Source organism: Phyllobates terribilis, unplaced genomic scaffold (genome assembly GCF_046119375.1).
Source record: "Phyllobates terribilis strain yellow unplaced genomic scaffold, ASM4611937v1 Scaffold_4__5_contigs__length_816908805, whole genome shotgun sequence".
Classification (NCBI taxonomy): domain Eukaryota; kingdom Metazoa; phylum Chordata; class Amphibia; order Anura; family Dendrobatidae; genus Phyllobates; species Phyllobates terribilis.
The window spans coordinates 646,828,221-647,116,578 of record NW_027362764.1 but is presented as its reverse complement, the minus strand read 5'-3'; positions in this window follow the sequence as shown (position 1 = coordinate 647,116,578).

The following is a 288,358-nucleotide window of genomic DNA, read 5'->3' as shown; positions in this document are numbered from 1 at the left end:
ACAAGTCCCACACACAGCTAGAAGCCCAAATATTTTTTCAGAGGTAGATGCAGAAAAAAAAATATTCAGTTTGCAACCTGATGGAGGTCAGTATAGATGGACTAATAGAGAAAGTCCCACACACTGCTAGAAGGCCAAATATTTTTTCAGAGCTAGATGCAGACAAAAAATTATTTTGAATTTGCAACCTGATGGAGGTCAGTATAGGTGGACTAATAGAACAAGTCCCACACACTGCTAGAAGGCCAAATATTTTTTCAGAGCTAGATGCAGAAAAAAATTATATTCAGTTTGCAACCTGATGGAGGTTTGTATAGATGGATTAATAGAACAAGTCCCACACACAGCTAGAAGCCCAATATTTTTTCAGAGGTAGATGCAGAAAAAAATATATTCAGTTTGCAACCTGATGGAGGTCAGTATAGATGGACTAATACAACAAGTCCCACACACAGCTAGAAGCCCAATATTTTTTCAGAGCTAGATGCAGAAAAAAATTATATTCAATTTGCAACCTGATGGAGGTCAGTATAGATGGAGTAATAGAACAAGTCCCACACACAGCTAGAAGCCCAAATATTTTTTCAGAGGTAGATGCAGATAAAAATTATTTTTAATTTGCAACCTGATGGAGGTCAGTATAGATGGACTAATAGAGAAAGTCCCACACACTGCTAGAAGGCCAAATATTTTTTCAGAGCTAGATGCAGAAAAAAATTATATTCAGTTTGCAACATGATGGAGGTCTGTATAGATGGATTAATAGAACAAGTCCCACACACAGCTAGAAGCCCAATATTTTTTCAGAGGTAGATGCAGAAAAAAATATATTCAGTTTGCAACCTGATGGAGGTCAGTATAGTCGGACTAATACAACAAGTCCCACACACAGCTAGAAGCCCAATATTTTTTCAGAGCTAGATGCAGAAAAAAATTATATTCAATTTGCAACCTGATGGAGGTCAGTATAGATGGAGTAATAGAACAAGTCCCACACACAGCTAGAAGCCCAAATATTTTTTCAGAGCTAGATGCAGATAAAAATTATTTTTAATTTGCAACCTGATGGAGGTCAGTATAGATGGACTAATAGAGAAAGTCCCACACACTGCTAGAAGGCCAAATATTTTTTCAGAGCTAGATGCAGAAAAAAATTATATTCAGTTTGCAACCTGATGGAGGTCAGTATAGATGGACTAATAGAGAAAGTCCCACACACTGCTAGAAGGCCAAATATTTTTTCAGAGCTAGATGCAGAAAAAAAATATATTCAGTTTGCAACCTGATGGAGGTCTGTATAGATGGATTAATAGAACAAGTCCCACACACAGCTAGAAGCCCAATATTTTTTCAGAGGTAGAGGCAGAAAAAAATATATTCAGTTTGCAACCTGATGGAGGTCAGTATAGATGGACTAATACAACAAGTCCCACACACAGCTAGAAGCCCAATATTTTTTCAGAGCTAGATGCAGAAAAAAATTATATTCAATTTGCAACCTGATGGAGGTCAGTATAGATGGAGTAATAGAACAAGTCCCACACACAGCTAGAAGCCCAAATATTTTTTCAGAGCTAGATGCAGATAAAAAAAATTTTTTAATTTGCAACCTGATGGAGGTCAGTATAGATGGACTAATAGAGAAAGTCCCACACACTGCTAGAAGGCCAAATATTTTTTTCAGAGCTAGATGGAGAAAAAAATTATATTCAGTTTGCAACCTGATGGAGGTCAGTATAGATGGACTAATAGAGAAAGTCCCACACACTGCTAGAAGGCCAAATATTTTTTCAGAGCTAGATGCATAAAAAAATTATATTCAGTTTGCAACTTGATGGAGGTCTGTATAGATGGATTAATAGAACAAGTCCCACACACAGCTAGAAGCCCAATATTTTTTCAGAGGTAGATGCAGAAAAAAATATATTCAGTTTGCAACCTGATGGAGGTCAGTATAGATGGACTAATACAACAAGTCCCACACACAGCTAGAAGCCCAATATTTTTTCAGAGCTAGATGCAGAAAAAAATTATATTCAATTTGCAACCTGATGGAGGTCAGTATAGATGGAGTAATAGAACAAGTCTCACACACAGCTAGAAGCCCAAATATTTTTTCAGAGGTAGATGCAGAAAAAAATTATATTCAGTTTGCAACCTGATGGAGGTCTGTATAGATGGATTAATAGAACAAGTCCCACACACAGCTACAAGCCCAATATTTTTTCAGAGGTAGATGCAGAAAAAAAATATATTCAGTTTGCAACCTGACGGAGGTCAGTATAGATGGACTAATAGAGAAAGTCCCACACACTGCTAGAAGGCCAAATATTTTTTCAGAGCTAGATGCAGAAAAAAATTATATTCAATTTGCAACCTGATGGAGGTCAGTATAGATGGACTAATAGAATGATGCTATGCCCAAAAGATTTTACTTCACTAGGTGCAGTAAAAAAATTGGTATTCTATACACAGGTGGTATATCTTGCAACACAGATAGGCTACTCCACTGACTAACACACTCTGCAATAGGCCAAAAAGGATTAGCTTTGCTAGATTCAGCCAAATGCTGTGAAAAAACTTGCACAGCACTGGCACAGACCTGCCTGGCAAAAACTGATAGGAACTGATGTAACCTAGTCCTGAAAAGTACTCCAATTACAATTAGTCTTTACTCCCACAACCTATCTATTTAAGAGCACAGACCTGCCTGATAAAAGTCGTAGGAAATGCTGTAACCTAGTCCTTAAAAGGACTGCAATCACAACTATTCCCTACTCCCAAGCTATCTGTAGATTTGTGCGAAAATTGGCTTGAAATTAACAAGGTATAGCGCACACAGCAACAGCGGTGCCGTCTAACACGCAGCTGCAGCAGTGAGAAAATGGTGGCGACGGGGAAAATGGCTTGGTCTTATAGGGCAAGGACATGTGACATACACTGCCAATGACACATGCCCTTGCTTGTGTGAAAAAAAGCACTTCGCTCCGTGTGTGCGCTGCTGATAGGCTGACAGATTGCACCTCCCCACTGTAAATGCGGGAAAGAGAAAAAAAAATGGAGATCTTCATTATTCCTGCAGAGATCCATCCTCTGCCCCTCCCCCCACCCCGCTGTACACTCAAACTGCGTATTAACATTAATTTTCATCATTACTGAGAAAAAATCCAGTTATGATTTTGGTGCACGAACAGTTATCGAACATAACCTCGAACAGCCGAATTTTTCTCAAATCGTTCGTGTTCGCCGAACGGCTCGAACACCGCCCAAAACAGCTCGAATTTGAGATTGGCGAACAGTTCGAGTAGAACAACGCTCATCTCTAGTCGTGATTATCACTTGGTGCGACCCCCTGCTAAACCTTGCTAGGAAGGCACCATATAGGATAGCGGGAAACAGGGCCCAGGTTTACCCGCATAGATCCGCGGCAGCTGGACAAAAGCTTGGTCACTGGTGGGGCACGAGCCAGAGGAAGGATAGAAGAGAGTCCTGTGCCATACTCCTGAATGGCCTGGGGGTTGATCGAGCCCCTCACCTGGGGGACGCAGCACGGCTCGGGCAGTCATTACCGGCGGAAGTGACTTGGAGTATACGAACTATGAGTAAAAGACCCTGGACTGCAACACGTTGTCTTTGTGCTTCTTACTTCGCCAGCACTAACGGTACTGGGACACCCTGCACCATCACTCCCACCATCTACACCTCGCTGCCCTGAGGCTACACTCTTCCCGTGGGGAGTCATATGATCTCAGCTGCACACACCATCAGCCTCAGGGGACTGCCTTGCAGCGGCGGTTCATAATAGCCGCAATCCACGGGTGGCGTAGTCGGACATTACCTAAAAACATATAAAAGACTGCCACTGGTCTGACCACCCTGAGCCACGGGATCGGGTTGCCACTACTACTCCCAGCATTGCCCTGAAGCCTGGTTCCGAGTGCCCCACGGCTCAGGGGGCGAGTCACATCATCAGACACATCCTGCTTCATTTATGATGGAGGGAGTCTGAAAGTCACAAAGCCTACTTTTATAGGGCCATCAGGCGGCCCTTACTATTCTTAAAAGGCCAGCAGTCGGCCCTCGCTATTGTTAGAGAGCCATCAGCCGGCTATGCTTTGTTGTTCCCATTATTAACGAGTGGGTCTCCTATACTGTTATTGTGTATGCAGTGACTGAAAGGGCTTCCAAAAATTTGGAGGCACTCCTAATTAGTGTTGAGCCACCCCCGTAGTGTTCGGGTTCGGTTAGGTTCGTCGAACACCGGGATGTTCGAGGAACTGTTCGTCGAACTGTTCGTCGAACACCTTAGAACACCGTCGAACACCGTTAAAACCAATGGCAGGCAAACAAAAACACATAGAAACACATAGAAAACACCTGCAAAGGTGTCCAAAAGCTGACAAACTGCTCAGAAGACACTCTCTTTAAAAAAGCCGGCCGGCAAATTCAGCAGCGGCATACACCGGTACCCGACAATTTAGACAAAAAGGAATAGAGCATCACACATAGATTAGATAGATAGAAACATGTCAGTCATACATATAAGAAGCACAGTGACAGTGTTGGTTACTGCACTTGTCATTTAGTGTAAAGGATTTATTAAAAAAAATATTAGTGTTTTCATGCACTGTCTCTTTAAAAAAGCCGGCCGGCAATTCAGCATCTGTACCCGACAATTTAGAACAGAAAGAATAGAGCTTCACACATAGATTAGATAGATAGAAACATGTCAGTCACATATATAATAAGTACAGTGATAGTGTTGCTTACTGTACTTGTCATTTAGTGTAAAGGATTTATTTAAAAAAATAATAGTGTTTTCATGCACTGTCTCTTTAAAAAAGCCGGCCGGCAATTCAGCAGCGGTACCCGACAATTTATAACAGACAGAATAGAGCATCATACATAGATTAGATAGATAGAAACATGTCAGTCACATATATATGAAGTACAGTGATAGTGTTGGTTACTGTACTTGTCATTTAGTATTAAAATAAAGGATTTATTATTAAAAAAATTGGCGTGGGGTTCCCCTTAATTTTAGGCTCTAGCGGAGGTTAAGCAGACGGCTGGGGCAGATGTTTGAAGCCTGGGAAGGGGGTAATACCCACGGAGCTTCCCAGGCTACTAATATCAGCCCCCAGCTGAATACATAGCCTTTACTAGCTATTAAAATGGGGGACCCCCCAAAAAAAATGACGTGGGGTCCCCCCTAATTTAATAGCTAGCAAAGGCTAGGCAGACAGCTGGGTGCTGATATTAATAGCCCAGGAAGGGAGCCATGAATATTGGCCCCCTCCCAGGCTAGAAACACCAGCCGTCAGCCGCCCCAGAAATGGCGCATTCATAGGATGCGCCAATTCTGGCACTTAGCCTCGCTCTTCCACGCTGCCCTGGTGCGGTGGCAGGGGGTAATAGGGTTGGGGTTGATGTCAGCTTATAATGCCAGCTGACATCAAGCCCAGGTTAGTAATGGAGAGGCGTCTATAAGACACCCCCATTACTAACCCCATAGTCAAAGTTAAAAAAAACACAAACACCCAGAATAAAGTCCTTTAATTGAAATAAAGACACAATCCTTTATTGTTCTAAATTAAACCATACTTACCATCACGCCCATTCCAGCTGAAGCCAACGATCTCCTGCAATAAAAGAAAAATAATAAAGCAACCTCATCCTTACCTTTCCATGGTTCCCACGACAGCTTCAGCTCTGCTACATCGAGATGACAGGCTGGACCGCAGCAGAACGCTGCCATCCAGCCTGTCATCCCGCAGACACTGAGAAGCGCAGGCTTGCTTGCGCTGCTCAGCGTCTCTCTGTGACGACATCCAGATGAGCCGAGTTCATGTCCAATGAACTCGGCTCACCTCATGCACGTCACTGACAGCGTGGGAAAATTCTCACGCTGAAGCGCTGATTGCAGGAGAATTTTCCCACGCTGTCAGTGACGTGCAGGAGGTGAGCTGAGTTCATTGGACATGAGCTCACCTCATGCACATCACTGACAGCGTGGGAGAATTCTCCTGCACTCAGCACTTCAGCGTGAGAATTTTCCCACGCTGTCAGTGACGTGCATGAGGTGAGCCGAGTTCATTGGACATGACCTCGGCTCATCTGGATGCCGTCACAGCGAGACAGTGAGGAGCGCAAGCATGCCTGCGCTTCTCAGTGTCTGCGGGATGACAGACTGGATGGCAGCGTTCTGCTGCGGTCCAGCCAGTCATCTCGATGTAGCAGAGCTGAAGCTGTCGTGGGAACCATGGAAAGGTAAGGATGAGGTTGGTTTATTATTTTTCTTTTATTGCAGGAGATCGTTGGCTTCAGCTGGAATGGGCGTGATGGTAAGTATGGTTTAATTTAGAACAATAAAGAATTGTGTCTTTATTTCAATTAAAGGACTTTATTCTGGGTGTTGTGTTTTTTTTAAATACTTTACTAGAAATTCATGGCGGTCATGTCTAATACTGGCGTGACCCCATGAATTTTGGGCTTGGGGCCAGCTGATAATACCAAGCTGGCCCTAACCCCTTTATTACCCAGTGAGCCACCGCACCAGGGCCCTGGATGAGTTGGGTACAGCGCCAGAAGATGGCGCTTCTATGAACGCGCCATTTTCCGGGGTGGCTGCGGACTGCAATTTGTAGCGGGGGGGGGCCCAGAAAGCTTGGGCCTCCCTGCGCTGCAGATTCCAGCCCCCAGCTGCCTAGTTGTACCTGGCTGGACACAAAAATAGGGCGAAGCCCCACGTACTAATTTTTTAATTATTTCATGAAATTCATGAAATAATTAAGAAAAAAAGGCCTTCCCTATATTGTTGTGTCCGGCCAGGTACAAATAGGCAGCTGGTGGTTGGGGGCAGCGCGTTCCTGCCTACTGTACCTGGCTGGACACAAATATAGTGCGAAGCCCCACTTCAATTTTTTTTAATTATTTCTTGAAATTCATGAAATAATTAAGAAAAAAAGGGCTTCCCTATATTGTTGTGTCCGGCCAGGTACAAATAGGCAGCTGGTGGATGGGGGCAGCCCATTCCTGCCTGCTGTACCTGGCTGGACACAAATATAGTGCGAAGCCCCACTTCAATTTTTTTAAATTATTTCAGGAAATTCATGAAATAATTTTAAAAAAATTGACGTGGGGCTTCGCACTATATTTGTGTCCAGCCAGGTACAGCAGGCAGGAACGGGCTGCCCCCAACCACCAGCTGCCTAATTGTACCTGGCCGGACACAACAATATAGGGAAGCCCTTTTTTTCTTAATTATTTCATGAAATAATTTAAAGAAAATTGACGTGGGGCTTCGCCCTGTTTTTGTGTCCAGCCAGGTACAACTAGGCAGCTGGGGGCTGGAATCCGCAGCGCAGGGAGGCCCAAGCTTTCTGGGCCACCCCCGCTGCAAATTGCAGTCCGCAGCCACCCCGGAAAATGGCGCATTCATAGAAGCGCCATCTTCTGGCGCTGTACCCAACTCATCCAGGGCCCTGATGCGGTGGCTCACTGGGTAATAAAGGGGTTAGGGCCAGCTTGGCATTATCAGCTGGCCCTAAGCCCGAAATTCATGGGGTCACGCCAATATTAGACATGACCACCATGAATTTCTAGTAAAGTATTTAAAAAAAACACAACACCCAGAAAAAAGTCCTTTAATTGAAATAAACACACAATTCTTTATTGTTCTAAATTAAACCATACTTACCATCACGCCCATTCCAGCTGAAGCCAGCGATCTCCTGAAATAAAAGAAAAATAATAAAGCAACATCATCCTTACCTTTCCATGGTTCCCATGACAGCTTCAGCTCTGCTACATCGAGATGACAGGCTGGACCGCAGCAGAATGCTGCCATCCAGCCTCTCATCCCGCAGACACTGAGAAGCGCAGGCTTGCTTGCGCTCCACAGTGTCTCTCTGTGAGGGCATCCAGATGAGCCGAGTTAATGTCCAATGAACTCGGCTCACCTCATGCACGTCACTGACAGCGTGGGAAAATTCTCCTGCACTCAGCGCTTCAGCGTGGGAGAATTCTCACACTGAAGCGCTGAGTGCAGGAGAATTCTCCCACGCTGTCAGTGACGTGCAGGAGGTGAGCTGAGTTCATTGGACATGAGCTCACCTTATGCACGTCACTGACAGCGTGGGAAAATTCTCCTGCACTCAGCGCTTCAGCGTGGGAGAATTCTCACGCTGAAGCGCTGAGTGCAGGAGAATTCTCCCACGCTGTCAGTGACGTGCAGGAGGTGAGCTGAGTTCATTGGACATGAGCTCACCTTATGCACGTCACTGACAGCGTGGGAGAATTCTCCCGCACTCACCGCTTCAGCGTGAGAATTTTCCCACGCTGTCAGTGACGTGCATGAGGTGAGCCGAGTTCATTGGACATGAACTCGGCTCATCTGGATGTCGTCACAGAGAGACGCTGAGCAGCGCAAGCAAGCCTGCGCTTCTCAGTGTCTGCGGGATGAGAGGCTGGATGGCAGCGTTCTGCTGCGGTCCAGCCTGTCATCTCGATGTAGCAGAGCTGAAGCTGTCGTGGGAACCATGGAAAGGTAAGGATGAGGTTGCTTTATTATTTTTCTTTTATTGCAGGAGATCGTTGGCTTCAGCTGGAATGGGCGTGACGGTAAGTATGGTTTAATTTAGAACAATAAAGGATTGTGTCTTTATTTCAATTAAAGGACTTTATTCTGGGTGTTTGTGTTTTTTTTAACTTTGACTATGGGGTTAGTAATGGGGGTGTCTTATAGACGCCTCTCCATTACTAACCTGGGCTTGATGTCAGCTGGCATTATAAGCTGACATCAACCCCAACCCTATTACCCCTGCCACCGCACCAGGGCAGCGTGGAAGAGCGAGGCTAAGTGCCAGAATTGGCGCATCCTATGAATGCGCCATTTCTGGGGCGGCTGACGGCTGGTGTTTCTAGCCTGGGAGGGGGCCAATATTCATGGCTCCCTTCCTGGGCTATTAATATCAGCCCCCAGCTGTCTGCCTAGCCTTTGCTAGCTATTAAATTAGGGGGGACCCCACGTCATTTTTTTGGGGGTGTCCCCCATTTTAATAGCTAGTAAAGGCTATGTATTCAGCTGGGGGCTGATATTAGTAGCCTGGGAAGCTCCGTGGGTATTACCCCCTTCCCAGGCTTCAAACATCTGCCCCAGCCGTCTGCTTAACCTCCGCTAGAGCCTAAAATTAAGGGGAACCCCACGCCAATTTTTTTAATAATAAATCCTTTATTTTAATACTAAATGACAAGTACAGTAACCAACACTATCACTGCACTTCATATATATGTGACTGACATGTTTCTATCATCTAATCTATGTGTGAAGCTCTATTCTGTCTGTTATAAATTGTCGGGTACTGCTGCTGAATTGCCGGCCGGCTTTTTTAAAGAGACGGTGCATGAAAACACTATTATTTTTTTTGATAAATCCTTTACGCTAAATGACAAGTACAGTAAGCAGCACTTTCACTGTACTTCGTATATATGTGGCTGACATGTTTATATCTATCTAATCTATGTGTGAAGCTCTATTCTTTCGGTTCTAAATTGTCGGGTACAGGTGTATGCCGCTGCTGAATTGCCGGCTTTTCATGTTTCACTGTTGGCACTGTTCCCATCGATTTGGGCAATCACTGTAATGCCACAACCACCATGGCTGTGGCATTACAGTGAGTGGCAGACAATCCCTGCATGATTGGTGCTCTAAATAGCGCCAGACATGCAGGACACGCTTTTGGTGCACGAACAGTTATCGAACATAACCTCGAACAGCCGAATTTTTTGCAAATCGTTCGGGTTCGTCGAACAACTCGAACACCGCCCAAAACAGCTCGAATTTGAGATTGGCGAACAGTTCTAGTCGAACAACGCTCATCTCTACTCCTAATAACAAAGTTCCCATTATTAGGAAATGGGTCTCCCATAGTGTTTGCCTAAGCAGTGAATGCAAAAGTTGCCAAAAATTTAGAGGCACTCCAATGCCTCGGGTAAGAGACGTAGAGGTCGGAGAGACTCCTAAAAACAATGTTCCCATCATTAGGAAGTGGGTCTCCCATTGTTTTTTCCTATGCAGTGATTGCAAAAGCTGCCAAAAATTTGGAGGGACTCCAATGCCGTTTGCAAGACACGTAGAGGAGGTGATATGGTAGATAAGGTGGTGATGGAGGATGAGGAGAAGGAGGAGGACAAGGGCAAATAGACAAAATCAGGAAGTGTATACCTATGTCTGGGTGTGAAGACAGAGGTGCATGGGAATAGAATTAGACCTCCCAAAAAAAGACACTGTTTTTGAGTTTAGGTTACGCTGCTATCATTCGGTGGTGTTGAGAAGTCTGCCCCAATCCAGCTCTTGTTCATTTTTATAAGAGTCAGCCTTTCAGCATTTTCAGTTGACAGGCAGATGCGCCTATCGGCTATAATTCCACCGGCAGCACTAAAAACCCGCTCTGAGAAAACGCTAGCGGCAGGGCAGGCCAGGACCTCCAAAGCGTAGAGAGCTAGTTCAGTCCACGTGTCCAGCTTGGATACCCAGTAATTATAAGGCACAGAGGAATCACAGAGGACATTGGTACGGTCGGCAAGGTACTCCCTCACCATCTTCCAAAACTTTGCACTCCTTGTGAGCGTTTCAGAAGACAGAGAAGCATAACGGTGATGCTAATTATGGCATCATCGCTGCTCGACATCTTGGTGGAGTCCTCAAAGTTTTGGCGGATGGTACAGATGTCTGACATTCATGTCCACTCCTTAGGCCTTATGTATGGAGTCTGAACTGAATACCAATGGCCTTGTTGATGCTGGTAGTCAACAACTGCCCTATTCTGCTTACAAATCCTTCCCAACATCTGCAATGTAGAGTTCCAATGCGTGGGGTCATCACACCAGTCGGTGAGCCGGAAGCTGCAAACGCTGCTGGAACACAACATTGTCACACACGACCATGCCTGGCTGTAGGTTTAGCGGTGTCAGCCACAGATCTGCCTGCTCTTTCAGAGCTGTCCACAACTCTTCAGTGTTGTGTGGTTTGTCACCTAAGCATATTAACTTCAGCAAAGTCTGTTGCCGCTTGGCCGAGGCAGTGCTGCAGTGCTTCCAGCTTGCGACTGATGTGGTCATTTCAGAGATGGAGGCTGAAGAGGAGGAAAAGGAGTTGCAGGAGCTGTAGAATGTGGGGGCAACCCTGATTGACCCAGGGCCCGCAATTCTCGGCATCGGGAGGACGTGTTCCGTCCCAAGGTCCGACTGGGTCCCCGCTTCCACTAAGTTAACCCAGTGTGCCATCAGCGAGATGTACCGTCCCTGCCCACAAGCAGGTGGTTAGATGGACTTTCCCAGTAACTGCATTGTTGAGGGCACGGCTAATGTTGTGGAGCACGAGCTCCTGTAATGCGGGGTCGGCACACCTTGAAAAATAGTGGCAGCTGGGGGCCGAGTACCGAGGGACTGCCGCCGCCATCAGGTTTCAAAAAGCTTCCATCTGCACAAGCCTAAAAGGCAACATTTCGAGCGCAAGCAGTCGCGAAATGTGTGAATTTAGTAGTGTGGCCTGTGGGGCATTGGCTGCATATTTGCGCTTGCGCTCCAAGGACTCGGCAGGGACAAGGACATGGACATGCTTGCTGGTGGAGCTAGTTGAGAGTGTGTAACGACAGGTGCAGGACAGGAGGCATCTTCTCATGGAGAGACAGGGGATTGGCTTGCATGCACAACAGCGGAAGAAGCAGTGGTGCCCCTGCAGACACTGTTTTTGGACCCTGTGGTTCAGCCCACTTAGTCTGGCGCTTTGCTGCCATGTGTCTGATTATGCTGGTGGTAGTCAGGCTGCTAGTTTTGCTACCCCTGATGATGTTGGCCTGGCAGGTGGTGCAAATGGCCTTTTTGGGGTTATCAGCAGAATCTTTAATAAACAACCAGACTCGGGAAGACCTAACAGTTGTACTGGCAACTTCCATCATGTTAATGTTACGGGGAATGGTTGCCCACCTCCTGTCTGCGGCCACCACACTGCTTCTTCCTGCCTGTTGTGGTGCTACGCCTCTCTCCTCCTGTGTGCTGCTGTCCTCGCTCTGTATGTCCCCCTGTCAGGTAGGGTCAGTTACTGTATCATCCACCACCTCGTCTTCCAGTTCTGCACCCTCGTCCTCCTCCTGACTTTCTGTTAATTGTTTCTCATCATCGTCCACCTCTTGTGACGGTTTCCCACCGTCGCCTTCATGTGACCGTGGCTGCTCAAATATTTGGGCATCACTACAAGCGATCTCCTCTTACCCCGCTTCAAGTGGACCGGGCGAGAGGCCTGAATCTATAAATGGAAAAGTGAATTCTGTTCTCTGGGCACTCGGCATGGTGAGAGAAAGGAGGATCAGGGTGAAGAATATGCGGTCCAGACTCACGCTACTGAGACTTGACCATGTGGAAGACAGGGTGGTGGTTGTAGTGGCTAAGTGACTGGAAGCATTATCTGCTATCCAATCAATAACCTTTTTACACTGCTCTGTGTTCAATAGTGGTGTTCTGCGGTCCCCTATTAATAAATGGCCATAAAGTTGCCATTTGAAATGACTTTAGTTTTGTGCCATGTCTGTGATCTGCTTTTTTTCAACAACATTAAACAACTAAATGAACATCCTCCGAGCCCTGTGATTCCATAATTTTTGCCAGGGGTTGTAGTCTCCTATGGAAACTAAAGAAGCAAGCAAAAAGTGTAAAAAAAAGTTTTTAAAAATATAAAAAAAATTAAAAGAATATAAAAGTTTAAATCACCCCCCTTTCGCCCCATTCAAAATAAAATAATAATAAAAAAAAACACATACACATATTTGGTATCTCCGCTTTAAGAATCGCCCGATCTATCAATATAAAAAAAAAATTATCCGATCGGTAAATGGCGTAATGAGAAAAAAATTCTAAACTACAAAATTACGTTTTTTTTCGTCGCTGCAACATTGCAATAAAATGCAATAACGGGCGATCAAAACATCGGATCTACCCCAAAATGGTATCAATAAAAACGTCAGCCCAGCGCAAAAAAATAAGCCCTCATTCAGCCCCAGATCCCGAAAAATGGAGACGCTACTGGTCTCGGAAAATGGCGCCATTTTTTTTTTTTTTTTAGCAAACTTTGGATTTTTTTTCACTGCTTAAATAAAAAAGAACCTATACATGTTTGGTGTCTATGAACTCGTAATTACCTGGAGAATAAGAATCGGCAGTCAGTTTTAGCATTCAGTGAACGTGGTAAAAAAAAAAACATCTGTGGTATTGCACTTTTTTTGCAATTTCACCACACTTGCAATTTTTTCCCCGTTTTCCTTTACACGATATGGTATAACCAGTACTGTTGTTCAAAAGTACAACTCGTCCCGCAAAAAATAAGTCCTCATACGGCCATGTTGGCCAAAAAAAAGCTATGGCTCTGGGAACAAGGGGAGCAAAAAATGAAAATGCAAAAACGGAAAATCCCAAGGTCCTTAAGGGGTTAAAGTCGTGGTTCTTTGTCAGACATATCACCGAAAAAACTTAAAAAATCATACATTTCTTCCATTTTCATTCTGTTGCAGTCTGTCGGTGAAACTATTCACACTAGGTCTCCGTGTAGAATAATATTAGTAAATTAAAGGCCTACAACTTAAAGCAGTGGTTCTCTGTCAGACATATCACCTAAAAGACTGTTAAAAAAATCATACATTTATTCCATTTTCATTCCGTTGCAGTGTGTCGGTGAAGCTATTCACACTACTTCTCCATGTAGAATAATATTAGTAAATTACAGGCCTACAATTTAAAGCCGTAGTTCTCTGTCAGACATATCACCTAAAAGACTGTTCAAAAATTATACATTTGTTCCATTTTCATTCCGTTGCAGCGTGTCGGTGAAGCTATTCATACTAGGTCTCCGTGTAGAATAATATTAGTAAGTTACAGGCCTACAATTTAAAGGAGTGGCTCTCTGTCAGACATATCACCGAAAGACTTCAAAAATCATACATTTGTTCCATTTTCATTCCGTTGAAGTGTGTCGGTGAAGTTATTCACACTACTTCTCCATGTAGAATAATATTACTAAATTACAGGCCTGCTATTTAAAATCGTGGTTCTCTGTCAGACGTATCACGTATAACTGTGTACAAAAATCAGCCATTTCTCGTGAACGTGAAAAATATTGTCCTCCATTTAAAATGGGCAAGGTGCGTGGCAAGGGACGAGGAAGTGGATGTGATGGTGATGGTGCATGCAGAGGCCAAGGACGTGGCCGTGAGTAAGGTGAAATTGTGCTACAACAAACACCCACATCTTGTCGCTCGACCTTCTTGTTCCAATTACTAGGGGAAAGCAGAGCATCACTATTGAACACAGAGCAGTGTGAAAAGTTTATTGGTTGGATAGTATATTCCTCACCCTGATTCTCCTTCCTCCCACCATGCTGAGTGCCCGGAGACAACTGATCCCACACTTGGACACTCAGAAGAGCTGTTCACTTTTCCATTTGTAGATTCGGGCCTCTTGCCCAACCAGCTTCAAGCGAGTCAAGAGGAGAACGCGTGTAGAGATGCCCAAATATTGAAGCAGCCACGGTCACATGAAGGCAATGGTGGGAAAGTGCAATTACTGTCGCTAGAGGTGGATGATGATGATGAGACACAATTGCCAGTAAGTCAGGAGGAGGACCAGGGTGCAGAAGTGGAAGACGAGGTGGTGGATGATAAAGTAACTGATCGAACCTGGCAGGGGGACACACAGAGAAAGGACAGGAGGACACAGGGGAAGGGAGGCATAGAATCACAAAAGGCAGGCAGAAGCAGAGTGCTGGCCACAGACACAAGGCGGGAAAGCATTGCTCGTAAAGCCAACACGACAGAAGTTGCCAGTACAACTGTTAGGTCTTCCCGAGTCTGGTTATTTTTTAAAGACTGCAGATAACCCCAAAAAGGCCATTTGCACCACCTGCCAGGCCAGCATCAGCAGGGCTAGCAAAACTAGCAGCCTGACCACCACCAGCATAATCTGGCACATGGCAGCAAAGCACCCGACTAAGTGGGCTGAACCCCAGGGTTCAGTAAGTGTCTGCAAATGACACCGCTGCTGCGGGTGACATCTCGCTGATGGCACACTGGGTTAATATGGTGGAGGCTGGGACCCAGTCGGACCTTGGGACGGAATACATCCTCCCAATGCCAAGAATTGCGGGCCCTGGGTCAATCAGGGTTGTCCCCACATTCTACAGCTCCTGCACCTCCTCCTCCTCTTCAGCGTTCATCTCCGAAGTGACCACATCAGTCGCAAGCTGGAAGCACTGCAGCACTGCCTCGGCCAAGCGGCAACAGGCTGTGCCGAAGGTAATATGCTTAGGTGACAAACCACACAAAGCTGAAGAGTTGTAGACATGTCTGAAAGGGCAGGTAGATCTGTGGCTGACACCACTGACCCTACAGTCACTCATGGTCATGTGTGACAATGGCCGGAATCTTGTGCCGGCTCTGAGGTGATGCGAGCTCACACACGTACCATGCCTGGCCCAATGTGCTTAACCTCGTGGTTCAGCAATTTCTCAAAACCTACCTGGATCTGTCGGATCTGCTTGTCAATGTATGACACCTGTGTGCCCATTTTAGAAAGTCAGCTACAGCTTCTGCCGCCCTTGCCGTGCTTTAGCAGTGTTTGCAGCTTCCTGCTTACCGACTAATCTGCGATGTCTCCATGCATTGGAACTCTACATTGCAGATGTTGGGAAGCATTTGTGAGCAGAAGAGCGCAGTTGTTGACTACCAGCATCAACAAGGCCGTCGGTATTCAGGTCAGACTCCACACATAAGACCTCAGGAGTGGACATGGATGTCAGACATCTGTATCATCCTCCAAAACTTTGAGGACTCCAGCAAGATGGCGAGCGGCGATGACACCATAATTAGCATCATCATCCCAGTTCTCTGTCTTCTTAAATGCTCTCTGCTCACATTTAAAGAGGATGCACGATGAGATGGAGCAAGGAACCATACAGGGGGATTACACACAGCCCAGCCTCATCTCATCCCAACGTGGATTGGGTGACAATGAGGAAGAGGAGGAAGAACAGGAGCTAGTTTGCTGCGCTATAGACGGTACTACCTGCACAACTGTCATACCTTCTGTTCAGCGTGGATGGTCTGAGGACAGGGAGGAGAAGGATGAGGAGGAGAGCATAGTCAGTCGTCCTTTTGGTGAGGACATGAAGTCTTGCCTCTTTGCAGTCTGGCACACAAGGCTGAGTTTATGTTACGCTTTCTTTCCCTTGACCCTCACGTTGCCCAAATTTTGGGTGACAGTCATTACTGGTTGTTGATGCTTGTAGACCCACGCTACAGGGAGAATTTTCTACCTCTTATTCCCTTGCAGGATTGGCCTAATAAAATGGTGCAGTACGAGAAGGCCCTTGTTGCGGAATTATTAAAAAAATTCCCATCTGAAAACGCTGGCGGCAGAGGTCACAGTTCATTCACAACCAAGGAGTACAGGCGAGAGAGACACAAATGCAATCCAGCAGAGGCAGGGGAACACTGTCAAAATTCTGGGACAGTTTTCTCAGACCTTCTCATCGCACAGGCCCTGAGGCGCGGGGTACTTTCCCAAGGAGTGCAAAGTTTTGAAAGATGGTGAGGGAGTACCTTGCCGACTAAACCAACATCCTCTGTGATTCCTCTGTGCCTTATAATTATTGGGTAACCAAGCTGGACACGTGGCATGAACTGGCTCTCTATGCCTTGGAGGTTCTGGCCTGCCCTGCCGCTAGCGTTTTGTCAGAGCGGGTTGTTAGTGCCGCCGGTGGAATTATAATCGATAGGCGCATTCACCTGTCAACTGAAAATGCTGACAGGCTGACTCTTATAAAAATGAACAAGGGCTGGATTGGTCCAGACTTCTCAATACCACCGAATGATAACAGCGTAACATAAACTCAAATACAGTGTTTTGTTTGGGAGGTCTAACTCTATTCCCATGCACCTCTGTCTTCACACCCAGACATGGGTATACGCTTCCTGATTTTGTCAATTTGCTCTTGTCCTCCTCCTTCTCCGCATCCTCATCCTCCACCACCATATCACCACCACATGTACTATATCAACATATCTACGTCTCGTGTAAGGGACAAATTTTTGGCAGCCGTAGCTTCACTGCATAGGCAAACAGCATGGGAGACACACTTCCTAATAATGGGAATATTGTTTTAAGTAGGCCCTCCGATCTCTACGTCTCTTGCAAGGGGCATTGGAGTTCCTCCAAATTTTTAGCAGCCCTTGCTTCACTGCATAGGCAAACAGCATGGGAGACACACTTCCTACTAATGGGAACATTGTTTTCAGGAGGCCCTCTGACCTCTATGTCTCTTGCAAGGGGCATTGGAGTTTCTCAAAATTTTTGGCAGCCGTTGCTTCAATGCATACACAAACAGCAAGGGAGACACACTTCCTAATAATGGCAACATAGTTTTCAGGAGGCCCTCCAACCTCTATGTCTCTTGCAAGGGGCATTGGAGTTCCTCCAAATTTTTGGCAGCTGTTGCTTCACTGCATAGACAAACAGCATGGGAGACACACTTCCTAATAATGGGAACATTGTTTTCAGGAGGCCCTCTGACCTCTATGTCTCTTGCAAGGGGTATTGGAGGGTCTCCCAATTTTTGGCAGCCCTTGCAGTCATTGCATACGCAATAACAGTATAAGATACCCACTCATTAATACAGGGAACAAAAAAGCATAGATGGCTGATGGCTCGCTAACAATAGTGAGGGCCGACTGCTGGCCCTTTAAGAATAGTAAGGGCCGCCTTATGACCCTATAAAAATAGGCTTTGTGACTTTCAGAGTCCCTCCATCATAAATGAAACAGGATGTGTCTGATGATGTGCCACACATCACATGGCCAGATAAAGTTGTAAAATGTTAAAATGACATTTCCCAGGGAATGCATTTGTCTTAAAAAATAATGTAAAAAAAAATAAATAAAACAAAAATAAAAACACAGTCGGATCTTTCTTTAATATAAAAACCAGACTCGCCAATGTAACCTCAATGTAATCACATTGTTTAGCTCCTGCACCTCCTCCTCCAGTTTGGCCTCCATCTCCAAAATGACCACATCAGTCACAAGCTGAAAGCACTGCAGCACTGCCTTGGCCAAGTGGCAACAGGCGGTGATGCTTAATGCTTAGGTGACAAACCGCCCACCGCTGCAGAATTGTTGAAAGCTGTAACACAGCAGCCTGATCTGTAGCTCTCACCGCTGAACATACAGCCAGGCATGGTCATGTGTGAAAATGGGTGGCACCTGATGATGATGGAGAAATCACAGCCAGAGTAGATACGGTTTCCCTCTATGCCAGTCCTTTCACCGAGGTAAAGAATATGGCTGTGGTGAAATACAACTCCCACTAAGAAGTAGTTTCAAACTGAAAAATATTGGGCCCACCAGAGGATTTGATTCTGAGGGCTTACCTTTCTCCCCCGCTCAAGAGCTCCATAGCAGCTGAAAAGGTCATTTCCCAACACTGTAGTCATGAAATTAAAGGCGCAAAGAAAGATGTTTGTGTGTCGAAGCTCCACCGACAAGTGCGAGCTGATGTTGGATGGGCTGCCATTGCTTATGCAACAAGCTGCATTAGAAGACCTCCTGGGAGAAATGACACCCAGAGTAGATATAGTTTTCCTCTATGCCAGTCCTTTCACCGAGCTAAAGAATATGGCTGTGGTGAAGTACAACTGTCACTGAGAAGCAGTGTCAGACTGAAAAACATTGGGCCCACCAGAGGATATGATTCTGAGGGCCCACCTTTCTCCCCCGCTCAAGAGCTCCATAGCAGCTGAAAAGTTTGCGCCTATCATGAACTCTCCTGATGGAGAAGCCAGGGCCCACCCGAGGATTCTCGGGTGGGCCCGTCCGTCCCTGCCGAGAAGCAGCCCAGGCTAAGAAATGTGTTTGGGAAGGTTCCCGGACACTCTATGCTGCATTTTTAATGTGGACTGGCTCCGTACTGTCCCTGGCCACATTCACCTGTCCACGTGTTTGTGGTTAGGCGGTACTTCCCACGTAAATGCACTGGGAAGGGCATGGGTAATGTTGTCGGATCCATGCTTGTGGAAGGCAGAGACGACACCGGGAGAAATAGTGGCGGCTGAGAACCAAGTATGGACACCCGGCTACCGCTGCCATGAGGTGGTGGACAGCTTCCGCCTCCATGAGCCTAAAAGGCCAAATTTCAAGTGCAAGTAGCTGTCAAAAATTTGGCAGTATAGTATTGCAGCCTTTGGGTGGGTGGGTGGCTGGCTGCATACTTGCGCTTGCATTCCACGGAATGGGGTAGGGACAACTGAACGCTGCGCTGGGACAAGGATGAGGATGGTGATTGTTGTAAGTCTGCAACAACAGGTGCATGGCGGGAGGCATCTTCGCATACGCCAAGGATCGCTTATGATGGGCACACTTTTAGGCAGTGACCTGGGAGTCAGAGATGCTTCCAGGAGTCTTCCCCATGCTGTTCCCATGTCTTTTCAGCACTGTATGCATGTGTCTGATGATATGTCACACACCACATGGCCAGATAAGGTTGTAAAATGTTAAAATGACATTTCCCAGTGAATGCATTTGTCTTGGTTGAAAGCAATGCAAAAGTGAAAAAAAAATCAAAAATGCTACGTGTGAACATAGCCCAAGGTGTGGAGGAGCATTTTTGTTTTTGGTTATTTATTTTGACTTATATACAAGTTATTACCCTGGAAAGGAGAATGTTCTTTAACATATTTCCCAGAAAACTCCATTTTGGTTTCGTTTTTTTATGTTTTATTGTGAGTCCCTAAAAGTGGTGTAATACCTCTGACAACATTGTTGACAGTTGTGACCTGGGAGTCAGAAATGCTTCCAGGGGTCTTCCCCATGCTGTTCCCATGTCATTTGAGCACTGTTCCCATCGATTTGGGCAATTTTTAGGCCCTCTGCAGACCGCAGGGGGGGGAGCCGCTTGAAAAATGCTCGAGTTTCCCATAGACTTACGTTGGGCTCGTTACTCGGACTGAGCACTCGAGCATTCCAATTTGCTTGACTCGAACGAGTACCCGAACATTTTAGTGCTCACTAGAAATTACCAGTGTGAGACATGTAGATCAGGAGAGCAGACAGTTATTACATGTCTCACACTGGTAACGCCTTCTTTTATTTAAAATAAACTCTGGAGGCAGATTTGCATGCAGATCTGTGTCAGGCCCATAGATTTTAACAGCTCTTTTACATATAAAAATAAATGTGCATTTCTCTGTAAAAATACACTGGATCACAGATGTCAAGATATAATTTTCTTCAACTTTCTATGACCTACAGACCCATATAGATGACTTAATAAAATTAATCCTACTGACAGATTCCCTTTAAACATACTTGGGTGAATTTTTATGCTAGTTGCCTGACTGAGGGAAACAAGTTTCTGTTCTAAGAATCTGTGTCTTATTGGTATCTCAAGTGTCCCAGGGTGTTTCTTTACTGTACAGTGCCCTGGACTCTCTTCGCAACCCAACTAAGAGTCACCTACTTGGATGCTAGAGTCATTACTCAAAAGCAGAGTCGTGAGGTTTGCGAGAGCTACCAGGAGACTGTACAGATAATGAACAACACAAGACATTTGAGATATCATCATGAGATTAATTAAAATTGATTTTCCTCAATAATGCATCTAGTATGATCAATTTCCTATATAGTAGCCTTGAGGGGATTTTCAGGCTTCATCTAAGGGTTTGTTCACTTGAGAGTATAACACTGCTATCTGATGTTTTATTGGATAGCACTTGATCCAATGTTAAACTATGGGGCAGTGTAGATCTGAAATTTCTTTTCTCATGCCGATTTGTCATGAGAAAACAATTGCAGCATGCTGCGGGTGTATCCGATGAACTGATCACGCACACCCATGCAAGTCTATGGGTGCATGTGAAACATTGGACTGCACTCAGATGTCATTAAAAGTGCACTCCAATTACCTCGTACACAGAGAATGGAGAAGATGGAGAAATTAAGTTTTCCATCTTCTTCTCACCTGTGCTGTGATTCTCTCATGTGAAAGAATCGGATCACACTCAGATGACATTAGCATAATCGGACGGATTCTCTTACATGAGAGAATCGAGGGCCGTGTGACGCCAGCCAAAGTGTGCAACATTTTGTTGGGAAAAACAAAGATACATACAAGGACTTTTTTTGGCAAATAAGATGGAATCTGTGCCAGAGACTTGGAATAGAATCTTTGCTGGCTTTTACCTTTGTCATTGGGTTATCCAGCCTACAATAGACTGAGTGGCTTAATATTTATTGGGTGTAGTAAAAGAAGATTTGAAATGTGTAATGAATTAAACTATGCTTATGTAGCGCCCCGAGGGTTCGGCCGCTACAGGGGTATTGCACCTCTGCCAGAGGTGTGATATTCCACTCCTGGGTAAGGATGGTGTGTGGACCAGGGCTCAGTAGGCTGCATGCATCACACACACCCCATTTCCGGGGGACAGCTCAACGGTGCTCCCATTAGACAGTAATGCAGGCACGACAGAATCTGTCTCTGGCTGGAGTGGGAGGGGGGAGGAAAGCCCAGTGATGTAGGAGCAGGAGGGGACGGTCTCTGGGCCCATTGGTTGCAAGTCACCTGGGCTCATGCACAGAGAGGGAGGCATATAAGGTGGGCACCATCTTAAGAGTTCAGTTCAGACAGTCAGAGGAGTGAGGAGAAGAGGAGTTCAGCCAGAAAGGGCTGACAGGGAGCTGTGGCTCAGTCTGGGCCCAGCTCCACGAGGCAGGCCTGGAGTGAAGGCCAGAACCAGCAGAGAGGACAGAAACTGAAAGGAAAAGAAAGGAAAGGAAGAAAGGAACAGAACACCCAGAGAGGCCCAGAGACACGAGGGCAGAAGGAACCCCAAAGGCCCAGGAGATTGCGGGTGGCGGGTTGGCAGAACAGGGTACCGGATCCCAAGTTGGTGGAGGCGCCTAATCCTCAGCCAAGGACCGGTGGTCGTGATCACATCTTGGTGCGACCCCTCGCTACACCTACTAGAAAGGCACACCACATAGGGTCAGGGAGGTGAGCACGAAGCCCTCCCAAGAGAAGGCCCACGGGAGCTGGACAGACGTAGTGTCACTGGTGGGGCACGGCCAGAGAAAGGAATAGAAGGGAGTCCTGTGCCACACTCCGGAATTACCTGGGGGTTGACCGAGCCCCCCTGCCTGGTGGACGCAGCACGGCTTGGGCAGTCATTGCCGGCGGAATGACTAAGAATATAAAGAACTGTGAGTAAAGAATTTGAACTGCAACCCCACATCTATGTTCTTCATCGTCAATCCAGCACTACTAGTGCTGGGACGCTCGCACCATCACTCGCACCATCAACTACACTGCCCTGGGGCTGCACTCTTCCCGTGGGGAGTCACACTACCTTAGCTGCATATCCCATCAGCCCCAGCGGTCTGCCCTTGCAGCGGCGGTTCGCACTGACCGCAATCCACGGGTGGCGTAGTCGGACAATTAACTTAAAACCAATAAAAGACTGCCACTGGTTTGACCACCCTGAGCCACGGGACCGGGTCACCGCCACGGATACTACAACCCCCAGAAGCCCGGTTCTGGGTGCCCCTCGGCCCAGGGGGCGAGTCAGCTTTGGCGTAGTCGGCAGGATCGTTACCAACCCGCCGCAAACGGGTATTGCGTGCTGAAAAGAGACTGTTTCACTGTACTAAAGAAGGCGCCCGCCCCAGAAGAACGAGCGCCATAATGTGCGTGCCAAAAGACCACAGGAAGCCACCTCCCATCGTGGGCCAGGTCCCAGAATGGCGCCAAAGGAGGAGCCCACCCCCAACAGCCATGAGCACGGCTGTGGAGATGTCCATCAAAGTTGGGAGGCTGCCCCTGAAAGTGATTGTCACCAAGTTGCCCCAGGACCACCCCCAATGGGAGTGGGAAGAGAAGAAAACTGTGGGGCAGGGAGCGGTCTGGATCAGTCTGGACGGACCACACCCGGGAATGGACGAAAGATTCAACCGCACCCATACCTTGGCCCAGAGCCTGCTGCAGGCTGAACCACCATGCAGCCTAGCGGAGATCCTGGCGCAGCTCCCTAGAGATCCGGAGCGTGCGCAAGCTGCGCTGGAGGACCTGGATCGGAGGATGGTCCGGGCGCAGCGGGATGCGCTTGCCGGGTGGAGAGAAGAACTGGCCCGGCAGGCTGGAACCCGCCAGCGGCAGGCATCACCCGCACCCTGGAGTACGCCTGCCTCTGAGGACGATGAAGGAGGAGTGAGGGCCGGAGACGGCGTCGCGGAGGGAGCCACGAGGACCGAGGCAAGTACAGGGGATGTTACCACCCCAGGCCCAGCAGCTGCAAACCTGCCCCAGCCTCCTGTCGCAGAACCTGAAGCCCCACTCACCGCACCTGTTGCCGCGCCGCCACTGCTCCCAGCTAGGCCTCAAGCGGCGAGTACAGCGGCCACGCCCCGCCCGGCGCCACGCCCCTTGACCCCGGGCGCCATAAAGAAGGAAGCGTCATCGGCCTGGTCGCAAGGCCTAGTTAACCCGGGCACCGTTACCCAACCAGCGCCCCCTTCCCGGACTGGGCTGCTACTGGATCCAACCAATAGACCCCCGGCCTGGTCGCAGGGCCGAGTGCCCCCGGGCGCTGCTCCCAAACCGGGTCCCTCCACTATACCACCGCTGGGCACGGACCTGTTAGCCCATCATACTGGTCCGGATGGACAGCCGCTGGAATGGCCGGCTGAACTGATTAGCGGTCAGCCCTGGAAAACCCAGCCCCCGCGCGAGCCTCTGATACCGGCTCCGGAGCACGTAGAGGTCACCCCGCTCCCACTAGAATATGCCCAATTTGAGTGGGACCCCGCTGGTGAGAACTTAATGGGGTTCACTCAGGAGACCCGGGCGGACGCGGTCCTTCGTCTAGAGGCCTGCCAGCAGCAGCTGGTGACCTTCGAGCGGGAACGGTGAGAGAGGCGCGTCAGAGAGGAGCGGCTCCAGGCCCGAAGCGCTGAGCAAAAGTGCAAAGCCCGTCAAGACCCCCGGGCCGCCCGCGGTCCCCAAATCATCGGGACCGTAATCAAGCTTCACATGGAGAACGGTTGGGGCTTCATCAGGGGTCCGGAAACGGCAGGCGACGTCTTGGTGACCCGCAGAGACGTTGAAAGTCATCTACCCGAGGGACACCGTGGACATGACCTTTACCCAGGTGATGTGGTCACCTTTACCCGACACGAGGGCGGGAAAGGACCGTACGCCCTCCATGTCCATCGGCTTACAGAGGAGGAGCAGCAGCGCTATGGCTATGAGGAAAGCCAGGAGGACCCGGACGGGTCTGAAGAACAGTATGAGGAGGAGGAAGGAGCATCTGGAGGACATCGCTACTAGTGAGTAGCAAAGTACATGTGTAAATAGTTACCCGTCAGGGTACAAGAACTGTTGTGAAACTGTTGACTGTGTGAATGTTACCTCCCCTACATCCCCTACCTGGCTGAGGACTGAGAGCAGCCACTCCCCCTTTCTAACCGGCCGAGGACTGGGAACGTCCAATCCCCTGTAAATAGTTGCGCTTCCTAAAGCGCCCCCTACTGGTTTTATAAAAAGACTGCAGAGTCTACCTCAGGACGAATTTACTGGACTGTTGCACCTTTAAGAAGAAAGAACACCTGGTCGCAAGTTGCACCGCGGCCAGTACCCAAGAATATGTTTACTTAAAAATGTTTTATATGAAAAGGTTTTATAAGCTGCTAAAGTAACAATGCAAATGTTTGGTAAGGTGTTTTATAGGACAAAAGAATTCCGGTAGTAATGACCATATCTAGTGAAAGAAAAATGTTGAAAAAGAGGAAAGTGTTTCCCATAAAGGGAATTAAATAATGTCGTCCGTTTTCTATGTGAAAAGTTTTGAAAAAAAAAAGTATTGCATGTTTTTGAATTGTCTTTGCTCTTTTCCAGCCCGAGGACGTCCTGTGGTTTACCAGGGGGGAATGTAGCGCCCCGAGGGTTCGGCCGCTACAGGGGTATTGCACCTCTGCCAGAGGTGTGATATTCCACTCCCGGGTAAGGATGGTGTGTGGACCAGGGCTCGGTAGGCTGCATGCATCACACACACCCCATTTCCGGGGGACAGCTCAACGGTGCTCCCATTAGACAGTAATGCAGGCACGACAGAATCTGTCCCTGGCTGGAGTGGGGAGGGGGGAGGAAAACCCAGTGATGTAGGAGCAGGAGGGGACGGTCTCTGGGCATAGGTAGGAGCCCATTGGTTGCAAGTCACCTGGGCTCATGCACAGAGAGGGAAGCATATAAGGTGGGCACCATCTTAGGAGTTCAGATCAGACAGTCAGAGGAGTGAGGAGAAGAGGAGTTCAGCCAGAGAGGGATGACAGGGAGCTGTGGCTCAGTCTGGGCCCAGCTCCACGAGGCAGGCCTGGAGTGAAGGCCAGAACCAGCAGAGAGGACAGAAACTGAAAGGAAAAGAAAGGAAAGGAAGAAAGGAACAGAACACCCAGAGAGGCCCAGAGACACGAGGGCAGAAGGAACCCCAAAGGCCCAGGAGATTGCGGGTGACGGGTTGGCAGAAGAGAGTACCGGATCCCAAGTTGGTGGAGGCGACTAATCCTCAGCCAAGGACCGGCGGTCGTGATCACATCTTGGTGCGACCCCTCGCTACACCTACTAGAAAGGCACACCACATAGGGTCAGGGAGGTGAGCACGAAGCCCTCCCAAGAGAAGGCCCACGGGAGCTGGACAGACGTAGTGTCACTGGTGGGGCACGGCCAGAGAAAGGAATAGAAGGGAGTCCTGTGCCACACTCCGGAATTACCTGGGGGTTGACCGAGCCCCGCTGCCTAGTGGACGCAGCACGGCTTGGGCAGTCATTGGCGGCGGAATGACTAAGAATATAAAGAACTGTGAGTGAAGAATTTGAACTGCAACCCCATGTCTCTGTGCTTCATCGTCGCGCCAGCACTACTAGTGCTGGGACGCTCGCACCATCACTCCCACCATCAACTACACTGCCCTGGGGCTGCACTCTTCCCGTGGGGAGTCACACTACCTTAGCTGCATACCCCATCAGCCCCAGCGGTCTGCCCTTGCAGCGGCGGTTCGCACTGACCGCAATCCACTGGTGGCGTAGTCGGACAAATAACCTAAACCCCCCCACACAAAATACCGCCATTGGCCTGACCACCCTGAGCCACGGGACCGGGTCACCGCCACGGATACTGCAACCCCCAGAAGCCTGGTTCCGGGTGCCCCTCGGCCCAGGGGGCGAGTCACTTACAGCTCATGTTCCCTTAAATACAGATTATACACTGGGAACACTTTGCTGTGCCAGAGGGTGCCATCAAGCTACTCTCCCTTGCCCAGGCTATTTACATACATGATTAGAGGAGGGAACTGACGGAAACTGATTATTTTTCCCTGTGAAAGTCTAATTATACAAGTGTAATTACTTATATTCCCCACCATTGTTACTGGTGAAGTCTAGATGTTGCTGTAGAACTGTATTCCATTTTGCCTTAGTGCCCATTTGAAGCTTTTCTTGTTTGACACCTTGAGAGTAAACTGACAGGATGATGACATGTCAGAAATGAGATAATGTTAGTGATATCATCAGGCCCCTTAATGAATATGAGCTGCCAATCTAGTTATTAGCTCCTAACGGGCCATCAATTAAACCTTTTTAGCTGTCATGATGTCTTCTTCTATTGGAGGAGGAATACATTATCTTGACGTTTGTCGATACAGGAACTGATTACTCAAACATATCCACTATTCATCTGACATATTTGTAGATATGTAGTATTGCTGTAGAAGGAACAATACCCTGCATTGTGTGCAGGTTACTTCATCTAAGATGAACAAAGAAAAGCATAGATGTGACAGGTCACCATAGTTTAGCATCGCTGAGATCTTCATTTTTGTTAACACAGATGTTTAATTCCTTCATATCCAGAGGTGGTTTCCGCAAGCATTGTCACATTTTAGAGAAGAATTAAATAACTCCTAAATTATTTTTTTCATTTTTCCCTGGTGCAACATCAAAAAATTATTTCCAACAACTATGTGGTATATATGTATCCATATCTGTGTATATAAAAGCTTTATGAGAATGAAAAGGATATAGAAAAAGTGTTTGCCCCTTCCTTATTTCTTACTCTTTTGCATGTTTGTCACGCTTAAATGTTTCAGATCATAAAACGAATATAAATATTAGACAAAGATAACACAAGTAAACACAAGATGCAGTTTTTAAATGAAGGTCTTTATTATTAATGGAAAAAAAATCCATACCTACAGGGCCCTGTGTGAAAAAGTGATTGCCTCCTAAACCTAATTACTGGTTGGACCACCCTTACAAGCAATAACTGCAATCAAGCATTTGCCATAACTGGCAATGAGTCATTTACAACACTCTGGAGGAATTTTGGCCCATTAAACTTTGCAAAATTGTCGTAATTCAGCCCCATTGGATGGTTTCCGAGCATGAACTGCCTTTTTAAGGTTATGCCAAAGCATCTCAATCGGATAAAGGTCAGGACTTTGACTAGCCCACTCCAAAGTCTTAATTTTGTTTTTCTTAAGCCATTCAGAGGTGGACTTGCTGGTGTGTTTTGGATCATTGTCCTGCTACATAACCCCAGTGCGCTTCAGCTTGAGGTCACGAACAGATGGCCGGACATTCTCCTTCAGGATATTTTTGGTAGTCAGCAGAAATCATGGTTCCATTTACCACAGCAAGATTCTCCAGTTCCTGAAGTAGCAAAACAGCCCCAGACCATCACACTACACCACCATATTTTACTGTTAGTATGATGTTCCTTTTCTGAAATGCTGTGTTACTTCTACACCAGATGTAATGGGACATACTCCTTACAAAAAGTTCAGCTTTTGTCTTGTTAGCCCACAGAGTATTCTCCCAAAAGTCTTACCGATCCTCAAGTTGTTTTCTGGTAAAACTGAGACGAGCCTTTATGTTCTTTTTGTTCAGCAGTTGTTTTCGTCTTGGAACTGTGCCGTGCGTGCCACTTTTGCGCAGTCTCTTTCTTATGGTGGAGTCAAGAACACTGACCTTAACTGAGGCAAGTGAGGCCTGCAGTTATTTGGATGTTGTTTGGAGTCTTTTGTGACCTCTAAGATGAGTCGTCACTGTACTCTTGGGGTCATTTTGGTCAGCCGGTCATTCATGGGAAGGTTCACCACTGTTCCATGTTTTCACCATTTGTGGATAATGGCACTCACCGTACCGATAAAACATTTGTCCTTTAAATCATGACATCCATAAAATGTTAAACAACCAGGTAACAAATATATGAAACAGGTCCTAATTATTCAGCAACAACCAGAGGAAAAAAGACCCCTAAAAAATTACTTTTAATTAAATCTAAACAGGACTGAAAAAATCCATACACAAACAACAATGATCCTCATAAAAAATGGAACATCAGATTCAGGTCTTATACCAACAGGAAGGAATACAGACTAATACTGTCCCTATTTTGTCCCTGACTCACCCCCTGGGCCTTGGAGCACTCGGAACCGGGCTTCAGGGCAATGCTGAGAGTAGTAGTGGCGGCCCGGTCCCGTGGCTCAGGGTGGTCAGACCAGTGGTAGTCCGCTATGTGCTGTAGGTAATGTCCGACTACGCCACCCGTGGATTGCAGCTATTATGAACTGCCGCTGCAAGGCAGACCGCTGAGGCTGATGGTGTTTGCAGCTGAGCTAGTGTTACTCCCCACGGGAAGAGTGCAGCCCCAGGGCAGTGTAGTGGATGGTGCTGGTGATGGTGCAGGGAGTCTCAGTACCATTCGTGCTGGCGAAGCAAAAAGTACAAAGACAACGTGTTGCAGTCCAGGGTCTTTTACTCACAGTTCGTATATTCCCAGTCACTTCTGTCAGCAATGACCGCCCGAGCCATGCTGCGTCCACCAGGTGAGGGGCTCGGTCAACCCCCAGGCAGTTCAGGAATATGGCACAGGACCCCCTTCCATCCTTTCTCTGGCCTGCCCCACCAGTGACCAACTTTTGTCCAGCTACCGCGGATCTGCGCGGGTAAACGTGGGCCCCGTTTCCCGCTGTCCTATATGGTGCCTTCCTAGCAGGTTTGGTGAGGTGTCGCACCAATAAATGATCACGACCTCCGGTCTTTGACTGAGGGTAGTTTCTCCTCCACCAACTTGGGATCCGGTACCCTTAATCTGCCTGACCCTTCACCCGGTATTGTCATGGGCTCTTAGGGTCCCTTCTGCCTTCTTGTTCCTGAGCCCTTCTACACTTAGGGTACTTCTCTTTCCTTTGCTGTTCCTTTCTGTTCCTTTCTGTTTCCGTTCCTTTCTGTTTCTGTTCCTTTCTTCTGGCTCCGGCCTTCACTCTAGGCCTGCCTCGTGGAGCTGGGCCCAAACTGAGCCACAGCTCCCTGTCACATATCCACTCTGCTTCTTCTCTGACTGAACTGACTCAGAACTAAGATGGTGCGCACCTTATATACCCTTCCCTAGTGTGTGAGCTCAGGTGACCAGCAACCAATGAGCTCCTATCTATGCTCAGAAACCGTCCCCTTCTGCTCCTACATCACTGGGTATTCCTTCCCCCCTCCCCACTCCAGCCAGGGACATGGTCTGTCGTGCCTGCATTACTGTATAAATGGGAGCACCGTTGAGCTGTCCCCCGGAAATGGGGTGTGTGTGATGCATGCAGCTAACTGGGCCCTTGTCCATACTCCATCCTTACCCGGGAGTGGAATATCACACCTCTGGCAGAGGTGCAATACCCCTGCAGCGGCGAACCCTCGGGGCGCTACATCCCTAATTCCTCTCCCTTCCTGACAGCGGAGGTTGGCACCCTAATTTTTACTTCGTAGCGCCCCCGCTGCACGTCGGTATCCCTTATGTCACTACAAGGACCCTTTTCCAAATATTAAAAAAACACAATGGTGAGAAAAAGGTAGAAAAACAAGTGAACGTATAGGTTTAGAAGCCAATATATAATAATAAAGGTGACCAAATCTGTTCAATGGGACATACACCAGCACCTGGAGACTTGATTAATCTTAATGTTGCTTAAATAAACCAATTCATAGATAGATGTACTTTAGCAGGTAGTTTCCTGATCCATTATAACGATCCAATGCACAGCTATCTTGATCGATCTCTCTTAAACAATAAATAATAAAACTCCAGTGTGGGTTCCACACAGATAGGCATTACATATACAGAATAATGTTAGATCAAAAATTATTCATCAGAGCAAAAGATTATATATAAAGGGCTGTTTAACACAATTGTCTCTAGGTCTTCAGCCCATAGCTTGAACCAACAGTCTGACAATTCATACAGATAAAGAATGGCACTTAAAACATAATAGTCCCATATATATAGTCCCAAATGAAAATGGCACTTATCATTAGTAGTCCCTTAGTCCCAACGCGTTTCCCCCTGGTTTCCACCAGGGTTCATCAGGGGACCTAAGGAGGACATCAATCTCTCTCCTCAGACAGTCAATGCTGCGTACATGGAGAGAAACATCCACATCCCATATATATATAAGAAACCCCCACCAAAGTATAATTAACATACCCCTGTTACGACTCCCATTGCGCACATGTCTCATGTTTGCAGCCGGATACAAGTCTGTGGAACGCACGCCGGCGAAAATAACGACTCACTGATGACGCAAAATGGAAGTGAGATCACTGGAACGCATCTACAGTTACGGGAGCGCACAGATGGAAAGCAGACCAGACGACAGCCTGACATCTAGTAGTACCTGCCAAAATGACAGAGGAGATGCCAATAACCACCCAGAGAGCCAATACTTTGCAATATACTGTCCTAAAAACCGTGCATTAGAGGCGAAACCGGTGGCACAATTTCAGAGTCATCCCAAATGGTGCATTCACATTTCTCCCCAAAGGAGAAGAATAATAAATCTAAGAGGAAATAGAGAAGTCAACGTATCAAAAAATAGAAAAAGGGGTGCAGATATCTCCCTACTTGCAATGTAAGTGTTGTCCACATTTATCCTCTCATTTGCCCTTCAGAAAATTCAAGGTTGTTAGAGTAAGGATATGTAGAATAGTCCCAAAATATAGATGTAAAGGTAACCCTAATAGGTACGTATAAGTGATGGCCAAAGGCCAGTATCACATTAAGGTTGGTTGTATTTAGCCTTCAATAGCACACTCTTAAATCAGATGAAGCTCGAAAAACTCAGCTGCTCATTCAGGCCCCCCGGGGCCATCGATTCCATCCAGAAGATCCAACAGGCTTCTCGTTGGAGTATTTTCTTATTCCAGTCTACCTTTCTGATGGATTGTTCCACAACCTCGAGGACCCTAAATGAAATGCATCCAACATCACCCCCGTGTTTAGAGATTACATGTCTGGCGAGTGGTGTATCTCTGCTATGTCTCACATCTCCAAGGTGTTCGCCAATCCGAACACGTAATTCACGTTTTGTTTTCCCGATATAATCCATCGGACATGTGCACATGCAGAAATACACCACCCCCGATGTCCTACAGTTGGCAAAATATTTCATGTTATACACCCGTTTAGTCACTGTACTCGCAAAACTTTTTGACGGTATGATGAATTTACAAAAAGAACAGTGACCACACCTGAATGTACCCTTGGACCTGTTCAGCAGCCATGTACCCTCCTTCCTCTGGGGGGCAAAATGGCTATGCACAACAGTGTCCATCACAGACTTCCCCCTCCTATAAGTGACTGAAGGTGTCTTTGAAATCAGGCCCGCCACATCCGAATCTGCCTGTAGGATATCCCAGTGTCATTTAAGAATTTCCATGACTCTTCTTGAATGATCATCGTAAGTGCCTATCAACCATTTGATGGGCTCTGAGTCAGGCCTATCCCTTGGGGTAAGGAGGGATGATCTATCTACTGCCCTTGCTTGTTGATAGGCCTTCTCTATTACCCCTTCAGGGTATCCCCTCACACGAAACCTATTAGCCAGATTGTGTTATTCAGACTGGAAAGTCATTCCACGAGGAACAGTTCCTCCGAACCGGAGGAACCGTCCTTTAAGGATACCCCTCTTCAAAGGGGGAGGATGGAAACTCCTCCACTCAAGAAAACTGGGTTATTGGGAAGATACCATTGTGTTCAGGGATGAGGATGTTGTCTGGGCCCCACGAATACTCTTCTGGGGTAGATATATCGACGACATCCTCATCCTGTGGGCAGGAAACCAGGCATCCTTTTGGTCGTTTGTGGCTTACCTAAATACCAACACTATTGGTCTATCTTTCACATGTGAGGTAGGAGTGGAGGAGACCTCTTTTCTCGACGTTCAAATCTCGAGAAATAGATATGGCTCTTTGAGAACTTTACTGTACCGCAAACCAGCTGCAACTAATAGTCTTCTTGAGTGGCTGAGTTTCCATCCTCCCTCTTTGAAGAGCGGTATCCATAAGGGACAGTTCCTGCGGGTTCAGAGGAACTGTTCCTCGTGGAATGACTTTCCAGTCTGAATCACACAATCTGGCTAATAAGTGTTGTGTGAGGGGATACCCGGAAGGGGTAATAGAGAAAGCCCATCACACGGCTAATAGGCACTTACGATGATCAGTCAAGAAGAGTCACAGAAATCCTTAAACGACACTGGGATATCCTACAGGCAGATTCGGATGTGGCGGGCCTGATTTCAAAGACACCTTCAGTCACTTATAGGAAGGGGAAGTCTGTGAAAGACACTGTTGTGCATAGCCATTTTGCCCCCCAGAGGAAGGAGAGTACATGGCTGCAGAACAGGTCCAAGGGTACAATCAGGTGTGGTCACAGTTCTTTTTGTAAATTCATCACACCGTCAAAAAGTTTTGCGAGTACAGGGACTAAACTGGTGTATGACATGAGAGATTTTGGCAACTGTACGACATCGGGGGTGGTGTATCTCTGCACATGCACATGTCCGATGGATTATATCGGGAAAACAAAACGTGAATTACGTGTTCGGATTTGCGAACACCTTGGAGATGTGAGACATAGCAGAGATACACCACTCGCCAGACATGTAATCTCTAAACACGGGGGTGATGTTGGATGCATTTCATTTTGGGTCCTCGAGGTTGTGGAACAATCCATCAGAAAGGGAGATTGGAATAAGAAAATACTCCAATGGAAAGCCTGTTGGATCTTCTGGATGGAATCGATGGCCCCGGGGGGCCTGAATGAGCAGCTGAGTTTTTCAAGCTTCATCTGATTTAAGAGTGTGCTATTGAGGGCTAAATAGAACCATCCTTAAAGTGATACTGGCCTTTGGCCATCACTTATATGTACCTATTAGGGTTACCTTTACATTTATATTTTGGGACTATTCTACATGTCCTTACTCTAACAACCTTGAATTTTCTGAAGGGCAAATGACAAATGAGAGGACAAATGTGGACAACACTTACATTTCATGTAGGGAGATATCTGCACCCCTTTCTCTATTTTTTGATATGTTGACTTCTCAATTTCCTCTTATAATTATTATTCTTCTCCTTTGGGGAGAAATGAGAATACATCATTTGGGATGACTCTGAAATTGTGCCACTGGTTTCGCCTCTAATGCACGGTTTTTAGGACAGTATATTGCAAAGTATTAGCTCTCTGGGTGGTTATTGGCGCCTCCTCTGTCATTTTGGCAGGTACCACTAGATATCAGGCTGTCTGTCTGGTCTGCTTTCCTTCTGTGCGCTCCGGTAACTCTAGATGCGTTCCAGTGATCTCAGCTCCAGTTTGTGTAATCAGTGAGTCATTTTTTCCGCCGGCATGTGTTCCACATGCGCACTGTGTGTTCCACAGACTTGTATCCGGCTGCAAACATGAGACATGTTCGCAATGGGAGTCATAACAGGAGTATGTTAATTATACTTTGGTGGGGGTTTGTTTTATATTTATGGGATGTGGATGTTTCTCTCCATGTATGCAGCATTGACTGTCTGAGGAGAGAGATTAATGTCCTCCTCAGGTCCCCTAATGAACCCTGGTGGAAACCAAGGGGAAATGTGTTGGGACTAAGGGACTATTAATGATAAGTGCCATTTTCATTTGGGACTATATATATGGGACTATTAAGTTTTAAGTGCCATTCTATATCTGTATGAATTGTCAGACTGTTGGTTCAAACTGTGGGCTGAAGACCTAGAGACAATTGTGTTAAACAGCTCTTTATATATAATCTTTTGCTCTGATGAATAATTTTTGATCTAACATTACGCTGTATATGTGATGCCTATCTGTGTGGAACCCACACTGGAGTTTTATTATTTATTGTTTAAAAGAGATTGATCAAGATAGCTGTGCAATGGATCGTTATAATGGATCAGGAAACTACCTGCTAAAGTACATTTATCTATGAATTTGGTTTATTTAAGCAACATTAAGATTAATCAAGTCTCCAGGCGCCGGTTTATGTCCCATTGAACAGATTTGGTCATCTTTATTATTATATATCGGCTTCTAAACCTATACGTTCACTTGTTTTTCTACCTTTTTCTCACCATTGTGTTTTTTTAATATTTGGAAAAGGGTCCTTGTAGCGACATAAGGGATACCAACGTGGAGCGGGGGCGCCACGAAGTACAAATTAGGGTGCCAACCTCCGCTGTCAGGAAGGCAGAGGAATTAGGGACAAAATAGGGACAGTATTAGTCTGTATTCCTTCCTGTCGGTATAAGACCTGAATCTGATATTCCATTTTTATGAGGATCATTGTTGTTCATGTATGGATTTTTTCAGTCCTTTTTAGATTTAACTAATAAAAGTTATTTTTTAGGGGTCTTTTTTCCTCTGGTTATTGATGACATCCATAAAACTAAGGGCTGTCAGGGAGTGCGGGAAGATGAAAGGGACAGCAGCTGTTTCGCGCTAGGACATGCGCTTCTGCGGGTCATCTTTATCATGAAATAAAGGACAAATGTTTTATCGGTACAGTGAGCGCAGCTTTTAATTTTTCTTCTATGAATTGCCCTTAATTCTTAATATAAAGCTTTGCACCACCAATACCTAATATTTGCTGAGATAGAGCCCAATATACAGGTGGTCTGTCTTTTTCTGCCATATAGGTGGTGCAGGTTTTCCTTCTTTGTGATTGTTTCTCATTTGTTCCTGAATTTTTGGGGATCGCAGCATGATATCTAGATTTTGAGGATCTCTGGGTCTACTTAACTTTGTTAGGCAGGTCCTATTTAAGTGATTTCTTGATTGAGAACAGGTGTGGCAGTAATCAGGCCTGTGTCAGGCAAGGGAAATTGAACTCAGCTTCCCAAAGATGTGATGAATCACAGTTAATTCATATTTTAAGGGGGAGGGGGGGAATCACTTTTTCACACAGGGCCCTGTAGATTTGAATTTATTTTTCACTTAATAAAGGCCTTCATTTAAAAACAGTATTTACTTGTGTTATCTTTGTCTAATATTTAAATTTGTTTTGTGATATGAAACATTTAAGGGTGACAAACATACAAAATAGCAAGAAATCACGAAGCAGGCAAACTGGCTTTGAGTTTTTCACACCACTGTAATTTTTAGTTATTTTATCTTTCTTTAATCCCTATCAGAACTGCAAAACCACAATAGATAGGCCTGTACTTTAAAGAAAAACACAGTAACACTGCATACATTCATGCGCTGTGAGGTTGGCCACCAGAGCCCTTGAAAATATCCCATGCAGACTTGCCTATGGCCTTCTGATGGTGCTTTTTAGTTTAATGTCATGTACCTTTTCATCATTTACTTTGTATTTGACTTTGCCATTAGTTTGTGATCCTCATTTACCTGATCTGTTTTGCCTAGCTTTATCTACTTTCTGACCTCAGCCAGCTTTACTTACTTCATTTGTTTCATCTTGCACTGCTTTTGGCTACAGTTTTTCATTTTGACCATGAATAATTTTTGCTGTATCCTTCAAAGCAACGCTCAACTGATTATGTGACCTTGGTAAAAAAAAAAAAAAAAAAGACTTCAATTCCTATTGGCAAGGACTTGCTCCAATAGGGTTTTCTACTATAATTACTTAGAGAATTAGTTAGAAAAATTTTTACACACTTAAAGTGAACCTGGCAGTGGATACATGCTGCCTTATCCACTGGCATTGGTTGTCACTGAAGGGTCATTTTATAATTTTTTTATTTTAAACATTGCTGTGCCTTGTTTTACAATATAAAAAATATGGACACAAGAGATTGATGGGTAAGATGCAGAAGAGAACAATTAAATTATTTTTTTCCATTCAGAAACTATCGTTCTAAACTGCAGTAATCAAAGGAGACACAAAGAGAGCTTCTCCCATGCCTGCAGATGGTCAGTAATCTGTGACGGCTGGATGGGAGACCTAAGAATCTCCTTACCTACTGGCATTTGTGGGTCTTTGTTTGATTAGGCATACTGGTGCAATGTTGTGTATGTGTCACATTGCAATGACGATCAAAGTAGTGACCTGGGAATAAGTAATGAAATTGGGGGTGGCATGGGGGGAGGGGTTGGGATAGTCAAGACACTAAGCAGGAATAGAGGGAAATACATAACATGCATGTATAGTAATGCCAGAAGCCTCACCAACAAAATGAAGGAATTAGAATTAATATTGCTGAAAGAAAATTATGATATAGTGGGGATAATGGAGACATGTCTGGATAAGAGCTATGACCAGTCTTGTAATTTACATGTCTACAGTCTGTTCAGGAATGACCCTACAAATAAGCGAGGGGGAGGGGTGTGTTTATATATAAGATTGACCCTAAAATCCTAAAAATCCTACTTGATAATATTATGTGAGGCCAATCAAAATGAAGAGTCTCTGTGGGTGGAGTAAGGGGAGGGAGATAGCATGAAAAATTACTGATGGTGGTTGTTATAGGTTTCCATATATAATGGATGTGGAAGAAAATATCCTCATAAAGTAAATGGATCATACAGAGAAACAGGAAGACGTCATTATTATGGGGACTTCAACTACCCTAATATAAATTAGGGAGCAGAAACTTGTGGGTCCAGCAAAGGAAACAGGTTTTTGACCGCAATAAAAGACAGTTACCTTTCACAACTGGCTCAGGACCCAGCAAGTAAGGGGACACTGCTAGACCAAATATTAACCCCTTTACAACCCAAGGTGGTTTGCACGTTAATGACCAGGCCAATTTTTACAATTCTGACCACTGTCACTTTCTGAGGTAATTACTCTGGAACGCTTCAACGGATCCCCCTGATTCTGAGATTGTTTTTTCGTGACATATTGTACTTCATGATTGTGGTAAAATTTCTTCAATATCACTTGCATTTATTTGTGAAAAAAACAGAAAATTTGGCAAAAATTTTGCAATTTTCAAAATTTTAATTTTTATGCCCTTAAATCAGAGAGATATGTCACACAAAATAGTTAATAAATAACATTTCCCACATGTTTACTTTACATCAGCACAATTTTGGAACCAAAATTTTTTTTTGTTATGAAGCTATAAGGGTTAAAAGTTGACCAGCGATTTCTCATTTTTCCAACAACATTTACAAAACCATTTTTCTAGGGACCACATCACATTTGAAGTCACTTTGAGAGGTCTTTATGACAGAAAATACCCAAAGTGACACCATTCTAAAAACTGCACCCCTCAAGGTGCTCAAAACCACATTCAAGAACTTTATTAACCCTTCAGGTGCTTCACATGAATTTTTGGAATGTGGAAGAAAAAAATGAACATTTAACTTTTTTCACAAAAATGTTACTTTAGACCCAATTTTTTTTATTTTTGCAGGGGTAACAGGAAAAAATGGACCCCAAAATTTGTTGTGCAATTTCGCTTGGGCACGAATATATCCCATATGTGGGGAAAAAACACTGTTTGGGCACACGGCAGGGCTCGGAAGGGAAGGAACGCCATTTGAATTTTCGATTGTAAAATTTGCTTGAATAATTAGCGGATGCCATGTTGCGTTTGGAGAGCCCCTGATGTGCCTAAACAGTGGAAACTCCCCACAAGTGAACCCATTTTGGAAACTAGACCCCCCTGGGAACTTATCTAGATGGGTGGTGAGCATTTTGAACCCCCAGGTGCTTCACAAATCAATCCGTAAAAATGAAAAAGTATTTTTTTTTCTACTTTTTCATTTTTACGAATCAATTTGTGAAGCACCTGGGGGTTCCAAGTGCTCACTATGCATCTAGATAGGTGCCTTTGGGGGTCTAGTTTCCAAAATGGGGTCACTTGTGGGGAAGCTCCAATGTGTAGGCACACAGGGGCTCTCCAAACGCAACATGGTGTCCACTAACAATTTGAGCCGATTTTCCATTCAATTTGTTAGCGGACACCATGTCGCGTTTGGAGAGCCCCTGTGTGCCTAAACAGTGGAAACCCCCCACAAGTATCCCCATTTTGGAAACTAGACCCCTCAAGAATTTTATCAAGGGGTAGAGTGAACATTTTGAACCCAGGGGTACGACACAGAATTTGATAACATTAGGTCATCATATTGAATAAGTTGTCATTAGTCTTGAGCGCAAGTGCTCGCTACTTGAGTTTGCATCAGGTACTCAGGTATGCACCATGTGCTGCGTGTGCTCGAGTGACATGCTCGAGTCCCTGCCCGCATGTTTCACGGTTATTAGACACCCAAAAAAAACATGCGGGGATCGCTCGTGCATGGCAGGCAATTTTTGCCCGCGAAGCATATGGGGCGGAGACTCGAGCATGTCACTCAAATACCCACGATACTCAATGCATACCAGAGCACCCGATGCAAACTCAAGTAGCGAGCACTTACGCTCAACACTAGTCGCCATATCGTCATCTTTTTTTCTTACTTTTGAAAAAAATCCCAACCCCATCACAACCCTAACCCCAACCCTAGCCCCAACCCCAGCCCTAACCCTAGCCCAACCCTAACCCTAGCACAACCCTAACCCTAGCACAACCCTAACCCGAGAGTTTATTTTTTACGCCGTTCCTCGTGCGGTATAAGTGATTAGACGACTTTATTCTTCGAGTCAGTGCGATTACAGCGATACCAGAATCATATGGAGCTTTTATGATTGACAGCTGTCACATACTAAAAGACGCATTTTTTGTAAAATCTAGTTTTTGCATCGCCATATTTTGAGAGCTATAATTTTTCCAGATTTTGGCAGACAGAGTCATGTGATGGCTTGTATTTTGCGGGATGAGTTGACGTTTTTATTGGTGCCATTTTCAGGCACGTGACATTTTTTGATCGCTTTCTATTCCAATTTTTGGGAGGCAGAATAAACAAAAACCAACAATTCAGGAATTGTTTTTTTTGTTTTTTTTTATTCTGTTCCGCGTGTGGTAAAATTGATAAGGCAGCTTTATTCTTTGGGTCAGTACGTTTACAATGGTACCACATTTATATCGTTTTTCTATGTTTTGGCGCTTTTACACAATAAAAGCTATTTTATAGAAAAAATTATTTTTTTGCATCGCTTTATTCTGAGAGCTATAACTTTTTGATGATTTTTCAGATGATGGAGCTGTAAGGTGGCTTGTTTTTTGCGGAACAAGATGACGTTTTCAGCGGTACCATTTTTATTTATATTCGTCTTTTTGATCGCGTGTTATTCCATTTTTTGTTTGGCAGTATGATGATAAAGCATTACTTTTTGCTTCATTTTTTATTTTTATTTTTTACCGTGTTCACTGAAGGGGTTAACTAGTGGGACAATTTTATAGGTCAGGTCGTTCCGGACGCGGCAATACCAAATATTTGTACTTTTATTGTATGTTTGCTTTTTTTTTCAAAATAATATTTATTGATGGGTACATTACACTGTGTTCCAAATTATTATGCAAATAATATTTTCTCAGATTTTCCCAAATTACCTATATGAATTGCAGTCATTGTAATTTTCCAGTCAAATAACTATTAAAGTACAATTGAAAGGTTTTTGTACAAACTGCCTATGATAACAGTATATTTTTAAAAAAATAAAAAACTCAAACTGCACTCAAAATGCATTTTCCAAATTATTATGCACAGCAGAGTTTTCAACCTTTTCATTTTAATAAAGAACAAAAAAATGGTCATTTTTGAAATTCTAAGCATTGGCAGGTTATTACAAACTGAAATCAAACAGTTTTCAACTCAAAACTTTATTCTAGGTGATGTTACATTTGCACATAGGACCCCTTGTTCGTAAGGAGCTTCTGAACTCTCTCGTCCATTGAATTTGTCAGGTTTTGGATGGTTTCTGCTTTAATTGTTTTGCATGAGGACAGAATACCCTCCCAGAGCTGTTGCTTAGATGTGAACTGCCTCCTGCCATCATAGACACTCCTTTTGATGATGCTCCAGAGGTTCTCAATGGGGTTGAGGTCAGGGGAGCATGGGTGCCACACCATAAGTTTGTCCCCTTTTATGCCCATAGCAGCCAGAGATGCAGATGTGTTATGTGCAGCATGAGACGGGGCATTATCATGCATGAAAATGATCTTGCTGCGGAATGCACGGTTCTTCTTCTTGAACCATGGAAGGAAGTGCTGTTTGAGAAACTCAACATACATTATGGAGTTCATCTTTACCCCTTCAGGGATCCTAAAAGGGTCGACAATCTCTCTCCCCATGATTCCAGCCCAAAACATTACTCCACCTCCTCCTTGTTAGCGCCGTAGCCGTGTTTGCATGGGGTGTCCATCAACCAGCCATCCTCCACTCCATCCATCTGGACCATCGAGAACATTTCATGCATGATAATGCCCCGTCTCATGCTGCACATAACACATCTGCATCTCTGGCTGCTATGGGCATAAAAGGGGACAAACTTATGGTGTGGCACCCATGCTCCCCTGACCTCAACCCCATTGAGAACCTCTGGAGCATCATCAAAAAGAGTGTCTATGATGGCGGGAGGCAGTTCACATCTAAGCAACAGCTCTGGGAGGGTATTCTGTCCTCATGCAAAACAATTAAAGCAGAAACCATCCAAAACCTGACAAATTCAATGGACGAGAGAGTTCAGAAGCTCCTTTCGAACAAGGGGTCCTATGTGCAAATGTTACATCACCTAGAATAAAGTTTTGAGTTGAAAACTGTTTGATTTCAGTTTGTAATAACTTGCTAATGCTTAGAATTTCAAAAATGACCATTTTTTTGTTCTTTATTAAAATGAAAAGGTTGAAAACTCTGCTGTGCATAATAATTTGGAACATGCATTTTGAGTGCAGTTTGAGTTTTTTATTTTTTTAAAAATATACTGTTATCATAGGCAGTTTGTACAAAAACCTTTCAATTGTACTCTAATAGTTATTTGACTGGAAAATTACAATGACTGCTATTCATATAGGTAATTTGGGAAAATCTGAGAAAATATTATTTGCATAATAATTTGGAACACAGTGTATATTTTTATTTTTGATGGATTATTATTTTTTTTTTTTTAATATTTTTACAATATTTTTTTTTTTTTTTTTTTTCACTTTCTGACAGTTTTTACACTTTTTTACTTTGTCCCACAATGGGACTTTCACTTTTTTTATTCTGATCGCCTGCATAGCATAGGGATGGAGCACCATCCCTGTGCCATGCAGGCAGTCAGCGCTGCACAGTGAGAAGATTGTTTGGTCATGCACTGCGCATGACCAAACAATGTTCCTGCTGCCTGGTGACCCGGATGTTGTCATGACGACATCGGGTCGTCATGGCAACACCTGGGAAGCCGCGGCAGACAGCGCTGGAGGCCGGAAGAGGAGGTGAGTATTGCAATCACCTCCCCTTGCCACCGCAATGCTGCGATCGACTTCGATCACAGCATTTCGGGGGTTAATGTGCCAGGAGTGGTGCGGGACTGCTCCCTGCACATAGTACCGGGTGTCAGCTGTGACAGTCAGCTGACACCCGGCGGCGATCGTGCCCACACAGCCTGTGTGCATGCGCGATCGCGATGACGTACTAATACGGGTCAGGCTCTTATGTCCCAGGGCACAGACGCATATTAATACGTCATGGGCTGTAAAGGGGTTAACCAATAGACCAGACAGAATATCAAACATACAGGTTAGGGGTTATCCGAGTAATAGTGATCACAAAATAATACGTTTTTATGTATCCTTTAATAAGATGTATGGTAGAGGGGCTACAAGGACACTAAACTTCAGAAAGGTGAATTTTCAATGGCTGAGAAATTATCTTAGTGCCATAAACTGGGACAATATCCTGAGAAATAAAACAACACAAACAAAATGGGACACTTTTATAAGCATCCTGAATATGACTTGTGCACAACATATAGCCTATGTCAGGGGTGGGAAAACTCAGGCCCACGGGCCATTTATGGCCCTTGTTGACCTTTTTATCTGGCCCCGGGCAGAGTCCTGTGGACCGCAGTGCTTGAGCCGGCAGCTGTATTTTGTGGGCCACCGGCCCATTAATTTCTTCTTGCTCTGTGAGAATGCACACGCAGTGTTCACTACTGAATGCTGAGGCAATGAAAGATTATGTCCTGACACTAGTGCCAGCATCAGGACATACTTTGTGGACACAATTTGTATGGCCTCTGAAGGATGGTAAATATATCCAAATATATCCTTGGCAGAAAAGAAATTCCCCACCCCTGCCCTATGTGAATGAACAAGATAGAAATAGGAGGAAACTACTATGGCTAAATAGAGCTGTAAGGGGTGCACTAAATGACAAAAAAAAAGCATTTACAGAATTAAAGCAAGAGTGTAGTGACGAGGCATAAATAATTAATATTCACAGATTCCATAATAACAGGGTATTTACCACAGGACTGGTGCATAGCAAATGTGTGTCAATATTCAAAAAGGGCACAAAATTTGAGTCTGGAAATTATAGACTGGTAAGTCTAACCTTGGCTGTGGGTAAAATCCTTGAGGGTTTCCTAAGAGATGCTGTCCTGGAATATCTCAATAAGAATAACTTTATGAACCAGGATCAACATGGTTTTATGAGGGATCAGTCCCGTCAAACTAATCTGATCAACTTCTATGAGGAGTTAGGTTCCAGACTGGACCAAGGAAACACAGTGGATGTTGTCTATATGGACTTTTCAAAGGTGTTTGGTACAGTGCCAGACAAAAGGTTGGTAAATAAAATGAGAAAAATGGGACTAGAGGAAAATATGTGTAACTAGGTTAACAACTGACTCAGTGATAGGAAACAAAAGGTGATTATTAATGGAACACACTCAGATTGGTTCACAGTTAACAGTGCGGTACCACAGGGTTCAGTATTGCGCCCGCTTCTTTTTAACATATTTATTAATAACCTTGTAGGGGGCATACCGAGTAGAATTACATTATTTTCAGATGATACTAAAGTTTGCAGGGTAATCAACACAGAGGACGATAATTTAATATTACAGAAGAATTTATGTAAGCTGGAGGCTTGGGCCGAGGAATGGCAATTGAAATTTAATGTAGATAAATGTAAGGCTATGCACTTGGGCAGAGGACATAAAATGTATAATTGTGTACTAAATTGTAAATTGTCTCTTCAGAGATGAAGAGGACTTGCACTCTATAGCCCCACCTGTTGGAAGAAGCAATCCTACAAGTCACTATCAACCTTTTAACAAGTTTTGCAATATGACTTAGGATAAAAGCCAAATCAGAAGCTCAATTTGCAGACACAGTGTTTCAGGATATTTTGCCTCATCAGTGCAAAGTATGAGAACTGATTTGGCTAGGTGAGAGGCTTTGGACTGAGGTCTAAGGGGTAACGTTTCTCCTTGTGGAGAGTGACATTCCGGCTCTGGCATAGCAATGTAAGGAGACTTATTCACAGTGCAATGCTCCTCTTCACATCAGACAGGTGAGGGATATGGTTGTTTTATTTTTACTTTTTTACAGGAGACATTGGCTTCAGTGGATTAGGCGTTAAGGTGATTATAAATTTGCTTTTCTATTTTTTGCTTTTTTACAGGGGACATAGGCTTTAATGGATTAGGCGTAAAGGTGAGTATAATGGTGTTTTTTAGTTTTTAATAAATGAGTAAAACAGGGTGTTAACTTTTCTTTCAAATAAAGGATTTTATTCTTGCTGTGTGTTTATTTCAAAACTTACTATGGAGTTAGTAATGGGGGTGTCTTATAGACGACGCTCCATTACTAATCCCTGGGCTTGTTGTCAGCTTGCTGTCAATACAAAGCTGACATCAACCCCAATTCTGTTACCCCACCTGCCACCGCACCAGACAAGATGGAAGAGCTAGGCTAAGCGCCAGATTTGTTGCATCTTATTGATGCTCCATTTCTGAGGCCACTGAGGGCTGATGTTATTAAGCTTGGAGGGGGTCAAAATCCATTGGCTATTAATATCAGCCCACAGCTGTCTGTTTAGCCATTGCTGGTTAGAATTTACACTGTGTGCAGAATTATTAGGCAAGTTGTATTTTAGAGGATTATTTTTATTATTGATCAACAACTATGTTCTCAATCAACCCAAAAGACTCATAAATATCCAAGCTTAATAGTTTTGAAAGTTGGAGTGGGTTTTTTTTTAGATTTGGCTATCTTAGGAGGATATCTGTTTGTGCAGGTAAATATTACTGTGCCGAATTATTAGGCAACTTAATAAAAACCAAATATAATCCCATCTCACTTGTTTATTTTCACCAGGTAAACCAATATCAGTGCACAAAATTTAGAAATAAACATTTCTGACATGCAAAAACCAAAACCAAAAAAATTAGTGATCAATATAGCCACCTTTCTTTATGATGACACTCAACAGCCTTCCATCCATAGATTCTGTCAGTTGCTTGATCTGTTTTCCATCAACATTGCGTGCAGCAGCCACCACACACTGTTCCGAGAGGTGTACTGTTTTCCCTCCCTGTAGATCTCACATTTTATGATGGACCACAGGTTCTCTGTGGGGTTTAGATCAGGTGAACAAGGGGCCATGTCATTATTTTTTCTTCTTTTAGACCTTTACTGGCCAGCCATGCTGTGGAGTAGTTGGATGCATGTGATGGAGCAATGTCCTGCATGAAAATCATGTTTTTCTTGAACGATACCGACTTTTTCCTGTACCACTGCTTGAAGAAGTTGTCTTCCAGAAACTGGCAGTAGGTCTGGGAGTTGAGCTTCACTCCATCCTCAACCCCGAAAAGGTCCCACAAGTTCATCTTTGATGATACCAGCCCATACCAGTACCCCACCTCCACCTTGCTGGTGTCTGAGTTGGAGTGGAGCTCTCTGCCCTTTACTGATCCAGCCTCTGGCCCATCCATCTGGCCCATCAAGAGTCACTCTCATTTCATCAGTCCATAAAACCTTTGAAAAATCAGTCTTAAGATATTTCTTGGCCCATTCTTGACGTTTTATCTTATGTTTCTTGTTCAAAGGTGGTCATTTTTCAGCCTTCCTTACCTTGGCCATGTCCCTGAGTATCACACACCTTGTGCTTTTTGATACTCCAGTAACGTTGCAGCTTTGAAATATGGTAAAACTGGTGGCGAATGGCATCTTGACAGCTTCACGCTTGATTTTCCTCAATTCATGGGCAGTTATTTTGCGCCTTTTTTGGCCAACACGCTTCTTATGACCCTGTTGGCTATTTGCCATGAAACGCTTGATTGTTCGGTGATCACGCTTCAAAAGTTTGGAAATTTCAAGATTGCTGCATCCCTCTGCAAGACATCTCAGAATTTTGGACTTTTCAGAGCCAGTCAAATCTCTCTTCTAACCCATTTTGCCAAAGGAAAGGAAGTTGCCTAATAATTAAGCACACCTTATATAGGGTGTTGATGTCATTAGTCAACACCCCTCCTCATTACAGAGATGCACATCACCAGATTTACTTAATTGGGCGTTGGCTCTCAAGCCTATGCAGCTTGGAGTAGGACAACATGTATGAAAAGTATCGAAGTGATCAAAATATGCATTTGCCTAATAATTCTGCACACAGTGTATAGGGCAACCATACATCAATTTTTTTCAGGGGTTCCCCTTTAATCTAGCCAGTAAATGCTAATCAAACAGCTGTGAGTTGTTATTAATAGCCAGGGAACATTTTTGGCTAATGGCCCCTTTCCCAGGCTAGTAATATCAGCCACCAGCAGGTGGCTTTCCCTCTGCTGGTTAAGATTAATCGATGGGAGCATGCACCATTTTTTTTAATTTAATTCTTAATTTTACACAGGATGTACACAGCGGATGCTGAATACAACTCCTATCATTGTCTCCTGGTCACACTGATCTCAGCGCGAGCAGGGGACAATGATGAGCGCTGCCTTCAATAGCCCGCACCTGGGATCAGCGCGAACTGTACTGCTTTTCCCAGGCACTGGTATGTGTCACACAGACACACGGAAGGCACGAGGATGTCTCACACGGACACACAGATGTCACACAGATGTCACATACGTACATACGGATGGCACACGAACACGGACCATGGATCTCACCAGTACTGCTTTTTCCTGTTCAGGAATCACCAGGACGTTTAAGGAGGCCTTAAACTGTAACTGAAAAAGACTTAGGTGAATGGGTGGACAGCAAATTTCATTGTAGTGATCAGTGTCAGGCAGCTGCTGCCATGGCATATAAAATAATGGGATGCATTAAAAAAGTCATAGATTCTCATGATGAGAACATAGTTTTGCCTTTATACAAGTCACTAGTGCAGCCACACTTAGAATACTATGTACAATTTTGGTCACCAGTATATAAGAAGGATATAGCTAAACTACCAATAACCAAGGTTATTAAGGGAATGGATTGGCTGCAGTACCAAGATGGGTTATTAAACTTGGGATTATTCAGTTTGTAAAAACGAAGGCTTAGGGGAGATATTATTACAATGTACAAATATATGAGGTGACAGTACAGAGAGATTTCTAATAATTTTTTTTTTACACTTATACCTGTGACACGGACAAGGAGGCATTCTCTACATATAGAAGGAAAGAATGTTTAATAATAATCACAGACACAGATTCTTTACTGTAAGAGCAGTGAGACAATGTAACTCTCTGTCATATGATGGTTGATTCAATATTAAAATTCAAGAAGGTCCAGATGCCTTTCTTGATTAATATAATATTACAGGTTATGGGCACTGATTCTGTGATGGGGCGTTGATCCAGGGAACTAGTCTGATTGCTGTATGGAGTCAGGAAGGAATTATTCCCCTAATATGGAGTTATTAATGTCTGCCTTCCCCTGGATCAACATGTTAAGCTATAGGTTGAACTCGATAGACTTAAGTCAACCTACAACCTTAAAACTATGAATATAAATTATGTATTAAATATTTAAGCATTTTGTTAGATGCAGGCAAATATGAATCACTTATATATCTATCTAGGTACAAAAGTTGCTTTTGTTAAAGTGGAATAGAGTATGGACATCTGACGTTAAAGAGAGTACAATCTTTCAACAGTCTACTGTTGTGTTTTTTTTTGCTCCTGGGAATTGTTTGGATACATTGAATGTTTGATACAGGTTTCTAAAATCAATGTTCCCCAGTGTTCATACTATATGATCCTATCCTTACCGATTGTCATATTTTTGGAAGTATATCATTGGTCTTGATAGAGCCGTATTGGCATGCAACAAGACAAGATTAATTGCTACAGAAGACTTCCTGACACACCATTATTTCAGTTTTGCATAATTTCAGATGGCCTTCATTATAAAGATGTCTACATCTGTTTCTTATTATGCACAAATATAACAAATACAAATATCCACCCTACTCTTTAATCTATGCCCTTTTTTCTTCAGAGCAACTGATACCATACATCCTAAAAAAATAGGGTAATGCATAACATTTTCACTGCAGTTACAAGTATCAGTGCACACAGAAAGGATTTCTGAATTTGTGATTCATAATTCGCATGTAAAGGATTGAAGAAAAAACATCATTACTGTATAAGTAACCTCTGTCCATGCTAACAGTATTGATCATATAACTCCTACATTTATACATAGAATTTTGGCATTAAAGTATAGCAACCATTTAAAAATTTCAGTAGTTATCAAAATGTAAAGCATACCTAGATCAATCATGTTTAAAGAGGTTGCCCGGGAGTAAAATACTGATGACCTGTAGATGGGACAGGTGATCAATATGAAATAGTTTGGGACCTGACACCACCACATCCTACAATCTGCAGATATCTGCTTTGGCAGTGTATGAAGCAGAAAAGTAAATTGTTTAATTGCCGCTGCCAAGCTCTGCAGTTTATCTTTCATTCACTTGACCTATAGATAGGCCTTCACTAAGTTAGTCCCAAATCGCCCCTTTAATGATGATGTCTAGATTTCCATACAGAAAGAGATCAAATATTATCTAATATTACATGACACAGTTCTTATTAGATTGAATGTGCTAGGTCATTTGTTCACATCCACAAAAAGAATATTTTTCAGTGATCTGAGTCAGATTTTCACTCTTCTTTATTCGTCTCATCTGCTTTTCTACCAGTGTGTCATCCATTTTTCTTGTATGAAAAAAAAAACATATCAACCTTTACCAAGCTTCTCCTAGTAACCAGTTACTGAAAAGCAGACAACACTCAGATGCCATCAGTGCACTGACCAATTTTTTCATTAACCTATTCACTTGAATGGGCAATTTTTTTTCTTCAAAACTGTTCAAAGTAACAATTTTCCATTTTTTTATGTGCACTATTGGTCAGCAAGGGCATAATAATAGAAAGGGCAGGGGCGTACATAGGAATCATGGGGCCCCATAACAGAAGTTCTAATTGGGCCCCCCCCCCCCCCCCAAAAAGAAAAGTAAATAATTGTCCAGGTCACAGAAGAGCAGATCTCACATCTTTCCAGCCTTTACATAGTAATTTTCCTCCTGCTGAAGTCCTAGATTCCTCTTTCATTGCCTCATAAAGTATGATGCCAACAAAAGTGTCCCCCAAACACAGTATGATACCCCCATGGTGAATTCCTCCACAGTAGCCTCCACATTCACAGCATAATGATCCTACTGTACCCCACTTCAACTCCAAGGGCAAAGTATGCTGACCCCAACACAGTATAATCCCCCAACTGAGACCCCCACACAGCTCTCCATGCATTATAATGGGTCTACATACAGTATAATGGCCCGCAAACAAACCTTCACACTCCACATAGTATAAGACATTTGACCATGGTCCTCCGCACAGTATAAGACACTCGCAATGGTCCTCCACACAGTATAAGACACTCGCCATGGTCCTCCACAGAGTATAAGACACTCCCCATGGTCCTCCACACAGCATAATGCACTCCCCATGGTCCTCCACATAGTATAACGCACTCCTCACGGTCCTCCACACAGTATACGACACTCACCATGGTCCTCCACACAGTATAATGCATTCCCCATGGTCCTCCACACAGTATAAGACACTTGCCATGGTCCTCCATGCAGTATAAGACACTTGCCATGGTCCTCCACACAGTATAGGACTTCGCCATGGTCCTTCACACAGTATAAGACACTCACCATGGTTCTCCACAAAGTATAATGCACTCCCTATGGTCTTCCACACAGTATAATGCACTTCGCATGGTCCTCAACACAGTATAATGCACTCCCAATAGTCCTCCACACAGTATAATGCCCTCCCTATGGTCCTCCTCACAGTATAATACACTCTCTATGGTCCTCCACAGAGTATAATGCACTCTCCATGGTCCTGCACACAGTATAAGACACTCCCCATGGTCCTCCACATAGTATAATGCACTCCCCATGGTCCTCCACACAGTGTAATGCACTCCCCATGGTCCTCCACACAGTATAATGCACTCCCCATGGTCCTGTACGCGGTACATTACAGCCCCCCATAGGGTAACATGCAGCCTCCACCATAGGGTGAAAATGCAGCCCCAGTCCTCCAGTATTATCAGTACACACTGATTTAAAAAAATAAAATAAATACACACTTACCGTCCTTGTTCCCTGCTGCTTCTGTCTCTGCAGCGCATCTTTCTCATCACCTCAGCAGCTGCCAGCTCCAATGTCTGACACAGTGTGCCGCGTCATCACGCCGCTGCGTCAGACGCAGAGGAGGAATGATGGGAAAGGGAGTGTCACATGACGCTCCCTCCTCCATCTTTGCTTTCAACTAGGGCTGGCTCCAGGTTTTCGTGTGCCCCGGACGAAAGTCTTAGTGGGCCCCTTTAATACATACCACCATTCATGATGCACAGATACGGCAGAGAAATATAGGTATAGTACACAGGACCCAGACTGTCCCCTCATCCTTCACATATGCAGACATGCACACACGCGCACAGTATGCAGACATGCACACACACAGTACGCAGGCATGCAAACACACAATACGCAGACATACACACACAGTATGCAGACATGTACACACAGTACGCAGACATGCGCGCACACAGTACTCAGACAAGCAAACACACAGTACGCAGACATATGCACGCACAGTAGGCAGACATGCGCGCACACACACTGTACGCAGATGCGAGCACACACACAGTATGCAGACGCGCACACACAGTACGCAGACGTTCACACACAGTACGCAAATGCATGCACACACACAGGATGCAGGCGCGCACACACACACACAATACACAGGCGCGCACACACACAGTACGCAGACGCACACACACGCACAGTACACAGACGTGCGCACACACAGTACGCATTTGCGTGCACACACGATATGCAGACACGAGCACACACAGTACACAGACATGCAAACACATGCACATGGTATACAGATATGCACACATACAATACGCAAACACGCACATACACAAACATATACACAGATACGTGCACATACAGGCATATGTACATATTTGAACACATTCTTAAAAACACATAAAACAGACATAAATATATATACAAAGTCATACACACTGACATGCACACACACACATTAGAATTATTTTTAATATGATGATTGGGGAAGCAGGCGACAAGTCTTGCTCACCTGTCCCCGGCCTGTGTCTCGTCTAGCTTCTCATGTAGCAGTGTAGGGCCGCCGTATCTGATGGCAATCACAGACATGGCCCTGGACCATCAGGGGGACCAAGTCGCTGTCGGGGCCCGGGCCGCTCCCCCAGCATCTCCGCAGGACCTCTGGCGCTGCTTGATTGCCGGCACTTCAGACATGGCCATGCGCAGTGTGCTGTGCAGCTGTGTCTGCTAGTAAAGAAGCAGCAGGGGTGACACACAAGCACAATTAAAGGTGCAGTGTTGCCCCTGCTGTGGCAAGTGGGCCCCTCTGATGGTCCAGGGCCCCGGCACTTACCTTGATATGCCAGGTGGGTGCTGACGCCGGCCCTGCTTTCAAATGTATCAGCATCTGCCGATACAGTTGAATGCGGAGCAGGTGGAGTAGGAGTGGGGGCCAAAGCAGGGGTGGCGGGGGCCCGATGTGGGAGGTGCACTGTGCAAGCGCTGACACCGGACACCCCCTGCCTCACAGGCCCCATAGCAGTTGCGTGGCCTGCCGCCATTGGTGGTACGCCACTGAGACAGGGATATTTGCATTTAAAGCCATGTGACAATGGTGGATGTGGACCCACTGTGCCACTGGCCGGGCTTACCCTGGAGGGGCATGACTAATTGACTTACTGGACTTTTCTAGAGCCTCTGATGGTGAGGATAGGCTTAGGCCGCAGGATAGCCACCAGGTGGCAATCTAAGGCAGTGCTCAGGCTGGTAGCAGCTGACCAACTTGTCGAGGCAGGTATACACTGTACAGAGGGCATAGACAGAGACGTAGTCAGACAGTTCGAGGTTGGGGCAGGTGGCAGTACAGTTTCAAGATACAAAGCTGAGGTCAGGAACAGAGAGATCAGATGGAATAGGTGGACAAACCGGGTCGGTAACGGGAGACAAAACAGGAACACGCTTTAACTGGAAGCTAGCAACAAACTGCTGACTAGAGCCAAGGTTCAAGCAAGGAGTGGAGGGAGGAGCTGCCTAATATATCCCCTGCTATCTGTGGATAGGCCAGGGAAGTTAATCTCTGCAGGACACAGTAGGGTTAAATTCCTGCAGAGACTGGCCATGCCTCCCTATAGCCAGAAGGAAGATGCAGCAGTGCTGTGGAATGCTGCAAGAGGCAAATTCAGGTAGACTGCCTGAGGGGAAGGAGAGCGGTGACCACAGTGAGTGGGACGTCGCTGAGAGGGAGTTCAAATTGATACCTACAGAGTTATTTATTAAGACTTTAGCTGTTTCTGACTTATCAACCTACATCAATGAAAGATATGGAAACCTTGCTTCTATGGCAATAGTGCTTGCAAGGGTCTTCTACCACCATAAAATATGCACTTCTTCCTACAGTTTACTATATTGCATGTAAAGCATATATGAACAGTGGTGACGGATTTGCTAGATTCATACGTTTAGTGATCACCTACAGATTATTTTTGCACAGTGGCCTTCCTCTGTCCATGTTTGCAAATCATCTGTTCCATCTTGGACTGACAGACTGGGGAACAGGTGAATCCCCTGGTGGGCGCCCATCCCTTGAATGGGAGGTATTTATCAGAATACACTAGATTCCTAATGTACAAGCAAACACAGCATCTCATCATTCACTGAGCAAACTATCCAGTTTATTATTACATACTGTATACATTATGCACATTTAAATTTGTGAATGATGGTCAGATAATATTTGCAGGTAGCAGAACATTGGGACGCCAGAGTTAATCTTACAGGTGGTCACCCCAATCCAGCACTTCACCTGTCCACTGCTTTACTCAACTAAAGCATTACTCTTATACAAAAAACTACAGCCATGCTTGTGATTCAGAACCTCACAACCATTTTCACATGAGTGGAAACAAAACACTTACGAACAGCCGAATAACGGGCACTGTCTGGAAGAGGATAGTATGGAATTGAAGTATGGAGTAAACAAATAATTATTTTTTGGATTAAAAACATAATACTTTTCAGTGCAGGATTTGCAACTTCATCATGTTCTTTTCCGATGAAGGTGCAAAGCCTGCACCGAAACGTGTCATTTTATATTTTTATCCAATAAATAACACTTAATATTTTTTTGCTCCATACTAAGTTTCCATGCCATTCTCTTCCAGGAAGTGCCATTATAGGGCTGTTCACAAATGGCTCTTTCCACTCTTGGAACGCAATGATAACGAGCAGTGGAGGATTACAGCCCTACATAGCAGCAAAAAGACAACCTTAAAAATCCTCCTATAGAATGTAATTACTTCCATAATATCCTAGAAGGCAATATGATCAACCAAAGAAAAAGGATCAATCTCCTAATAAAGGTACGATGTCATGTAGTCTCCACGGCAGTTAAATCCTTGAAGAGAGACCAAACAAAGATGAGGAAAGAAAGATATTCTAGTGGTATCAAAAAATATTTACTTTATTAGACATAATCACATCAGTAATATATACTGTACATGGTGAACAAACAGCTAAAACAGAACACTGAGACTACAGGTTGCACAGCTGAATTTAGAACATCAGTCCCCGACACACTATATAGTGTATCTCTAAATAGAGATTAAATACAAGGTAGCCATATATAACTTGAATTTAATTATAATCTAATATATATAATCGTCTTATCCCATCTGTCTGTCTGTCCTTCTGTCCAGGAAATCCCGCGTCGCTGATTGGTCCCGCCGCGGCCAATCAGCGACACGGGATTTCAGAAAAAGATGGCGGCCGTTAGCAGCCCATCTGCCGCACGGAGGTCAGCGGCGATGCAGCCGGGAGATGACCGGCGCTAGCCGGGCATCTCCCGGCTGCTCGCAGCAGAACTACCCCGAATGGCGGCGCCGCTGACCTCCATGCGGCTACCGTCGGGAGATCAGCAGCTAGGGCCGCTGCTCTCCCGATGGCAAGTGTGAAGGGAGGACCAGGGAGTGGCGCCGCCAGTCGGGATGCTTCTGCTGCGAGCAGCCACTCATCTCCCGGCTGCTCACAGCGGAAGTACCCGCACACGCAGCGCCGCTCCACGGTCCTCAGTAAAACGATTTGCTGATTGGTCGCAACCACCGGCCGCGACCAATCAGCGATATTGGCGCCAAATTTAAAGACACCGCTTTGCTGATTGGTCGCGGTCGCCAGCCGCGCGACCAATTAGCGACTTTGGTGCCAAATTTAAACACCGCTCTGCTGATTGGGCCCGGTTGGCCGCATACATATTCTAGAATACCCGATGCGTTTGAATCGGGCAGTCTAGTAATTTATATAAAAGGATAGCTAGACTCAGGTAATGGATCACCGGTTATCATCAAACTAGAATATAAGCAGAACTAGTGCTTATAGATATGTTACAGGTATAAATTAATTAGAGATCATGCAATCCCAGCAGCTATGTGAAGGTTGAAAAAACCTCATTACATAGCAGCAGCCTGTACCAGCTAAAAGATACAATTATCCCTTCTACATTTTCCTGTAGATCTGTGCCTACTTTTGCACAACTATCCAAAGTTTGTACCACCATTGCACTTTCCTTTTGAACCTGTCCTAGATTGCACATGGGCATTCCCTTTTCTTTGTTTTGGCCTTTTCAGACCATTTTAACATGGGACGTTGAATATATTTATTGGGGATAGCTATTGCTAACTATTTGATGATGCCTAGACCTTTGTAGGTATTCAAATGGCATAAGTCCACTAATTGACATATAGAAGGCAAGTCTTAAGTCATCTGCCTAAAGAACTCCGAACAACCACTTTTGTAAATGAAAAGCCACTCTAGATCAATTAATCTATTTGTTTTTAGCAGCTAACATTTTCTGTGTTCATCAATTATCAGTTACTTAAAATGGGAATATCCATCTATAATATCTATATTTCATAAATTATGTCCTAAAATATTCTATTGCTTTGTCCAATCAAAATTGATCTTCTAGTGAAAAATACTAAATAAACAGTACAAATTACCTTTTCAAGTCTTTTAATGCTTACTCCAATGTATAATAAAGTAATTCACAAACTCGCTAACTGCCTCTTGCATTTCTCCACACACCTTACAGGCAAACACTTCTTTACATTTTATACAGGAAAAGTCTTTTGTGTTACAGCGAGCAGCCCGAGGCCATGTGAATACTTTCAAGTGGATGTATTGAGATGAAAATACTAAGCGATACCTTGAAACGTCAAGACTAAATATAAAAGTCATTCAGGGAGGTTTTGATGTGAGCCTTTAGAAACCGATCCATTATTATATTGGTCTTTTACGAGACATTGACACATTTTCCTTTTCATTTTGTACCCAACAATAAAAGGTGGAGATCATCAAGGCTCTTGACTATTTAAAAGCCATTTTGGAACAATGGAGCATGTAAAAAAAAAGGCACGGCCCTTTCTAATCTTTTTGAGACATTTAAATAAAAGTTTCCATTTTGATAAATTATCGTGTGTTTTAACTTCCTGGAAAATCCTTGTAAAATACAACTGAACCGCATTACCCTTAGTCTTGAACTTTTATACCACTAATGGACAAATTGAGCCGCGGCTGAGAACAAATGTGCTATTAATTACACAGATGGCTTTTTAATAGAATCGTGGCTTATTGCACAGTCACTAAACATTGTGCAGAAAATTTCTTAATAATGCCGGCCAAATAGCATTCCTTCTGGAGGGAATAAAGATAGCATTGACCACAAGTTTAAGTTATGTTAGGTTAGCTCAGGAGATAGTAGACAAAGAGAGAGTATTGTTTGTGATCAATGCCATGCCCTATCGACATTGCCCAGCATCTCTCTACAATGACAGATTTTTTAATTCAGTGCAGATTCTCATAAAAGTGGGTGGTCAGCTCTGCGGCAATCACACAGTGCACCTATTCATACAGGGTGGGGAGACAGGCAAGAAAGACTTAACCTGGACTGATTTAATACAGAAGAAAGTCAAGGCAGGAGGATAAAATTAGGATTAATACATTAAATGTTAAGGTCAAGATGTTAAGTCTTCCGCTGAAAGACATCAATGCAATAAAATGGTGCAGAGACACAAAGAGATCACCTGAGCAGTTAATGGATATCTCAAGGACTGTAAACCGAAGAGGCAAAATAATTAAAATTAATTCGGAACAAATTGCGAGAAGTTTAAGACTAAGATTATTCGTCACAGGCGTACTATTATATTTGCATGTTTTATTTTACGTAGAATAGCTTTTATAACATTTAAAGTCATTGGCCATGTAAAAATAAAAAATAACATGAAGGAGTAATAAAATAGCCAGCTTACTACGATAACTTGTCATTCTTCAGAGCACATTGTGACACTATGATTGATGGTGCTATTTGTTCCAGAAACGCGTTGGTGTTTCTCTATATGGACACTTTTGGATGCCTATTGGCTTTTTAATATAGCCTAAAGAAAATTAAGTCGTTGACTCCATGGAGCCAGTTCTACTCCTTGTTCTTTTGTATGAATAATGAATGAATAAGGCATGTCATTAATGGGCAGTAATTAGCACTGTTGCTTTGCAGTGTTGGAGTCCTGGGTTTGAATCCCACCAAGGTCAATATCTACAAGAAGTTTGTATGTTCTCCCTGTGTTTGTGTGAGTTTCCTCCCATACTGATAGGTAATTTAGATTTTGAAACCCCATGGGGCACAGTGATAATACCTGTAAAGCGCTGCAGAATATAATGGTGCTGTATAAGTGAGTAGAATAAATAATTATAGAGAATCTCAAAAGGTTGTTAAAATAACACTTTTAGATCATATCCAGGTGACATGTTCAAATAGCTAGATGTTATGATCTGCTACAGGGACTAAGGAAAGACAGGAGAACTGTCCCTACAATAGAACTAAACTAGATCCCTACGATGTAACGGGGAACCTGATCCTGCGATCAGACCCGCTAAAGTCCTCGGCTAGTCTGAACGAAGACCTATAGATGTGAGGGAGGGATCCCTACAAGAACTAGGGACTGGGATAAGTTTGGACACCTCCTAGCAGAAATAGTAGCAGTCAAAGACAAACACACAACAAAAAGCATAGAGGTCAGAAGACCTAGCAAAACTAACAGAGAACAGCAACAGAGCACCAAGCTAGCTCAAGAGTAGTAAATACAATGAAGTCCAGCAAGACCAGGAGGGCGGAGCCGGATTAAATAGGCAAAAATGGTCATGTGACCAGCAAACTAAAAAAAAACTAACAGGAGAGTTCTAACAGTACCCCCTCTTCTAAGAGGATCCTCCGGATCCCCTAGGCCCAGGCTTACCAGGAAACCTCCTGTGAAACGCTCTGACAAGTCTGGAAGCAGAAACATCATCCGCCCTCACCCATGAGTTATCCTCAGGTCCGAAACCCTTCCAAGCGACGAGATACTGAAAACTCCCTCTATACCGTCTAGAATTTAGGATGCGGGAAATTTCATATTCCCCGTCCTCCACCACCGGAGGAACAGTGGCAGAGGCGTCACCATCAGACACATCAGCTTTTTTCAACAGAGAAACATGAAACACCGGGTTAATCTTCCAGGACATAGGAACCTCCAACCTAACAGCAGATTGGTTAACTATCTGAAGCACCTTAAAGGGCCCTACGAACTTGGGACCCAATTTTTTAGAAGTAATCCTCAATCGCAGATTCTTAGAGGACAACCAAACCATGTCACCAACAGCAAACAAAACCTCTTGCCGTTTCCTATCAAAGTACCTCTTAGATTTTTTGTTAGCCTCCTGAAGATTACCACGCACATCCGTCCAAACTCTCTCCAAATCACCGGAAAAACTCTCCTCCTCAGGCACAGCCGAAACCAATTTGGAGAATGACCCAAAAGACGGATGTCTCCCAGAACAACAAAAAAAAGGCTAACACCCAGCAGAAGAGGATGTATGGTTGTTAAGAGCAAATTCAGCAAGTGGCAGAAACTCAGACCACCCCTCTTGATTGTCTGCCACAAAACAACGCAAGAACTGTTCAACATCCTGGTTCTTCCTTTCTGTCTGGCCATTAGACTCAGGATGATATCCAGATGAAAACGACAAATGAACTCCCAACCTGTCACAAAAGGCACGCCAAAAACGAGCCACGAACTGACAAAGGCCTTAGCGAGTGTCTTAGCGCAAGGCAGTTTGATGAAGGGAGCCAAGTGACACATCTTGCTAAAACGGTCCACGACCACCCAGATGACCGTGAAACCTTCAGAGGGGGGAAGGTCAGTAATAAAGTCCATAGCCAGATGTGTCCAAGGTGCACTAGGAACCTCCAGAGGGCAAAGCAACCCCGCAGCAGGAGCATGCGAAGACTTGGATCTAGCACACACAGTACATTGGCGCACCCACTTAATGACTTCCTTCTGCCATCCAGGCCACCAAAAACTGCGACCCACAAGTCTCTTGGTCTCAGAAATTCCTGGATGACCTGCCAACCGAGACTCATGACACTCAACAAACAAATCTCTCCTAAAGGTCCTAGGCACAAACAACCTCCCATGGGAAGTGTTAGATGGGGCATTCTCCTGAGCTTTAAGAATCTCATCCTCCAAAACGGAGTCCAAAGCAGCAATCACAACACCTTCTTGTAAAATGCTCTCCTCTTCCTCCTCAACACCGACCATGGGAGAAAAGCTGCGAGACAAAGCATCCGCTTTAACATTCTTGGTACCCGGGATGTAAGTAACGGAAAAATTAAACCGCGAGAAAAAAAGTGCCCACCTAGCCTGACGGGCATTCAAGCGCTTGGCAGCATCAAGATAGATCAGATTTTTATGATCAGTGAAAACCTGAATGGGAAATTCAGCACCATCCAAGAGGTGACGCCAGTGTTCAAATGCGAGTTTAATTGCCAGCAATTCCCGATTACCAATATCGTAATTAAGTTCAGTCTCAGAAATTTTTTTTTAAAAAAAGGCACAGGGATGTACTCCATCCTTGTTTTCCTGAGACAACACCGCACCGACCCCCACCGAAGAAGCATCAACCTCAACCAAAAATGGCTTAGTCACATCAGGCTGCATAAGGATGGGAGCAGAGGTGAACCTCTCCTTTAGAAACACAAAAGCTTCAATGGCCTCAGAAGTCCACTGAACAGCATTAGCACCTTTCCTGGTGAGATCGGTCAGCGGTTTGACAATAATAGAAACATTTTTTATGAATTTTCTGTAATAATTGGCGAAACCCAAAAACCTCTGTATCGATTTCAAACCAATAGGCCTAGGCCATTCCTGCACAGCTTGAACTTTAACCGGGTCCATCTCAAAACCTTCACTGGAGATAATGTAGCCCAAAAAACTAATTCTCTGTACAGCGAACTCACATTTCTCCAGCTTAGCAAAAAGTGAATTGTCCATTAATAACTGTAATACCTCACGTACGCTCCGCCAATGAGACTCCAGATCAGGCGAATAAATCAGAATGTCATCCAAATACACAACCACATTTTTGCCGATTAAAGGTCTAAGGATGTCATTAATAAGATTCTGAAAAAATGCTGGAGCATTGGTAAGACCAAAAGGCATAACCAGATTCTCAAAATGACCCACAGGAGTGTTAAAAGCAGTCTTCCATTCATCACCCTCCTTCATGCGCAACAAATTGTATGCCCCCCGGAGATCAATTTTAGAGAACCACTTGGCCCCCACTAACTGGTTAAATAAATCAGGAATCAATGGCAGTGGGTAAGGATTGCGTACAGTAATTTTATTAATCTCACGAAAGTCCAGACAAGGACGTAAACCGCCATCTTTTTTTTTTACAAAAAAAAATCCAACAGCCACAGGAGACTTGGAAGGCCTAATGTGACCGGCGGCCAAGCTTGTCTGTATGTATTCCTCCAAAGCCTTTCTCTCAGGAATAGTAAGATTAAATAAACGACTTTTAGGAAGAGTCGCTCCAGGGACAAATTCAATGGTACAATCATAGTCTCTATGGGGAGGCAAAATTTGTGACTCCTCCTCAGAAAAAACTCTCCAAAAATCCTGAATAGGTACAGGCAATTCCCCTTTATCCACAGCAGCAATACGTCCGTTACAACACTTGTCATAACACTTAGGGCTCCAGGACTTAATTTCATTGGTAGACCAATCCAGTACAGGATTGTGCAATTTTAACCAGGGTAACCCCAATATTACTGGAGAAGGCAAATTATCCAATACCACCAAATCCAAATTTTCTTGGTGAATACCATTAATAGTGAGGGGAAATTCACAGACCTTATGAGTAACACTCTTCAAGGGAGAGCCATCAACAGAAACCACAGCAATAGGGGATGACAAAGTTTTAGGTTCTAATCTAAGTTTTTCCAAGAATCCCCCATCAATCACATTCAGAGCAGAGCCACAATCCACAAATACCCGAAATTCAATTAATTCATCCTGAGCAGCAGTAGTGGCAGATAGAAATACTCCCTTAGAATTTAAACAGGCAATACGGGCATAACTGACCATTTTTTTTTCTTTCTTCAAACGAAGCACACAGTTCTTAATAAAATGACCAGAATTTCCGCAATAGAAGCACAAGCCTTCAGAAAGCCTGCGATCTTTTTCCTGAGAGCGGGGTGCCATCGCCCCAATCTCCATCGGCTCTCCATTGTCAGCACAGACCCTCTCAAGACTCGGAGCTGACATAGCAGAGGATTTGCTCTCATTAACCCTTGCACGCAGTCTCCTGTCCACCCGTATAGCTAATTGCATTGCCTCCTGCAAGTTTCCAGGTGTGGGATAAGCAATCAGTAAATCCTTAACCCTTTCACCTAGCCCTGTAAGAAACAAGCTTTTCAAAGCTGAATCGTTCCACCCCACCAGGGCAGACCACCGACGGAAGTGAGAACAATATTTTTCCACATTACCTGATCCCTGCCTCAAACGTCTCAATTCAGACTCAGCAGATGAGACACGATCAGGATCATCGTACAACAAACCCAAAGCAGAAAAAAAACTATCCACTGATCTAAAGCACGGATCACTAGGTTGGAGAGAGAAGGCCCATCCCTGAGGATCTTTGCGCAAAAGTGACATTATGAACCCTATGCGCTGTGATTCATCACCAGAGGATCCGGGTCTCAAACGAAAATACAATAAACAAGCATTTTTAAAAGAAAAAAAATCTTGTTGTTCGCCAAAAAATAAATCAGGCAGACGTACCTTTGGTTCCACAAAATGTGCTCCAGAACAGCTACTCACGTGTTGTTGGAGCTTGGCCACCTCCAGAGAGAGTCCCTGCAAGCGTTGAGCCAAATCTTGAACCGAGAACATGATGGAAAACTGGAGGTCTTTCCTTAGAGAAAATTTTTTTTTTTTTCTTTTAGGGCTGGACTTACTGTTATGATCTGCTACAGGGACTAAGGAAAGACAGGAGAACTGTCCCTACAATAGAACTAAACTAGATCCCTACGATGTAACGGGGAACCTGATCCTGCGATCAGACCCGCTAAAGTCCTCGGCTAGTCTGAACGAAGACCTATAGATGTGAGGGAGGGATCCCTACAAGAACTAGGGACTGGGATAAGTTTGGAAACCTCCTAGCAGAAATAGTAGCAGTCAAAGACAAACACACAACAAAAAGCATAGAGGTCAGAAGACCTAGCAAAACTAACAGAGAACGGCAACAGAGCACCAAGCTAGCTCAAGAGTAGTAAATACAATGAAGTCCAGCAAGACCAGGAGGGCGGAGCCGGATTAAATAGGCAAAAATGGTCATGTGACCAGCAAACTAAAAAAAACCTAACAGGAGAGTTCTAACACTAGATCTATACGGATGAGACTATGTTGAGGACATACATCAAATCTACATTCCTTTTGACAACCACATCACAATTGCATGTTAATATCTAAGGCCACGTTCACACATTCAGTATTTGGTCAGTATTTTCCATCAGTATTTGTAAAACAAAACCAGGAGTGGGTGATAAATACAACAGTGGTGACGTGTTTTTATTATACTTTTCCTCTGATTGTTCCACTCCTGATTTTGGCTTACAAATACTGATGTAAACTACTGATCAAATACTGAACATGTGAATGTGGCCTAATACATTTTATGTTAATTTACGGCATTATGCATATGTGACGCCATGTGGAGATATGAATGGAGATATGACTGCTTCTAGGTGAGAATACTCACTAATATGTGATTGAGGCTGCGTGCCCACTATGCGTTTTTCAAGCAATTTTCAAGTATTTTTGCAGCTGAATTTCCGCAATGAAAATGCTTAAAAAACGTTTGGTAATACGTGCCCCATGGTCCCCAATGATAATCTGCATGTGCTGTGCACATGCTGCAGAATTATCATTACAGAAAAATACGCAGCATGTCCATTAATTTTGCGGACACGCAGCGTAATTGCCGCCATTGACTTGCATTGAAGCGCTTAATATCCGCATGACTACATGTGCACATGCGGATATTAAGCGATTCAATGTGCAGATGGTACCCAGGTCTGGAGAAGAGGAGACTCTCCTCCAGACCCAGGTACCATAGTACCTGTTAAAAAAAAGAATTTAAAATAAAAAAATACATTATACTCACCTTCCGATGTCCCCGGTCCCGCTGACGTCGGCGGTCACGTGACCTGTCACATGACTAAATTACGTCACCGCAGGTCCTTTTAGACCATCGCGAGCCCTACAAGAGACCGGACGCATTGTACAGGAGACCGGGGGCCATCGGAAGGTAAGTATAATGTTTATTTTTTACCTTTTTTATTCTTTTTTTTAACTATTAACTTGGTCACACTATATAAATCCATGCCGGTTGCATGGATTTATATAGTGTGACCAAGTTGTCAAGCACTTTTCCAAGTGATGCTCAGAATCGCTTGGAATAGCGCTTGTTAACCCGCATGCAGAAATGCGTGCAAAAACGCTTGACAAATGCTTCTACCTGGCAGGAAAAACGCATGTAAAATCCGCATGCATTTTTCCTGCCAGGGAGATGCGGAAAAAATCTGCAGGATTTCTGCATCGTGGGCACTTAGCTTTATAACATGGCACAGGCATAAAGAGGTATATAAGCATGTATGGGTTTATTATGACATTGCTTGACACAACTTAGAGCTTGTACATAATATACCTTGTGCATGAAGGCTGAATATGATCATAAGAGTAACTAATTGAATATGTACAGGAAAGTGCACACTTACATAAGTGTCACAACACAAGTTCAAAGTACAGTGGGGAAAATAAGTATCTGATACACTGCCGATTTTGCTAGTTTTCCCACCTACAAAGAATGGAGACTGTAATTTTTATCATAGGTACACGTCAACTGTGAGAGACAGAATTTTTAAAAAATCCAGAAAATCACATTGTATGATTTTTACATAATTAATTTTCATTTTATTGCATGAAATAAGTATTTGATACAATAGAAAAACAGAACTTAATATTTGGTGCAGAAACCTTTGTTTGCAATTAGAGGTCAGTCGTTTCCTGTAGTTGTTGACCAAGTTTTCACACACTGCAGCAGGCATTTTGGACCACTCCTCCATACAGATCTTCTCCAGATTTTTCAGGTTTTGGTGCTGTCCCTGGGCAACATTGAGTTTCAGCTCCCTCCAAAGATTGTCTATTGGGTTCAGGTCTGGAGACTGGCTAGGCCACTCCAGAACCTTGAAATGCTTCTTACAGAGCCACTCCTTAGTTGCCCTGGCTGTGTGTTTTGGGTCATTTTCATGCTGGAAGACCTAGCCATGACCCATTTTCAATGCTCTTACTGAGGGAAGGAGGTTGTTGGCCAAAATCTTGCAATACGTGACCTCATCCTACCTCCCTTCAATACGGTGCAGTCGTCCTGTCCCCTTTGCAGAAAAGCACCTCCAAAATATGATGTTTCCCCCACCATGCTTTACGGTTGGGACAGTGTTCTTGGAGTTGCATTCATCAATCTTCTTCCTCCAAACATGGTGAGTGGAGTTGATATCAAAAACTTCTATTTGGGTCTCATCTGACCACATGACCTGCCCCCATGCCTCTTCTGAATTGTCCAGATAGTCATTAGCGAACTTCAAACGGGCCTGGACATGTGCTGGTGTGAGTATGGGGACCTTGCATGCCCTGCAGGATTTTAATCCACCACGGCTTAGTGTGTTACTAATAGTTGTGTTCCCAGCTCTCTTCAGGTCATTGACCAGGTCCTCCCATGTAGTTCTGGGCAGATAACTGACCATTCTCAGAATCATCCTTACCCCACAAGGCGAGATATTGCATGGAGCCCCAGACCAAAGAAGATTTACAGTCATCTTGTGTTTCTTTCATTTTCAAATAATTGTGCCAAAAGCTGTTGCTTTCTCACCAATCTGCTTGCCTATTGTCATGTAGCCCATCCCTGCCTTGCACAAGTCTACTATTTTGTCCTGGTAAAATTAGACCGCTCTTTGGTCTTGGCCATAGTGGAGAGGTTTGAGTATGATTGATTGAGTGTGTCTTTTATACAGGTAACAAGTTCAAACAGGTGCAATTAATGCAGTGTATCAAATACTTATTTTCCCCACTATATATATGCACTTTCAGGTAACTTTGTAGAATAAAGGCTTGTTAAGATGAGCATATTATACAGTCCTGCGTCGTCCAAGTGAAAATCAGACAGCACACTGACCCATGTAACTCATTTGGGCTGTTCAGATGACAACATTTACACATGGCCCGAATGTCCATATGAAAAAAAAATGCAGCATGCACTATCCTCTTCCATACCTGGGATGATGGTCACCTAAACAAGTCTATGGGTGAGCAAAAATAATTCAATGGCTTTCGGATCTTCAATGTAGCATCCAATTGCCTTTCTAAACATAGGAAACTGTATTTGATCATGTACATTTTACAATGTTAATGTATTAAAATGGATGGAATGAATGGTGCAAAAAAATATATAAATTGTGGAAAAGAAATATATTTATGTAATAAGATATAAAGAGTTTCTATATTTATGTTTACCTTGCGCTACAGAATTATGGAAAAAAAATGAAAGTGTAGTTAATATTTAAAGGAGTTGGCGCACTACAGGCAGTGTTTTTAATACAGGTGCATCTCACTAAATTAGAATATCTTCAAAAAGTCATTATCACAGTAAATTAGAATACTTTATAACAATAGGTTGAAAAATGTTTTTAAAATTCGAAATGTTGGCCTACTGAAACGTATGTTCAGTAAATGCACTCAATACTTGGTCGGGGCTCCTTTTGCATCAATTATTGCATCAATGCGGTGTGGCATGTAGGCGATCAGCCTGTGGCATTGCTGAGGTGTTATGGAAGCCCAGGTTGCTTTGATAGCAGCCTTCAGCTCTTCTGCATTATTGGGTCTGGTGTCTCTCATCTTCCTCTTGAGAATACCCCATAGATTCTCTATGGGGCTAAGGCTGGCCAATCAAGCACAGTGATTCTGTTGTTTTTAAACCAGGTATTGGTACTTTTTTCAGTGTGGACAGGTGCCAAGTCATGCTGGAGAATGAAATTTCCATCTCCAAACAGCTTGTCGGCAGAGGGAAGCATGAAGCGCTCTAAAATTTCCTGGTAGACGGCTGCGCTGACTTTAGTCTTGATAAAACACAGTGGACCTACACCAGCAGATGACATAGCTCCCCAAACCATCACTGATTGTGGAAACTTCACACTAGATCTCAAGCAGCTTGGATTGTGTGCCTCTCCACTCTTCCTCCAGACTCTGGGATCTTGATTTCCTGATGAAAATTGGAACTTTGAGACCATGTGGAGTGTGTCAATGACTGCCTTCTGGACATCTGTCAAGTCAGCAGTCTTCCCATGATTGTGGAGCCTACTGAAACAGACTAAAGGACCTTTTTAAATGCTTAGGAAGCCTCTGCAGGTGTTTTTTGTTGATTAGTTTAATTTACTGAGATGATGACTTTTGTGTTTTCATTGGCTGTAAGCCATAATCATCAACATTAACAGAAATAAACAAATGAAATAGATCACTCTGTTTGTAATAACTCTATATAATATATGAGTTTCACTTTTTGTATTGAAGAACTGAAATAAATTAACTTTTTGATGATATTCTAATTTAGTGAGATGCACCTGTAAGTGTCCCAGTCGCACTCTTGCACACAAAGCCAAGCATACATGTTTGAAGAGAACCTTTCACCAAATTTTTCATGTTGAATTGGACACACATTGTAATAGTGGTTGTAGAGCAGAATAAAACACTTCTTTCATTTTAACTCGCCACTGCTGAGAGATTGGCAATCAAAGTATTTGGCACCTAATGAGTTAACTTTTTAAAGTCCAAGTTGGTATGATCAGAACATTTTCTCTGGTGGTGTGTACTTCTACTTTGTGTATGATTCTGACCAATCATAAGCAGGCAACAACACCCAAAAGAAAGAAGAACACACCTCCAGCATATCTTAGGGAAGGTATATGAGATGTATGTCAGACAACCCTTATCTCTTGGTTTACTTCATGCATAATTAGAAAGCACAAATTACAAACAGTTTTCAGATAAGGTCCGTGTGGGAGGGAAGGGCAGCATAGCAGAGTTTAGCTCCTCACCTAGCACTGTCAGCTCTGCTGTACAGCTTCTCCGCCCACACTGCCTGTCCAGAGGTGTGCCAGTATCACACTAATGTCTGCAATGAGATCAGAGCAGGGAGTCATTAAATTTCACACTGAAGTAGCATAGAACACGCAGGTTATGTCTGTATGAGATATCAGGAGAGATGATAAAAGGGTTTGTACTCTGACACAGCTAAATTCAGCAGCACCGCCCCCTCCCCCCACACTGACTCATGCATGGGGTTGGACCAAAAAATAAGGGCATTGCATCTTACACCCTGAGAAACCAGCTCTAAGCTATGATGGGGCAGTGTTCTCTTTCCTTTGAGTGTTGTTGCCTGCTTATGATTAGTTAGCCTCATCCCAGGAAAAGTACTACATGCCTCAGTGAAAACTGTCTGATAACACCCACGTGGACTTAACAAAAGTTATCTCATTAGGAGTAAAATACTTTAATTTCTAATATCTTTGCAATGGAAAGGAGAAATTTAAAAAAAAATAAAAAAGAGCTAGCATGGGTAGCATTTCTTGCATATCTCTATTTTTAACTGTATAAAAAGTGCAACATACTGTAAAATCATATAAAGTGCATTGAATAAAAAAAAGTATACTATGCTGTATGATTTTGGACCCTATAGCCTAAACCATGCATATATAAGTGATATACATAATCATATACCACCAACAAAAGATTTAGATCCTTTACTCCAAATCACACAGTCACACAGTGTGCAAGTTTCAGCAGCATAATGACAGAACAGAGACATGAGAGATAATTGCCTCTATGTTTGCCACATTATTTATTACTTTATTAAAACATTTTTTATTCATTACTAAAAACTGCTAAAACGTACATGATAAGACTGATAGAATAAGGTGGGTGTTCTGGGTCATAAACCATTACTACAGGAAAAGCAAAGTATCTCCGAGGAGCTACTGACACCTGTGGGTAAGGAGGTCTTTTGTAATTAGTTTATATGACCTTCACTAACCTCTCCTCCCAGCAATGATAAGACTGAACTGAAATGCCACCTGTCCGCTCAGAGAGACAAAGCTCTGAAAGCTTCTAAATCATCCAGCTGTGAATTGTGAACCCTGTTCTATGGGAGAACAGCCAGAAAAAACATAAATTGTGAAAAAAACAATGTAACCATACACTCAGATAGATGGATGTGTGGGTCATGTCAAACACCTTCCCTAAACCCAAGGGAATGCAAAAATAAACAAAAATACAACTCCAAAAAATAGAGCAAAAAGGCTTCTTATTTCTCTACTGACAGTAAAGGCCATATTTATTTACCAGCCACAGATTAATCTTCCTTTACAGACCTAGAGGCAGAGAGTTGCATAATTCAATTTTAATTTTAATATATGCATTTTGCTGATAGTGCATATTAACTTATTTAACACTGGACATTTTCAAAATCACAGTGGGTAAGGGAAACATTTTAATAAAGCATCTATACAAAATATAGTACTAGACCGAAGAAAAAAAACAAGATGAGCATATACCCTGTAGTAAGTAAATAAATAAATAGTAATAGTACATGTAAATAACATAGGGTACCTAGTTAACACTATTTTGATCAAAAAAAGTATAAAAGCCATTCCACCTCGTCAAGGTGTACCCAATCGGGATGGTCCTATCCTGTAGTATTAAAGCCTCACCTTGTGTCATTCTGGATTCATGGCAGTGTTCTTAGGCCAAATTGTAAGTGAGCCCACTCACTTGGATGAAAAGCAACCCTACACATGAGTGGTCTCGGGATACTTTACTATTAACATGACACAGGACTCATGGTAGCTTTCACATTTTCTTATCCGGACAGTCATTCTTCCAAATGTCCAAACAGTCTGAAGGGGGCTTCATCGGAGAAAATAATTTTACTTTATTCCTTTCCAACTCAATCCCTGTACTTCATGCAAAGTTATTTTCTCTGATGAAACCAGTCTATTTGGGCATCTGGAAAAATAATTGTTCAGAAAGGAAAAGGAGAGCGCTACCATGAGTCCTGTGTCATGCCAACTTCATTGAACCCCACCATTTGTGTTTGTGGTTGCTTTTCATCCATGGAGTGAGCCCACACACAATTTTGCCTGTCATTAATAAAGAATGGTATCAGACCATCCTGCAAGAGCAACTCAACTTATCCCAAAGATCCAGTAGCAATTTGCTGATGAACAATTTTTTTCTGGCATGATGGAGACCATATTAGTAGACAACTAAGAGGCTCTGTGAACAAAACATTGAAAATTTGGGTCCAGGAAGCTCCCAGATTTCAATGCTATTGAGAACCTGTGATCAGTCCTAAAAAAGTGGTTGGACAAACAAAAACGCAAAAAATGTGAGAAACTCATAGTAACATAGTAACATAGGTTGAGTAAAGACCTAGGTCCATCCAGTTCAACCTTTCTCCCCTAATTGTGCTCCCTACACTAACATACTAATTTACTGGAACTTGGCCTCACAAATGTATTATTACCATTTTTATTATTACTGTACTATTACAATTAAAAATGAACCCGTTTATAATTTTTTAATTAGTTTTATATTTTGTATTACTCTTGTGATTCTAGTAATGGTATCACTAAAATCCCTATGTCATCTGTTGATCCAGAAGAAGGCACAAACCCCAGGACACATTCAGCCAATTTGCATCACGGAGAAAAATTCCATCTTGACCCCGAGAAAAGGCGATCAGTCCTAGAACCCTGGATCAAACCTAATCATGATACTATTTATGTAATTACTATTATCGTATTAAATGTACTACTATAGGTGTAATATTTTGTCTAATTTAACTGTAGCCCACAATGTTATGTGTATCAAGGAAATCGTCCAGCCCTTTTTTGAAAACTGCTATAGTGTCAGCCATTACTACCTCTTGTGGTAGGGTATTTCACAGTCTGACTGCTCTGATTGTAAAGAACTCTTTCCTGTTTAGATGATGGAATCACCTTTCTTCCACCTGTAGTGAGTGACCCCTGGTCCTTAGTGTGGTCTTTGGAAGGAATAAGTCATGTGCTAGTCCTTTGTACTGACAGCACATATATTTATACATGTAAATGAGATCCCCTCTGAGGCATTGTTTTTCTAAGCTAAACAGACTCAACTTTTCCAATCTCTCATCATATGAGAGGCCTTCCATCCCTTGTAATAATCTAGTTGCCCGCCTTTGAACTAACTCTAACTTCTGAATATCCTTTTTAAAATGTGGAGCCCAAAACTGGATCCCATATTCCAGATGTGGCCTCACCAGTGATTTATAAAGGGATGACAATATGTTGGGATCACGGGACTTTATTTCTCTTTTTATACATTCTAAAATCTTATTTGCTTTTGCGGCTGCTGCTTGACATTGAGTACTGCTGCTCAGCTTACTTGTAACCCGAATACCCAAATCCTTCTCCTGTTCTGTAGTCCCGAGTATACTCCCATTTAATGTGTGTGCAGCAATAGAATTACTCTGTCCTAGGTGTATTACATTTATCTACATTAAACCTCATCTGCCAAGTGTTTGCCCATTCAGTCATCTTATCTAGATCGCTCTGCAATATTGTAACGTCAAGATCAGATTTTAATATCCTACATAGTTTGATGTTGTCAGCAAAAACTGGAACTTTACTCTCAATCCCAGCCCCAAGGTCATTAATAAAGAGGTTAAAAAGATTCGGTCCTAGCACAGATCCCTGCGGCACCCCACTGCTGACTATATCCAATTTAGAGAACGTACCATTTATGACGACTTTGTTTCCTATCATTTAGCCAATTCCTTATCCATTTAAATATAGTTCCCCCAAGTCCTTGCTTCTGTAGCTTTAGTATAAGGCTGTTATGTGGTAGAGTATCAAATACCTTTGCAAAGTCCAGATAAGTCACATTACCAACATCCAGATTTGCACTTACCTCCTCATAGAACCCCAACATGTTGGTTAGACATGACCTATTTTTCATGAATCCATGCTGATTATCATTTATTATATTATTCTCTGCAATATAACTCTGCAGGTCATCTCCAAACACTGATTCGAGAAAAAGGGTTTTCATCAGTCAGGATATGGTCCAGAAGCTGATCTCAGCTGCCAGGGCTAATGGCAAAAGACTTGAAAAATAAGGCCATGTGCCCACGAAGAGTTTTTGTAGCGTTTTTGTGGCGTTTTTACGGCCGCGAAAACGCTTGTAAAACCGTCTGCCATGCAAAGCAATGTGAATTCGGATGTGCTGTGCACATGATGCGTTAATTAGCGTGCCAAATTCGCATTGCGTTGCAAAACGCAGCATGACCATTTCTACCACGATTACGCTGCAAATTCGCGGCGATTGAGGAACATTGAAAAGCAGCAAACCCACAGGTATATGTGGATTTGCTGCGTTTCAATTAAATTCAATGGCCGCGAATTTGCAGCGTAATCGCGGTGATTGTGGTACCCAGGATGAAGAGGAGACTACAACTCCTCTTCATCCCGGCTACCACGCGGTGAAAAAAGGAAATGAAAAAGATAAAAATAAAAAACCTGTATACTCACCTCTCCGGTCTCCTCCCGGCCGCGTCCTCTCTCCTCGGCATCCCGCGATGTACTTGCAGGAACTGCGGTGACGTCATTTAGTCAGCTGATGGTCACACGACCGCTGACGTCAGCGGTCAGGTGATAGTCGCGTGACCATCAGCTGACTAAATGACGTCACCACAGGTCCTGCAAGAACACCGCGGGACGCCGAGGAGAGAGGATCGCCGCCAGGAGGAGACTGGAGAGCTGAGTATACAGGGTTTTTTTTTATTTTTATCTTTTTAATTCTTTTTTTTTACTATAGATGCAGCATTTAAAGCATCTAAGTTGGTCACACAATATAAATCCATGCCGGTTGCATGGATTTATATTGTGTGACCAACTTGTCAAGCACTTCTCCAAGTGATGCTCAAAATCGCTTGGAAAAGTGCTTGAAAAACGCATGCGAAAACGTATGTAAAAACGCTTCTCTGGCTGAAAAAACACATGTAAATCTGCATGCATTTTTTTCTGCCAGAGAGAGGCAAAAACGCTCTGCATCAAATCTGCTACGTGAGCACAAAGCCTAAGGGTCAACACTGTAAATAATGAGTCTTTGCGTAAACTTGATGTATTTGTCAATAAAAGTTTAAAAACTTACAAAATGCTGATAATTCAGTAACCTTAGAAACATATGCCTAAGAGATCTAAAAACAGCAAAGCAGCAAACTTTGTGAAAAGCACAATTTGTGCTAATTTCAAAACATTTAGCCACAACTGTTCACTATGTGCAGAATTATTCGGCAAGTGGGTATTTTGACCATATTGTAATTTTCATGCAGATTTTCCAACTCCCATAAACTTGAATGCTTATTGGATAAAGCAAATCAATTGATGTTGTATTTGTGCCATGGGGGAGTGAGTGGCCTAAGGAGATCAACACCCTTTATCAAGGTGTGCAGAATTATTTGGTAGCTTGTTTTTACTCAGGTAAAATGGGCTAAAAAAAGATTTAACTGACTCAGACTTGTAACAATTTCTGACTTTTCAAACAGAGTAATGCAGCACTCTTGAAATTGCTAAGATATTGGGGCGTGATTACAAAACCATCAAAAGTCTAACTGTGAAAAGTCAACAAGGTTGCCAAAAATATGTTGAGAAAAAAAGATGCAAATTAACTACCAACGATTTGAAAAGAATCAAACGTGAAGCGACCAGGAAGCCATTATCCTCCAGTGCTGTCATATTCCAGAACTGCAACCTCCCTGGAGGCCCAGAAGTACAAGGTGTCAGTGCTCAGAGACACAGCGATGTAAGGGAGGCTAAAATCCGACCACCACTGAACAAGACACATTGGTTGAAATGTCAACAAGAAATACCTGATTTTTCAAAGGTTTTATGGACTGATGGGATCAAAGTGACTCTTGATGGACCAGATAGATGGGCCCGTGGCTGGATCAGTAACTTGCACAGACATTCACTTCGACTCAGACTCAAGCAAGGTGAAAATGGGTTCTGCTATGGGCTGATATTATTAAAGATGAGTTAGTTGGATCTTTTCAGGTTGAAGATGGACTCAAAATCAGGCATGTCACTCTCCACAAGAAGAAATGTTACCCCTTACATCTCAGTAATGGCAATAAAGATGAAAGAATAATGACACGGCCCCTTCCTCATCTGACCTAAACCCCATTGAGAACTTCATGGACCTTCTTAAACTGGAGATTTATGGTGAAGGAAAACAGTCACCTCTCTGAACAGTGTCTGGGAGGCTGGGGTTGGTACTGCCCAAAAAGTTAATCGTCAACAGATTAAGAAACTGACAGACTCCATGGATGGAAGACCATTTTTTTTTAAGTGTCAGAAATGTATTTTTGTATATTTTGAGCAATTTAGATATTATTCTCAATTTAAGAGATGAAAATAAACAATTGAGATGGGAAATTTACGCTTTTCATTTAGTTGCATAATAATTCTGCACACTAATATTTGCCCAATAATTCTGCACTCAGAGATATTCTCCTAAGAAAGACTTAGGTATTAAACCTTTGGATTGACAGACAGCACTGTAGTTCAATAATAAAATTAATCATCAAAAATACAAACACAAATTGATTGGAGATTATAATGTGTAAAATAAATACATAAAAAAATACAAAATAAAATAAATAAATAAGGAATAGAAAAACACTGTCACGCAAGGTGAGGGAAAGACTGAGTGCAACATGAAGGGAAGAGGGGAAGGATGCCCAACCACTAGGGAAAGGGGGAGCGGAGACCCCAAGAAAGATCTAATATCACCCTGCCTACCCTACCATCCCTTTATAGGTTCCACACCTATCGCCGAGCAGGAACATAAGCTCTGAATGTCCCTAGAGCTTTTCCCTAGATAGGGAGGGGACAGAGTGAGCACTAGTCAAGCCTCACTACAAACTAAAGACAGCAAGGTAGGCAAACAAAGGGGATACACTTAGCTTGAGCAGACACCAGAGAGATAACGCCAACTGTCCTCCAAGGGCACCAGAGAAGAAACTAGCCAACTGATAGTGCTCTAAGCCAACACATAGGTACATGGAGAAACTGAGAGTTTTTAACTATCAAGCAAGGGTGTGTCAATCAGCATCAGAAGGTGGGGGTAGCTTCTGGGTCCTAAAGGAAGAAGGATATAACAATACTAAAAGATGATAGGATCAAGAAGGCATCTGCAATGCCAAGCGCAGTGACCTTCTGCAGCCGGATCCAGAGTGACTGTCTGTCACACCTGACATACCCGTGACAAACACATGATTAAAAGAGATAGACAGACAGACATAGATAGATACATACGGTACAGACCAAAAGTTTGGACACACCTTCTCATTTAAAGATTTTTCTGTATTTTCATGACTTTGAAAATTGTACATTCACACTGAAGGCATCAAAACTATGAATTAACACATGTGGAATTATATACTTAACAAAAAAGTGTGAAACAACTGAAAATATGTCTTATATTCTAGGTTCTAAAAAGTAGCCACCTTTTGCTTTGATGACTGCTTTGCACACTCTTGGCATTCTCTTGATGAGCTTCAAGAGGTAATCATTTGATGTATGAATATTTATTCACAAAAAGTTTAAATAATAAGAGTTTTTTAATTATATTAATAAAAGTTAAATTTTATTCACACATCTTTCCCTTTCTACTTACCCTTCCCAATTTATACTAGCTATCTGTATCAGTCGTGACCACTAGTGTGAATTCTGTCCATTATTTCAATCAGTATTTTATGCAATTCAAACTTTTGGTCTGTACTGTACATACATACAATAGAAAAGTTTGTAGCATAGCTCATATTTTATTTGCATATAAGTCTTAAAAATGCCCATGCAAAATGGTGCCACAACATTATTGCACTTTTGCATTGCAGTTGTATTCCTAGCCACTGTCTCGATCACAGACATTCATACCTCTCAAGGATAATCATTAGCTAGGTAATGGTGAAAGGGGATAACCTTGCTTCTTTGCTGACCTTTCATGCTAATTAAAACAAAGCATTCCAAAGGAACACATTCAATTTTATTTTCTACTTTGTTATAATGCATTCTCCAGAATGTCTAACACATAATTAATAGTCACTGTCTGTCTGAGGCAATTCCAATACATATTGGCAGTAGTTCAGCATGAGCGTGGAAAATTATTTAACACAACTGTAGCGCTATAATATCCCCCTGTAGATATTTTATGTGTATCTGCACCAACTAATGGGAAAGCAACTATGTAACACTTTTAAGATTTAGCTGAGATTTTTCAGGCTCTGTCTTAGTACTCACTACATGGAATCCCTGCTAAATGATGGATGATGAGTATGGAGCACACACATCATCTTAGGTTTCCTTTGGACTTTAGAGCTCCCTTTGCAGTTGTCTATGCGACAAACTGTAAGAAATCAATCAGAAACAACAATAAAAGGGGTATTTTGCATGGAAATTAGAAGGAGTTAGATGTCAGACTCGGCGGTGGGAACTTGTGTCCCAGTGATCCGTATGTCAGCATCATGCCACATGCACAAGGTGAGTCACCGCTTTACATTCTAATAAAAAGCCATGTCTTCACAATGTATCACAGCGGTGATAACATTACCTCTGATGAAAAATAAAGTGTGATGTATTAGCTCACTACAGATGTGTTGCTGGCATTCAAAGGCGAAATGGGACTACTTGGTTCATTCCTCGCCAACAAATACCTGGCCTAGAGTCTTTGACATCCTTCCTCCTTTCCTAGAACATACTTGCGTAATTACAGGTACAAGAGGCCCACAGGAAGTCATTAATCTTTCATGAGACCATTCTACCATTTCTAAAATCAGAACAATAGCCTCTCAGAAAAGCTTTGCAAGCTCACATACTGGGAAAGAAGGAGCATTTTAAAGGCAGATAAATCTGATAAATGGATGGGAGCGAGAAACACCAAGTCTAATAACAGATACAATCCAAGATTTGTTAACAGGTTAAATAATTAGGATTTATTGCTTCCATTTTACTTACAGTTTGTTTTATAAATATAAGATGCCAAAGATTTGTGAATTTGGGCTGATTTCTTAGGACTTTGCTGTACTGACAGTGAATTCATTGTCAGGTATCATATTCTAACCAGGGTGCACACATTATTGATGCTTATGTATGGGTGTGACAGGGGCTGTCATATGCCTCTTTCTCTCTAAACAGTGTTTGTACCAAGTGTATGGTTTTATTATATTTTGGTGACTATATTAATATATAAATTTGCATTGTTTTATAGGCATCAATGTACACAGTTAATGTAATGTATTGTGATTATTGTATAATGTTATTTATATATGGTATATAGGGAAGGCATAGGACACTGCCTAGGGGCTGATAGGCAGTGGTGGCCTATTAGTATATGGAAGATAAGGCATACTTTAGAGAATAGGAAGTTTAGTGTATGTTATTAGTGGGTGAATACGGTAGTTCATTGGTGAAGGGAGAAGTTTGCCCAGCTACTAGCGGAGACGGTTGCTGATTGGCCCAGTTAAAAAAAGGGGAGGAGTTTGAGCCAGAGTGGAGCAACGGTTATTCCTGTCAGGGATCACTTCTGTCAGAGATGTCGTAGTTAGTGGTAACGTTTTAGTATGCGCTGGAGGAAGACTGAGGAAAAGTTCAGGGCCCTGGGGGCTGAAGTTCAGGAAACATACAGCGAGAAGAGAGGACACAGGAGAAGCAGACTAAGCGTGGAGCCTTAAGAAGTACGAGGAGCACACTAAAGGGTAGTATATTCAGTATGTGGACGTCTTCCAATTTGTTCACTGGGATGCTGAACCAGCAGAATAGTGGCTCAGGAAGCATGAAAACTGTATTGGAAGAGGAAGGCATTGCAGAGCCTGAGGTAACAGGGAATGCCGGGAGATCTCAGGATCAGCAACAGAACATGTGCTGTACTGTATCTGCTATTGAAACTGTGACTGCTGTTATCTGTGACCAGAACTGAACAAAAGAAGTTGAGTAAAGTTGTTTTAAATATAAAAAGAACAGTGTGCAAGTGATTGTTTGCATTCTACTTCTGGACTCCCAAAGAAGATGGAGAAGCAACAGAAAACTGTAAGTGTTTTACACGATATGTAGTGTTGAGAGAGCACTAAAATGCTCAGGATCTCAAAGCTCGGGCCGAGCTCACCGTGATACTCGGGTGCTCGACCCAAGCAACAAGCCCAATGTTAGTTAATGGGAGACCCGAGCATTTTTGCGACGGCACCCCCGGCAGTCTGTAGAAAGCCTAAAAAGTGCCCAAAACGATAGTGATAGTGCTCAAATTACATGGGGACAGCATGGGGATCACCCCAGGAAGCATTTCTGACCCCAAGGTCACTGCTATCAAAAACGTGGTCAGAGGTATTAAGCCACTTTTACGGACTCACAATAAAACGTTCAAAAACGAAACTGAAACGGTTTTCCTGTGAAATATGTTAAGGAACATCTTTCCAGGGTAAAGACTTGTGTATAAGGTAAAACAAATAACTAAAAACAAAAATAGTCCTCTACACATTGGGCTATGTTCACAAGTAGTGTTTTTTATGTGTTTATGCACTTTTGTATTGCTTTCAACCATGACAAATGCATTCACCGGGAAATGTCATTTTAACATTTTACAACCTTATCTGGCCATGTGCTGTGTGACACATGCATACAGTGCCGAAAAGACATGGGAACAGCATGGGGAAGACCCCTTGAAGCATCTCTGACACTCAGGTCACTGCCTAAAAGTGTGCCCATCAGAAGTGATTCTTGCCGCATCAGAAGATGCAGACTTGCAACTATCCCCGTGCAAGTCCTTGTCCCAGGGCAGTGTTCAATTGTACCTCCCCCATTCCTTGCAATGCAAGTGCAAGTATGCAGCCTGCCACCCACCGACCCCCAGGCTGCAATACCATACTGCTTGCTTGCTTGCACTTGAAATTGGGCCTTTTAGGCATGTGGAGGCGGAATCTGCCCACTACCTCATGGCTGCGTCAGCGGCCTGGTATCCATACTCAGTCACCAGCCGCCCGGCAACCGGGAGTCCACGCTTGGTCCCCAGCCGCCAGGGGGCGGCGGGGTGTCCATACTTGGTCCCCAGCCGCCCCGCGGCCGGGTGCCCACACACGGTCCCCAGCCGCCTGGGGGCGGCTGAGTGTCCATAAACGGTCCCCAGCTGGCCCTATTTGTCCCGGTGCGCCTTATACACAAGCGCGCATACCAAAACATTACCAGTGCCCTCCCAAGTACATTTAGTGGGAAGGACAGCCTAACCACAAACACATGGACAAGTGAATGTGGCCAGGGATGGTCCATCTCACTGACGCCTTCACACTGGGTTAATATTGTGGAAGCCGGGACACTGTTGGACACTGGGATGCAACACGTCCTCCAGACATAGAGGATTGCAGGTCCTGGGTCAATCAGGCTTCAGCACAAAGTTCAGAAGGTAGACAGCAGCAGTGGTTGGCCTCCTACACAACGAGTAAATTATTCATGATCATGAGGCCATCCATCTCCTTAGCTTTCTGTTCCTTGGAATGCAAGCGCATGTATGTAGTAGTGGCTAGGCCTGAGGTGGTCAGCGTTTTGGTGCACATCCTACCTCCTCCGAGGACTGCTGGATGTTTTCCTGCTACTTATCCCAGTTCTATGACTCCCGTTAAAGCAAAGCTTCAGGTGATGAATGATGGATGAGGTGGTGGCAACGGAAAAAGAGCAGGAGGAACAGGGACCATTCACATCAATATCAGGCCAGTCAACCACACATGTCTTGTAGGATATGTTTCTGTACCAAAAGGAGCGGTTCGGCTACACAGTTATAGGGCATACAGTGAGTGCAATGCCTACCAAAAATTTCGAGGCACTCCAATGCCCCTTGGAAGTGACATGGAGGTCAGAGGGCCTTAACTAAACCGTTTTTTCCATTTATAGCAACTGGGTCTCCTGTACACTGTTGGCCTAAGCAGTGAATGGAAGGCTTTTCGAAAATTATGAGGAACTGCAATACCCTTTGCAATAGACTTGAATTTCAGCGTACTAAAAACCTTCTAACCATTATTGGGAAGTGGGTCTCCTATGCATTGAAAAGCAAAAGCTGACTAAAATTAGGAGTAAATGCAATACCTGTTGGAAGACACATGGAGGTTAGAGGTAATTAAAAACAACATTTCAATGCCCCTTGGAAGAGCTGTGGAGGTCACAGTAGCTAAACAAGATGGTTTTAATGCCCTTTGGAAGAGACGTGGAGGTCACAGTAGCTTAACAAGATGGTTTTAATGCCCCTTGGAAGAGACGTGGAGTTCAGAGTGGTTTAACAAGACGGTTTTAATGCCCCTTGGAAGAGACGTGGAGTTCAGAGTGGTTTAACAAGACAGTTTTAATGCCCCTTGGAAGAGACATGGAGTTCAGAGTGGTTTAACAAGATGGTTTTAATGCCCCTTTGAAGAGACGAGGATGTCACAGTGGAGTAAAAAGACAATATCAATGCCCCTTGGAAGAGTGGTGAAGGTTACAGTGGAATAAAAAGACAATATCAATGGCCCTTGGAAGAGTGGTGGAGGTTGCAGTGGAATAAAAAGACAATATCAATGCCCCTTGGGAGAGACGTGGAGGTCACAGTAGCTTAACACGACGGTTTTAATGCCCCTTGGAAGAGATGTGGAGTTCAGAGTGGTTTAACAAGACGGTTTTAATGCCCCTTGGAAGAGACGTGGAGGTCACAGTACCTTAACAAGATGGTTTTAATTCCCCTTGGAAGAGACGTAGAGTTCACAGTGGTTTAACAAGACAGTTTTAATGCCCCTTGGAAGAGACTTGGAGGTCACAGTGGAATAAAAAGACAATATCAATGCCCCTTAGAAGAGTGGTGGAGGTTACAGTGGAATAAAAAGACAATATCAATGCCCCTTGGAAGAGACGTGAAGGTCACAGTAGCTTAACAAGATGGTTATAATGCCCCTTGGAAGAGACGTGGAGGTCAGAGTGGTTTAACAAGACACTTTTAATGCCCCTTGGAAGAGACGTGGAGGTCACAGTAGCTTATCAAGACGGTTTTAATGCCCCTTGGAAACGACGTGGAGGTCACAGTGGAATAATAAGACAATATCAATGCCCCTTGGAAAAGTGGTGGAGGTTACAGTGGAATAAAAAGACAATATCAATGGCCCTTGGAAGAGAGGTGGAGGTCGAATTGGAATAAAAAGATAATATCAATGCCCCTTGGAAGAGACGTGGAGGTCACAGTAGCTTAACAAGACGGTTTTAATGCCCCTTGGAAAAGACGTGGAAGTCAGAGTGGTTTAACAAGACTGTTTTATTGCCCCTTGGAAGAGACGTGGAGGTTACAGTAGCTTAACAAGATGGTTTTAATGCCCCTTGGAAGAGACGTGGAGGTTACAGTGGAATAAAAAGACAATATTAATGGCCCTTGGAAGAGTGGTGGAGGTCGCAGTGGAATAAAAATACAATATCAATGCCCCTAGGAAGAGACGGGGAGGTCACAGTAGCTTAACAAGATGGTTTTAATGCCCCTTGGAAGAGACGTGGAGGTCACAGTGGAATAAAAAGACAATACCAATGACCCTTGGAAGAGTGGTGGAGGTTACAGTGGAATAAAAAGACAATATCAATGGCCCTTGGAAGAGTGGTGGAGGTCGCAGTGGAATAAAAAGACAATATCAATACCCCTTGGAAGAGATGTGGAGGTCACAGTAGCTTAACAAGACTGTTTTAATGCCCCTTAGAAGAGACGTGGAGTTCAGAGTGGTTTAACAAGACGGTTTTAATGCCCCTTGGAAGAGACGTGGAGGTCAGAGTAGTTTAACAAGACGGTTTTACTGCCACTTGGAAGAGACGTGGAGCTCACAGTAGCTTAACAAGACGGTTTTAATGCCCCTTGGAAGAGACGTGACGGTCACAGTGGAATAAAAAGACAATATCAATGCCCCTTGGAAGAGTGGTGGAGGTTACAGTGGGATAAAAAGACAATATCAATGGCCCTTGGAAGAGTGGTGGAGGTCGCAGTGGAATAAAAAGACAATATCAATGCCCCTTGGAAGAGACGTGGAGGTGACAGTAGCTTAACAAGATGGTTTTAATGCCCCTTGGAAGAGACGTGGAGGTCAAAGTGGAACAAAAAGACAATATCAATGCCCCTTGGAAGAGTGGTGGAGGTCGCAGTGGAAAAAAAAGACAATATCAATGCCCCTTGGAAGAGTAATGGAGGTTACATTGGAATAAAAAGACAATATCAATGCCCCTTGGAAGAGTGGTGGAGGTCGCAGTGCAACAAAAAGACAATATCAATGCCCCTTGGAAGAGTGGTGGAGGTTACAGTCGAATAAAAAGACAATATCAATGGCCCATGGAAGAGTGGTGGAGGTCGCAGTGGAATAAAAAGACAATATCAATGCCCCTTGGAAGAGACGTTGAGGTCACAGTAGCTTAACAAGACGGTTTTAATGCCCCTTGGAAGAGACGTGGAGGTCACAGTGGAAAAAAAAGACAATATCAATGCCCCTTGGAAGAGTGGTGGAGGTTACAGTGGAACAAAAAATCAATATCAATGCCCCTTGGAAGAGACGCGGAGGTCACAGTAGCTTAGCAAGACGATTTTAACGCCCCTTGGAAGAGACGTGGAGGTCACAGTAGCTTAACAAGATGGTTTAAATGCCTCTTGGAAGAGTCGTGGAGGTCAGAGTGATTTAACAAGACGGTTTTAATGCCCCTTGGAAGAGACATGGAGGTCACAGTAGCTTAACAAAACGGTTTTAATGCCACTTGGTAGAGACGTGGAGGTCACAGTAGCTTAACAAGACGGTTTTAATGCCCCTTGGAAGAGACGTGGAGGTCAGAGTGGTTTAAGAAGATGGTATTAATGCCCCTTGGAAGAGACGTGGAGGTCACAGTAGCTTAACAAGACGGTTTCAATGCCCCTTACAAGAGCCATGCAGCACAGCATATTAAAAACATTATTCCCATTATTGGGGAGTAGGTCTCCCATAGTCTTTGCCTATGCATAAAGTCAGCCATACGTGCCAGACTGGTAACGGGCAAGACTTCCTCACCAAGATGATGACTGACCATGCTCTCCTCCTCCTGCTCCTCCCCCCCTGTCCTCAGGCCACCCACGCCGAACCAACGGCATGACAGTTGTACAGGTACTACCGTCTACAGCGCATGATACCAGCTCCTGTTTTTCCTCCTCCTCCTCCTCGTCCTCCTCCTCCTCTCCCTCATTGTCCCCCAATGACACAAATCCTTTGCAACATGTGAAGGGTAGAGTTTCAACGTGTGGGGACATCACACACCAGTCGGTGTGATGGAAGCTGCAAACGCTGCTGCAACACATCAAGGGCGGCGGAAACTGTAGACGACTTGCGAAAATGAGCTGACAGGCGGCGTACTTTGACGAGCAGATCTGGCAACTCGGGGTATGATTTAAGAAACCGCTGAACCACGAGGTTAAGCACATGAGCCAGGCATGGTACGTGTGTGATCTCGCCTCAGAGCCGCCACCAGGTTACGGCCATTGTCACACACGACCATGCCTGGATGTAGGTTCAGCGGTCTCAGCCACAGATCTGCCTGCTCTTTCACAGCTGTCCACAACTCACAAGCAGTGTGAGGTTTCTCACCTAAGCTTAGGAGTTTCAGCACAGCCTGTTGCCGCTTGGCGGAGGCAGTACTGCAGTGCTTCCAGCTTGTAACTGATGTGGTGATATCTGAGAAGGAGGCTGAACATGAGGAGGATGATGCGCAGGAGCTGTACACTGTGGGGGCAACTCTGACTGACATAGGGCCCACAATCCTCAGTGTGGGGAGGATGTGTTCCGTCCCAAGGTCCAACTGGGTCCCGGCTTCCACTATGTTTACCCAGTGTGCCGTCAGGGAGATGTACCGTCCCTGGCCACAAGCACTTGTCCACGTGTCCGTTGTCAGGTGGACTCTCCCAGTAACTGCGTTGTTGAGGGCACGGCAGATGTTTTGGACACGTGCTTGTGTAGTGCGGGGATGGCACACCGGGCAAAATAGTGTCGGCTGGGGACCGAGTACCGAGGGACGGCCACCGCCATAAGGTTGCGGAAGGATTCCGTCTCCACCAGCCTAAAAGGCAGCATTTCCAATCCAAGCAGTCGTGAAATGTGCGAATTTAGGACTGTGGCCTGTGGGGCGTTAGCTGCGAATTTCAGCTTTCGTTCAAAGGTCTGGGATATGGACAATTGAACGCAGCAGTGGGACGTGGACGTTGATGCTGTTTCTTGAGAAACTGCCATAACAAGTGAAGACTGAGAGGAGGGGGCATCTTTGCATGCAGTATGGACAGGGGATTGCCTTGCACGCACAACAGGGGGTTCTATTACACGCACAACAGCGGAAGAAGCAGTGGTGACACCCGCTGACACTGGTCGTGGCCCCTTAAGTTCGCCCCACAAAGTCGGGTGCTTTGCTGCCATGTGCCTGATCATGCTGGTGGTTGTCAGGCTGGTCGTTTTGTCACCCCTGCTGATGCTGGCATGGCAGGTGGTACAAATGGCCTTTTGGGGGTTATCAGCAGAGTCTTTAAAAAAATTACAGACTCTGGTAGACCTACTGGTTGTACTGGCAACGCCCCTCGTGTTGGTGTTACGGGGAACGGTTGCCCGCCTTCTGTCTGCGGCCACCACACTGCTTCTTCCTGCCTGTTGGGGTACTCTGCCTCCCTTCCCCTGTGTGCTGCTGGCCTCACTCTGCATGTCCTCCTGCCACGTTGAGTCAGTTACTAGATCATCCACCACCTCCTCCTCTTCCACTTGCGCACCACGATCCTCCTCCTCACTTCCTGGCAATTGTGTCTCGTCATCGTCCACCTCTTGTGACAAATTGCCAGCGTCGACTTCCTGTGGCTGTTCAAATATTTGGGCATCGCTACATGGGATCTCCTCTTCCACCACTTCAAGCGGAGCAGGCGAGGGGCACAAATCTGGAAATGGACCAGTGAACAGCTCTTCAGAGTGTCCAAGTGTGGGATAAGTTGCTGTCGGACGACACTCGGCATGGTGGGAGGAAGGAGCATCAGGGTGAGGAGAAGTATGCGGTCGAGTCTCACGGCTACTAAGAATCGACCGGGTGGAAAATAGGCCGGAGGTGGTGGTGCCCAGGTAACTGGAAGTATTATCTGCTATCCAATTAATAACCTGTTCACACTGATCAGTTCGCAATACTGGTGTTGTTCTGTGCTTCCCTAGTAATTCGGTCAACAAGTGGGAGCGAGAAGATGTGGCTGTTGGTTGTGGCACATTTTCACCTTGGCCTCGGCCCCGTCCTCTGCACGCACCATCACCAGAACGTCCACTTCCACGTCCCTTGCCACGTGCCTTGCCCATTGTAAAGTAAGTAAAAGAGCTTACACTCACACTATCAATGGAAAAAGGGTAATAAAAAGTAGATTAGAACCGTGGAAGAGGAAAACCACAGTTCTATTTCTCTGGCCTACACCCGACTCTTTTAAACAAACTGAACAATCAGGGAGAAAATATTACTGTTTTTCTTTACAGAAAAAATACCAAAAGCTGAATAATAGAGATTTTTTACCATGGAACAGCAAAACCACAGTTATAATTTACTGGTGTATACCAGACTTTTTTAAATATATATATATTTGCGGCTGAACAGTGAGCGACACACTCAAACTGTTTTTTTTAGATACAAATGGCCCAAAAGTGGATAATACAGAGGTTCGAACCGTGGAACTGCAAAACCACACTTGCATTTCTCGGGCCTACACCAGACTATTTTCAACAGATATATTTGTGTCTCAACAATCAGGAGACACTATTATTTATTTTTTACGGCCAACAATTGCGAAAAGCAGGATAATACAGAGATTTGACCCGTGGAACTGCAAAACCACACTTGTATTTCTCGGGCCTACACCAGACTATTTTCAACAGATATATTTGTGTCTGAACAATCAGGAGACACTATTTATTTTTTACTGCAAAAAATGCCAAAAGCAGGATAATAGAGATGTTTTACCGTGGAACAGCAAAAGCACACTTCTGTCTCTTTGGCCTATACCAGACTATTTTCAACAGATATATTTGTGTCTGAAAAATCAGGGAGACACTATTATTAATTTTTTTGCGGCAAAAAATGCCAAGAGCAGGATAATAGAGATTTTTTACCGTGGAACAGCAAAAGCACACTTCTGTCTCTCTGGCCTACACCAGACTATTTTCAACAGATATATTTGTGTCTGAAAAATCAGGGAGACACTATTATTTTTTTTTTACAGCAAAAAATGCCAAAAACAGGATAATAGAGATTTTTTTACTGTGGAACAGCAAAACCACAGTTATAATTTACTGGTGTATACCAGACTTTTTTAAATATATATATTTGCGGCTGAATAGTGAGCGACACACTCAAACTGTTTTTTTTAGATACAAATGGCCCATGGAACTGCAAAACCACACTTCTATTTCTCTGGCCTACACCAGACTATTTTCAACAGATATATTTGTGTCTGAAAAATCAGAGACACACTTTTTTTTGGGGGAGGGGACACCAAAAGGTTAATAAGACGGGTATTTGTACAGTGTGAAGGAGGAAAAAAAAAGAGGATTTAGATGGAAAAAAAAGGATTTTTCCTGGCCCCCGAGACATGGAGCTAAGTCTAGCAATTTCAGCAACAGGAGCACACAGGACTGTAATGCAGCGTTTGCTGGTATAACCACTGCGTCTCCTATACAGCCTGCCTGCCTGCCTGATATCTGGGATGGATATTAGTCCTGAGAAGGACTGTTTGTTTGATCTGGCAGCCTTTACAGACCCTACACTAACTATTTCGCAAGATATATCTCTCCCTAAATCAGCAGCGCTGTCCCTACACTGTCTGATCCGGAGCAACTGTGTCCAAGATGGCGGCGCCCGGTTTTAAATACTCGAGGTGACTCTGTGCGGCCAGCCAATCACTGTAATGCCCACAAACAACATGGCTGCGGCATTACAGTGACTGGCTGGAAATCCCTGCATGTTCATTGGCTCTGTAAAGAGTGCCAAACATGCAGGGCGGAGACCTGAGCTCCCGCCCGAGTAACCCGGAAATGCTCGGTGCTCGCCGAACATCCCGAGTAGTGTGATGCTCGGGCAAGTACCGAGCAGTGTCGAGCATGCTCGCTCAACACTAGTCTTTTCTCTCGTTTATATAATAATAGGGGCCCCACCCTTTATATATTTTTGGTTTCTGCTTAGACAGTAACCATATCCCCCCTGTGCCCGGGACAGTAATAATACCCTCATTTTGTGCCCCATATAAAATCCCAATACCAAAAAAGTTGGGACGCTGTGTAAAATGTAAAGAAAACAAGAATGCAATGATCTGGAAATCTCTTAGAGCTGTATTTTATTCACAACAGAACATAAAATACAGATCAGAAGTTTAACATTTGACATTTTACTATTTTATTTGAAGCAAAATAAGTAATTTAGAAACTAATGGCAGCAACACATCTCAAAAAAGTCAGGACAGGGTTAATAAAAGGTTGCAAAAGTAAGTGGTACTAATGAAAAAGAGCTGAATTTTTAACTAATGCACATTGCTGTGTATAAAGAGAGCATGTTAGAATGGCAGAGTCTCTCAGAAGCAGACATGGTCAGAAGTCACCAATCTGTGAACAACTGCATCTAAAAATTGTGGAACAATTTCAGAAAAATGTTTTTTCAATGTAAAATTGCAAAGGACTTTGAATATCCACTATATACAGTGCATAATATTATTAATAGAGTCAGAGATTAGAATAGAGAGAGGGCAAGGCCGGCAGTTAATTTTGGATGTTTGTGCCTAATGGTCCATCAAGCGACATTGCATTAAAAATAAGCATGACTCTGTCGTGCAAATTACTGCAAATTACAGCTCTATTGTGCAAAGAAGAAGTCATATATCAACACAATCAAGAAACACTGCCGTCTTCTCTGGGCCAAAGCTCATTTAAAATGGACTAAACAAAATGGAAAACTGTTCTGTGGTCAGATAAATCAAAATATGAAATTCTTTATAGACGCCTTGTCCTGCAGACATAAGAGGAGAGGGACCATCCAGGTTGTTATCTCTAATAGTATGGGGCTGCATTAGTGCCTATGATTTGGGCAGCTCATACATTTTGAAAGGCGCCATCGGTGCTGAGCATTATATAGAGGATTTAGAACAACATATGCTCACATCAAGACAACGGCTATTTCAGTGAAGGCCTTGCATATTTCAGTAAAACAATAATAAACTGAATACTGTATCCATAACACTAGCGTGGCTTCTCAGAACAAGAGTTCAGATGCTAAACTGTCCGCCTGCAGTCCAGACCTTTCACCAATAGAAAACATTTGGCGCATTATAAAACAGAAAATTCTGCAAAGACCCAGGAATGGAGCATAGAGAATCCTACATCACACAAGAATAGGGTAAAATTCCCTTCCCAAAACAAAAAGATATTGGTCTCACTTCCTAGAGTGTTGTAAAAAGAAAAGACATGCTCTTGTACCAACTTCTTTAAGATGTTTTGCTTCCATCAATTTCTAAATTAGTTAATATTTTTCAAAATAAATGCAAAAATGTCCAACTTTCTGCTTCTAATCTGTGCTCTATATTCTGTTGTGAATAAAATATGGCTGTAAATAATTTTCATACTTCTTTTTTTACCATTTTACACAGCATAGAAACATTGCCCCTGCTTTGCACCTACATAGTAATAATGCCCTCCACGTCTCTATATATCCCCTTTGCCTATTATTATTATAATGCCTCCATTCAGGGGTGGATTAAGACTAGTCAGGGTCCCGAGCACTTTAGAGGACCTCACAGCACCCGATGTATCACATGGCATGTCACATGATTCCCTTTGAGAAATCATGTGATAGCTCACGTGATTAATACACAGGTGCTTTGGTGAACATCTGCAGATGCAAATTTTTTTCTTTTATGCACAGCACTATAAATAAAACAGCACTATACATAAAAGAGGATAGCATGCAATAAGATACAGCGCTATACTATATTATATAATAAGAGAATGTTATATAATACAAGACGATGCAATACATAACAAAAGGAAATGCTATGTAATAAGGGACATCGCTATATATAACAACATGGGATGCTATATGAGACAGATCATTCAGTGTGCATCGTTTAAATGAGTGGTCCAAAACTAATTTTTTTTTTCTGTTTAATGTCATAATCTAATCTTTTTTTGTAATATAATTTAATTAAAAATTCCCCATCCTTCCCTAACTACACTATCTAACTGCTTTTTTTCTTTCTATTATTACCTCTTTCATGACAGTTTAAGAATCCCAGTGGATGCTGGGATACTCAAAGCATCATCAAGGGGCCACTTCCGGAGCCTCTACCCCCTCCCGGAAACAATGCGCCATCAGTGAGCTCCATTTCAGTGGATAGGCTCATCCCTGCTCTACTGAATATGTGTCGGTTTTCCATTACAATGGATTCCCAATAAATTCCTTTCACTGTGCACTGTTTTTCTCAGTGCACAGTGACAATGCACTCTCTTGTCAACTCTGATCACAAGTGACAAGCCAGCAACAGAGTGCACTGTCATTGCATATTGTAAGTAAAGAACAAGAAAGCAGAGACCAGCAGAGAGGTCATTCTTGAAGAATGGAAAAATATGTTAAACTATGATGCCAATTTGTTCATTCTATGACTAGAAGATTTGGTGCTCTCCTTAAAAATCATGGAGGTCATACAAAATACTAGATGTAGCAGTTTTTTATGTGGGGTGTATTCATTTTTCAACAACTAATTTGAGTAAAGCCACATTCACATGTTCAGTATTTGGCCAGTATTTTACATCAGTATTTATAAGCCAAAATCAGGAAGGGGTGAAAAATGTAAAAATGGTGCATAGATTTCTATTTCTACTTTTCCTATGTTTGTTCCACTCCTGATTTTGGTTTACAAATACTGATGTAAAATACTCACCAAATACTGATCCTGTGAATGTGGTCTTCAACTGAAGATTTTTCAATGAAAGTTATATCATTAATAGTGTTGAGCGAACATGCTTGACACTGCTCGGTACTCGCCCGAGCATCACGCTACTCGGGATGTTCGGCGAGCACCGAGCATATCCGGGTTACTCGGGCGGGAGCTCGGGTCTCCGCCCTGCATGTTTGGCGCTCTTTACAGAGCCAATAAACATGCTGGGATTCCCAGCCAGTCACTGTAATGCCGCAGCCATGTTGGTTGTAGGTATTACATTGATTGGCTGCCCGCACAGCGTCACCTAGAGTATTTAAAACCGGGCGCCGCCATCTTGGACACAGACGGCTGGGATCAGACAGTGTAGGGACAGCGCTGCTGATTTAGGGAGAGATATATACTGCAAAATAGTTAGTGTAGGGTCTGTAAAGGCTGCCAGATCAAACAAACAGTCCTTCTCAGGACTAATTTCCATCCCAGATATCAGGCAGGCAGGCTGTATAGGAGACGCAGTGGTTATACCAGAAAACTCTGCATTACAGTCCTATGTGCTCCAGTTGCTGAAATTGCAAGACTTAGCTCCAGGTCTCGGGAGCCAGGAAAAATCTTTTTTTTTCCATCTAAATCCTCTTTTTTTTTGCCTCCTTCACAATGTACAAATACCCGTCTTATTAAACTTTTGGTGCCCCCCCCAAAAAAAGTGTGTCTGTGACAGTTCAGACACAAATATATCTGTTGAAAATAGTCTGGTGTAGGCCAGAGGAACAGAAGTGTGGTTTTGCAGTTCCATGGTTCAAACCTCTGTATTATCCACTTTTGGGCCATTTGTATCTAAAAAAAAAAACAGTTTGAGTGTGTCGCTCACTGTTCAGCCGCAAATATATATATTTAAAAAAGTCTGGCATACACCAGTAAATTATAACTGTGGATTTGCTGTTCCACGGTAAAAAATCTCTATTATCCTGCTTTTGGCATTTTTTGCCGTAAAAAAAAACTGTAATAGTGTCTCCCTGATTGTTCAGACACAAATATATCTGTTGAAAATAGTCTGGTGTAGGCCAGAGAAACAGAAGTGTGGTTTTGCAGTTCCACGGTTCAAACCTCTGTATTATCCACTTTTGGGCCATTTGTATCTGAAAAAAAACAGTTTGTGTGTGTCGCTAACTGTTCAGCCGCAAATATATATATATTTAAAAAAGTCTGGTATACACCAGTAAATTATAACTGAGGTTTTGCTGTTCCACGGTAAAAAATCTCTATTATCCTGCTTTTGGCATTTTTTGCCGTAAAAAAAAAACTGTAATAGTGTCTCCCTGATTATTCAGACACAAATATATCTGTTGAAAATAGTCTGGTGTAGGCCAGAGAAACAGAAGTGTTGTTTTGCAGTTCCATGATTCAAACCTCTGTATTATTCACTTTTGGGCCATTTGTATCTAAAAAAAAACAGTTTGAGTGTGTCGCTCACTGTTCAGCTGCAAATATATATATTTAAAAAAGTCTGGAATACACCAGTAAATTATAACTGTGGTTTTGCTGTTCCAAGGTAAAAAATCTCTATTATCCTGCTTTTGGCATTTTTTGCCGTAAAAAAAACTGTAATATTGACTCCCTGATTGTTCAGACACAAATATATCTGTTGAAAATAGTCTGGTGTAGGCCAGAGAAACAAAAGTGTGGTTTTGCAGTTCCACGGTTCAAACCTCCATATTATCCACATTTGGGCCATTTGTATCTAAAAAAAAAACCAGTTTGAGTGTGTCGCTCACTGTTCAGCCGCAAATATATATATTTAAAAAAAGTCTGGTATATACCAGTAAATTATAGCTGTTGTTTTGCTGTTCCACGGTAAAAAATCTCTATTATCCTGCTTTTGGCATTTTTTGCCATAAAAAAAAACCTGTAATAGTGTCTCCCTGATTGTTCAGACACAAATATATCTGTTGAAAATAGTCTGGTGTAGGCCGAGGAACAGAAGTGTGGTTTTGCAGTTCCGCGGGTCAAATATCTGTATTATCCTGCTTTTGGCATTTTTTGCCGTAAAGAAAAACAGTAATAGTATCTCCTGATTGTTCAGACACAAATATATCTGTTGAAAATAGTCTGGTGTAGGCCCGAGAAATAGAACTGTGGTTTCGCAGTTCCACGGGTCAAATATCTGTATTATCCTGCTTTTGGCGTTTTTTTGCCGTAAAGAAAAACAGGAATAGTGTCTCCTGATTGTTCAGACAAAAATATATCTGTTGAAAATAGTCTGGTGTAGGCCCGAGAAATAGAACTGTGGTTTTGCAGTTCCACGGGTCAAATATCTGTATTATCCTGCTTTTGGAATGTTTTGCCATAAAGAAAAACAGTAATAGTGTCTCCTGATTGTTCAGACACCAATATATCAGTTTAAAAGAGTCTAGTATACACCAGTAAATTATAACTGTGGTTTTGGCGTCCCACAGTAAAAAATCTCTATTATCCAGCTTTTGGTATTTTTTCCGTAACGAAAAACAGTAATAGTTTCTCCCTGATTGTTCAGATTGTTTAAAAGAGTCGGGTGTAGGCCAGAGAAAGAGAACTGTGGTTTTCCTCTTCCACGGTTCTAATCTACTTTTTATTACCCTTTTTCCATTGATAGTGCGAGTGTAAGCTATTTTACTTCCTTTACAATGGGCAAGGAACGTGGCAAGGGACGTGGAACTGGACGTTCTGGTGATGGTGTGTGCAGAGGACGGGGCCGTGGCCAAGGTGAAAATGTGCCATAACCAACAGCCACATCTTCTCGCTCCCACTTCTTGACCGAATTACTAGGGAAGCACAGAACAACACCAGTATTGCGAACTGATCAGTGTGAACAGGTTATTAATTGGATAGCAGATAATACTTCCAGTTACCTGGGCACCACCACCTCCTTTCTGTCTTCCACATGGTCAAATCTTAGTAGCCGTGAGTCTCGACCACATACTCCTCTTCACCCTGATGATCCTTTCTCCCACAATGCCGAGTGTCGTCAGACAGCAACTGATCCCACACTTGGACACTCTGAAGAGCTGTTCACTGGTCCATTTCCAGATTTGTTCCCGTCGCCTGCTCCGCTTGAAGTGGTGGAAGAGGAGATCCCATGTAGCGATGCCCAAATATTTGAACAGCCACGGCCACAGGAAGTCGACGCTGGCAATTTGTCACAAGAGGTGTACGATGACGAGACACAATTGCCAGGAAGTGAGGAGGAGGATCGTGGTGCGCAAGTGGAAGAGGAGGAGGTGGTGGATGATCTAGTAACTGACCCAACGTGGCAGGAGGACATGCAGAGCGAGGCCAGCAGCACACAGGGTGAGGGAGGCAGAGTACCCCAACAGGCAGGAAGAAGCAGTGTGGTGGCCGCACACAGAAGGCAGGCAACAGTTCCCCGTAACACCAACACGAGGGACATTGCCAGTTCAACCTGTAGGTCTTCCAGAGTCTGGAATTTTTTTAAAAACTCTGCTGATAACCCCAAAAAGGCCATTTGTACCACCTGCCATGCCAGCATCAGCAGGGGTGACAAAACTACCAGCCTGACCTCCACCAGCATGATCAGGCACATGGCAGCAAAGCACCTGACTTTGTGGGGCGAACCCCAGGGTCCACGATCAGTGTCAGCGGGTGTCACCACTGCTTCTTCCGCTGTTGTGCATGCAATAGAACCCCCTGTTGTGTGTGCAAGGCAATCCCCTGTCCATACTGCATGCAAAGATGCCCCCTCCTCTCAGTCTTCACTTGTTATGGCAGTTTCTCAAGAAACAGCATCAAAGTCCACGTCCACGTCCCACCACTGCGTTCAATTGTCTATATCCCAGACCTTTGAACGAAAGCGGAAATTCGCAGCTAACGCCCCACAGGCCACAGTCCTAAATTCCCACATTTCACGACTGCTTGTGTTGGAAATGCTGCCTTTTAGGCTGTTGGAGATGGAATCCTTCCGCAACCTTATGGCGGTGGCCGTCCCTCGGTACTTGGTCCCCAGCCGACACTATTTTGCCCGGTGTGCCATCCCCGCACTACACAAGCACGTGTCCCAAAACATCTGCCGTCCCTCAAAAACGCAGTTACTGGGAGAGTCCACCTGACAACAGACACGTGGACAAGTGCTTGTGGCCAGGGACGGAGGAGAGCATGGAGAGCATGGTCAGTCGTCATCTTGGTGAGGACACGGAAGTCTTGCCCGTTACCAGTCTGGCACGCATGGCTGACTTTATGTTACGCTGCCTTAACCATGACCCTCGCGTTGTCAAAATGTTGGGTGACCGTCATTACTGGTTGGTGACACTTTTAGACCCCCGTTACAAGGAGAACTTTCACTCTCTTATTCCTGAGGTGGAGAGGTCTACAAAAATGGGGCAGTACCAGAAGGCCCTTGCTGCAGAACTGTTAAAAAAATTCCCTTCTGAGCACGCTAGTGGCAGAGGTCACAGTTCGTTGCCCAACCAAGGCGTACATGCGAGAGAGACGCAACTCCAATCCAGCAGAGGCAGGGGAACACTGTCAACGTTCTGGGACAGTTTTCTCAGACCCTCCCTTTGGCCAGACCCTGAGGTGCGGGGTACTCTCACAAGGAGTGGAAAGTTTCAAAAGATGGTGAGGGAGTACCTTGCCGACCATACCAGTGTCCTCCGTGATTCCTCTGTGCCTTTTAATTATTGGGTATCCAAGCTGGACTCTTGGAATGAACTTGCTCTGTACGCCTTGGAGGTCCAGGCCTGCCCTGCCGCTAGCGTGTTATCGGAGCGTGTTTTTAGTGCCGCTGGGGGAATTATAACTGATAAGCGCACTCGCCTGTCAACTGACAATGCTGACAAGCTGACCCTTATCAAAATGAACAAGGGATGGATTGGGCCAGACTTCTCATCACCACCAAATGACAGCAGAGTAACATAAAGTCAAATCCACTGTGTTATTTCGGGAGGTGTATTCACATGCACCGCTTCACACCCACACATGAGTATACGCTTCCTCATTTTGGCTGTTTTATGTTCTTCTCCTTATCCTCAGCCTCCACCACCACTATACCACCAGGGTGACCATGGTCTGTGTTGCCATTATTGAAAGTTCCTCCGTCCTAATTTTTGTCATCTTTTACTTGGAAGGCATAGGCAAAGACTATGGGAGACCCACTCCCCAATAATGGGAATAATGTTTTGAATATGCTGTACTGCATGGCTCTTGTAAGGGGCATTGCAAGTTCCTCCATCCTAATTTTTGGCAGCTTTAGCTTGGAAGGCATAAGCAAAGACTATTGGAGACCCACTCCCCAATAATGGGAATAATTTTTGTAATACGCTGTACAGCATGGCTCTTGTAAGGGGCATTGCAAGTTCCTCTGTCCTAATTTTTGGCAGTTTTTTGCTTGGAAGGCATAGGCAAAGACTATGGGAGACCCACTCCCCAATAATGGGAATAATGTTTGTAATATGCTGTACTGCATGGCTCTTGTAAGGGGCATTGCAAGTTCCTCCGTCCTAATTTTTGGCAGCTTTTGCTTGGAAGGCATAGGCAAAGACTATGGGAGACCCACTCCCCAATAATGGGAACAATGTTTGTAATATTCTGTACTGCATGGCTCTTGTAAGGGGCATTGCAAGTTCCTCCGTCCTAATTTTTGGCAGCTTTTCCTTGGAAGGCATAGGCAAAGACTATGGGAGACCCACTCCCCAATAATGGGAATAATGTTTGTAATATGCTGTACTGTATGGCTCTTGTAAGGGGCATTAAAACCGTCTTGTTAAGCTACTGGGACCTCCTCATCTCTAGTGTTGAGCCACCCCCGTAGTGTTCGAGTTCGGTTCGGTTCGTCGAACACCCGTGTGTTCGCCGAACTGTTCGTCGAACTGTTCGTCGAACACCTTCGAACACCGTTAAAACCAATGGCAGGCAAACAAAAACACATAGAAACACATAGAAAACACCTTCAAAGGTGTCCAAAAGCTGACAAACTGCTCAGAAGACACAACTAACACATGGAAAAGTGACAAGTACATATAGTCATGCGAAAAGAAAAGAGGTGGAGGAGTAAAAGGAGGGGGAGACACAGATATAGGCATGTCATGCCCTTCTAAAATCCAAAAAGTGAGAAGCCGAGACGGCCAGTCCGCTCCTGCCCGTGCCACCTCCGTGTCGCCGGGTTTGTGCCAGAGCCGCGGTGAACCCTGACGGCCAGCCCCCCTCTCCCAATACTGGTGCCTGTCCGCTGGTGGGTCGAGAGAGCCCCCCTGTGGTGGAGGCAGCTCTAAGCTTTTTAATTTAAATTGTCCCTCTAATTTGAATGAATACACTTTAAATCCATTTACAAGGATCTATTGGAGGGCAAGTCTCATGCCAGCAGCCGCGTAATTCCAGCTCCAGTAGCGTCCACTAAAGCTGCTGCAGTTAAAAAGCTTTTATAAGGATCGAGCTCGGCTGTCCACCGCAAGGCATCCTAGTGCCAGTCCCAGCCCCTATGCCTTGGGGTGCCTCCTGATGCTCTTCACTAAGTATCCCGTGGTCCCGAAGCATTTCCTTTGAAAAAATTAAGTGTCCAAACTACAGGTGGTGTAGCTTGCTTAACAGCCGGGATAATCCGCTGACTAGCAGACACTGCTACTAGGCACAAAGTATTTCCTGGGCTAGATGCAGTTAAAAATTTGTAAGTAGATACTCTCGTTGGATGCTGAGAAAGCATTCCATAGAGTCTCCTGGCACTCCATATATGATTCTCTTAAAAAGCTTGGGGTAGGGGTCTAGGGGACCCTTTTATAGCCAAAATCACGGCCCTGTATCACAATACGTCACCTAGGCTGAAGATAAATGGAACTGTAGCACCGAGGGCTCGGTTGCTACAGACGTATTGCACCTCACCCAGAGGTGTGATATCTCACTCTCAGATAAGGATGGAGTGTGGATCAGGACCCGACACCTGCATGCATTACACCACATTGCCGTGGGGCAGGGCGACCAATATGCCCCTGAGATGGGCACGACAGTCCCTGTCCCTGGCTGGAGTGGGGGGAGGGAACACTGAGGAAGGGGAACCCTGCAGTGCAGGAGCAGGGAGGAAGCAGTTCCTGGGTGCATTGAGAAGGGAGTATAAAAGGTGGGCACCATCTTAGTTCAGTGCAGAGAAGTCTGAGCAGAAGTGGCAGGGAGCAGGGGCTCTGCATGAGCTCTGCTCCGGAGGCGGGCCTAGTAACAGAGGCCCAGGCCTGCAAGAGGGAGAAGGAAGGAAGAGGAGCGGAGAAGGCTCCAGGAACGAGGAATGAAGGGATCCCAGGGGTGCGGACGGGCGAGTCGCCACCGCACGCCCGAATCCACCTGCGTGGAGGGGTCAGGCCAAAGGGGGAGACCGGTCCCCGAACTAGTGGAGGCAGGAAACGACCCTCAGCTAGAAACCGGAGGCTCTGACATTTTATGTGGCGCAGCCCCTTGCTCCACCCGCTAGGAAGGCACCACATAGGGTCAGGGAAACTGGCGCCAAGTTTACCAAGAGGAGGCCCGAGGCAGCCGGACAGAAGTGTTGGTAAGAAAGGCCAGACAAAGGACACACAAAGGGGGTCCTGTGAAGCGCTCCAAAGTTATCTGGGAGTTGTCTGAGCCCCTCACCTGGTGAGCACAGTACGACGTGGGCAGCCGTTACCTGCAGACGTGGTCTGGATAATAAGAACTGTGAGTAAAGGCCCTGAACTGCATCACTGACTCCGTGTCGTTACTGCTGCTGCCCTGCACCATCACCCCCATCCTCCGCATACACTGCCCTGAGGCTATACTCCTCCCGTGGGGAGCTATGCTACGCTCTGCTGCACCCACAACACCAGCCTTAGCGGTCTGCCCTGTAGCGGCGGTTCACTCTGACCGCAATCCACGGGTGGCGTAGTCGGACATTTAAACATCAAAACCACATAAATAGTTCCGCCACTGGTTTGACCGCCCTGAGCCACGGAACCGGATCGCCGCCACGAAGACTACAACCACCAGCATCCACCAAAAAGGGTCCGGCTCCGGGTGTCCCAAGGCCCAGGGGGTGCGTCAGAACATTTTCATCACCTTTCACAATCACCAATGGGACAAGGCAGGGATGTCCTCTGTCCCCTCTCTTATACATCCTAGTGACGGAGCACCTGCTCTCATCAATTCGCCATAACCCCAATATTAGGTGGATTGAGGTGGGAGGCACCGAGTACAAGTGCTCTCTATTTGCTGATGATGTCCTAGTATATATCACTCAATCACATATATCCATCCCTGCTGTTATGGCTGAAATAGATCACTTTGTTACATGGTAAAATTTTAAAATCAATGCAGCGAAGTCTGAGGCCCTCGATGTCTCCCTCCCTAAATCCATATAGGATTCCATCCAGTCCAACTTTCCCTTTGCCTGGCCCTCACAGGGTATCAAATACTTAGGAATTCCTATTCATAGAGACCTCTCCCATCTATGTTATCTTAATTTTGGGCCCTTTATTGAACAATTCCATACAGACCACGGTTGGCAAGTTAGAACTGTAAGATTCACTACGTGAACCACTGGTGTTTTGTGGAAAAGCACATGTACACCGCGTTCCAAATTATTATGCACAAAAAGTGTTTAGGAGTGATAAGGGAAGAATTTGTTTGTTTGTCAGTTAAACTCATTGATGGTGATGTGTGTCAGGGCTCTTTATATCACTGTAAGCAATTGCAGACACCTGTGCTAATTAGTTTGGCAGGTGTGTCCAATGAAAGGCAAGACTACTTAAGAAGGCTCTCTCACATTATTAAGCAGCCTACATTTTCTGCCAAAATGGGAAAGAAAAAGGATGTGTCGGCTGCTGAGAAGCAACAAATTGTGGAGTGTTTAGGTCAAGGCATGACTACAATCAACATTGTGCGATGATCAGGATGAAGTGTCTTGGCAATCAAGAAGTATGTAGCTGATTCACAGTACACACGTGTGCGTGCTGATAAGGGCAAATTGAGGACTCTTTCCTACAGGCAATTACGTCAGGTTGAAACAGCAGCGGCAAAAAAGCCTTGTCATAGCAGCAGACAAGTTTTTGAAGCTGCTTGTGCCTCCAACGTCCCCCGAACAACAAGATGCAGGGTCCTTCAGAGGTTTGCAGCTGTGCATATGCCATCCTGTCGACCTCCTCTATCCACTTCACACAAGCAGAAACGGCTCCAGTGGGCCAAACATTACATGAAGACTGATTTCAAAACTGTTTTGTTCACGGATGAGTGCCGTGCAGCGCTCGATGGTCCAGATGAATGGAGTGGAGGATGGCTGATTGATGGACACCCCACGCAAACACGGCTACAGCGCCAACAAGGAGGAGGTGGAGTAATGTTTTGGGCTGGAATCATGGGGAGAGAGATTGTCGGCCCCTTTAGGATCCCTGAAGGCGCTAAAGATGAACTCCATAATGTATGTGGATTTTCTCAAACAGCACTTCCTGCCATGGTTCAAGAAGAAGAACCGTGTATTTCACAGCAAGATCATTTTTCTGCATGATAATGCACCATCTCATGCTGCACATAAAACATCTGCATCTCTGGCTGATATGGGCATAAAAGGGGACAAACTTATGGTGTGACCCCCATGCTCCCCTGACCTCTACCCCATTCAGAACCTTTGGAGCATCATTAAAAGGAGTGTCTATGATGGCGGGAGGCAGTTCACATCTAAGCAACAGCTCTGGGAGGGTATTCTGTCCTCATGCAAAACAATTGAAGCAGAAACCATCCAAAACCTGACAAATTCAATGGACGAGAGAGTTCAGAAGCTCCTTTCGAACAAGGGGTCCTATGTGAAAATGTAACATCACCTAGAATAAAGTTTTGAGTTGAAAACTGTTTGATTTCAGTTTCTAACAACCTGCTAATGCTTATAATTTCAAAAATGACCATTTTTTTGGTCTTTATTAAAATGAAAAGGTTGATCGAAAAGTTTGGGGGATCTAAGAGTGTGGCAACCCAGTAGTCATGATTACTTCGAATTCTGACAATATGAGGGTCATGCTGCAGGTAGTGCAGCAAGAAGGCACTTATGTGTCTTGCGCATCTCGGAGCCCCAAAATTATTTTCCGGGCTAGATGCAGCTAAAAATTATTTTTAATTTGAAATCTGGTGAAGCTTATTATAGATGGCCTAATAGGATCAGTGCTGCACACTGCTACAAAGCCCAAATTATTTTCCAGTCAAGATACAGATAAACATGATTAGTAATTTGAAAGCTTAAAACGGTTGGTAGGGTGATTTTAACCAATCATCAAGCTTTTACTCTCCCCAGGATGACACAGGGGTAGAAAAGTCGTTTCGGATCCATGATTTGTTCATCTTTATGAACGTGAGTCTGTCTACATTATCAGTAGAGAGCCGCGTGCGCTTATCTGTCAGCACACCACCAGCAGCGCTGAACACACGTTCAGACAGAACGCTGGCTGCGGGGCATGACAAGATCTCCAAGGCGTAAGTGGCTAGCTCCGGCCATTTATCCAGATTGGAAGCCCAAAAAGAGCAAGGGTCCAGTGACACAGTCGTGGCTTCAATGTTTACTTGGAGATACTCCTGTACCATCGTCTCTAGGCGTTGACTATGTGTCAGACTTCTTGTCTCCTGTGGCCTTGCAAAGGATGGGCTAAAAAAGTGGTGAAATGATTCCGCAAAATTGATGTTACCAGCAGATACTGTGGTTCTGTTGCGGTTTGAGTGCTGAACACTTGACGGTCCCACGGTTGGCAAGTTGGAACTGTGAGATTCACTACGTGCACCACTGGTATTTTGTGGAAAAGCACATGTAAGATTCTGCAACAGTCTCTGCTGATACTCCTGCATGCGTGCATCCCTTTCTATGGTAGGAATAATTTCTGCAAATTTACTTTTGTACCGGGGATCTAACAGTGTGGCAACCCAGTAGTCAGGATTATTTCTAATTCTCACAATTCGAGGGTCATGTTGCAGGTAGTGCAGCAAGAAGGCACTCATGTGTGTTGCGCATCCAGGAGCACCAAGTCCCTGTTGTGTTGGTGGCGAGGTAGCAATCATGCTTCCTTCCTCTGTCCTCTCCCCCCAACCTCGCACAACAGAAATGTGATCAAGGTCTCCCTCATCTGATGAGTCTTCCATCAGTTCGTCCTCCACTTCTTCCTGGGCTCCTGCACCTTCCTCACTAGTTTGGCTGCTACCATGCGCCCTGGTAAAATCATCTCCCTCACCCTCACATGCCTGCCGCCTTGGTGCTGCTGACCGTCTGGACCTTGCAGATGTTAGCCCTTCCGCATACAACTCCTCCTCCTCTACTTCCTCCACCTCCTCTTGTGCCACCACCTGACTCCGAATTCTGTTTAACATGTGCTCCAGCATGTAAATCACCGGAATAGTCATGCTGATAATGGCATCGTCAGCACTAAACATCTTCGTCGCCATTTCAAAACTGTGCAGAAGGGTGCATAGGTCCCTGATCTGAGACCACTCCTCCAGCGTGATTTGCCCCACCTCTGAATCTCGTTGGCCCAGGCTATACGTCAGAACGTATTGCACCAGGGCTTGTCGGTGCTGCCACAGTCGCTGCAACATGTGCAGAGTTGAATTCCACCGGGTAGGCACATCGCATTTTAGCCGGTGAAGTGGCAGGCCCAACGACTTCTGTAGAGATGTAAGTCGCTGAGCTGCGGGATGCGAACGGCGGAAGTGAGCACACAGCGACCGTGCCCTCTGCAGAAGGCCATCTAGTCTGGGATAGTGGGCTAAAAATTGCTGGACAACCAGGTTCAACACGTGAGCCATACAAGGCACGTGTGTGACATTGCCCCGGCGAAGGGCCGCACCCAGGTTTGCAGCATTGTCGCACACGGCCTTCCCTGGTTTCAGGTCCAGTGGAGACAACCATTCATGAAATTGGTTCTCCAGAGCTGACCACAACTCCTCAGCTGTGTGACTCACATTTCCCAGACATTTCAATGTAAAAACCGCCTGATGACGTTGAGCCCTACTGCCAGCATAGTAAGGAGGTGTGCAGGATCCCTTCTGCGCAGTTAGAAAGCTTGTGGCATGACCAGACAGGCTTTGGGTGCAGGTGGAAGACCGAGAGGAGGTTGAGGAGGCAGAAGCAGTGGAGGAAAAATGACATAAAGAGGATTGACGCACAACTCGTGGGGACGGCAAGACTTGGACAGCAGCCCCTTGTCCTGCTGTCACCATAGTTACCCAGTGCCCAGTCAGCGACATGTAACGCCCCTGTCCATGCCTACTCGTCCAAGTGTCTGTGGTGAAATGCACCCTGTCACACACAGAGTTTCTCAAAGAAGCGGTGATGTTGTGTGCGACATGCTGGTGGAGCGCAGGCACACCTTTCTTTGAGAAGTAGTGCCGACTGGGCATCTGGTACTGGGGCACTGCGACGGACATAAGGTCTCGAAAATCCTCTGTGTCCACCAGGCGGAAAGGCAGCATTTCTGTAGCCAAGAGCTTGCAGATGGTGAAATTCAACCTCTTAGCTTTCTCATGGCTAGGAGGAAATGGTCTTTTACTTGTCCACATCTGAGGGACCGAGGGCTGGCTATTGTGCTTAGACGGGGTTGATAAGGGTGTCCCCGGCAAACTGCCGGTCTGTGAGGAAGATGCAGGCGGACATGTTAGGTTGCCTTGATCCAAAGGTGGTGCTATCGATGTAGGACAGCGCTCAAGACCAGCTGGTGTTACCACCTCCAAAGAAAATGATGACCTGCCAATCACGCTGGCTGTTGCGGGTAAAGAGGTGGCAGGTCTGCGCCCCAAAACAGGTGTGACTGCTGTCCCCCCAGTCACAGAGGATGAAGAGGCCGCGGATGCACAAGATATGGCAGACGGTGGTTGGCCCGGCCGGCTAGACCGCATTGTAGCACACTGAGCTTCCCACTGCAACTTATGCTTCATGTCCATGTGCCGGTTCATGCATGAAGTACTCAAACTATGTATTTTTTGGCCTCTACTTAGCTTTTGCTGACAAATGTTACAGATAACACGAGTTGGGTCATCTTTATCGATCTGAAAAAATGCCCAGGCTATGCAAGGCTTAGCACCCATGCGACCTGAAGAGCCACCACGACTTGTGGTGAGAGGCAGAGTTGTGTTTGAGGATGCAGTTGTTGACGTGCTTCCAGTACTACGTCTCTGTCCAGGAAGGCGCAACCTGACCTCGTCGTCACTAGCATCTTCCTCCACCTCCTCTGCTGACCTCATCTCTTGGCTGACTGTGGGTTGACAGTAAGTGGGATCTCCGACCTCATCATCATCACCCTGTGCGTTATCACACCCGTCGTCCTCAGAGCCAACCTGTTCCTGCCCTGACAAAAAACTAAAGTTGTCGCTCCAATCAGGTATTTGAGTCTTATCATCGTCTTCCTCATTGTCTCCACCAACTGGAGTTACAGTTGCAGATCATTTCCTCGTCTGGATTCACAGAAGCGCTGGAGTCGACCTCTGATTCCCAGGCTATAGTATGAGTAAACAGCTCTGCAGACTCAACCATCTGTTCTACCTCATACTCAGACGGGCAGCTGGAGATTTGGGAGCTGTGAGGAAGCAAGTGCGATTTGGGTGACACCTTTGAGGACTGGAGTATTTGTGATGTTGAAGTTGATGTGGAGGAGAGCCCACTTAAAGGAGCACTTGATATCCGTTGAAGCACCTGCTGTTTTTGTGCCTCATCTGGAATTTGTAGCGATTGGCGTGGCCGTAAGAAAGGGATCTTATCACATTGTCCGCTAAAAGAAGTAGACATTTTAGTTTGGCTGGAAGATGGTCTTTCTTCTGCACCTACCCCACGGACACAACCTTTTTTCCCCTTCCCAACACGCCTATTCCCCTTTCCACCAGCAGCAGGCCTTTTTCCACTCATTTTGGTGGTTAACTAATTCACAACTCTGGAGTTGTTTGCACAAAAAAACAATGGATGGGAACCGAGCAGAGCTGAGTGGCCAAACTGTGGTATTAGGCCAAAACTATTGGCTGGGCTAGATGCAGAAAAAAATTATATTCAATTTGCAACCTGATGGAGGTCAGTATAGATGGACTAATAGAACAAGTCCCACACACAGCTAGAAGCCCAAATATTTTTCAGAGGTAGATGCAGAAAAAAATTGTATTCAGTTTGCAACCTGATGGAGGTCAGTATAGATGGACTAATAGAACAAGTCCCACACACAGCTAGAAGCCCTAATATATTTTCAGAGGTAGATGCAGAAAAAAATTATATTCAGTTTGCCACCAGATGGAGGTCAGTATAGATGGACTAATAGAACAAGTCCCACACACTGCTAGAAGCCCAAATATTTTTTCAGAGCTAGATGCAGAAAAAAATTATATTCAGTTTGCAACCTGATGGAGGTCAGTATAGATGGACTAATAGAACAAGTCCCACACACTGTTAGAAGGCCAAATATTTTTACAGAGCTAGATGCAGACAAAAAATTATTTTTAATTTGCAACCTGATGGAGGTCAGTATAGATGGACTAATAGAGAAAGTCCCACACACTGCTAGAAGGCCAAATATTTTTTCAGAGGTAGATGCAGAAAAAAATTGTATTCAGTTTGCAACCTGATGGAGGTCAGTATAGATGGACTACTAGAACAAGTCCCACACACAGCTAGAAGCCCAAATATTTTTTCAGAGGTAGATCCAGAAAAAAAATATATTCAGTTTGCAACCTGATGGAGGTCAGTATAGATGGACTAATAGAACAAGTCCCACACACTGCTAGAAGGCCAAATATTTTTTTAGAGCTAGATGCAGAAAAAAATTATATTCAGTTTGCAACCTGATGGAGGTCAGTATAGATGGACTAATAGAACAAGTCCCACACACTGCTAGAAGCCCAAATATTTTTTCAGAGCTAGATGCAGAAAAAAATATATTCAGTTTGCAACCTGATGGAGGTCAGTATAGATGGACTAATAGAGAAAGTCCCACACACTGCTAGAAGGCCAAATATTTTTTCAGAGCTAGATGCAGACAAAAAATTATTTTTAATTTGCAACCTGATGAAGGTCAGTATAGATGGACTAATAGAGAAAGTCCCACACACTGCTAGAAGGCCAAATATTTTTTCAGAGCTAGATGCAGATAAAAATTATTTTTCATTTGCAACCTGATGGAGGTTAGTATAGATGGACTAATAGAGAAAGTCCCACACACTGCTAGAAGGCCAAATATCCAAATATTTTTTCAGAGCTAGATGCAGATAAAAATTATTTTTAATTTGCAACCTGATGGAGGTCAGTATAGATGGACTAATAGAGAAAGTCCCACACACTGCTAGAAGGCCAAACATTTTTTCTGAGCTAGATGCAGAAAAAAATTATATACAGTTTGCAACCTGATGGAGGTCAGTATAGATGCACTAATAGAACAAGTCCCACACACAGCTAGAAGCCCAAATATTTTTTCAGAGGTAGATGCAGATAAAAATTATTTTTAATTTGCAATCTGATGGAGGTCAGTATAGATGGACTAATAGAGAAAGTCCCACACACTGCTAGAAGGCCAAATATTTTTTCAGAGCTAGATGCAGACAAAAAATTATTTTGAATTTGCAACGTGATGGAGGTCAGTATAGATGGACTAATAGAACAAGTTCCACACACTGCTAGAAGGCCAAATATTTTTTCAGAGCTAGATGCAGAAAAAAATTATATTCAGTTTGCAACCTGATGGAGGTCAGTATAGATGGACTAATAGAACAAGTCCCACACACTGCTAGAAGCCCAAATATTTTTTCAGAGCTAGATGCAGAAAAAAATTATATTCAATTTGCAACCTGATGGAGGTCAGTATAGATGGACTAATAGAATGATGCTATGCCCAAAAGATTTTACTTCACTAGGTGCAGTAAAAAAATTGGTATTCTATACACAGGTGGTATATCTTGCAACACAGATAGGCTACTCCACTGACTAACACACTCTGCAATAGGCCAAAAAGGATTAGCTTTGCTAGATTCAGCCAAATGCTGTGAAAAAAACTTGCACAGCACTGGCACAGACCTGCCTGGCAAAAACTGATAGGAACTGATGTAACCTAGTCCTGAAAAGGACTGCAATTACAATTAGTCTTTACTCCCACAACCTATCTATTTAAGAGCACAGACCTGCCTGATGAAAGTCGTAGGAAATGCTGTAACCTAGTCCTTAAAAGGACTGCAATCACAACTATTCCCTACTCCCAAGCTATCTGTAGATTTGTGCGAAAATTGGCTTGAAATTAACAAGGTATAGCGCACACAGCAACAGCGGTGCCGTCTAACACGCAGCTGCAGCAGTGAGAAAATGGTGGTGACGGGGATAATGGCTTGGTCTTATAGGGCAAGGACATGTGACATACACTGCCAATGACACATGCCCTTGCTTGTGTGAACAAAAGCACTTCGCTCCATGTGTGCGCTGCTGATAGGCTGACAGATTGCACCTCCCCACTGTAAATACGGGAAAGAGAAAAAAAAATGGAGATCTTCATTATTCCTGCAGAGATCTATCCCCTGCCCCTCCCCCCGCCCCGCTGTACACTCAAACTGCGTATTAACATTAATTTTCATCATTACTGAGAAAAAATCCAGTTATGATTTTGGTGCACGAACAGTTATCGAACATAACCTCGAACAGCCGAATTTTTCTCAAATCGTTCGTGTTCGCCGAATGGCTCGAACACCGCCAAAAACAGCTCGAATTTGAGATTGGCGAACAGTTCGAGTCGAACAACGCTCATCTCTAATCATGGGCTCTTCAAAACAACTGCCAAATGATCTGAAAACAAAGATTATTCAACATAGTTGTTCAGGGGAAGGATACAAAAAGCTGTCTCAGCGATTTAACCTGTCAGTTTCCACTATGAGGAACATAGTAAGGAAATGGAAGAACACAGGGACAGTTCTTGTTAAGGCCAGAAGTGGCCGGCCAATAAAAACATCAGAAAGGCAGAGAAGAAGAATGGTGAGATCAGTCAAGGACAATCCTCAGACCACCTCCAGAGAGCTGCAGCATCAACTTGCTGCAGATGGTGTCACTGTGCATCGGTCAACTATACAACGCACTTTGCACAAGGAGAAGCTGTATGGGAGAGTGATGCGAAAGAAGCCGTTTCTGCATGCACGCCACAAACAGAGTCGGCTGAGGTATGCAAAAGCACATTTGGAGAAGCCAATTTATTTTTGGATGAAGGTCCTGTGGACTGATGAAACCGAGATTGAGTTGTTTGGTCATACAAAAAGGCGTTATGCATGGCGTCAAAAAAACACAGCATTCCAAGAAAAACACTTGCTACCCACAGTAAAATTTGGTGGAGGTTCCATCATGCTTTGGGGCTGTGTGGCCAATGCCGGCACCGGGAATCTTGTTAAAGTTGAGGGACGCATGGATTCCACTCAGTATCAGCAGATTCTTGACAATAATGTTCAAGAATCAGTGATAAAGTTGAAGTTACGCAGGGGATGGATCTTTCAGCAAGACAATGATCCAAAACACCGCTCCAAATCTACTCAGGCATTCATGCAGAGGAACAATTACAATGTTCTGGAATGGCCATCCCAGTCCCCAGACCTGAATATCATTGAACATCTGTGGGATCATATGAAGAGGGCTGTCCATGTTCGGCGACCATCATACTTAACTGAACTGGAATTGTTTTGCAAAGAGGAATGGTCAAAAATACCTTCATTCAGGATCCAGGAACTCATTAAAAGCTACAGGAAGTGACTAGAGGCTGTTATTTTTGCAAAAGGAGGATCTACTAAATATTAATGTCACTTTTCTGGTGAGGTTAATAGGGGTGCCCAAACTTTTTCATATAACTGTAGTTCATGCCCAATTTGGAGGTGTGCTTTGGGTCATTGTCTTGTTGTAGGATGAAATTGGCTCCAATCAAGAGCTGTCCACAGGGTATGGCATGGCGTTGCGAAATGGAGTGATAGCCTTCCTTATTCAAAATCCCATTTACCTTGTACAAATCTCCCACTTTACCAGCATCAAAGCAACCTCAGACCATCACATTACCTCTACCATGCTTGACAGATGGAGTCAGGCACTCTTCCAGCATATTTTCAGTTATTCTGCGTCTCACAAATGTTCTTCTGTGTGATCCAAACACCTCAAACTTTCATTCGTCTGTCCATAAAACTTTTTTCCAATCTTCCTCTTTCCAATGTCTGTGTTCTTTTGCCCATATTAATCTTTTCCTTTTATTAGAAAGTCTCAGATATGGCTTTTTCTTTGCCAATTTGCCCTGAAGGCCAGCATCCCAGAGTCGCCTCTTCACTGTAGACATTGACACTAGCGTTTTGCGTGTACTATTTAATGAAGCTGTCAGTTGGGGAGCTGTGAGGCATTGATTTCTCAAACTAGAGACTCTAATGTACTTGTCTTGTTGCTCAGTTGTGCAGCGGGGAATCCACTTCTCTTTCTACTCTGGTTAGAGCCTGTTTGTGCTCTCCTCTGAAGGGAGTAGTACACACCGTTGTAGGAAATCTTCAGTTTCTTGGCAATTTCTCACATGGAGTAGCCTTCATTTCTAAGAACAAGAACAGACTGTTGAGTTTCACATGAAAATTCTCTTTTTCTGGCCATTTTGAGAGTTTCATAGAACAAACAAATGTAATGCTCCAGATTCTCAACTAGCTCAAAGGAAGGTCAATTTTATAGCTTCTCAAATCAGCCAAACCCTTTGCAGCTGGGCTAATATACTTGTGAAAGGGTTTTCTAGGGTTTTCTAAACATCCATTAGCCTTCTTACACAGTTAGCAAACACAATGTACCATTAAAACACTGGAGTGGTGGTTGTTGGAAATGGGCCTCTATACACCTATGTAGATATCGCAATAAAAACAAGACATTTGCAGCTAGAATAGTCATTTACCATATTAACAATGTATAGAGTGTATTTCTGATTCATTTAATGTTAGCTTCATTGAAAAAAATGTGCTTTTCTTTAAAAAATAATGAAATTTCTTAATGACCCCAAACTTTTGAAGGTAGTGTATGTCACGTGAGCCTCATCTTATAACACAGACAGAACTGAATGACTTGGTCTGGGGCTTACAATTTGCAAAATCAAATGCAGTTACTGGCTTCAAGACTTCAAGGATGGCAATTGTTGTCGCCTGGTACAAAAGTTTTTGTCTTTCGAAGCCACCAAGATGACTTAACACAGTTTTTTGAACTGTTAGACAACCTGTGCTTCTTCACCGTCACTGATGGGTTGTTCGCAGGTTTGGGTTGTGAGCATGAGCCGTCTCTTTATTGAGTCATCAGTGTTAAGCATGAAGGCTGTCTTGTTACACAATGGTAATGGTCATTCTTCAATACCTGTTGGCTATAATGCACACATGAAAGAAACATATGAGAACATGGAACTGTTGTTGAAACACATTAAGTACAGCAACTACAACTGGAACATCTGTGGAGACTTAAAAGTAGGGGCACTGCTGCTTGGATTGCAGCTCAGATATAACAAGTACTGCTGTTTAATTTGCTAAGCAGTCACATTACAGTAGAAGGAAGTGGCCAATCCGTAACCAATTAACTCCCCGGCAGAAAAAAGTCACACGTAAAGCACTTACGGACTCAACAATGATATTTCTGCCTCCACATTACATAAAACCTGGGCTGATGAAAAATTTGGTGAAAGCAATGAACAAGAAAGTAGAAGGTTTTTGGTATATGAGACAAATGTTCCCAAGAATAACCAATGGCAAGATTAAGGAAGACATTTTTGTTGGTCCACAAATCCGACACATCATGAATAACAAGCACTTCGAAGAGCTGCTGGTGGGGCCTGATAAAATTGCTTGGAATTCATTCAATGATGAATTCCGAGAATTTCCTTGGCAACTATCGAACACCAAACTACATTGCATTGGTTGACAACCTTCGTGAAGCTTTGAGCGATGAAGTGCAACATGTAATTGAAAATTAAATTTTTGCATTCACATTTGGAATTTTTCCCTGAAAATCTTGGTGTAGTCAGTGATAAACATGGCGAGCGGTTTCACCAAAATATTGCCACAATGGAAAAGAGGTATTAAGGCTACTGGAATCCATCAATGCTAGCTGGACACTAATACGTGATGCACTGGATGTTGAGTACAAACAAAATCAGCAGCAAAACACTTTTGATTCAGTTGAACTAATGCTACGGGAAACATTTAAATGATTCAGAATCGGTAAAGCTTAATCTCATGTTTCTAAAAATTTCTACGTGATACCGACTATCCAAAATTATATTTCTGCTTGGCTCGAATGAGTTTATCATAATCACCTCAAATTTTCAAGGAAGCAAAACTTTTGAAAAAAATTTATTATTCAGTGTTACCAAAGGATTTTGGGTCGCAATGTAGTGCCCAGTGTCAGAAAGCTTGGTTTGTGTCCTCGGTCATGATTCTTTCAGCATGACAATGACCTCAAAGATACTTCAAGAAGCACCCAGAAATGGATGGAAACAAAGTGCTGGAGAGTTCTGAAGTGGCAATAATGAGTCCATATGTAAATCCCATTGAACACCTGTGGAGAGATTTTAAAATTGCTGCAAAGGAGAAGGCACCCTTCAAACATGAGAGACCTGGAGCAGTTTGTAATGGATGAGTGGTCCAAAGTTCCAGTTGAGAGGTGTGAGACTCTTGTTGATGGTTATAGGAAGAAATTGATTGCAGTTATTTATTCCAAATGGTGTGCAACCTAATATTAAGTTGAGGCTGCCAACAATTTTGTCCAGCCCATTTTGGGGGTTTAGTGTGAAATTATGTCCAATTTGTCTTTTATATTCTCTGTTTATTTTTGTGTTGTTCTAATACACACAAAGGAAATAAACGTGTATAACAAAAGATGTATAATTGCAATAATTTTTCTGGGAGAAATAATTAATTTCTTGAACGATTTCAAGGGTGGAAACACTTTCTGCCATGACTGTGTATATGTATATATATATATATATATATATATATAAGCATTAAGACAGGTACACTCAGTATTCTTGGGCTTGGACATTTTATTTTTGGCTAAACATGAAGAGGCAAGGTTATTCGTATGGGAACAGCTCTATTTAAGTGTTAGTTTTGCCAACCTACAATTTTGAAAATATAAGTACAGTAAGTGTTTAATATAATTTAAGCCACAGGAGTGCAACCAAGCGCTATATGTAGTACATTTGGTTTTTCTTATTTTATTTTACTTAAACACTTCATAAGGATTTACTAATAAACGGGTATTAACATACACTTCTTCAGTGACTCTCAGACAAACAGATTATTCATGTTCTTGAAACAGATTCTACCTGGTCATCTGATGTGCCAATGTGCAAACCACAAAACAAACAAGAACAGCCCATAGCCTTAGAAAACATATTTATCTTCTGTACAGGATGGAACATTATTACAATGCAGAGTATGGCATGTAACATATACATGGGATCTGTACTGAAAGCAGCAGCAAAATCGATATCTATTATGTGAATATTTATTTTACAGAAATGGCATAAATTCCTTTTAGTTGTTTTTCTCCACAATTTAGTGAGACCTGTGTCAGTAGTAGCAGTGTTGAAATTATAATGAAAATTATATTTTTTGTAAATATAATACTTATAAGTGGGAAATTTGCATCATCCTTTACTTTTTCCAAAAGTACAAAGCAAGCAGATGACACACGATCTAGTGTACAGGTATAAACACAACCTGCCTCATTTTATTCATTTTGCGCCATCATATACAGATATTATAATCACTGTCCCCATCGGAGCTCCCAATCTAAAGTCCCTATTAATACATCTTTGTGTGTGAGGAAAACAGGAAACTCATGGAGAACATACTTATTTTTTTGCAGATGTTGTCCTTGGTGGGATTTGAATCCCGGACCCCTAGCCATAGGTGGATTATAATGAGGGCAATCTGGGCTATTCTTCAGGGCCCAAGATTCCAGGAGAGCCTATGGCCTAATTGCCTCATTATAATATTTTTTGCGCCACCATCGGGGGCGCTTATCGACAGCAGGGTGCACTCTTATTGCTCTGCTGCTGGCAATACAGAAATGTAGCGTAGCTGCAGTCGCCGCCTTATCTATGACTTAGCCGGAGAGATGATGTCATTGTGAGGCTGCGTCATTTACTATGTATGCGCTGGCAAGAAGAGAAAGGAATCAGATTTTTTTTTTTCTTTAAAGTGAATGAATTGGGGTGGGAGATGGGTGAGAGAACAGCATGTTATAATGAATTGGGTTGGGGGGGTGGGTGAGAGAACAATATGTTATAATAGATTGGATGGAGATGGGTGAGAGAACAGTATGTTATAATGAATTGTGGTGGGGGATGGGTGAGAGCACAGTATGTTATAATGAATTGGATGGGGGATGGGTGATGGCGCAGCATGTTATAATGAATTGGAATAGGGATAGGAGAGAGCACAGATTGTTATAATTAATTGATGTGGGGGATGGGTGAGAGCACAGTATGTTATAATGAATTGGATGGGGGATGGATGAGAGAACAGTATGTTATAATGAATTGGATTGGGGATGAGTGAGAGAGCAGTGTGTTATAATGAATTGGATTTGGGATGGATAGTTGAGAGCACAGTTTGTTATAATGAATTGGGGAGGGGTGATGGGTGAGAGAACAGTATGTTATAATGTATTGGAGTGGGGGGATGGGTGAGAGCACAGTATGTTATCATAAATTAGATGGGGGATCAGTGAGAGAACAGTATGCTATAATGAATTGGATGGGGATGGGTGAGAAAACTTTATGTTATAATTAATTTGGATGGGGATGGGTGAGAGCACAGTATATTATGAATTGGGGTGGTGGATGGGTGAGAAGATATTACATTATAATGAATTAGAGGTGGTGGTGTAAAAGAGAACATTGCATACTGAATTAGGATATGTAATTATAATGAATTGGGGGATATGTGACTATGATGATTTGGGGGTATGCAACTATAATGAATTGGGGCGTATGTGACTATAATGAATCGGAAGGTATGTAATTTTAATTTTGTGGTATACAATTAGAATAAATTGGGGAGAGGACATGAAATTATTATGAATTGAGGGAGCGGTAGGACAAAGTGATGATGTATTAATTTATATTTTGAATGGTGGATTGCACAATGACAAATGATATATTAATGGATGCATGCCTGTATTTGGCGGGGCAGTGAGAGTGATTATTTTTTCAGAAAACAATTGTATGTATATATATATATATATATATATATATATATATATATATATATATATACATATATATATATATATATATATATACACATACCATGGGGAAAATAAGTATTTGATACACTGCTAGGCTGCTGATTTTGAAAGTTTTCCCACCTACAAAGAATGGAAAGGTCTGTAATTTTTATCGTAGGTACACTTCAACTGTAAAAGACAGAATCTTAAAAGAAAAATCCAGAAAATCACATTGCATGATTTTTACATAATTAATTTGCATTTTATTGCTTGAAATAAGTATTTGATACAATAGAAAAACAGAACTTAATATTTGGTACAGAAACCTTTGTTTGCAATTACAGAGGTCAGACATTTCCTGTAGTTCTTGACCAAGTTTGCACATACCGCAGCAGGTATTTTGGCCCATTCCTCTATACAGACCTTCTCCAAATCTTTCAGATTTCGGGGGTGTCACTAGGCAACATTGAGTTTCAGAAAATAGCAAAAGGCAATGGTACTCACCAGCCAAGGTTTCAAGAAAAAATGCACACCAGGACACGGCTGGCCCCCTTTTGTTAGAAGGAGGTAACACAGGTGCAGAATGCTAATGAACAATCGCCCTCAGGGCGATAGTAGGGGCGCAATAGTAGGGGCGTGTAATAGGATGCTGGCTAGGCATGGTGCCGCGAGTGTGTGAATTGCACCCTACTGCAAGTTTCATCTGTGTGCAGTTTTAGTGCTGGGTAGTCGCCCCTCCAGTGAGAGTGGGTGAGGGCGATTGTTCATTAGCATTCTGCACCTGTGTTACCTCCTTCTAACAAAAAGGGGGCCGGCCGTGTCCTGGTGTGCATTTTTTCTTGAAACCTTGGCTGGTGAGTACCATTGCCTTTTGCTATTTTCTAAAAATTCTGTCTATTGTTTGGCTATGCTGTCTGTTTTTAATATTAGAGTAGGGACTCGCAAAACTGTGAGGACCCTTGACGATGGGTTGCGAGCTTACGTATTTTGGCCAAAATATCAACTAATACCTCATATGATATTTTTTGCACTTTTTTTTATCTGCCAGGGCACGGCCAGGCCCAGTAATGGTGACCTTGTGAGTGGGGGCTTCACAACTCTGCGATGCATGGATAGGGTGCCGGGCATCCCGCCTAGTCGAATAGTAGGGGCGTGTAATAGGATGCTGGCTAGGCACGGTGCCGCGAGTGTGTGAATTGCACCCTACTGCAAGTTTCATCTGTGTGCAGTTTTAGTGCTGGGTAGTCGCCCCTCCAGTGAGAGTGGGTGAGGGCGATTGTTCATTAGCATTCTGCACCTGTGTTACCTCCTTCTAACAAAAGGGGGCCGGCCGTGTCCTGGTGTGCATTTTTTCTTGAAACCTTGGCTGGTGAGTACCATTGCCTTTTGCTATTTTCTAAAAATTCTGTCTATTGTTCTGGCTATGCTGTCTGTTTTTAATATTAGAGTAGGGACTCGCAAAACCGTGAGGACCCTTGACGATGGGTTGCGAGCTTACGTATTTTGGCCAAAATATCAACTAATACCTCATATGATATTTTTTGCACTTTTTTTATCTGCCAGGGCACGGCCAGGCCCAGTAATGGTGACCTTGTGAGTGGGGGCTTCACAACTCTGCGATGCATGGATAGGGTGCCGGGCATCCCGCCTAGTCGAATAGTAGGGGCGTGTAATAGGATGCTGGCTAGGCACGGTGCCGCGAGTGTGTGAATTGCACCCTACTGCAAGTTTCACCTGTGTGCAGTTTTAGTGCTGGGTAGTCGCCCCTCCAGTGAGAGTGGGTGAGGGCGATTGTTCATTAGCATTCTGCACCTGTGTTACCTCCTTCTAACAAAAGGGGGCCGGCCGTGTCCTGGTGTGCATTTTTTCTTGAAACCTTGGCTGGTGAGTACCATTGCCTTTTGCTATTTTCTAAAAATTCTGTCTATTGTTCTGGCTATGCTGTCTGTTTTTAACATTGAGTTTCAGCTTCCTCGAAAGATTTTCTATTTGGTTCAGGTATGGAGACTGGCTAGGCCACTCCAGGACCTAGAGGTGCTTCTTACAGAGACACTCCTTAGTTGCCCTGGCTGTTTGTTTTGGGTCATTGTCATGCTGGAAGACCCAGCTATGACCCATCTTCAATTGTCTTACTGTGGGAAGGAGGTTATAGGCCAAAATCTCGCGATACATGACCCGTCCATCATTCCTTCAATACGGAGCAGTCGTCCTGTCCCTTTTGCAAAAAAAGAACCCCCAAAGTATGTTTCCCCCACCATGCTTTATGGTTGGGATGATGTTCTTGGAGTTGTACTCATCCTTCTTCTTCCTCCAAACATGGCGAGTGGAGTTGATACTAAAAAGTTGTATTTTGGTCTCACCTGACCACACGACCATCTCCCATGCCTCCTCTAGATCATTCCAGATGGTCATTGGCAAACTTCAAATGGGCCTGGACATGTGCAGAGGGACCATGATGACGTAGTGTGTTACTAATGGTAATGTTTCAGAATGGGGTCCCAGCTCTCTTCGGGTCATTAACCAGGTCCTCCCATGTAGTTTTGGGATCATTTCTAACCTTTCTCATGAGGTGAGATCCTACATGGAGGCCCAGACCGAGGAAGATTGACAGTCATCGTGTGTTTCTTCCATGTTCTAATAATTGTGCCAAAAGTTGATGCCTTGTCACCAATCGGATTGCCTATTGTCCTGTAGCCAATCCCAGCTTTGTGCAGGTCTACAGTTTTGTCCTTAGACAGTTCTTTGGCCTTGGCCTTGGTGGAAAGGTTGGGTGCAACGGGAGGAAAACAGGAGGCTTGTTCCTTTAAAAGTTCATGTGAGTTTATTGCCTCATAAGCCCAGAAGCCAAACAGAAAGGCAGATAGCCTTTAGATCAGGTAAACAAGTAAATGTCCTTAGCAGGTCTCTGCTCACTCAGGCCTGTGTGGCACACAGGCTGGGGTAGCATCCAGTATCCTGGCTTGGTCTGAAGACAAACATACACAGGAGGCCTTCTCTCTCCAAACACACAGACCAGCAGGTGACCCTAGCATTTTTCCCCTTTGTTTCCATCATCCATGGAGTAGGGAATTGTCAGATACCAATCTAAATTTTCGACCTGATAGTACCGTAACGTGTTCACCACCCACTTTTTGGCCAAGCACTCCTCTATTTCTCTATGATGGATAATTTTTTTCGCATGAGGACAGCTTCCTACTCAGGTAGAGGACAGGGTGCTCCTCCCCATTTATCTCCTGGGAAAGGACTGCTACTAAACCGACATCTGAGGCATCTGTCTGGAGTACAAACTCTTTCTTGAAGTCGGGTGAAACCAGAACCGGTTGTCTGCACAGAGCCACTTTCACCTCCTGAAAGGCCATCCCTGCCTCTGCAGTCCACTTGTCCATGGCTGATTTTGTCCCCTTAAGGAGTTCAGTCAAGTCTCTTGAGGACCCAAGTCTCTCGATCAGCTCATCGACGAGTGGCATGGGATATGCGTCGAACTTGGAGACCTTATTCACTTTCCGATAGTCATTGCAGAACCTCCATTCCCCATCGAGCTTTGGGACCAGGACAATTGTGCTCGAACAGGGTTCGATGATGCTTCTGTGGGGCATGACTTCGTCGTCTCAGGTTTCCTTGGCTATATCCAGGAGACCTCGCAGATGTTGGCCATACCAGAGTTCGAATGGCGAGAACCCCTTAGAGGCCTGTGGAACCTCTTGGATGGAGAACAACAGATACGGGAGAAGACAGTTGCAGTCTCTACCGTCCTTTTCTATGGCCTTCCTCAGCATACACTTTAGCGTTTAATTAAACTTTTCCACAAGGTCATCTGTCTGAGGATGGTACACTGAAGTCCTCAGTTGGGAAATTTGCAAAACCTTGCATAACTCCCTCATCACCTTACTCATAAAAGGTATTCCCTGGTCGGTCAGGATCTCCCTTGGTAAACCTGTCTGGGAAAAAACGTGGATCAATTCGCGGGCTATACTCTTTGCAGAGGAGTTTCTATGGGGAATTGCTTCCGTATAGCGTGTGGCGTAGTCCAGGATGACCAAGATATATTGATGCCCATGAGCAAATTTAACCAGGGGACCAACAAAGTCCATGGCAATTCTCTCGAACGGCACTTCAATAATGGCAATGGCAATGGCACGGGGGGGACTTCAAAAGTGAGAGGTGGAGGCGGTTAACTGGTACATAGGGCAGGATCTGCAATACTTTAATATTTCCCGGTGACACCCGGGCAAATAGAACATCTGCATAATCCGTTCCCGCACTTTTTCCACCCTTGGATGTCCTCCCAAGATATGCAAATGGGACATGTCCAACACTTTCCGTCTATAGGGACATGACACTATTAACTGTTCCACCAGCTCTTCCCTCACTTTCGTGACCCGGTACACCAATTCCACTCTTATTATAAAATAGGGAAACCTGGTGTCAGCCCCAGGCTCCTGTGCCACCCCATTTATGACCGTGACAATATTGAAGGCTTCCTTCAGAGTTAGGTCCCTATGTTCGGCAGGCCCAAAATTTTCGCTGGTCACCCCTAACTCTGGAACGTCAGACTCAGGGGACCCTACCTCCTCATCCCCCACAAGGACACAAAAGGGAAACCCGTCTGACTCTGGGTGTGGTGATACCTCTTCAGGGTTACCTGGTTTCTTAACCATGCCAGCGAACCCTGAACCCTTCCCCTACAAATCCCGAAATAAATGAAAGTCAGATATTGAGAAAAAGATGCATATGTGTTTTTTTATTTAGTGTATGTAAACTTCTGGTTTCAACTGTATGTATGGCAACCAATACGGCACTGTGCTAGGAGCTATATGGCCCTTGTGCAGTTTTTTAAAGGTTCCTTGCTGTGTGTATGGGCTCTTATACTGAGTGGCCTCGATGTCATTCACAGATTAGCTGTAATATAATTTGCAGATGCCCTGACATCACTTGTACAATGGCTTTTTTGGCTACAAACATACATCTAACCCATCAGGATAAGCACCTGGCAGCAATCGAGAAGGAACGTTCTCTGATTAATAATAACAATCATTTTTATGACAATTGAAAGCAGGAAGGGAAAACATAAGGCATGTTCAGTATTTGGCAGAAGACTTTCGCTCCCTGACCTTATGTTAAAGAGAGCTAAGGCTTATGCGACTTTACGAAAGATGTTGCAAGAGTATGTCATGTGTGGAAAGGTGAAATGTGTCTAACGCAAAGCAGAATAATTCATCCCAGACATTTGTAACGCAGGATAAACAGGTGCAAACAATTGAGCCATCTGTCAGTAAGCTCCAGTGATCGCTCCTGATATCTTAATCGTGTACTGATCCATGCGCAACATTGACAACATCTCTGTCATAGCCGATGCTGCATGCACATCTGCACAGTTCTGCTCCTTATGTCCGGGGCGTTATTAAAGCCTCATTCAACAAGGCAGAACTGACATCATTTCCAGCATTACACACCGGATAAGATTTAAATGTCAATACATGCTAATAGCCTGCTACTGTATGTCACTCAAATGGAACACAATGTGTGATCTTTAGGTAAGGGATTATTATCCATTTTGCCTGCATAAAAAAAGAGTTTCTGTCTACAGATTCAATTTTGTGTGTATGTGTGAATGGCAACTTATCTAAAAACCCTACAATGAAAATATAGAATCAGACAGAATAATTTTTGATTGTTCCATCACATTCTGCATTACAGAAGAATTATGTTAAAATACAGTGCTTTACGGAGGCATCTTATGCCTCTGTGTGCCACCATAAAGTCCTGCTCATCGTTATTGGCACCCTTATTTTTTTTCATAGACTGTACAATATCTTCAAAAATAAATGGAAATGTACCAAAGTTATATCCTCAGAATTTTTTAATTAGTGGTCCAAAGTAATACAACAATAAAACATTGTATTTCAACTTCCATGTTGCAGTTTCAAAGAAGAAACAGAATAAACAGCATATGCAGCAATAAAGGCACCTCTAATTAATACTTTGTTGCACACCCTTTGACATTGATGACAGCCTCCAAACATTTCAGGGTTCTTTTCCAATGGTAGATTTCAGCTCATCCCAAAGATTTTGAATTGGATTGAGGTCAGAACTAGCCATTTTAAAACAGTCCATTTTTTATTTTTCAACCATTCCTGTGTACTTTTGGATTTGTGCTTTGGGTCATTGTCTTGCTGGAAGACCCATGATCTTCAACTCAAATCATTGCTTCAGCAATGGTTTCTTCCTTGGCATTCGCCCGTAAATCTCTGCTTGGTTTAGTGTGCGGCGTATGGTACTTGTTGAAACCATGACCCCAGACTGTTCCAGGTTGTCCTTCAGGTCTTTGAATGTTTGATGTGGTGTTTTTTCCACCATTCGCACCAACCTTCGAAGACATCTCTTGTCAATTTTCCTCTTTCCTCCACATCCAGGGAGGTTCTTGACGGTTCCATGCTTGGCAAACTTCTTAATAACGTTGTGCACGATTGAAACTGGGATACCAAGGTCTTTGGAATTAGCTTCATACCCTTTGGAAGTCTTGTGTTTGCTAATAATAGCAGTTCTGATGTCCTCAGACAACTCCTTTATCTTCACCATTGTGACAAAGGATTAGGGCCTACCATGTGGCTTTTTAAAACAGTGAAGTCATCATTCATTGGCTAATTCATGTCACATGGGCACCGACAATTAATCACAGGAGAATCTCTTGTGATTTACCACAGGCGGGTCAAAATGTGTTTCCATACTAAATTAATGTAAAGGGTACCAATACCAGTGACACAGCAAGCTTTAGGTTTTTCTATTTTTCCCTCCATTGTTTTTCGTTTTAAACTATTGTTTATCATTTGCTCTTTTGTATTTAACACGAATGTTCTATACATAAAACTGTTTCACTTGAATCATTTTTTTCAGGAGATATTCCACATTATGTACCATATTTTTCCCATTATAAGACACACTTTTTCCCCCCAAATTTGGGAGGAAAAGGGGGGTGCATCTTATAATGCAAACTTACGGTATTTTAGCTGGGGGGCAGTGTCGAATCAGAGTCCCAGATACAGGAAATTGGTGGCGGCTGCGGCGATAGCGGGGTGATGCTGCGGACCCCGTCCTCAGAAGTCACAATATTCACATTTACCCACTGCATGGGCTGCAAAACATCCCACACTGATGACACACGGATGACATCCGTGTGTCATCTGTGTGACACATACTGGCGCCTGGGAATCAGTGGTACAGTTTGCACTGTTCCCAAGCGCCGGATGCTGAAGCGATCACTCATCATTGTCCCCTGTCGGCGCTGCGATCAGCGCTAGCAAGGGACAATGTTGAGAGTTGTATTTTGCTGTCGATTACTTCAAAAGCTGTAAAAATAAGATTAAAATAAAAAAATCCTAATACTCACCTGTGTTGAAGCAACTGCACACGCCGATGAGCCGGGGGGAGAATGACTCGCTGCAGCGAACAGGCCCCGGGCCTCCACGGAGCTCAGTGAGTGACAGGACACTGCTCACTGAGCCCAGCACAAAGCAAGGGCCCGCTTGCTGTAGCGAGTCATTCTCCCTAGCTCCTCAGCATGAGAGGTCAGGTGGCTTTCAACAGGTGACGCAAGGGACAGGTGAGTATAAGGATTTTTTATTTTATTCTTATTTTACAAGAGGACACAGCGGGAACAGAATAGTACCCTCAACATTGCCCCTTGCTCACGCTGTTCAAAGAGCCAGCAGGGGACAATGATGTGGGCACCAGTCAGCACCCGGCGCTTGGGAACAGCGCTTACTGTACTGATGATTCTCAGGCGCCGGTACGTGTGATCCTGATGCGGCACACAGTTGCCACATGTGTGCCACACAGGTGCACATGGACACACAGACACGGATATCTTTGGTACTGTTTTTTCCTGTACCGGAAATGTCAGGACGTGTGAAACCGGCCTTAGAAAGAATGGTCAATTTTTGAGGATGAAATTAGAACATGTTAGTAAGCCCTAAATCTAACTAGTTTGACTGGCCTGATCCTAATTTAAGTTTTTGTTGTATGAACGGTCATCACTGTCTAAATAGCTTTTAAAAAATACCCTCATTTGCCAACTATGGGTGCCAAATTACAGCTATGTCCCCCCCTAAACAAAGCACAGAGACATAAAATAGTGCATGATGCCTAAGCCTACATTAGTGAACTAATGAAAATGGCATTTATTGCATATTTCCCTCCATTATGAATTTTATCATCAGTACTAATCAATTTGTCAGAGGCATCCTAACAATAAGCTTGGATGAGACATTCCAGCAGCCATTGTTCCTCCTCTCACATAGCTCTTAGTCATGTTGGCTGTACATTTAATATTTGGGGTTTGCAAAAAGATTATTATTATTAGGAGAAATTTAAAACCACTTCTTTTGTGCAAGCATTTTCTTTGTGAATCCTCAGTTGTTTTTTTTTACAGTGAAACCAATTGATCACAAAGACTTCATTTTCTTCTTTGTTAAACGTAATTTTCTTGTTTTCTTTAAAAGTCAAGGGGGAATTACAACACAAATGTGCAAAAACACGTCTGTCCCAGACTGTGCGTTCTGCCAATATAATGGTCTAGTCAACACCGCTCTGCACTCTCCTTGTGGTAGAGTAAAACAGTAAATTGTCTTATTCCAGACAACTGGATAAATGGATTTTCTAATTTTTCATAATTTTCCGGGTGCATTAAAAACTGTAAAAATTGCTTGAGAGATCAAATGCTGAATTTCACATAAACATTTAGAGAGTTTTATCATCTTACCAATGAATGACATAATAATACGTCCTTCATCGGGTGCTATGTATGGAGAAGGCTCAGGAGCTGTGCTTGCACTGTACGCAGCAGATATGGGCCGCTCCATTTTAAAATGGGGATAAAAGTGACCTGTCAGGGATCGTGCAGTTTCCAATGCTTGGATTGCACTGATCAATAAGTTATCACCTGCCTAACCTGTGGATGGGTGATAACTTGTTTTCATGAAAGAACCCTTTAATACAAACCGTAATTGTACATTTCAGTTATAGTATGTGCACAGTAATAATAATAATAATAATCTTTTTATTTATATAGCGCTTTACAATTCAGACAATTTACAGACATTATGGGCACTGTCCCCATTGGGGCTCACAATCTACATTCCCTATCAGTTTTACAGTCGATTCTCCACTATAACGTGGATAACGGCTAACAGGTATTTGCATGTAGCTGTAGGGTGGGCCTCAGACACCCCAGTCCAACCTTGCTCACACTTTATGTTCTTTAAAGAAATCTAGTACATTAGCAGCAATAAATTGACTTAGACCCCATCTTTTGTATTGAAACATTTAATAAGAGGTGACAAAGGCCATTGTGAAGGGGGGGGAAATGAATCACCTATGGTGAGTGGTAGATCCTATATTATGAACTTTGTACAGAGATATTACCTGTCATTGTAATCATGTCTGTAATGACAATGAAACTACTGAAAAGTCTTCTGTAAAGAATAGGAAGTAAGAGTCGAAAATAGCCCCAGTGGCTCAAGTAAAAAATTGCAAGATTTAAATTTTTTTAAATACAGAATATGATATGAACACGAAACAAATAAAAAAAAAAAAAGAAAAAACAAACAAACTGATTTTAGGTAACTTTCTATTGATACTCTCACACAATCCTGCCCAGGCGTCCATTTGAGTGCACATTATCCTCCCATATGATCACTGGGAGATGGATTACAATAGCAGCCTGGGGACTGCCATTTTGGTACTCCTGTGAGACCCAGCCACAGGCTGAGCTTCATAGGAGACTACAATTTTTGCTTTATAATGTAATACTGTAGTATTATATATATAAGTACCCTATGGGACCTTACATAGAGAAAAAGCTATATATAAAAGTTTAAATCACCGCCCTTTTCCCAGTTCAAAAATAAATAAATAAAAATAAACAGATTTGGCATCTTTGTGTACATAAAATTACAATTTATTGAAATAAAAATGGATTTAAACCCAATAATAATAAGATAAAGAAAAATTGAAATGGCAGAAATGCTGTTACTTTACTCGTAGTCGCCCTACTTTCCACAAAAATTGCAATATAAAGCAATCAAAATTTATATTATTATTAACAGCCTTCGGCTCGATATCGAACCATAGCAACTTGATGGACAAACGTTCAGTAAGAAGATCGATATTACCCAAGCTTCAATAGCTCCACCAGGGTCTCCTCCACCGTTATCTTGATAGTATCAAGCCATCAGGTTGCTGGTCTTCCTCTTCGCTTTGTTTCTTGTATTCTTCCAACCATGTTGTCCTTCTCCAGTGATCTCTCTCTTTGTATGATATGTCCAAAGAAGGCAAGTCGTAGCTTGGTGATCCTTGCTTCAAGTTGACAGTGACTGTGTCACTGTTTTGGCTTACCGGCTTACCTGCTGAGGTGGTTCCTACAAGCCCCAGGTTCAGATCGGCACACGGGTCATAGACATCGGTGCAACAGGCAGATAAGGCACACAGGAAACTCAGGACCAGAAGATCAGAGTTGGAGCACAAATGATGGAACACACCAAACACTAGAATCTTTATTTTAAGACACAGGTGTGTGTCTTTGTAGGCCTTAAAAGAGATAATGTCACATGCCAGGCAACCTGAAAAGTCCGACGTGGAGCACAACAGAGTTTAGGGGGATGGGGTGAAGGGAGCAGAACCCAGACCAGGGACAGTTATTGAACATTACCCCCTATTAGGGCTCCTCCTAAATGAGTACGTAACAGCTGAAAGAGAACGCTTAGCGTGACATTTTTTGAGCAAGATGGGAGCATTTATGTCCATTTTTGGAACTCAGCATCTCTTCTCAGGATCGTATCCCTGCCAGTTTATCATGTAAAAGATATTACCATGAACCTTTGACCAGAATTTGGTTAGTCTCATACTCCTTGTCCAGAACAGAAGCAGAAGCAGGAACAGTCTTGACCGTAGGAGAGTAGGACCAGAGGATATAGTAGCAAGACACGGTGGCTCAGTGGATAGCACTGCCTTGCAGTGCTGGAGTCCTGGGTTCAAATCCCACCAAGGACAACATCTGCAAGGAGTTTGTATGTTCTCCCCGTTTCTGCATGGGTTTCATTCGAGTTCTCCGGTTTCCTCCCACATTCCAAAGACATACTGATAGGGAGTTTAGATTGTGAGCCCCAATGGAACAGTGGTCATAATGTCTGTAAAGCGCTGCGGAATTAATGGTGCTATATAAGTGAGTAAAATAAATAAATAAATACAAATTACTGATTATCAGTGCAGGAGGTAGTTTTAGATAGAAGGTAACCTGGTTTATTTGCTCAATAATCTGGAATGGGTCAAATGGATGTTTTATTGGAGAGCCATACCTTATCTCCTGGAGTGATGTTGTTGTTGTTGCATCTTTAGAGTCCATGGTCTTAGTATTCTGTTTTAGCTCACCTGGTGAAATGGATCCTCCAGGCTTCAGGTCCGGGTGTGCACATGGGCCATGGGAGTTGGGATAGTTGGCAGATAAGGTACCTGGGAAACAAAGACTCAGCACATACAGGAGACTAAGGACCAGAAGTCTTGGATGAGTCACATTATGAGCATCGATTTGACAAAACCTGAACTACTGATTTTTCTTACTGTGTCTGTGGCTCAGCTGAGTCACAATGTCAATAGGGACCTGATATTTTTTAATTATAGACCAAATCAAGGAGTCTTTGAGGAAGATCTTTGTAATGAATGACAAACGTCTCTGTCTTACTCGGCTGCATCCAAGCGCCAACCGGGATTTAAATGGGTTCTACGTGCTAATGGCAGCTACCAACATGAAACATGGATAACATTTGGCAAACTTTCATACCCTTTATTACCATTACACCAAATTAAATAAACTGCAGTTACAGGTAGGGATGGGCGAACCGAATGATTAAGGTCTGGGTCCGTACCGAATATCTAGTGTCCGTGCACGGACCTCGAACATGGACTTCTCCCTGAAGTCTGTGTTACTGTTCGGGTTCGGCAGCCTGAACATGTTTCCCATGCTGTCTTCTGTGTGACAACGCGAGAAACACTGGCTCTGATCAGTGGTAAGTTTGCTACCACCGGCCAGAGCACTGCAGTTCACGCTCTGTCATGCAGATGACAACGTGTGAGCCAGCGGCTCTGACCGGCGGTAAAAAGGTTACCGCTGGTCACAGGTGTCGGCTGACTAGAGTACTATGATCTTCATCATACCGCTGGTCTTGCTGATAACAGCGAGAACAGGCATACAAGGATGAGAGTATTCATCAGCTGGTGCCTGTGCAATAAAGTAATAAATAATATAAACAAATTGCATGAGATCCCCTCTATTTTTTCAAACCAGCTCAGGCAAATCTGACAGCTGCGGGCTGCAGCCCTCAGCTGTCAGTATTATCTTAGCTGGTAATCAAAAATAGAGGGGTCCCATGTCATTTTTTTTAAATTATTTAAATAAATTATTTAAAAAAACGTTGTGGGGTCCTCCCCATTTTTGACAACCAGCCAAGCAATAGCAGACAGCTAGTGGCTGGTATTCTCAGACTGGGAAAGGGCCATGGATATTGGTCAGCCAAAAAATAGCAGCCCGAAGCCGCCCCAGAAAAGACGTATCTATTAGATGCGCCAATTCTGGTGCTTTTCCTGATTCATCCCACTTGCCATGGTGCGGTGGCAAGTGGAGTAATATTTGTGGGGTTGATGTCAGATTTGTTATGTCAATGACATCAAGTCCACAAGTTAGTAATGGAGAGGCTCACATTACTAACCCCAAAGTCAAATGTAATAAAAACACAGACACAGAGTAAAGTCCTTCAATTCAAATAAAAACACAGACTCCTTTATTTTAAAGAAACATCCCCACCCTTTTTCACCTATTTATTCATGTAAAATTAAAAATAATAAAACACCATATTCCTCACCTGTCCGACGATAATCCATATGTCCCACAATGAGTCCAGCTCTGCTACATCTGGATTTCATGGCTGAGCGGTGGCATGATGCTACCGGTCAGTCGTGAATCCAGGAGATACTGAGAGCAAGAGTGCAGCTTCAGTGACCTGCGGTGACTTCATTGAGGTTACCGCAGGTCACAAGCTGCGGTTCCCACTGGCAGATCAGTGTGAGCAGGCTGATGAACTGCAGTGACCTTAATGAGATCACCGCTAGCACCTTGAGAAATCACTGTGGGGACACCACGTCATTTTTTGGGGGTCTCCCCTATATCAGGTTAAGGCTAAGCAAACAGATGTCAGCTGATATTAATAGCCTGGGAACCTTTATATCTATTGGCCCCTTCCCAGAATATTAACATCAGCCCCCAGCCATCGGCTTTGCCTCAGCTCGTTACAAAAATTACGGGGGACTGCACATCGTTTTTTCCATAAATTTTTTTATTTATTAACAAATAGAGTAAAATACACACCAAAGGTAACCTTACTTCATAGCCTCCAGGTGTTCCAGCACCTGGAAACACAAGTAATCTTAAAGTGTCCCTCAAAGTTTCCCATGAGGATTCCGGGCTTCGTAGCTGCCGGGAGACCCAGTGGCTATGTACTCTGGTGACCTAAGGTTACCTGAGTTCACAGCCACTGGGTCTCACATTAGCTCGACTGCCGGACTCACGGTCGTTCATCAGTCCGGCACTGGCACTTGCAAAGCAAGAGAAACAGCTGCTATGAACTCAGGTGACCTTGCTGTACTCGTTAATAAATTTTAAGAAAATGAAAAAAAATGGCGTGGGGTCACTCATAATATTCTTAACTAGCTGATGGAAAGCCGATGGCTAGGGGTTGATGTTAATATTCTGGGAAGGGGCCAATATCCATAAAGGTTCCCAGGCTATTAATATCAGCTCATATCTGTTTGCTTAGCCTTTACTGGTTATTAAGGTGGAGAACCCTCCCAAAAAAATGACGTGAGATCCCTTTATATTCAATAACCAGCAAAGGTTAAAGAGTCAGCTGCGGGCTGATATTCATAGCCTAGGAAAAGGCCATGCATATTGGCCCCCTCCCAGAATAAGAACATCAGCTCTCAGCCGCCCCAGAAATGGTACCTCCACACTTTCCACTTGCCTTCAGAATTATTCAACCCCTTCATGACAAGAGACTAAGTAGAGCCCCTTTGGCTGTTATGACCTACTGCAAAAGTAATGCATTGCCAGACACCAGCTTTTACCAGCGTTCCTGAGGAATCTTAGTCCATTTCTCATGGGCATTGTGCTCCAGGTCACTAATATTCTTGAGTTTGCATGCTTCAACCGCCTTATTCAAATTCCACCTAAGATTTTCTATGGAGAAATTGTAACAGCCACTCTAGAATCTTCCAGGTCCAATGGCGTCTAAGCTTCAGTTCACTCACAGAAGACTTCATGTTTTCTCCTTAGATTTTCTGATAACTTTATTAAAGCCATTTTAGGTCCAAAAAGTTCCACTTTTACTTCATCGCTCCACACGATAGGATTCTGAAATGTCAGTGGCTTATTTGTATGGATTTGTGCTTGTTGCAGCTGACTTTTCTTATTACATATCCCTACAAGCCACTGTATCTGGGTGACCCGAAGGATATTACTTGGACTTGCTGTCACGGGTGTGTCAGAGGTTTCAGACATTTGCCCTGCTGTTGGTTGCAGGAGATCTCTACGTTTGGAATTACAGACATCTTCTTAAAGGCTGTCTGTAGGACCCAGCGGCTACCTCCCTCTGGTTAATTAACTCCCTGGCCTGGGTGTACAAATACCTGGTGTGTTCTAGAGGGAGGTGACGGCGATACTCATTATTACTTGTGAAGGCTTAGCAAGAGCAGTACCTTTTTCTCTCTGGAGCTTGAGGACGTGTTTGTGCATTTGTCTGGAGTCATCTAAAGCTAAGCACTTTTCCCCTGTTTGTCCTTCCTTGTTGTCTATAGTGTTTAGTGGAGATCGACTAGTGCTTATCTCCTCCCTTCCCTAGCTTGAGCCAAACGCCAGGGAAAGACAGGGTGAGGTACGCATGCGGCAATTGGTTAAGAGCCAATACAGGGACGTTAAGGGAGACAGGGTGATGCTAGATCAACCTAGGTCGTCTCCACTTTCCCTAGAGTCTGGGCTCCCTTTCCCTCTTCCCTTTGTATTGCACTAAGTCTTTCCCACATCTTGCTTGACATTTGCGTTACCATGACAACTAATAATGTCTCTCATTGTAGCATAATGGTTCCCTCCAATCAATAATATTGTCCCATAATTGTTTAATAATAATAATTGACCCATAATAATATTGCCCCATAATTAATATTGTCCCTCATCCTGTAATAATGTCTCCGTTTATAGTCTCCATCCTGTAATAATGTTGATCGTCCTGGCCAACTTCCTATAATAATGTTCCCCATCTTTGCCCCCATCCTATAATAATGTCGCCCATCCTGTAATGTCCTCCATCCTCTAATACAATGAGTACACCCCAACAGATTTGTCATAAAACCTTTAGTTTCATTTCTAAATCAATTTTTTATTTGGGATGCCATATAACAAAAACTCCCACAAATCTGGACCATTGATTGCAAACAAGATTTGTTATTTTTCATACTCCAAAAAAATATTTTCCTAACAAATTCATTTAAGACCATGTTGAAAAAATGAGTACACTCCAATGAAAGTCTTAGTTGCAAAGCTTAAGTTTAAACTCCGAAATTCTAATTAAAAAGTATTCAACCAAAGTTTGGTCTAATTATTCACCAAACAGGTGTCCAGCAGACAGTTGACTATAAAAGAGCATTACTTAACAAAGAAAACTCCATGCCATTTTATGCTGTCAGTAATAGCACCGCATGGAAGAGAAATGCCACAAGACCTGAGAAAGAAAATAATTTCCTCACATAAGTAAGGTGAAAGCTACAAGAAGATCAGCAAAGATTTACATATCAGTCAGAATACTGTAGCAAAAGTAATACAAAAATTTGACAAAGATGGAACTAAAACCATCTCACAGAGATGTCCAGGCTGACCATGGAAGTTAGCATCTAAACAAGAGCGTCTTCTGCAACTAGCTAAAGAAATAGAAAGCCAAACCGGAGTGAGTCTTTCCCATTGCACAATATGGACGCTGCAGAGAAATGGCATGTTGTCCACAAAGGAAGCCTCTGCTAAAGCCCATGTTCAAAAATCCCTGCTAAAATTTACCAGGGCCCATGCTGAAAAATATGAAGACCATTGGGATAATATACTCTGGACTGATGAGACCAAGATAAATGTTTTTAGAACTGTTGGTTTCAAAACTGTATGGCGTCCCAAAGGTGAGGCGTACAAAGGAATATGCCTGGTGCCTATAGTGAAATATGGTGATGGCAGTGTCCTGCATGAGTGGTGCTGGTGTTGGGAAGACACATCTCATTGATGGCATCATGAATTTACAGATATTCTGCTCTTTATTGAAAGAGAAAATGCTTCGATCACTCCATGCCCTTGACAGACCTGCACCTCAAACATGACAATGATTTAAGCTTTCAGTAAAATTGTATACCTGGAGGATGGAAATATTGAATGATAGTCAGAGGAAATTCTGCTGTTGCTTTGTAAGGCATAAGAGTGCTAGGTCGATGTGCAGTCAAAAATAATGATTTTTAGGCAAGCTTAATAATAATTTCACCCGACGAACAAGTGCTTCGCTCGTTCTTCATTGACTGGCAGCCTTAGACTGTCTAAACTAGCCATTAAAGGCACAGAATGATTGTTCAAACCAAAATCTGTCCCTTGTTGCATCATGGTGTGGCCAATCATTTAAATACAACTTCCCACCTGCTTGTTTTCCCTCTATCTCCACCTCCCAGTCTTTTCTGACAGCTCTGGCTTCATAGATGCAGAGAAGGGAGGAGACAAGGGTAAACAAGCAGGTGGGAAGGTGCATTTAAATGTTTGGCCATGCCATGATGCATCGAGCACCTGTTCTTGGTTTGAACAGTCATTCTGTGCTTGGGTATGAACATTCCTAGATTGTCATCCATTGTAAATACAACCTTAAGGCCCCGTCACACATAACGAGATCGCTAGCGAGATCGTTATTACGTCACGGTTTTGGGATCGCTGGAGAGTCATTTCGTGATTGCTGGGGAGCTGCTAAACATGCAGAACTTCCCAACGATTTCGGCCGCCCCAGCGATCTAACTAACGATCTCGGCGGTGGTTGGGACGCTTTCACGCAGCAGCTATTTCAATGATCCACACCTTGATAGGGACTGTACTGTGTCACAAAGGCGTGCATAAAATTACGCAAAATCAGGACTCAGTCGAATGAACGGATATCAACAGCCTGGAGAATTCTGCTAAGATCTGCAATCCAGCCCGAGGTCAGAAACAAAGGATGGAATCGCTATTCTGTTGCCTTCTTTATGCACGGCGGAAAATGAGAACGCTGTAGCGACCACCAATCGGGGACGAGGGGCGTGGAAAAGTCCAATTTATGCATGCCTACGTGTCTCAGTTCTGAATCGCTAACGAGGTCATTGATAAGGTGTCAAATACAGCGATGCACACTGCCCAGCGGGAGCGCAACGACCCAGGAATGGTCCAGGAAGCTTTGTAACGATCAGCGATCTCACAGCAGGGGCCTGATCTTTGCTACCTGTCAGACATAACGAGATCGCTAGCAAGATCACTATTGCGTCACAAAAACCGTGATGTATCAACGATCTCGCTAGCGATCTCATTATGTGTGACAGGGCCTTTACACTTCCTGGCTCTCACTTCAGTCTATTCATGTCTTAAATGGTCAACTATTTTGTTGGAAGTGGATTAATCTCTGTCCTGTCCAACTGTTCAAGAGTAGTGTTGAGCCACCCCCGTAGTGTTCGAGTTCGGTTCGGTTCGTTGAACACCCGTATGTTCGACGGACTGTTCACCGAACTGTTCGTCGAACACCTTCGAACACCGTTAAAACGAATGGCAGGCAAACAAAAACACATAGAAACACATAGAAAACACATAGAAAACACTTCAAAGGTGTCCAAAAGCTGACAAACTGCTCAGAAGACACAACTAACACATGGAAAAGTGACAAGTACATATAGTCATGCGAAAAGAAAAGAGGTGGAGGAGTAAAAGGAGGTGGAGACACAGATATAGGCATGTCATGCCCTTCTAAAACCAAAAAAGTGCAAAGCCGACACGGCCAGTCCGCTCCTGCCCGTGCGACCTCCGTGTCGCCGGGTTTGTGCCAGAGCTGCGGTGGACCCTGATGGCCAGCCCCCCTCTCCCAATACTGGTGCCTGTCCGCTGGTGGGTCGAGCGAGCCCCCCTGCGGTGGAGGCAGGTCTAAGCTTTTTCATTTAAATTGTCTCTCTAATTTGAATGAGTACACTTTAAATCCTTTTACAAGGATCTATTGGAGGGCAAGTCTTATGCCAGCAGCCACGGTAGCAGGAAGTGGAGGAGGTGTGGCCTGTGTTCCTAGCTGAGTGAGAGCTGTGTGGAGGAGCTCCTGGGAAGCTCCAACTAGGACTTTTTTCTAAGCCCGACCCTTGCCTCTTCGTTTTCCCAGGACCGAGGCAGGGGTGTCGGGGGGTATCCCCGGGCTCCGGCCCTCCCGGTCTGGGCCGGGTGGGGTCGGAGGACTGAATATGGATCCATCGGAGGACTCTGTGAGGAGGTCTGGGAGGCTGTCCCAGCGTGAAGCGGCTACGTTGAGCATGCCGGCATCGGCTAACAAGGTGACTGGCAAGCCCAAGGGAAGCAAGGGGAGTGCCCCATGGGCCGAGAGGGGCCCGGACGAGTCAGCGGAGGCTTTCTCCCAGCGGGTGGTGGAGATGTTGCGGTGCCACGAAAAGGGGAAGGTGGCACTGGCGAAACTCCTGCTGGACTTGTGGCAGGCCAAGGCGCTATATAATGCAGCAGCCCAGAGGAAGCGCCCGGCGATCGCCACGCAAATCCAGAGGGTCAAGGATAGGATTGCCGAGGTGGAGCAGAGGCAGGCGGAAATAGAGAGGGCTGTGGGTCCCTTTCTGAAGAAATTCTCTAATGATCGGCGGTTCTCGGGCCAGGAGGGGTTAACCACGCAGCAAGGAAGGGGGGTGTATGAAGGGGGCCTGCCGGCCAGTGAAGGCACTCCCAGGACTATGCATGGCAGCCAGGAGCCTGGAAAGGAACGTTTGTCTGGAGCCCCGCCCCCTGTCCCACCCACCACAGCTCTGGGTGCTGCCCCGGGGGTTACCCCAGCCATGGAGGAGGAGAAGGTGGGGGGTGGAGGAAGTGGCGCGCTGTTAGTGCAAGCAGAGGATAGTGTGGGTGCGGGCACAAAGGCCGGGGGATCGCGGTCTGGGGCTCCACCCCTTGCCCCACCCACCTCAGCGCTCGGCGTGGCCACCATGAGAGACACACGTAGAACTGCAGAGCCCAGCGGCACCCGGTCTGCCGGCCCGCCCCTAGCCCCGCCCACCTTGGCACTCGGCGTGGCCACCATGCGAGACACACGTGGAACTACCGAGCCCAGCGGCCCCCAGTCTGCCAACCCGCCCCAAGCCCCGCCCACCTCGGCACTCGGCGTGGCCACCATGAGAGAGACACGTGGAACTGCAGAGCCCAGCGGCACCCGGTCTGGCGGTCCGCCCCTAGCCCCGCCCACCTCGGCGCTCAGCGCGGCCACCATGAGAGGCATACATGGAACTACCGAGCCCAGCGGCCCCCAGTCTGCCAACCCGCCCCAAGCCCCGCCCACCTCAGCGCTCGGCGCAGCTACCATGAGAGCCGCGAGTGGAACTGCAGAGCCCAGCAGTTCCCGGTCTGCTGGTCCGCCTCTAGTCCCGCCCACCGCAGCTCTCTGCACTGCCTCTGTACAGTCTGTGGGCGGAGGGAAGGAGGGAGGCAGGAGGGACATGAAAGAAAAAGCAGCAAGCAATGCTTATAGTACCACAAGGCTCAGCAAGCCTTGCGCCGGTGCCCCGCCCCTCGTCCTGCCCACCACAGCACCTGGAGTTGCCCAGAAGAAACCTGCGGCTGGGAGGGAGGCAGCAGGGAAAACAGCAGGGAAGACAGAGACGGATCCAGGAACAGTGTCCCAGGAGGTGGCAGTAACCCCGGTCGAGCAGCCTGCCGGCGTTACTGGGGAGCCTCCTAAATCTTCTGGTCTGCGTCCTGAGCAGGTGGCGCTGCCTGCCTCCAGCACATCAGAGGAGGAGGACATGGAGGCGTCTTCGGGGTCCGGGGGGCTCATGGCAGCCATCCGGTTGCTGGAGTCCCCGGTGAACCTCCAGCATTTTTGTTTCGGGGACGAAGATCCGGGACCCAGAAAGAAGGGGCGCAAGAAGAAGGCACAGGAGACGGTGAGTATGCGTTACGTGTTTAATGATGATACTGATGCTGCTGCTGTCTCCTGTGTAACCCCCACCGGTCAAGGGCGCCCGAATCATGAAGTTGGTCCTCGGCGCAGGTCCGGTGGGGAGAGTAAAGGCAAATGTAAGGCGAGTGGTGATGGTGTGGCGATCCCTACGGAGGACAGTAGGGATGGCAAAGGGTCATCGCTGGCGGTGGCGCCAGACATATTCAGTGTGGTGGAGTTCCCGTCTCTGTCTCCCATGGCCTCTGGGTCTTGGGCAGAGGGAGGTGGGGGTTGTGGCGGTGGAGCCGGAGCAGCTTTTTCAGAGATCTTGGCTGAGGTCCGGAGGATGGTGGGGGAGGAGAGAGACACTGCTTCCATATCTGGCCAGAGGGTTGAGGGGCCGCATGCTGGGGACAAGGCTGCCGGGGGTAAACCGGCCGGGGTGTCTGCACCTGTGAGGTTGGTAAAACCCGGCACCCAAAATCCCGGCCCCTGTGATACCCAGCGCATGAATATTGGAGGGTCCAAGGTGGCAGAGGGGGAGAAGGGGAGTAAGGACAATGCTGCGGATGTGGTGAGTGTCCTGAAAACCCCCCCAGTGATGCCAGGACCTTGGGTAAAGCGGTTAGTACCCCACCTGTTCTGGCTGGCATGGATGGGGTGCATGAGGTGGGGATGAATGGGGTACATGAAGGAGGTGAGGATGGAGGTGAGGATGCAGGTATGGAAGTGGTGAGTGGTACGGCTGGGGGTGATGGTAGTGGTGCAGGGGCGGTAGGTGAGGCTGTGAGGCAGAGTGTGAGTGTGAATGAGGGGCCAAGTGTGAGGCCAAGGAATCCCAGTTCGTTGGCGGCCTCGTTAGAGGGCGGTTCACATGTCCGCACCTTTGCGGCGGCCGCTGCCGCGGGTAGTGGAGGGTCCTTGTCAGGGGACACTGGGCAGGGTTACTTGCAATGGCGTCTCCTGGACACCCTGAAGAGGGGAGAGCAGTCCATTACAGTGGAGGGTAGGGAGGTAGATTTATCGTTCTGGATAGACCGACATGGTCTGTCCGCCTTCCGAGAGTTAGGGGCAGAGAACGTTACGTGGTCTCTGCCGACAGCAGGGAAGGGTGGCGTCCGTAGGAATGTGGTCCGTCTCCGGTGGGAAGGCAATGAAACGTGCCCCTCTAGGGACAAGGTGGTGGAGCTTTTCCTGGGGATGGGCTTCAGGGATGATGACATCTATGCCCTGATTCATTCCTATGGTGCCACCTTTTTCGACGTCAGCTTTGTGAGATCGGAGGGCCTAGAGCTCTTCTGGTCTCAGTATGAGCTGGCTCGGATTTGCCCTGAATGGCGAGGGTTTATAGTCCAGGCTATCTCTCGCCAAAACTCAGTGAAGAAAGTGACCGTGCTCACCAGTAACGAGTCACTTTCTGAGATGGATATCATGACCTGGCTGAGCAGGTATGGGGAGGTGGTCCAGATTCCCAAAAAGAATCTGGACAAGCATGGCATCTGGTCAGGGGCCTGGACCTTTATGGTAAAACTGAAGGTCTCGGGTTACTCGGTTACCCACATTCCCACTTCAACATTCTTGGGAAGGGATCGAATCCTGATCTTTTACCAGGGGCAGCCAAAGTTGTGCCACAGGTGCGGCAGCCCCTCTCACTTCAGCGCGGGGTGCAAGGTGGAGAAGTGCGCAATGTGTGGAGGGGTGGGTCATCTGGCCGCAACCTGTAGGGACATTCGGTGTAACCTGTGTGGTGTCTTGGGACACCCGTTTAGTCGCTGTCCGCGCTCCTGTGCCAATGTTGGCCTGAATCCGGGAGGTGCTGGTAGGGAGGAGGCGAGGACCAGACCAGCCGGTGAAGGGACTAGTGGCGGCGTAGGAAGTAAGGGACCGGTGAGGAGCAGAACTCCCCCTGAGGTGGGAGGGAAAGAGCAGCGTCCGAGGAGAGTGGTGGAGAGGGACCAGGGGATTATGTCCCTGCCTCTGGTCCCTAGTTCGGGGGAGCTTGCAGCTGAGGTCCCGGACAGTGAGATAGACGAAGAGGTCAGGAGGATGGTCAGGGAGGATGGGGCCACCTCTCCCTTATCCTCATCCAGCGAAGGTGTGGATGAGGGGGGGAATGAAGAGTGGCAACAGCAAAAGAAGAGGGAGAAGAAAAGGGTGAGGAAGAAGGGTAACTCGAAGGAGAAGGCAACCCGGGGCCAGGTGCCAAAGGAAGGCTCTTCCTCCCTTCCTCCGGTGGAGCTCTCCAACCAGTACCAGGCCCTAAGCGAGTCTCCCTTGTCTTCAGATGGGGGGGAGGAGGGGGGTCTGGTGCTGGGGGTTGCGGACAAGGATGTAGGGGCTAAAGGGGGCGCCAGGCCCTCAACATCGGGGGTCGGGGAAACCGGGCCTCTGGTGGGGGGGGTCGACCCAGGGCCTCCTGACAGGGGCAAGGGTGCGCCTGAAACAGTTGTGCCCGTTAAAGTTGTGTGTGGAACAGCAGGTATGGATGTGTCGGTGTGCCTGAAACGTGCTATATCGTCCTCTGAGGAGGAAAATGGAGCACATGTAAAGGGTAAGGTGGGTGGGAAGAAGGTCGCTGTCCAACCTGATCACTCATGATGGCGGCACTCACCCCGTTGATGCTGGCGACCATTAATGTTGCCAGCATAAAGTCTGATGCAGCTAGGTTCACGGCCTTCCATTTTCTCAGCCAGCTTGATGCCGACATTTTGTTTTTGCAGGAGACCAAGTTGGTCGATCTCACGTCCCTTAAAAAAGCTAAGAGGGAGTGGGTACACGGGTCTTCCTATTGGTCTCTTGCGGCTGAGCCGTATAGCGGTGTGGCGGTCCTTTTCAAGACCGCAGATGTAGTATGCCGACGGGTTATTGAGTTGGAAATGGGGAGGTGCTTGATCTTGGATGTGTTCATAAGGGGACAAGAGCTTCGGCTCATAAACATCTATGGTCCCCAGACTAAGTGGGACCGCAAGTGTCTCTTTATGAGTATTAAACCCTTTTTGTTTTGTAGCCGACTGGTGGTCTTTGGAGGGGACTTCAACAATGTCTCGAGGCCCCAAGACAGAGGAGGTTCCAGAGACCGGTTGGCCTACGACAGCGTCGCCTTGAATAGCATAGTTAGTGAGGCTCGCCTAGTGGATGTCCACATCCGGAACACCACGGGCCACGCGGGTTACACTTATTTCAGAGGTAGTCAGACTAGGTCTAGAATAGACAGGTTTTATTTGAAGGAGGAGGCAGTCTCTTCACCTTTATCGGTGGTAGAGGTTGAATTCTCCGACCACTGCCTGATTATGTTTTCTCTGAATGTTACAGAGACTCCTCGGATGGGAAGAGGTTTTTGGAAGCTGAATTCGTCACTCCTGAAGGAAGCAGCTGTAAGACTGTCCTTTGAGGATTTCTTTTAAAGTCAGGTACCGCTACTGGGCCTTGGTAACACTAAGTCAGAGTGGTGGGAGATCTTCAAACATCGGGTGGCGAGATTCTTCCGCCAGCTTTCTAACCTCAGAAGCCTGAACAGGGATCTCCTGTATCGGGGCCTGAGGAGGAAACTCGAGGAACTTGTCTCGACTGGGGGTGGCCGTGAGGACATCACCAGGATGAAAGCCTTACTCAAGAGATGTCAGTATGATAGGCACACATCTTTGGTTTTTGAGAGGGACTTCGGGAAGTATCGCTCACCCGACCCCTACAGAAACTGCAAGATGTCAGTGAGTAGTAAGATAGTGGCGGGTCTGAGGGACAGTACAGGATCCCTGACCAGGTCCAGATCAGGGATCTTGGAGGTCGTCAGATCCTTTTACTCACATCTCTTGGGGAGGAAGGAGCTGGATCGAGATGAGACGTCGGCTTTCCTGGCTGAGGCCATTCCTGAATCAGGGGTAGACCCCTCGCTCGATGTCTTGGTGGATGAGATCAAAGAAGAGGAAGTTAGACTGGCGATTGACGGGCTCCAGCTCAAAAAATCACCAGGTCCGGACGGCTTAACGTCGGAGTTCTACAAGACCTTTAAGGACCTTTTGGTCCCCTTATTGACTCAGGTTTTTAATGAGTGTCTCTCCTCGGGCACTCTTCCGAAATCAATGAGGAGGTCAGCTTTGATCCTTCTTTCTAAGGGAAAGGATCCGTCGCACATTGAGAACTGGAGGCCCATAGCGCTTCTCAATGTGGACAGGAAGGTTTTGGCTAAAGTACTCTTTAACAGGTTGGTGAAGTTTGCGCCACGGCTCCTTTCTGAGTCCCAGCACTGCTGTGTTCCTGGCCCTAGCACTTTTAGTGCTGTTCTCGGTGTCCGGGAGGCTGTGGAACAGGGTAGGGCTGGCCTCTGGAAGGGGTATCTGCTGTCCTTGGATCAGGCCAAAGCCTTTGACCGGGTTGATCACGAGTACCTGTGGTCCGCTCTTCTGAGGTATGGTCTGCCAGGGAGGTTCGTGGACTGGCTGAAGACATTGTACAGAGGGGCATAGAGTTTCCCACTTGTGAATGGTTGGATTGGACAGGCCTTTGCGGTGGGCTCCGGCGTTCGTCAGGGATGTCCTCTCAGTCCCCTGCTGTATGTGTTCGCGATTGATCCCTTCATAAGGAGGGTGGATCGTGGACCAATAGCGGGGCTGAGGATGGACCAGGCGGGCGAACGGGAGGCCGCCCTGAAGGTAGTGGCCTATGCTGATGATGTCTCTGTTTTTGTCTCCTCGGAAGAGGAGGTGCGGGCAGTGATGTCTGAGGTGGAGGGCTACTCCAGGGCCTCTGGTTCCATTGTCAATCGGAGCAAGTGTGGGAGTCTTTGGCTGGGGGGAGGAGATCCCAGGTTTGATCTCCCGGACACCCTCCCAGAGCCCCAAGAGTATGCCAAGATCCTAGGCGTTGAATTTGGCCAGGGTGATTACCCAACCAAAAACTGGGAAAGTAGACTTAAAACTGCCGCCCAGAGAGTGGACCAGTGGAAGGGTTGGTCTTTGACCCTGAGGGAAAGGGTGAGCTTGTGCAAAGGTTTCCTGCTCCCATTGTTAATGTATCTAGGCAGCATTTGCATTTTGCCAGAGCCTCTCTGGACGCGGGTCTATGGCCTGTTTTTCCAACTGTTATGGGGAAACAGGCTGAACCTAGTCAAGCGGGAGGTTACTTACCGTACGAGGAGACTAGGGGGGTTGAATATGGTCAACCCCGTGGTGTTCTTGGTTTGCACCTTTCTTAAGCTAAATATATCAAACCTCTGGAAAGAGAGGGCTCGTCTGTGGGTATTCTCCTGTAGGGGATGGTTGCAGTCCTTCTTCCAGGATTGGGAGACAGGAGGGCGTGTGAAGGATCTTCGCACACCGCACGGGCATCTCCCGGCTTATGTTACCCCGGTTTTGAAAGTAATACGCCGGTGGGGTTTGGGAGTGTGGGAGGTGAGGACTCTCACGAGGAAACTTCTCGAGGGGAGGATCTTATCGACCCATTTTCAAAAGCCACTGGCACTCAGGGACTGCCCAAGTCGGGATCTGGAGGTGGGATTGCGTCTTTTAAATTCAAAACGGATCCCCGCGAAGTATTGGGACTTGACTTGGCGCTGCTTTCAGGGTAAGCTGTATGTGAGGGACAACTTGAAGTACAGGAACTCCGAGGATAGGAATTGTCCTCGTGAGAGTTGTGCTGACACGCTTGAGAGCATGGAGCACTTCCTGCTTCAGTGTCCCTTTAATGCAGAGGTATGCAACAGGGTGGGCGCTTCCATTGACTGGCCTAGGCTGGCGGGCCTCTCCTACGCTGAGTGGGCCTATGGAGCGTTCAGAGACCTTGGTGGACGGGACCAGTGCACTCTTTTTCTAGTTAGCCTAGTGGTTAGGTTTTTCACATGGAATGCACGGTGTTTAGTGTCGAAGGTAAGTAAAATCCTCCCAGTGGGTGAGGTATGTAGCAACATCCTTGGTGACCTGGTGAAGGTGCGCTCCTTGGAGTATGAAAGGCTGGGTGCATCGGGGGCCTCCCGTCTCTGGAGGGGTTTCTCCTTCCAGGTGCCTTAGTTCTGGATTGCTCCAAGCCTCCTGGTGGTGGGCTAAGTTCTCACCGTAGCTTTTTGTTTTGAGAATGGTATCATGAAAAGGGTTTACAAGCACCGAACCGGTGCGGATGGTATTTTTGTTATTGTTCTTGTTGTTATTATTATTGTTGTCTTATTGTTCTTTTACTTTGGGGGTTAGTTAGGTGGGGTGGGGGTTTTGAGGGGGGTTAAGCATGAACTTGGACTGGCCCGGGCCCAAAACTGTCGGGGTTCGCCCTAAGTCCAGAAGGACTTTTTCGGAACTTAGAGGCCGGTTCGGGTTGGGGGTATAGTGAGAGTTGGGGTAGTGTATGTGTTATTATGTGTTACTCATGATTTAAGTGTTGTGTGTTATTTCATATGGTTTATGTGGTTTAAATTTTGTTATATGTATTTTGCTTCTGCATCTCTGGTTTTTGTTACGGCAGAATCAGGTGTAAGTGTGGAGGAAGTTTGAGGTAGGTTTGGATAGGCTGTGGTTGTATGGTGGTTGTCAGGCAGGTGGGGTCCCTTGTATATACATTGTTTATGTATCGGTTATATTGCTGGAAATTGTTTTCGTTACTTGTACTAGTTTGTGTTTTTACATTTATAATAAAATAGAGTTCCAGCTCCAGTAGCGTCCACTAAAGCTGCTGCAGTTAGAAAGCTTTTATAAGGATCGAGCTTGGCGGTCCACCGCAAGGCGTCCTACCGCCAGTCCCAGCCCCTGTGCCTTGGGGTGCCTCCTGATGCTCTTCACTGAGTATCCCAGGGGCCCGAAGCATTTCCTTTGAAAAAATTAACTGTCCAAACTACAGGTGGTGTAGCTTGCTTAACAGCTGGGATAATCCGCTGACTAGCAGACACTGCTACTAGGCACAAAGTATTTCCTGGGCTAGATGCAGTTAAAAATTTGTAATTAGATACTCTCGTTGGATGCTGAGAAAGCATTCCATAGAGTCTCCTGGCACGCCATATATTATTCTCTTAAAAAGCTTGGGGTAGGGGTCTAGGGGACCCTTTTATAGGCAAAATCACGGCCCTGTGTAGTGCCGGCGTCCCTGCCCTCTGCTAGGCAGGGACGCTGTTCCCCTCACCGCTCTGCTCCGTGCCCGGCGTCCCTCTCCCGCTCTGCTGGCAGCGTGCGCTCCTTCCCGGCCACTGTGCTTAGGGCGCGCGCGCGCGCCCTCCCTCCCTCTTAAAGGGGCCGCGCGCGCCGTCCTAAGGAGTCCCCGGCCAATGGCCGGAGGACTTTACCATATATAAGGCACCTCCTCCAAAATGGAGGTGCCCGAGCAATGTTGTTGCACTGTTCACTACTCTGCTTCAGCCCTCAGGTCCCGTTGCCAGTTACCTGCCAGTTACCTGCCAGATTCCTGCCTGATTATCTGCTACCTGCCTGCTAGTCTGAGGTCCGACGGTCTGCCTTACTACTCCTGTCAGTCTGTCTAAGGACCAGCCTGCCCGCTCACCTGGGAGCGCACATCAGCCACCTGCCTGCTTGCCTGAGGTCCGACGGTCTGCCTTCCAACTCCTGTCAGTCTGTCTATGGACCAGCTTGCCCGCTCACCTGGGAGCACACACCTGCTACCTGCCTGCTAGTCTACCTGGAGGCTCCGCCGTCACGTGCTGTGACCACCTGCCTGTCCAGTGACTCCTGCTCGCTCACCTGGGAGCGCTCATCTGCTGCCTGTCTGCTAGCCTACCTGGAGGCTCTGCCATCACGTGCTGTGACCACCCGCCTGTCCAGAGACTTCTGCCCGCTCACCTGGGAGCGCTCATCTGCCGCCTGTCTGTTGGTCTTCCTGGAGGCTCCGCCGTCACATGCTGTGACCACCCGTTCATCCAGAGACTCTCGCCTGCTCACCTGGGAGCTCACGTCTATCATCAGCCGCCACAGGTCGTACCAACCCTTTACCTAGAGACTGCCCCGGTCACTTGCCGTGACCATCTGCCCGTTCATTCAGAGACTGCCCCGGTCACTTGCCGTGACCATCTGCCCGTTCATTCAGAGACTGCCCCGGTCACTTGCCGTGACCATCAGCCTGTTCATCCAGAGACTGCCCCGGTCATTCGCCGTGACCTCCAGCCCGTTCACTCAGAGACTGTCCCGGTCACCTGCTGTGACCTCCTGCCCGTCTTCCCTGGTCGCCACCCGCTCCCTTACAAGGACTGCCCCCTTGTATAGTAGCTCAGAGGTTCCGCCTACCAGACCCGTTACAGTTTGCTCGGGCCATGGAACCCGGTGGCACCCAAGCTCCCTCGCTCTCGTACCTGTGTCATGAACTGTCCCGTCAAAGGTCCCAACAGGAGTCCATCCTGGGTCACCTGCGGAATGTCAATACTCGCCTGGACACTCTGACTGCTCCACCAACAACCTCCGCCAGTGCCATGTCTCGCAATCCGGCAGCTCCGCTGTCCACTAACGCCATGATATCCTACCCCGGACCTCGGCTTTCTGCACCTCCTCGCTTCAGAGGCGACTCAGCCCAGGCTCGGGGCTTCATAAATCAGTGCACCCTGCACTTTGAACTATTGTCCCACCAGTTTAACTCCGACCGAGCCAAAATTGCATTCATCATGTCCCATCTCACCGGGGAGGCCCTGGCCTGGCTAAATCCTCTATGGGAGAGAGGAGACCCCTGGTGTCTAACTTGCCTGCTTTTCTCACGGCTTTCCGGAAAGTCTTCGACGAACCCGGACGGAAGACCTCATCCGCATCATCGTTGCTACGCCTCCGTCAGGAAAGTCTCACCGTGGGCCAATATGCCATACGGTTCCGTACCCTTGCCTCGGAGCTGGCCTGGGATAACGACGCTCTGGTTTCCGTCTTCTGGGAGGGTCTGTCCGGCCGTATTAAAGATGAACTTGCCGGTCGGGACATTCCTACCACTCTCGATGACTTAATACCTCTTGCCACCCGGATTGACCTACGGTTCCAGGAGCGTGCCAGAGAGGTCACCCGTGAGAGGAGGTTACCACGTCTAGCTCCTACTTTTCAGAAACCCGTCACTCCTTCTGTCTCTAACCAGGTACACCCTCCTGAGCCTATGCAGGTCGACCAGACCAAGATGGTCAAGACCCGTCAGGACTTACGCCGTGCCGAGGGGACCTGCTTCTACTGTGGCAGTAAGGAGAACCGGATCCGTGCCTGCCCGGAGAGGTCGGGAAACGCCTGTGTCTAGGTTCGCTCAGAGAGGTCCACCTAGACAAGAATAAATCCTCTCCATCCCTGCTGTTGTCAGTTTCAATCGTCTACAGGGAGAACCGTTATTTCGAACTAGCCCAACTGGACTCTGGAGCAGCCGGGAATCTTATTTCACAGTCCCTGGTAGAGAAATACCGCATCCCCACCAAACCTCTGGCTGTACCCTTGTCTGTTGCTGCCGTGGATGGGGGGCTCTTACCACGCCCCATCCAACTCATCACCGAATCCATTACTCTGCAGGTGGGAATGCTGCATTCTGAAAGTATCTCCTTCCATGTTCTGCCTGGACTCTCTCACGCCCTCTTGCTAGGCCTACCTTGGCTCCAGAAACATGCACCCGTTCTTGACTGGCAGACCGGAGAAGTCCTTCGCTGGGGACAGGGCTGCCATAAGACCTGTCTGGTTCCCGTTCATCCCGTCCGTCCTTCTCCTACCCCAGCTAATCTACCTGGACTTCCGATTCCTTATTGGTCTTATGCTGATGTCTTTAATAAAAAGGAGGCAGAGACACTACCCCCTCATAGACCATACGACTGTCCTATCGACCTGTTACCTGGTACTTCTCCTCCCCGTGGGCGTATTTATCCATTATCCGCTGCTGAGACCCGGTCGATGTCCGAATATATTGAGGAGAATCTGGTCAGGGGATTCATCCGGAAATCTACCTCCCCGGCGGGAGCAGGCTTCTTTTTCGTCAAAAAGAAGGACGGCTCTCTCCGTCCCTGTATAGACTATAGAGGCCTTAACCAGATCACGGTGAAGAATAAGTACCCCCTTCCGCTCATTCCGGAGTTATTTGATCGTCTGAGGGGGGCTAGAATCTTCACCAAACTGGACCTCCGTGGGGCGTACAACCTGGTTCGTATCCGTCAGGGGGATGAATGGAAGACGGCATTCAACACCCGGGACGGCCACTATGAATATCTGGTAATGCCCTTTGGCCTCTGTAACGCTCCTGCCGTCTTTCAAGAGTTGGTCAATGACATCTTCCGGGACCTTCTCTACTCCTGCGTAGTGGTGTACCTGGACGACATCTTGGTCTTCTCTCCGGATCTCCAGACTCACCGGAGGGATGTTCGTCAGGTCCTGCTCAGGCTCAGGCAGAACCATCTCTACGCTAAATATGATAAGTGCCTCTTTGAGCAGACCTCGCTTCCGTTTCTGGGCTACATTATCTCTCAGACCGGCCTACAAATGGATCCTGAGAAACTGTCTGCCATCGAGAAATGGCCCCGACCAGAGGGGTTGAAGGCTATTCAACGGTTCCTGGGCTTCGCCAACTATTACCGCCTCTTCATCCCGCACTTCTCTTCCCGGACTGCCCCAATTTCCGCGCTCACCCGTAAGGGTACTAATCCCAAAGAGTGGCCGCCCGAAGCAGAGGAGGCCTTTCTTTCCCTAAAACAGGCCTTCTCTTCCGCCCCGGTGCTGCATCGCCCGGACGGCAACAAGCAGTTCTTCCTGGAAGTTGATGCCTCCTCCTCTGGAGCCGGAGCGGTACTTACTCAAAAATCATCTTCCGGGAGAATGGTAACTTGTGGCTTCTTCTCCAAACTCTTCTCCTCTTCTGAGCGCAACTATTCCATAGGAGACCGAGAGTTATTGGCTATCAAGCTGGCGTTGGAGGAGTGGCGTTACCTACTCGAGGGGGCTCTTCATCCGGTAATAATTTACACTGACCACAAGAACTTGGCTTACCTCCAGCATGCCCAGAGACTTAACCCGCGCCAAGCCCGGTGGTCCATGTTTTTTGCTCGCTTTGATTTTGTTCTTCATTTTCGCCCGGCTGACAAAAACGTCAAAGCAGACGCCTTGTCCCGATCCTTTCTGGTGTCCGATCTCGAGGAAGAACCTAAACATATCATCGATCCCGCCAGAGTAATGCAGGTGGCTCCCGTGAGTCTAAATCGTCTCCCTCCCGGTAAGACGTTTGTTTCAGTACCTGATCGGGAGAAGATCCTACACTGGGGCCATTCGTCTAAACTAGCTGGCCACGCCGGTCAGAAAAAGACCCTCCAGCTTATTGCCCGGCACTATTGGTGGCCTACCCTGCACAAGGACATAATAGACTTTGTTTCTGCCTGTGTGTCCTGCGCCCGCAACAAAGTCCCGAGACATCTGCCAGCCGGACGCCTCCTTCCGCTTCCTGTACCTGCTGCCCCCTGGCAGCATATAGCAATGGACTTTATAACTGATCTCCCCGTCTCTGCCGGTTGTACGGTCATTTGGGTGGTCGCTGACCGCTTTCCAAGATGGCTCACTTTATTCCCCTGCCAGGCCTTCCGTCTGCACCCGAGCTGGCTAAAGACTTTATCCGCCACATCTTCCGTCTTCATGGCCTGCCCCTCCACATCGTGTCGGATCGTGGGGTACAGTTCACCTCATGTTTCTGGAGAGCCACTTGTAAACTACTAGACGTCACCCTGGACTTCTCTTCCGCTTACCACCCACAGTCCAATGGTCAAGTGGAGCGGATCAATCAGAACCTGACCAGTTACCTCCGGCACTTCGTTAATGCCCACCATTCTGACTGGGTGGATCTCCTACCATGGGCCGAGTTCTCTTATAATAATCACGAGAGCGAATCCTCCTCCAAATCCCCGTTTTTTGTAGTCTTTGGTCAGCATCCTCAGATTCTTTTTCCTGTCTCCACCTCTGTGGACAACCCGGCTGCGGAATCTCTCGTTAGCAAATTTTCCTCCATATGGGAGAGTACCCGGTCCGCACTCCTTCTGTCATCCGAGCGTATGAAAAGACACGCTGACAAAAAACGCCTGGATCCTCCACAATTTCGTCCAGGAGATAAAGTCTGGCTCTCATCTAAATATGTTCGACTCAAGATACCTTCTTACAAGTTAGGGCCTCGGTTCATCGGTCCTCTGGAGGTCATCAGTCAGATCAACCCGGTGGCCTATAAATTGAAACTCCCGGCCAACTTACGGATCCCTAACTCCTTCCATGTATCTCTCCTCAAACCCGTGGTGCTTAACTCTTTTTCCAAGTCTACAGGTACGCCTCCTGCTCCGGTTTCTGCTGAGGACGAGTTTGAGGTAGAGAACATTCTTGCCACCAAAAGGGTAAGAGGAAAGACCTTTTTTCTGGTAGATTGGAAGGGGTTTGGTCCTGAGGAGAGAACGTGGGAGCCCCGGGAGAACATCCATGCCCCTCTCATCCTAGCTAAATTTCTATCTGGCCTAAAAAAGGGGGGGCCTAAAGGGGGGGGTACTGTAGTGCCGGCGTCCCTGCCCTCTGCTAGGCAGGGACGCTGTTCCCCTCACCGCTCTGCTCCCTGCCCGGCGTCCCTCTCCCGCTCTGCTGGCAGCGCGCGCTCCTTCCCGGCCACTGTGCTTAGGGCGCGCGCGCGCGCCCTCCCTCCCTCTTAAAGGGGCCGCGCGCGCCGTCCTAAGGAGTCCCCGGCCAATGGCCGGAGGACTTTACCATATATAAGGCACCTCCTCCAAAATGGAGGTGCCCGAGCAATGTTGTTGCACTGTTCACTACTCTGCTTCAGCCCTCAGGTCCCGTTGCCAGTTACCTGCCAGTTACCTGCCAGATTCCTGCCTGATTATCTGCTACCTGCCTGCTAGTCTGAGGTCCGACGGTCTGCCTTACTACTCCTGTCAGTCTGTCTAAGGACCAGCCTGCCCGCTCACCTGGGAGCGCACATCAGCCACCTGCCTGCTTGCCTGAGGTCCGACGGTCTGCCTTCCAACTCCTGTCAGTCTGTCTATGGACCAGCTTGCCCGCTCACCTGGGAGCACACACCTGCTACCTGCCTGCTAGTCTACCTGGAGGCTCCGCCGTCACGTGCTGTGACCACCTGCCTGTCCAGTGACTCCTGCTCGCTCACCTGGGAGCGCTCATCTGCTGCCTGTCTGCTAGCCTACCTGGAGGCTCTGCCGTCACGTGCTGTGACCACCCGCCTGTCCAGAGACTTCTGCCCGCTCACCTGGGAGCGCTCATCTGCCGCCTGTCTGTTGGTCTTCCTGGAGGCTCCGCCGTCACATGCTGTGACCACCCGTTCATCCAGAGACTCTCGCCTGCTCACCTGGGAGCTCACGTCTATCATCAGCCGCCACAGGTCGTACCAACCCTTTACCTAGAGACTGCCCCGGTCACTTGCCGTGACCATCTGCCCGTTCATTCAGAGACTGCCCCGGTCACTTGCCGTGACCATCTGCCCGTTCATTCAGAGACTGCCCCGGTCACTTGCCGTGACCATCAGCCCGTTCATCCAGAGACTGCCCCGGTCACTTGCCGTGACCTCCAGCCCGTTCACTCAGAGACTGTCCCGGTCACCTGCTGTGACCTCCAGCCCATCTTCCCTGGTCGCCACCCGCTCCCTTACAAGGACTGCCCCCTTGTATAGTAGCTCAGAGGTTCCGCCTCCCAGACCCGTTACACCCTGTATCACAATACGTCACCTAGGCTGAAGATAAATGGAACTGTAGCACCTCGAGGGCTCGGTTGCTATAGAGGTATTGCACCTCACCCAGAGGTGTGATATCTCACTTTCAGGTAAGGATGGAGTGTGGATCAGGACCCCGACACCTGCATGCATTACACCACATTGCCGTGGGGCAGGGCGACCAATATGCCCCTGAGATGGGCACGACAGTCCCTGTCATTGGCTGGAGTAGGGGGAGGGAACACCGAGGAAGGAGAACCCTGTAGTGCAGGAGCAGGGAGGAAGCAGTTCCTGGGTGCATTGAGAAGGGAGTATAAAAGGTGGGCACCATCTTAGTTCAGTGCAGAGAAGTCTGAGCAGAAGTGACAGGGAGCAGGGGCTCTGCATGAGCTCTGCTCCGGAGGCGGGCCTAGTAACAGAGGCCCAGGCCTGGAAGAGGAAGAAGGAAGGATGAGGAGCGGAGAAGGCTTCAGGAACGAGGAACGAAGGGATCACAGGGGTGCGGACGGGGGAGTCGCCACCGCACGCCCGAATCCACCTGCGTGGAGGGGTCAGGCCAAAGGGGGAGACCGGTCCCCGAAACTAGTGGAGGCGGGAAACGACCCTCAGCTAGAAACCAGAGGCTGTGACATTTTATGTGGTGCAGCCCCTCGCTACACCTGCTAGGAAGGCACCACATAGGGTCAGGGAAACTGGCGCCAAGTTTACCAAGAGGAGGCCCGAGGCAGCCGGACAGAAGCGTGGTCACTGGTGGGGTAAGAAAGGCCAGAGAAAGGACACACAAAGGGGGTCCTGTGAAGCGCTCCAAAGTTATCTGGGAGTTGGCCGAGCCCCTCACCTGGTGAGCACAGTACGATGTGGGCAGCCATTACCTGCAGAAGTGTTCTGGATAATAAGAACTGTGGGTAAAGGCCCTGGACTGCATCACTGACTCCGTGTCGTTACTGCTGCTGCCCTGCACCATCACCCCCATCCACCGCATACACTGCCCTGAGGCTATACTCTTGCCGTGGGGAGTTATACTATGCTCGGCTGCACCCACAACACCAGCCTCAGCGGTCTGCCCTGCAGCGGCGGTTCACTCTGACCGCAATCCACGGGTGGCATAGTCGGACATTTAAACATCAAAACCACATAAATAGTTCCGCCACTGGTTTGACCGCCCTGAGCCATGGAACCGGGTCGCCGCCACGGAGACTACATCCCCCAGCATCCACCAAAAAGGGTCCGGCTCCGGGAGTCCCAAGGCCCAGGGGGCGCGTCAGAACATTTTCATCACCTTTCATAATCACCAATGGGACAAGGCAGGGATGTCCTCTGTCCCCTCTCTTATACATCCTAGTGACGGAGCACCTGCTCTCATCAATTCGCCATAACCCCAATATTAGGTGGATTGAGGTGGGAGGCACCGAGTACAAGTGCTCTGCATTTGCTGATGATGTCCTAATATATATCATTCAATCACATATATGCATCCCTGCTGTTATGACTGAAATGGATCACTTTGTTACATGGTCAAATTTTAAAATCAATGCAGCGAAGTCTGAGGCCCTCGATGTTTCCCTCCCCAAATCCATACAGGATTCCATCCAGTCCAACTTTCCCTTTGCCTGACCCTCACAGGGTATCAAATACTTAGGAATTCGTTTTCATAGAGACCTCTCCCGTCTATGTTATCTTAATTTTGGGCCCTTTATTGAACAACTCCATACAGACCATGGTTGGCAAGTTAGAACTGTAAGATTCACTATGTGAACCACAGGTGTTTTGTGGAAAAGCACATGTACACTGTGTTCCTAATTATTATGCAAAAAGTGTTTAGGACTGATAAGGTAAGAATTTTTTTGTTTGTCAGTTAAACTCATTGATGGTGATGTGTGTCAGGGCTCTTTATATCACTGTAAGCAATTGCAGACACCTGTGCTAATTAGTTTGGCAGGTGTGTACAATGAAAGGCAAGATTACTTAAGAAGGCTGTCCCACATTATTAAGCAGCCTACATTTTCTGCCAAAATGGGAAAGAAAAAGGATGTGTCGGCTGCTGAGAAGCAACAAATTGGCGAGTGTTTAGGTCAAGGCATGACTACAATCAACATTGCCAAGACAGTTCATCCTGATCATCGCACAATCAAGAAGTATGTAGCTGATTCACAGTACACACGTGTGCGTGCTGATAAGGGAAAATTGAGGACTATTTCCTACAGGCAATTACGTCAGGTTAAAAGAGCAGTGGCAAAAAAGCCTTGTCATAGCAGCAGACAAGTTTTTGAAGCAGCTGGTGCCTCCATCGTCCTCCGAACAACAAGATGCAGGGTCCTTCAGAGGTTTGCAGCTGTGCGTAAGCCATCCTGTCGACCTCCTCTATCCACTGTACACAAGCAGAAACGGCTCCAGTGGGCCAAACAATACATGAAGACTGACTTCAAAACTGTTTTGTTCACCGATGAGTGCCGTGCAGCGCTCGATGGTCCAGATGGATGGAGTGGAGGATGGCTGGTTGATGGACACCCCATGCAAACACGGCTACGGCGCCAACAAGGAGGAGGTGGAGTAATGTTTTGGCTGGAATCATGGGGAGAGAGATTGTCGGCCCCTTTAGGATCCCTGAAGGGGTAAAGATGAACTCCATAATGTATGTGGAGTTTCTCAAACAGCACTTCCTGCCATGGTTCAAGAAGAAGAACCGTGTATTCCGCAGCAAGATCATTTTCATACATGATAATGCACCGTCTCATGCTGCACATAACACATCTGCATCTCTGGCTGATATGGGCATAAAAGGGGACAAACTTATGGTGTGACCGCCATGCTCCCCTGACCTCTACCCCATTGAGAACCTCTGGAGCATCATCAAAAGTAGTGTCTATGATGGCGGGAGGCAGTTCACATCTAAGCAACAGCTCTGGGAGGGTATTCTGTCCTCATGCAAAACAATTGAAGCAGAAACCATCCAAAACCTGACAAATTCAATGGACGAGAGAGTACAGAAGCTCCTTTTGAACAAGGGGTCCTATGTGCAAATGTAACATCACCTAGAATAAAGTTTTGAGTTGAAAACTGTTTGATTTCAGTTTCTAATAACCTGCTAATTCTTATAATTTCAAAAATGACCATTTTTTTGTTCTTTATTAAAGAGTGTGGGGGATTTAAGAGTGTGGCAACCCAGTAGTCAGGATTATTTCGTAATTCTGACAATCTGAGGGTCATGTTGCAGGTAGAGCAGCAAGAAGGCACTCATGTGTCTTGCGCATCTAGGAGCCCCAAAATTATTTTCCGGGCTAGCTGCAGCTAAAAATTATTATTAATTTGAAAGCTGGTGGAGCTTAGTATAGATGGCCTAATAGAATCAGTACTGCAAACTGCTACATGGCCCAAATTATTTTACAGCCAAGATACAGATAAACATGATTAGTAATTTTAAATCTGGTGGAGTTTAGTATAGATGGCCTAATAGAATCAGTACTGCAAACTGCTACAAGGCCCAAATTATTTTCCAGCGAAGATACAGATAAACATGATTAGTAATTTGAAAGCTTAAAATGGTTGGTGAGGTGATTTTAACAAATCATCAAGCTTTTAATCTCCCCAGGATGACACAGGGGTAGAAAAGTCCTTTCGGATCCATGATTTGTTCATCTTTATGAACGTGAGTCTGTCTACATTATCAGTGGAGAGCAGCGTGCGCTTATCTGTCAGCACACCACCAGCAGCGCTGAACACACGTTCTGACAGAATGCTGGCTTCGGGGCATGACAAGATTTCCAAGGCGTAAGTGGCGAGTTAAGGCCATTTATCCAGATTGGAAGCCCAAAAAGAGCAAGGGTCCCGTGACACAGTCATGGCTTCAATGTTTACTTGGAGATACTCCTGTACCATCGTCTCTAGGCGTTGACTATGTGTCAGACTTCTTGTCTCCTGTGGCCTTGCAAAGGATGGGCTAAAAAAGTGGTGAAATGATTCCGCAAAATTGATGTTACCAGCAGATACTGTGTTTCTGTTACGTTTTGAGTGCTGAACACTTAACGGTCCCACGGTTGGCAAGTTGGAATTGTGAGATTCACTACGTGCACCACTAGTGTTTTGTGGAAAAGCACATGTAAGATTCTGGAACAGTCTCTGCTGATACTCCTGCATGCGTGCATCTCTTTCTATAGCAGGAACAATTTCTGCAAATTTACTTTTGTACTGGGGATCTAACAGTGTGGCAACCCAGTAGTCAGGAATATTTCTAATTCTCACAATTCGTGGTTCATGTTGCAGGTAGAGCAGCAAGAAGGCACTCATGTGTCTTGCGCATCCAGGAGCACCAAGTTCCTGTTGTGTTGGTGGCGAGGTAACATTCATGCTTCCTCCCTCTGCCCTCTCCCCCCAAACTCGCACAACAGAAATGCGATCAAGGTCTCCCTCATCTGATGAGTCTTCCATCAGTTCATCCTCCACTTCTTCCTGGGCTCCTGCACCTTCCTCACTAGTTTGGCTGCTACCATGCGCCCTGGTAAAACTTTTCCCCCCACCCTCACATGCCTGCCGCCTTGGTGCTGCCGACCATCTGGACCTTGCAGATTTTAGCCCTTCCGCATACAACTCCTCCTCCTCTACATCCTCCACCTCCTCTTGTGCCACCACCTGACTCCGAATTCTGTTTAACATGTGCTCCAGCATGTAAATCACCGGAATAGTCATGCTGATAATGGCATCGTCAGCACTAAACATCTTCGTCACCATTTCAAAACTGTGCAGAAGGGTGCATAGGTCCCTGATCTGAGACCACTCCTCCAGCGTGATTTGCCCCACCTCTGGATCTCGTTGGCCCAGGCTATACGTCAGAACGTATTGCACCAGGGCTTGTCGGTGCTGCCACAGTCGCTGCAACATGTGCAGAGTTGAATTCCACCGGGTAGGCACATCGCATTTTAGCCGGTGAAGTGGCAGGCCCAACGACTTCTGTAGAGATGTAAGTCGCTGAGCTGCGGGATGCGAACGGCGGAAGTGAGCACACAGCGACTGTGCCCTCTGCAGAAGGCCATCTAGTCTGGGATAGTGGGCTAAAAATTGCTGGACAACCAGGTTCAACACGTGAGCCATACAAGGCAGGTGTGTGACATTGCCCCGGCGAAGGGCCGCACCCAGGTTTGCAGCATTGTCGCACACGGCCTTCCCTGGTTTCAGGTCCAGTGGAGACAACCGTTCATGAAACTGGTTCTCCAGAGCTGACCACAACTCTTCAGCTGTGTGACTCACATTTCCCCGACATTTCAAAGTAAAAACTGCCTGATGATGTTGAGCCCTGCTGCCAGCATGGTAAGGAGGTGTGCAGGATCCCTTCTGCGCAGTTAGAAAGCTTGTGGCATGACCAGACAAGCTTTGGGTGCAGGTGGAGGACCGAGAGGAGGTTGAGAAGGCAGAAGCAGTGGAGGAACTTCGAGATAAAGAGGATTGACGCACAACTCGTGGGGACGGCAAGACTTGGACAGCAGCCCCTTGTCCTGCTGTCACCATAGTTACCCAGTGCCCAGTCAGCGACATGTAACGCCCCTGTCCATGCCTACTTGTCCAAGTGTCTGTGGTGAAATGCACCCTGTCACACACAGAGTTTCTCAAAGAAGTGGTGATGTTGTGTGCGACATGCTGGTGGAGCGCAGGCACACCTTTCTTTGAGAAGTAGTGCCGACTGGGCATCTGGTACTGGGGCACTGCGACGGACATAAGGTCTCGAAAATCCTCTGTGTCCACCAGGCGGAAAGGCAGCATTTCTGTAGCCAAGAGCTTGCAGATGGTGAAAGTCAACCTCTTAGCTTTCTCATGGCTAGGAGGAAATGGTCTTTTACTTGTCCACATCTGAGGGACCAAGGGCTGGCTGTTGTGCTTAGACGGGGTTGAGAAGGGTGTCTGTGAGGAAGATGCAGGCGGACATGTTAGGTTGCCTTGATCCAAAGGTGGTGCTATCGATGTCGGACAGCGCTGAACACCAGCTGGTGTTTCCACCTCCAAAGAAAATGATGACCTGCCAATCACGCTGGCTGTTGTGGGTAAAGATGTGGCAGATCTGCGTCCCAAAACAGGTGTGACTGCTGTCCCCCCAGTCACAGAGGATGAAGAGGCCGCGGATGCACAAGATGTGGCAGAAGGTGGTTGGCCTGGCCGGCTAGGCCGCATTGTAGCACAGTGAGCTTCCCACTGCAACTTATGCTTCATATCCATGTGCCGGTTCATGCATGAAGTACTCAAACTATGTATTTTTTGGCCTCTACTTAGCTTTTGCTGACAAAAGTTACAGATAACACGAGTTGGGTCATCTTTATCGATCTGAAAAAATGCCCAGGCTATGCAAGGCTTAGAACCCATGCGACCTGAAGAGCCACCACGACTTGTGGTCAGAGGCAAAGCTTTGTTTGAGGATGCAGTTGTTGACGTGCTTCCAGTACTACGTCTCTGTCCAGAAAGGCGCAAACTGACCTCGTCGTCACTAGCATCCTCCTCCACCTCCTCTGCTGACCTCATCGACTGGCTGACTGTGGGTTGACAGTAAGTGGGATCTCCAGCCTTGTCATCATCACCCTGTGTGTTATCACACCCGTCGTCCTCAGAGCCAACCTCTTCCTGCCCTGACAAAAAACTAAAGTTGTCGCTCCAATCAGGTATTTCAGTCTCATCATCGTCTTCCTCATTGTGACAACCAACAGGAGTTATAGTTTGGGAACGAGGGTCAACATTATGGTCAGAACCTTCTGCGTCTGGTCCTGGATCCGACTCATAAAGATCTGGGCATCAGTGCAGATCATTTCCTCGTCTGGATTCACAGAAGCTCTGGAGCCGACCTCTGTTTCCAGGCTATAGTTTGAGTAAACAGCTCTGCAGACTCTACCATCTGTTCTACCCCATACTCAGACGGGCAGCTGGAGACTTGGAAGCTGTGAGGAAGCAAGTGTGATTGGGGTGACACCTCTGAGGACTGGAGTATTTGTGATGTTGAACTTGAGGTGGAGGAGAGCCCACTTAAAGGAGCACTTGATATCCGTTGAAGCACCTGCTGTTTTTGTGTCTCATCTGGAATTTGTAGTGATTGGCGTGGCCGTAAGAAAGGGATCTTATCACATTGTCCGCTAAAAGAAGTAGACATCTTAGTTTGGCTGGAAGATGGTCTTTCTTCTGCAGATGTTACTGTTGCTTTATCACCTACCCCACGGACACAACCTTTTTTCCCTTCCCAACACACCTATTCCCCTTTCCACCAGCAGCAGGCCTTTTTCCACTCATTTTGGTGGTTAACTAATTCACAACTCTGGAGTTGTTTGCACAAAAAACAATGGATGGGAACCGAGCAGAGCTGAGTGGTCAAACTGTGGTATTAGCCCAAAAGTATTGGCTGGGTTAGATGCAGATAAAAATTATTTTGAATTTGCAACCTGGTGGAGGTTAGTATAGATGGACTAATAGAACAAGTCCCACAAACTGCTACAAGCCGAAGCCCAAATATTTTTTCAGAGCTAGATGCAGTAAAAATTATATTGAATTTGCAACCTGGTGGAGGTTAGTATAGATGGACTAATAGAACAAGTCCCGCACACTGCTACAAGCCAAAATATTTTTTCAGAGCTAGATGAAGAAAAAAATTATAATGAATTTGCAACCTGGTGGAGGTTAGTATAGATGGACTAATAGAACAAGTCCCACACACTGCTACAAGCCGAAATAATTTTTCAGAGCGAGATGCTGATAAAAATTATTTTGAATTTGCAACCTGGTGGAGGTTAGTATAGATGGACTAATAGAACAAGTCCCACACACGGCTACAAGCCAAAATATTTTTTCAGAGCTAGATGCAGAAAAAAATTAGATTGAATTTGCAACCTGGTGGAGGTTAGTATAGATGGACTAATAGAACAAGTCCTACACACTGCTACAAGCCGAAATATTTTTTCAGAGCTAGATGCAGATAAAAATTATATTGAATTTGCAACCTGGTGGAGGTTAGTTTAGATGGACTAATAGAACAAGTCCCACACACTGCTACAAGCCGAAATATTTTTTCAGAGCTACATGCAGAAAAAAATTATATTGAATTTGCAACCTGGTGGAGGTTAGTATAGATGGACTAATAGAAGAAACCCCACACACTGCTACAAGCCGAAGCCGAATTATTTTTTCAGAGCTAGATGCAGATAAAAATTATATTGAATTTGCAACCTGGTGGAGGTTACTATAGATGGACTAATAGAACAAGTCCCACACACTGCTACAAGCCGAAATATTTTTTCAGAGCTAGATGAAGAAAAAAATTATATTGAATTTGCAACCTGGTGGAGGTTAGTATAGATGGACTAATAGAACAAGTCCCACACACTGCTACAAGCCAAAATATTTTTTCAGAGCTAGATGCAGAAAAAAATTATATTGAATTCGCAACCTGGTGGAGGTTATTATAGATGGACTATTAGAACAAGTCCCACACACTGCTACAAGCCGAAGCCCAAATATTTTTTCAGAGCTAGATGCAGAAAAAAATTATATTGAATTTGCAACCTGGTGGATGTTAGTATAGATGGACTAATAGAACAAGTCCCACACACTGCTACAAGCCGAAATATTTTTTCAGAGCTAGATGAAGAAAAAAATTATATTGAATTTGCAACCTGGTGGAGGTTAGTATAGATGGACTAATAGAACAAGTCCCACACACTGCTACAAGCCGAAATATTTTTTCAGAGCTAGATGCAGAAAAAAATTATATTGAATTTGCAACCCGGTGGAGGTTAGTATAGATGGACTAATAGAACAAGTCCCACATACTGCTACAAACCGAAGCCGAATTATTTTTTCAGAGCTAGATGCAGATAAAAATTATATTGAATTTGCAACCTGGTGGAGGTTAGTAGAGATGGACTAATAGAACAAGTCCCACACACTGCTACAAGCCGAAATATTTTTTCAGAGCTAGATGCAGAAAAAAATTATATTGAATTCGCAACCTGGTGGAGGTTAGTATAGATGGACTAATAGAACAAGTCCCACACACTGCTACAAGCCGAAGCCCAAATATTTTTTCAGAGCTAGATGCAGAAAAAAATTATATTGAATTTGCAACCTGGTGGATGTTAGTATAGATGGACTAATAGAACAAGTCCCACACACTGCAACAAGCCGAAATATTTTTTTCAGAGCTAGATGTAGAAAAAAATTATATTGAATTTGCAACCTGGTGGAGGTTAGTATAAATGTACTAATAGAGCAAGTCCAACACACTGCTACAAGCCGAAGCCCAAATATTTTTTCAGAGCTAGATGCAGAAAAAAATTATATTGAATTTGCAACCTGGTGGATGTTAGTAGAGATGGACTAATAGAACAAGTCCCACACACTGCTACAAGCCAAAATATTTTTTCAGAGCTAGATGCAGAAAAAAATTATATTGAATTCGCAACCTGGTGGAGGTTATTATAGATGGACTATTACAACAAGTCCCACACACTGCTACAAGCCGAAGCCCAAATATTTTTTCAGAGCTAGATGCAGAAAAAAATTATATTGAATTTGCAACCTGGTGGATGTTAGTATAGATGGACTAATAGAACAAGTCCCACACACTGCTACAAGCCGAAATATTTTTTCAGAGCTAGATGAAGAAAAAAATTATATTGAATTTGCAACCTGGTGGAGGTTAGTATAGATGGACTAATAGAACAAGTCCCACACACTGCTACAAGCCAAAATATTTTTTCAGAGCTAGATGCAGAAAAAAATTATAATGAATTTGCAACCTGGTGGAGGTTAGTATAGATGGACTAATAGAACAAGTCCCACACACTGCTACAAGCCGAAATATTTTTTCAGAGCTAGATGCAGAAAAAAATTATATTGAATTTGCAACCTGGTGGAGGTTAGTATAGATGGACCAATAGAACAAGTCCCACACACTGCTACAAGCCGAAGCCCAAATATTTTTTCAGAGCTAGATGCAGAAAAAAATTATATTGAATTTGCAACCTGGTGGATGTTAGTAGAGATGGACTAATAGAACAAGTCCCACACACTGCTACAAGCCAAAATATTTTTTCAGAGCTAGATGCAGAAAAAAATTATATTGAATTCGCAACCTGGTGGAGGTTATTTTAGATGGACTATTACAACAAGTCCCACACACTGCTACAAGCCGAAGCCCAAATATTTTTTCAGAGCTAGATGCAGAAAAAAATTATATTGAATTTGCAACCTGGTGGATGTTAGTATAGATGGACTAATAGAACAAGTCCCACACACTGCTACAAGCCGAAATATTTTTTCAGAGCTAGATGAAGAAAAAAATTATATTGAATTTGCAACCTGGTGGAGGTTAGTATAGATGGACTAATAGAACAAGTCCCACACACTGCTACAAGCCAAAATATTTTTTCAGAGCTAGATGCAGAAAAAAATTATAATGAATTTGCAACCTGGTGGAGGTTAGTATAGATGGACTAATAGAACAAGTCTCACACACTGCTACAAGCCGAAATATTTTTTCAGAGCTAGATGCAGAAAAAAATTATATTGAATTCGCAACCTGGTGGAGGTTAGTATAGATGGACTAATAGAACAAGTCCCACACACTGCTACAAGCCGAAGCCCAAATATTTTTGCAGAGCTAGATGCAGAAAAAAATTATATTGAATTTGCAACCTGGTGGATGTTAGTATAGATGGACTAATAGAACAAGTCCCACACACTGCTACAAGCCGAAATATTTTTTCAGAGCTAGATGAAGAAAAAAATTATATTGAATTTGCAATCTGGTGGAGGTTAGTATAGATGGACTAATAGAACAAGTCCCACACACTGCTACAAGCCAAAATATTTTTTCAGAGCTAGATGCAGAAAAAAATTATATTGAATTCGCAACCTGGTGGAGGTTATTATAGATGGACTATTAGAACAAGTCCCACACACTGCTACAAGCCGAAGCCCAAATATTTTTTCAGAGCTAGATGCCGAAAAAAATTATATTGAATTTGCAACCTGGTGGATGTTAGTATAGATGGACTAATAGAACAAGTCCCACACACTGCTACAAGCCGAAATATTTTTTCAGAGCTAGATGAAGAAAAAAATTATATTGAATTTGCAACCTGGTGGAGGTTAGTATAGATGGACTAAGAACAAGTCCCACACACTGCTACAAGCCAAAATATTTTTTCAGAGCTAGATGCAGAAAAAAATTATAATGAATTTGCAACCTGGTGGAGGTTAGTATAGATGGACTAATAGAACAAGTCCCACACACTGCTACAAGCCGAAATATTTTTTCAGAGCTAGATGCAGATAAAAATTATATTGAATTTGCAACCTGGTGGAGGTTAGTATAGATGGACTAATAGAACAAGTCCCACACACTGCTACAAGCCGAAATATTTTTTCAGAGCTAGATGCAGAAAAAAATTATATTGAATTTGCAACCCGGTGGAGGTTAGTATAGATGGACTAATAGAACAAGTCCCACATACTGCTACAAACCGAAGCCGAATTATTTTTTCAGAGCTAGATGCAGATAAAAATTATATTGAATTTGCAACCTGGTGGAGGTTAGTATAGATGGACTAATAGAACAAGTCCCACACACTGCTACAAGCCGAAATATTTTTTCAGAGCTAGATGCAGAAAAAAATTATATTGAATTCGCAACCTGGTGGAGGTTAGTATAGATGGACTAATAGAACAAGTCCCACACACTGCTACATGCCGAAGCCCAAATATTTTTTCAGAGCTAGATGCAGAAAAAAATTATATTGAATTTGCAACCTGGTGGATGTTAGTATAGATGGACTAATAGAACAAGTCCCACACACTGCAACAAGCCGAAATATTTTTTTCAGAGCTAGATGAAGAAAAAAATTATATTGAATTTGCAACCTGGTGGAGGTTAGTATAAATGTACTAATAGAGCAAGTCCAACACACTGCTACAAGCCGAAGCCCAAATATTTTTTCAGAGCTAGATGCAGATAAAAATTATATTGAATTTGCAACCTGGTGGAGGTTAGTATAGATGGACTAATAGAACAAGTCCCACACAATGCTACAAGCCGAAATATTTTTTCAGAGGTAGATGCAGAAAAAAATTATATTGAATTTGCAACCTGGTGGAGGTTAGTAAAGATGGACTAATAGAACAAGTCCCACAGACCGCTACAAGCCGAAGCCAAATATTTTTTCAGAGCTGAATGCATATAAAAATTATATTGAATTTGCAACCTGGTGGAGGTTAGTATAGATGGACAAATAGAACAAGTCCCACACACTGCTACAAGCCGAAGCCCAAATATTTTTTCAGAGCTAGATGCAGATAAAAATTATATTGAATTTGCAACCTGGTGGATGGTAGTAGAGATGGACTAATAGAACAAGTCCCACACACTGCTACAAGCCGAAATATTTTTTCAGAGCTAGATGCAGAAAAAAATTATATTGAATTCGCAACCTGGTGGAGGTTAGTATAGATGGACCAATAGAACAAGTCCCACACACTGCTACAAGCCGAAGCCCAAATATTTTTTCAGAGTTAGATGCAGAAAAAAATTATATTGAATTTGCAACCTGGTGGATGTTAGTAGAGATGGACTAATAGAACAAGTCCCACACACTGCTACAAGCCGAAATATTTTTTCAGAGCTAGATGAAGAAAAAAATTATATTGAATTTGCAACCTGGTGGAGGTTAGTATAGATGGACTAATAGAACAAGTCCCACACACTGCTACAAGCCAAAATATTTTTTCAGAGCTAGATGCAGAAAAAAATTATAATGAATTTGCAACCTGGTGGAGGTTAGTATAGATGGACTAATAGAACAAGTCCCACACACTGCTACAAGCCGAAATATTTTTTCAGAGCTAGATGCAGAAAAAAATTATATTGAATTCGCAACCTGGTGGAGGTTAGTATAGATGGACCAATAGAACAAGTCCCACACACTGCTACAAGCCGAAGCCCAAATATTTTTTCAGAGCTAGATGCAGAAAAAAATTATATTGAATTTGCAACCTGGTGGATGTTAGTATAGATGGACTAATAGAACAAGTCCCACACACTGCTACAAGCCGAAATATTTTTTCAGAGCTAGATGAAGAAAAAAATTATATTGAATTTGCAACCTGGTGGAGGTTAGTATAGATGGACTAATAGAACAAGTCCCACACACTGCTACAAGCCAAAATATTTTTTCAGAGCTAGATGCAGAAAAAAATTATAATGAATTTGCAACCTGGTGGAGGTTAGTATAGATGGACTAATAGAACAAGTCCCACACACTGCTACAAGCCGAAATATTTTTTCAGAGCTAGATGCAGAAAAAAATTATATTGAATTCGCAACCTGGTGGAGGTTAGTATAGATGGACTAATAGAACAAGTCCCACACACTGCTACAAGCCGAATCCCAAATATTTTTTCAGAGCTAGATGCAGAAAAAAATTATATTGAATTTGCAACCTGGTGGATGTTAGTATAGATGGACTAATAGAACAAGTCCCACACACTGCTACAAGCCGAAATATTTTTTCAGAGCTAGATGAAGAAAAAAATTATATTGAATTTGCAATCTGGTGGAGGTTAGTATAGATGGACTAATAGAACAAGTCCCACACACTGCTACAAGCCAAAATATTTTTTCAGAGCTAGATGCAGAAAAAAATTATATTGAATTCGCAACCTGGTGGAGGTTATTATAGATGGACTATTAGAACAAGTCCTACACACTGCTACAAGCCGAAGCCCAAATATTTTTTCAGAGCTAGATGCAGAAAAAAATTATATTGAATTTGCAACCTGGTGGAGGTTAGTATAGATGGACTAATAGAACAAGTCCCACACACTGCTACAAGCCGAAATATTTTTTCAGAGCTAGATGCAGATAAAAATTATATTGAATTTGCAACCTGGTGGAGGTTAGTATAGATGGACTAATAGAACAAGTCCCACACACTGCTACAAGCCGAAATATTTTTTCAGAGCTAGATGCAGAAAAAAATTATATTGAATTTGCAACCCGGTGGAGGTTAGTATAGATGGACTAATAGAACAAGTCCCACATACTGCTACAAACCAAAGCCGAATGATTTTTTCAGAGGTAGATGCAGATAAAATTTATATTGAATTTGCAACCTGGTGGAGGTTAGTATAGATGGACTAATAGAACAAGTCCCACACACTGCTACAAGCCGAAATATTTTTTCAGAGCTAGATGCAGAAAAAAATTATATTGAATTCGCAACCTGGTGGAGGTTAATATAGATGGACTAATAGAACAAGTCCCACACACTGCTACAAGCCGAAGCCCAAATATTTTTTCAGAGCTAGATGCAGAAAAAAATTATATTGAATTTGCAACCTGGTGGATGTTAGTATAGATGGACTAATAGAACAAGTCCCACACACTGCAACAAGCCGAAATATTTTTTTCAGAGCTAGATGAAGAAAAAAATTATATTGAATTTTCAACCTGGTGGAGGTTAGTATAAATGTACTAATAGAGCAAGTCCAACACACTGCTACAAGCCGAAGCCCAAATATTTTTTCAGAGCTAGATGCAGATAAAAATTATATTGAATTTGCAATCTGGTGGAGGTTAGTATAGATGGACTAATAGAACAAGTCCCACACACTGCTACAAGCCGAAATATTTTTTCAGAGGTAGATGCAGAAAAAAATTATATTGAATTTGCAACCTGGTGGAGGTTAGTAAAGATGGACTAATAGAACAAGTCCCACAGACCGCTACAAGCCGAAGCCAAATATTTTTTCAGAGCTGAATGCATATAAAAATTATATTGAATTTGCAACCTGGTGGAGGTTAGTATAGATGGACCAATAGAACAAGTCCCACACACTGCTACAAGCCGAAGCCCAAATATTTTTTCAGAGCTAGATGCAGAAAAAAATTATATTGAATTTGCAACCTGGTGGATGTTAGTAGAGATGGACTAATAGAACAAGTCCCACACACTGCTACAAGCCAAAATATTTTTTCAGAGCTAGATGCAGAAAAAAATTATATTGAATTCGCAACCTGGTGGAGGTTATTATAGATGGACTATTACAACAAGTCCCACACACTGCTACAAGCCGAAGCCCAAATATTTTTTCAGAGCTAGATGCAGAAAAAAATTATATTGAATTTGCAACCTGGTGGATGTTAGTATAGATGGACTAATAGAACAAGTCCCACACACTGCTACAAGCCGAAATATTTTTTCAGAGCTAGATGAAGAAAAAAATTATATTGAATTTGCAACCTGGTGGAGGTTAGTATAGATGGACTAATAGAACAAGTCCCACACACTGCTACAAGCCAAAATATTTTTTCAGAGCTAGATGCAGAAAAAAATTATAATGAATTTGCAACCTGGTGGAGGTTAGTATAGATGGACTAATAGAACAAGTCCCACACACTGCTACAAGCCGAAATATTTTTTCAGAGCTAGATGCAGAAAAAAATTATATTGAATTCGCAACCTGGTGGAGGTTAGTATAGATGGACTAATAGAACAAGTCCCACACACTGCTACAAGCCGAAGCCCAAATATTTTTTCAGAGCTAGATGCAGAAAAAAATTATATTGAATTTGCAACCTGGTGGATGTTAGTATAGATGGACTAATAGAACAAGTCCCACACACTGCTACAAGCCGAAATATTTTTTCAGAGCTAGATGAAGAAAAAAATTATATTGAATTTGCAATCTGGTGGAGGTTAGTATAGATGGACTAATAGAACAAGTCCCACACACTGCTACAAGCCAAAATATTTTTTCAGAGCTAGATGCAGAAAAAAATTATATTGAATTCGCAACCTGGTGGAGGTTATTATAGATGGACTATTAGAACAAGTCCTACACACTGCTACAAGCCGAAGCCCAAATATTTTTTCAGAGCTAGATGCAGAAAAAAATTATATTGAATTTGCAACCTGGTGGATGTTAGTATAGATGGACTAATAGAACAAGTCCCACACACTGCTACAAGCCGAAATATTTTTTCAGAGCTAGATGAAGAAAAAAATTATATTGAATTTGCAACCTGGTGGAGGTTAGTATAGATGGACTAATAGAACAAGTCCCACACACTGCTACAAGCCAAAATATTTTTTCAGAGCTAGATGCAGAAAAAAATTATAATGAATTTGCAACCTGGTGGAGGTTAGTATAGATGGACTAATAGAACAAGTCCCACACACTGCTACAAGCCGAAATATTTTTTCAGAGCTAGATGCAGATAAAAATTATATTGAATTTGCAACCTGGTGGAGGTTAGTATAGATGGACTAATAGAACAAGTCCCACACACTGCTACAAGCCGAAATATTTTTTCAGAGCTAGATGCAGAAAAAAATTATATTGAATTTGCAACCCGGTGGAGGTTAGTATAGATGGACTAATAGAACAAGTCCCACATACTGCTACAAACCAAAGCCGAATGATTTTTTCAGAGGTAGATGCAGATAAAATTTATATTGAATTTGCAACCTGGTGGAGGTTAGTATAGATGGACTAATAGAACAAGTCCCACACACTGCTACAAGCCGAAATATTTTTTCAGAGCTAGATGCAGAAAAAAATTATATTGAATTCGCAACCTGGTGGAGGTTAATATAGATGGACTAATAGAACAAGTCCCACACACTGCTACAAGCCGAAGCCCAAATATTTTTTCAGAGCTAGATGCAGAAAAAAATTATATTGAATTTGCAACCTGGTGGATGTTAGTATAGATGGACTAATAGAACAAGTCCCACACACTGCAACAAGCCGAAATATTTTTTTCAGAGCTAGATGAAGAAAAAAATTATATTGAATTTTCAACCTGGTGGAGGTTAGTATAAATGTACTAATAGAGCAAGTCCAACACACTGCTACAAGCCGAAGCCCAAATATTTTTTCAGAGCTAGATGCAGATAAAAATTATATTGAATTTGCAACCTGGTGGAGGTTAGTATAGATGGACTAATAGAACAAGTCCCACACACTGCTACAAGCCGAAATATTTTTTCAGAGGTAGATGCAGAAAAAAATTATATTGAATTTGCAACCTGGTGGAGGTTAGTAAAGATGGACTAATAGAACAAGTCCCACAGACCGCTACAAGCCGAAGCCAAATATTTTTTCAGAGCTGAATGCATATAAAAATTATATTGAATTTGCAACCTGGTGGAGGTTAGTATAGATGGACAAATAGAACAAGTCCCACACACTGCTACAAGCCGAAGCCCAAATATTTTTTCAGAGCTAGATGCAGATAAAAATTATATTGAATTTGCAACCTGGTGGATGGTAGTAGAGATGGACTAATAGAACAAGTCCCACACACTGCTACAAGCCGAAATATTTTTTCAGAGCTAGATGCAGAAAAAAATTATATTGAATTCGCAACCTGGTGGAGGTTAGTATAGATGGACCAATAGAACAAGTCCCACACACTGCTACAAGCCGAAGCCCAAATATTTTTTCAGAGCTAGATGCAGAAAAAAATTATATTGAATTTGCAACCTGGTGGATGTTAGTAGAGATGGACTAATAGAACAAGTCCCACACACTGCTACAAGCCAAAATATTTTTTCAGAGCTAGATGCAGAAAAAAATTATATTGAATTCGCAACCTGGTGGAGGTTATTATAGATGGACTATTACAACAAGTCCCACACACTGCTACAAGCCGAAGCCCAAATATTTTTTCAGAGCTAGATGCAGAAAAAAATTATATTGAATTTGCAACCTGGTGGATGTTAGTATAGATGGACTAATAGAACAAGTCCCACACACTGCTACAAGCCGAAATATTTTTTCAGAGCTAGATGAAGAAAAAAATTATATTGAATTTGCAACCTGGTGGAGGTTAGTATAGATGGACTAATAGAACAAGTCCCACACACTGCTACAAGCCAAAATATTTTTTCAGAGCTAGATAAAGAAAAAAATTATAATGAATTTGCAACCTGGTGGAGGTTAGTATAGATGGACTAATAGAACAAGTCCCACACACTGCTACAAGCCGAAATATTTTTTCAGAGCTAGATGCAGAAAAAAATTATATTGAATTCGCAACCTGGTGGAGGTTAGTATAGATGGACTAATAGAACAAGTCCCACACACTGCTACAAGCCGAAGCCCAAATATTTTTTCAGAGCTAGATGCAGAAAAAAATTATATTGAATTTGCAACCTGGTGGATGTTAGTATAGATGGACTAATAGAACAAGTCCCACACACTGCTACAAGCCGAAATATTTTTTCAGAGCTAGATGAAGAAAAAAATTATATTGAATTTGCAATCTGGTGGAGGTTAGTATAGATGGACTAATAGAACAAGTCCCACACACTGCTACAAGCCAAAATATTTTTTCAGAGCTAGATGCAGAAAAAAATTATATTGAATTCGCAACCTGGTGAAGGTTATTATAGATGGACTATTAGAACAAGTCCTACACACTGCTACAAGCCGAAGCCCAAATATTTTTTCAGAGCTAGATGCAGAAAAAAATTATATTGAATTTGCAACCTGGTGGATGTTAGTATAGATGGACTAATAGAACAAGTCCCACACACTGCTACAAGCCGAAATATTTTTTCAGAGCTAGATGAAGAAAAAAATTATATTGAATTTGCAACCTGGTGGAGGTTAGTATAGATGGACTAATAGAACAAGTCCCACACACTGCTACAAGCCAAAATATTTTTTCAGAGCTAGATGCAGAAAAAAATTATAATGAATTTGCAACCTGGTGGAGGTTAGTATAGATGGACTAATAGAACAAGTCCCACACACTGCTACAAGCCGAAATATTTTTTCAGAGCTAGATGCAGATAAAAATTATATTGAATTTGCAACCTGGTGGAGGTTAGTATAGATGGACTAATAGAACAAGTCCCACACACTGCTACAAGCCGAAATATTTTTTCAGAGCTAGATGCAGAAAAAAATTATATTGAATTTGCAACCCGGTGGAGGTTAGTATAGATGGACTAATAGAACAAGTCCCACATACTGCTACAAACCAAAGCCGAATGATTTTTTCAGAGGTAGATGCAGATAAAATTTATATTGAATTTGCAACCTGGTGGAGGTTAGTATAGATGGACTAATAGAACAAGTCCCACACACTGCTACAAGCCGAAATATTTTTTCAGAGCTAGATGCAGAAAAAAATTATATTGAATTCGCAACCTGGTGGAGGTTAATATAGATGGACTAATAGAACAAGTCCCACACACTGCTACAAGCCGAAGCCCAAATATTTTTTCAGAGCTAGATGCAGAAAAAAATTATATTGAATTTGCAACCTGGTGGATGTTAGTATAGATGGACTAATAGAACAAGTCCCACACACTGCAACAAGCCGAAATATTTTTTTCAGAGCTAGATGAAGAAAAAAATTATATTGAATTTTCAACCTGGTGGAGGTTAGTATAAATGTACTAATAGAGCAAGTCCAACACACTGCTACAAGCCGAAGCCCAAATATTTTTTCAGAGCTAGATGCAGATAAAAATTATATTGAATTTGCAACCTGGTGGAGGTTAGTATAGATGGACTAATAGAACAAGTCCCACACACTGCTACAAGCCGAAATATTTTTTCAGAGGTAGATGCAGAAAAAAATTATATTGAATTTGCAACCTGGTGGAGGTTAGTAAAGATGGACTAATAGAACAAGTCCCACAGACCGCTACAAGCCGAAGCCAAATATTTTTTCAGAGCTGAATGCATATAAAAATTATATTGAATTTGCAACCTGGTGGAGGTTAGTATAGATGGACAAATAGAACAAGTCCCACACACTGCTACAAGCCGAAGCCCAAATATTTTTTCAGAGCTAGATGCAGATAAAAATTATATTGAATTTGCAACCTGGTGGATGGTAGTAGAGATGAACTAATAGAACAAGTCCCACACACTGCTACAAGCCGAAATATTTTTTCAGAGCTAGATGCAGAAAAAAATTATATTGAATTCGCAACCTGGTGGAGGTTAGTATAGATGGACCAATAGAACAAGTCCCACACACTGCTACAAGCCGAAGCCCAAATATTTTTTCAGAGCTAGATGCAGAAAAAAATTATATTGAATTTGCAACCTGGTGGATGTTAGTAGAGATGGACTAATAGAACAAGTCCCACACACTGCTACAAGCCAAAATATTTTTTCAGAGCTAGATGCAGAAAAAAATTATATTGAATTCGCAACCTGGTGGAGGTTATTATAGATGGACTATTACAACAAATCCCACACACTGCTACAAGCCGAAGCCCAAATATTTTTTCAGAGCTAGATGCAGAAAAAAATTATATTGAATTTGCAACCTGGTGGATGTTAGTATAGATGGACTAATAGAACAAGTCCCACACACTGCTACAAGCCGAAATATTTTTTCAGAGCTAGATGAAGAAAAAAATTATATTGAATTTGCAACCTGGTGGAGGTTAGTATAGATGGACTAATAGAACAAGTCCCACACACTGCTACAAGCCAAAATATTTTTTCAGAGCTAGATGCAGAAAAAAATTATAATGAATTTGCAACCTGGTGGAGGTTAGTATAGATGGACTAATAGAACAAGTCCCACACACTGCTACAAGCCGAAATATTTTTTCAGAGCTAGATGCAGAAAAAAATTATATTGAATTCGCAACCTGGTGGAGGTTAGTATAGATGGACCAATAGAACAAGTCCCACACACTGCTACAAGCCGAAGCCCAAATATTTTTTCAGAGCTAGATGCAGAAAAAAATTATATTGAATTTGCAACCTGGTGGATGTTAGTAGAGATGGACTAATAGAACAAGTCCCACACACTGCTACAAGCCAAAATATTTTTTCAGAGCTAGATGCAGAAAAAAATTATATTGAATTCGCAACCTGGTGGAGGTTATTATAGATGGACTATTACAACAAGTCCCACACACTGCTACAAGCCGAAGCCCAAATATTTTTTCAGAGCTAGATGCAGAAAAAAATTATATTGAATTTGCAACCTGGTGGATGGTAGTATAGATGGACTAATAGAACAAGTCCCACACACTGCTAAAAGCCGAAATATTTTTTCAGAGCTAGATGAAGAAAAAAATTATATTGAATTTGCAACCTGGTGGAGGTTAGTATAGATGGACTAATAGAACAAGTCCCACACACTGCTACAAGCCAAAATATTTTTTCAGAGCTAGATGCAGAAAAAAATTATAATGAATTTGCAACCTGGTGGAGGTTAGTATAAATGGACTAATAGAACAAGTCCCACACACTGCTACAAGCCGAAATATTTTTTCAGAGCTAGATGCAGAAAAAAATTATATTGAATTCGCAACCTGGTGGAGGTTAGTATAGATGGACTAATAGAACAAGTCCAACACACTGCTACAAGCCGAAGCCCAAATATTTTTTCAGAGCTAGATGCAGAAAAAAATTATATTGAATTTGCAACCTGGTGGATGTTAGTATAGATGGACTAATAGAACAAGTCCCACACACTGCTTCAAGCCGAAATATTTTTTCAGAGCTAGATGAAGAAAAAAATTATATTGAATTTGCAACCTGGTGGAGGTTAGTATAGATGGACTAATAGAACAAGTCCCACACACTGCTACAAGCCAAAATATTTTTTCAGAGCTAGATGCAGAAAAAAATTATAATAAATTTGCAACCTGGTGGAGGTTAGTATAGATGGACTAATAGAACAAGTCCCACACACTGCTACAAGCCGAAATATTTTTTCAGAGCTAGATGCAGAAAAAAATTATATTGAATTCGCAACCTGGTGGAGGTTAGTATAGATGGACTAATAGAACAAGTCCCACACACTGCTACAAGCCGAAGCCCAAATATTTTTTCAGAGCTAGATGCAGAAAAAAATTATATTGAATTTGCAACCTGGTGGATGTTAGTATAGATGGACTAATAGAACAAGTCCCACACACTGCAACAAGCCGAAATATTTTTTTCAGAGCTAGATGAAGAAAAAAATTATATTGAATTTTCAACCTGGTGGAGGTTAGTATAAATGTACTAATAGAGCAAGTCCAACACACTGCTACAAGCCGAAGCCCAAATATTTTTTCAGAGCTAGATGCAGATAAAAATTATATTGAATTTGCAACCTGGTGGAGGTTAGTATAGATGGACTAATAGAACAAGTCCCACACACTGCTACAAGCCGAAATATTTTTTCAGAGGTAGATGCAGAAAAAAATTATATTGAATTTGCAACCTGGTGGAGGTTAGTAAAGATGGACTAATAGAACAAGTCCCACAGACCGCTACAAGCCGAAGCCAAATATTTTTTCAGAGCTGAATGCATATAAAAATTATATTGAATTTGCAACCTGGTGGAGGTTAGTATAGATGGACAAATAGAACAAGTCCCACACACTGCTACAAGCCGAAGCCCAAATATTTTTTCAGAGCTAGATGCAGATAAAAATTATATTGAATTTGCAACCTGGTGGATGGTAGTAGAGATGAACTAATAGAACAAGTCCCACACACTGCTACAAGCCGAAATATTTTTTCAGAGCTAGATGCAGAAAAAAATTATATTGAATTCGCAACCTGGTGGAGGTTAGTATAGATGGACCAATAGAACAAGTCCCACACACTGCTACAAGCCGAAGCCCAAATATTTTTTCAGAGCTAGATGCAGAAAAAAATTATATTGAATTTGCAACCTGGTGGATGTTAGTAGAGATGGACTAATAGAACAAGTCCCACACACTGCTACAAGCCAAAATATTTTTTCAGAGCTAGATGCAGAAAAAAATTATATTGAATTCGCAACCTGGTGGAGGTTATTATAGATGGACTATTACAACAAATCCCACACACTGCTACAAGCCGAAGCCCAAATATTTTTTCAGAGCTAGATGCAGAAAAAAATTATATTGAATTTGCAACCTGGTGGATGTTAGTATAGATGGACTAATAGAACAAGTCCCACACACTGCTACAAGCCGAAATATTTTTTCAGAGCTAGATGAAGAAAAAAATTATATTGAATTTGCAACCTGGTGGAGGTTAGTATAGATGGACTAATAGAACAAGTCCCACACACTGCTACAAGCCAAAATATTTTTTCAGAGCTAGATGCAGAAAAAAATTATAATGAATTTGCAACCTGGTGGAGGTTAGTATAGATGGACTAATAGAACAAGTCCCACACACTGCTACAAGCCGAAATATTTTTTCAGAGCTAGATGCAGAAAAAAATTATATTGAATTCGCAACCTGGTGGAGGTTAGTATAGATGGACCAATAGAACAAGTCCCACACACTGCTACAAGCCGAAGCCCAAATATTTTTTCAGAGCTAGATGCAGAAAAAAATTATATTGAATTTGCAACCTGGTGGATGTTAGTAGAGATGGACTAATAGAACAAGTCCCACACACTGCTACAAGCCAAAATATTTTTTCAGAGCTAGATGCAGAAAAAAATTATATTGAATTCGCAACCTGGTGGAGGTTATTATAGATGGACTATTACAACAAGTCCCACACACTGCTACAAGCCGAAGCCCAAATATTTTTTCAGAGCTAGATGCAGAAAAAAATTATATTGAATTTGCAACCTGGTGGATGGTAGTATAGATGGACTAATAGAACAAGTCCCACACACTGCTAAAAGCCGAAATATTTTTTCAGAGCTAGATGAAGAAAAAAATTATATTGAATTTGCAACCTGGTGGAGGTTAGTATAGATGGACTAATAGAACAAGTCCCACACACTGCTACAAGCCAAAATATTTTTTCAGAGCTAGATGCAGAAAAAAATTATAATGAATTTGCAACCTGGTGGAGGTTAGTATAAATGGACTAATAGAACAAGTCCCACACACTGCTACAAGCCGAAATATTTTTTCAGAGCTAGATGCAGAAAAAAATTATATTGAATTCGCAACCTGGTGGAGGTTAGTATAGATGGACTAATAGAACAAGTCCAACACACTGCTACAAGCCGAAGCCCAAATATTTTTTCAGAGCTAGATGCAGAAAAAAATTATATTGAATTTGCAACCTGGTGGATGTTAGTATAGATGGACAAATAGAACAAGTCCCACACACTGCTTCAAGCCGAAATATTTTTTCAGAGCTAGATGAAGAAAAAAATTATATTGAATTTGCAACCTGGTGGAGGTTAGTATAGATGGACTAATAGAACAAGTCCCACACACTGCTACAAGCCAAAATATTTTTTCAGAGCTAGATGCAGAAAAAAATTATAATAAATTTGCAACCTGGTGGAGGTTAGTATAGATGGACTAATAGAACAAGTCCCACACACTGCTACAAGCCGAAATATTTTTTCAGAGCTAGATGCAGAAAAAAATTATATTGAATTCGCAACCTGGTGGAGGTTAGTATAGATGGACTAATAGAACAAGTCCCACACACTGCTACAAGCCGAAGCCCAAATATTTTTTCAGAGCTAGATGCAGAAAAAAATTATATTGAATTTGCAACCTGGTGGATGTTAGTATAGATGGACTAATAGAACAAGTCCCACACACTGCAACAAGCCGAAATATTTTTTTCAGAGCTAGATGAAGAAAAAAATTATATTGAATTTTCAACCTGGTGGAGGTTAGTATAAATGTACTAATAGAGCAAGTCCAACACACTGCTACAAGCCGAAGCCCAAATATTTTTTCAGAGCTAGATGCAGATAAAAATTATATTGAATTTGCAACCTGGTGGAGGTTAGTATAGATGGACTAATAGAACAAGTCCCACACACTGCTACAAGCCGAAATATTTTTTCAGAGGTAGATGCAGAAAAAAATTATATTGAATTTGCAACCTGGTGGAGGTTAGTAAAGATGGACTAATAGAACAAGTCCCACAGACCGCTACAAGCCGAAGCCAAATATTTTTTCAGAGCTGAATGCATATAAAAATTATATTGAATTTGCAACCTGGTGGAGGTTAGTATAGATGGACAAATAGAATAAGTCCCACACACTGCTACAAGCCGAAGCCCAAATATTTTTTCAGAGCTAGATGCAGATAAAAATTATATTGAATTTGCAACCTGGTGGATGGTAGTAGAGATGGACTAATAGAACAAGTCCCACACACTGCTACAAGCCGAAATATTTTTTCAGAGCTAGATGCAGAAAAAAATTATATTGAATTCGCAACCTGGTGGAGGTTAGTATAGATGGACCAATAGAACAAGTGCCACACACTGCTGCAAGCCGAAGCCCAAATATTTTTTCAGAGCTAGATGCAGAAAAAAATTATATTGAATTTGCAACCTGGTGGATGTTAGTAGAGATGGACTAATAGAACAAGTCCCACACACTGCTACAAGCCAAAATATTTTTTCAGAGCTAGATGCAGAAAAAAATTATATTGAATTCGCAACCTGGTGGAGGTTATTATAGATGGACTATTACAACAAGTCCCACACACTGCTACAAGCCGAAGCCCAAATATTTTTTCAGAGCTAGATGCAGAAAAAAATTATATTGAATTTGCAACCTGGTGGATGTTAGTATAGATGGACTAATAGAACAAGTCCCACACACTGCTACAAGCCAAAATATTTTTACAGAGCTAGATGCAGAAAAAAATTATAATGAATTTGCAACCTGGTGGAGGTTAGTATAGATGGACTAATAGAACAAGTCCCACACACTGCTACAAGCCGAAATATTTTTTCAGAGCTAGATGCAGAAAAAAATTATATTGAATTCGCAACCTGGTGGAGGTTAGTATAGATGGACCAATAGAACAAGTCCCACACACTGCTACAAGCCGAAGCCCAAATATTTTTTCAGAGCTAGATGCAGAAAAAAATTATATTGAATTTGCAACCTGGTGGATGTTAGTAGAGATGGACTAATAGAACAAGTCCCACACACTGCTACAAGCCAAAATATTTTTTCAGAGCTAGATGCAGAAAAAAATTATATTGAATTCGCAACCTGGTGGAGGTTATTATAGATGGACTATTACAACAAGTCCCACACACTGCTACAAGCCGAAGCCCAAATATTTTTTCAGAGCTAGATGCAGAAAAAAATTATATTGAATTTGCAACCTGGTGGATGTTAGTATAGATGGACTAATAGAACAAGTCCCACACACTGCTACAAGCCGAAATATTTTTTCAGAGCTAGATGAAGAAAAAAATTATATTGAATTTGCAACCTGGTGGAGGTTAGTATAGATGGACTAATAGAACAAGTCCCACACACTGCTGCAAGCCAAAATATTTTTTCAGAGCTAGATGCAGAAAAAAATTATAATGAATTTGCAACCTGGTGGAGGTTAGTATAGATGGACTAATAGAACAAGTCCCACACACTGCTACAAGCCGAAATATTTTTTCAGAGCTAGATGCAGAAAAAAATTATATTGAATTCGCAACCTGGTGGAGGTTAGTATAGATGGACTAATAGAACAAGTCCCACACACTGCTACAAGCCGAAGCCCAAATATTTTTTCAGAGCTAGATGCAGAAAAAAATTATATTGAATTTGCAACCTGGTGGATGTTAGTATAGATGGACTAATAGAACAAGTCCCACACACTGCTACAAGCCGAAATATTTTTTCAGAGCTAGATGAAGAAAAAAATTATATTGAATTTGCAACCTGGTGGAGGTTAGTATAGATGGACTAATAGAACAAGTCCCACACACTGCTACAATCCAAAATATTTTTTCAGAGCTAGATGCAGAAAAAAATTATAATAAATTTGCAACCTGGTGGAGGTTAGTATAGATGGACTAATAGAACAAGTCCCACACACTGCTACAAGCCGAAATATTTTTTCAGAGCTAGATGCAGAAAAAAATTATATTGAATTCGCAACCTGGTGGAGGTTAGTATAGATGGACTAATAGAACAAGTCCCACACACTGCTACAAGCCGAAGCCCAAATATTTTTTCAGAGCTAGATGCAGAAAAAAATTATATTTAATTTGCAACCTGGTGGATGTTAGTATAGATGGACTAATAGAACAAGTCCCACACACTGCTACAAGCCGAAATATTTTTTCAAAGCTAGATGAAGAAAAAAAATTATATTGAATTTGCAATCTGGTGGAGGTTAGTATAGATGGACTAATAGAACAAGTCCCACACACTGCTACAAGCCAAAATATTTTTTCAGAGCTAGATGCAGAAAAAAATTATATTGAATTCGCAACCTGGTGGAGGTTATTATAGATGGACTATTAGAACAAGTCCTACACACTGCTACAAGCCGAAGCCCAAATATTTTTTCAGAGCTAGATGCAGAAAAAAATTATATTGAATTTGCAACCTGGTGGATGTTAGTATAGATGGACTAATAGAACAAGTCCCACACACTGCTACAAGCCGAAATATTTTTTCAGAGCTAGATGAAGAAAAAAATTATATTGAATTTGCAACCTGGTGGAGGTTAGTATAGATGGACTAATAGAACAAGTCCCACACACTGCTACAAGCCAAAATATTTTTTCAGAGCTAGATGCAGAAAAAAATTATAATGAATTTGCAACCTGGTGGAGGTTAGTATAGATGGACTAATAGAACAAGTCCCACACACTGCTACAAGCCGAAATATTTTTTCAGAGCTAGATGCAGATAAAAATTATATTGAATTTGCAACCTGGTGGAGGTTAGTGTAGATGGACTAATAGAACAAGTCCCACACACTGCTACAAGCCGAAATATTTTTTCAGAGCTAGATGCAGAAAAAAATTATATTGAATTTAGAACCCGGTGGAGGTTAGTATAGATGGACTAATAGAACAAGTCCCACATACTGCTACAAACCAAAGCCGAATTATTTTTTCAGAGCTAGATGCAGATAAAAATTATATTGAATTTGCAACCTGGTGGAGGTTAGTATAGATGGACTAATAGAACAAGTCCCACACACTGCTACAAGCCGAAATATTTTTTCAGAGCTAGATGCAGAAAAAAATTATATTGAATTCGCAACCTGGTGGAGGTTAGTATAGATGGACTAATAGAACAAGTCCCACACACTGCTACAAGCCGAAGCCCAAATATTTTTTCAGAGCTAGATGCAGAAAAAAATTATATTGAATTTGCAACCTGGTGGAGGTTAGTATAGATGGACTAATAGAACAAGTCCCACACACTGCTACAAGCCAAAATATTTTTTCAGAGCTAGATGCAGAAAAAAATTATAATGAATTTGCAACCTGGTGGAGGTTAGTATAGATGGACTAATAGAACAAGTCCCACACACTGCTACAAGCCGAAATATTTTTTCAGAGCTAGATGCAGATAAAAATTATATTGAATTTGCAACCTGGTGGAGGTTAGTATAGATGGACTAATAGAACAAGTCCCACACACTGCTACAAGCCGAAATATTTTTTCAGAGCTAGATGCAGAAAAAAATTATATTGAATTTAGAACCCGGTGGAGGTTAGTATAGATGGACTAATAGAACAAGTCCCACATACTGCTACAAACCAAAGCCGAATTATTTTTTCAGAGCTAGATGCAGATAAAAATTATATTGAATTTGCAACCTGGTGGAGGTTAGTATAGATGGACTAATAGAACAAGTCCCACATACTGCTACAAACCAAAGCCGAATTATTTTTTCAGAGCTAGATGCAGATAAAAATTATATTGAATTTGCAACCTGGTGGAGGTTAGTATAGATGGACTAATAGAACAAGTCCCACACACTGCTACAAGCCGAAATATTTTTTCAGAGCTAGATGCAGAAAAAAATTATATTGAATTCGCAACCTGGTGGAGGTTAGTATAGATGGACTAATAGAACAAGTCCCACACACTGCTACAAGCCGAAGCCCAAATATTTTTTCAGAGCTAGATGCAGAAAAAAATTATATTGAATTTGCAACCTGGTGGAGGTTAGTATAGATGGACTAATAGAACAAGTCCCACACACTGCTACAAGCCGAAATATTTTTTCAGAGCTAGATGCAGAAAAAAATTATATTGAATTTAGAACCCGGTGTAGGTTAGTATAGATCGACTAATAGAACAAGTCCCACATACTGCTACAAACCAAAGCCGAATTATTTTTTCAGAGCTAGATGCAGATAAAAATTATATTGAATTTGCAACCTGGTGGAGGTTAGTATAGATGGACTAATAGAACAAGTCCCACACACTGCTACAAGCCGAAATATTTTTTCAGAGCTAGATGCAGAAAAAAATTATATTGAATTCGCAACCTGGTGGAGGTTAGTATAGATGGACTAATAGAACAAGTCCCACACACTGCTACAAGCCGAAGCCCAAATATTTTTTCAGAGCTAGATGCAGAAAAAAATTATATTGAATTTGCAACCTGGTGGATGTTAGTATAGATGGACTAATAGAACAAGTCCCACACACTGCAACAAGCCGAAATATTTTTTTCAGAGCTAGATGAAGAAAAAAATTATATTGAATTTTCAACCTGGTGGAGGTTAGTATAAATGTACTAATAGAGCAAGTCCAACACACTGCTACAAGCCGAAGCCCAAATATTATTTCAGAGCTAGATGCAGATAAAAATTATATTGAATTTGCAACCTGGTGGAGGTTAGTATAGATGGACTAATAGAACAAGTCCCACACACTGCTACAAGCCGAAATATTTTTTCAGAGGTAGATGCAGAAAAAAATTATATTGAATTTGCAACCTGGTGGAGGTTAGTAAAGATGGACTAATAGAACAAGTCCCACAGACCGCTACAAGCCGAAGCCGAAATATTTTTTCAGAGCTGAATGCATATAAAAATTATATTGAATTTGCAACCTGGTGGAGGTTAGTATAGATGGACAAATAGAACAAGTCCCACACACTGCTACAAGCCGAAGCCCAAATATTTTTTCAGAGCTAGATGCAGATAAAAATTATATTGAATTTGCAACCTGGTGGATGGTAGTAGAGATGGACTAATAGAACAAGTCCCACACACTGCTACAAGCCGAAATATTTTTTCAGAACTAGATGCAGAAAAAAATTATATTGAATTCGCAACCTGGTGGAGGTTAGTATAGATGGACCAATAGAACAAGTCCCACACACTGCTACAAGCCGAAGCCCAAATATTTTTTCAGAGCTAGATGCAGAAAAAAATTATATTGAATTTGCAACCTGGTGGATGTTAGTAGAGATGGACTAATAGAACAAGTCCCACACACTGCTACAAGCCAAAATATTTTTTCAGAGCTAGATGCAGAAAAAAATTATATTGAATTCGCAACCTGGTGGAGGTTATTATAGATGGACTATTACAACAAGTCCCACACACTGCTTCAAGCCGAAGCCCAAATATTTTTTCAGAGCTAGATGCAGAAAAAAATTATATTGAATTTGCAACCTGGTGGATGTTAGTATAGATGGACTAATAGAACAAGTCCCACACACTGCTACAAGCCGAAATATTTTTTCAGAGCTAGATGAAGAAAAAATTATATTGAATTTGCAACCTGGTGGAGGTTAATATAGATGGACTAATAGAACAAGTCCCACACACTGCTACAAGCCAAAATATTTTTTCAGAGCTAGATGCAGAAAAAAATTATAATGAATTTGCAACCTGGTGGAGGTTAGTATAGATGGACTAATAGAACAAGTCCCACACACTGCTACAAGCCGAAATATTTTTTCAGAGCTAGATGCAGAAAAAAATTATATTGAATTCGCAACCTGGTGGAGGTTAGTATAGATGGACTAATATAACAAGTCCCACACACTGCTACAAGCCGAAGCCCAAATATTTTTTCAGAGCTAGATGCAGAAAAAATTTATATTGAATTTGCAACCTGGTGGATGTTAGTATAGATGGACTAATAGAACAAGTCCCACACACTGCAACAAGCCGAAATATTTTTTTCAGAGCTAGATGAAGAAAAAAATTATATTGAATTTTTAACCTGGTGGAGGTTAGTATAAATGTACTAATAGAGCAAGTCCAACACACTGCTACAAGCCGAAGCCCAAATATTTTTTCAGAGCTAGATGCAGATAAAAATTATATTGAATTTGCAACCTGGTGGAGGTTAGTATAGATGGACTAATAGAACAAGTCCCACACACTGCTACAAGCCGAAATATTTTTTCAGGGGTAGATGCAGAAAAAAATTATATTGAATTCGCAACCTGGTGGAGGTTAGTAAAGATGGACTAATAGAACAAGTCCCACAGACCGCTACAAGCCGAAGCCGAAATATTTTTTCAGAGCTGAATGCATATAAAAATTATATTGAATTTGCAACCTGGTGGAGGTTAGTATAGATGGACAAATAGAACAAGTCCCACACACTGCTACAAGCCGAAGCCCAAATATTTTTTCAGAGCTAGATGCAGAAAAAAATTATATTGAATTTGCAACCTGGTGGATGGTAGTAGAGATGGACTAATAGAACAAGTCCCACATACTGCTACAAGCCGAAATATTTTTTCAGAGCTAGATGCAGAAAAAAATTATATTGAATTCGCAACCTGGTGGAGGTTAGTATAGATGGACCAATAGAACAAGTCCCACACACTGCTACAAGCCGAAGCCCAAATATTTTTTCAGAGCTAGATGCAGAAAAAAATTATATTGAATTTGCAACCTGGTGGATGTTAGTAGAGATGGACTAATAGAACAAGTCCCACACACTGCTACAAGCCAAAATATTTTTTCAGAGCTAGATGCAGAAAAAAATTATATTGAATTCGCAACCTGGTGGAGGTTATTATAAATGGACTATTACAACAAGTCCCACACACTGCTACAAGCCGAAGCCCAAATATTTTTTCAGAGCTAGATGCAGAAAAAAATTATATTGAATTTGCAACCTGGTGGATATTAGTATAGATGGACTAATAGAACAAGTCCCACACACTGCTACAAGCCGAAATATTTTTTCAGAGCTAGATGAAGGAAAAATTATATTGAATTTGCAACCTGGTGGAGGTTAGTATAGATGGACTAATAGAACAAGTCCCACACACTGCTACAAGCCGAAGCAAAAATATTTTTTCAGAGCTAGATGCAGAAAAAAATTATATTGAATTTGCAACCTGGTGGATGTTAGTATAGATGGACTAATAGAACAAGTCCCACACACTGCAACAAGCCGAAATATTTTTTTCAGAGCTAGATGCAGAAAAAAATTATATTGAATTTGCAACCTGGTGGAGGTTAGTATAGATGGACTAATAGAACAAGTCCCACACACTGCTACAAGCCGAAGCCCGAATATTTTTTCAGAGCTAGATGCAGATAAAAATTAGATTGAATTTGCAACCTGGTGGAGGTTAGTACAGATGGAATAATAGAACAAGTCCAACACACTGCTACAAGCCGAAATATTTTTTCAGAGCTAGATGCAGAAAAAAATGATTTTAAATTTGCAACCTGGTGGAGGTTAGTATAGATGGACTAATAGAACAAGTCCCACACACTGCTACAAGCCGAAATACTTTTTCAGAGCTAGATGCAGATAAAAATTATATTGAATTTGCAACCTGGTGGAGGTTAGTATAGATGGACTAATAGAACAAGTCCCACACACTGCTACAAGCCGAAGCTGAATTATTTTTTCAGAGCTAGATGCAGATAAAAATTAAATTGAATTTGCAACCTGGTGGAGGTTAGTATAGATGGACTAATAGAACAAGTCCCACACACTGCTAAAAGCCAAAATATTTTTTCAGAGTTAGATGCAGAAAAAAATTATATTGAATTTGCAACCTGGTGGAGGTTAGTATAGATGGACTAATAGAACAAGTCCCACACACTGCTACAAGCCGAAATATTTTTTCAGAGCTAGATGCAGAAAAAAATTATATAGAATTTGCAACCTGGTGGAGGTTAGTATAGATGGACTAATAGAACAAGTCCCACACACTGCTAAAAGCCGAAGCCGAATTATTTTTTCAGAGCTAGATGCAGATAAAAATTATATTGAATTCGCAACCTGGTGGAGATTAGTATAGATGGACTAATAGAACAAGTCCCACACACTGCAACAAGCCGAAATATTTTTTTCAGAGCTAGATTAAGAAAAAAATTATATTGAATATGCAGCCTGGTGGAGGTTAGTATAGATGTACTAATAGAGCAAGTCCAACACACTGCTACAAGCCGAAGCCCAAATATTTTTTCAGAGCTAGATGCAGATAAAAATTATATTGAATTTGCAACCTGCTGGAGGTTAGTATAGATGGACTAATAGAACAAGTCCCACACACTGCTACAAGCCGAAATATTTTTTCAGAGGTAGATGCAGAAAAAAATTATATTGAATTTGCAACCTGGTGGAGGTTAGTAAAGATGGACTAATAGAACAAGTCCCACAGACTGCTACAAGCCGAAGCCGAAATATTTTTTCAGAGCTAAATGCATATAAAAATTATATTGAATTTGCAACCTGGTGGAGGTTAGTATAGATGGACTAATAGAACAAGTCCCACACACTGCTACAAGCCGAAGCCCAAATATTTTTTCAGAGCTAGATGCAGATAAAAATTATATTGAATTTGCAACCTAGTGGATGGTAGTAGAGATGGACTAATAGAACAAGTCCCACACACTGCTACAAGCCGAAATATTTTTTCAGAGCTAGATGCAGAAAAAAATTATATTGAATTCGCAACCTGGTGGAGGTTAGTATAGATGGACTAATAGAACAAGTCCCACACACTGCTACAAGCCGAAGCCCAAATATTTTTTCAGAACTAGATGCAGAAAAAAATTATATTGAATTTGCAACCTGGTGGATGTTAGCAGAGATGGACTAATAGAACAAGTCCCACACACTGCTACAAGCCAAAATATTTTTTCAGAGCTAGATGCAGAAAAAAATTATATTGAATTCGCAACCTGGTATAGGTTAGTATAGATGGACTAATAGAACAAGTCCCACACACTGCTTCAAGCCGAAGCCGAAATATTTTTTTAGAGCTAGATGCAGATAAAAATTATATTGAATTTGCAACCTGGTGGAGTTTAGTATAGATGGACTAATAGAACAAGTTCCACACACTGCTACAAGCCGAAATATTTTTTCAGAGCTAGATGCAGAAAAAAATTATATTGAATTTGCAACCTGGTGGAGGTTAGTATAGATGGACTAATAGAACAAGTCCCACACACTGCTACAAGCCAAAGCCCAATTATTTTTTCAGAGCTAGATGCATATAAAAATTATATTGAATTTGCAACCTGGTGGAGGTTAGTATAGATGAACTAATAGAACAAGTCCCACACACTGCTACAAGCCGAAATATTTTTTCAGAGCTAGATGCAGAAAAAAATTATATTGAATTCGCAACCTGGTGGAGGTTAGTATAGATGGACTAATAGAACAAGTCCCACACACTGCTACAAGCCGAAGCCCAAATATTTTTTCAGAGCTAGATGCAGAAAAACATTATATTGAATTTGCAACCTGGTGGATATTAGTATAGATGGACTAATAGAACAAGTCCCACACACTGCTACAAGCCGAAATATTTTTTCAGAGCTAGATGAAGAAAAAAATGATATTGAATTTGCAACCTGGTGGAGGTTAGTATAGATGTACTAATAGAGCAAGTCCAACACACTGCTACAAGCCGAAGCCCAAATATTTTTTCAGAGCTAGATGCAAATAAAAATTATATTGAATTTGCAACCTGGTGGAGGTTAGTATAGATGGACTAATAGAACAAGTCCCACACACTGCTACAAGCCGAAATATTTTTTCAGAGCTAGATGCAGAAAAAAATTATATTGAATTTGCAACCTGGTGGAGGTTAGTAAAGATGGACTAATAGAACAAGTCCCACAGACTGCTACAAGCCGAAGCCGAAATATTTTTTCAGAGCTAGATGCATATAAAAATTATATTGAATTTTCAACCTGGTGGAGGTTAGTATAGATGGACTAATAGAACAAGTCCCACACACTGCTACAAGCCGAAGCCCAAATATTTTTTCAGAGCTAGATGCAGAAAAAAATTATATTGAATTTGCAACGTGGTGGAGGTTAGTATAGATGGACTAATAGATCAAGTCCCACACACTGCTACAAGCAGAAATATTTTTTCAGAGCTAGATGCAGAAAAAAATTATATTGAATTCGCAACCTGGTGGAGGTAAGTGTAGATGGACTAATAGAACAAGTCCCACACACTGCTACAAGCCAAAGCCCAAATATTTTTTCAGAGCTAGATGCAGAAAAAAATTATATTTAATTTGCAACCTGGTGGATGTTAGTATAGATGGATTAATAGAATAAGTCCCACACACTGCTGCAAGCCAAAATATTTTTTCAGAGCTAGATGCAGAAAAAAATTGTATTGAATTTGCAACCTGGTGGAGGTTAGTATAGATGGACTAATAGAACAAGTCCCACACACTGCTACAAGCCGAAGCCCAAATATTTTTTCAGGGCTAGATGCAGATAAAAATTATATTGAATTTGCAACCTGGTGGAGGTTAGTATAGATGGACTAATAGAACAAGTCCCACACACTACTACAAGCCGAAATATTTTTTCAGAGCTAGATGCAGAAAAAAACTATATTGAATTTGCAACCTGGTGGACATTAGTATAGATGGACTAATAGAACAATTCCCACACACTGCTACAAGCCGAAATATTTTTTCAGAGCTAAATGCAGAAAAAAATTATATTGAATTTGCAACCTGGTGGAGGTTAGTATAGTTGGACTAATAGAGCAAGTCCCACACACTGCTTCAAGCTGAAGCCGAAATATTTTTTTAGAGCTAGATGCAGATAAAAATTATATTGAATTTGCAACCTGGTGGAGGTTAGTATAGATGGACTAATAGAACAAGTCCCACACACTGCTACAAGCCGAAATATTTTTTCAGAGCTGGATGCAGAAAAAAATTATATTGAATTTGCAACCTGGTGGAGGTTAGTATAGATGGACTAATAGAACAAGTCCCACACACTGCTACAAGCCGAAGCCCGATTATTTTTTCAGAGCTAGATGCAGATAAAAATTATATTGAATTTGCAACCTGGTGGAGGTTAGTATAGATGGACTAATAGAACAAGTCCCACACACTGCTACAAGCCGAAATATTTTTTCAGAGCTAGATGCAGAAAAAAATTATATTGAATTCGCAACCTGGTGGAGGTTAGTATAGATGGACTAATAGAACAAGTCCCACACACTGCTACAAGCCGAAGCCCAAATATTTTTTCAGAGCTAGATGCAGAAAAAAATTATATTGAATTTGCAACCTGGTGGATATTAGTATAGATGGACTAATAGAACAAGTCCCACACACTGCTACAAGCCGAAATATTTTTTCAGAGCTAGATGAAGAAAAAAATGATATTGAATTTGCAACCTGGTGGAGGTTAGTATAGATGTACTAATAGAGCAAGTCCAACACACTGCTACAAGCCGAAGCCCAAATATTTTTTTAGAGCTAGATGCAGATAAAAATTATATTGAATTTGCAACCTGGTGGAGGTTAGTATAGATGGACTAATAGAACAAGTCCCACACACTGCTACAAGCCGAAATATTTTTTCAGAGCTAGATGCAGAAAAAAATTATATTGAATTTGCAACCTGGTGGAGGTTAGTAAAGATGGACTAATAGAACAAGTCCCACAGACTGCTACAAGCCGAAGCCGAAATATTTTTTCAGAGCTAGATGCATATAAAAATTATATTGAATTTGCAACCTGGTGGAGGTTAGAATAGATGGACTAATAGAACAAGTCCCACATACTGCTACAAGCCGAAGCCCAAATATTTTTTCAGAGCTAGATGCAGAAAAAAATTATATTGAATTTGCAACGTGGTGGAGGTTAGTATAGATGGACTAATAGATCAACTCCCACACACTGCTACAAGCCGAAATATTTTTTCAGAGCTAGATGCAGAAAAAAATTATATTGAATTCGCAACCTGGTGGAGGTTAGTATAGATGGACTAATAGAACAAGTCCCACACACTGCTACAAGCCAAAGCCCAAATATTTTTTCAGAGCTAGATGCAGAAAAAAATTATATTGAATTTGCAACCTGGTGGATGTTAGTATAGATGGACTAATAGAATAAGTCCCACACACTGCTGCAAGAAAAAATATTTTTTCAGAGCTAGATGCAGAAAAAAATTGTATTGAATTTGCAACCTGGTGGAGGTTAGTATAGATGGACTAATAGAACAAGTCCCACACACTGCTACAAGCCGAAGCCCAAATATTTTTCAGGGCTAGATGCAGATAATAATTATATTGAATTTGCAACCTGGTGGAGGTTAGTATAGATGGACTAATAGAACAAGTCCCACACACTGCTACAAGCCGAAGCCCAAATATTTTTTCAGAGCTAGATGCAGATAAAAATTAGATTGAATTTGCAACCTGGTGGAGGTTAGTACAGATGGAATAATAGAACAAGTCCCACACACTGCTACAAGCCGAAATATTTTTTCAGAGCTAGATGCAGAAAAAAATGATTTTAAATTTGCAACCTGGTGGAGGTTAGTATAGATGGACTAATAGAACAAGTCCCACACACTGCTACAAGCCGAAATACTTTTTCAGAGCTAGATGCAGATAAAAATTATATTGAATTTGCAACCTGGTGGAGGTTAGTATAGATGGACTAATAGAACAAGTCCCACACACTGCTACTAGCCAAAATATTTTTTCAGAGCTAGATGCAGAAAAAAATTATAATGAATTTGCAACCTGGTGGAGGTTAGTATAGATGGACTAATAGAACAAGTCCCACACACTGCTACTAGCCAAAATATTTTTTCAGAGCTAGATGCAGAAAAAAATTATAATGAATTTGCAACCTGGTGGAGGTTAGTATAGATGGACTAATAGAACAAGTCCCACACACTGCTACAAGCCGAAATATTTTTTCAGAGCTAGATGCAGAAAAAAATTATATTGAATTTGCAACCTGGTGGAGGTTAGTATAGATGGACTAATAGAACAAGTCCCACACACTGCTACAAGCCGAAGCCGAATTATTTTTTCAGAGCTAGATGCAGATAAAAATTATATTGAATTTGCAACCTGGTGGAGGTTAGTATAGATGGACTAATAGAACAAGTCTCACACACTGCTACAATCCGAAATATTTTTTCAGAGCTAGATGCAGAAAAAAATTATATTGAATTCGCAACCTGGTGGAGGTTAGTATAGATGGATTAGTAGAACAAGTCCCACACACTGCTACAAGCCGAAGCCGAATTATTTTTTCAGAGCTAGATGCAGATAAAAATTATATTGAATTCGCAACCTGGTGGAGGTTAGTATAGATGGACTAATAGAACAAGTCCCACACACTGCTACAAGCCTTAGCCCAAATATTTTTTCAGAGCTAGATGCAGAAAAAATTTATATTGAATTTGCAACCTGGTGGATGTTAGTATAGATGGACTAATAGAACAAGTCCCACACACTGCTACAAGCCGAAATATTTTTTCAGAGCTAGATGCAGAAAAAAATTATATTGAATTTGCAACCTGGTGGAGGTTAGTATAGATGGACTAATAGAACAAGTCCCACACACTGCTACAAGCCGAAGCCGAATTATTTTTTCAGAGCTAGATGCAGATAAAAATTATATTGAATTTGCAACCTGGTTGAGGTTAGTATAGATGGACTAATAGAACAAGTCCCACACACTGCTACAATCCGAAATATTTTTTCAGAGCTAGATGCAGAAAAAAATTATATTGAATTCGCAACCTGGTGGAGGTTAGTATAGATGGATTAATAGAACAAGTCCCACACACTGCTATAAGTCGAAGCCAAATTATTTTTTCAGAGCTAGATGCAGATAAAAATTATATTGAATTCGCAACCTGGTGGAGGTTAGTATAGATGGACTAATAGAACAAGTCCCACACACTGCTACAAGCCGAAGCCCAAATATTTTTTCAGAGCTAGATGCAGAAAAAAATTGTATTGAATTCGCAACCTGGTGGATGTTAGTATAGATGGACTAATAGAACAAGTCCCACACACTGCAACAAGCCGAAATATTTTTTTCAGAGCTAGATTAAGAAAAAAATTATATTGAATTTGCAACCTGGTGGAGGTTAGTATAGATGTACTAATAGAGCAAGTCCAACACACTGCTACAAGCCGAAGCCCAAATATTTTTTCAGAGCTAGATGCAGATAAAAATTATATTGAATTTGCAACCTGGTGGAGGTTAGCATAGATGGACTAATAGAACAAGTCCCACACATTGCTACAAGCCGAAATATTTTTTCAGAGGTGGATGCAGAAAAAAATTATATTGAATTTGCAACCTGGTGGAGGTTAGTAAAGATGGACTAATAGAACAAGTCCCACAGACTGCTACAAGCCGCAGCCGAAATATTTTTTCAGAGCTAAATGCATATAAAAATTATATTGAATTTGCAACCTGGTGGAGGTTAGTATAGATGGACTAATAGAACAAGTCCCACACACTGCTACAAGCCGAAGCCCAAATATTTTTTCAGAGCTATATGCAGATAAAAATTATATTGAATTTGCAACCTAGTGGATGGTAGTAGAGATGGACTAATAGAACAAGTCCCACACACTGCTACAAGCCGAAATATTTTTTCAGAGCTAGATGCAGAAAAAAATTATATTGAATTCGCAACCTGGTGGAGGTTAGTATAGATGGACTAATAGAACAAGTCCCACACACTGCTACAAGCCGAAGCCCAAATATTTTTTCAGAACTAGATGCAGAAAAAAATTAAATTGAATTTGCAACCTGGTGGATGTTATTAGAGATGGACTAATAGAACAAGTCCCACACACTGCTACAAGCCAAAATATTTTTTCAGAGCTAGATGCAGAAAAAAATTATATTGAATTTGCAACCTGGTGGAGGTTAGTATAGATGGACTAATAGAACAAGTCCCACACAATGCTACAAGCCGAAGCCCAAATATTTTTTCAGAGCTAGATGCAGATAAAAATTATATTGAATTTGCAACCTGGTGGAGGTTAGTATACCTTGACTAATAGAACAAGTCCCACACACTGCTACAAGCCGAAATATTTTTTTAGAGCTAGATGCAGAAAAAAATTATTTTAAATTTGCAACCTTGTGGAGGTTAGTATAGATGGACTAATAGAACAAGTCCCACACACTGCTTCAAGCCAAAGCCGAAATATTTTTTTAGAGCTAGATGCAGATAAAAATTATATTGAATTTGCAACCTGGTGGAGTTTAGTATAGATGGACTAATAGAACAAGTCCCACACACTGCTACAAGCCAAAATATTTTTTCAGAGCTAGATGCAGAAAAAAATTATATTGAATTTTCAACCTGGTGGAGGTTAGTATAGATGGACTAATAGAACAAGTCCCACACACTGCTACAAGCCGAAGCCGAATTATTTTTTCAGAGCTAGATGCAGATAAAAATTATATTGAATTTGCAACCTGGTGGAGGTTAGTATAGATGGACTAATAGAACAAGTCCCACACACTGCTACAAGCCGAAATATTTTTTCAGAGCTAGATGCAGAAAAAAATTATATTGAATTCGCAACCTGGCGGAGGTTAGTATAGATGGACTAATAGAACAAGTCCCACACACTGCTACAAGCCGAAGCCCAAATATTTTTTCAGAGCTAGATGCAGAAAAACATTATATTGAATTTGCAACCTGGTGGATATTAGTATAGATGGACTAATAGAACAAGTCCCACACACTGCTACAAGCCGAAATATTTTTTCAGAGCTAGATGAAGAAAAAAATGATATTGAATTTGCAACCTGGTGGAGGTTAGTATAGATGTACTAATAGAGCAAGTCCAACACACTGCTACAAGCCGAAGCGAAAATATTTTTTCAGAGCTAGATGCAGATAAAAATTATATTGAATTTGCAACCTGGTGGAGGTTAGTATAGATGGACTAATAGAACAAGTCCCACACACTGCTACAAGCCGAAATATTTTTTCAGAGCTAGATGCAGAAAAAAATTATATTGAATTTGCAACCTGGTGGAGGTTAGTAAAGATGGACTAAAAGAACAAGTCCCACAGACTGCTACAAGCCGAAGCCGAAATATTTTTTCAGAGCTAGATGCATATAAAAATTATATTGAATTTGCAACCTGGTGGAGGTTAATATAGATGGACTAATAGAACAAGTCCCACACACTGCTACAAGCCGAAGCCCAAATATTTTTTCAGAGCTAGATGCAGAAAAAAATTATATTGAATTTGCAACGTGGTGGAGGTTAGTATAGATGGACTAATAGATCAAGTCCCACACACTGCTACAAGCCGAAATATTTTTTCAGAGCTAGATGCAGAAAAAAATTATATTGAATTCGCAACCTGGTGGAGGTTAGTATAGATGGACTAATAGAACAAGTCCCACACACTGCTACAAGCCAAAGCCCAAATATTTTTTCAGAGCTAGATGCAGAAAAAAATTATATTTAATTTGCAACCTGGTGGATGTTAGTATAGATTGATTAATAGAATAAGTCCCACACACTGCTGCAAGCCAAAATATTTTTTCAGAGCTAGATGCAGAAAAAAATTGTATTGAATTTGCAACCTGGTGGAGGTTAGTATAGATGGACTAATAGAACAAGTCCCACACACTGCTACAAGCCGAAGCCCAAATATTTTTTCAGGGCTAGATGCAGATAAAAATTATATTGAATTTGCAACCTGGTGGAGGTTAGTATAGATGGACTAATAGAACAAGTCCCACACACTACTACAAGCCGAAATATTTTTACAGAGCTAGATGCAGAAAAAAAATATATTGAATTTGCAACCTGGTGGACATTAGTATAGATGGACTAATAGAACAATTCCCACACACTGCTACAAGCCGAAATATTTTTTCAGAGCTAAATGCAGAAAAAAATTATATTGAATTTGCAACCTGGTGGAGGTTAGTATAGTTGGACTAATAGAACAAGTCCCACACACTGCTTCAATCCGAAGCCGAAATATTTTTTTAGAGCTAGATGCAGATAAAAATTATATTGAATTTGCAACTTGGTGGAGGTTAGTATAGATGGACTAATAGAACAAGTCCCACAGACTGCTACAAGCCGAAATATTTTTTCAGAGCTAGATGCAGAAAAAAATTATATTGAATTTGCAACCTGGTGGAGGTTAGTATAGATGGACTAATAGAACAAGTCCCACACACTGCTACAAGCCGAAGCCCAATTATTTTTTCAGAGCTAGATGCAGATAAAAATTATATTGAATTTGCAACCTGGTGGAGGTTAGTATAGATGGACTAATAGAACAAGTCCCACACACTGCTACAAGCCGAAATATTTTTTCAGAGCTAGATGCAGAAAAAAATTATATTGAATTCGCAACCTGGTGGAGGTTAGTATAGATGGACTAATAGAACAAGTCCCACACACTGCTACAAGCCGAAGCCCAAATATTTTTTCAGAGCTAGATGCAGAAAAAAATTATATTGAATTTGCAACCTGGTGGATATTAGTATAGATGGACTAATAGAACAAGTCCCACACACTGCTACAAGCCGAAATATTTTTTCAGAGCTAGATGAAGAAAAAAATGATATTGAATTTGCAACCTTGTGGAGGTTAGTATAGATGTACTAATAGAGCAAGTCCAACACACTGCTACAAGCCGAAGCCCAAATATTTTTTTAGAGCTAGATGCAGATAAAAATTATATTGAATTTGCAACCTGGTGGAGGTTAGTATAGATGGACTAATAGAACAAGTCCCACACACTGCTACAAGCCGAAATATTTTTTCAGAGCTAGATGCAGAAAAAAATTATATTGAATTTGCAACCTGGTGGAGGTTAGTAAAGATGGACTAATAGAACAAGTCCCACAGACTGCTACAAGCCGAAGCCGAAATATTTTTTCAGAGCTAGATGCATATAAAAATTATATTGAATTTGCAACTTGGTGGAGGTTAGAATAGATGGACTAATAGAACAAGTCCCACACACTGCTACAAGCCGAAGCCCAAATATTTTTTCAGAGCTAGATGCAGAAAAAAATTATATTGAATTTGCAACGTGGTGGAGGTTAGTATAGATGGACTAATAGAATAAGTCCCACACACTGCTACAAGCCGAAGCCCAAATATTTTTTCAGAGCTAGATGCAGAAAAAAATTATATTGAATTTGCAACGTGGTGGAGGTTAGTATAGATGGACTAATAGATCAAGTCCCACACACTGCTACAAGCCGAAATATTTTTTCAGAGCTAGATGCAGAAAAAAATTATATTGAATTCGCAACCTGGTGGAGGTTAGTATAGATGGACTAATAGAACAAGTCCCACACACTGCTACAAGCCAAAGCCCAAATATTTTTTCAGAGCTAGATGCAGAAAAAAATTATATTGAATTTGCAACCTGGTGGATGTTAGTATAGATGGACTAATAGAATAAGTCCCACACACTGCTGCAAGCCAAAATATTTTTTCAGAGCTAGATGCAGAAAAAAATTGTATTGAATTTGCAACCTGGTGGAGGTTAGTATAGATGGACTAATAGAACAAGTCCCACACACTGCTACAAGCCGAAGCCCAAATATTTTTCAGGGCTAGATGCAGATAAAAATTATATTGAATTTCCAACCTGGTGGAGGTTAGTATAGATGGACTAATAGAACAAGTCCCACACACTGCTACAAGCCGAAATATTTTTTCAGAGCTAGATGCAGAAAAAAATTATATTGAATTTGCAACCTGGTGGACATTAGTATAGATGGACTAATAGAACAATTCCCACACACTGCTACAAGCCGAAATATTTTTTCAGAGCTAAATGCAGAAAAAAATTATATTGAATTTGCAGCCTGGTGGAGGTTAGTATAGTTGGACTAATAGAACAAGTCCCACACACTGCTACAAGCCAAAATATTTTTTCAGAGCTAGATGCAGATAAAAATTATTTTGAATTTGCAACCTGGTGGAAGTTAGTTTAGATGGACTAATAGAATGATGCTATGCCCAAAAGGTTTTACTTCACTAGGTGCAGTAAAAAAAATTGTATTCTATACACAGGTGGTGTAGCTTGCAACACAGATAGGCTACTCCACTGACTAACACACACTGCAAGAGGCCAAAAAGGATTTGCTTTGCTAGATTTAGCCAAATGCTGTGAAAAAAAACTTGCACAGCACTAAAACAGACCTGCCTGGCAAAAAGTGATAGGAACTGATGTAACCTAGCCCTCAAAAGGACTGTAATTACAATTAGTCTTTACTCCCAACCTATCTATTTAAGAGCACAGACCTGCCTGATAAAAGTGATAGGAACTGATGTAACCTAGCCCTAAAAAGGACTGCAATTACAATTAGTCTTTACTCCCAACCTATCTATTTAAGAGCACAGACCTGCCTGATAAAAGTCATAGGAAATTATGTAACCTACTCCTTAAAAGGACTGCAATCACAACTATTCCCTACTCCCAAGCTATCTGTAGATTTGTGCGAAAATTGGCTGGAAATTAACAAAGTATAGCGCACACAGCAACAGCGGTGCGGTCTAACACGCAGCTGCAGCAGTGAGAAAATGGTGGCAACGGGGAAAATGGCTGGGTCTTATAGGGCAAGGACATGTGACATACACTGCCAATGACACATGCCCTTGCTTGTGTGAAAAAAAGCACTTCGCTCCGTGTGTGCGCTGCTGATAGGCTGACAGATTGCACATCTCCACTGTAAATGTGGGAAAGAGAAAAAAAAATGGAGATCTTCATTATTTCTGCAGAGATCCATCCCTTGCCCCTCCCAGCGCCCCGCTGTACACTCAAACTGCGTATTAACATTAATTTTCAGCATTACTGAGAAAAAATCCAGTTATGATTTTGGTGCACGAATAGTTATCGAACATAACCTCGAACAGCCGAATTTTTTTCAAATTGTTCGTGTTCGCCGAACGGCTCGAACACCGCCCAAAACAGCTCGAATTTGAGATTGGCGAACAGTTCGAGTCAAACACCGCTCATCTCTATTCAACAGTGAATATATGTTTGTTCAGGAACAAAGCTAACACAGCTTACAACTTGTATTTCTTTTAGCTTTGGATCTTAGCATCTTGTCTGTCAGCTTGAAAAGTGAAAGGAAAATGTTCTCCAGCTACTCACACAGTGAACAGGAACTTCCTGTTTTTATTTTTTTTAACAATGTATTATTGGCAATATAACACTATTCCTTGATACAGAAACTCATGCTGTATTAAACAGTAGTAAATAGTAGTTAATGCAATATATACAATAATAAGCATTATTCCAACATATTTGCTAGAATTGCCAGCATGTAATACTACATGTTATTGTAGGGAAAATATAAGGCTGGCTGCATCTTCTCCCAGAGATTCTGACGGCTAAAAGTTTCTGAAGATCGACTCATGATAATCAGCTTCAATGTAAATAGGGATGTTTTCATAAAACAGTCCCTGTAATGCCATCATCTAATAATCGTGACGCTTAGTGTGGCTTCAATTAATGATGAATTCTAGTAGCTTTATAATTACCACTACAAATGAACATTGTGTTGCTCCCTATCCCTATGATTGTTTAATTAGCATCAGGTCTTAGTTGTATTAGGCTAAGTGCCCACGATGCAGAAATGCTGCTGATTTTTTCTGCATCTCCCTGGCAGGCAAAACGCATGTGGATTTTACATGCGTTTTTCCTGCCAGGTAGAAGCGTTTATCAAGCGTTTTTGCATGCATTTTCGCATGCGGGTTATCAAGCGCTTTTCCAAGCGATACATTTTCACATGCGGGTTATCAAGCGCTTTTCCAAGCGATTTTAGCATCACTTGGAAAAGTGCTTGACAACTTGGTCACACTATATAAATCCATGCAACCGGCATGGATTTATATAGTGTGACCAAGTTAATAGTTAAAAAAAGAATAAAAATGGTAAAAAAAAACAAAAAAACATTATACTCACCTTCTGATGGCCCCCGGTCTTCTCTCTGGTCCGTTCGGTGTCTTGGGCGGCTCGCGGTGGTGTAAAAGGACCTTCCATGACGTCATTTAGTCATGTGACATGTCACCCGACTGCTGGCCTCAGCGGTCTCGTGACCTGACACATGACTAACTGACGTCATGGAAAGTCTTTTTACACCATCGTGTGCCACCGGGGAGCCAGAACGCACTGGACAGAAGACCGTGGGCCATCAGTAGGTGAGTATAATGTATATGTTTTATTTTAAATTCTTTTTTTTAACAGGTACCACGATACCCGGGTCTGGAAGAGAATCTCCTCTTCTCCAGACCCGGGTACCATCCGCACATTGAATCGCTTAATATCCTCATGTGCACATGTAGTCATGCGGATACTAAGCGATTCAATGCAAGTCAATGGAGGCAATTACACCGCGTTTCCACAAAAATAATGGACATGCTGCGTATTTTTCCGCAATGATAATCCGCAGTGGAAATTTCCCCAGCACATGCACAGCACATGCGGATTATCATTGGGGACCATGGGGCGTGTATTACCAAGCATTTTTTAAGCATTTTCGCTGCAGAAATTCCACGGTAAAAACGCTTGAAAAACACATAGTGGGCACGCAGCCTTAATTAGCTAAATGAAAAGCATGTGCAAATGTTTTTGCTACACTTGAACATCATTGGAGCATACATCAAATTTTCAGTTAACTTTATGTCCTCAACAATGTAACTGCTTTGAAAGTGCCTTATTAGAGCATCTAAACCCTCTGCTAAACATTTAACTGACCCACAAAGGGGGTACTGCTCATATTCCCTCCATTATAGGGAATACCCCTTCTTAACAGTTCCAGGCTTCTGTAGAAAATAAAATAAGCGCTTTCTTACCTCCTGAACCGAATCAGCTCCTTTGATCTTCCTGCTGTATCTATTGGCTGTCTTGTCACATGTAACATGTGACAGTGGCCACTGATAGACTGCTGCTGTTATGATCTGCAACATAAACTAGGGAAAGATGGGGAGAGCTGTCCCTACAGTAAGACTAAGCTGAGTCCCTACGTTGTAGCGGGCAACCTGTTCCTTGTGAACAGACCCGCCTTCATCCTCGGCTAGTCTGAACGGAGACCTATAGAGAAAGGGAGGGGTCCCTAAAAGAACTGGGACAAAAATGGGACACCTCCTAACAGAAGTTGTTGCAGAGAAAAAGATAAACTGACAAAAGTACTAGAGGTCCCAGAGGACCAAGCAAACTAGAGATAGATAGGCACAAAAGCACCTGGCTAGAGAGACAGTCAAAACAACACTGAAGTCCAGCAAAGTCAGAAGGGCGGAGCTGGAATATATAGGAAGATGGTCACGTGACCGCAAAACACAAGATAGAAACAAAAACAAACAGGAGGGTTCTAACAGTACCCCCTCTTTTATGAGGATCCTCCGGATCCTCCAGGCCCAGGCCTATCTGGAAATCTTCTGTGGAAAGCTTTGACAAGTCTAGGGGCAGAGACATCATCCGCCTTTACCCAGGAGTTATCCTCGGGACCGAAACCTTTCCAAGCGACGAGATACTGCAATCTCCGTCTATGCCCTCTGGAATTCAGGATACGAGAAATTTCATATTCGCCGTCTTCCACCACCGGAGGAACTGTGACAGTGGCCTCCCTATCCGATACATCAGCCTTTTTCAACAAGGAAACATGAAACACAGGATTAATCTTCCAGGAGGTGGGAACCTCCAACCTAACAGCAGACTGGTTAACCACCTGAAGCACCTTAAATGGCCCCACAAACTTCGGACCCAATTTTTTAGAGGGAATCCTCAACTGCAGATTCTTTGAGGACAACCAAACCATGTCACCCACAGTAAACAAAACCTCTTTATGTTTCCTGCTAAAATACTTCTTGGATATTTTGTTAGCCTCTTGAAGGTTACAATGTACATTAGTCCAAACTCTCTCCAAATCACCCGAAAAATTCTCCTCCTCCGGCACCGCCGACCCCAATTTGGAGAACGAACCAAAAGACGGATGTCTCCCAGTACAACAAAAAAAAGGAGAACACCCAGCAGAGGAGGATGTATGGTTGTTAAGAGCAAATTCTGCGATTGGCAGAAACTCAGACCACCCCTCTTGATTGTCTGCCACAAAACAAAGCAAAAACTGTTCAACATCCTGGTTCTTTCTTTCAGTCTGTCCATTAGACTCAGGATGATAACCAGACGAAAATGACAAATGGACTCCCAACCTGTCACAAAAAGCACGCCAAAAGCGAGCCACAAACTGAGGTCCCCTATCAGAAACAATGTCGGTGGGAACGCCATGGAGCCTGACAATTTCCTTAACAAACGCCTTAGCGAGTGTCTTAGCGCAGGGTAGCTTAATGAATGGAATCAAATGACACATCTTGCTAAAACGGTCCATGACCACCCAGATGACAGTGAAACCCTCGGACACAGGAAGGTCAGTAATAAAATCCATTGCCAGATGCGTCCAAGGTGCACTAGGAACCGCCAGAGGGCAAAGCAACCCCGCAGCAGGGGTATGTGAAGCCTTTGACCTAGCACACATCGTACATTGATGCACCCACTTAATGACTTCCTTCTGCCACCCAGGCCACCAAAAACAGCGACTGATAAGTCTCTTAGTCTCAGAAATTCCTGGATGACCTGCCAACCGAGACTCATGATACTCCACAAACAAATCTCTCCTAAAGGTACTAGGCACAAACAACCTCCCATGAGGAGTGTTAGATGGGGCATCATCTTGGGCTTTCAGAATCCCATCTTCCAAAACGGAGTCCAATGCTGCTACCACAACTCCTTCCTGTAAAATGCTCTCCTCCTCCTCGGTACCAACCATGGGAGAAAAGCTGCAAGAAAAAGCATCGGCTTTAACATTCCTAGTACCAGGGATATAGGTAACAGAAAAATTAAACCGAGAAAAAAAAAGTGCCCACCTAGCTTGACGAGCATTCAAGCGTTTGGCAGCATCCAGATAGATCAAATTCTTATGATCTGTGAAAACCTGAATAGGAAATTTAGCACCTTCCAAGAAATGACGCCAATGTTCAAACGTGAGTTTAATAGCCAGCAATTCCCGATTACCAACATCGTAATTAAGTTTGGTTTCTGAAAATTTTTTCAAAAAAAAAGCACAGGGATGTACTCCATCCTTGTTCTCCTGAGACAAAACTGCACCGACCCCCACCGAAGAAGCATCAACCTCGACCAAAAAAGGCTTGGTCTCATCAGGCTGCATAAGGATGGGGGCAGAACTGAACCTCTCCTTGAGATACACAACAGCTTCAATGGCCTCAGTAGTCCACTGGACCGTATTCGCACCTTTCCTGGTGAGATCGGTCAGCGGCTTAACAATTATAGAAAAATTCTTAATGAATTTCCTGTAATAATTGGCGAAACCCAAAAATCTCTGTATCGATTTCAAACCAATAGGCCTAGGCCATTCCTGCACAGCCCGAACCTTCACCGGGTCCATCTCAAAGCCCTCGCTGGAGATAATGTAGCCCAAAAAACTAATTCTCTGCACAACGAACTCACATTTCTCCAGCTTAGCAAAAAGTGAATTATCACTCAATAACTACACCTCACATACGCTCTGCCAATGGGACTCCAGATCTGGTGAATAAATCAGAATGTCATCCAAATGCACAACCACATTCTTACCAATCAAAGGTCTCAGGATGTCATTAATAAGGTTCTGAAAAAACGCGGGTGCATTGGTAAGACCAAAAGGCATCACCAGATTCTCAAAATGACCTACCGGAGTGTTAAAAGCAGTTTTCCATTCATGACCCCCCTTCATTCGTAACAAATTGTATGCCCCCCGGAGATCAATTTTAGAGAACCACTTGGCCCCCACTAACTGGTTAAACAAGTCAGGAATTAACGGCAATGGGTAGGAATTGCTTACGGTAATCTTATTAATTTCACGAAAGTCCAGACATGGACGTAAACCGCCGTCCTTTTTTTTAACAAAGAAAAATCCAACGGCCACAGGCGACTTAGAAGGTCTTTCTTTCAGGGATAGTCAGATTAAATAAGCGACTCTTGGGAAGAGTAGCTCCAGGAACAAACTCAATGGTGCAATCAAAGTCCCTATGAGGAGGTAAAACTTGCGACTCCTCCTCTGAAAAAAACTTCCAAAAATCCTGAATAGGTACAGGTAATTCCCCTTTTTCCACAGCCGCAATTTCGACCATTACAACATTTATCATAGCACTTAGGACTCCAAGACTTAATCTCATTAGTAGACCAGTCCAGTAAAGGATTGTGCAGTTTTAACCAAGGCAAACCTAAAACGACTGGAACGGGTAAATTATTTAATACCACCAAATCCAAATTTTCTTGGTGAATGCCATTGATAGTGAGGGGAAATGCAGCAACCTTGTGAGTAATACATTTCAAAGGAGTGTTATCAATTGCAATCACAGAAATAGGTGATGACAAAGGTTTTGATTCCAATTTAAGTTTTTCCAAAAAACCCTTATCAATCACATTAAGTGTTGAACCACAATCCACAAATACCTGAAATTTAATCAAATCTTCCTGCAATGAGGTACTCCCTGAAAGAAATACTCCCTTAGAGCTCAAACAAGCAATACAGGCGTAACTGACCTTTTTTTTTTCTTTACTTAAACGAAGCTCACAGTTCTTAATCAAATGGTCAGTTTTACAAAAAATAAAAACACAATCCCTTGGAAAACCTGCGGTCTCTTTCCTGAGAGCGGAGTGACATCACCCCAACCTCCATCGGTTCTCCGCCGTCCGAGCAGACCCTCTGGGGACTAGGAGCTGCCATTGCAGGAATTTTTTCATCATTAAGCCTGGCACGCAGTCTCCAGTCCACACGTATAGCTAATTGCATGGCTTCCTGCAAGGTCTCAGGTGCAGGAAATACAATCAGCAGATCCTTAACCCTTTCACTTAGACCAGCAAGAAAAAAACATTTTAACGCCGAATCATTCCATTTCACTTCTGAGGACCACCTTCTGAAGTGTGTACAATAATTTTCAACATCACCTGACCCCTGATTCAAACGTCTCAGTTCTGTCTCAGCAGATGAGACTCGATCAGGATTGTCATACAATAGCCCCATAGCAGAAAAAAAATCCTCCACTGACCTAAAACACGGATCATTAGGTTGGAGAGAAAAGACCCACCCCTGTGGTTCCTTCCGCAAAAGTGACATGATAAACCCAATGCGCTGTGATTCATTCCCAGAAGACCTTGGTCTCAAACGAAAATATAATAAACAAGCATTTTTAAAGGAAAAAAATCTTGTTGTTTACCATAAAAAATATCAGGGAGTCCTACCTTGGGTTTGACAAAATACGCTCCAGAACAGCTACTCAGAGACAATCCCTGCAGGCGTTGAGCCAAATCTTGAACAGAAACCATACTGATCCCCGGATTTCTTTCCTTTTGTTTGGGCTGGACTTACTGTTATGATCTGCAACATAAACTAGGGAAAGATTGGGAGAGCTGTCCCTACAGTAAGACTAAGCTGAGTCCCTACGTTGTAGCGGGCAACCTGTTCCTTGTGAACAGACCCGCCTTCGTCCTCGGCTAGTCTGAACGGAGACCTATAGAGAAAGGGAGGGGTCCCTAAAAGAACTAAGGACTGGAACAAAAACGGGACACCTCCTAACAGAAGTTGTTGCAGAGAAAAAGATAAACTGACAAAAGTACTAGAGGTCCCAGAGGACCAAGCAAACTAGAGATAGATAGGCACAAAAGCACCTGGCTAGAGAGACAGTCAAAACAACACTGAAGTCCAGCAAAGCCAGAAGGGCGGAGCTGGAATATATAGGAAGATGGTCACGTGACCGCAAAACACAAGATAGAAACAAAAACAAACAGGAGGGTTCTAACAGCTGTCTTCTCTGTTTCATCAGACAGTAAGTCTGCTCTGATAGATAGAGAAGGCTGTTTTACCAGAATCCTCAAGTGACCAGCGGGAGATAAAGCTAGGAGAATGGCGGAGCTGTGCCAGTCGGGGAGGTAAGTATGCAGTTTTATTTTATTTGTACAACCTGATGGAGCTATAAAAAAGGGGTTGTCCAGTAATGATGAACCCCTTTTAAGTCGTGTGTAGTGATGAGCGAATATGTTCGAAATCGGATCTCAAATGTTGAATTCGATACGAATATGGCACATTCGGATTCGTGATTGGAAAGGCTAGCATTTTTACTTAAATTCAGGAAAATCGGTAACGTTCGGCGAACAAGGGCAGGAAAATTATTGCCCGGCAATTACAGTGCTTTTAAAAGTTTGGCTAGCATACTGCTTGTGTATGATGAGTGGGGGATGTGTTTGATGAGTGGAGAGGCTGGGAAGAGCTCAAAAGAGGTCAGAGGAGTGGCATGCTTGTAATCTTTTTTTTTTCCTGTAACTTTAAGTGAGCAAATCGTGGCGAGTCAATCAGAGTGTAGGAAGCATCCACACTGTCCAGAAACAAGGGCTTCTGCCATTGGCTGCTAAAATCACATGTCCTCTCTATATAAAGAGCGGCCATGTTCCCTCAGTGCCATTTTATGCATGTCACTGCTAATAGACGCTGCTGCTGAGTGTGCTCCTGTTCAATGAGCTATATTAGCTAGATAGATAAGCGGTTGATTGCAAGTCAGATAGTTTAGATAAGTGTGCCTGTGAAATCGACCTTGCAGCATATTTTTTTTTCTTGTGCAATTACTGAGGTTCAGACAAAAACAGCAGGGCCCATGGCATAGAACTGTGTTGTCCACTATTTGTATTGTGCTCTATACACCAGTATCCCTTCAATCTATTTTTTCACTTGCTAATGTGAGCACGCAAGCGAGCCCTAGTATCCCACCTTTTCATTTTGTGGGGTTGAAATGCAGCTGTATGCAGACTCTGCAGAGCTCCTGAGTGCAGAGCACAAAACTCTTTTTTTTCACTTGCTAATGTAATAGCGCAAGCACTAGTAGCCCACTTTGTCATTTTTTGAGGTTGAAATTCAGCTGTATGCACAGTAAAAAAAATTATTTTTTCTGTTGCTAGCCAGACTACAAAAAAATATTTTTTTCTGTCATAAACGTGATACACTCTGCTCTAAGCCACCTACTACTTTAGTGGCATTGAACTTCAGCTGTTTTCAGAGTAAAACAATAGATTTTTTTCTGTTGCTAGCCAGACTTCAAAAAATATTTTTTTCTGTCGTAAACATGATACATTCTGCTATAAGCCACCTAGTCCTTTAGTGGTGGGGAAATTCAGCTGTATGCAGAGCTTATGCAGAGTGAAAAAATCTATTTTTTGCTGTGACATATGTGATACTGTTAGAATCTATGTTGTTTTATTTTTCGGCCAGCTTTTTGTGGTTTGCTGGCTTCTAGTCTTTTCCTCTGGTGCTGAGTGTCTTGGTCACGTGATCTCCTCACTCTTTATTACTCAGCACCTGTCTCCCATTCCTTGCTGGACATCAGTGTTGTTACACTTGTGCTCTGGCTAAGTTGTCTTGTTAGATCTTTGTGTTTAGGACAATTTATATCCTGGGACTTCTTGTTCCACCAGTTTTGTTTCCTTTATTCTTCATTTCTGCAACTAACTTTTCTTTTAGGAGGTCACCTGTTTTTGCTCCCAGTCCTTAGATCTTTTAGGAACACCCTTTCCCCTACTTTCAGGTCTTCATTTGAGTTCATTGCAGGATCGTCGGTGGGGCTATTCACAAGGAATAGGGCACCCACCCCAGCGTAGGGTTTAAGCAGAGTCTCAGTGCAGGGACAGCTTTTCCATCCTATTCCTTAGTTCTTAGATGCTGAACGTAACAGATACAGCAGGCTAGATCTGAGATTGAAATATCTTGAAGCATATATTCTATGTTATACAACACCCAGAGTAAAAAAAATATCTTCTTAGATTCTTAATGTTATACAGCAAGGGACATCTCAGTTTGAAACAGTTTGGAAAATATCTTGTAAGTTATACAGGCCTCATCCACACTAAAAAAATACTTTCTTCAAATTCTAATGTTAGACACCAGGGACATCTCAGTTTGAAACAGTATGGAAAATATCTCTTAACTTATACAGGCCTCATCCACACTAAAAAAAAATTTCTTCTATTCCTAACATTATACAGCAGGGGACATCTCAAGTTTGAAACAGTTTGGAGAATATCTGTCACGCAAGGTGTGGGAGAGACTTAGTGCAACACAAAGGGAAGAGGGAAAGGGAGCCCAGACTCTAGGGAAAGGGGGAAAGTGGAGACCGCCTAGGTTGATCTAGCGTCATCCTGTCTCCCCTAACATCCCTGTATTTGCTCTTAACCAATCGCCGCACGCGTACCTCGCCCTGTCTTTCCTTGGCGTTTGGCTCAAGCTAGGAAAAGAGGAGATGAGCACTAGTCGATCTCCACTAAACACTATAGATAACAAGGAAGAACAAACAGGGGAAAAGTGCTTAGCGTTAGATGACTCCAGACAAATGCAAAAACACGTCTTCAAGCTCCAGAGAGGAAAAGATACTGCTCTTGCTAAGCCTTCACAAGGAACAATGAATATCACCCACACCTCCCTCAAGAACACACCAGGTATTTATACACCCAGGCCAGAGAGTTAATTAGCCAGAGGGAGGTAGCTGCTGGGTCCCAGAGACAGCCTCTAAGAAGATGTCTGTAATGCCAAACGTAGAGATCTCCTGCAACCAACTGCAGGGCGAATGTCTGTGACCTCTGACAGACCCGTGACAGTACCCCCCCTCTACGAGTGGCCTCCGGACACTCAGGACCAAGTTTCTCAGTATAAGAGGTGTGGAATGAGCGAACCAATCTTGGATTGTTCACCTCTGACGCTGAAACCCGCATCCTCTCCTCTGGTCCTTAGCCTTTCCAGTGCACCAAGTTTTGTAGAGAACGACGTTTTAGACAAGAATCTGCAATCCTTGGAATCTGGAACTCCAGATTACCATCAACCATTACTGGGGGTGGAGGTAGAAGTGAGGGCTCAAGAGGTTCCACATACTTTTTGAGTAAGGAGCTATGGAACACGCTGTGGACCTTAAGGGCCTGAGGAAGTTCAAGACGAAATGCTGCTGGGTTTATGACGGCAGTTATTTTATAGGGACCAATAAATCTAGGTCCCAACTTCCAAGAAGGAACTTTCAATCTTATATTCCTGGTAGACAACCACACAAAGTCATTCACATTCAGGTCCGGATATGGCAAGCGTTTTCTGTCAGCCATACATTTATACCTGTCTCCCATGATCTTTAAATTACTCAGAACACACTGTGATACCGAGAAGAGCAAAGAAACAAGCCATTCCTCCTCAGGAACTCCTGATGCTCCTTCCCTACTAAAGGTACAAAACTGTGGGTGATAACCATATGCACTGAAAAACGGTGACCTGCCAGTGGATTCTTGATGATGATTATTAATGGCAAATTCTGCCAGCGGTAGGTAGGATGCCCATTCCTCCTGATTTTCGTCAATGAAACACCTGAGGTAGGTCTGCAAATTCTGATTGACACGCTCGGTCTGTCCACTCGAATGAGGGTGGAAAACAGAGGAAAAGAACAGCTGCACCCCCAGTCAAGAACAGAATGCCTTCCAGAACTTGGAAACAAACTGGGTCCCCTGATCTGACACCACATTGGAGGGAACCCCATGAAGCTTCACAATCTTATTTATGAACACCTGAGCAAGTGTCTTGGCATTTGGAAGCGCAGGCAATGCAACAAAATGACCCATTTTACTGAACCTATCTACTACCACCAAAACCACCATTTTGCCTGCAGAAACCGGTAGGTCAGAAATAAAATCCATAGACAAGTGTGTCCATGGGCTACTAGGGATAGGTAGTGGAAGAAGAGTACCAGACGGATGGGTATGCGAAACCTTAGAACGAGCACAAATACTACAAGCAGCTACGTGTTCAATCACATTCTGATGCAACCCTGGCCACCAAAAACAATGAGAGAGGAGGTCCGCGTTGCCTTACCACCTGGATACCCAGCAAGCACAGAGTTATGATGTTCCTTAATTACTTTATGGTGCAGATCAGATGGTACAAATGACCTCCCTGAAGGGCAGGAGGCAGGGGGGCCCTCCTGAGCCTCTAATACCTCACCCTCCAGTTCAGGAAACCGTGCCAAAATGACTACCCCTTTCTGTAGTATTGGGGCATTGTTCTCATGGTCATCACCACCAGGGAAGCTCCAGGACAAAGCATCAGCCTTGACATTTTTGACTCCTGGACAAAAAGTGGCAACAAAATTGAAACTGGTAAAAAACAGGGACCATCTGGCTTGCCTAGGGTTGAGCCATTTAGCTGACTGGAGGTATGACAGGTTATTATAGTCAGTAATAACAGCAATAGGATGGACAGCCCCCTCCAACCAATGTCGCCATTCTTCGAACACTAATTTGATCTCCAAAAGTTCCCTATTACCCACGTCATAACTTCTCTCAGCCGAAGACAATTTTTTAGAAAAGAAGGTGCACGGACACCATTTACGAGGGGATGGACAATGAGACAACACAGCCCCAACCCCGACATCCGACGCAGCAACCGCCACAATAAAGGGTTGGGAAACATCAGGTTGACTGAGTATAGGTGCGGTGGCAAAATGATTCTTTAAGGAAGAGAAAGCCTGGAGGGAAGCATCCGACCATTTGGAAAAATCAGACTCCTTCTTAGTCATGTCAGTAAGGGGTTTCACAATTACTGAGTAATTTTGGATGAATTTCCGGTAAAAAATTACTAAAGCCCAGAAAACGTTGTAGAGCCTTCAGGGTCTCGAGACGTTTCCAATCAAGGACTGCACGGATCTTCTCCAGATCCATCCGAAAACCTGAAGATGACAACAAGTACCCCAAAAACTGCACCTCCTGAACAGCGAAAACACATTTTTCCAGTTTGGCATAAAGTTTGTTATCCCTTAATATCTGGAGCACCTGTTTAACATGCCCCATTTGTGTCTTAAAATCAGGTGAGCAAACTGAGTAAACCAAAATATCATCCAGATAGACCACCACAAACCTCCCCTTCAAATGATGGAAAATATCATTTATGAAATGCTGAAATACCGCAGGTGCATTGGTCAAACCAAAAGGCATAACCAGACTCTCAAAATGTCCTTCCAGGGCACTGTTTTCCATTCATCCACCTCTCTGATTCTAACCAGATTGTAGGCTCCCCTGAAATCCAACTTGGAGAATACCTTAGCTCCTACAACCTGACTGAACAAATCAGGAATCAGAGGAAGAGGATACGGATCATGGATGGTTATTTGATTTAATTCCCGGAAATCTAAACAGGGACGTAGACCGCCATCTTTTTTCTTCACAAAGAAGAACCCTGCCGTCATGGGTCTGATATGTCCCTTCTCCAGACTTTCCGCAATGAAATCCTTCATGGCTTATCTCTCAGGGCCAGAAAGGTTATACAGTCTGGACTTTGGTAGTTTAGCTCCAGGGGTCAGGTTAATAAGACAGTCATAAGCATGATGAGGAGGCAAATGCTGACACCCCTTCTCAGAAAAAACGTCCTCAAAACCAGACTGAAAAGCAGGTAATATTTCCATAGAGACAGTAGCAAGACAGTTCTCATGGCAGTAATCTCCCCATTCAATAAACTCCCCGGCTTCCAATCCACCAGCGGATTATATTCAACAAGCCAAGGAATTCCCAAAACAATAGGTGTGGGAAGATTGTCAAGGATATAGCAAGGGATTATTTCACAATGAACTGACCCCACCCTCAGTTTTACATTATGTACAATCTGAGTAAATGCTTTCTGTGCAAGTGGCGCTGATAGCAGAGATGGAAATAGGTTCAGCTGAAGCACAGCAAGCAAGACCATGAGTTTTCACAAACTCAGCATCAACCATGCTGACTCCGCCTCCACTGTCAACAAACATAGAAATTTTCTCGGTTTTGCTCTCTAGCCCCACCTCTGTTGACAGGATAAAGCGGGAACTGCAGTTTGGCCACAAATGCACCCCTTGCTTATCCAACTCCAGACTACCAAGAGTTAATCGAGTCTCCTTTTGTTTAGGAATTAAAGGACAGGTCCCAACAAAATGTCCCTTTTTCCCACAAAAAAAACATACGCCTTTTTTCCTACAAATCTCCGGGGAGATGTATGATGTAGAGACACCCCCTAACTGCATGGGTTCCTCTACCTCCCCCAGTACTGGTTCACCTCCTGACCGCTCCCCCGGCAGAGGTGCACAACCCCGACAAGAAGGCCCCGGAGAAGATGGTCTCACCTGTCTATTCCGTAGGCATCTATCAAGACGTATGGCCAAGTCAACGACATGGCAGCTTCCAAGGACTGAGGGGTTTCATATACTGCCAAGGCATCTTTCAACCTTTCAGTAAGCCCCTCACAAAATTGACTTTTAAGCGCTGAGTCATTCCATTTGGAATTCATTGCCCATCTACGGAATTCCAATCTGTATGTCTCCACTGACCGATTTCCCTGCTGAAAGCTACATAGCCTATTTTTTCTTTGTAGCCTATTTTTTTCTTTATAGCCTATACTCAGCCAAAGCGACTTGGTCAGAGTCATCATAGATGAGAGCCAGAGCCCCAAAGAACCCTTCCACAGACTGGAGACAAACCGAGTCCTGTGGTAAGGAAAACGCCGATCTCCCTGTAATAGAGAGATCATAATACCAACCCATTGCTCCTCATTTCCAGAGGAGTAAGGACGAAGTTTAAAATACAATTTTGATGCCTCCTTAAATACAAAAAACTTTTCCCTACCTCATGAAAACCTGTCCGGGAGGGCAACCTTGGCATCAGGCTGGACAGGCCTACCTGCAGAGACCCCCACATTGGCGACCTGTAACCGCTCATGCTCCTGCTGAACCTCACAGCGGAGGTCATTCACCTCCAGAGACAGACGGCAGAACTGCACTGCAAGCTCCACAACTGAACCCATACCAAGGGAGAAAGGAAAAAAAAGGCCCATGCCCAAAAACACAAAGAGAAAAAAAAAACAGTTTTTTTTTTCCTTTTTCAAAATGTGTTCAGCCGGCGATAATGTCACGCAAGGTGTGGGAAAGACTTAACGCAACACAAAGGGAAAAGGGAAAGGTAGCCCAGACTCTAGGGAAAGGGGGGAAGACCTCCTCGGTTGATCTAGCATCACCGTGTCTCCCCTAACGTCCATGTACTGGCTCTTAACCAATCGCCGCACGCGTACCTCGCCCTTTCTTTCCTTGGCGTTTGGCTCAAGCTAGGGAAGGGAGGAGATGAGCTCTAGTCGATCTCTACTAAACACTATAGACAACAAGGAAGGACAAACAGGGGAAAAGTGCTTTGCTTTAGATGACTCCAGACAAATGCACAAAAACATCCTCAAGCTCCAGAGAGGAAAAGTTACTGCTCTTGCTAAGCCTTCACAAGGAATAATGAATATCACCGGCACCTCCCTCTAGAACACACCAGGTATTTATATACTCAGGCCAGAGAGTTAATTAGCCAGAGGGAGGTAGCCGCTGGGTCCTAGAGACAGCCTCTAAGAAGATGTCTGTAATGCCAAACGTAGAGATCTCCTGCAACCAACTACAGGGCGACTGTCTGTGACCTCTGACACACCCGTGACAATATCTTGTAAGTTATACAGGCCTCTTCCACAGTAAAAAAAATACTTTCATCGATTCCTAACGCTATACAGCAGGGGACATCTCAGTTTGAAATAGTTTGGAGAATATCTCGTATGTTATACAGACCTCATCCACAATAAAAAATACTTTCTTCTGTTCCTAACGTTATACAGCAGGGGACATCTCAGTTTGAAATAGTTTGGAGAATATCTCGTATGTCATACAGGCCTCATCCACAATAAAAAAATACTTTCTTCTGTTATTAACGTTATACAGCAGGCGACATCTCAGTTTGAAATTGTTTGCAGCACATCTCGTTATACAGGCCTCAGCCACACTAACAAAATACTTTCTTCTGTTAGTAACGTTATACAGCTAGCCATATCTTACCTTGTCATTTAGTGCCGCTGAAATTCAGGTGTGTGCAGAGCTGTTGCAGAGGAAAAAAATCTAGTATTGTTTTGCTAATAGCGTTCTCCTACCACGGTATCTGAGCAACATGAGAGGGAAAAACAGAAGTCGTGGTGGAAGGGGGAATAGGCTTGTTGTTCAAGGTATACGTGGGGTAGGTGGTAATGTTAGTGAAAGCACTAGTGAACCAACACCATCATGTCCTATCCAAAGACAACTGACAACTTCTGTTACTGGACGGACTACTCCACTCCCTGTCCTTGGCAGCCACACAGCGATATGCCTTGTTGACAAGGGCAAGAAAGAGCAGGTGCTCCAGTGAATGGCAAACACTGCTTCAAGTGGCCTCTCCTGTTTTCCTCCACCTCAACATCACACACAGTACAGTCCACAGATGTGGCACCCCAATTACCCTTGCTTTCCCCCGCGTCACAACTGTCCAACTGTCCAACTGACTGTAGCGAACCACAGATGGGCGAGTCTGTAGAACTGTTCACCCATTCTATACCATGGGCATCAGAAGTGTACTCAAAACATTCACAGAGTCAAGAGACGCAAAGCATCTGCACCGATGCCAAAAATGTTTGCTTTGGATTCAGGGCAGCACGAAATAGGGTCCAAGCATGTTCCTGACCCTCGTCACTATATGTTAACCACTGGGGAGGGAGGTGATCCTGATGAGACTCAGATACTTGAGGCTCATGCGGACTGTACTGTGCTGTCAGGGCAACAAGAGGAGAACGGTCACTCTGAGGGCGAGGAATGGGATAACACATTGGATGATAACGAGGTTGAAGATCCTACTTGGTGTGAACCTAGAGTTATGCAGCCGAGTAGCTCATCTGAGGAGGTGAAGGAGGAAGATGAGGAGGTTACGTTTCGCCCTACAGCACAGACACAGAGTTATGCAAGCACGAGGAGCACTACATCCTTAGCCACAACTGTGGCTGTGGCCAGCAGCGTCGCAGGTGTGCAGCACGCAGGGGGGGCAAGGATTGCTCAGCCTGGGCCTTTTTTGTCAAAGGATGAGCCAACTCAAGTTATCTGCAACCTTTGCCAGAAAAAACTCAGTAGAGGGAAAAAGTACAATAATTTAATTACTATATGCATGAACCTTCACATGCGCAATCAACATGCGTTACGCTGGCAATCTTACTGCGCTGAAATGCGGACAAGCAGACCGCAACAACCACCAGCTGCCCCATAAACCGCATCCGCTGCTTCTTCCTCCTCCTCTATTACCGTGCCAAGTATTGTCACGCAGGTCTCCTACCACAGAACCTCCGGTTCTCTATTCGATCCAGTCAAGCTGAGTGAGAGTTCTGTAACAGAAGCCGACATGCCTGCTGTGCTTGTTTCACCGAGCACATCACATCTTTCTCAATCCACCGTAACATCTCTGCCTGCACCTCACTCATGGTCAAGCAGTTTTTCCGCTTCACCATACTCCGCCCTCTCTCAGCACTGCAGCCAGCCCTGGTGTCCTGACAGATAAGCGCAGCTGGTCATGGATCTCCAAGGACTTTTGCACCCCAATCGCAGACTGTACAGACTAGGTGACGTTGTAGTTTTTAGTGTGCAGCATTGATCTCGTGCAATTGCAGTCTGTGATATGGCTTCTGTGCCTGCTCTTGCTGCTGCAGCTTTTAGGCCCTAATTTTTTTAAATGTGAACACTCCTGATTGTGTCTCCATCTGCTGGGTTGGCTGTAGTGGAAGAGGTGTCGTTCCTAATTCTACTATTTGTACTGTAGTTAAATTGATGCCACTTCCCTGGTGTCTGCCACTAATTTTTGGAAATATGGAGAATCCTGTTTGTGCCTCCATCTATTGGGTCGGCTGCAGTGGTGTAGTGGAAGAGGTTTTGGTCTCCATTAAACTACTTCTACTCTGGTGAAATTGATGCCACTTTGGTGGTGTTAGACCCTATTTTAGGGAAATGTGAACACTCCTGGTTAGGTCTCCATCTCCTGGGTTGGCTGTAGTGGAAGAGGTTTAGGTCTCCTTTACAATTCTTATAATTTAGTGAAATTAATTTTTTGGTGCAGATATTATTCTCCACATAGGAGTACACAGACATGATAAACTCAAAATTGGTTTTCTTACTACCGTGGTATATAAAGTAGGCTACATCTCAGCTTAAAATTCTTTGGTGAAAATATTGTTCTCCATACAGGGAAAAAAAAAAGTAGGGTCCGCGCATTTCCTGATCCTTGCCACTAGACGTTAACCCCCAGGGGGAGGTGATCCTGATGAGACTTAGATACCTGAGGGTCATGCGGACTGTACTGTGCTGTCAGGACAAGAAGAGGAGGAGGGTGACTCTCAGGGTGAGGAATGGGATAACACATTGGATGATGATGAGGTTGTAGATCCCACTTGGTGTGAACCCAGAGGTATGCAGCTTAGTAGCTCATCTGAGGAGGTGGAGGAAGAGGAAGACGAGGAGGTTAAGTTGTGTCCTATGGTGCAGACACTGAGTGATGCAACCGTGATGAGCACTGCATCCTTAGCCACAACCGTGGCAGTGACCAGGAGCGGGCACGGGTCTGCAGCTCGCAGGGGGGGCAAGAGTTGCCTAGCCTGGGCCTTTTTTGAGACCGCAAAGGATGAGCCAGCTCACGTTGTCTGCAAACTTTGCAAAAAAAAAATCAGTAGAGGGAAAAAGTGCAATCATTTGACTACTACATGCATGAATCTTCACATGTGCAATCAACATGCTTTACACTGGCAATCTCACTGCGTTAAAATGCGGACCTCATCAACCATCAGCCGCCCCATCAACCGCATCTGCTGCTTCCTCCTCCTCCTCTGTTACCATGCCAAGTATTCTCATGCAGGTCTCTGACCATAGAACCTACGGTTGTATACCCACTCCAGTCACCCTGAGTGTGAGCCCATCAGCTATAACGAAAGCAGACATACCTGCTGTGTTTGTTTCACCAAGCACATCACATCTTTCTCAATCCACCATAACATCTCTGCCTGCACCTCATTCACGGTCTAGCAGTTTGTCCAGTTCACCGCACTCCACCCTCTCTCAGAACTGCAGTCAGCCCTTGGTCCCGCAGGTGTGGTCACGTTAAAGATTGTGTCCTCTACACATGACAAAGCTAAGAGGTTGAACTCCACCATCTCCAATCTGTTGGCCATGGAAATGGTGGTGTTAGGCCCTCATTTTTTTTAAATGTGAACACTCCTGATTGTGTTTCCATCTGCTGGGTTGGCTGTAGTGGAAGAGGTGTTGGTCCCCATTATAATACTTAAAATCTATTTAAATTAATTGTTTGATATTGTTCTCACAGGAGAACACATGATAAAATAGAAATTGGTTTTCTTTCTACAGTGGTATATAAAGCAGGTTACATCTCCGCTTAAAAGTCTTTGGGGTAGATATTGTTCTCCACACAGGGGTAAACAGACATGGTAAACTCAAAATTCGTATATAAAGCAGGCTACATCTCCGCTTAAAATTCTTTGGGGCAGATATTGTTTTCCACTGTTACGCTCGCGCCCGGACTGACTGGCATGAGCGTGATTAGTGATCCACTGTACCATGAACCGAGGAGTGCCTGGAGGGGTGTAACCAAGTATCAACCCAATACGACCAAGGTTTCACGGCGGCTCAGTCGACTCCGTGAACCAAGGAGGAACCGAGCAGAGGGACCAGGTGCTACTCCAGGTCAGACCCTGGTCACAGCTGTTGACCCACACCGGGGAATGCAGGAACAGGCAGGTTAGACTGGCATACGGACAGGTGGGTATTGGCAGGCACGGCTGGTATGCAGACAGGTGGATACTGGTAAGCACGGCTGGTATTCAGACAGGTGGGTACTGGCAAGCTTGGCTGGTATGCAGACAGGTGGGCACAGGCAAGCACGGCTGGTATGCAGACAGGTGGGCACTGGCAAGTATGGCTGGTATGCAGACAGGTGGGTACTGGCAAGCACGGCTGGAGTGAAGACAGGGAGATACTGGCAAGCACGGCTGGGGAGCAGACAGGGAGGTACTAGCCGGTTGGAGCGTAGGCTGGATAGGGTCCAGTACAGACTGGTAGACAGGAACCAAGCCACAGATGTGGTAGACAAGCAGAGTAAAGCGAAACCGCCGGAGCAGAGGACAAGGCAGAGCAGAACCGCCGGAGGGGTGGACAAGGCAGAGCAGAGAGGAACCGCCGGTGCGGTGAGAAAGCAGAGCAGAGCAAAACCGCAGGTGCGGTGGACAAGGCAGAGCAGAGCGAAACCTCTGGAGCAGTGGACAAGGCAGAGCAGAAAGGAACCACTGGTGCAGTGAGCAAGACAGAGCAGAGGAAAACCGCTAACGTGGTGAGCAAGCACAGCAGAGCGAAACCGCAGGTGCGGTGGACAAGGCAGAGCAGAGATGAACCGCCGGAGCGGTGGGCAAGACAGAGCAGAGGGAAACCGCTAACGCGGTGAGCAAGCACAGTGGAGCGAAACCGCAGGTGCGGTGGACAAGGCAGAGCAGAGATGAACCGCCGGAGTGGTGGGCAAGACAGAGCAGAGGGAAACCGCTGACGCGGTGAGCAAGCAGAGCGGAGCGAAACCGCAGGTGCGGTGGACAAGGCACAGCAGAGAGGCTGAAGGTGCAGGCAGAGAGGACAGGCTCTTTTCACATGGAACAGACTGGAAAATGCAGGAAGATGGCTAGAACACAGGAGGTAGATACGGAGGAAGGGAAAAGGGACAAGCAGAACCAGATACACACAAGGTACTTACTATGAAGTAGCGAGTGGACACAAAACTCACAAACAGAAGTACAGAGACAACGAGTTGGAGTTAGATGCAGGTTCAGATACTGCAGGAAAAGGGAAGGTACGGACATAGAGACAAACAGGTAACAGGCTAGGATACAGTTCAGACAGGAACTGCTACTGCAACGAGATACAAGAATGAGCCTGGGTATACAGCCCCCAGAGTGGCGGAAACAGACTAGAAGTCAGAGATAACAGGCCTGGGTATACAGCCCCCAGAGTGGCGGAAACAGACAAGATACAGGACAAGACATGGCAACTCAGAGGCAAGGAGCACACTGATAGTTAGTGTTGCTCAGGCACCTCCTTCTGGGTGGAGGGGGTTTAAATATCCAGTGACTCACAGCAATAGGCTGGGGACGCATTAGGAGTGCGCCCACAGCAGCTATAAGAATCAGGAAGTAACCGGGCCACCGCCCTAAGCAATCAGACAAGAGACATGCACACAGCATGAACTGGAGCAAGGTTTACAGTCTGGACTGACAGGTAAGATTGCGGTCTTGCATAGTGGGAGGTGGTGCACTATGCAAGCACGCCACCAGGGATGCTATATCCACACAGGGGTACACAGACATGATAAACTCAAAATTGGTATATAAAGCAGGCTAAATATCAGCTTGAAATTCTTTGGGGCAGATGTTGTTCTCCACACAGGGGTACACAGACATGATAAACTCAAAATTGGATGCAACCACGACGAGCACTGCATCCTTAGCCACAACTGTGGCAGTGACCAGCAGCGGTCACGGGTCTGCAGCTCGCAGGGGCGGCAAGGGTTGTCTTGCCTGCGCCTTTTTTGACACCGCAAAGGTTGAGCCAACGCATGTTATCTGGCAACTTTGCAAGAAAAAAAATCAGTAGAGGGAAAAAGGGCAATAATTTGACTATTACATGCATGAACCTTCATATGCGCAATCAACATGCATTACTCTGGCAATCTCACTGAGATAAAATGCGAACCTCAACAACCATCAGCCACCCCATCAACCGCATCTGCTGCTTCTTCCTCCTCTGCTTCTTCCTCCTCCTCTCTTACCATGCCAAGTATTGTCACGCAGGTCTCCCACAGCAGAACCTCCGGTTCTTTACCCACTCCAATCAGGCTGATTGAGAGCCCGTCAGCTGTAACGGAAGTGGACATGCCTGCTGTTTTTGACCGATCTCAGAGAACGAGCACACCACAACTTTATCAATCTATCATAATATCTCCATCTGCATCTCACTCACGATCCAGCAATTTGTCCAGTTTACTGTACTCTGTCCTCTCTCAGCACTGCAGCCAGCCCACGGTCCTGCAGTTGTGGTCACGTAAAAGATTTTTTCCTCCTGCACATGACAAAGCTAAGAGATTGAACTCCACCATCTCCAATTTGTTGGCCATGGAAATGGTGGTGTCAGGCCCTAATTTTTTGAAATGTGAACACTCCTGGTTGGGTCTCCATCTGCTGGGTTGGCTGTAGTGGAAGAGTTGTCGGTCCCCATTATACTAGGTCTACTACTTTGAAATGAATTCTTTGGTGAAGATATTGTTATCACAGTGGTACACATAATATAATCAAAATTGTTTTTCTTACTTCCGTGGTATATAAAGTAGGCTATATTTCATCTTTTAATTCTTTAGTGCTGATATTGTTCTCCATACAGGGGTACACATTAGTGCTGAGTGAGCACTAAATGTGCTCAACTTAGTGATTCAGCGGTTTCTCAAAACCTACCCAGATCTGCCAGAGCTGCTTGTGAAAGTATGCCACGTGTGTGCCCATTTCAGAAAGTCAGCTACAGCTTTCACCACTCTGGCAGTGCTTCAGCAGTGTTTGCAGCTTCCGGCTCACCAACTGGTGTGCGATGTGACCACACTTTGGAAATGAACATTGCAGGTGTTGGGAAGGATTTGTGAACAGCAGAGGGCAATTGTTGAGTACCAGCTTCAACACGCCCGTTGGATTTCAGGTCAGCCTCCGCACATAAGAGCTGATGAGTCGGCATGGATCTCTGACATCTGTGTCATCTTCCAAAACTTTGAGGACTCCACCAAGATGGTGAATGACGATGACTCCATGATTAGCGTCACCATCCCACTTCTCTGTCTACTGAAACACTTGCTGCTCACAATTAAAGAGGAGGCATTGCAGGCAGAGCAAAGAACTATATGGCCCAGCCACACCTCATCTTAATGCAGATTTGGGTGATAATGAGGAGGATGGACAGTCATCCTCTTGGTGAAGACAGGGAAGTCTTGGCTGTCTTGGAAGTCTTGATACCCCTATTTCAGTCTGTGGGAAATCTGTATGAGTTTCACTTAATGATGACCTTCAGTAGACTAAACTGTGGCTTTGCTTATGCACATTATTTTTCAAAGCGCATTGCAGATCAAGCAATTTCCCAACTCTGTAGTCATGAAATTCAAGACGTAAAGAAAGATCTTTGTGTGTGACTAAGAACCACTGAGAAGTGTGAGATGATGTTGGACGGGCTGCCATTGCTTATGGAACAAGCTGCATTAGAGGACTTCCTGGGAGAAATGACAACCGGAGTAGATATGGTTTCCCTCTATGCCTGTCCTTTCTCCGATCTAAAGAATGTGGCTTTGATTCTGAGGGCCCACCTTTCTCCCCTGCTCAAGAGCCCCATAGCAGCTGCAAAGTTTGCGCTATGAACTCTCCAGGGCCCACCAGAGGATTCTTCTGCCTAAGAAAAGTCTGTGTGAATGTTCCAAGACAATGTATGGCTGCTTTTTTTTCTGAGGAAGAAAACTGAGAAACCCCCACAAACACAGGTAGAACATACAAACTACTTGCAGATGTTGTCATTTGTGGGATTTGAACCCAGGACCCCAGTGCTGCAAGACTGCAGTGCTAACCACTGTGCCACTGTGCCGCCGTCTCAGTTCTCACAGCTCTGGCATCTAACATGCTGGAGTAACTTGCACCTACTGTCACTCAGTGTCTTCAGTCTACCAAAATAAAATTCCTGAGAAGGAAATTGTGAATGGCTTCGCTTCTGGTACTGGAACCTCATCCACAACTACCACAAAAGACTTCAAACTGTCATTGATGTTAGAGGGGGCAATACACGGAATTAAAAACTGTATGTGAACTTTTGATCAGGGTCATTTGGATGTTTTTGGTTGTCATTAAGATTTAAAAAGAGAAAACACAGTAGTTAGACAATAAATGGCTTCACCCAACCAATAATCATGAGTGGAGAAAAAGTTTTTTGTTATCATTCATATTCTCTGAAACATGGCCAAGAAAGGAAAAGTTCTGCCGGAGTATGTAAGCTTTTGAGCACAACTGTAACTAATGGCTAGCAGGCTTCTATATTCAGTGGCACCACAAGACCCTGTTGGCAACCAGCTAGAAGGACTAGTGCATGTTCAGAATCTGTGTGAGCTGAACACTGAAGTGTTGGTAAGTAGTGATAAACGATCGCGCTCGCCACTGCTCAGTACTCGCCCGAGCATCACGGTGCTCGACAAGCTCAGCGCTCGGCGAGTATTTCTGGGTTGCTCGGGCGGGAACTCGGGTCCCCTCCCTGCGTGTTTGGCGCTCTTTAGAGAGCCAATGAACATACAGGGATTGCCTGCCATGCACTGTAATGCCGTAGCCATGTTGGTTGTGGGCATTACAGTGATTGGTTGGCCGCACAGCATCATCAGGTCTATATAAGACCTGGCGCTGATATGCTTGTCACAGTCTACCCCGAAAACAGGCAGAGTAAGGAGAAGTGCTGCTGAGTCATGGAGAGATTTACTTGTTTAAAGTTAGTATAGGTATTTTACAACATACATATATATCCATCTGAACTAACAGTCCTTCTGAGGACTAATCTAGCTGCATATATTCAGTGGTGATAGCAGGAGTTAGGCAGGCAGCCAGGGTATGTGGCAGACTGCAGTGCATATAGTGCAATAGGGTCCATTGAACATCCTGTTAGTATAGGTATTCCACAACATATATATATATTTATATCCATCTGAACTAACAGTCCTTCTGAGGACTAATTCAGCTGCATATGATCAGTGTTAGGCAGGAGTTAGGCAGGCAGGCAGTGTATGTGGCAGCCTATAGTGCAAGAGGGTCCATTGAACGTACTGTCTGCTGCTGCTGTACTAATTAGAGATATTTCTAGACATAGCCCCAGATATCAGGGGCCAGGGCAATTTCTTTTATCTTAATCCTGGTTATTTGCTTAAAAAGCAATTTAGAGTACACTATTTTTCTGCTCCATTTGCTTGTTAGCACTGCAGAATATCGCCAGATGTATTCCATATTTCAGCGATAAAAATCCAGAAATTTGAACTGTACTAGGAAAATATTGCCCTCCTTTTCCATTCTGTTGCAGTGTGTCGGTCAAGCTATCCACACTAGGTGTCTGTGAAGAATAGTATTAGTAAATTAAGGGCCTGCTATTTAATACCGTGGCTCTCTGTCAGACATATCACCTATAAGAGTGTTCCAAATCAGCCATTTCTACCATTTTCATTTCGTTGCAGTGTGTAGGTCAAGCTAATCACACTAGGTCTCTGTGTAGATTTATATTAGTAAATTACAGGCCTGCTATTTAAAACCATGGTTGTTTGTCAGACATGTAACCTATAAGAGTGTTCCAAAATCAGACATTTCTTCCATTTTCATTTTGTTGCAGTGTGTTGGTCAAGCTATTCACACTAGTCTGTGAAGAATAGTATTAGTAAATTACAGGCCTGCTATTTAAAACCGTGGTTCTCTTTCAGACATATCACCTATAAGAGTGTTCCAAAATCAGCCATTTCTTCCATTTTCATTTCTTTGCAGTGTGTCGGTCAAGCTATTCACACTAGGTCTCTGTTTAAAATAATATTAGTCAATTACAGGCCTGATATTTAAAACCGTGGTTCTCTGTCAGACATATCACATATAACTGCGGTTCAAATCCAGTCATTTGTAGTGAATATGGAAAATATTGTCCTCCATTTATAGATTTAGCAGTGTGTCAGTGTACACCATTTTACAGCTCCATTTGCTTGTTCGCAGAATACATCCAGATTTTTTTAGTTTTCTTCATATCACTGTATTGTGGAAGCAGAGGAACTTTTTTCAATGATCAGAAGCACGTGATCCATATGACTGCAGTAATAATACAGAAATTTTGTGGAGCGTGCCAAATATTCCACTCCTTTTAAAGTCAGCCATCTGTGTTTTCTTGAACCAATCGACACTTGGTCGCTGACAAATGCCATGCTATTAGGCGACTGCTTGAAACCGTGGCCATCAAACGTTGTCCTGTATGACTGCCATAATAATGCAGCAATTATTGTGAGCGTGTCAAATATTACACTTCTTTTAAAGTATTGCAGTTGAGTTCAAACCTATTCTCAGTTGGCCACTGACAAATAGCATATCTGTGAACAATGTTGTCAGAGTATTACGCCACTTTTGCGGACTGACAAAAAAAACATACAAAAAACAAGCTAAAGTGGAAAAAATGTTAAGAAACATTCTTTCCATTGTAATGACTTGTATATAAGGCCAAAGAAAAGAAAAGAGTAAAGTTATGAACTGTGGAAGACATTTACCTTATGTGTCCAGAATGAACACTCATCTGTAGCTGATGATGATACCACTTAGCAGCAGCACCTGTTCCTAATGTAAATGCATATGACAGCATTATTGATAGGGAATAGAATAGATTTAATTTTTTTGGGGGGCAGCTCCAGCAGCACGCAGTATAAGGCAATAATACCTGGCTGGATCGGTGTAGTACACTATACAAACTGCGATACCTCACCCATAAAAGAATTTCAGATAAGACACTTAATATTCTAGAACATATAATCTATTTGAATTGTCCTTCCCATTATTAAGGAGTGTGTCTCCTATACTGTTATTGCATATGCAACAATTTCAAGGGCTGCCAAAAATTAGGACACACTCCAATACACATTTGAAGAGACGTAAAAAAAAAAAAAATACTGTAGGATCTTTCTTTAGTATAAAAACTAGACTCGCCAATGTAACCTCAATGTAATCACACTATTCAGCTCCTGCACCTCCTCCTCCAGTTTGGCCTCCATCTCCAAAATGACCACATCAGTCACAAGCTGGAAGCACTGCAGCACTGACTCAGCCAAGCGGCAACAGGCTGCGCTGAAGATAATATGCTTAATGCTAAGGTGACAAACCGCCCACTACTGAAGAGTGGTTGAAAGCTTTAGCAGCCTGATCTGTGGCTTCACCACTGAACATACAGTACAGACCAAAAGTTTGGACACACCTTCTCATTTAAAGATTTTTCTGTATTTTCATGACTATGAAACTTGTACATTCACACTGAAGGCATCAAAACTATGAATTAACACATGTGGAATTATATACTTAACAAAAAAGTGTGAAACAACTGAAAATATGTCTTATATTCTAGGTTCTTCAAAGTAGCCACCTTTTGCTTTGATGACTGCTTTGCACACTCTTGGCATTCTCTTGATGAGCTTCAAGGGGCATTCATCGTAAATGGTCTTCCAACAATCTTGAAGGAGTTCCCAGAGATGCTTAGCACTTGTTGGCCCTTTTGCCTTCACTCTGCTGTCCAGCTCACCCCAAACCATCTCGATTGGGTTCAGGTCTGGTGACTGTGGAGGCCAGGTCATCTGGCGTAGCACCCCATCACTCTCCTTCTTGGTCAAATAGCCCTTACACAGCCTGGAGGTGTGTTTAGGGTCATTGTCCTGTTGAAAAATAAATGGTGGTCCAACTAAACGCAAACCGGATGGAATAGCATGCCGCTGCAAGATGCTGTGGTAGCCATGCTGGTTCAGTGTGCCTTCAATTTTGAAAAAATCCCCAACAGCGTCACCAGCAAAGCACCCACACACCATCACACCTCCATGCTTCACGGTGGGAAACAGGCATGTAGAGTCCATCCGTTCACCTTTTCTGCGTCGCACAAAGACACGGTGGTTGGAACCAAAGCTCTCAAATTTGGACTTATCAGACCAAAGCACAGATTTCCACTGGTCTAATGTCCATTCCTTGTGTTCTTTAGCCCAAACAAGTCTCTTCTGCTTGTTGCCTGTCCTTAGCAGTGGTTTCCTAGCAGCTATTTTACCATGAAGGCCTGCTGCACAAAGTCTCCTCTTAACAGTTGTTGTAGAGATGTGTCTGCTGCTAGAACTCTGTGTGGCATTGACCTGGTCTCTAATCTGAGCTGCTGTTAACCTGCGATTTCTGAGGCTGGTGACTCGGATAAACATCCTCAGAAGCAGAGGTGACTCTTGGTCTTCCTTTCCTGGGGCGGTCCTCATGTGAGCCAGTTTCTTTGTAGCGCTTGATGGTTTTTGCAACTGCACTTGGGGACATTTTCAAAGTTTGCCCAATTTTTCGGACTGACTGACCTTCATTTCTTAAAGTAATGATGGCCACTCGTTTTTCTTTACTTAGCTGTTTTTTTCTTGCCATAATACAAATTCTAACAGTCGATTCAGTAGGACTATCAGCTGTGTATCCACCAAACTTCTGCACAAAACAACTGATGGTCCCAACCCCATTTATAAGGCAAAAAATCCTACTTATTAAACCTGACAGGGCACACCTGTGAAGTGAAAATCATTTCCGGCGACTACCTCTTGAAGCTCATCAAGAGAATGCCAAGAGTGTGCAAAGCAGTCATCAAAGCAAAAGGTGGCTACTTTGAAGAACCAAGAATATAAGACATATTTTCAGTTGTTTCACACTTTTTTGTTAAGTATATATTCCACATGTGTTAATTCATAGTTTTGATGCCTTCAGTGTGAATGTACAATTTTCAAAGTCATGAAAATACAGTAAAATCTTTAAATGAGAAGGTGTGTCCAAACTTTTGGTCTGTATTGTACATCCAGGCATGGTCGTGTGTGACAATGGGCGGAACCTGGTGGCGGAGAAATGAAAGCCGGAGTAGATATGGTTTCCCTCTATGCCAGTCCTTTCACCGAGCTAAAGAATATGGCTGTGGTGAAATACAACTCTCACTGAGAAGCAGTGTCAGTCTGAAAAACATTGGGCCCACCAGAGGATTTGATTCTGAGGTGCCACCTTTCTCACCCGCTCAAGAGCCCCATAGCAGCTGCAAAGTTTACGCTATCATGAACTCTCCTGATGGAGAAGCCAGGGCATACCCGAGCATTCAGGCCCGTAAAACCCAGCAGAGAAGCAGCCATGGCTAAGAAAAGTGTGTGGGAAGGTTCCTGGACATTCTATGGCTGTTTTTTTTTTTTACTGTGGACTGGCTCCATACCGTTCCTGGCCACATTCACCTGCCTCATGTTTGTGGTTAAGCGGTCCTTCCCAGTAAGTGCGCTTGGGAGGGCACGGTTAATTTTCAGGGATCCGCGCTTGTGGAAGGCGGAGATGATACCGGGAGAAATAGTGGGGACCGAGTATGGACACCCGGCCACCATGAGGTTGTGGAAATCTTCCGCCTCCATGAGCCTAAAAGGCAACATTTCAAGTGCAAGCAGTCCAGAAATGTGGCAGTTTAGTATTGCGGCCTGTGGGTGGGTGGCTGGCTGCATACTTGCGCTTGCATTCCAAGTAACAGAAAACTAAGGAGATGGTGGGCCTGTCCAACCTTGCTGAGAAGAAGCCCTAGCTAAGAAAAGTGTGTGAGAAGGTTCCTGGACACGCTATGGCTGCTTTATTACTGAGGGGGAAACCCACGCAAACACGGGGAGAACATACAAAATCCTTGCAGATGTTGTCCTTGGTGGGATTTTAACCCAGGACCCAACGCTGCAAGGCTTCAGTGCTAACCAGTGAGCCACTGTGCTGCCCTCTCTGTTATCCCTCTGATATCTAACATGCTGGAGAAACTTGCACCTACTGCCACTCAGTATCTTCAGCTCCTTTGTGAGAAACTAATGTATTTGGGCAGCCACTCAGTCTACCAAATAAATTCCCAAGAAGGAAATTGTGGATGGCTTCGCTTCTGGTATTTGGTGCCAATACCAAACCACTGGAAATATTCCAGGCTGATTGGAACCAAGCTGATTCCCACAGAAAAGTACCAGCAGCAAGCTAAGGATGGTGGTGTGGCGCCCCTGAGGGTTCGGTCGCCACAGAGGTACTGCATCTCACCCAGAGGTGTGGTATCTCACTCTCAGGTAAGGAAGGAGTACTGCCCGGGACCCTAACACCTGCATCCAACACATTCCACTTCAGTAGGGGCAGGGTGAGAATGCTCTTAAGGGAGAGCACAGTCCCTGGTCCCTGGCTGAAGGGTGGAACTATGTAGTGGGTGTGGGTGGAGGACGTAGATCAGGGGAGCACATGAAAGGAAGTGATATAAAAGAGGGAACCATCTTGTGAGTTCAGATCAGTCTGAGAGGAGAAGCAGAAGGAGCAGAGGCTCGGCAGGAGCTCTGCTCTGGAGGAGGGCCTAGCCAGAGAGGCCCAGGACTGAGAGAGTGAGAGAAGCAGGAAAGGCTCCAGGAACTAGGAAGGGACCCCAGGGGTACGGGCAGTTCTGGAGGCCACCCGTACGCCCGAATCCACCAGGAGGCGGAGGGGTCAGGTCGCAAAAAGAGGACCGGTCCCTCAACTAGAAGAGTACTTCATGTCTCAACTAGAATTCGGAGGCTGCTGTATTTCAAGTCCTGCAGCCAACAGTCCACATCAGTCTCACCAAGAAGGTAGCCATAGAGGACCCAGGGGACAGAACAGACGTCACCTGACAAGGCCCGCGGGTACTGGATTGGGACACTAGGTGTGAGGTGTAGGAAGACAGCCAGAGAGAGAGAGAACACACAGAAGGGGGTCCCGCTAAGTACTCCGGAGATATCTGAGGGTTGGCTGAACCCCTCCCTGAGTAAGCGCAGCATGACGAGGGAAGTTACACCGGTACCTGTAACTTGGATTGCAACAACCGTGAGTAAAGACCCTGAAGACTGCACCCCCACTGTCTCTGTGATTATTATCTGCGCCATCATCCCTGCACTACAACGCCCAGCATAACCTATAACATCTACAACATCTCTACGCTGCCCTGGAGCTAAGCTCTACCTGTGGAGAGCCAAACCAACCCTGCTGCATTAAACACCAGCTCCAGAGGACCTGCTCCGCGGTGGCGGCTACCTATAGCCGCATACCACAGGTGGCGTAACGAACTTTGTATATAAAAACTATAAATCCCTTGTAAAAAATTCCCCTTTTTAATGACCGCCCTGGGTCACGGACCGGGTCACCACCACTGTGACATCTCCACTAGCAACGACCGGCCCGGCACCGAGTACCCCACGGCCCAGGGGGCGCATCAGTGGCCTCTATCATCATCACGATCTCACCTCGGCACTATGAACTCTCCTTATGGAGAAGCCAGGGCCCACCAGAGGAGTCTCCGCTTCTCTGGTGGGCCCATCCAACCCTGCCAAGAAGCAACCCTGGCTAGAGAAGTGTGTGAGAAGGTTCCCAGACACTCAATGGGTGTTTTTTTACTGTGGGCTGGCTCCATACCATCCCTGGCCACATTCACCTGTGCACGTGTTTGTGGTTAGGTGGTCCTTCCCACTTAAGTTCACTGGGAAGGGCACGCGTAATGTTCTGAGACTCGCGCTTGTAGAAGGCGGAGACGATACCGAGAAAAATAGTGGTGGCTGAGGACCGAGTATGGACACCTGGCTGCCGCCATGAGGTTGTGGAAAGCTTCCACCTCCGCGAGCCTTAAAGGCAACATTTCAAGTGCAAGCAGTCCAGAAATGTGGCAGTTTAGTATTGCGGCCTGTGGATGGGTGGCTGGCTGCATACTTACGCTTGCATTCCAAGTAACAGAAAAACTAAGGAGATGGTGGCCTCTATCATCATCACAACCTCACTTCAGCACTATGAACTCTCCTGAAGGAGAAGCCAGGGCCCACCGGAGGATTCTCCGGTTCTCTGGTGGGCCTGTCCAACCCTGCTGAAAAGCAGCCCTGGCTAAGAAAAGTGTGTGAGAAGGTTCCTGGACACGCTATGGCTGCTTTATTACTGAGGGGGAAACCCACGCAAACACGGGGAGAACATACAAAATCCTTGCAGATGTTGTCCTTGGAGCGATTTTAACCCAGGACCCCAGTGCGGCAAGGCTTAAGTGCAAACCAGTGAGCCACTGTGCTGCCCTCTCTGTTATCCCTCTGATATCTAACATGCTGGAGAAACTTGCACCTACTGCCACTCAGTATCTTCAGCTCCTTTGTGAGAAACTAATGTATTTGGGCAGCCACTCGGTCTACCAAATAAAATTCCCAAGAAGGAAATTGTGGATGGCTTCGCTTCTGGTACTTGGTGCCAATACCAAACCACTGGAAATATTCCAGGTTTATTGGAGCCAAGCTGATCCCCACAGAATAGTACCAGCAGCAAGCTAAGAAGATGGTGGCCTCTATCATCATCACGACCTCACCTCGGGACTATGAACTCTCCTGATGGAGAAGCCAGGGCCCACCAGAGGAGTCTCCGGTTCTGTGGTGGGCCCGTCCAACCCTGCCAAGAAGCAACCCTGGCAAAGAAAAGTGTGTGGGAAGGTTCCCGGACACTCAAAGGCTGTTTTTTTTTACTGTGAACTGGCTCCGGACCATCCCTGGCCACATTCACCTGTGCACGTGTTTGTGGTTAGGCGGTCCTTCCCACTTAAGTTCACTGGGAAGGGCACGGGTAATGTTCTGAGACTCGCGCTTGGGGAAGGCGGAGACGATACCGGGAGAAATAGTGGTGGCTGGGGACCGAGTATGGACACCCGGCCGCCGCCTCCGCCATGAGGTTGTGGAAAGCTTCCACCTCCACGAGCCTAAAAGGCAACATTTCAAGTGTAAGCAGTCCAGAAATGTGGCAGTTTAGTATTTCCGCCTGTGGGTGGGTGACTGGCTGCATACCTGCACTTGCATTCCAAGGACCGTGGTAGGGACAACTGAACGCTGCAAAGGGACGTGGATGGTGATGGTTGCAAGTCTGCAATGACAGGTGCAGGGCTGGAGGCATCTTAGCATGTGCCATGGACAGGGGATTGGCGTGCATGCACAACAGTGGAAGAGGCGGTGGTGTCACCGGCAGACACTGTTTCTGGACCTCTGTGTTCTGCCCAGATAGTCATGTGCTTTGCTGTCATGTGCCTGAGCATGCTGGTGGTGGTCAGGCTGGTAGTTTTGGTACTCTTGCTGATACTGGCCTGGCAGATGTTGCAAATGGCCTTTTTGGGGTTATCTAAATAGTCTTTAAAAAAGAACCAGACTCGTTAAGACCTAACAGTTGTACTGCAACTTCCGTTGTGTTGGTGTTCCGGGGAACGGTTGCCCGTCTTGTGTCTGCGGCCACCACACTGTTTGTTCCTGCCAGTTGTGGTGCTACCCCTCCCTCCCCTTGTGTGCTGCTGTCCTCGCTCTACATGTCCCCTTGCCAGATTGGGTTAGTGACTTCATCATCCACCGCTTCGTTTTCCACTTCCGCACCCTGGTCCTCCTCCTGACTTTCTGTCCATTGTGTCTTATCATTATCCACCTCGTGCGATAGTATTTGCACTTTCCCACCGTCAGCTTCGGGTGACCATGGCTACTCAAATGGCTACATGTGATTTTCTGTTGCCCTGCTCGAAGCTGGCTGGTCGAGAGACCCAAATTTATCGATGGAAAAGTGAACAGCTCTTGGGGTAACGCTGGACTTTAATCCCTTCTTCAAACCAAATAGCCAAGCTCTTTCCACTTCCTAGCGGACCGAGCGAGAGGCCAGAATCTATAAATGGAAAGATGAACAAAACAGCACTTCGAAGTGTCCAAGTGTGGGATCAGTTGTCTCCGGGCATTGGGAATGGTGGGAAGAAGGACGATCAGGGTTAGGAAGATGCCGACTCCAAGTAAAAAAAATCTGGATCAACACTAGAGATGAGCGGTGTTCGACTCGAACTGTTCGCCAATCTTAAATTCGAGCTGTTTTGGGCGGTGTTCGAGCTGTTCGGCGAACACGAACAATTTGAAAAAAATTTGGCTGTTCGAGGTTATGTTCGATAACTATTCGTGCACCAAAATCATAGCTGGATTTTGTCTCAGTAATGCTGAAAATGAATGTTAAAACGCAGTTTGAGTGTACAGCGGGGCGGGGGGAGGGGCAGGGGATGGATCTCTGCAGAAATAATGAAGATCTCCATTTTTTTTTTCTCTTTCCCGCATTTACAGTGGGGAGGTGCAATCTGTCAGCCTATCAGCAGCGCACACACGGAGCGAAGTGCTTTTTTTCACACAAGCAAGGGCATGTGTCATTGGCAGTGTATGTCACATGTCCTTGCCCTATAAGACCCAGCCATTTTCCCCGTCGCCACCATTTTCTCACTGCTGCAGCCGCATGTTAGACGGCACCGCTGTTGCTGTGTGCGCTATACTTTGTTAATTTCAAGCCAATTTTCGCACAAATCTACAGATAGCTTGGGAGTAGGGAATAGTTGTGATTGCAGTCCTTTTAAGGACTAGGTTACATCATTTCCTATGACTTTTATCAGGCAGGTCTGTGCTCTTAAATAGATAGGTTGGAAGTAAAGACTAATTGTAATTGCAGTCCTTTTAAGGGCTAGGTTACATCAGTTCCTATCACTTTTATCAGGCAGGTCTGTGCTCTTAAATAGATAGGTTGGGAGTAAAGACTAATTGTAATTGCAGTCCTTTTGAGGGCTAGGTTACATCAGTTTCTATCACTTTTTGCCAGGCAGGTCTGTGCCAGTGCTGTGCAAGTTTTTTTCACAGCATTTGGCTAAATCTAGCAAAGCAAATTCTTTTTGGCTTCTTGCAGTGTGTGTTAGTCAGTGGAGTAGCCTATCTGTGTTGCAAGTTACACCACCTATGTATAGAATACAATTTTTTTTACTGCACCTAGTGAAGTAAAACGTTTTGGGCATAGCATCATTCTATTAGTTCATCTATACTAACCTCCACCAGGTTGCAAATTCAAAATAATTTTTATCTCCATCTAGCTCTGAAAAAATATTTCGGCTTGTAGCAGTGTGTGGGACTTGTTCTATTAGTCCATCTATACTAACCTCCACCAGGTTGCAAATTCAATATAATTTTTTTCTGCATCAAGCCCTGAAAAATATTTCGGCTTGTAGCAGTGTGTGGGACTTGTTCTATTAGTCCATCTTTACTAACCTCCACCAGGTTGCAAATTCAATATAATTTTTTTCTGCATCTAGCTCTGAAAAAATATTTCGGCTTGTAGCAGTGTGTGGGACTTGTTCTATTAGTCCATCTATACTAACCTCCACCAGGTTGCAAATTCAATATAATTTTTTTCTGCATCAAGCACTGAAAAAATATTTCGGCTTGTAGCAGTGTGTGGGACTTGTTCTATTAGTCCATCTTTACTAACCTCCACCAGGTTGCAAATTCAATATAATTTTTTTCTGCATCTAGCTCTGAAAAAATATTTCGGCTTGTAGCAGTGTGTGGGACTTGTTCTATTAGTCCATCTATACTAACCTCCACCAGGTTGCAAATTCAATATAATTTTTTTCTGCATCTAGCTCTGAAAAAATATTTCGGCTTGTAGCAGTGTGTGGGACGTGTTCTATTAGTCCATCTATACTAACCTCCACCAGGTTGCAAATTCAATATAATTTTTTTCTGCATCTAGCTCTGAAAAAATATTTCGGCTTGTAGCAGTGTGTGGGACTTGTTCTATTAGTCCATCTATACTAACCTCCACCAGGTTGCAAATTCAAAATAATTTTTATCTGCATCTAACCCAGCCAATACGTTTGGGCTAATACCACAGTTTGGCCACTCAGCTCTGCTCAGTTCCCATCCATTGTTTATTGTGCAAACAACTCCAGAGTTGTGAATTAGTTAACCACCAAAATGAGTGGAAAAAGGCCCGCTGCTGGTGGAAAGGGGAATAGGCGTGTTGGGAAGGGAAAAAAGGTTGTGTCCATGGGGTAGGTGTTAAAGCAACAGTAACATCTGCAGAAGAAAGACCATCTTCCAGCCAAACTAAGATGTCTACTTTTTTTAGCGGACAATGTGATAAGATCCCTTTCTTACGGCCACGCCAATCGCTACAAATTCCAGATGAGGCACAAAAACAGCAGGTGCTTCAACGGATATCAAGTGCTCCTTTAAGTGGGTTCTCCTCCACCTCAACTTCAACATCACAAATACTCCAGTCCTCAGAGGTGTCACCCCAATCACACTTGCTTCCTCACAGCTCACAAGTCTCCAGCTGCCCGTCTGAGTATGGGGTAGAACAGATAGTTGAGTCTGCAGAGCTGTTTACTCATACTAAAGCCTGGGAATCAGAGGTCGGCTCCAGAGCTTCTGTGAATCCAGACGAGGAAATGATCTGCACTGGTGCCCAGAATCTTTATGAGTCGGATCAAGGACCAGACGCAGAAGGTTCTGACCATAATGTAGACCCTCATTCCCAAACTGTAACTCCTGTTGGTGGAGACAATGAGGAAGATGATGATGAGACTCAAATACCTGATTGGAGAGACAACTTTAGTTTTTTGTCAGGGCAGGAAGAGGTTGGCTCTGAGGACGACGGGTGTGATAACACACAGGGTGATGATGACGAGGTTGGAGATCCCACTTACTGTCAACCCACAGTCAGCCAGTCGAGGTGGAGGAGGATGCTAGTGATGACGAGGTCAGGTTGCGCCTTCCTGGACAGAGACGTAGTACTGGAAGCACGTCAACAACTGCATCCTCAAACACAACTCTGCCTCTGACCACAAGTCGTGGTGGCTCTTCAGGTCGCATGGGTGCTAAGCCTTGCATAGCCTGGGCATTTTTTCAGATCGATAAAGATGACCCAACTCGTGTTATCTGTAACATTTGTCAGCAAAAGCTAAGTATAGGCCAAAAAATACATAGTTTGAGTACTTCATGCATGAACCGGCACATGGATATGAAGCATAAGTTGCAGTGGGGAGCTCACTGTGCTACAATGCGGCCTAGCCGGCCAGGCCAACCACGGTCTGCCACATCTTGTGCATCCGCGGCATCTTCATCCTCTGTGACTGGAGGGACAGCAGTCACACCTGTTTTGGGACGCAGACCTGCCACCTCTTCACCCGCAACAGCCAGCGTGATTGGCAGGTCATCATTTTCTTTGGAGGTGGAAACACCAGCTGGTGTTCAGGGCTGTCCGACATCGATAGCACCACCTTTGGATCAAGGCAACCTAACATGTCCGCCTGCATCTTCCTCACAGACCGGCAGCTTGCCGGGGACACCCTTCTCAACCCCGTCTAAGCACAACAGCCAGCCCTCGGTCCCTCAGATGTGGACAAGTAAAAGACCATTTCCTCCTAGCCATGAGAAAGCTAAGAGGTTGACTTTCACCATCTGCAAGCTCTTGGCTACAGAAATGCTGCCTTTCCGCCTGGTAGACACAGAGGATTTTCGAGACCTTATGTCCGTCGCAGTGCCCCAGTACCAGATGCCCAGTCGGCACTACTTCTCAAAGAAAGGTGTGCCTGCGCTCCACCAGCATGTTGCACAAAACATCGCCGCTTCTTTGAGAAACTCTGTGTGTGACAGGGTTCATTTCACCACAGACACTTGGACGAGTAGGCATGGACAGGGGCGTTACATGTTGCTGACTGGGCACTGGGTAACTATGGTGACAGCAGGACAAGGGGCTGCTGTCCAAGTCTTGCCGTCCCCACGAGTTGTGCGTCAATCCTCTTTATCTCGAAGTTCCTCCACTGCTTCTGCCTCCTCAACCTCCTCTCGGTCCTCCACCTGCACCCAAAGCCAGTCTGGTCATGCCACAAGCATTGTAACTGCGCAGAAGGGATCCTGCACACCTCCTTACTATGCTGGCAGCAGGGCTCAACGTCATCAGGTGGTTTTTACTTTGAAATGTCTGGGAAATGTGAGTCACACAGCTGAGGAGTTGTGGTCAGCTCTGGAGAACCAGTTTCATGAATGGTTGTCTCCACTGGACCTGAAACCAGGGAAGGCCGTGTGCGACAATGCTGCAAACCTGGGTGCGGCCCTTCGCCGGGGCAATGTCACACACCTGCCTTGTATGGCTCACGTGTTGAACCTGGTTGTCCAGCAATTCTTAGCCCACTATCCCGGACTAGATGGCCTTCTGCAGAGGGCACGGTCGCTGTGTGCTCACTTCCGCCGTTCGCATCCCGCAGCTCAGTGACTTACATCTCTACAGAAGTCGTTGGGCCTGCCACTTCACCGGCTAAAATGCGATGTGCCTATCTGGTGGAATTCAACTCTGCACATGTTGCAACGACTGTAGCAGCACCGACAAGCCCTGGTGCAATATGTTCTGACGTATAGCCTGGGCCAACGAGATCCAGAGGTGGGGCAAATCACACTGGAGGAGTGGTCTCAGATCAGGGACCTATGCACCCTTCTGCACAGTTTTGAAATGGCAACGAAGATGTTTAGTGCTGACGATGCCATTATCAGCATGACTATTCCGGTGATTTACATGCTGGAGCACATGTTAAACAGAATTCGGAGTCAGGTGGTGGCACAAGAGGACGTGGAGGAAGTAGAGGAGGAGGAGATGTATGCGGAAGGGCTAACATCAGCAAGGTCCAGACGGTCGGCAGCACCAAGGCGGCAGGCATGTGAGGGTGGGGGAGATGGTTTTACCAGGGCGCATGGTAGCAGCCAAACTAGTGAGGAAGGTGCAGGAGCCCAGGAAGAAGTGGAGAACGAACTAATGGAAGACTCATCAGATGAGGGAGACCTTGATCACATTTCTGTTGTGCGAGGTTGGGGGGAGAGGGCAGAGGAAGGAAGCATGATTGTTACCTCGCCACCAACACAACAGGGACTTGGTGCTCCTGGATGCGCAAGACACATGAGTGCCTTCTTGCTGCACTACCTGCAACATGACCCTCGAATTGTGAGAATTAGAAATAATCCTGACTACTGGGTTGCCACACTGTTAGATCCCCGGTACAAAAGTAAATTTGCAGAAATTATTCCTGCCATAGAAAGAGATGCACGCATGCAGGAGTATCAGCAGAGACTGTTGCAGAATCTTACATGTGCTTTTCCCCAAAACACTAGTGGTGCATGTAGTGAATCTCACAGTTCCAACTTGCCAACCGTGGGACCGTCGAGTGTTCAGCACTCAAAACGTAACAGAAACACAGTATCTGCTGGTAACATCAATTTTGCGGAATCATTTCACAACTTTTTTAGCCCATCCTTTGCAAAGCCACAGGAGACAAGAAGTCTGACACACAGTCAACGCCTAGAGACGATGGTACAGGAGTATCTCTAAGTAAACATTGAAGCCATGACTGTGTCACTGGACCCTTGCTCTTTTTGGGCTTCCAATCTGGATAAATGGCCGGAGCTCGCCTCTTACGCCTTGGAGATCTTGTCATGCCCCACAGCCAGCGTTCTGTCTGAACATGTGTTCAGCGCTGCTGGTGGTGTGCTGACAGATAAGCGCACGCGGCTCTCCACTGATAATGTAGACAGACTCACGTTCATAAAGATGAACAAATCATGGATCCGAAACGACTTTTCTACCCCTGTGTCATCCTGGGGAGAGTAAAAGCTTGATGATTTGTTAAAATCACCTCACCAACCGTTTAAAGCTTTCAAATTACTAATCATGTTTATCTGTATCTTGGCTGGAAAATAATTTGGGCCTTGTAGCAGTGTGCAGTACTGATTCTATTAGGCCATCTATACTAAACTCCACCAGATTTAAAATTACTAATCATGTTTATCTGTATCTTGGCTGGAAAATAATTTGGGCATTGTAGCAGTGTGCAGTACTGATTCTATTAGGCCATCTATACTAAACTCCACCAGATTTAAAATTACTGATCATGTTTTTCTGTATCTTCGCTGGAAAATAATTTGGGCCTTGTAGCAGTGTGCAGTACTGATTCTAATAGGCCATCTACACTAAACTCCACCAGATTTAAGATTACTAATCATGTTTATCTGTATCTTGGCTGGAAAATAATTTGGGCCTTGTAGCAGTTTGCAGTACTGATTCTATTAGGCCATCTATACTAAGCTCCACCAGCTTTCAAACTAATATTAATTTTTAGCTGCATCTAGCCCGGAAAATAATTTGGGGCTCCTAGATGCGCAAGACACATGAGTGCCTTCTAGCTGCAATACCTGCAACATGACCCTCAGATTGTCAGAATTCGAAATAATCTTGACTACTGGGTTGCCACACTCTTAGATCCCCCACACTCTTCGATCAACCTTTTCATTTTAATAAAGAACAAAAAAATGGTCAGTTTTGAAATTATAAGCATTAGCAGGTTATTAGAAACTGAAATCAAACAGTTTTCAACTCAAAACTTTATTCTAGGTGATGTTACATTTGCACATAGGACCCCTTGTTCGAAAGGAGCTTCTGAACTCTCTCGTCCATTGAATTTGTCAGGTTTTGGATGGTTTCTGCTTCAATTGTTTTGCATGAGGACAGAATACCCTCCCAGAGCTGTTGCTTAGATGTGAACTGCCTCTGGTCATCATAGACACTACATTTGATGATGCTCCAGAGGTTCTCAATGGGGTTCAGGTCAGGGGAGCATGGGGGTCACACCATAAGTTTGTCCCCTTTTATGCCCATATCAGCCAGAGATACAGATGTGTTACGTGCAGCATGAGACGGTGCATTATCATGCATGAAAATGATCTTGCTGCGGAATACACGGTTCTTCTACTTGAACCATGGCAGGAAGTGCTGTTTGAGAAAGTCCACATACATTATGGAGTTCATCTTTACCCCTTCAGGGATCCAAAAGGGGCCGACAATCTCTCTCCCCATGATTCCAGCCCAAAACATTACTCCACCTCCTCCTTGTTGGCGCCGTAGCCGTGTTTGCATGGGGTGTCCATCAACCAGCCATCCTCCACTCCATCCATCTGGACCATCGAGCGTTGCACGGCACTCATTGGTGAACAAAACCGTTTTGAAGTCAGTCTTCATGTATTGTTTGGCCCACTGGAGCCGTTTCTGCTTGTGTACAGTGGATAGAGGAGGTCGACAGGATGGCTTACGCACAGCTGCAAACCTCTGAAGGACCCAACATCTTGTTGTTCGGGGGACGTTGGAGGCACCAGCAGCTTCAAAAACTTGTCTGCTGCTATGACAAGGCTTTTTTGCCGCTGCTCTTTTAACCTGACGGAATTGCCTGTAGGAAAGAGTCCTCAATTTTCCCTTATCATCACGCACACGTGTGTGCTGTGAATCAGCTACATACTTATTGATTGTGCGATGATCAGGATGAAGTGTCTTGACAATGTTGATTGTAGTCATGCCTTGACCTAAACACTCCACAATTTGTTGCTTCTCAGCAGCCTTCACATCCTTTTTCTTTCCCATTTTGGCAGAAAATGTAGGCTGCTTAATAATGTGGGACAGCCTTCTTAAGTAGTCTTGCCTTTCATTGGACACACCTGCCAAACTAATTAGCACAGGTGTCTGCAATTGCTTACAGTGATATAAAGAGCCCTGACACACATCACCATCAATGAGTTTAACTGACAAACAAAAAAATTCTTCCCTTATCACTCCTAAACACTTTTTGCATAATAATTTGGAACACAGTGTACATGTGCTTTTCCACAAAACACCAGTGATTCACGTAGTGAATCTTACAGTTCTAACTTGCCAACCGTGGTCTGTATGGAGTTGTTCAATAAAGGGCCCAAAATTAAGATAACATAGACGGGAGAGGTCTCTATGAATAGGATTTCCTAAGTATTTGATACCCTGTGAGGGCCAGGCAAAGGGAAAGTTGGACTGGATGGAATCCTGTATGGATTTGGGGAGGGAGACATCGAGGGCCTCAGACTTCGCTGCATTGATTTTAAAATTTGACCATGTAACAAAGTGATCTATTTCAGCCATAACAGCAGGGATGGATATATGTGATTGAGTGGTATATACTAGGACATCATCAGCAAATGCAGAGCACTTGTACTCGGTGCCTCCCACCTCAATCCACCTAATATTGGGGTTATGGCGAATTGATGAGAGCAGGTGCTCCGTCACTAGGATGTATAAGAGAGGGGACAGAGGACATCCCTGCCTTGTCCCATTGGTGATTATGAAAGGTGATGAAAATGTTCCATTTATCTTCAGCCTAGCTGACGTATTGCGATACAGGGCCGTGATTTTGCCTATAAAAGGGTCCCCTAGACGCCTACCCCAACTTTTTAAGAGAATAATATATGGCGTGCCAGGAGACTCTATGGAATGCTTTCTCAGCATCCAACGAGAGTATCTAATTACAAATTTTTAACTGCATCTAGCCCAGGAAATACTTTGTGCCTAGTAGCAGTGTCTGCTAGTCAGCGGATTATCCCAGCTGTTAAGCAAGCTACACCACCTGTAGTTTGGACACTTAATTTTTTCAAAGGAAATGGTTCGGGCCCCCGGGACACTCAGTGAAGAGCATCGGGGAGGCACCCCAAGGCACAGGGGCTGGGACTGGCGGTAGGACGCCTTGCGGTGGAACGCCAAGCTCGATCCTTATAAAAGCTTTTTAACTGCAGCAGCTTTAGTGGACGCTACTGGAGCTGGAATTACCGTGGCTGCTGGCATGAGACTGTCCCTTCAATAGATCCTTGTAAAAGGATTTAAAGTGTACTCATTCAAATTAGAGAGACAATTTAAATTAAAAAGATTAGACCTGCCTCCACCGCAGGGGGGCTCACTCGACCCCCCAGCGGACAGGCACCAGTATTGGGAGAGGGGGGCTATCCGGCAGGGTCCACCGCGGCTCTGGCACAAACCCGGCGACACGGAGGTCGCATGGGCAGGAACGGACTGGCCGTGTTGGCTTCGCACTTTTTTGGTTTTAGAAGGGCATGACATGCCTATATCTGTGTCTCCCCCTCCTTTTACTCCTCCACCTCTTTTCTTTTCGCATGACTATATGTACTTGTCACTTTTCCATGTGTTAGTTGTGTCTACTGAGCAGTTTGTCAGCTTTTGGACACCTTTGAAGGTGTTTTCTATGTGTTTCTATGTGTTTTTGTTTGCCTGCCATTGGTTTTAACGGTGTTCGACGGTGTTCGACGAACAGTTCGATGAACAGTTCGGCGAACATGCGGGTGTTCGACGAACCGAACTCGAACACTACGGGGGTGGCTCAACACTAATCAACACATTCCTCAACCACGAATGTATAAAAACACTAGTGCACGCGTTCATCATCTCCCTTCTCGATGACTGCAACCTCCTGCTCTGTGGCCTCCCTTCTAACACTCTTGCATTCCTCCAATCTATCCTAAACTCTGTTGCCTGACTAATCCCCCTGTCCCCTCCCTATTCCCTGGCCTCTCCTCTCTGTCAATCCCTTCACTGGCTCCCCATTACCAAGATACTCCAGTTCAAAACCCTAACCTTGGAATGCAAAGCTATCCACAACCTGTCTCCTCCATACATCTGTGACCTAGTCTACCGGTACTTACCTGCACACAACCTCCAATCCTCACAAGATCTCCTTTTCTACACCCCTCTTATCTCCTCTTCCCACAATTGCATACGAGGTTTCTCCCGTGCATCCCCCCTTCTCTGGAACTCTCTACCCCACTATTTCTGACTCTCACCTATGGTTGAAACCTTTAAAAGGAAGCTGAAGACCCACCTCTTGCGACATGCATACAACCTGCAGTAACCCTCGCTCCACCATACCGCTGCAAGACCAGCTCTATCCTCGCCTACTGTATCCTCACCCATGCCTTGTAGACTGAGCCCTTGCGGGCAGGGTCCTCTCCTGTACTAGTCACTGTCACACTTTTGTTCAAGATTATTGTAATTGTTTTTGCAATGTATACCCCTTTTTCACATGTAAAGTGCCATGGGATAAATGGCGATAAAGTAATAATAATAATGTGATTCAGACTCACATCTACTGAGATTGGACCATGTGGAACACAGGGTGGGGTGGTGGAAAACTGACTGGAAACTTTATCTGCTATCCAACCAACAACCTTTTCACACTGATCTGTCTTCAATGGTGGTGTTCTGCGGCCGCCTAGAAATTGGGACAGGAAGGTAGTTCGACATGACCTGGGTGTTTGTTATGCTCCCTCAGCAAGCACAGTTTCATCTTGCCCACTGCCTCTGCATGCACTATCACCAGAACCATAACGTCCACTTCCTCGTCCCTTGACACACACCTTCCCTATTTTAAATGAAGTTTAAGATTTGTCGCGTTGCCAAACATGTCTGTATTATTACCGCAGTAATATAGGATCACGTCTGATGAGATGACCACAGTGCCCTGGGAGTCAGAGATGCTTCCAGGAGTCTTCCTCATGCTGTACCCATGTCACACATCACATGGCCAGATAAGGTTGTAAAATGTTAAAATGACATTTCCCGGTGAATGCATTTGTCTTGGAAGCAATGCAAAAGTGCAAAATCGCATCAAAAATGCTACGTGTGAACATAGCCCAAGGTGTGGAGGAGCATATTTGCTTTTATATATTTATTTTGCCTTATATACAAGTCATTACCCTGGAAAGGATGTTCCTTAACATATCTCCCAGGAAAATCCATTTTGGTTTCGTTTTTGTATGTTTTATTGTGAGTCCGTAAAAGTGGCGCAATACTCTGACAACATTGTTGACAGCAGTGACCTGGGAGTCAGAAATGCTTACAGAGTTCTTCCCCATGCTGTTCTCATGCCATTTGAGCACTGTTCCCATCGATGTGGGCAATTTTTAGGCCCTCTGCAGACCACCGGGTGGAGCCGCCAGAAAAATGCTCGAGTTTCCCATAGACTTACATTGGGCTCGTTACTCTGACTGAGCACTCGAGCATTCCAATTTGCTCGACCCGAGCAACGAGAACCAGAGCATTTTAGTGCTCGCTCATTACTAGTGGTAAGTAGTGATGAACGAGCACTAAAATGCTTGGGCACTCGTTGTTTGAGTTGAGCAAATTAGAATGCTCGAGTGCTCGATCCGAGCAACGAGCCCAATGTAAGTCTAACGGAAACTCAAGCATTTTTCCAGCGCCCCCCGGAGGTCTGCAGAGGGCCTAAAAATTGATGAAATCGATGGGAACAGTGCAGAAATGACATGGGAACAGCATGGGGAAGCTTTTTTGGCACGGCTTTGGGTTCAATAGTGGTGTGCTGCGGTCCCCTAGAAATTGGGATAGGAAAGTCGTGCGACAAGATGTGGGTGTTTGTTATTGCACTGGTGCAAAACTGTAAATGAAGGACAATATTTTCCACGTTCACTACAAATGCCTGGATTTGAACCGCAGTTATATGTGATACGTCTGATGGACACCCACGGGTTTAAATAGCGGCCCTGTAGTTTACTATTCTTCACAGTGATCACGTGTGAATAGCTTCACTGACACACTGATGCAAGACTCTAAATTGAGGACAATATTTTCCATGCTCAGCACAAATTTGTGGATTTTTATCGCTATATTATGGGATCACGTCTGATGATGTAAAAGATCTGGCTGTATTCTGCAGTGCTAACAAGCAAATGGAGCACTAAAATAGTGTACTCTGGATTGCTTTTTAAGCAAATAATTAGGATTAAGATAAAAAAATGAGCCCGGCCCCTGATATCTGGGGCTATGTCTACGGATATCTGTAACAGCAGCAGCAGACAGAACGTGCAATGGACCCCCTTATGCTATATGCACTGCAGTCTGACACATACCCTGCCTGCCTAACTCCTGCTATCACCACTAAATATATGCAGCTGGATTAGTCCTCAGAAGGACTGTTAGTTCAGATGGATATATAGATATACTGTGGAATACCTAACTAATAGCAGCTAATAAACAAGCAAATCTCTCCCTGACTCAGCAGCAGCTCTCCCTAGTCTACCTGTTTCAGGGTTAGACTGTGACGAGCATAGGGCCACCAGGTCTTATATAGACCCGATGACGCTATGCTGCCAGCCAATCACTGTAATGCCACAACCAACATGGCTATGGCATTACAGTGCGTGGTAGGCAATCCCTGCATGTTCATTGGTTCTCTAAAGAGTGCCAAACATGCAGAGGGGGGACCAGAGCTCCTGCCGAGCAACCCCGTAAATACTCGCCGATTGCCAAGCATGTCGAGCATAGTGATGCTCGGTTGAGAACCAAGCAGTGGCGAGCTGGCTCGCTCATCACTAGTGGTAAGTAGAGATGGGTGAACCTGAACAGTAAAGTTTGGGGCCCGTACCGAACACCCCAAGGACCCCAAACACGGACTTCCTCAGGATGTCCATGTCACAGTTTGAGTTCGGGCGTTTCTCATGATGTCATCTGCATGACAATGGGGTAAACAGGGTCTTTGATTGGCGGTAATATCGTCACAGGCATTAGCTGATGAGAGATTACTACTTCCATCAGCCTACGCCTGCTGTCACTGTTAACAGCGAGAGCAGGCACTGCTGATGGCAGTATTCATCAGCCGGCACCTGAGCTCAAAGCAAAAAATAAGAAAAGAGAAACAAATGAATAAATATTGAAATAAAAATAAAAAGCAGTTATACTCACCTAACACCAAATCCCGGAAGCCCTTATCCCCTGTAAGAAAACAGAAAATAAAAAACACCATAATACCTAACGCCTAATCCCCGAAGCCCATATCACCTGTAAAAAATCTGCATCACTTGTAGAACAGTCACATCATTAGACAAATGGATTATTATCTTCTCGTCGGGGACAGGTGAGGAATATGGTTGTGTTTTTTTAACTCTTTTACTGGTGACATGAGCTTCAATGGATTGGGCATTATGGTAACTATAAGGGTTTTTGGTTAATGTAGATTCAATAAAGGAGTCTGTGTTTTTAGCTATATGACTATAGGGTTAGTAATGGGGGCGTCTGTGTCTTTATGTAAAAACTTTTACTATGGAGTTAGTAATGGGGGCGTCTTATAGACACCTCTCCATTATTAACCCCTGAGCTAGATGTCACCTGCCAATACAAAGCTGACATCAACCCCAACCCTATTAGCCCACTTGCAATCACACCAGCCTTTGCTGGTTATTAATTATTGGGAGCCCCCACATAAAAAAAATTTGGGGTCCCCCATTTTAATAACCAGTAAAGGCTAAGTATACAGCTGTGAGCCGATATTAATAGCCTGAGAAGCTCCATGGGTATTACCCTCTTCCCAGTCTATAAACATCAGCTCCAGCTGTCCGCTTTCCCTCTGCTAGTTAATAAAATGTAGGGGATCCAACGCCATTTTTAAAAAAAAAAATAATTTATCTTGTACTAAAATACATATACAGTAAGCTACACACACAAAGCACTGTTTATATATCTCAATCACATATTTACATCTATCTATATGTATCTATCTATCTATAAATATGCATGCAAAAATGGAGGCAGCACACAGAGTAGAATAAAGTGATAAGGTTTAATAGCCCATATGGCAACGTTTCAGTCCAAAATTGTGGACCTTTTTCAAGCCATGCATGGATATCTAAAGGACTGGTATGTACCTGGGAGGCTTTTTTTGTACCGAAAACATAATTTTTGTACTGTTTCCTATTTTTTGATTTTTATCTATAAATATGTATATGTGATGAAGAAAATGGAAAACTATGTGTAAATGACCTAGACAATTCCTCTATATAAAAGCTCACCCATTGACTTGCATTGGTGAGTGTCGTCTGAGATACAAGAAAAATCGCAGCATGCTGACATTTTTTTCTCAGTTTGATTTCAGCTGAGAAAAAAATCGCAGATGAGCAGGGACTCAGAGATTAACATTGGTCAGAGTGCAATCTGATTTTTTGTCAGATTACACTCGTCCGTTTTCACACAGATGAATATGAGCCCTTACACATACCCCCAGTCAGTGGCAGCGGCCTCGCTCTCCTTACACTTGTATACCCATACCTACCTTCCAGTCCCGGGTCAGAAACTGTCTAATCCCCGCAGCGCACAGTGCATGTGCTGGGGAGATTCATAAGACTGCAGTCACACAGAGTGACTGCAGACTTATCGGTTTTGACTGGAAAACCCCTTTAAAATGTCTCTCAAAGTTTCCCATGAGGTTTACGGGCCTCACAGCTGCCTGGAGACCCGTTGACTTTTAATTCTGGTGAAAGTTTACCTGAGATCAAGCCACTGGGTCTCATGGTAGCTCTAGTGCCGGACTGTTGAATGCCGGAGTTCCGAGTGATGGACAGGAACTGGGTGCTGAGCGCAGCTCATAACATTGTTGTCTGTTCTCCCTGAATTCAGCATGACTAGGCGACAATGATGGGAGTTGTAGTCAGCACCCACAGTGTACATTATGTGTAAAATAAAGAATTAAACTAAAAAAACACTGTGGGCTTCCACTGATTATTCATAACCAGCAGAGGGAAAGTCTCCTACTAGGGGCTGATATTACTAGCCTGGGAAAGGGGCCATTAGCCCAAAATGTTCTCTGGCTATTAATAACAGCTCACAGCTGTTTGATTAGCGTTTACTGATATCAATAGCCAGGGAAGGGGCCATGGATCCCGGCTCCCTTCGAGGCTTCGAGCAGCCCCAGAAATTACGCATCAAGATGCACCAAATCTGCCACTTGGCTTGGTGCGGTGGCAAGTGGGGTAATAGGGCTGGGGTTCATGTCAGCCTTGTATTGGTAGCTGATATGAAGCCCAGCAGTTACTAATGGAGAGGTGTCTATAAGAAGCCCCCATTATTAACTCCATAGTAAAAGTTTTTAAATAAAGACACAGCAAGAATAAAATATTTTATTTTAAATAAGAGTCCACACCATTTTTTACACATTTGTTTAAAAATAAAAAGCACAGCTATACTCACCTAACGCCCAATCCCCTGAAGCCATTGTCCCCTGTAGAAAACAGAAAATAAAAAAGCAACCTTATACTCACCTAAGGCCCTATCTATTTGAAATAATTGTCACCTGTTAGTAAAACAGAAAAAAACAGCAATATCCCGCACATATCTGAAGTGATGAAAAAATCCATACTGTCCCACAATGATCTCACTTCTAGAGCAGTCACATCAGCAGTCACTGATGTGACTGCTCTAGAGGACAGCCGGCTACACACTGACACAGGCAGTGTATAGCGCTGACCTGCCGTGACAGAGTTCACAGGAGTTCATCAGCTGGTGAATCCTGTGACCTCACTTACGGGGCAGGCGCTGCATGAGAACTTTCTCACGTGGCAGTGCAGTAAGTGAGATCACCAGAGCTCATCAGCTAATGAACTCATGTGACCTCTCTCATGGCAGCTCAGTGCTATACACTGCGGGAGCGATTACGCCTCTGTCAGTGTGTAGTCGGCTGCCGGGTAGAACAGTCACATCTGCTGATGTGACTGTTCTATGAGTGAGATCGCCTTGGTACACTCTGGATTATGGCGGGTAGGTGAGCATTATGGTAGTTTATTATTTTTTCTTTTTTTACAGGTGACATAAGCTTCAGAGATTAGGCATTAAGGTGAGTATTATGGTGTTTTTTTATTTTCTGTTTTTAAAGAGAACAATGGCTTCAGGGATTTGGTGTTAGGTGAGTATAACTGCATTTTTTTTTTTTCAATATTTATTTATTTTACCTTTTTTTTACTTTGAGCACAGGCGCCGGCTGATGAATACTCCCATTAGGGCACCTGCGCTCGCTCTTAACAGTGACAGCAAGCGTAGGTTGATGGGAGTAGTTGTCTCTCATCAGCCGACGCATGTGACCAGCGGTAAGCTTTTTACCGTGGGTCACAGCGACAACTGCGAAATCATGCTGGCATCTGACAGTGTGATTCCGCAGTGCATTAGAGACCATGTTTCCTGCGCTGTCACACAGATAACAGCATTGAAAACCACGGACGTTCAGGCCCCCCATTCATATGAATGGGGTTCGGGTTCGGATACTAATCTGGTACCCAAACTTTTAATAGATGTTCGACTGAATCCGCCAGACCCAAACATCCACGGGTCCGCCCATCTCTACTGGTAAGTGTAGTGACAGAGGTAAGGTCATGTAAGTGAAGATGATGGTGCCAGTAAGGGGTGTCTGAAGTCATCACAGATAGTGCCATAGAGTCTTGCTAAATGAGTTCTGTGCCCGAGCACAGCCCCATAAGATTTGCTAGTAATTAGGAAGTAGAGGGTAAAATACATGGAGACTAGGTGGAAATATTTAGAAATTTTGGGAACCATTGCTGGATCTGTGTGAGAAAAATTCGGCTGTTCGAGGTTATGTTCGATAACTGTTTGATACATCAAAATCATAACTGGATTTTTTCTCAGTAATGATGAAAATTAATGTTAATACGCAGTTTGAGTGTACAGCGGGGCGGGGGGAGGGGCAGGGGATGGATCTCTGCAGGAATAATGATGATCTCCATTTTTTTTTCTCTTTCCCGCATTTACTGTGGGGAGGTGCAATCTGTTAGCCTATCAGCAGCGCACACACGGAGCGAAGTGCTTTTTTTCACACAAGCAAGGGCATGTGTCATTGGCAGTGTATGTCACATGTCCTTGCCCTATAAGACCCAGCCATTTTCCCCGTCGCCACCATTTTCTCACTGCTGCAGCTGCGTGTTAGACAGCACCGCTGTTGCTGTGTGCGCTATACCTTGTTAATTTCAAGCCAATTTTCGCACAAATCTACAGATAGCTTGGGAGTAGGGAATAGTTGTGATTGCAGTCCTTTTAAGGACTAGGTTACAGCATTTCCTATGACTTTTATCAGGCAGGTCTGTGCTCTTAAATAGATAGGTTGTGGGAGTAAAGACTAATTGTAATTGCAGTCCTTTTCAGGACTAGGTTACATCAGTTCCTATCAGTTTTTGCCAGGCAGGTCTGTGCCAGTGCTGTGCAAGTTTTTTTCACAGCATTTGGCTGAATCTAGCAAAGCTAATCCTTTTTGGCCTATTGCAGAGTGTGTTAGTCAGTGGAGCAGCCTATCTGTGTTGCAAGATATACCACCTGTGTATAGAATACCAATTTTTTTACTGCACCTAGTGAAGTAAAATCTTTTGGGCATAGCATCATTCTATTAGTCCATCTATACTGACCTCCATCAGGTTGCAAATTGAATATAATTTTTTTCTGCATCTAGCTCTGAAAAAATATTTGGGCTTCTAGCAGTGTGTGGGACTTGTTCTATTAGTCCATCTATACTGACCTCCATCAGGTTGCAAACTGAATATAATTTTTTTCTGCATCTAGCTCTGAAAAAATATTTGGCCTTCTAGCAGTGTGTGGGACTTGTTCTATTAGTCCATCTATGCTGACCTCCATCACGTTGCAAATTCAAAATAATTTTTTGTCTGCATCTAGCTCTGAAAAAATATTTGGCCTTCTAGCAGTGTGTGGGACTTTCTCTATTAGTCCATCTATACTGACCTCCATCAGGTTGCAAATTAAAAATAATTTTTATCTGCATCTACCTCTGAAAAAATATTTGGGCTTCTAGCTGTGTGTGGGACTTGTTCTATTAGTCCATCTATACTGACCTCCATCAGGTTGCAAACTGAATATAATTTTTTTCTGTATCTAGCTCTGAAAAAATATTTGGCCTTTTAGCAGTGTGTGGGACTTTCTCTATTAGTCCATCTATACTGACCTCCATCAGGTTGCAAATTAAAAATAATTTTTATCTGCATCTAGCTCTGAAAAAATATTTGGCCTTCTAGCAGTGTGTGGGACTTGTTCTATTAGTCCATCTATACTGACCTCCATCACGTTGCAAATTCAAAATAATTTTTTGTCTGCATCTAGCTCTGAAAAAATATTTGGCCTTCTAGCAGTGTGTGGGACTTTCTCTATTAGTCCATTTATACTGACCTCCATCAGGTTGCAAATTAAAAATAATTTTTATCTGCATCTAGCTCTGAAAAAATATTTGGCCTTCTAGCAGTGTGTGGGACTTTCTCTATTAGTCCATCTATACTGACCTCCATCAGGTTGCAAATTAAAAATAATTTTTATCTGCATCTAGCTCTGAAAAAATATTTGGCCTTCTAGCAGTGTGTGGGACTTTCTCTATTAGTCCATCTATACTGACCTCCATCAGGTTGCAAATTAAAAATAATTTTTATCTGCATCTAGCTCTGAAAAAATATTTGGCCTTCTAGCAGTGTGTGGGAATTTCTCTATTAGTCCATCTATACTGACCTCCATCAGGTTGCAAATTAAAAATAATTTTTTGTCTGCATCTAGCTCTGAAAAAATATTTGGCCTTCTAGCAGTGTGTGGGACTTTCTCTATTAGTCCATCTATACTGACCTCCATCAGGTTGCAAACTGAATATATTTTTTTTCTGCATCTACCTCTGAAAAAATATTTGGGCTTCTAGCTGTGTGTGGGACTTGTTCTATTAGTCCATCTATACTGACCTCCATCAGGTTGCAAATTGAATATCATTTTTTTCTGCATCTAACCCAGCCAATAGTTTTGGCCTAATACCACAGTTTGGCCACTCAGCTCTGCTCGGTTCCCATCCATTGTTTTTTTGTGCAAACAACTCCAGAGTTGTGAATTAGTTAACCACCAAAAAGAGTGGAAAAAGGCCTGGTGCTGGTGGAAAGGGGAATAGGCGTGTTGGGAAGGGGAAAAAAGGTTGTGTCCGTGGGGTAGGTGTTAAAGCAACAGTAACATCAGCAGAAGAAAGACCATCTTCCAGCCAAACTAAAATGTCTACTTCTTTTAGCGGACAATGTGATAAGATCCCTTTCTTAAGGCCACGCCAATCGCTACAAATTCCAGATGAGGCACAAAAACAGCAGGTGCTTCAACGGATATCAAGTGTTCCTTTAAGTGGGCTCTCCTCCACATCAACTTCAACATCACAAATGCTCCAGTCCTCAAAGGTGTCACCCCAATCGCACTTGCTTCCTCACAGCTCCCAAATCTCCAGCTGCCCGTCTGAGTATGAGGTAGAACAGATGGTTGAGTCTGCAGAGCTGTTTACTCATACTATAGCCTGGGAATCAGAGGTCGACTGTAACATACCTGGCGGCGTCCTTGCATAGTGGTCCATCTCCCACTGTGCAAGAGCGCGCACTTGATCTCCAGTCCAGAATGTCTCTCTGGCTTCCCTCCATGCTGTCTGTTTGTGTCTGTTTCTGCTGCTTAAGGGCGGCGCCCGATCACTTCCTGCTTTTTGTACCTGCTGTGGGTCACACCCCTTGTGCGTCCTCAGCCTTTTGCTGTCTATCACCTGGTATTTTACCCAGCTGCCCCAATCAATCCCTGCCTGAGCATTGTGTTTCATTCAGTGTGTGCTTTCACTCTGAAGGTGCCAGGTCCCGTTCTGTGTTCTCTTGTCTGCCTATCCTGGAGGCTGTATTTCCAGGCCTGTCTGAACACGCTCCTAGCCTGTTCCTCCTGCCTTCTAGGCGCCGATTACCTAGACCCGCTCCTGTATCTTGTCTGTCCTGTCTGAACACGCTCCTAGCCTGTTCCTCCCGCCTTCTAGGGGCCGATTACCTAGACCCGCTCCTGTATCTTGTCTGTCCTGTCTGAACATGCTCCTTGCCTGTTCGTTCCGCCTCTCTGGGGGCCGTATTCCCAGACCCGCTCCTGTATCCCGCTGCAGTGTCGGTCTCCTCCGTACACTCAGTTCCAGTCTGAACTCTCTCCTATCTTTTACCTGCTTTTTCTGTATGTCCGTTCCTATCCTTTTTCTGCAGAGTCTGAACTCGTACCTAACTCCTGCTTGTTGTCTCTGTACTCCCGCTTGTGAGTTTATGGTCCACTCGCTACTTCTCTGCAAGTACCCTGTGGGTATCTGGCTCTGCCTTTCCCTTCCTGTCTGTTCCGTGTGAACAGAGCCCTGTCCCCCCTGCTCTGCCTTGCTCACCGCTCCGGCGGTTCTAGCCTGCTCTGCCTTGCTCACTGCTCCGGCAGCCTTGCTCCGCTCTGACCCTTTTGCTCGCTGCTCCGGCAGCCTTGCTCCGCTCTGACCCTTTTGCTCGCTGCTCCGGCAGCCTTGCTCCGCTCTGACCCTTTTGCTCACTGCTCCGGCAGCCTTGCTCCTCTCTGACCCTTTTGCTCACTGCTCCGGCAGTCTCGCTCCGCTCTTATCCTTTTGCTCACTGCTCCGGCAGTCTTGCTCTACTCTTGCTCACCACTCCAGGTGGCCTCGTCCTGCTCTACTCTTGCTCACCGCTCCAGGCGGCCTCGTCCTGCTCTGCTCTTGCTCACCGCTCCAGGTGGTCTCGTCCTGCTCTGCTCTTGCTCACTGCTCCAGGCGGTCTCGTCCTGCTCTGCTCTTGCTCACCGCTCCAGGCGGCCTCGTCCTGCTCTGCTCTTGCTCACCGCTCCAGGCGGTCTCATCCTGCTCTGCTCTTGCTCACCGCTCCAGGTGGTCTCGTCCTGCTCTGCTCTTGCTCACCGCTCCTGGCGGTCTCGTCCTGCTCTGCTCTTGCTCACCGCTCCAGGCGGTCTCGTCCTGCTCTGCTCTTGCTCACCGCTCCAGGCGGTCTCGTCCTGCTCTGCTCTTGCTCACTGCTCCAGGTGGTCTCGTCCTGCTCTGCTCTTGCTCACCGCTCCAGGCGGTCTCGTCCTGCTCTGCTCTTGCTCACCGCTCCAGGCGGTCTCGTCCTGCTCTGCTCTTGCTCACCGCTCCAGGCGGTCTCGTCCTGCTCTGCTCTTGCTCACCGCTCCAGGCGGTCTCGTCCTGCTCTGCTCTTGCTCACCGCTCCGGGCGGTCTCGTCCTGCTCTGCTCTTGCTCACCGGTCCGGGCGGTCTCGTCCTGCTCTGCTCTTGCTCACCGCTCCGGGCGGTCTCGTCCTGCTCTGCTCTTGCTCACCGCTCCGGGCGGTCTCGTCCTGCCCTGCTCTTGCTCACCGCTCCGGGCGGTCTCGTCCTGCGCTGCTCTCGCTCACCTCTCTGGGCGGCCTCACTCTGCTGTGTTTGTCCGCCACATCTGTGGTTCTGTTCCAGAGTCCCAGTGTGTACTGGGTCCTATCCTGCCTGTGTTCCTACCTGCTAGTGCCTTCCTGTCTGCACTCTAGCCGTGCTTGCCTGAACCCCCCTGCCTGCATACCCGCCTGCCTGCATACCAGTTGTGCCAGCCTAACCAGTCTGTTCCTGTATTCCCCTGTGTGGGTCAACAGCCGTGTCCGGGGTCTGTCCTGGAGTAGCACCTGGTCCCTCTGCTCGGTTCCTACTTGGTGCACTGGCGTCGTATGCCGTCGTGCGGCCCTGGTCGGATCGGGTGAATACCTAGTTACGCCCCTCCAAGCATTCACTATCCGGCACGGTCCAGTGGAATCACACGCCGCTCAGCCCGGGCGTGTGCATTACATTGACTCCAGCGCTTCTGTGAATCCAGACGAGGAAATGATCTGCACTGATGCCCAGAATCTTTATGAGTCGGATCCAGGACCAGACGCAGAAGGTTCTGACCATAATGTAGACCCTCATTCCCAAACTGTAACTCCTGTTGGTGGAGACAATGAGGAAGACGATGATGAGACTCAAATACCTGATTGGAGCGACAACTTTAGTTTTTTGTCAGGGCAGGAACAGGTTGGCTCTGAGGACGACGGGTGTGATAACGCACAGGGTGATGATGATGAGGTTGGAGATCCCACTTACTGTCAACCCACAGTCAGCCAAGAGATGAGGTCAGCAGAGGAGGTGGAGGAGGATGCTAGTGACGACGAGGTCAGGTTGCGTCTTCCTGAACAGAGACGTAGTACTGGAAGCACGTCAACAACTGCATCCTCAAACACAACTCTGCCTCTCACCACAAGTCGTGGTGGCTCTTCAGGTCGCATGGGTGCTAAGCCTTGCTTAGCCTGGGCATTTTTTCAGATCGATAAAGATGACCCAACTCGTGTTATCTGTAACATTTGTCAGCAAAAGCTAAGTAGAGGCCAAAAAATACATAGTTTGAGTAATTCATGCATGAACCGGCACATGGACATGAAGCATAAGTTGCAGTGGGAAGCTCACTGTGCTACAATGCGGCCTAGCCGGCAGGGCCAAACACCGTCTGCCATATCTTGTGCATCCGCGGCCTCTTCATCCTCTGTGACTGGGGGGACAGCAGTCACACCTGTTTTGGGGCGCAGACCTGCCACCTCTTTACCCGCAACAGCCAGCGTGATTGGCAGGTCATCATTTTCTTTGGAGGTGGTAACACCAGCTGGTGTTGAGCGCTGTCCGACATCGATAGCACCACCTTTGGATCAAGGCAACCTAACATGTCCGCCTGCATCTTCCTCACAGACCGGCAGTTTGCCGGGGACACCCTTATCAACCCCGTCTAAGCACAATAGCCAGCCCTCGGTCCCTCAGATGTGGACAAGTAAAAGACCATTTCCTCCTAGCCATGAGAAAGCTAAGAGGTTGAATTTCACCATATGCAAGCTCTTGGCTACAGAAATGCTGGTGGACACAGAGGATTTTCGAGACCTTATGTCCGTCGCAGTGCCCCAGTACCAGTCGGCACTATTTCTCAAAGAAAGGTGTGCCTGCGCTCCACCAGCATGTCGCACACAACATCACCGCTTCTTTGAGAAACTCTGTGTGTGACAGGGTGCATTTCACCACAGACACTTGGATGAGTAGGCATGGACAGGGGCGTTACGTGTCGCTGACTGGGCACTGGGTAACTATGGTGACAGCAGGACAAGGGGCTGCTGTCCAAGTCTTGCCATCCCCACGAGTTGTGCGTCAATCCTCTTTATCTCAAAGTTCCTCCACTGCTTCTGCCTCCTCAACCTCCTCTCGGTCCTCCACCTGCACCCAAAGCCAGTCTGGTCATGCCACAAGCTTTCTAACTGCGCAGAAGGGATCCTGCACACCTCCTTACTATGCTGGCAGTAGGGCTCAATGTCATCAGGCGGTTTTTACTTTGAAATGTCTGGGAAATGTCAGTCACACAGCTGAGGAGTTGTGGTCAGCTCTGGAGAACCAATTTCATGAATGGTTGTCTCCACTGGACCTGAAACCAGGGAAGGCCGTGTGCGACAATGCTGCAAACCTGGGTGCGGCCCTTCGCCGGGGCAATGTCACACACGTGCCTTGTATGGCTCACGTGTTGAACCTGGTTGTCCAGCAATTTTTAGCCCACTATCCCGGACTAGATGGCCTTCTGCAGAGGGCACGGTCGCTGTGTGCTCACTTCCGCCATTCGCATCCCGCAGCTCAGCGACTTACATCTCTACAGAAGTCGTTGGGCCTGCCACTTCACCGGCTAAAATGCGATGTGCCTACCCGGTGGAATTCAACTCTGCGCATGTTGCAGCGATTGTGGCAGCACCGACACCGACCGACAAACCAGGGGAGGTGTCCTGAGGAGATAATTTGCATATTCCCACTGCATTTTGGGGTAAGTGAAGAGTCTCCGCGAGCTCAAAGAACACTGGATTTTGGCTGTTGGAGCTGAAAAGAGGTCATCGGTAAACCGCGCGCCTATTGGCGCGCGCATTTTTAAGCTTTTTTCACTGTTTTCAGAACATTAACAGTAAGAACATGGAAGAGTCCAGGAGCCATTTGGTGAGCTGCATATCCTGCTACATGTTCACAGACTTGCCAGTGGAAAAGCCAAACTTCACATGCCAGAAATGCAAGCTTGTGTCCCTGTTGGAGGAAAAGTTGCAAAATCTAGAAGAGAGGTTAACTACCTTGAAAATCATTAAGGAAGGTGAAGAGTTCTTAGACAGAGCAGAATTATCTCTTCATGATTCAGAAAGAGAAGAAACACCTGATGAAACAGAGGAATGGAAGCATGTGACCCACAGAAGCAGGAGGATCGAGAGGCAGTCAGCACCCATACTGCTCAGGAACCAGTACCAGGCTCTCAAGCAGGAGAACCATGAAGAAATACAGCAAAATAACACTTTGCCAGCAATGAATAACCTTGTAAGCCCTCAGAATCCTCCTGGATGGAAAAAGAAGAATGTTGTGAAGAAAAAACGGAGAGTGGTGGTCATGGGGGATTCCCTGTTAAGAGGAACAGAGGCCGCTATCTGCAGACCAGACATAACCTCAAGAGAATTGTGCTGTCTTCCAGGAGCAAAAACTAAAGATGTGTCTGACAGGATATCAAGACTCTTCAGACCTACAGCTCACTACCCATTCCTGCTAATACATGTGGGGACAAATGACACCGCAAGAAAGGACCTGGAAACCATCAGCAGTGACTTTGAAGACTTAGGCAAGAAAGTGAAAGAATTGGGAGCGCAGGTGGTCTTCTCATCCATCCTCCCAGTGGATGGCCATGGAACAATGAGGTGGAATAAGATTCTACAGGTGAACAACTGGCTACGTCGATGGTGCCGTCAACAAGGATTTGGATTTCTGGATCACGGAATGAATTACCTATACGATGGACTACTTGCTAGAGATGGGGTGCACCTTACGAAGACTGGAAAACATGTATTTGGAAGTCGCCTTGCTACACTCATCAGGAGAGCTTTAAACTAGAACAATGTGGGAAGGGAAGCAAAAGGCCAGAAAAAGTCATACAGCTGACAAATACTATTGAGATCTCTGCTACTGGAAGTGGAAAGGAAGAACAAAAACAAAACAATTTAAATAATAAAAATATGGGAGGAAGAGAAACCAATCACAAACTAAAATGTTTTTATACAAATGCACAAAGCATGGGCAACAAACAAGGAGAATTGGAACTACTAATTCAGGAAAAGAAATATGATGTCATTGGAATCACTGAAACTTGGTGGGACGATACACATGATTGGAATAAAAGGCTAAAAGGATACAACTTATTTGCATGAAACAGACTTGATAAACGAGGAGGAGGTGTCGCATTGTATGTTAGAAAAGCGTATATCTGCACAGAGATTGAAGCTTCAGAGACTGGGAGTTCTGTGGAAACTGTTTGGGTAAGAATACAAGGAGAGAACAACGGAAAGGACACCATTGTAGGCATTTACTACAGGCCACCTGGGCAAGCTGAAGATATGGATGAACTCTTTATGTATCAAATGACCAAGTTCTCCAAAAAATATGACGTAGTGGTCATGGGAGATTTCAACTATCCAGACATTTGTTGGGAATCTCTCTCAAGTAAAACTAACAGGTCAAGAAAATTCTTATCCTCTCTTGCTGACAACTTTATCTTCCAAAAGGTAGGGGAGAAAACAAGGGGATCTGCTACTTTGGATCTAATCCTTATAAACAGGGAGGAAATGGTTGAGGAGGTAAAGGTGGCTGGGACCCTAGGAGGCAGCGATCATGCTATTATAGAATTTTGGATAACTAGAGGAGGAAGACATGTGAAGACTCAAACTTCAAGGTTAGATTTTAGAAAGGCAGATTTTAATAGACTCAGAAAGAGAATAGGAGGGATCCAATGGCTGGATGTCCTTAAGGACAAAAATGTCCAGGAAGGATGGGAAATTTTTAAAAATGAGATTCTCAAAGCACAATCGTTAACAATCCCGAAAAGTACGAAGAATGGGAAGCATTTAAGGAAACCAGGATGGATGAACACAGAACTTAAACACATGCTAAAAAGAAAGAAAGAAATGTTTATTAAATGGAAAGAGGGAGGCATATCTAAAGAAGATTATAATGCAGTCTGCAGATCCTGCAGGGCATGTATCAGGTTAGCTAAAGCTGACAATGAATTAAGGCTTGCAAGAGATGTCAAAAGCAATAAAAAAGGATTTTGGGGGTATGTCAAAAGTAAAAGAAAAGTCAAAGATGCTATAGGATTTTTACAGGATGAAAATGGAGAAATGGTAAGAGAGGATGTTGAGAAGGCCGAACTTTTTAACTCCTATTTTGCATCTGTTTTCTCTCAGAAAGAAAATGTAACATCAAATGATCTTCACTGTCCTTTTAAAGGAATAGAGGAATCCAAGTTATCTGTAAACAGAAAGATTGTGAGGAAATATTTAGCTAACATAAATTAGTTCAAGTCTCCAGGTCCAGATGAATTACACCCCAGAGTACTGAAGGAGATCGTAGAAGAAATTTTAGAACCACTCTCCATAATCTTTGAAAATTCTTGGAGAACAGGAGAAGTCCCAGAAGACTGGAGAAGAGCAAATGTTGTTCCTATCTTCAAAAAGGGGAAGAAGGTGGACCCAGGGAACTATAGGCCGGTGAATCTGACTTCTATACCAGGAAAGATCTTTGAACAAATTATTAAACAACATATATGTAAGTACATGGATAAGAATGAAGTGATTAACCAGAGTCAGCATGGGTTTGTAACTAACAAGTCATGTCAGACTAACTTAATTTCCTTCTATGACAGAATCACTGACTGGGTGGATCAGGGAAATGCTGTAGATATAGTATATCTTGACTTCAGCAAAGCATTTGACACAGTATCTCACACCATCCTTATTGAAAAAATGACCAAGTATGCAATGGACCAGGCTACTGTTAGGTGGATTCATAACTGGCTTAGTGATCGGACTCAAAGGGTGGTTATAAATGGCTTCACATCCAGCTGGATGAATGTCTCAAGTTGGGTACCACAGGGCTCTGTCCTGGGACCTGTATTGTTCAACATCTTTATCAATGATTTAGATGAAGGAATTGAGGGTAAACTGATTAAATTTGCTGATGACACAAAGCTAGGAGGGATAGCTAATACTAGAGAAGAGAGAGAGAGGATTCAAAAAGACCTAAATAAACTGGAGCAGTGGGCAGCAACAAACAGAATGGTTTTTAACAGGGAAAAATGCAAAGTACTACATCTGGGCAATAAAAATGAAAAAAGCATATACAGAATGGGAGGAATAGAGCTAAGCAACAGTACATGTGAAAAAGACTTAGGTATACTAATAGATCATAGACTGAACATGAGTCAACAATGTGATGCAGCAGCAAAAAAGGCAAATACAATTCTGGGATGTATTAACAGAAGCATACAGTCTAGATCACGTGAAGTCATTATTGGTCTTTACTCCTCTTTGGTCAGACCTCATCTGGAATACTGTGTACAGTTTTGGGCACCACATTTTAAAAAAGACATAGACAAACTGGAGCAAGTTCAGAGAAGAGCGACCAGAATGGTGACTGGTCTGCAAACCATGTCCTATGAGGAACGGTTGCAGGATTTGGGAATGTTTAGCTTGCAAAAAAGAAGACTGAGAGGAGACTTAATAGCTGTCTACAAATATGTCAAGGGCTGTCATATTGTAGAAGGATCATCTTTATTCTCATTTGCACAAGGAAAGACTAGAAGCAATGGGATGAAACTAAATGGGAGGAGACACAGATTAGATATTAGAAAAAACTTTTTGACAGTTAGGGTGATCAATGAGTGGAACAGGCTGCCACGAGAGGTGGTGAGTTCCCCTTCAATGGACGTCTTCAAACAGAGGCTGGACAGACATCTGTCTGAGATGATTTAGTGAATCCTGCTTTGAGCAGGGGGTTGGACCAGATGACCCAGGAGGTCCCTTCCAACTCTACCATTCTATGATTCTATGATTCTATGATTCTAAGCCCTGGTGCAATACGTTCTGACGTATAGCCTGGGCCAACGGGATCCAGAGGTGGGGCAAATCACGCTGGAGGAGTGGTCTCAGATCAGGGACCTATGCACCCTTCTGCACAGTTTTGAAATGGCGACGAAGATGTTTAGTGCTGACGATGCCATTATCAGCATGACTATTCCGGTGATTTACATGCTGGAGCACATGTTAAACAGAATTCGGAGTCAGGTGGTGGCACAAGAGGAGGTGGAGGAAGTAGAGGAGGAGGAGTTGTATGCGGAAGGGCTAACATCTGCAAGGTCCAGACGGTCGGCAGCCCAGGTGGCAGGCATGTGAGGGTGGGGGAGATGGTTTTACCAGGGCGCATGGTAGCAGCCAAACTAGTGAGGAAGGTGCAGGAGCCCAGGAAGAAGTGGAGGACGAACTGATGGAAGACTCATCAGATGAGGGAGACCTTGATCACATTTCTGTTGTGCGAGGTTGGGGGGAGAGGACAGAGGAAGGAAGCATGATTGTTACCTCACCACCAATACAACAGGGACTTGGTGCTCCTGGATGCACAACACACATGAGTGCCTTCTTGCTGCACTACCTGCAACATGTCCCTCGAATTGTGAGAATTAGAAATAATCCTGACTACTGGGTTGCCACACTGTTATATCCCCGGTACAAAAGTAAATTTGCAGAAATTATTCCTGCCATAGAAAGGGATGCACGCATGCAGGAGTATCAGCAGAGACTGTTGCAGAATCTTACATGTGCTTTTCCATAAAACACCAGTGGTGCACGTAGTGAATCTCACAGTTCCAACTTGCCAACCGTGGGACCGTCGAGTGTTCAGCACACAAACCGTAACAGAACCACAGTATCTGCTGGTAACATCAATTTTGCGGAATCATTTCACCACTTTTTTAGCCCATCCTTTGCAAGGCCACAGGAGACAAGAAGTCTGACACATAGTCAACGCCTAGAGACGATGGTACAGGAGTATCTCCAAGTAAACATTGAAGCCATGACTGTGTCACTGGACCCTTGCTCTTTTTGGGCTTCCAATCTGGATAAATGGCCGGAGCTCGCCACTTACGCCTTGGAGATCTTGTCATGCCCCGCAGCCAGCGTTCTGTCTGAACGTGTGTTCAGCGCTGCTGGTGGTGTGCTGACAGATAAGCACACGCGGCTCTCTACTGATAATGTAGACAGACTCACGTTCATAAAGATGAACAAATCATGGATCCGAAACGACTTTTCTACCCCTGTGTCATCCTGGGGAGAGTAAAAGCTTGATGATTGGTTAAAATCACCTCACCAACCGTTTTAAGCTTTCAAATTACTAATCATGTTTATCTGTATCTTGGCTGGAAAATAATTTGGGCTTTGTAGCAGTGTGCAGCACTGATTCTATTAGGCCATCTATAATAAGCTCCACCAGATTTAAAATTACTAATCATGTTTATCTGTATCTTGGCTGGAAAATAATTTGGGCTTTGTAGCAGTGTGCAGTACTGATTCTATTAGGCCATCTATGCTAAGCTCCACCAGATTTAAAATTACTAATCATGTTTATCTGTACCTTGGCTGGAAAATAATTTGAGCTTTGTAGCAGTGTGCAGCACTGATTCTATTAGGCCATCTATACTAAGCTCCACCAGATTTAAAATTAATAATAATTTTTAGCTGCATCTAGCCCGGAAAATAATTTTGGGGCTCCGAGATGCGCAAGACACATAAGTGCCTTCTTGCTGCACTACCTGCAACATGACCCTCATATTGTCAGAATTCGAAGTAATCCTGACTACTGGATTGCCACACTCTTAGATCCCCCAAACTTTTCGATCAACCTTTTCATTTTAATAAAGACCAAAAAAATGGTCATTTTTGAAATTATAAGCATTAGAAGGTTATTAGAAACTGAAATCAAACAGTTTTCAACTCAAAACTTTATTCTAGGTGATGTTACATTTTCACATAGGACCCCTTGTTCGAAAGGAGCTTCTGAACTCTCTCATCCATTGAATTTGTCAGGTTTTGGATGGTTTCTGCTTCAATTGTTTTGCATGAGGACAGAATACCCTCGCAGAGCTGTTGCTTAGATGTGAACTGCCTCCCGCCATCATAGACACTCCTTTTGATGATGCTCCAGAGGTTCTGAATGGGGTAGAGGTCAGGGGAGCATGGGGGTCACACCATAAGTTTGTCCCCTTTTATGCCCATATCAGCCAGAGATGCAGATGTTTTATGTGCAGCATGAGATGGTGCATTATCATGCATAAAAATGATCTTGCTGTGGAATACACGGTTCTTCTTCTTGAACCATGGCAGGAAGTGCTGTTTGAGAAACTCCACATACATTATGGAGTTCATCTTTACCCCTTCAGGGATCCTAAAGGGGCCGACAATCTCTCTCCCCATGATTCCAGCCCAAAACATTACTCCACCTCCTCCTTGTTGGCGCTGTAGCCGTGTTTGCGTGGGGTGTCCATCAACCAGCCATCCTCCACTCCATCCATCTGGACCATCGAGCGTTGCACGGCACTCATCCATGAACAAAACAGTTTTGAAATCAGTCTTCATGTAATGTTTGGCCCACTGGAGCCGTTTCTGCTTGTGTGAAGTGGATAGAGGAGGTCGACAGGATGGCGTATGCACAGCTGCAAACCTCTGAAGGACCCTGCATCTTGTTGTTCGGGGGACGTTGGAGGCACCAGCAGCTTCAAAAACTTGTCTGCTGCTATGACAAGGCTTTTATGCCGCTGCTCTTTTAACCTGACGTAATTGCCTGTAGGAAAGAGTCCTCAATTTGCCCTTATCAGCACGCACACGTGTGTACTGTGAATCAGCTACATACTTCTTGATTGCCAAGACACTTCATCCTGATCATCGCACAATGTTGATTGTAGTCATGCCTTGACCTAAACACTCCACAATTTGTTGCTTCTCAGCAGCCGACACATCCTTTTTCTTTCCCATTTTGGCAGAAAATGTAGGCTGCTTAATAATGTGGGACAGCCTTCTTAAGTAGTCTTGCCTTTCATTGGACACACCTGTCAAACTAATTAGCACAGGTGTCTGCAATTGCTTACAGTGATATAAAGAGCCCTGACACACATCACCATCAATGAGTTTAACTGACAAACAAACAAATTCTTCCCTTATCACTCCTAAACACTTTTTGCATAATAATTTGGAACACAGTGTACATGTGCTTTTCCACAAAATACCAGTGGTTCACGTAGTGAATCTTACAGTTCTAACTTGCCAACCGTGGTCTGTATGGAGTTGTTCAATAAAGGGCCCAAAATTAAGATAACATAGATGGGAGAGGTCTCTATGAATAGGAATTCCTAAATATTTGATACCCTGTGAGGGCCAGGCAAAGGGAAAGTTGGACTGGATGGAATCCTGTATGGATTTGGGGAGGGAGACATCGAGGGCCTCAGACTTCGCTGCATTGATTTTAAAATTTGACCATGTAACAAAGTGATCTATTTCAGCCATAACAGCATGGATGGATATATGTGATTGAGTGATATATACTAGGACATCATCAGCAAATAGAGAGCACTTGTACTCGGTGCCTCCCACCTCAATCCACCTAATATTGGGGTTATGGCGAATTGATGAGAGCAAGTGCTCCGTCACTAGGATGTATAAGAGAGGGTACAGAGGACATCCCTGCCTTGTCCCACTGGTGATTGTGAAAGGTGATGAAAATGTTCTGATGCACCCCCTGGGCCTTGGGACACCCGGAGCCGGACCCTTTTTGGTGGATGCTGGTTGTTGTAGTCTCCGTGGCGGCGACCCGGTTCCGTGGCTCAGGGCGGTCAAACCAGTGGCGGAACTATTTATGTGGTTTTGATGTTTAAATGTCCGACTAGGCCACCCGTGGATTGCGGTCAGAGTGAACCGCCGCTGCAGGGCAGACCGCTGAGGCTGGTGTTGTGGGTGCAGCAGAGCGTAGCATAACTCCCCACGGGAGGAGTATAGCCTCAGGGCAGTGTATGCGGAGGATGGGGGTGATGGTGCAGGGCAGCAGCAGTAACGACACGGAGTCAGTGATGCAGTCCAGGGCCTTTACTCACAGTTCTTATTATCCAGACCACGTCTGCAGGTAACGGCTGCCCACGTCGTACTGTGCTCACCAGGTGAGGGGCTCAGACAACTCCCAGATAACTTTGGAGCGCTTCACAGGACCCACTTTGTGTGTCCTTTGTCTGGCCTTTCTTACCAACCCTTCTGTCCGGCTGCCTCGGGCTTCCTCTTGGTAAACTTGGCGCCAGTTTCCCTGACCCTATGTTGTGCCTTCCTAGCGGGTGTAGCGAGGGGCTGCGCCACATAAAATGTCACAGCCTCCGGTTTCTAGCTGAGGGTCGTTTCCTGCCTCCACTAGTTTCGGGGACCGGTCTCCCCCTTTGGCCTGACCCCTCCACGCAGGTGGATTCGGGCGTGCGGTGGCGACTCGCCCGTCCGCACCCCTGGGATCCCTTCGTTCCTCATTCCTGGAGCCTTCTCCGCTCCTCTTCCTTCCTTCTCCCTCTTCTAGGCCTGGGCCTGTGTTACTAGGCCCGACTCCGGAGCAGAGCTCATGCAGAGCCCCTGCTCCCTGTCACTTCTGCTCAGACTTCTCTGCACTGAACTAAGATGGTGCCCACCTTTTATACTTCCTTCTCAATGCACCCAGGAACTGCTTCCTCCCTGATCCTGCACTACAGGGTTCCCTTTCCTCAGTGTTCCCTCCCCCCACTCCAGCCAGGGACAGGGACTGTCATGCCCATCTCAGGGGCATATTGGTCGCCCTGCCCCACGGCAATGTGGTGTAATGCATGCAGGTGTCGGGTCCTGATCCACACTCCATCCTTACCTGAGAGTGACATATCACACATCTGGGTGAGGTGCAATACCTCTGTAGCAACCGAGCCCTCAGGGTGCTACAGTTCCATTTATCTTCAGCCTAGGTGACGTATTGCGATACAGGGCCGTGATTTTGCCTATAAAAGGGTCCCCTAGACCCCTACCCCAAGCTTTTTAAGAGAATCATATATGGCGTGCCAGGAGACTCTATGGAATGCTTTCTCAGCATCCAACGAGAGTATCTAATTACAAATTTTTAACTGCATCTAGCCCAGGAAATACTTTGTGCCTAGTAGCAGTGTCTGCTAGTCAGCGGATTATCTCGGCTGTTAAGCAAGCTACACCACCTGTAGTTTGGACACTTAATTTTTTCAAAGGAAATGCTTCGGGACCACGGGATACTCAGTGAAGAGCATCAGGAGGCACCCCAAGGCATAGGGGCTGGGACTCTCAGTAGGATGCCTTGCGGTGGACAGCCGAGCTCGATCCTTATAAAAGCTTTTTAACTGCAGCAGCTTTAATGGACGCTACTGGAGCTGGAATTACGCGGCTGCTGGCATGAGACTTGCCCTCCAATAGATCCTTGTAAATGGATTTAAAGTGTATTCATTCAAATTAGAGAGACAATTTAAATTAAAAAGCTTAGAGCTGCCTCCACCACAGGGGGGCTCGCTCGACCCACCAGCGGACAGGCACCAGTATTGGGAGAGGGGGGCTGGCCGTCAGGGTTCACCGCGGCTCTGGCACAAACCCAGCGTCACGGAGGTGGCACGGGCAGGAGCGGACTGGCCGTGTCGGCTTCTCACTTTTTGGATTTTAGAAGGGCATGACATGCCTATATCTGTGTCTCCCCCTCCTTTTACTCCTCCACCTCTTTTCTTTTCGCATGACTATATGTACTTGTCACTTTTCCATGTGTTAGTTGTGTCTTCTGAGCAGTTTGTCAGCTTTTGGACACCTTTGAAGGTGTTTTCTATGTGTTTCTATGTGTTTTTGTTTGCCTGCCATTGGTTTCAACGGTGTTCGAAGGTGTTCGACGAACAGTTCGACGAACAGTTCGGCGAACACACGGGTGTTCGACGAACCGAACCGAACTCGAACACTACGGGGGTGGCTCAACACTAGTCTTCGGTCTACTGAAGGCCTGTTGATTAAAAGTCTGGATAAGTGAATGGACTGATTGGCAAAAAGGGACAGTAATAAGTGTTATTGGAAAACAAGTCATGTAATAGTGAAAAATCCTTCCTCCAACGTAACAATAGAAGATTCCAATACTGTACTTTACATTGCATTATAACTTGTATGAAGTTACACTTGCACTGTTGTCACAAGTTAAGAAGAGTTATCTATATATATAATCGTCTTATCCCGTCTGTCTGTGTGACTGTCTGTCTGTGTGTCTGTCTGTCTGTCCAGGAAATCCCGCGTCACTCATTGGTCCGCCAGCGGCCAATCAGCGCCGCGGGATTTCTGAAAAAACATGGCGGCCGTTAGCAGCTCATCTGCGGGACGGAGCTCAGCGGCGATGCAGCCGGGAGATGACCGGCGCGAGGCGGCAGAAGGACACCGACCGCCGGACCCATCTGCGGGACCGAGATGCAGCCAGGATATGAGCGGCGCGAGGCGCTCATCTCCCGGCCGGTAGCAGCGGAAGGACCGCTGATTGGTGATTGGTCGCGGCCGATATTTAAATTTGGCGCCCAAATCGGTGATTGGTCGCGGGCAGCGTGAGCGACCAATTAGCACAGTACTGTTTAACTTTGGCCGCAAGATCAGTGATTGGTCGCGGGCCAAGACCGCGACCAATCACCGATTTGTGTGGCACATTTAAATAGCGGCCGCGACCAATTGGATGTCAGCGCCGCTCCCCGGTCCTCCCTTCACACCCTAACCGCATGGATGTCAGCGGCGCTGGCTGTGCGGATACTTCCGCTGCGAGAACCCGGGACATGAGCGGGCGCTCACAGCTGAAGTATCCCGACCCGCAGCGCCGCTCCCCGTTCCTCCTTTCACACGCTAGCCACTGCCCGCGACCAATCACCGATTTGGGCGCCAAATTTAAATATCGGCCGCGACAAATCAGCACAGCGGTGTTTAAATGTGGAGCCAAGATCGGTGATTGGTCGCGGCCGATATTTAAATTTGGCGCCCAAATCTTTGATTGGTCGCGGGCAGCGTCCACGACCCATCAGCACAATAGTGTTTAACTTTGGCGCCAAGATCAGTGATTGGTCGCGGGCCAAGACAGCGACCAATCACCGATTTGTGCGGCAGATTTAAATAGCGGCCGCGACCAATTGGATGTCAGCGCCGCTCCCCGTTCCTCCCTTCACACCCTAGCCGCGTGGATGTCAGCGGCGCTGCCTGTGCGGATATTTCCGCTCCGATAACCCGGGACATGAGCGGGCGCTCGGAGCAGAAGTATCCCGACCCGCAGCGCCGCTCCCCGGTCCTCCCTTCACATGCTAGCCGCTGATGTCCCCACAGTATCCGCATGGTGTTACAAAGGTCCGGACATTTGTGTTAAAAATCACTGGTCGCTGCCGCTGCCCGCGACCAATCACCGATTTCGGCGCAAAATTTAAATATCGGCCGCGACCAATCACCGATCTTGGCTCCACATTTAAACACCGCTGTACTGATTGGTCGCAGACGCAATTTAAATGTGCTGCCAAAATCGGTGATTGGTCGCGCACAGTGTCGGCTTTGCACTATATTTGTGTCCAGCCAGATACAGCAGGCAGGAACGGGCTGCCCCCAACCACCAGCTGCCTATTTGTACCTGGTTGGACACAACAATATAGGGAAGCCCTTTTTTTCTTTGTTATTTCATGAATTTCATGAAATAATTTAAAAAAAAAATACGTGGGGCTTCTCCCTATTTTTGTGTCCAGCCAGGTACAACTAGGCAGCTGGGGGATGGAATCTGCAGCACAGGGAGGCCCAAGCTTTCTGCCCCCCCCCCCCCCCGCTGCAAACTGCAGTCCGTAGCCACCCCGGAAAATGGCGCGTTCATAGAAGCTGGATGCTGTACCTGGCTGGCATACAAAAATATGGCAAAGCCCACGTCAAAATTTTTGGGAAAAATTAATTAAAAAATAAATAATAATTTAGGGACTGCATCTTTATTAACTCCTCAAATGTCATTTAGTGTAAAATAAAGGATTTATTTAAAAAAAAATTACCGTGGGATCCCCCATAATTTTAGTCTCTAGCGGAGGTTAAGCAGACGGCTGGGGCAGATGTTTGAAGCCTGGGAAGGGGGTAATACCCACGGAGCTTCCCAGACTACTAATATCAGCCCCCAGCTGAATACCTAGCCTTTATTAGCTATTAAAATGGGAGACCCCCCAAAAAAAAGATGTGGGGTCCCCCCTATTTTAATAGCTAGCAAAGGCTAGGCAGACAGCTGGGGGCTGATATTAATAGCCCAGGAAGGGTGCCATGAATATTGGCCCCCTCCCAGGCTAGAAACACCAGCCGTCAGCCGCCCCAGAAATGGCGCATCCATAGGATGCGCCAATTCTGGCACTTAGCCTCGCTCTTCCACGCTGCCCTGGTGCGGTGGCAGGGGGTAATAGTGGTGGGGTTCATGTCAGCGCCAGCTGCCATGAAGCCCAGGTTAGTAATGATGGGCATCTATAAGACACCCCCATTACTAACCTACAAAGTGTTAAAAAGAAAAAACACACACTATACCCAGAAAAAAATAATTTATTTGAAATAAAACACACCATTTTATTTAATTCTTAGTTTACTAAAAAAAAATAGTTACTTGTCCATGTTCCTGCGCTGATCTCCCATGCACAGCTGTCACATCTGGAGATGGTGACAGCTGTGCATGGCTGCTGTAAGCTCACACTGCCGGGAACACGTCCCCTGACTGAGGTCACCGGAGTGCATTCCGGCAGCGCAGCTCCAGAGACCTCCTTTACGGCACTGCTGTACCGTGGGAATTTCTCACGATACAGCAGGGCCGTAAAGGAGCTAACCGCTGCCTGAACTCCGGCAAACCCGCTTATGCAATGACGGGGGCGCTTTACGGCCCCATCATTCTAGCGGCGGCAGCGGTTCAGAGCGGTCACATTCTATGTGGCTGCTCTAAACTGGAGATCTTCATGGGACACTCGTGGACTACTACGGAGGGGTAAGGATAAGGTTGTGGTTTATTATTTTACATTTTATTACAGGAGATCGATGGCTTCGGGGAATTAGGTGTCTAGGTGAGTATAGGTGTAGTTTTTTATTTTTTACTTTATTTTAGGTGGAGGCTCGCGGGGACAGGTAATGTATAAACTAATTTATTGTAGGTAACCACTGGCCACCAATGACATGTATTTAAAATTTATTGGGGACACAGTAGGACAACTTAAATAGCAGGATCAGGCTGATGGGAACTACTGCTCCCATCGATCTGATCCTGTTGGCACGAGTGGACGGGGGACAGACATAGGCCGATGGGAGTAGTAGTGTCACATCGGCCTATGTCTGCCTGCACGCACACACCCCCAGACATCGCACAGACACCGCACACACCCCCAGACATCGCACAGACACCGCACACACCCGCAGACATCGCACAGACACCGCTCACACACTAATCATGACGGGCTGATGGTCTGGGAGGTGAGGATGATCTGTGCGGCCATGGGAAAGTTCATGTGAGTTCATGCAGTCAAGCATGAACTCACATGAACCCTCTGAGGGCACCGCGGCTACTTCAAATGAACAGCTGATCGGCATCACCTGATACCTCAGCTGTTCATTTGAAATAATCGGCGGGAAAGCGCAGCACAGAACGGGAAAGCCGGCGGTGAAGTCTTTTCACTGCCGGCTTCCCCGACCGGGTCCTTCACTCCCCGCTCCCTGGTGCTGTGCTCCCCGCCCGGTCCTAACTTACGATCGGGATGGGAGGTGGCGAGGGGAGCGGAGGATCGGGGTGGGAGGCTGCCGGGAAGCAGTATGGGGCTGTGTGATTGTTTAAAAGCCGGCGGCTTTTTACCGCCCGCCGGCTTTTAAACAATCAGGAGAATTCTCCCACGCTGGGATGGCATTCTGATGACAGGCTGGATCGCAGCTGAGTGCTGCCATCCAGCTTGTCATCCTTCAGAGACACTGTAGAGCGCAGGCATTATGGGAACTTCCGATTCCGGTATTCGATATTGTAAAAGTATCGGAATTAAGTATTGGAATTCCGATACCGCGAATATCGGCCGATACCCGATATTTCAGTATCAGAATGCTCAACACTAATCATAACGTACTGAGCAGGTTTTCTTTGTCACACTGTGCGAGGGACTTCAGTCAGACTGTGCGAGGGACTTCTGTCACACTGTGCGAGGGACTTCAGTCACACTGTGCGAGGGACTTCAGTCACACTGTGCGAGGGACTTCAGTCACACTGTGCGAGGGACTTTTGTCACACTGTGCGAGGGACTTCAGTCACACTGTGCGAGGGACTTCAGTCACACTGTGCGAGGGACTTCAGTCACACTGTGCGAGGGACTTTTGTCACACTGTGCGAGGGACTTCTGTCACACTGTGCGAGGGACTTCTGTCACACTGTGCGAGGGACCTCTGTCAGGTTTACTGAACACGTTCTGCCAGTGACAGCGCGCTGAAGAGATACTTCTTTACGTTTCCTGTTTTATAATGGGTCGTAAGCGAAAATACGCCACGGAGGAAGACAGAAAAGCAGCAGAAGCAGCAAGAAAACGACAACGTCGAGAGCAACAGACACCACAACACACTGCCGCCAGACAAGCCCAGGATTCAGAAGCTCACAAAAAATGCCGGGAACAGGAGACACCGCAACACACTGCCGCCAGACAAGCCCAGGATGCAGAAGCTCACAAAAAACGCCGGGAACAGGAGACACCGCAACACTCTGCCGCCAGACAAGCCCAGGATGCCGAAGCTCAACAAAAACGCCGGGAACAGGAGACACCGCAACACACTGCCGCCAGACAAGTCCACAATGCAGAAGCTCCAAAAAAACGCCGGGAACAGGAGACACCGCAACACACTGCCGCCAGACAAGCCCAGGATGCAGAATATCACAAGAAACGACGGGAGCAGGAGACACTGCAACTAACTGCCGCAAGACAAGCCCAGGATGCGGAAGCTCAACAAAAACGCCGGGAACAGGAGACACCACAACACACTGCTGCAAGACAAGCTCAGGATGCGGAAGCTCACAAAAAATGCCGGGAACAGGAGACACCACAACACACTGCTGCCAGACAAGCCCAGGATGCGGAATCTCACCAAAAACGCCGGGAACAGGAGACACCACAACACACTGCCAGCAGACAAGCCCAGGATGCCGAATGTCACACACAACGTTGGGAACAAGAGACACCACAACACACTGCCGCCAGACAAGCCCAGGATGCGGAATCTCACAGACAACGTCGGAAACAGGAGACACCACAAGACACTGCCGCCAGACAAGCACAAGATGCAGAATCTCACAGACAACGTCGGGAACGGGAAACACCGCAACACACTGCGGCTAGACAGGAACACGATGCCGAATCCCATAGACAATGTCGTCTCAATGAATCTCTAGAATCCAGGACAAACAGAGAACAACACGATCGACAAATTTATCAAAAACGAATGCTCTACCAACTAAGGCAAACCCAGCAGAACATTCAACAACTTGCACGTTACGTAACAGACAATGAAACTAACATTATTCAACATTACTGTGGGAAGATGAATGTAGTTTGTTCAAAATGCGAATCTATGAATTTTATCGAGGAAAAACCATCTGACAAACAGTTTACTCAATGCTGCCAAAAAGGAAAAGTAATGCTACCAAGATGTCACTACTCAGATCTGTTTGAGCAGTTGATGAAAGGAACGCATGAACACAGTAGAAATTTTATGGAAAATATCAGAAGTATCAACAGTTCTCATGCCTTTGCTTCATTTGGTGCCAACATGGCACCGCCCCCTGGATTCGGACCGTATTGTTTTAAAATTCATGGCCAGATCTACCACCGTACTGGAACACTTCACCCAGAACTAGGACAACCACCAACATTTGCACAATTATACATCTTTGATCCAAATGAGGCTACAGAACAAAGGATGAATCGAAAAGAAAATGAAAAGTGTAATGCAGAACTGATGAACCTAATTGCCGTACATTTACGAACAATCAGCCCATTTGCTGCCGCATATCGCATGCTAAAAGACGTTGAAGCTGAAGAGGAACAGAGAGCTATACAAAATGGGACGGAAATGCCTTCTATTATCATGGCCATTAAACAAGAACGTCAACAAGATCCCCGATGTTACAACAAACCACGTGTAAGTGAGGTCGCAGTTGTTTTTCAAAACGATGATGGAGAGCCTCCTTTTCAAAGAGATATATTAGTCCATCTTAAGCCAGACAAAAACAACCCTTTCGTTCCTAAAACACAATGGATTAGCATTTTTCACAGCAATCTTGATGCTCTTCTGTATCCGCTATTCTTTCCAAGCGGTGATCAAGGGTGGCATGAAAACCTACACCAGCTAGGAACTTCAAGAAGAATTACATAACTACAGTACTACAGTTTTCTTCTGTCTGTGCGAAATTACTTCAATCCTATTTTAAACGGTGGGAAACTGACACAACAGTACTTAGTAGACGCATACGTAAAAATTGAAGCAAATCGGCTCAATTTCATACGAAGGAACCAAAAACAACTTAAAGTTGAAGACTACTGCGTTCTTCAAGAACATTTGCAAAAACAATCCATTCAAAAAGGAATTCCAATAGGAAAAACAGTAATTCTCCCGTCGTCCTTTGAAGGTAGCCCCCGCAACATGCAACAGCGTTATCAAGATTAGAGATGAGCGGTGTTCGACTAGAACTGTTCGCCAATCTCAAATTCGAGCTGTTTTGGGCGGTGTTCGAGTTGTTCGACGAACCCGAACGATTTGCAAAAAATTCGGCTGTTCGAGGTTATGTTCGATAACTGTTCGTGCACCAAAAGCGTGTCCTGCATGTCTGGTGCTATTTAGAGCACCAATCATGCAGGGATTGTCTGCCACTCACTGTAATGCCACAGCCATGGTGGTTGTGGCATTACAGTGATTGCCCAAATCGATGGGAACAGTGCCAACAGTGAAACATGAAAAGCCGGCAATTCAGCAGCGGCATACACCGGTACCCGACAATTTAGAACCGAAAGAATAGAGCTTCACACATAGATTAGATAGATATAAACATGTCAGCCACATATATACGAAGTACAGTGAAAGTGCTGCTTACTGTACTTGTCATTTAGCGTAAAGGATTTATCAAAAAAAAAAATAGTGTTTTCATGCACCGTCTCTTTAAAAAAGCCGGCCGGCAATTAAGCAGCGGTACCCGACAATTTAGAATAGAAGGAATAGAGAATCACACATAGATTAGATAGATAGAAACATGTCAGTCACATATATATGAAGTACAGTGACAGTGTTGCTTACTGTACTTGTCATTTAGTGTAAAGGTTTTATTAAAAAAAATAATAGTGTTTTCATGCACCGTCTCTTTAAAAAAGCCGGCCGGCAATTCAGCATCTGTACCCAACAATTTAGAATAGAAGGAATAGAGAATCACAGATAGATTAGATAGATAGAAACATGTCAGTCACATATATATGAAGTACAGTGACAGTGTTGCTTACTGTACTTGTCATTTAGTGTAAAGGATTTATTAAAAAAAATAATAGTGTTTTCATGCACCGTCTCTTTAAGAAAGCCGGCCGGCAATTCAGCATCTGTACCCGACAATTTATAACAGACAGAATAGAGCTTCACACATAGATTAGATAGATAGAAACATGTCAGTCACATATATATGAAGTACAGTGATAGTGTTGGTTACTGTACTTGTCATTTAGCATTAAAATAAAGGATTTATTATGAAAAAAATTGGCGTGGGGTTCCCCTTAATTTTAGTCTCTAGCGGAGGTTAAGCAGACAGCTGGGGCAGATGTTTGAAGCCTGGGAAGGGGGTAATACCCACGGAGCTTCCCAGGCTACTAATATCAGCCCCCAGCTGAATACATAGCCTTTACTAGCTATTAAAATGGGGGACCCCCCAAAAAAATGACGTGGGGTCCCCCCTAATTTAATAGCTAGCAAAGGCTAGGCAGACAGCTGGGGGCTGATATTAATAGCCCAGGAAGGGAGCCATGAATATTGGCCCCCTCCCAGGCTAGAAACACCAGCCATCAGCCGCCCCAGAAATGGCGCATTCATAGGAAGCGCCAATTCTGGCACTTAGCCTTGCTCTTCCACGCTGCCCTGGTGCGGTGGCAGGGGGTAATAGGGTTGGGGTTGATGTCAGCTTATAATGCCAGCTGACATCAAGCCCAGGTTAGTAATGGAGAGGCGTCTATAAGACACCCCCATTACTAACCCCATAGTCAAAGTTAAAAAAAACACAAACACCCAGAATAAAGTCCTTTAATTGAAATAAAGACACAATCCTTTATTGTTCTAAATTAAACCATACTTACCGTCACGCCCATTCCAGCTGAAGCCAATGATCTCCTGCAATAAAAGAAAAATAATAAAGCAACCTCATCCTTACCTTTCCATGGTTCCCACGACAGCTTCAGCTCTGCTACATCGAGATGACAGGCTGGACCGCAGCAGAACGCTGCCATCCAGCCTGTCATCCCGCAGACACTGAGAAGCGCAGGCATGCTTGCGCTCTGCAGTGTCTGGCTGTGACGGCATCCAGATGAGCCGAGTTCATGTCCAATGAACTCGGCGCACCTCATGCACGTCACTGACAGCGTGGGAGAATTCTCCTGCACTCAGCACTTCAGCGTGAGAATTCTCCCACGCTGTCAGTGACGTACATGAGGTCAGCTGAGTTCATTGGACATGAATGAGCTCACCTCATGCACTTCACTGACAGTGTGGGAGAATTCTCACGCTGAAGTGCTGAGTGCAGGAGAATTCTCCCACGCTGTCAGTGACGTGCATGAGGTGCGCCGAGTTCATTGGACATGAACTCGTCTCATCTTTATGCCGTCACAGCCAGACACTGCAGAGCGCAAGCATGCCTGCGCTTCTCAGTGTCTGCGGGATGACAGGCTGGATGGCAGCGTTCTGCTGCGGTCCAGCCTGTCATCTCGATGTAGCAGAGCTGAAGCTGTCGTGGGAACCATGGAAAGGTAAGGATGGTGTTGCTTTATTATTTTTCTTTTATTGCAGGAGATCGTTGGCTTCAGCTGGAATGGGCGTGATGGTAAGTATGGTTTAATTTAGAACAATAAAGGATTGTGTCTTTATTTCAATTAAAGGACTTTATTCTGGGTGTTTTTGTTTTCTTTTAACTTTGACTATGGGGTTAGTAATGGGGGTGTCTTATAGACGCCTCTCCATTACTAACCTGGGCTTGATGTCAGCTGGCATTATAAGCTGACATCAACCCCAGCCCTATTACCCCCTGCCACCGCTACAGGGCAGCGTGGAAGAGCGAGGCTAAGTGCCAGAATTGGCGCATCCTATGAATGCGCCATTTCTGGGGCGGCTGACGGCTGGTGTTTCTAGCCTGGGAGGGGGCCAATATTCATGGCTCCCTTCCTGGGCTATTAATATCAGCCCCCAGCTGTCTGCCTAGCCTTTGCTAGCTATTAAATTAGGGGGGACCCCACATCATTTTTTTGGGGGGGTCCCCCATTTTAATAGCTAGTAAAGGCTATGTATTCAGCTGGGGGCTGATATTAGTAGCCTGGGAAGCTCCGTGGGTATTACCCCCTTCCCAGGCTTCAAACATCTGCCCCAGCTGTCTGCTTAACCTCCGCTAGAGACTAAAATTAAGGGGAACCCCACGCCAATTTTTTTTAATAATAAATCCTTTATTTTAATACTAAATGACAAGTACAGTAACCAACACTGTCACTGTACTTCATATATATGTGACTGACATGTTTCTATCTATCTAATCTATGTGTGAAGCTCTATTCTGTCTGTTATAAATTGTCGGGTACAGATGCTGAATTGCCGGCCGGCTTTATTAAAGAGACAGTGCATGAAAACACTATTATATTTTTTTATAAATCCTTTACACTAAATGACAAGTACAGTAAGCAACACTGTCACTGTACTTCATATATATGTGACTGACATGTTTCTATCTATCTAATCTATGTGTGAGGCTCTATTCCTTCTTGTCTAAATTGTCGGGTACCGGTGTATGCCGCTGCTGAATTGCCGGCCGGCTTTTTTAAAGAAAGCGTCTTCTGAGCAGTTTGTCAGCTTTTGGACACCTTTGAAGGTGTTTTCTATGTGTTTCTATGTGTTTTTGTTTGCCTGCCATTGGTTTTAACGGTGTTCGACGGTGTTCTAAGGTGTTCGACGAACAGTTCGACGAACAGTTCCTCGAACATCCCGGTGTTCGACGAACCGAACCGAACCCGAACACTACGGGGGTGGCTCAACACTAATCAAGATGCAATGGCAATAGTAACAAAGTATGGAAGACCTGACATTTTTTTAACAATGACCTGTAATCCTAAATGGCCGGAAATTACAGAAAATCTACAACCCTGGCAGCAAGTTGAACACAGGCCGGACTTAGTTGCACGCGTATTTAGACTAAAACTCAGCAGCCTTTTTGAAGACATCAAAAAAGGCCTTTTTGGAACAGTCGTAGCAATGGTACACGTCATAGAGTTTCAGAAACGAGGTCTCCCACATGCGCATATACTAATTATTTTAGACGCGGATTCCAAGTTTCGCACGGAAGACGAAATTGACAACATAGTATGGGCTGAAATTCCTAACCAAGAAAAGTATCCTGAATTGTATAATATTGTAATCTGTAATATGGTTCATGGCCCATGCGGTGTAGCAAATCCAAAAAGTCCATGCATGGAAAATGGAAAGTGTACAAAAGGGTTTCCAAAGCAGTTGAGACAACACACTGTTAAAGATTTGGACGGCTACCCATCCTACCGAAGACAACTGATTGATAACATTGTACACAACAAAAAGATTATAAATAACTCATGGATAGTTCCATATAACCCGTACTTATTAAAACGCTACAACTGTCACATCAACGTTGAAATCTGCGCTTCAATAAAAAGTGTTAAATATCTTTTCAAGTACATCTACAAGGGACATGACAAAGCTAACGTCAAAATCCAACAAAAAACAGTCAATCACGATGAATCATCACGGTTTGTTGACTCAAGATATGTCAGTGCTCCAGAAGCTGCTTGGAGAATATTTGCATTTCCAATGCATTCACAGTCCCATGCCATTATACGTTTAGCTATTCATTTACCAAATCAACAACAGCTTTATTTCTTTGAAAATGCTTAAGTCGAAGATGTCTCCAAAAATTTAAGCACAACGTCAACATTAATGGAATGGTTTTTGCTGAACCAACGTGACGAAAACGCAAGGCAGTATTTGTATCGAGAGATTCCAGAGCATTACGTTTGGAATAAAACTTGGAAGCCAAGACAACGAGGACTTAGCAGAATAATTGGACGCATGTATATTGTTAGTGTCAAGGATCAAGAAAGATATTGCCTTCGGCTGTTACTACTGCATGTCAAAGGAACTAGAAATTACAAAGATTTGAAAACAGTTAATGGAGTATTGCACGATACATTTAAAGCTGCAACTTTGGCTTTAGGACTTCTATTGGATGATACTATGTGGACACTTACTTTAGAAGACGCAGTTACCCTACATATGCCTAAGAAACTTCGTGAATTGTTTGCCTACATTTGTGTCTTTGGACCGCCTACAAATCCGGATCAACTTTGGACAAATTTCAAAGAACATATAATTGAAGATTACTGCTTACGTCTTCACAACAAAAGTGGAAATTGTCACAATTGCGAATCTTATGCCATGCAAGATGTCCAAAATATCCTACTACAGCATGGAAAAACATTTTCAGACTTTAATTTGCCACAGCCTACAAGTCAAGTTGCACAAATTCAAGAGTATGACGAAGCTTATGAATTATTGTTGGCAACAGAGAAGAAAAACTCCTTATATCAAGAACAACGAATTGCATATGACACTATTGTGAGCGCTGTAGAAAACAAAACCGATCCAACGGCAAAATGTTTCTTTATTGACGGTCCTGGAGGCAGCGGTAAAACATACCTCTATGAAGTTTTAATACATCACGTTAGAGGGTTAGGAAAAGTAGTATTGCCATCGGCTACAACAGGTATTGCAGCAAACCTTTTAAGAGGAGGTCGCACTATGCATTCACTCTTTGGGATACAAGTTCCGGTCAATGAAATCTCCGTTTCCAGAATTAAACAAGACACATTTGCAGGAAAACAGTTGAACAGTGCAAATCTTTTGATACTTGATGAGTGCACCATGGCGCCTAAATATGCTTTGAGCTTAATTGACAGACTTCTGCGTGAAGTTATGACTACAAATATTGCTGAAAAAAATGAAATTCCTTTTGGAGGTAAAGTTTTTGTCCTTGGCGAAGATTTTAGGCAATGCCTTCCAGTTGTACCGAATGGAACAAGAACAAATATTATCGAGTCAACCCTAAAAATGTCAGACCTTTGGAAAGAGTTTAATAAACTACAACTAATTAACAACATGCGATCTTCTGACCCAGAGTACAGCAACTGGCTTCTTAATCTTGGGAATGGTGAACTTAGCAATGAATATAACCTTGGAGAAGACATTATTGAAATACCAGAAGACATGTTGTGCACTGACTGCATCGTAAGTGATGTTTTTGGACAACGCGTTGAAATAGATGTGAACGACCAAAGCAGTGTTGAGAGAGCCTCTTCCTATGCAATTCTCTGTCCCAAGAACGATGACGTAGCTCTGCTAAATTCCCGTGTGATGGATAGAATGCCTGGAGAGTATAAATTATACAAAAGTGATGATTCGGTGGATGTCGACAATGAAGATGAACGAGAGCATTATACAGTTGAATTTTTAAATAGTGTTACGCCATCAGGAATGCCATCCCACAGACTACAACTTAAAGTTGGAGCAATCGTCATGTTGCTGCGGAATCTAAATACAAGAAATGGTCTATGTAATGGAACTCGCCTTATTGTTACTGGACTCCATTCCCACATAATTCAAGCAACAGTGATCACTGGATCAGCAAAAGGAGACGAAGTGTTCATTCCACGCATTGATTTATGTCCTTCAGACACCGGTCTTCCATTTAGGCTTCGACGTCGACAGTTTCCAGTAAAACCAGCGTTTGCCATGACAATAAACAAGTCACAAGGTCAAACTCTACAACGTGTTGGCATATATTTACCGGAGCCCGTTTTTGGACATGGACAACTGTATGTTGCATTTTCAAGAGTTAAAATGAGATCCAATGTCAAGGTGCAAGTTTTGGATACCCATTTACAAGGAAAGTTGCTTACAGATAGTCCAAAAGTATTCACCAAAAATGTCGTGTACAAAAATATTTTAGGTTGATATTGTTAAGAAATATATTCTAAAGTCGTACTTCTTTTGTCCGATGATTTATTGTAAAATATTGTTACATATTCATGGAATAGTTTATATATTTTGATTATCTGTTTAATAAATTTGTTCAGTTGTATTAAGTTCTATAACCAATAATAGTTAATAAAGTATTATTTTGTGTATTCATTGTATTATTGTTAAATCTTCATAGCGACATCTGCAGCATCTGCTACTAAAGTGAATGCAGATTTGTGCCTCTCCACGCACTTAGTCCCGGCGTGGAGAAGCACAAATCTACAGACAGCAGCTAATCACAGCAGTATCTGAGAGCGCGTGCTGCGCCTCACATCCTGCGAGGAGCTGCTGAAAACAGGACAGACAGCGCTAGAGCAGAGAAAGGAAACAAGGGGAGGATTAGGGTTTATTTTTTGAACTGTGCTGTAGAGATGGGGGAATGAGAAGGTCATACCAAACCAGGATAAGCAGGCCATACAAGCTAAGATGAGGAAGGCGTACAATCCAAAATAAGTCAGCCATACAAAGCAGGATTAGACGAATGACGCAGCCATACAAACCACATTGACAGACCGCGCTGTGGATGCTGGATGTGACACGATGGGGGATAACCCCGCCCACATCCCGTCATTCACTGTGGTGCGCGGAACAGCAGACCCCCGGCTGCAGCCGCAAATAGTCGTGATGTAAACGGAAGCAAGATCCGGCTGCAGGCAGGAGAATTACGTGCTGGCTGAGCGTCGTCAGCGATGTTGTCACAAGCAGAATTGACAGCATGACATAATGACAAAATTCATTAGGGGCACCGAGGGGATACATTGTGAAGTTAATTAAAAGTATTTAAACACTGCTTCGGTGCTTAGTGGCGTCCAGTCAGCCGCATGCATATTCTAGATTACCCGATGCATTAGAATCGGGCCACCATCTAGTCTACTATATAATCGTCTTATCCCGTCTGTCTGTCTGTCTGTCTGTCTGTCTGTGTGTCTGTCTGTCTGTCCAGGAAATCCCGCGTCGCTCATTGGTCCGGCAGCGGCCAATCAGCGCCGCGGGATTTCTGAAAAAAGATGGCGGCCGTTAGCGGCTCATCTGCGGGACGGAGCGGAGCGGCGATGCAGCCGGAAGATGAGCGCCGCGAGGAGCTCATCTCCCGGCCGGCAACAGCAGAAGGAACCCGACCGCCGGACCCATCTGCGGGACGGAGATGCAGCCGGGAGATGAGCGGCGCGAGGCGCTCATCTCCCGGCCGGTAGCAGCGGAAGGACCGCCGGCACCGCTGACCTCCATGCGGAAGGGAGGACTGGGGAACGGCGCTGCGGGTCGGGATACTTCTGCTGCGAGCGCCCGCTCATGTCCCGGGTTCTCGCAGCGTAAGTAGCCGCACAGGCAGCGCAGCTCCCCGGTCCTCACCAAGACGATTCGATGATTGGTCGCGGTCTTCGGACCCAACCAATCGCTAATCTTAGCGCAAAACTTAAGCACCGCTGTGCTGATTGGTCGCGGGCGCTGACCGCGACCAATCACCGGTTTGGGCGCCAAATTTAAATATCGGCCGCGATCAATCAGCACAGCGGTGTTTAAATCTGGAGCCAAGATCGATGATTGGTCGCGGCCGATATTTAAATTTGGCGCCAAATCGGTGATTGGTCGCGGGCAGCGTCCGCGACCAATCAGCACAATAGTGTTTAACTTTGGCGCCAAAATCAGTGATTGGTCGCGGGCCAAGACAGCGACCAATCACCGATTTGTGCGGCAGATTTAAATAGTGGCCGCGACCAATTGGATGTCAGCGCCACTCCCCGGTCCTCCCTTCACACCCTAGCCGCATGGATGTCAGCGGCGCTGCCTGTGCGGGTACTTCCGCTCAGAGAACCCGGGACATGAGCGGGCGCTCGGAGCAGATGTATCCTGACCCGCAGCGCCGCTCCCCGGTCCTCCCTTTACACCCTAGCCGCTGATGTCCCCACAGTATCCGCATGGTGTTACAAAGGTCCGGACATTTGTGTTAAAAATCGCTGATTGGTCGCTGGCGCTGCCCGCGACCAATCACCGATTTGGGCGCCAATTTTAAATATCGGCCGTGACCAATGAGCACAGCGGTGTTTGAATGTGGAGCCAAGATCGGTGATTGGTCGCTGCTGATATTTAAATTTGGCGCCCAAATCGGTGATTGGTCGCGGTCAGCGTCCGCGACTAATCAGCACAATAGTGTTTAACTTTGGCGCCAAGATCAGTGATTGGTCGCGGGCCAAGACAGCGACCAATCACCGATTTGTGCGGCAAATTTACATAGCGGCCGCGACCAATTGGATGTCAGCGCCGCTCCCCGGTCCTCCCTTCACACCCCAGCCGCATGGATGTCAGCGGCGCTGCCTGTGCAGATACTTCCGCTGCGAGAACCAGGGACATGAGCGGGCGCTTGCAGCAGAAGTATCCCGACCCGCAGCGCCGCTCCCCGGTCCTCCCTTCACACCCTAGCCGCTGATGTCCCCACAGTATCCGCATCGTGTTACAAAGGTTCGGACATTTGTGTTAAAAATCGCTGATTGGTCACTGGCGCTGCCCGCGACCAATCAACGATTTGGGCGCCACATTCAAATATCGGCCGCGACCAATCACCGATCTTGGTTCCACATTTAAACACCGCTGTGTGGATTGGTCGCGGATGCTATTTAAATGTGGCGCCAAAATCGGTGATTGGTCGCGCCCAGCGTCGGCGACCAATCAGCACAGCGGTGTTTAAATGTGGAGCCAAGATCGGTGATTGGTCGTGGCTGATATTTAAATTTGGCGCCCAAATCGGTGATTGGTCGCGGGCAGCTATTTTTAACACAAATGTCCGGACCTTTGTAACACCATGCGGATACTGTGGGGACATCAGCGGCTAGGGTGTCAAGGGAGGACCGGGGAGCGGCGCTGTGGGTCGGGATACTTCTGCTCCGAGCGCCCGCTCATGTCCCGGGTTCTCGCAGTGGAAGTATCCGCACAGGCAGCAGCGCTCCCCGGTCCTCACTAATACGATTCCGCTCCCCGCTCCTCACCAATACGATTCGCTGATTGGTCGCGTGCGGAGAGCGCGACCAATCAGTGATCTTGGCGCTAAAGTTAAACACCGCTCTGCTGATTGGTCGCGGCCGTTGCCCGCGACCTATCACCAATTTGGGCGCCACATTTAAATAGCGGCAGCGACCAATCACCGATCTTGCCGCCACATTTAAACACTGCTGTGCTAATTGGTCGCGGACGCCAGCCGCGACCAATCAGCGAGCTTGGTGCCAAATTTAACCAACGCTCTGCTCATTGGTCGCGGACGCCAGACGCGTCCAATCAGCAAGATTGGCGCCAAATTTAAACAACGCTCTGCTGATTGGTAGCGGACTCCAGCCGCATCCAATCAGCGAGATTGGCGCCAAATTTAAGCAACGCTCTGCTGATTGATCGCGGTCACTGGCCGAGATCAATCAGCAGTATTGGCGCAAAATTTAATCACCACTCTGCTGATTGGTCGCGGTTGTCGGCCGTGACCAATCAGCAGTATTGGTGCCAAATTTAAACCTCACTCTGCTGATTGGTCGCAACCACCGGCCGCGACCAATCTGCGTTTTTTGTGCTAAATTTAAACAACGCTCTGCTGATTGGTCGCGGTCGCCGACCGCGACCAATCAGCAGTATTGGGGCCAAATTTAAACCCCGCTCTGCTGATTTGTCGTGGTCCCCGGCCGCGACCCATCAGCATTATTGGCACCAAATTTAAACCCCGCTCTGCTGATTGGTCGCAGCCGCCAGCCGTGAACAATCAGCGAGATTGGCGCCAAATTTAAACACCGCTCTGCTGATTGGTCGAGGCCGCCAGCCGCGACCAATCAGCGAGATTGGCGTCAAATTTAAACAACGCTCTGCTGATTGGTTGAGGCCGCCGGCCGCGACCAATCAGCGAGATTGGCGCCAAATTTAAGCAACGCTCTGCTGATTGGTCGAGGCCACCGGCTGCGACCAATCAGCGATTTTGGCGCCAAATTTAAACACCGCTGGCCGAGATCAATCAGCAGTATTGGCGCAAAATTTCAACACCGCTCTGCTGATTGGTCGCGGTTGTCAGCCGTGACCAATCAGCAGTATTGGCGCCAAATTTAAACCTCACTCTGCTGATTGGTCGCAACCACCGGCCGCGACCAATCTGCATTTTTTGTGTCAAATTTAAACAACGCTCTGCTAATTGTTCGCACCCAGCGGTCGCACCAATCAGCAATTTTGGCGCCAAATGTAAACCCCGCTCTGCTGATTGGTTGCGGTCTCCGGCCACGACCAATCAGCAGTATTGGCACAAAATTTAAACCCCGCTCTGCTGATTGGTAGCGGTCGCCGGCCGCGACCAATCAGCAGTATTGGCGCCAAATTTAAATCTCGCTCTGCTAATTAGTCGCAACCACCGGCCGTGACCAATCAGCCATATTGGCGCCAAATTTAAACACCGCTTTGCTGATTGGTCGCAGTGGCCGGCCGCGACCAAGCAGAGAAATTGGCGCCAAATTTAAACACCGCTCTGCTGATTGGTCGCGGTTACCGATCGCGAATAATCAGCATTATTAGTGCCAAATTTAAACACCGCTCTGCTGATTGGTCGCTGCCGTGACCAATCACCATTATTGGCGCCAAATTTAAATACCGCTCTGCTGATTGGTCACGTTCGCTGGCCACGACCAATCAGCATTATTGGCGCCAAATTTAAACCCCGCTCTGCTGATTAGTTGCGACCGCCGGCCGTGACCAATCTGCGATTTAGGCGCCAAATTTTAACACCGCTTTGCTGATTGGTCACGGTTGCCGGCCTCGATCAATCAGCGATTTTGGCGCAAAATTTCAACACAGCTCTGCTGATTGCGCCTGGTCGGCCGCATACCTATTCTAGAATACCCGATGCATTAGAATCGGGCCACCATCTAGTCCTATAATAAGATAGTACCTGTTGCCAAAAACAACTTGGAATGTGTTAGCCACTTTGGGACCAGGGAGTCTGAGAGTGCTAGTGGTGTAGCAGCCACAAAGATCCTTATAGACAAAGTGTAAATTACATGATTTGCATACTAATTGAATAGGCACAACGATAGGAAAAGCTGCAGCAGATAGTAGCCTTAAGAGACCCAATGTGACACAGTAGGATTGCCTTGGAGCCGACAACCATTTTGACGAAGCCGACATCCATTTTGAAGAACTCAACATAGTGGCACAAGTACGAATTGCTCAGAATTAGTGGTGTTGTGAAAAACATAAAATTAAGCGTATGTGCAACTTATCATGAGAGTTGTCTAAAAGGGAGACCCATTAACAGGCGGTCATGTAATAATATGTGTCAAAGATGTAATGGTAAAATCTATAAAGCCATCTCTTAAGAAGGGTCATGTCACTCTCGTGTAACTCTCTAACACACTAAGCTATTAGGGAATGTGATAACAGGTTGTAATTTGCAGGACCTTACACAGTTACTCATAAAGGGTGTTGCTTGGTCAGTCAGGATCTCCCTCGGTAACCCTGTCCGGGAAAAAACATGGACCAACTCGCAGGCTATACTTTTCACCGAGCAGTTTCTCAGGGGATCCGCTTCAGGGAACCGCGTAGCATAGTCCAAGATAACCAAATGTTTCCTGGTTCCTGCGCTATACCATTTATGACTGCTACATTATTGAATGCTTCCCTTAGAGTTAGATCCCTATGTTGGGCAGATCCAAGATTTTTGCCGGTGTCACCCCTAGCTCAGGTATGTCGGCCTCAGGAGACACTACCTCCTTATCCTCCACAAGGAAACAGAAGGGAAACCTGTCAGACTCTGGGTGTGGTGATACTTCTTTAGGGCCGACCAGTTTCTTATCCGAGCAAGAAGTCCTGAGCCCTCCCACCATAGGTCCCAAAACAAAGAAAAGTCCTGGCCTATGATAATGGAGTGCAATAAGTCCTGGACGACACCAACCTCATGGGACTCAGTATCTTGGGCCAGTTCAATGTCCACTCTGGCCACTGGATAGTCTTTAGCATCCCCATGAATGCAGCGGACGCCAACCTTCTTCCCAGGGATCAGCTGGAGAGGAAGTGTGGCCCTCATGACAGTCTAGCAGACAATACACTGGCCAACCATTTACCTTTATGGGACAAGCTTGTGACCCCTCACTGGGTGGACAGTTCACACTGCAGACTGGATACACATAATATGAACAGCAGCATCCCAGGCTACAGTCCATTTGCTCAGAGGTCAGGGGACAATGGGCGGCTATATGGCCTGGACCATGACATTTTCAGCATATAATGCTGCCAGCAGGGATCTTTGCCATTACCTCCCCCACCCCTTTTGTCCTTGGACGCCCCTCCCCCTTTTGGGCCTCTGCCCCCAGTTGTATCTAGTGGGCTGCTTTCACAAGGAACTAGTGATGGGCGAGCACTAAAATTCTCGGGTGCTCGATGCACAGGTCAAGCACATTGAAATACTCGGGTGCTCGACCGGAGCAGCAAGCCCAATGTAAGTCTATGGGAAACTCGATCATTTTTCCAGCGGTCACCCCGGCCGTCTGCACGGGGACTAAAAATTGCCCAAATCGATGGGAATAGTGCTCAAATGGCATAGGAACAGTATGGGAAAGACCCCTGGAAGCATTTCTGACTCCCAGGTCACTGCTGTCAACAATGTTGTCAGAGGTATTAAGCCACTTTTATGGGCTCACAATAAAACATACAAAAAAAACTAAACCAAAATGGATATTTTCCTGGGAAATATGTTAAGGAACACCCTTTCCAGGGTAATGACTTGTATGTAAGGCAAAATAAATAACCAAAAAAAAAATACTCCTCCACACCATAGGCTATGTTCACGCGTAGCTTTTTTGAGGCGTTTTTGCACTTTTGTATTGCTTTCAACTGTGACAAATGCATTCACCAGGAAATGTCATTTTAACATTTTACAACTTTATCTGGCCTTATGGTGTGTGAGACATGATCAGACACATCCTGTTTCATTTATGAAGGAGGGACTCTGAAAGTCACAAAGCCTATTTTTATAGGGCCATCAGGCAGCCTTTACTATTCATTATTCTTAGAGAGCCATCAGCAGGCTATGCTTTGTTGTTCCCATTACTAAAAAATGGGTCTCCAATACTGTTATTGCGTATACAGTGAGTTGCAGGGCTGCCCAAAATTTGGACGCACCCCAATACCCCTTTGAAGAGACTTAGAGGAGGGTCTCCTGAAATAAAATGTTCCCATTATTAGGAAGTGGGTCTCCGATTGTGTTTGCCTATGCAGTGAATGCAAGGGTTGCCAAAAATTTGGAGGCACTCCAATGCCCCTTGAAAGAGATGTGGAGGTCAGAGAACCTTCTGAAAAAAAATGCTCCTATTATTAGGAAGTGGGTCTTCCATTGTATTTGCCTATGCAGTGAATGCAAGGGTAGCCAAAAATTTGGAGGCACTCCAATGCCCCTTGGAAGAGACATGGAGGTATGAGAGCCTCCTGAAAACAATGATGCCATTATTAGGGAGTAGGTCTTCCATTGTGTTTGCCTATGCAGTGAATTCAAAGATTGCCAAAAATTTGGAGGCACTCCAATGCCCCTTGTAAGAGAGGTGGAAGTCAGAGGGCCTCCTGAAAACAATGTTCCCATTATTAGGAAGTGGGTCTCCCATTGCGTTTATCTATGCAGTGAATGCAAGGGTTGCCAAACATTGGGAGGCACTCCAATGCCGCTTGGAAGAGACGTAGAGGGACTCATGAAAAAATGTTCCCATTATAAGGAAGTGGGTCTCCCTTAGTGTCGGCCTGTGCTGTGAATGCAAGGGCTGACAAAAATTGAGAGGTGCTCCAATGCTCCTTGGAAGAGATGTAGAGGGCCTCATGAAAAAATATTCCCATTATTAGGAAGTGGGTCTCCCATAGTGTTGGCCTATGCAGTGAATGCAAGGGCTGCCAAAAATTGGGAGGCACTCCAATGCCCCTTGGAAGAGACGTGGAGGAGGGCCTCATAAAAAAATGTTCCCATTATAAAGGAGCGGGTCTCCTATCCTTGTAATGCCCATGCACTAAGTGGGCTGACAAACATATACCCCTGGGGGGTATACATGAACATACTGTATAAAAACATTTTTTTTTTACTGGCATCAAACACCCTTTAAAATAATTATGTGGGTATTGCATCTCGGACCATGGTCACCCTGGGGATATGGTGGTGGAGGATGAGGATGAGGAGAACGAGGAGGACAAGAGCAAATAGCCAAAATCAGGAAGCGCATACCTATGTGTGGGTGTGAAAAGGTGCGTGGAAATACACCTCCCAAAAAAAAGACACTGCATTTGAGTTTATGTTACGCTGCTATCATTCAGTGGTGTTGAGAAGTCTGGCCCAATCCAGCGCTTGTTTATTTTTATAAGAGTCCGCCTGTCCTTGGTTGTCCAACGAACTATGACCTATGCTACCAGCGTTTTCAGATGGGAATTTTTTTAATAGTTCCGCAACAAGGGCCTTCTGGTACTGCCCCATTTTTGTAGACCTGTCCGCCTCAGGAATAAGAGATAAAGTTCTCCTTGTAGCGTGGGTCTAGAAGTGTCACCAGACAGTAATGACTGTCACCCAAAATTTTGAGAAAGCGAGGGTCATATGAAAGGCTGCTAACATAAACTCAACCATGCGTGCCAGACTTCTAACAGGCAAGACTTCGGTGTCCTCTCCAAGAGGACGACTGACCATGCTCTCCTCCTCCTCCTCCTCTATGTCCTCAGGCCAACCACGCTGAACAAACGGTATGACAGTTGTGCAGGTAGTACCGTCTATAGCACTGGAAACTAGTTCCTGTTCTTCCTCCTCCTCATTGTCACCCAATCCACATTGTGATGAGATGAGGCTGGGCTGTGTGTAATTGTCCTATATGGTTCCTTGCTCCATCTCATCGTGCTCCGCCTGCAATGCATCCTCTTTGATTGTGAGCAGAGAGCGTTTCAGAAGACAGAGAAGCGGGATGGTGACGCTAATTATGGCGTCATCGCCGCTCACCATCTTGGTGGAGTCCTCAAAGTTTTGCAGGATGGTACACATGTCTGACATCCATGTCCACTCCTTATGTGTGGAGTCTGAACTGAATACCGACGGCCTTGTTAATGCTGGTACTCAACAACTGCTCTCTTCTGGTCAGAAATCCTTCCCAACATCTGCAGTGTAGGGTTCCAACATGTGGGGACATCACAAACCAGTCTGTGAGCCGGAAGCTGCAAACGCTGCTAAAACACGGCAAGGGCGGCAGAAGCTGTAGGTTACTTTCTAAACTGGGCAAGCAGATCCGGCAGCGCTGGGTAGTAATTGAGAAACCTCTGAGCCATGAGGTTAAGCACATGGGCCAGGCATGGTACATGTGTGAGCTTGCCTCGCCTCAGAGCCGCCACCAGGTTCCGGCCATTGCCACACATGACCATGCCTGGCTGTAGGTTCAGCGGTGTGAGCCACAGATCTTCCCGCTCTTTCAGAGCTGTCCACAAGCATATTAGCCTCAGCATAGCCTGTTGTCGCTTGGCCGAGGCAGTGCTGCAGTGCTTTCAGCTTGTGACTGATGTGGTCATTTTGGAGATGGAGGCTGAAGAGGAGGAGGAGGACGAGGAGGATGAGGTGCAGGAGCTGTAGACTGTGGGCGCAACCCTGATTGACCTAGGGCCCGCAATCCTTGGCGTCGGGAGGATGTGTTCCGTCCCAAGGTCTGACTGGGTCCCGGATTCCACTATGTTAACCTAGTGTGCCATCAGCGAGTGTACCGTCCCTGCCCACAAGCACTTGTCCACGTGTCCGTGGTTAGGTGGACTTTCCAGGTAACTGCGTTGTTAAAGGCACGGCTAATGTTTTGGGACACGTGCTTATGTAATGCGGGGTAGGACAGTGGGAGAAATAGTGGCGGCTGGGGACTGAGTACTGAGGGACGGCTGCCGCCTTCAGGTTGCGGAATGCTTCCATCTCCATGAGCCTAAAAGGCAACATTTTGAGCGCAAGCAGTCGCGAAATGTGGGAATTTAGTAGTGTGGTCTGTGGGGCGTTGGCTGCGTATTTGCGCTTGCGTTCCAAGGACTGGGGTATGGACAACTGAACGCTGCGCTGGGACAAGGACGTGGACGTGCTTCCTGATACTGCTACTTGAGAGTGTGCAGTGATAGGTGCAGGGCAGGAGGCATCTTCGAATGCACCATGGACAGGGGATTGGCTTGCATGCACAACAGCGGAAGAAGCAGTGGTGCCACCCGCAGACACTGTTCCTGGACCCTGGAGTTCGGCCCACAAAGTCGGGTGCTTTGCTGCCATGTGCCTGATCATGCTGGTGGTGGTCAAGCTGCTAGTTTTGCCACCCCTGCTGATGCTGGTCTGGCAGGTGGTGCAAATGGCCTTTTTGGGGTTATCGGCCAAGTCTTTAAAAAACAACCAGACTCGGGAAGACCTAACAGTTGTACTGGCAACTTCCTTCGTGCTGGTGTTAAGTGGCACGGTTGCCTGCTGTCTGCGGCCACCACACTGCTTCTTCCTGCCTGTTGGGGTGCTCTGCCTCCCTCCCCCCTGTGTGCTGCTGTTTTCACTCTGCATGTCCTCCTGCCAGGTTGAGTCACTTACTATATCATCCACCACCTCGTCTGCTACTTTTGCACCCTGCTTCTCCTCCTGAATTTCTGGCAATTGTGTCTCATCATCGTCCACCTCTTGTGACACTTTCCCACCGTCGCCTTCGTGTGACTGTGGCTGCTCAAATATTTGGGCATCGCTACATGCGATTTCCTCTTGCCCCGCTTCAAGTGGACCTGGCGAGAGGCCTGAATCTATAAATGGAAAAGTGAACAGCTTTTCAGAGTATCCAAGTGTGGGATCATTTGTCTCCGGGCACTCGGCATGGTGGGAGGAAGGAGGATCAGGGTGAGGAATATGCAGTCCAGACTCACGGATACTGAGACTTGACCGTGTGGAAGACAGGGTGATGGTGGCAAAGTGACTGGAAGCATTATCCGCTATCCAACCAACAACCTTTTGATACTACTCTGGGTTCAATAGTGATGTGCTGCGGTCCCCTAGAAATTGGGACAGGAAGGTTGGGCAAGAAGATGTGGGTGTTTCTTGTGGCACAATTTCAGTTTGCCCACGGCCTCGGCCTTGGCCTCTGCATGCACCGTCACCGTCACCATCACGTCCAGTTCCCCATCCCTTGCCACGCGCCTTGCCCATTTTAAATGGAGGACAATATCTTCTACGCTCACTACAAATGGCTGAATTTGGAGCGAAGTTGTATGTGATCTTTGTGACGGAGAAATCAGTTTTAAATACCTGGCCTGTAGTTAACTATTTTGAACAGCAAACCGGTGTCAAAAACTTTCCTTAGCACTGAAACTAATTTTTAAAAGAGGCCAGAAATGGCAGTATTTTCTGAAAACGTATATGTGATCCTTGTGATGGAGAAACCACAGTTTTAAATACCTGGCCTGTAGGTAACTATTTTGAACAGCAAACCGGTGTCAAAAACTTCACTGACACACTGAAACAAATTTTTAATGGAGGCCAGAAATGGCAGTATTTTCTGAAAACATATATGTGATCCGTGTGGCAGAGAAACCACGGTTTTAAATGGCTGGATTTTTAGCACTGTAATATGGAAAGGACCTGGCTGTATTCTGCACTGCCATCAAGCAAATGGCGCAGAAAAATGGTGTTCTCTGGATTGATTTTTAAGCGAATAATGAGGATTAAGATCCAAAAAAAAATTATTCCTGGCCCCTGAGACCGGGACCTATGTCTAGAATTGACTAACAGCAGCAGCAGACAGAACTGGAATGGAGCCTCTTGTGCTATGTGAACTGCAGTCTGCTATATACACTGCCTGCCTATATACACTGCCTGCCTGATATCTCTGCAGATGGATTAGTCCTCAGAAGGACTGTTTGTTGAGATGGATATGTGTAATATACTTCTGTTCTACCTACACTACCTAATAAACAAGCAAATCTCTCCCTAGCTCAGCAGCACCTCTCCCTACACTATGTGATTACGGAGTAGAGTGACGAGCACAGTGGCACCAGGTCTGATATATACCTGATGATGCTGTGTGGCCAGCCAATCACTGTAATGCCACAACCAACATGACTGCAGGATTACAGTGAGTGGCAGGCAATCCCTGCATGTTCATTGGCTCTGCAAAGAGCGCCAAACATGCAGGGAGGGGACCCGAGCATCCGCCCGAGCATCTTGAAAGTACTCGGCGAGCTCCGAGCATCTCGAGTACTGAGATGCTCGGGTGAGTACTGAGTACTTGCGAGTATGCTTGCTCATCACTACAAGGAACCCTCGATCTCCCTGATACCTCTCGACTAGTCTGACCATTTCTTCTGCATTCTGAGGATCACCCTGGGCCACCCAAGTCTATATTGGCCTCAGAAGGGAATGAATGAACCGGTCCATCACCACTTGCTCTACCATCTGCGCAGGAGTAGAGGACTCTGGCTGCAACCATTTTTGAACCAGGTGCAGGAGGTGAAAAATTTGGGAGTGAAGGGGTTTGTCATGGCGATACGCCCAGTGGTGGACCTACTGCGCCCTGACAGTCATTGTCACCCTCAAAATTTCAGTTTTTAGCTTGCCATTTTTCTTGGAATCTTGCAAGGCCAAGGCAAAGTAGGCCTTCTGGGGCTCCCCCCTTCCAGTATGGCGCCAGCACCTCTGCCCATTGCTCTGGTGGAAATTTCTCCCCCTCAGTAACCCTTTTAAAAATTATCAAAAGGGCCTCTATGTCGTCACCCGGGGTCATTTTCTGCAGGGCTCTCCTTAACGCCTTCTGGATGGAAAAATCATCCATGGACCTTCTAGTCGGAGCTGTTGCCGTGCCACAAACCGCCTCTGTGAGCAAATCAATTTGCTGCTGCGGTTGTCGATGCTGGTCCTGTTGCTGCTGGTGCTGCTATTGCTGGAGCTGCTGCATAAGCAGCTTACTCGTGTCTCCTGTTGTGCCAGCTGTTGCTGCTGTTGGGCTTGCACCAGATGTTTAATCAGGTCCTCCATTTTGTCTGATGTGGCTTGCTGGTTTATGGCCACCTTCACCCAGGACATGTAGCAGTCACACGTGTTTGCTGGGAATGCTGCCCGCACTTTTAACACCAATTGTGTGAATTCTACTCACTTGAGAGGGTCAGTAGGCAAAACAGGAAGTGTTTCCATTTAGAAGTCCATGCTGGTTTATTGCTGCTTCAAAAACCAGCCTTAAGCACGGGAAAAAATAAACAGACATCAGTGCAGGCAAAACAAAGTGAACAGTTCTTTGACAAAGTCTTGTGAGAGTCAGTCCTAGTCACACAGGGTGGATAGCATCCAGTATCATGGTTCAGTCTGGATACAACACACAGGAGGCCTTCTTCCTTCACACACAGACCATGTGTCAAACAACGGATTCCATCGTAACAGGTTAACCACACCCAGAGTTGGGGTATGTGGACAGCCAGACCCGCCCATCTCTCAAGCTGCTGATAAAACCTAGCCCAGATGCACCAAACAATCCTCTTAGTGCTATGTGCACTAGAGCAATACTCCAGGATTATATCACAGATGACAACCATCTCTGTGATACATACAGTACACACCAAAAGTTTGGACACACCTTCTCATTTAAAGATTTTTCTGTATTTTCATGACTATGAAAATTGTACATTCACACTGAAGGCATCAAAACTATGAATTAACACATGTGGAATTATATACTTAACAAAAAAGTGTGAAACAACTGAAAATATGTCTTATATTCTAGGTTCTTCAAAGTAGCCACCTTTTGCTTTGATGACTGCTTTGCACACTCTTGGCATTCTCTTGATGAGCTTCAAGAGGTAGTACTGTACCTGCCATCAACTATGTGTCCAGTAGCTACCTTACAATATTTATACAGTATATATAGACTGTATATATAAATATTTATATACTCCATGAGTTTGAATAGAATGTGTATATATTATATGTTCAATGTAAGTTGCCCAATATTCGGCCTATTAGGAAAAGCAGCTGTGGTCCATCAATTGCCAGTCAATTGCGTAATTGTCTTGACGATTGGAGGCAGCTGTTTGAGACTTGGTATCAGCAGGGGGGGGGATTTCTGCAAGATTCCTCGCCTTGTGTCCTGACAATATGCTTCATTTGAGATTGCTAAATTTGGGATTAGGTAGCCCCTTCCTTTTTAGGTTTTGGACGTTCTCTTGAACCTTAACTAATAGGTTGTAGCTCCAACATCTTATCTGGATAGATTGCCAATGGCATTAAGGTAGAGACAGATTTAATATAAAATCCACAGTTGGCAGCAAACTTTGAATGTGATTTACTTCTGGTTTCAAATGCTGACACAGAACATTTAATTCATGGTGACAACATTTTAAACGTTGTTCCTGATCCAAGCGCTATTAATGCTGGACCCATGCATGCTCAGGCATATCACATTGTGGGTGGGAAATTTCAGTTTGCCGTTAAAACAGTGATACAGTTACATTTGAAGCTAGTATGAAGGTACTTTCCAGGTTTGTGACATAAAACCTGATTTAAACAGTGGAAAATGTGTGTCATTAAAACCTAATAAAACACAAATGTGACTGAGAACATGACCTCTCATCTATTGAGACCCGGAACAAACGGAAACTCCAGCATCTATGCTGAATAAAAGCTTGAAAAGTAAATAGGATTTTATAATGTGTTGTCTCGATGTTTTTCTTATTGCTATCATGTTAATGTAGCCAAATGATTTATTCAATGTCAGTTTTTGTCTAAATGAATCCCATATGAATCATAGATTCAGAAGAAAGAAACTGCATCTTATACAGTATACAAGAGTCCAAAATGTTAACAATATATTGATTGGTTATCGGCATGTTGTAATGGCCGATGTTAGTCCTTTATTTGCAGTATTCACCCCTCATAAGTGTAATAAATAATTATTATTATAAATCATTAAAATAATTATAAATTTGAAAAATGAATAATTAATAACAGTTAATTACACATGCCTGTCTCATAGGCGTATAATACACATTGTTCTCGGAAATCAACATCCTGTCCCCCACCACAAATTCCAGAGCACTGCTAACTACCACTCTGCCACTATGTAGTGTCAGTCACAGGAGTTCTTCTAGCTATTCTCAGAAGTTGCAATACATATATACAACATAAAATTACATATATAAAACATTACACACATTAACATATTACACACACATATATAAATACGCACATGCAAATATATATATATATATATATATATATAACCCCTGGCAAAAATTATGGAATCACCGGGCTCGGAGGATGTTCATTCAGTTGTTTAATGTTGTTGAAAAAAAGCAGATCACAGACATGGCACAAAACTAAAGTCATTTCAAATGGCAACTTTAGGGCTTTAAGAAACACTAAATGAAATCAAGATTAAAAATGTGGTACTCAGTAAGGGTAATTTTTTTCAGACCAAGTAGAGGGAAAAAATTATGGAATCACTCAATTCTGAGGAAAAAATTATGGAATCACCCTGTAAATTTTCATTTCCAAAACTAACACCTGCATCAATTTAGATCTGTTCTTTAGTCTGCATCTAAAAAGGAGTGATCACACCTTGGAGAGCTGTGCACCAAGTGGACTGACATGAATCATGGCTCCAACACGAGAGATGTCAATTGAAACAAAGGAGAGGATTATCAAACTCTTAAAAGTAACCATCATGCAAAGTTGCAAAAGATGTTGGCTGTTCACAGTCAGCTGTGTCTAAAATCTGGACCAAATACAAACAACATGGGAAGGTTGTTAAAGGCAAACATACTGGTAGACCAAGGAAGACATCAAAGCATCAAGACTGGAAACTTAAAGCAATGTGTCTCCAAAACAGGAAATGCACAACAAAACAAATGAGGAACGAATGGGAGGAAACTGGAGTCAATGTCTGTGACCCAACTGTAAGAAACTGCCTAAAGGAAATGGGATTTACATACAGAAAAGCTAAACATAAGCCATCATTAACACCTAAACAGAAAAAACAAGGTGAAAATATGCTAAGGCAAAGCAATCGTGGACTGTGGATGACTGGATGAAAGTCATATTCAGTGGAACTTTTGTTTGGTGCCCTTCCAATGAGATTTATAAAGATGACTGCATGAAGAGAACATGCAAATTTTCACAATCATTGATGATATAGGGTTGCATGTCAGGTAAAGGCACTGGCGAGATAACTGTCATTACATCTTCAATAAATGCCCAAGTTTACATTGATATTTTGGACAGTTTTCTTATCCCATCAATTAAAAGGATGTTTGGGGATGATGACGTCATTTTTCCAAATCATAATGCATCCTGCCATAGAGCAAAAACTGTGAAAACATTCCTTGAAAGAAGACACATAAGGTCAATGTCATGGCCTGCAAATAGTCCGAAACTCAATCCAATTGAAAATCTTTGGTGGAAGTTGAAGAAAATGGTCCATGACAAGGCTCCAACCTGCAAAGCTGATCTGGCAACAGCAATCAGAGAAAGTTGGAGCCAGATTGATGAAGAGTACTGTTTGCCACTCATTAAGTCGATGCCTCAGAGACTGCAAGCTGTTGTTAAAGCCAGAGGTGGTGCAACAAAATACTAGTGATGTATTGGAGTGTTCTTTTGTGTTTGTTTTTCATGATTCCATAATTTTTCCTCACAATTGAGTGATTCAAAAAAAAATTTCCCTCTGCTTGGTCTGAAAAAAATTACCCTTACTGAGTACCACATTTTTAATATTCATTTCTTTTAGTGTTTCTTAAAGCCCTAAAGTTGCCATTTGAAATTACTTTAGTTTTGCGCCATGTCTGTGATCTGCTTTTTTTCAACAACATTAAACAACTGAATGACCATCCTCCGAGCCCAGTAATTCCATAATTTTTGCCAGGGGTTGTATATATATATATATATATATATATATATATATATATATATATATACTGATGTTTTTGTGATCTCTTTGTTCGGTTTATTTATTCTTGGTTCATTCATTCTTGGTTTTAACAGCTTCAACTACAAGTTATCTTGCTTTTTTCTGAAATAAGCTGTTGTTTTTTAAGTGCCACTTTGACAAACATATTCGTAAGTGTTACATGCATGTTAACTTTTTTATGGGTTTAATGGATAAAAAAAAACCAATAATGCCATTTTTTTTACATCACTTACCCATCACAATAAATATTATGTCCACTGTATTGTACAAGCTGTTACGATTACAGGGATACGAAATATGTCCATATCATTTACAGATTTGAGACGCTTATTTAAAAAAAAGTGTATTAAAAATGTGATTATTGTAATTATTTTCAATATTTTTTAGTAATTTTATGGGGGGATTTGACTTTTAATTTACACCTTATATACAGTAGCGACCAAAAGCTTTGCATTTTTTTTAAAAGTGTGATTACATCTGTGTGGTTGTTGTGCTGCCATTTTCCTGGTGATTTTAGTAAACTGGATGCAAATGAATGTCAGCTATAAGGAAGAAAATTGTGTTTGGCATTGTTTTATCCTTTTATGTGTTAGCTTTCAACATTTGCTGGGCCAAATGTTTTGCATATTTTGTCATGGGTAGTCAAATTTTGCCTAAAAAAATGTTTTATGTGTGTGTGTGTTTTTAGGTTAATACATGGCAAAGACAAAGCCAAATTTATCAACAGATGTCAGGAAGCTTATTATTCTGAGACTGAAGTCAGGCAAAAGCCAAAAAGAGGTAGTTATGTAATTCAACTGTTCTCAGAGTCAAGTGTCACATATATTAAAAAAATAAAAAGAAGGTTATGGAAAAGCTGATACACCTAGTAGTGGACGACCACAGAAAACTTCCTCCAAAGTTGATCACATTATTAAGAAAAAGTCAGTATCTGATGTCCATAAAAGTGCTGTAAAGATTTCGCATGAAATGAACAAAGAATATGGGGTCAAAGTGAGTCACCAAACTATGGTGCGACGGCTAAGAGCAGTAGGGTTGAATGCACGAATTCCAGTCAAGAAGCCTTTCATCACTGCAAAGAACCGGAAGATGCAACTTGAGTTTGCCAAAGAACACAGCCAATGGAAAGAGACAGATTGATCTGAGGTGATGTGGACGGATGAATCCAACTTAAATCTGTTTGGTAGTGATGGCAAGCACTATATATACCGCCCAATTGGAAAACGTAACACCTACAGTGAAACATGGTGGTGGCAAATTCATGGTTTGGGGCTGCTTTTCTGCATCTGCCATTGGCCCTCTGCATAGAATTGATGGAAATATGACTGCTACCATGTACAAGGATATACTGGAGAATGTAATGCTGCCATATGGTAAAACCAAAGTAGGCAGAGGATGGAAATTCCAGCAAGACAATGATCCTAAGCACACATTCAATTTAGTCAGCAATTGGCTAGCAAAGAAAAATGTTCACCTAATGCAATGGCCAAGCCAATCATCTGATTTAAACCCTATAGAGCACCTTTGGGATGAGTTAGGATAAAGAGTTGGGGCCCATACCCATAGCAATTAAGATAAATTTTTGCAGATTTGTAAATGGAATAGAGCAAGATCCCTCAAGATGTCTTGAATACCCTATTGGCTTCAATGCTCCGTCGGTGTGGTGCAGTAATTAAAGCA